Source organism: Pezoporus wallicus, unplaced genomic scaffold, assembly GCF_028554395.1.
Source record: "Pezoporus wallicus isolate ANWC-B61680 ecotype Strahan unplaced genomic scaffold, APGP_CSIRO_Pwel_v1 contig_5967, whole genome shotgun sequence".
Taxonomy (NCBI): domain Eukaryota; kingdom Metazoa; phylum Chordata; class Aves; order Psittaciformes; family Psittacidae; genus Pezoporus; species Pezoporus wallicus.
This window is the reverse complement of record NW_026639377.1, coordinates 880,404-1,168,761: the sequence shown is the minus strand read 5'-3', so window position 1 is coordinate 1,168,761 and position 288,358 is coordinate 880,404. Positions and strand designations below refer to the sequence as shown.

The following is a 288,358-nucleotide window of genomic DNA, read 5'->3' as shown; positions in this document are numbered from 1 at the left end:
TAATCATCTTCGTTGCCCTGCGCTGGACTCTCTCCAGCAGCTCCCTGTCTTTCTTGAACTGAGGGGCCCAGAACTGGACACAATATTCCAGATGCGGTCTCACCAGGGCAGAGTAGAGGGGAAGGAGGACCTCCCTCGACCTACTAACCACCGCCCTTCTAATACACCCCAGGGTGCCATTGGCCTTCTTAGCCACAAGGGCACAGTGTTGGCTCATGGTCATCCTGTCGTCCACTAGGACCCCCAGGTCCCTCTCCCCTACACTGCTCTCTGACAGGTCGTTTCCCAACCTATACTGGAACCTGGGGTTGTTCCTGCCCAGATGCAGGACTCTACACTTTCCCTTGTTATATTTCATCAAGTTATTCCCTGCCCAACTCTCCAGCCTGTCCAGGTCTCGCTGGATGGCAGCACAGCCTTCTGGCGTGTCAGCCACTCCTCCCAGCTTAGTGTCAGCAGCAAACTTGCTGATAGTACACTCGATTCCCTCATCTAAATCGTTGATGAATATATTAATTTATAACACATGGTATTTATATAGCACCCATAATTTATATTTATATATAAAAGTTATATTGCTGCATATGTCCACCCACAATCTATATTATATTTAAGCAGTATATTCTGTTATATTAAATATAAAATATCCTTATATTGTGTGTTGCATCAAGAATTGTATTCTTTTTATATATATATTAATATGTATTATGTAGATATGTAGATAGATACAGATATTTTAAAATTAGTTATAATGCAGCTGTTAAATAAAAAACAAGTATGTGGTTTGTTTATTTCTTATTATTTAGGAAAACTAATGCTGAAACTATTCAGAACTATTTCAAAGCTCCTAATTATGAGTGAGGACAAGTAAAGACCAGCATTTATCATGTCAAGTTTTTTGATGATAATTTCTTTCATTTAGGTGAGTGAATGAGTAAATACATTACATTCAAACTCTGCTTGGTTCAATGAGAATAAACAGGATAGGGCATAAACCAGGAGCTGATTTCTAAGCATCTTCTGAAATAATCATCTGAAATAACTATTTTCACTATGGAAAATAATCTTACATGTCTGATTACTGTTACAGCTATTGCAGAAGAATCCGAAGGAAGAAATGAAGAAATCCCTTGAAATTCACCACGGAGATTTTGATTCTATGCAGAGAAAATGAATTAAGCTTCATTTCGTGGTTACTACTTCAGGTAACTATTAGGGAGAGTGGTAGTTCTTCAAACTGAAAAAAAAAAAAAACCAGTTTGCAAATTTGGGGATGTTTTTAGTTATGCCCAGAACAAGTTGGTAGAAGCTCACAGTCTTACAACTTTTCAGAGTTGTAATGAAAATGAAGAAAACTTACTTTGCAGAGCAAGCAGTACCTTTAAAGGAAATAGCATTCATAACAGTTATCCTGGATTTGGTGCTATGATACTTTTTTCCCCCCAAAGGAGAAGATTCCCAATTCTCTGATTTCAGTAGAAACTTGAGGAGGATTTGGATAATCACATGTGGGCAAGAAAGTGGAGGGTTTACTGTTACAGATTAATATGTATGGCTTTACAGATTTTTAAAAACATTTAAACATCTTAGGTGTTTATATCACTGAATAAAAGAGTTTGGAGATCTTTTAAGTACTAGGGAACCCTCCTCATTTCTCTATTTTTCTTCATTATGGGTCATCAAAAAGAGAACAGGAATTCCTGAGTGTGTATTTCACGTCTTACTAATACAAGCAGCGGAATTTTAAATCTGAACACAGACTAACTTAAAAGTTCAGTGTGGATTTGGCAGGTAGAATTTACCTGCTTTAATCAGGTTTCTAATTTAGGTTCCTAAATTTAACACAAATCAAATATGAGACTCCCACTTTGGCTATAATTCCTTATTAACTTAACTGTTATTTCCAAGACAGAATTTGTTAAGTAATGTTGATAAATAGAATTCATTAATACTCACAAAATAATCCTTGAACTGACCCCTTTTCATCTTAATTCCATTATGTCACTAATGAAGAGGACCAAATAGTTTTAATTAAAAAATGCTTCTTAATCAATGAATAGCACTAAGCTGAATAATGCTTTTACAGCTCTGATAACATTTGTGATTGCTAATAATAAAACATCCATTACTTCTATAATGTTAATACACTCAAACATATGGGCTTTAGGTGATGATAAAATGACCCATTTCTAAGGTTATTCACGTCAGAGTGAAGCCATTATATGTTATTTGAGCAAACTCCTAACACTTGAAAAAAATTCTGTGATGTCATTGCTCTGCAGATGTGACAGACAAAGGCTCACTGCAAGTAATGAAATTATATTGCTTTTACCTTTTCCAATGCAGATGAGATGACTGCCATCTGTAAGAAATTCCCTCATGGCCTAATGCTCAGCTAAATTTAGTGGTGCCAGCTGCGTCTTGTTCTCAGGGTATAATAACTTTAATATCATAGGGCTGTCTTTGATGGGGCAAATGGTACTGCATCAGAAATGAAGTTTACATTGCAAGTTCTTGGTGCACATATGACACCTCTAGATTATAACATCTGTTGAAATAAGTCTGATTTTTTTACTTTGTAGGTTGTTCTGCATTTGCATCTTGCAGTAACCTGAAGGTGCTTTCTTACACCTTTCCACACTTTTTGTCTTCTGATGGACCTGAGCAATCAAAAAGGAGGTTGAAGCTGGGTTTATTTAATGCATAATATGTGAGATCTTATTTCTTATTAATCCTGAATGAAGACATAATATATTTGTTGGAAATAATGCAGTCATTGCACAGATTGATACATCTGTCTCGTTCCCTTCCTCATTTCCTTCTCCCTCTTTCAAATACCATTTTAAGTAGAAAAAAAATGTGCTTAAAAAAGAAATTAACATCCCCCAGGAAACACAGTGGTTTGAATCATTATGTAGAGAAGAAGAATTCAGTAGCTCAGAAAAGCCTGCCAGAGCAAAACCAAAAAAAATTGCTGAGAAAATATTTTTAGTTCCCTGGGTTTGCAAAACTTTCAGAGATCCAAGTTTTAGTTGCTGAGTTAAGAACAGGAAAGGAAAGTAGATTTAGCCAATGACCAGAGAGATTCTCTTTTTTTAATGGCTGAAATGCAAAAGAATGAGATTGGATCCATTTTATTGAGTTGTTTCGCCTTTTATTTTCACAACTAAAAGCAAGGAAAATAATTTAGACAGTGACTTGAGAAGAAGTATTTGTTTTGTCAAATTGATATAGCTTTGCTCCTTCTAGCAGTCAGCCAGGTAAGGAGAATGCTGCATCATGGCAACAAGGAAAAACCGTGTGTTGCTCATCTCATAGTAGTTGGTAATGGTGGTATCAGCAGTTCAATGCCCTTTTCAGAATATGCAGTTCTTAACAAGAACATTTCATTTGAAGTCTGAAAAATGGTTTATTCACTCGGGAGTCTGACAAGACATAGCATGTGTCCTGGGTTCAGCAGTAGCAGTCATTTTTCTCCTTCGTGGTAGCTGGTGCAGTGCTGTGTTTTGACTTCCAGCCTGGGAACAGTGTTGGTGAAGCCGATGTTTTCAGTTGTTGCTAAGTGATGTTTACCCTGACCAAGGACCCTGTGAGGCTCATGCTCTGCCAGGGAGGAGGAGAGGCCGTGGGGAGACAGGGATGGGGCGCCTGACCCAGGCTAGCCAAAGAGGTATTCCATACCACAGCACATCATGGCCAGGGTGGGGGGTAACTGGGAGTTATCCAGAAGGACATGGGCTTCCGGGTGGGACTCGTTTCTTGGCCGGTGGTATTGTATTCTCTTCCCTTGTTATTTTCTCTTATCGTTGTCGTTGGTGGTAGCAGTGGTGATTTGTGTTGTACATTGGTTGCTGGACTGTTCTTGTCTCAGCCTGTAGCAGTTGCACCCTTTCGATCCTCCTCCCCGTTCCTCTGGGAGCAGGGAAGGGGAGAGCCCCGGTGGGGGGGGGAGGGGGGCCTCGATTGTTGTCAGCCCGGCACCACTCACTGGGAGTGAGTGAACAAGTTGCCTGACTGGTTTTAAACCACGACAGTTCTTTTTGGCGCCCAACGTGGGGCACGAGGGGTTCAGATAACAACAGTTCTGACTGGATTAATAGTCACTCATCACAATGCTGATTTATTGTCTCTCAAGGTTTTTCCTCTTGATCTCACAATTTCAGTATATCGTATCTTATTTCCATCCGATATTTGCTGTATTAGTGTTTTTCAAGTGTGGGGCTTGGCCTAAGGTTTTTGTCTCATTGTACTTTATGGTAATGACTTGTAATACAATAGAATCATTGATCATGAAACTGATCTGGCTTATGTTCCCAGTGTGGTCACCACCTTTATACTTTGGGAGGTATATAATAGAAGTGCTTAGCAATTACACATATATTTTCTCCTTCTCAGGTGCTCAACCTGTGAAGGAGACATCCTTTTACCCTCCCAGTCGTCCCCCCAGACCATTTACATTTGAGAGTTTTGAAGTTTTTGAATGGCCTTTTAATGCTGTTGAGACTTGTTTGCTGATGGTGATGGGAATCACCATGCTAGCACGCATACAGAGTGTGTTTTGCCCACTACTGATTTCAAGAGTTAAGCCGAGTCAGGTTTGGGTCTTGTCTGGGGTCAAACGACGATGTAGGAGGACCAAGAGATTTTCCCTGAGGCTGGACAGCCATGAGTGGCAGGGTGTGTGGGATAGTATGGGCAAGTATCTAGGTCAGTGGGCCCCTCCAGTACTTTGGAATTTCACTACCGAACAACTGCAAAATCCAGAAGAATTAGTAAAACACTTAAATGAGGTGTGTGGTCATTCTGGCCATACCAGAGATGGACAAATCATGGCAACGTGCTGGGGCTTGGCCTATGCTTACAGGGCCTTGTTCAACACTATCCAGCACCTTTAAAAGGAAAAGAATGTTAGCGGATCTGAGGGCAAAGCAACAGTCAGCGCAGCTACTCCAGCTCCAGGCACAGGAGCTTCACCACCCCCAGCGACAAGTACAGTTGCTACTCAAACTTTGGCTGCAATGAACAGTGCAGCTACCCCAGCTCCAAGCACAGCAGCTGCACCACCCCCAGCAACAAGTACAGTTGCTACTCAAACCACAGTGATAATCACTGCAGCCAAACCAGAGGACCAATTCGTACCAATATCGGTTGCCCCTGTACACAAGAGAACAAGCAAAAAAGAGGCAAGAAGGGTGAAGCGAGATGAAGAAACAATGAATTCACCACCCGGTCCAGAATCTGATCAGGAGTCATCATCACATGACGAAGAAGAAGAAGAAGAGGTAACTTCTCGACCTCAGACCTCAACCGAGCTGCGGAATATGCGAAAAGATTTTACCCATCAACCAGGGGAGCACATCATCACCTGGTTACTCCGATGCTGGGACAATGGGGCCGATGGTCACGAACTAGAAGGTACAGAAGCCAAGCAGCTGGGATCACTTGCTAGAGAAGGGGGAATTGACAAAGCAATCACAAGAGAGAAAAAGTCCCTCAGCTTTTGGAGGCGGCTCTTGGCAGCTGTGAAAGAAAGGTTTCCATACAAGGACGATGTTGTGAGTCGTTCAGCCAAGCGGACTACTATAGACAAAGGCATCCAGTCTCTGAGGGAATCAGCCATCGTAGAGATGATCTATCACATCAAGCCGAATAATGGGGATACACCCATAGATGCAGACGAAGTTGAATGTACAGGACCCATGTAGCAAAAACTTACACGGAATGCACCGTCATCATATGCCCATTCATTGGCAACAGTAACCTGGAATGACATAGTACCACTAACAGTAGATGAAATGGTTCATAAACTCCGAGAGTTAGAAGACAATCTCACCCCTTCCATCATCTCAGCTGTGGAAAAACTGTCCCAGGACCTCAAACAATTGAGGGATGATCTATCTGATTTATCCAGCTCCTCACGTGTACCAACACACGTCTCAGCTATTAACAAAAGGCGTCCTATTGTTCGAGAGAGGAGGTATACGCCACGGGGTACCCTATGGTTTTACCTGCTGGATCACGGAGAAGACATGACAAAGTGGGATGGAAAACCTACTTCAGCTTTGGAGGAATGGGTGAGTGAACTGAAGAGGGGAGCAAGGGCCAAGACTGATCATCCCATGAGAGCTACGGCTTCAGTCTCTGGTGAGCAGTTTCCCAGGTGGAGTGGAAGAGCTGATTTTACTCCAGCTCCTGTGATAATGAAGAATAATCCCTTTTACCATGACTTAAGTGTCCAATGCTGTGATGACCATTAGAGGGGCCCTGCCTCCAGCCAGGTGGAGGTAGGGGACAATCAGATTTACTGGACTGTGTGGATCAGATGGCCTGGCACATCAGTCCCACAGAAGTATAAGGCTCTAGTAGATACTGGTGCACAGTGTACCCTGATGCCATCAAGCTGTCAAGGGGTGGAACCCATCTATATTTCTGGAGTGACAGGAGGATCCCAAGAGTTGACTGTGCTGGAGGCTGAAATCAGCCTGACTGGGAGGGAATGGCAAAAGCACCCTATTGTGACTGGTCCAGAGGCTCCATGCATCCTCGGCATAGACTACCTCAAGAGAGGGTACTTCAAAGACCCAAAAGGGTACCGGTGGGCTTTTGGTATTGCTGCTTTGGAGACTGAGGAAATTGAGCAACTGTCCACCTTGCCTGGTCTCTCAGAAGATCCCTCTGCTGTGGGGTTGCTGAAAGTTGAAGAACAACAAGTGCCAATTGCGACCACAACAGTGCACCGGCGGCAATATCGCACCAACCGAGACTCCCTGATTCCCATCCATCAGCTGATCCGTAGACTGGAGAGTCAGGGGGTGATCAGCAGGACCCGCTCACCCTTTAATAGCCCCATATGGCCAGTGCGAAAGTCTAATGGAGAATGGAGACTAACAGTAGACTATTGTGGCCTGAATGAAGTCACACCACCATTGAGTGCTGCCGTACCGGACATGCTAGAACTTCAGTATGAACTAGAGTCAAAGGCAGCCAAGTGGTATGCCACGATTGATATTGCCAATGCATTTTTCTCAATTCCTTTGGCAGCAGAGTGCAGGCCACAGTTTGCTTTTACTTGAAGGGGTGTCCAGTTCACTTGGAACCGACTGCCCCAGAGGTGGAAACACAGCCCTACCATTTGCCATGGACTGATCCAGACTGCCCTGGAACAGGGGCAAGCTCCAGAACACCTGCAGTACATTGATGACATTATTGTGTGGGGCGATACAGCAGAAGAAGTCTTTGAGAAAGGGAGGAAAATAATCCAAATCCTGCTGAAAGCTGGTTTTGCCATAAAACGGAGTAAGGTCAAGGGACCTGCACAGGAGATTCAATTTTTGGGAATAAAATGGCAAGATGGACGTAGACAGATCCCCACAGATGTGATCAACAAGATAACAGCAATGTCTCCACCAACTAATAAGAAAGAAACGCAAGCTTTCTTGGGTGCAGTGGGGTTCTGGAGAATGCACATCCCAAATTACAGTTCGATTGTAAGCCCTCTCTATCACGGGACCCGGAAGAAGAATGATTTTAAATGGGGCCCTGAGCAGAAACAAGCCTTTGAGCAAATTAAACGCGAGATAGTTCATGCAGTAGCCCTTGGACCTGTCCGGACCGGGCCAGATGTAAAAAATGTACTGTACGCTGCAGCTGGGGAGAACGGTCCTACCTGGAGCCTCTGGCAGAAAGCTCCAGGGGAGACTCGAGGTCGACCCCTCGGCTTTTGGAGTCAGGGATACAAAGGATCTGAGGCCAGCTATACCCCAACTGAGAAAGAGATACTGGCAGCCTATGAAGGGGTTCGAGCTGCTTCGGAAGTGATTAGCACTGAAGCACAGCTCCTCCTGGCACCCCGGTTGCCCGTGCTGGGCTGGATGTTCAAAGGCAGGGTCTCCTCTACACATCATGCAACTGATGCTACATGGAGTAAATGGGCTGCACTAATTACACAATGAACTCGAATAGGAAATCTCAGTCGTCCAGGCATTCTAGAAGTCATCATGGACTGGCCAGAGGGCAAAGATTTCGAATGTCACCAGAGGAGGAGGTGGTGCGTGCTGAAGAGTCCTCACCATATAATAAACTGTCAGAAAGTGAAAAGCAGTATGCCTTGTTTACTGATGGGTCCTGCCACATTGTGGGAAAGCATCGGAGATGGAAGGCAGCTGTATGGAATCCTGGAGGACAAGTTGCAGAAACTGCTGAAGGAGAGGGTGAATCGAGTCAGTTTGCCGAGGTGAAAGCCATCCAGCTGGCCCTGGACATTGCTGAACGAGAAAAGTGGCCAGTACTTTATCTCTATACTGACTCATGGATGGTGGCAAATGCCCTGTGGGGGTGGTTGAAGCAATGGAAGCAGAGCAACTGGCAACGCAGAGGTAAACCCATCTGGGCTGCTGCACTGTGGAAAGATATTGCTGCCCGGGTGCAGAACCTGGTGGTGAAGGTACGTCATGTAGATGCCCATGTACCCAAGAGTCGGGCCACTGAGGAACACCAGAACAACCAACAAGTGGATAAAGCGGCTAAGATTGAAGTGGCTCAGATGGACTTAGATTGGCAACATAAAGGTGAATTATTTTTGTCCCGGTGGGCCCATGACACTTCAGGCCATCAGGGCAGAGATGCAACATATAGATGGGCTCATGATCGAGGGGTGGACTTAACAATGGACACTATTGCCCAGGTTATTCATGAGTGTGAAACATGTGCTGCAATTAAACAAGCCAAGCAGTTAAAGCCTCTTTGGTATGGAGGACGATGGTTGAAGTATAAATATGGGGAGGCCTGGCAGATTGACTAGATCACTCTGCCGACATCCCGCCAAGGCAAGCACCATGTGCTTACCATGGTGGAAGCAACCACCAGGTGGCTGGAAACATACGCTGTGCCCCATGCCACTGCCCGGAACACCATCCTGGGCCTTGAGAAACAGATTTTGTGGCGACACGGCACCCCAGAGAGAATTGAGTCAAGACAATGGGACTCATTTCCGGAATAACCTTATAGATATTTGGGCCAAAGAGCATGGCATTGAGTGGGTATATCACATCCCCTACCACGCACCAGCCTCTGGGAAAATCGAACGGTACAATGGGCTGTTAAAAAGCTACATTGAGAGCAATGGGTGGGGGAACTTTCAAGCATTGGGATACACACTTACCAAAGGCCACCTGGTTGTTCAACACCAGAGGATCTGCCAACAGGGCTGGCCCAGCCCAGTCAGAACTTTTACATATTGTAGAGGGGGACAAAGTTCCTGTGGTGCATATGAAGAATTTGCTGGGGAAGACAGTCTGGGTTATTCCTGCTTCAGGTAAAGGCAAACCCACTAGCGGGATTGCTTTTGCTCAGGGACCTGGATATACTTGGTGGTTAATGGGGGAAGATGGGGAAGTCCGATGTATACCTCAAGGGGATTTGATTTTAGGGGAAAACAGCCAGTGAACTCAATTGTATGCTGTTGCCTGCTGTGTAATACTTTTATAGCTGATCAACTAGATGTCTCCAGGTCACCAGCGACTAGCCCTGACTTCCCTCCAGCCATCATCCCAACAGAGAATGAACTTTGATAGAACCGGATGAGTTCCGCAGTAAAGGAACAACCAGCATCAGCAGGCAACGATCCAATACTGCACACGGCTTTTCCTGCCCTGAAAGATTGTTACAACAGATGGAACCTGACATCATGGACCAAATGGACTCAGCAGCATTATAGGGATTGGTCCATGCCCTAAGAAAATGATCTTTTTCTCTTGGTCTGTGTGTATATGGATGTATATATGTGGGAGAGCGATGGTATATTGAAAATGTGGGATCTGAGCATGACGTGAATGGTATGGAATAAGGGGTGGATAATGTCCTGAGTTCAGCAGTAGCAGTCATGTTTCTCCTTTGTGGTAGCTGGTGCAGTGCTGTGTTTTGACTTCCAGCCTGGGAGCAATGTTGGTGATACCGATGTTTCCGGTTGTTGCTATGTGATGTTTACACTGACCAAGGACTCTGTGAGGCTCATGCTCTGCCAGGGAGGAGGGGAGGCCATGAGGAAGCAGAGACGGGGCACCTGACCTGGGCTAGCCAGGGGGGTATTCCATACCGCAGCACATCATGCCCGGGGTGGGGGGTAACTGGGAGTTATCCTGAAGAACACGGGCTTCCGGGTGGGACTCGTTTCTTGGCCGGTGGTATTGTATTCTCTTCCCTTGTTATTTTCTCTTTTCATTGTTGTCGTTGGTGGTAGCAGTGGTGATTTGTGTTGTACGTTGGTTGCTGGACTGTTCTTGTCTCAGCCCGTAGCAGTTGCACCCTTTCGATCCTCCTCCCCGTTCCTCTGGGAGCAGGGAAGGGGAGAGCCCCGGTGGGGGGGGGACACGGACCTCGATTGTTGTCAGCTGGGCACCACTCACTGGGAGTGAGTGAACAAGTTGCCTGACTGGTTTTAAACCACGACAGCATGAAAGATTCAACTACCCTTATAATTACATAACTGTAATGACAGATTAATTCATGGTGCCAAAGAGAGGGGGTTTGTACATCTTTCAGTGTTAATGTATTTACCATATTCCACAAAGGTAGAAGGACTTTTGAAAAGAACTTTGAAACAGAAGTGTAGATACATAGAAGTAAGTTTATAGTCATCTCTTTTATAGTTTGTGGTCTTTTTTAATTCATAAATACATTCTTTAAGTCGTGCACACATCTAACCACCAAATCTTCCACACTTCATATAGTGGAAGCAGAGATACATATGCCCAGAGCATGTTGCTATGGGGGGGGGGGGGGTGTGTGTGTATATGTATATATAAATATGCTAATAGACTGACCATGTCCATGGCAAATACATCTTATTCCCCACTATAGGACACAGGAGCCTTAATCATATACTGAAAACTTATTTTGCTGCAGGGAGTACCTAAACAAAATAAGAAAGAGGTGTCCCCACCACAAATGTGTTTTGCAAGATGGTGTTTGTTGCATGTCTGTAGGCAGAATTAGACCTTTCAGCAGCCTTGTGAAGTCCAGATAAAAAGGAAGAAGGAGGATGTTTTGTCTTGGGATTTTTCCTGATTCTTTTTTCTTAAAGAAAGGGTGGACAATGCACAAAAAAATAACAAAAAAACACCACAGGGTTTGAGAGAGGAATCAGCTTTTTTGCTGATTTTGGGGTTTTGGGTTTCTTTTGAGTTTGGAGTTTTGTTTTTTTGTTCTTTTTTTCCTAGGGAAGTTCACTGTTTTCAGTGATAAGAGTTGGAAACCTTATTAAAAGTCTTGTGAAGGATACACCTGGGATATGTTAGTTGGGAAGCAGTAAGTTTGACAGTAATAGTCATTTTGTCAGTTGCACAGCAAAAATATAAATCTTGGGGAGTGTGCTGCAAGAGGGGGGAATACAGAGAAGACAAGAAAAAAATCAAAACAAGAAATCCATCTCTGCATGTGGTAAAAAGAATGTCACAGGTTTCTAGTCTGATGCTTATTATTGGTGTTCAATGAGACACTAAAAATGTGTCAAAGTATGAGCAGTGTCTCCATATTCATTCTGCATGTTTGAAGAACGTATTTGGTGTTTCTTACACGTTTCTCAATCTGCAAAAGAGCCACAAGGTGATTCCCACCATCATTTCCAAGTACGTATGTACAGGAGAAGCAGCTCCCCTGCCATTTTTCAAGGTGGTTTTAGGCACACCCTGCTTCTTTATCTTTCATCACATATTGTAGTCTGGAAGAACTGTTTTAAATTGATTGCTGTCCTAGCATGTACCTCTCCGAATTAAAGGATGGCTCAGCAGGTGCCCAGCACAGACAGGGTGCTGGCTGCCTTCTGCTTTCCACCAGCCCTGTGCAGGGAAAGAGAGGAGATTACCTGTGGAACCAGCCATATGTTTTTTGGGGGTTAAGACAGTGTGGAAGTCAGCTTGTGACTGATGTTACAATGAAATGTATTAAAAAAATCAAACCTGATAATTCTGAGCACCAGCTTTCTCCTGTCACCATTGCTAGGCATGCATCCTTTGTGCCATTTTGAGCAGAAAAAGGAAAAAAAGCCATGAGATCATAGGTTTCTGGGGAGGGAATAAAAGAAAAGACTTCCTCTCCACTCAGTCTGTTTCTTTTAATTAAAAATGGTTTTAATGTAGGCAGAATAAAGCAGACACTGTATCCTTACTATTGTTCTAACTGTCAAGGTTGAACAGCTCTAATGCATAATATCTGTAATATCTCATTAATTTAGGACTTGCATTTCTTGGTTTTCTCCTTTCTTTCAGTCTTGTTAATGACAGTCTCATCTATAGAAGCAAAGAATATTCTCAAATAATGGAAAGGAACATCTTTTTTATGTTAATCAAAGGAGTGGAAAAAAGAATAGGAAATTGATGTGCTTTGCACATACCAGCCAGGAGGAAGAGTTTACAGGCAAGTGGGAATTCATACACTCTTCTCTTTCTGATACAAGAGCTTTAATGTTTTGTGGCAGTGAAAGGACCTGGAATTTGTTCTTTCTACTCCCAAAAATGGCATGTTAGGAGGGCTGCACTTGTCTTGGTTTACATGGGATTTACGCAACATTAATAATGGAGTTTTATCATGTCAGCACTTCAGAGTCTATAGTGCTTGGGACTGAATGTGAAATGTTTTGTTCGGGTTTTTTGGTTGTTGATTTTGGGTTTTGTTTTCTTGTGGGTTTTGTTTTTAAGAGAATCTGTGACAACTGCAGTAACAGCCCATCTTGATTATATATTGGGAAATAAGTAATATTTACCCCCGTTTTCCTCTGAGCTCTAGATATAAAAATAGCTGGGTTTCTATAGTACAAATGTTAACAAAATGATGACAGCACCTTATCAGAGAGAACATGCACAGCTGTGGAGATACTCTATTCATTTTCCTGATACGCATATCAAACATTTCACAATTAATGTCTTGGCCAGACTGGCTGGGCCAGCAACACTGACAGGTAAAGGAATTCTGTAAAGATACCTTGCATTTTTCAGGGTTATATTTACTGGACCTACTGTGGGGAGAGAAATGAAGTTTGAAGGGACAGAGAGCTACTATGGATTCTCTTTTCAGCATCCTTTTATCAGAAACTGATAACAGAAGTTCATAATTAAGATACCTTAAAGAAAAGGGCAACAGATTTTTAGATAGCATTTCTCTGGGGAAGTTCCTACATTTTTAGATAATCCTCTGGTTCCAGTTATCAAAGATTTCCTTGAACCTTGAAATAAGAATTAATACTATTTCCAAAGTTCTTGGTTGCCTTGTATCAACAGAAATTTTAATTTGAACTAAATTCCTAGGGAAAAAGAGGATTTTTCTATTGCAGCTCTATTTTGATTTTACTTAGCAGTTTAATTGAATGCAAGAAGAAGAAATCTTGATTCAATTCCACTAATCATTTTGCTTCACAGATAGTCTCTAAACTTTAAACATCTTGAACATATTTGTTTAAATTTTAAATTGTCTATGTGTACATTTCATTAAACATTTGTGCTCCTCTTTTATGAGGTAGGTAGTGAAAAGCTGTTTTCTTGGTAATTTCTTAAAATTAAAAAAAGGGGGGGGGGAAGCGAAGAATTGGAGGTGATTTTCCACATTCTTACTTTTCAGCTAAAGCTTTTTAAATATTTAAAACATGAAAGTATTACTTTTTCTCTCTCTCTTTTTTTTTTTCCTTAAGTTTTTTATGCCAGATAAGAAGTGCTCAGTTGCCAGCTATTTAGCTAGTTCTTATGAAATCTGCTTCTTTGTCTCTTGTATATACCTGCTGAAGAGATTTTTGGTCATGTTGGCCAATTTCAGCCAAATTTGCTGGAGGAGTCAAGGACTGTAAGTGCTAGCAAAATAATTGATACAGGAGAGAAAATCTGTTCAGAGGGCCTTGATGCACCTCTTTCCCCCACATTCTCTGCAGATTTCTTCTAAGTGCTTGAAAAGAAGATTAACTGGGAGTTTGCTCCTTCTTGTGCCTGAAGGTCAATCAGCTTTCAAATTCAGATCCCAAGACAGCCAGGCTTTCTTGGGTTTGGTGCTATAATGACTAATTTGTTTGTTCTTTTGAGCCGAGTTCTCAGGAATAGAAAGGGAAAGGAACATACAGAGAAGAGGAAAGAAAGCATGTGGAAGTCTAAAATATACACATAAGAAGCAGAATCTTTTTCCTTTTGATAATCCAAAACCAAAGCTTGCAGTAGAAATTTATCTCTTACATAGGGAGAAAAATATTTGTGAATTATTTTAAAACTAAGCCTGTTGTTTGGATGCTCCCACTACAGTTAAACAAACAGCTTTGAATATTCTGGCAATATTGCCATCATTTGTTTGAATATTTATTCATGTCAGTTCTGGTTTGACCTCAAATAAAATTTCTGGGTTTCTCTTGCCAGGGTGAAATTAAGTTGGAAATAATGAAGGCAATATTTTGTTTTCATTTGACAATTTGTTAGCAAGAGTGAAGAGAGTAAGAGCTGGGGATCAGCTGCATCATGGGTTGTTTTTAGCTTCAGTGGCCAAGAAAGTCAGATGTTTTAGTTCAGATCCCTTGTCTTTCACCCTGCCACTTTTACCATCTATAACAACTGTGAGTATTTTATCATCTTACCTAATCGTTCTACCACCATTCACACAGTCTTTTCTTTGGTAAGGTAACAATGGGCATCAAGCTTTTTGCTGCGGTATGGTCTGCAGATCAACACTCATAAGCATGGGAGAGTCCTAATGAAAGGATTTCAGAGAATGGTCTGTCACTATACTGTCAAATCAATTATATGTTAAATTTTAATAGTCTAGTTCAGATGACAACTAAGTTTCTCCAAGCAATTATTTTTTTTCTCTTAATTAAATTGCATTTTAAAAACAGAGGATGTACATTCACTTGTCAGCTACCATGTTATTACAGATTTTTATTCACTACATAACTTTTTGGGGGTTTTTTGTCTGAGCAAATTTATAGTCATCAGCAAAGGAAGAGGATGAAATTCTTTTATCCTGCATTTCACTGGCTTATTATCAAATTATTATTGTCTATTAACGACTCAGAACTTGTGAGTGAAGAAAAAACCCGACACTATATTTTTCGTATTTATGCAGATGCCTTGGTATTTACAGTCAGATTTTGCAAGAAGTTAATTATCAGAGGAAAATAATTGTTTGCTTTACCTCACAAATTCTTCCCTATTTACAAGCTTTTGCTGTACTTTCTAAGCGTCTTGTTCTAAATTATAAAGTAAATCCCATGCTTCAAACTTGTCAAAATATACCTCCCACAGCCAACTCATCTTATGCTCTGTGAATTATGGATTCCAGTACATTCAACTAGGAAACATGCGACTCATTCATTGCATGTCCTTTGTAATCATGAGCTCCTATGGGCACTGTTTGTAAATTAGAGAGTTGGTAAAACTTGGAAAAAATATTTCTTCTTCTTTAACCATGCAAAAATTCTGTGCGTTTCACTCAAAGTTGTGGGGTATACTAGTGCTGGAGAAAAACATGCACTGGCACCCTCTCCTCTCCCTACCCTGTCCATTAATGGGTGCATGCAATGCACTTTGGTATAGGAATCATTCATTAGGAATGTCACAGTCACAGGCAGGTCCATATCTACAATAAGAGACTTTGGTAGATCACTTCTAAGGTACAGTGTGAAATTCCTTATGTGCCTTCCAAAGCTTTGGTACAAGCACCTGTCAAAGGCAAGAGTACAGATTACTTTGGCGACACTGGCTTAAGTTCATCCCTTCTTAATGCATTTCAGGGACTGTATTTTAGTTTATCTTTACTTTGTCCTATGAATTTCCATCAGCAGTTGAGTGCAGTAGGTGCTTTCTTTAGAGAAATACCATGATTTAGTTTCATCCAAAATTAATCCAGGTGTTGCGTTTGGACATGACACTTCTATTAAACTACGCAGCATGAGGACAGCTGATTTAGAGATTAGCAATATAGTTCTGATGTAGATGTACCTGTGCTGATGTAGATATACCAAGTGAGACACATCACCAAGTGAGACACATCAGTTGTCTCCCGCAGTAGGAGGCTTGCTGTGTTCTTCAAAAAGTAATAGAGGATGAAAACCTAATTGTAAGCATATATGTAAGTGTAAATTATGAAAAAAGTTAGATTTTTGAAAATTCTCTAGGAGTTTACAATACAAGGATCTTTCCTCTATCCAGTGAAGTATCTTGCTATTTAATGAAAGAGTTAAGATGTAAATATCTGCCAGCTGGATGTAGGTTATGTTTTTCAGATGTGCTTCTACAGTTAAGCTGCATTTGTGGTGATTAAAAAAGAAGCATATTTATGTCTTTGACTTATCTTTGCCAGCCAATGAAATTAGTTTATGAGTAGGTTCAAGGCTATCAAATCTGGCATGTCATCAGCATTGTAATAGCCTGCTTAGTGCTGCAGAGAGACTTGAAATAATGTTTCTTACTTACTTTGAAATTGAATAAAGCTGTGTTGAACTTTTTTTGGTTCAAATGCTGTGTTTAGGAATAATATAAATGGGTATTTCGAATTGTATGAAAACAATTGTGCAGAATTTAAGGGCCGCATGCATCACTAGTGTGTATATACCAGAGCCACTTCCTTTTTAATGCTGTGTATGTTTTTAGATTCCACAAATTCTTCATCCAGTTAATGAAGGTTTATGCTGTATTAAAATTATTAGCAGAGCTCTTCCCCTTATCACCTTCTGGAAGAACTTTAATTTGCCAAATGTGATTAGTGGAGGTGATTTTACAACCTAACACAAGGGAAAGTATGTCAAGAGATAGCATTAGGTTGTTTTGGGTGGACCCTCATTTTAAAACATCGAAACTACTTCCACTTTCAAAGTATTATGAGAGCTTTGCTAAAGGTGATCAAAATTTTTATTGTGGAACTACTTCAACTTGTCTGTTTTAAAAAGCAACACAGTTTCCCTCTAAAATTCAGTATCATTCACTCTGCCTTCCAAACAGAACGGACAGCTCTTTTATGTGATGAACAATGGTGCAGAATAAGTAGACTAACCTAAGTGATAAATGATCCCGCTTCAGGTCTAATTCAATAGAGGTTTCCATGCAACAGCTGCAGCTGTTTCCATGAGAATCTGAAATAAACTTGCCCTCTATTGCTGCTGAGCAGTGTACAAAGTAAAGACTGATAAGTCAGGATCAGTATTTTAACTGAAGGTTCACATAGCTAAACTAACGGACAATATCCATTTCAGTTGAGAGGTGGAGTGAGCCAGTCTTCTGTGTGACTTGCAGAGCACTGTAACAGACCTGAAAATGTGAAAGACATGTTAAACTGGAAGGCATCTGCTAAATGAAAAATGAAAGAAGGATTTTTCAGAGGGATTTGTTCCAGTCCAAATTTTCGACTTAATGATCTTGAAGGTTTTTTCTAACCTAAATGATTCTGTGTTACAGATTTGCAAATCAGTATGAAGGGATCAGCTATATGGAGAGAGGTCTACATATAGACAATGTCTTCCCTGGAGACATACAAGGCCAGGCTAGATGTGGTTCTGGGCAACCTGGTCTAGTTGAAGATATACCTGCTCATTGCACGGGAGTTGGACTGGATGAGCTTTGAAGGTCCCTTCCAATCCAAACTATGCTATGATTCTATATAGTACAGGGCTCGCTTTGGTGTAATGATTAAAAACCATTGCTATGTGCACTGTTTCCCCTTTCTTAGCTGTGTCAATACTTGTAACAAGTATTAAGAAACTGGAAGGTGCCTTCACACAGTGTGGTGAAAGGGAATATGTGGAAGTGGGATGATGAGTGCTGAAAAAAAGCTTCTTTTCACAGGGAAAGATGAATGACAGATAGAGGGAAGCTGTAGTGAAACTCTTGAAGCCATGCATAATTATTCTGTAAAGGGAGCCCTCCACCTAAAGGAAGTGGGATTCCAATTAGAGTTACCCTTTCAGTAGCCAGCATGTTTTCAAGTTTGCAGAGCAACCTTTTCTAATGTGAGATATGATGTGAGGACATCTAAATCCACCAGCACCAGCAGCTGGTGGTGAAACAGGTACCTCCTGGCATTCTGGCCCCACTCTCACTCCTGCTCTCCACCTCTCTGTACCCCCTGGCAGGTCTCATCACAGCTGAGTCTCCATAGCTCTGTTTCAAGCTCAGGTTCTGAATGCTTTGCAAACCTAAAGGTCATTGTGTGTCTGTTGTTTTTTTTTTTTCTCGGTGTACTCTCTCCAAATAACCTCAGATAGCAAATATAAACAACCTTGACAGTTAAATTGTCCTAGAAATCAACCCAGAAATCTCTAGTAACCTACGGTAAGTGTCCTAGTTCCTTACTTGGTCATATGTCTCTGGAATGCCATTAATACAGATTGCCTGTGTCAAGCAATCTGCTTTTCGTTTAAAAACATCACAGACTGACATTCTTCACATGTAGCAAAAGTCTTTGCTTCCATTATAATTACATTTCTGTCCGTCAGCACTGATTTCAGTGTAATTTATATATTGCTCTGTTGCAAGGCAGAAATTGGTTTAGATGGTTCTATTTTCATATAGGTGGGAATTAGTAGAACTTTTATACAGATTATGGGGAATGTTGTACAAAATCTTCGGAAGTCAAACATTGAATATGATTATATACAGCAAATTATGAACTGGCTTTGGACTGTAAAGTTAGTATTTAAAGTGCTATGTTTGATGGAATGTAGAAAACCTCGTGAAACTAAGGGTAATTACTAGGGTTTTAGTGTGTTTATTTAGAATTACATCTCACTGGAAAGTCTTAAAAACAAAATGGAAACTATGGAGTGCTTTCAAAATGTGCATGTTGACAGCATGGAGATACACAAGGACCTAATGGTAGGAAAATGAGCTCATGCAACATGTGCAGCCATGAGGCTTCTCTGAACTTAAATCTGCATAGGCACTGCTTCTTTTCAAAATACTGGCATACAGTTCAGCTTAAATTCCACTTAAAAACTGATTAAATATTCATTTTTGGAAACCTGGAGTTTATTTTCTTTGCTTTTAATAAACCAGAAGCTCTGCTTTTAATCCTGTTATCGTCTATAACAACCATTAAATGCTTGTAAGCATGTCACAAGTTTCTGTGGATAAACCTAGTAAGTTTCTTGCATCTCCCTTGAAAGGAATAAAGTAATGTTTTTTAGGAACAGTATAATTTGTGAATCAGACAATTTGCTGCATATTTGATATTACATTACTGTTCTATTTTTAGGTATGCAAACTAATTATATCACACCAGGTATGATTTAAATATTTATTTTCAATAGCTGGTCTGGGCCCTACCAGTTTAGTGTACTGGTATTTGGAAGGTACTAGCAGTCACTGCAGCAGCCAGCACACTCCATGGGGTAACCTCTGGCCTTAACATAAAAGGTAAATATCACTAAAACTGTGTGTTATTCCATAATACAGAAATTCAGAATATCCCATTGCTTCTCAACTGTAATGCCCTCCAAATTTCCACTGAAATAACTGAACATTTTTAGTTACATTAACAGTCTAAGCCTAATCCAGCGTTATTTCATGTACAGTGCAATATTTCTCACTGTGGAGGTGGTTGAGTTATGTAAATGTTGGATCATTTGCCAGAGGTAAGAGTAATTGCAAATGTAATTGTTAATGGCAGGTTCTCCTAGGAATGTTAAGTATTGCCTCACTCAGGGAAGACTTCAGAGGAAAACAAACCATGTCACATCACTGCTTAGAACTGCAGGCGAGTTGAATCTTTCCCACCATTAACGTCAACGATTTTTCCCAGTTTCACATTTCTGACAATGCCTGATTAATGGCTATTTAATTTCTATCCCAAAGGGAATTTTTAAATCCTGATGGAAAATTGTAAATGAACAAAGTGAGGGGATGATTCTGGCCCTTTGGACCTGAGAAGTGTGTGTTTTCCCAGGGCAGAGTATGGCTCCTCAGCTAGGACACATCAGCATTTCTCATGCTGCACGGAGATGCTGACTCTCGTTTTGATGATTTCACCTGGGGAACTGCTACTTCACTGAAAAAAGAGGGAGGGCAGAAGAGGGAGCAGGATTCTAATGACCTAAAAATAACTGGATATTTGTCATGTGTGTTCATTCTAAAGAGGGAAAGAGTGAAATGAATTCTTTACAAGACTTCAAAGATGCTTTGTGACTAGAGTCAGGAAAAGGTTTCAGTCTATTTTTCTGTTATGTTTCTCAGACTTTTATTTCTGGGCACTTTTACAAAGTCAGGCTGAGCTATTCTAAGGAGCTGAGAGCTGCTGACTTCAAAGGAAGATAGTCTGAGACAAAAATTTCGGTCCAGGGAGCAGTAGGAGAAAGGAGCTTGAAAAGAGGCAGAAAATGGATATAGAGAACATTGAGGAAAAAATGTTGTATTTAGAGGGGGTGTAAAACAAAACTGAGGCAACAGGATATGTTTATGAAAGTAGTGAGAAGATTTCTTATTCCCTAGCGTCTGTCTGGCAATTTCCACTGGCTGCTGTGTGCTTTTCCCTCTGCCCATCAGATGAAAACTTGCATGTAAATTTAGTGTAAATTTAAACTATTTGTCATGTGGGTACCCCCTTGCTTTTCCTATGAATGCACAAAACCCAAAATGACATTTCACCTGTAGGGCCTCCAGCACTGCTCAGAAAGAAAACACACACACACTACATGCAATTTGTTTTGGTACCTGAGCATAAGCTTTTATCGGGTCTTGGTAGAAGAGAGAATACTTAAACCCAGTAAATATGTAGTACTGTCTTTTGCCATAGATGGTTGGTGATAAATTGTCTTGACACTTGCTGGAGGCTCTGTAGGCAAAATTGTTCTGTAAGACATGCTAACTGCAGAAGATGTGGCACTTCAATCTACGTATTGTATTCTGCTTTGCAACTGTCCAGTGCATTTTGCTCATCTGCTTTTCCTCTAGGGAACAGCTCGTGGAATTACCATGAATTTATTCAGTCAAATAGATTCAGTCTTCCCGTGTTAGTCTGGCCTGCTGTCTTCACAAGGCATTCCTTTGAAACTGAAGGAAGTTTTAATTCAAGTTTTATTTTGGAGAAAATTGTAAAACTAGCCTAAAAAATAAACCAGATGATAAAAAAACCACAACCAACTATATTATAAAACTAACCTGGTAAATCTGCAGTTCTCGCACAGCCCACCCTTGAAAAAATCTCCTGTCCCAATTGCTGCTAAGAGAGTACCATGAATGGGACAGCCAACTGCCTGGGAAAGCATTTGCCCAAAGGTCATCCTTTAAAAGAGTAAAGATGAATGTGAACCGTGTTCAATAGTCATAAGGGACTTGCAGGTTGCTGGTTTTGACACAGAGGAGAGGTGTTGGTGTGGGTCAGAGGGCTGTTGGCAGAGGGATGGGCATGGGCAATGCCACATCCCCAGTCTGCAACCCACAGGGTTCTGTGGTGCATGTGCCAGCACATCCCCTCCAGTGAGGTGCTGAGGGACATCCAGAAGCTGGCAGGTGCATAGAAACCTTTTATGAAAGTCTAGCGCTGTTGATTAGCTGTTGCATTGCTGGTATGGATTGCAGGTATTTTGTTCCCTGGTTGCTGGCTAATTATGTCATTGAACTGCTTCAGGGTTGACCTAGTTTAAACTAAAGGAACTGAGCAGAATTGACTGACACATCAGTCATTCATGTTTGAGTTACAAGACACTGTTTCATAAATCTTGGTTTGCATACCTGTGTAAGAAGTTGTTCCCAAGTGCCACCAGGTGTGCTGAGGTGGACAGCAAGAGCGTTCTTGTATTACTGTTTCTTTTGAAGCTGATGTGAAACTAATTCAGAGCTTGAAGAGGGAAAAAAGAGAATGAGTTTTTCAATAGGTTAAAAAAAAAAGAATCTCATCTCACATCCAACTGAAGCTCTGAACATCAGCCTGCCCTTTTTGGTGATCAGAGGAAGACCATCCAGATTCAGAAAAACGCTCTACAGATTATTTTTTTTTTGTAGACAGTTTGGTTTCACATATATGAAATACAGGTCTCTGGTGAGGTTGTGTTGAAGTATGGGAGGCAACAGACATTGCTGATGAATGTGCACCAATGTGATAATTGATCTTGTAAACTGCTGGACTCTAACAAACACAACTCTCACTTTATGAACAAAGGGAATTTCTTTCTGACATTTGCACGCAGAACCCCAGCTCCAGCAGGAGGTAAAATCTGTGATGCTGTATGTCTGATATTGGCCTTAGGAAACTTTATATCAAATGTTTCAGATATTCACTCTGCTTTTGTTGGGAAGTAAATTGGTTTTGTATTTTAACAGGGTAGCATGCAAGGTGAGGGACATGAAGACGATTAGTCTTCAGTGGAACAAGGAGATCTCACCACCTGTTTCTGTGTTGAATCAGGCTGTCTTAGAGAAGGGAACTGAGTATCAGACTGTGGCCTTCATCTCAAAGGTAATTGATGGGTTACAAGTTTTCTGAAATCGCATTGTAGAACACAGTGCAGCGGGGACATTAAAATCAGGGGAAAAAAATGAAGGTCATTTAGATCAGAAAGAGTAAACATGGCAATTTGATACACAGTGTAAAACTGTTAGAAAATGAATTGCAGCCTGCTTCAAACAAGGAACAAAATGATGCTCTTGCTGTCTATAGTGAATTTCCCCTTTTCCAAACCTTGATGCCTGTGCCCTGCTGTGGAGGTTGGGAATTTCCAGTGGCAGGGTATGCTGCTTCCTTCCTCTTACCTACCAAACCTTTGCCCACTGAAAGGCAGCTTTTCGCTTGTCAGTGGAAAAGTCCTGGAGTGAAATGCACTTCAGCAATAACACAGTTGATGGAGGGAAAAAAAAGATGCCTCTGTACCTCATCTTTATTATTTTTTTTTTACCATCTACCCAATGGGAAAATGTTTATTTGTTTTAGTATGTCTCCTTCTGAGTAACAAGCAGAAAAGCACTTTCATCATTCATAATGGCTATTGTACTTTTTTGTGTGTGTGTGTCTGTGATATGTTCTGACTTTAATGTCAGTTATCTCAGAGATGAAATTATGGGAAATTGGGTCTGCAGCATCTGCAGCTTGCAGTGTGTGCTGTCACTGCTTTCAAGGGCTGCATTTCAAGTGAAAGCTACAGTGTTTGCTCTCCCTAGAAAGCTGGAACAACTGCAGTCTGTTGTTACACTCCAATCTCAGTGTGTAGAGATTCAGCCATTAAGCTCCTATCAAGGTTAATTAAAGTTCTGAAGGCAAAGGTTTGGAATGCAGACATGCTAGAGAGAAACACGTTTCCTCTACAGATTAAATACAAGTCAGTGGCTGGAGTTATTTTCAGCTCCCTGTTAATGCAAGTCTTTGTCCAGGTGATTTTTTTCTCACCAGAATAAGACATAAACAGCTCAAGATGCACATTTGGTGAGCTGGGATCCTAGTACTAGCTGAAGACCATAAATTAACCAGGAGCTATCAGCTAGGAGAACATGCTCAAACAAAAAAATTACAATAAACTCTTTAACGATTCTAAGATATGCAGCAATGAGAAAGGATTTGAAAGATGGATAAAAATAAGCACTGTGATATGAGAGCATTTGCATAATCTTTTAAAAACAAACTAAACACTTTCCCATTCAGTTTTTTCCCTTTGTTTGTCGAAATAGGGTGAATATTTATGAAAGCGTTTCATTTTTTAACAGCTTTACTGCACCAGCTTGGTCTTTCTAAAATGAAAGAGAAGATTCAGCATTTGAAATACCACAGAAGAAGAATATTAGCTAACTGGATGCTAACAATTTCATACAGATGTCTGCTTATCATGCAAATAGTTTATTTAGATGCAAAGACACATTAGACTCCAGTGATCAGAAAGTGAAAAATGGTAGCTGCTTCATGGTGATCCAGTGTATGTGATCTGAATGCCAGTGTGATTTCTCTAGTACATCAGATAGCAACACTGAAATAAGCAACAAAAATTAGGGATGTGCTAACTGTGTATACAAAGGAGGCCTGATTTCTAATATAGTGGGTAGTAGATGATGGGCTGCAAAAGAATAGATGCCTTTAAATCAGCAAACATTATGCAAACAGATGTTAACAAGACAAAGCATCTAATTTCATCTACTGTACTTTTAATTCTCCTACCATGCTGACCACATGCTTACTTCTGTATGACATTTAAAAGGAGGCCTCAGCTGGTGTATATTGTACGTTATAAGCCCTGATTTGCAAAAGGCCAAATGGATGCTCTTACTTTTGACTTCCAGAAAATAATATAGCCTTTAGCCTTTTGTAGAACATGAATGTGTTTTCATTAAAATCTTAAACCTAAACTGTTTCTTGATCTTTCCCCAATATCACACCTATTATTTTTCTCCCTAAATGATGCCCAAATCATAAACATTGATATGCCACTTTTATTTGTTACTATTCTTGACAATGACTTAATCATCCTTATATCTAGTGCAGAGGTCTTGCATAGAACTGTTGATAGATGCATGATGAAGAGGTCCTCCACTTAAGGATGTGTCATATAACTGTGTGTCTTATCATCACGTATCCTGCAAGAGAGCACTGTTCTCTGTGTGCTGAAAAGACCACAGAATGTTTCAGGGCCTGGAAAACATCTTTTCTTCATATTAGAGCATGTTATTTCTGAAGGCAACAGATGAAAGCAGAAGTCTTTTCTGTGACAAAGATGATCTTTTTACTAGTGCAAGTACCTGCAAATGGGGGAAAAAAGTAATTTATAAAGGCCTTTCTTCTATTTCTCAGTGGTTTTGTGTTGAAGGGGAGCACTCTACATGTCAGACTAAAGTGGGTTGTTCACATTGTTCAATGTAAGTATCCAATTTTGTTTTCTCTTCCTCCCCCATGATCACTGTCCAGTCAGCTGTACCAGTCAAAAAGGACAGCAGCATCTGAGGGTGCTTGTGGCCACATCCCAGCTCTGCACAGCAACACAGAACGAGGTATTTCTCCATGTGTCATGTTCATGTCTACCTCTGTAATGTTAAGAAGCAAGTTGCTATTGAAAGTCTGAATATATGATCTGGTCTGCATCATATTTCACTGATGTCCAAAGAACACAAATAACAGGTGGCAATTCTTCCTTTGTGTAATTGGACAGCTGGGGACTGAGCAGCAGAAAGGTACCACAGCTAAAAGATTTGTGTGGTCACTGTGTGCTGTTTTCTCTGCTTTTCAGAGTTGTTTTGCAGTTTGGGCAGTTGCTTAGGCCTTAAGGTATTAAAGTTTATATATCAATACTACAAATTTTTCTCCTTGAGAGTGGAAACTGGAAAGGAGGAAAAAGAGAAAAGATAATAGTCATGCCTTGTGGTCAGATTACCTTTTATGACTCCCTTTTGTTTATTCTGCAGTGTACACCCAGTATCAATTGCTTATAATCTCAGTGGAGGCTGTGTAAATCCATCAGAGAGAAAGTCTGTAAACATGATACAGTGATGTCACACTGTTCTCTAAATCAGTTTATCTTTCTTTTTACTCTCCTAGGTGACAGCGGTGATAAAGAATCCATCTGAGGCAATGTGTTGTCCAAGCACTGGTTGTTCTTACAGCATATGCATGTGTTTGAGAAGTGGTTGACAGATGGATGACTGACTAAGAAACAAAGTTATTTATTAGGATGCAATAGAAAGATGTAAACTTTTATGTTCTTATGTCTTATTAGTGAGTAAAAAAGCATTTAACAAACATAAAATTAGGTTTATCCAAGGAGTTGTTGCTTATTGATTTATTCCTGTGTCGTGGTTTAAACAAAGTCAGCCATAAATCACGCAGTCGCTCTCTCACTCCCCCCCTTTTTGCCCTCCCCCTGCTCCCGGAGGGATGGGGAGGAGAATCAAAAGAATGCAACTCCCACGGGTTGAGATAAGAACAGTTTAGTAACTAAGGTATAACACAAATCACTACTGCTACCACCAATGATAATAATGATAAAGGAAATAACAAAGGAAGAGAATACAGCACCTCAGCACCAGCCAACTGATAACTTGCCCCACCCCACCCGACCGATACCTCGTCCAACCCTGCAGTTCCTAGCCCTTCCGGGTAACCCTCCGTTACATCCTGGGCATGACGTGCTGTGGTATGGAATACCTCTTTGGTCAGTTTGGGTCAGGTGTCCTGTCTCTGCTTCCTCCCGGCTTCCCCTCCTCCCTGGCAGGGCATGAGGCTCACAAAGTCCTTGGCCAGACCAAACATTTGAGCATTAACTAAAAACATCAGTGTTATCAGCACCGTTCCCAGGCTGAAAGTCAAAAACACAGCATTGCACCAGCTACTAAGAAGGAGAAAAAATGACTGCTACTGCTGAACCCAGGACTGCATGTTGAATACAGAAACTCAATAGCATTTAAAATTTGCATTGTTACTTTAACCCTCTGTGGCAGGTACATGACACCCTCCAAAGCAGCTACTAACACAGGTATAGTCTCATCTTATTTTTCTGAATTTATGCCCACAGAAGCCCTTGTGGATTTTACTGGGTTTGGGATTAGACTGGGAAGGTGTGGCTGTAACACCTCTTATCGATAAGCACATGAACGATGTTGCTTATCAGCATGTCTGAGAGTACCAACACAGACAGAAACATTTTTCAGAGGGAACAGATACTGTTCTCTTGACATTATTTCACTCTGTGCATGCCTATATATAATTTTCTGCATACTCCACCTGTGGAAGAGCTGTGCCTGTGATGTGATGGAGTAGTTTTTGCCCTGGTGAGAACATCTGTGCGCAGAAGTGAAATAACAGCAGGAGAAGCTACCTGCAGAGGCATGATTGCCTTAGAATCATCCCAGAAATGTTAAACTCACAGTTTCTGCCTTTATTTTAGCATTATTTTTGATTTCTATTTCTGTCTGGCTGTGCTTAGCCTGGCACTATGCACACCATGACTGATACTCTCTCACCTAAGTGCCAGCTTTTGCTAGGTTGGGTTTGAAAACCGTATCCATGGGATGCCTGATTGATTTAAGCAAAATTGTCTGGGATGCCAGACACCAGTCAGCATCAAGCCTGAGAGATGCTCTGTGTATGTGTCTGAACCGTGCGGATCCTGCCCTGAAAGATGGGCAAAAGCAAGTTAATATTAAGAGAGCAGCATAGCAACCTCAGCCAGATTTTAAGTGTGTGGTGTTAAATATAGAGAAAGGTGACATCAATGAGTGTTTGGGGACACAAGATCAAAGAATGAATACCCTTGGAGAGCGAGTGGTGTTTCTGTCATTTCCCCTACTGCTGTTGGTAGTTTTCATGTCACATTGCACCTGCTGCTATAGCGATGCTTATAAATTTGGGATTAGGACCCATCCTCCTGACCCAGAAAGCTTAGGTTTAATTGAGGTAATGCAAATAGTCAATAAGGGAAAGGCCAGAAATGGGTTTTACAGCATCAGGTAATCAGGCTGGTGGAGAGGTGGTGAAGCGTGACCACCTTCTGCTGTCAACACTGCTGTTCTTTGGCAAATGTCTTTCTCTAGCAGGGACTTTTGTTGCATTTGGAAATCCTCATCCAGATATATGCTTGGGTTCACTGCACTGGAAACCTGAATGCTGGAAGTTACTACAGTTTTAATTGGCTTCACAATTTACATCAGATGTGCATTTATTTACTACCCGAGCCAACCAGCCCATAAAGAACCATGTCTGTCCCAAGTGACCTGATTAGGAGGAGGGAATGTGCCAGTAGAGACCAACAAAAAGCTAATTTTATCAGGGAAGCTTGTCATCAGAGCTTGGTGTGAATCAGAAGCAAATCACTGGGAGTCCTGCTGTGAAGCAGAACAAAAAATGACTTGGGCTTTGCTGAGATGGCTACTTGGGACTGGGGAAAGTACATTGAGGAGTGTGTTAGTAGTATTTGATATTTACTTAGAAAAGCTGAAAATGATCAGGCAGAAGAGCAGCAGAAGTGTTTGCTTAGCAATTTTTCTTCCAGTAATGGGCTGAGAGGCAGCAAAAAAAGGCAGAAGAGAAACTCCTAGAAGGGAATGTAGGTAGTTGCTGTGCTCAAGGCCGGGAAAGAGACAATTCTTATGTGAAGCAGCTAATAGAGGGTGGTTGAGGCACCTAATTTTGCCACTTAAGCACTCGCCCATCCCCAGACAATAGGAAATATTTAGGACTTCTGGGATTCAGCAGTCTTGTGTCCTTGTCAGGCATGGCAGGGATGACATTTTGCAGTTGATGCTGTGAGATGTCTCTGCTTCTCTGCAAACAGTTAAAGCTAAAGCCTAAAGTCAGGAAGAACTCCACTGGCTGAAGATCTTTGAGGAGCTTATTTTGGTAAAAGCACGTGGTCACACACTCCCAAAGGATGGTGGGAGGAAGACACAGCCCCACTTTTGAGGTCATTTTCCCCACAAATTGGGTTTGCACAGGATGAATTCGGGCTATTCAAGATGGATTCTAGACACACAAATAGAAGACAGAACAAAAAGCCACCAACAGTGTAAGCACTTCTGGAGAGTGAAACCTTTACTATTCTAAAGGACAGATGAATATGGAAACTCCCTTGTAAAGATCTTGTGTTTCAGAAGATAATCCCCAAAATCTCCTTAAATCACACTAGATGTTATTGTCATGTGTCTCATGGGTCATCAGGGACTATGTCTTACCATTCAAGCCTCCCACAGGTTTTGTGCTTATACAGAATATGCATTTCAGTGCTGGGATTACAAAGAATTTTTGTTACAAACCATGGAAAATATCCTTCTACAAATAAATTCCTTGATCTCGAGGAATATGGGAGAAAAAAATGTCATTTCTTAATCAACACAATTGCCTGCTGAACTCTAGCCCCAGGAAGTTTGCTCTCATCAACAGAGGCTGAGCATGCTGCAAAAATTCTCATGAGGGATAACATAAGCCAACTAGATTGATGTCTCGTAAGCAAAATCTCTGTCCTGAAAAATGCTGTTTTCCACAGCATCCTGGTCCCAAGCGCCAGTGAGGGCACAGGGTGAGGGCTGGGTTAGGGTTAGGGTGGACACAGCCCTGTTCTCCTGTGTGCTGCTCTGTAGCGCTGAGCCAGCTGGGCTGGAGTAAAAAGATGCCTACTCTCGGAAAAGAGTCTTATAGCAAACTCCAAAGTCAAAGCAGAACCAACCAGAAGTCTAATTTCCAAATTATCTGAGACAATAAATAACCAAAACAATTCACACTGCAAAGCAATGTCACAATTATCTGAACTATCTGTACTTCAGTACAAGCCAGCAAAGTGAACAGAAATTAGGCATAGAAATAATTTGATTAACTGATACTCAGTTTATGTGGAGAGAGTGAGTTTCTCAATCCTTTGTGATAGGGTGTCTCCCTTTGAGCCACGCAAGCCTGGCGAGCTAGCAGTTTGGGTGCCTGCAACTCCCTACTCCCTCAGGTTATACAGAACAAAAGCACTTAGGGTCTTACCTCCCTCCTATGGCTTTTATTTTCCCTGGACATAATAAGGATATAAAGGAGATGGATTGCCGTTTAACTGCTCTGTGTATAAACACATGATTTCAGTCTGTAGGGGTTTTCCGTCAGGATCCATCACACTAACCACACATTGAAGGGGAGAAATGCACACAAATGTGACCAAGCTGGTGAGAAAGTGTAGTGGCTCATTTATTAAATTAAGAAATAAAGTATGAAGTTTGTTTTGTTTTGTTTTTTTTCTGGGAAGTGTGGCCCAATGTTGGCTTCTAAAACTTATGTAGGCACTTGCTCCGTAAGTGCCAACATTATGCAGAAAAAACAAGATGAGACCAGAATGTTTACAGCAGTGGTTCTTTAAATGGAGAAGTAATAGAAGTTGCAGTCTTTGGTGTGCTTATAATTTACTACTTCTTAAATAGGACACATCAACTAGGGGAAAAGAAATGCATATATTTCTTACTAATTTTGCCTTGAAGCACCAAAGTACATCCACTTGACAATGTATAGGGTTTTGGTTTTATTTATTGGTACTGCAAGGCAATGTTGTGAATGCAACATGGTATGAGCCATAAAAGTCATCTGTAAAATTCAAATTGCAAGAAGGTGCAGATGCCGTTTATACTGAAGAACATACCTTCTAATTATCTACATTATCTTGTTTGGCAACTCATGCTGGATCTCATATCTGCAGGTAGCTTTTAGAATAATTATAGGAATTGCATATACAGTCTCTCAGCACTTGAATCCTTGTTATTTTGTGGATTTTTTTCCCCTTCCCTAACTGAAATATCTCTTGCTGCAACTTCTAACCATTGCCTCAGATCCTTTTTCCATGAATGTTTGATGTGCAACACTGTGCACTTTCCCAGTGTGTTGCATCAGAAGAAATCCTCAGTAAATTTGTTCCCATTCTACCAGTGACAGCATTTAACACTGATTCCAGTTTCAGATTAGTACATAAATTAAGTCTGTGGAGCTTTTTTACGCCTATTTGGTTGGCATGGACTGTTTTTTTGTTCCTTACATGCTAGGTTGACAATGCCATTGGATGAATTATGGATGAATTAGGTTTATTATGTCCTTCAGTTTTCTTTCTACATCTTCACCTTCTTCAAATTTCTGAATGTTCTTTGGTTTCCAGATTCATGCTCTGGGTTCTGTAGGACTTTTTGCAGTTAGTCCTCCACCTCTAATTCTTCTGTACCCTTTACCCATAAAGAAAATGAAACTCAACCATAGTGTGTATGTCAAAATAAGTTTTGTGGCTAAAATAATTTTGCTGATGCTTTAGTTCTCTTAATGCTTTTTCTCACAATTTGCTGTGCATGGGGGTGAGTAGGTTCACTGCTGTGGAAGGAAAGTATGATGATGGCAATGGACCCACAAAAAGGTGTGAGTCCTCCTGGGACAGGTTTGGACTTGGAGCACAGACCATGCTGTTTGGTCCATGACCATCGCACTGCTAGAAGGAAACACATTCCTCTTTGATGCTCCTACCCATCCCCCTGCAACTCCTTTGCATACTACCAGTCTGTGTTCAGGGCAGCTGTAAGGCTGGAGAAAAGGGAGTGGATTAAGAAAATAGAGGCCTTTCTTTTTACTGGAAAATAAAGATGAATTCTGTGAGAGGGAACAGCTGGCAGGAGATTATAGCCAATAGTAGGGTGCAGCCAGATTTACAGTTATGGCTAAGTTACAGATGTACCTGTGAATTTATATTCTGCAGACAAGCTTTTATCGCTCTAATGAGAACCTATGTGCTCTATTGTGGAGCATTATCATAATGTTTGTTAATAAAATTGCATTGGTGGTTCTGCCTTTTGCCTTCTAGTGTGGCTGTAGTGTTTTTATTTCGTTTAGCCGTATAACTTAGTCATGACGGTTGCTGATGTTTGCAAGCCTGTTGCATTTCAAAGAAGAAATTACTTCTGAAGAAACAAGCAGCTCATTACCCCTGGAACACAGCAAAACAAAAACTGTATTTTTTTATCTTGAGGCTCTTTGTATCTGACTTCTTCAAATGACTTAGATACCACAGTTGCATAAAATAAGCCACACCTGATACACATAAAAAATGGTTGCAGCCACTTCGTTTAAGATGTTTATTTACACATTTAAAAAAAAAACAACTGGAAGAATGTGTGCTAATTTTACATGAATTTGTTTTATTTAAAATGGCATGGATGTTTATAAAACCACACTTACTGTAACAACATATAAAAATGTGATACAGAGAAAAGAGTGAAATGAAGTTTAAGAACCTGGTTAAAAAGACCTGAAATGTACTTTAACCTAAGCTAAAAGATACCCACACTAACAGTGGATGGAAATCTATTGAAGAGAAAACCTGGTTATTTTAGTAACCTAACCAATTTCAGCATTCCTGTCTGAGAGTTTATTATGATATAATATATCTGCATTACCACATTTACAGTCTAATTTGACAGTGTAGCATCAACGTCTACAAATTATGTATGTTGTAAACTGAATCATTCAAGAACTGAAACACAGTATCTTAAGAATCACAGAATGGTTTGGGTTGGAAGGGACCTTAAAGCTCATCCAGTTCCAACGTTCTGCCATGGGCAGGGACACCTTCCACTAGACCAGGTTGCTCCAAGACCCATCCAACCTGGTCTCAAACACTGCCAGGGTGGAGCATTCACAACTTCTCTGGCAACCTGCACCAGTGTCCCACCACCCTCACAGTAAAGAACTTCTTCCTTATATCTAACATGAACTTCCCCTGTTTAAGTTTGAACCCATCCCCCCTTGTCCTATTGCTACAGTTCCTGATGAAGAGTCCCTCTTTAGCATCCTTGTAGGCCCCCTTCAGATACTGGAAGGCTGCTGTGAGCTTCTCTTCTCCAGGCTGAACAGCGCCAACTCTCTCAGCCTGTCATTGTACAGCAGGTTCTCTGGCCCCCTCATCATCCTTGTGGCTGCTCCAGCAGTTGGATGTCCTCATGTTGAGGACACCAGAACTGCACACAGCACTCCAAGTGAGGCCTCTTTAGAGCAGAGTAGAGGGGCAGAATCCCCTCCTTCAACCTGCTGGTCAACTTTATGCATTTATTTTTCACTAGCTGTTTAAAAATTTCAAAGTTGTTTTTTTGTTGTTTTTTTTTTAAGATGTAGCAGTATCTTTTTTTCTTGGCAAAGGACTATCTCATAATAATACTTCTCTTCCAAACTGTGGTTCTGACACATCCTAAATGCAGACTACCTGATAGAAAAGCATAATAAATCTCTATTTATATGTGTCCTTCCAGTGGGTGACATCTTAACCTATGGGAAGTTTATTTGAATTTCCTTTACAGATAAATCAGATAGTGCTGTCAAAACTTAACTTGCCTCTATCAAATGCACACAGTGATGTTTTTCCTAGAAATCTCTTCTATAACTATGCTAGGTTATCCACTATCTTTTTCTTGGAAAATATCTTCTTTGCAGAATCTGACTCTGCAATGACTAGAAAACAGAGATTCCACAGAATTAGTAGTTATTTCATCCAATTAAAACTGCAGGAATTGTTATATGTCCATTACACAAAGGCACATATTCCATCAAGAATATTTTAGGCCAAGAAAATACATGTAAAGAAAAGAATTAGAATATAAAACAACTGATTTACTGTTATGTGAGATTAGTGTGGACCAGCTAGAGAAGTGTTACTATCCTATTTCTGAAGGCAGTTATATGTATATGGATTTCTCAGGACATTCCAGTGACCACCTTCTTTATCTAGAGCAGAGCATTGCTGTAATTCTTGTCTATTGTGGCCATCCCAGAAGGACAAACAGGACTCTCAAAATGGTTTATAATCCCTCCACTTTTCACTTTAATTTTGTCAAACAGTTCAGTTACATTTGAGTGTCATTATCTGTGAGTATTTCTACAGCATTAACCCTTAAATAAGAGACACTGAACAAAAACATCGTAAGAGAAGGTCAGAATGAGAAGCCTGCTTTCTGCAGAAACAGAGTTATATCCCTTTTTCCCTCCTTTATTTCACAATATTTTGCAAAAACAAACAAACAACATTCCCAAAACAAGCAAACAAACAAACAAGAGAAAAAAACTCCCACAAAACCAAAAGCACTTTTCAGTGAAAAAGCCAGGCTGTTTTAAGGTACCATTTTACACAATCTATCATTAAGCTTAATTGTGATTTCATTGCTGCTTGTGGTTTTATTCAGAACCTGTGTTTTCATACTTTGGTGATGCTGATTCCAGTCATTCATGGCTGATAATCACATCATTTTATATAACAATGACAATTTAAAAGAAACTGAACTGTGCTTTCTTATTTTTAGTCATGAGCAGCTGAGAAGACATCAAGGCCCAAACAAAGTCCTGCTATGAAAAATTCATCATAGATCTTCTCTCTAAAGCTTGTTGCTGCTGCATGTTTTAATTATATTTAGTATCTGGAGAATTAGAATCAACTCTTGAGAAAGGAGGGAAGAAAAAAAACACAGCATAGCGTAGCATTATTCAGACCAAGAAATCCCCAAAAGGTAACAATGTTCTTCTTATCAGCTTTGTAGGTTAATATTAAATTATTACTTTTTGATTTATAACTATTATTTCGAAGGCTAAAAAAACCACCTCTGTGCAGTTCAGTTATTGCAAGTTTTCATAGCAACTGCAGGATGCAAAACCTCTCTTTCAGGAGTAGGAAGTTCAAAGGGATAGCTAAGATCAAACGGTACAGATTGTTTTAAAAATATATATGCCATCATGGTATGAAGACTCGCAGTTCCTAGGGACTGTGAAATATAAGTTCTGGGAAAATCTGAAGGAGCCAAGTGATGAATTTGTGCGAGACTGAGACTTTCAGCTTTTAGAATGCTAGAAGACATCCTGAAAGACTGCCAGGAGACCTTAACCGCAGTGGGGGTTTTCTGAGTCTCAGTACCTAAAGCAATACATACTGTATTTGGCCCAATACAGTCATCCAATAGATATTTATATGGGGACATTACCTTCAGATCATGCATGGCATGGTGCATGAAAATTTGTCATACGTGACTAGCTCATGTAAATGGAGTCACTGCATCTTTCTGATGTTTTTTGTGATGATATCACACCTTAAATCCTCTTAAAACTACTGTGCTCATTGAATGTAGAAAGATTGTGAAAAACTGACTGTATGAATGCAAGCCAAAGGTCTTACCAGGAAAAAAAAAAAATAGAAAAAACCCACCTGTTCTGTTTATTTTTAATTATGCCATGCATTGGACTTAAATGACAGGTGAGAAAAAGATGACTTTGTCAGTGCATCAAATGAGTGAATTCACAGTATATATACATTCAGAAAACACACACTGCAGTGGGGTTAGGGTCTTTTTGTTTGGGTGTGATCACAAGTAAGCAAAATTTCTATATGGCTTGTGTGTTCTGCCACACAGCTTTGAGAAAGGCATTCTGTGAGTGCCTGCTCCTACAGACCATATGGGGTTTTAAATCAAAGTATTCTTACTCATTTCTCTGCAAGTTAACAGTATGTATTGGTTACTAGTTAGAAAAGTCTTTCTTTCCCTTTAAAATGTTTTGATCTGACTGTTTTAGTGCTTGGAGTCACATGCCACATCCTGACAATTACTTCTTTTTGTCAACCTGGAGATTTCTGCGAGACACTCATGTGGTACTGTACAGTCTCACTGGATGTGGAAGTATAACATAAGCAGGCTTGTTGTGTACATTTTACTTATTTTTTTCCATCTCTTCTGCTGGATTATGTGACCCCTGATTTAAAGAAAGGTGTGTGTTATGGGCCCAAAGATATGGGATTGAGATAGGAGGATCTGGATGCAGCCTCCTGATCTGACCAGGGCAAAATATTGCTTTGAATCCTTTGTCTCCCACTTGAAAGTAATAGTCTGTATGTTATACCAGGCTGAACTGGCTCTCCAGCTCTGTCTTCATCTGGTTGGTTAGACATTTCTGTCATGTAGTCTTATTACAGAATCATAGAATCATTTAGGTTGGAAAGACCATCAAATCCAACTGTTAACCTGGCACTGCCATGCCTATCAATAAAACATATCCCTAAGTGCTACATCTACATGTCTTAAATACCTCCAGGAATGGTGACTCCACCACTTCCCTGGGCAGCCTGTGCCAATGCTTGCAGCCCTTCTGGTGAAGAGATTTTTCCTGACATCCAGCCTAAACCTCCATTGGCACAATTTGAGGCCATTTTCTCTTGTCCTATCACTCGTTGCCTGGGAGAAGAGACAAACCCCCACCTTGCTACAACCTCCTTTCAGGTAGTTATAGAGTGGGGAAGGCAGCGGGAAGGTGCCCGAATCCACAAAACCCTGGTGGCAATGAAGATGTTGAACATGGCATGGGTATTCACCAAATCACACTGGTTTGGTTTAGAACAATTGAAAGGAAATACATGACGTTTAACCAGCTTCAGTAATTGTTTGCCCTGGGAGGTTGCTGTGGAGTCAGGCTGTGTCAGCAGAGTCCAAAAAGGGGCTGTTCAGAAATAAAAAACATGTAGATGAGGCCCTTAGTGATATGGTTTAGTTGTGGACTTGGCAGTGCTGGGGGAACAGTTGGACTGATGATCTTAAAGGTCTTTTCTAATCTGGTCGATTCTATGATTCTAGGTCCCTGTGTAGCAATTAGACTGTGAAGGTACAGGGGGAGAAGGAACAGCAGAGGGGCCACATCCATGTACTCTACACAAACACCTACACACCATCAACTACCTCCTTTTCTGGGGACAAAGCACAAGCCTAAAAGGACTTGAGAAGTAGTATTTAAATTCTGTATTTTCATGTTTCCATCATTATCAACAACACAATCACAGGTGAGTGCAGTGCTACCCAGGTGGGGGCAATGGGGCTGATGGCTCCCTGCTCACACCCCTGATGCCAAGTGCCATCACCTGTGTTGGCCTCTGCCTATGGAGAGGTTGAGGCATGGCTTCAGTTTAGCTGGGGAATAGAAGAGAGGTGGGAGACTGTCGAGAGGCTGGAGTTTTGACTCCAAAATTTCTAGAGGAAAAGAAAAAATAGGCAAGGATGTTTTATGTCTATTTTGATTGATGTGGAGGTTGCTCTTAGTAGAGAATCTCTGGTACCTGAGGTAGGCTGTGCTGCAATACCTTTCCTAAACATGTTGGGCTCTTTTAACACCTGTTTTTTAACTGGTAGTTGTGATAGTAGAGACAGTGAAATCTCATTAATGTGAAAAGCAAACCATGCATAAGCATTACAGATAAGTAGCTTTGTGCAACCAAGTTATATTTTGAAGAAAGATACTCTATAGATGGCATGCAGAAATACCTAGTTTCCTTGGTTGTAAAAAGTCTTTTCGGAGAACGTTTATAGTTGTTATATTCCAAGAGTAGAAAGCAGTGTTTTTTCACTTGTATTAACTGAATGAATGTTTTCTGTTTAATTTCCTCTTTAAAATAATTCTGCCTTGTTCTGTGTTATCTTGAAAAATTATGTGGATTTCTAGTCATGATTGCTGTGTAAATTTAGCTGTGTGTCTCTGCTAGTGTCTGCCAACAAAGATACCACAATTAAAAGTACCTCAGCTACTCTCTTATTATGGGCAGCAGTGTTTTTTATACAACAGTAGCATCTAGTAGAGTGCTTTTCTTATATATCAAGTGTTGCAATTAATATTGTCTTTCCAGGCAATATCATTAAATCCTTTTGGGAGAAGAAATACTGTATATACTGAATTAGAACTGCGTATCATCCCAGGCAGGTGGCCTGGGATGTTTTATTCCAGGGTTGTATGTGTGACTGACAGACTGGATCAACAGCTCGTGGGAAAGGCTGCTATCCATCTCTACAAGTTGTGCTTTCAGGCTACAAGCACAGACTCCTAGTCCATAGTGAATTCTTGGCAATTATGAGCTGTATCTAGCAAACACCAGAATAATTCCTCGGTTTTATTAAAAAAGCAAACAAAACCCAAAAACCAAACCACTCTGATCAACTCCAATTTTACTCTTTCTCCAGAGGAGTATTTGCTTTTGCTGGAGAATGCAAACATTTCTGTGCAAAATTTTAATTTTATAGCCTAGAGTGTTGTGTGTGCCAGCTCTTTTTCATTATAGTACCCAGAAGCTTTATATACACCTGCTAGCTAATTTGCATGTGGCTCTTGTGCTATTGGAATATTTTCCTTATTCCTTGTAAACTGACTATCTGAAATCACAAACTATACACTATTTCCAGTTATTCTAATATTCAGAGGGCGGAGATAAGAATTTTTGTTGTCTTAGATGTTAATGAACATATTTTCACTGTAGTTTGAAAAGCATCTGGAGCAGAAGCTGTGGGTGACTAATTGCCTTTTTGGGTTGATTTATTTATGTATCATCATGGAGCTTGTTCCTGATCAAATTGTCATACTTTGTGCTTGCTCTTTCTGGTGTGTGTGATGGCCCTGTCAAGTAGAAGCATCAGCCCTGTGAGAGGCTATGTCAGTATGGGCCTGAGTTTTGGGGCCGGTCAGTGGTTGCCCATGAATAAGGTGTCTACGTGCCAATGTCTGTGTCTTAATTTTGTAATAATGGGTCTTCACTTATATTGCTGTGTGTATAGGTAAAGTAAAGCAGATGGTTGATTATCCTCTTTTCTATGCCTCCACTTTTCACCTTGTTTCATTAAATAATTGCAATCACTTTTGTTTCACTTTTATTGACAATGTATTACTAAATATGCATAGTCATGCCTGCGGAGTGTTATTTGGGTCATACTGGCAATAAGCAGAACAGCTGGATGCTCAGGAGTTTCTGATCAGTGTTAGAGCTTTACCTTTTTTATGAAAGGATACTGGATTTTTATTTTGTAAGTCTTGTAAAAGACATCAGTCTGAGAAACTTTCACAAAGGGAAAACATTCAGATTTGCATCCCAGTAAGGAATAGGAATTAGTGGGTGTCTCGTGAGACAGCATTTTTATCTTGGTATTTCTCAAATCCCTGTATTTATATTGGAGATAGCCAAATCAAAAGCTTACCCAGACAGATTAAATAGGGAGTGGGTGAGATTTAATTTGCTTGCATACCAGTCACACTGAAGGTAATATTACTACCTGAACTAAGCCTTGTTTCAGGTGACCCAGCACCAATAAATTTAATTCAAAAGTATAAAAGCCTCTTCAACATTTGGGATTGAAAGCCCAACAAATGTTTCCTTGAATGGAAACAAGACATCAAGTCACTTAATTGTTCAAGTGTATATCCTTATGGTGGAGACAGGGAATCTTTCTTTCTTCTGAGTTTGACTTCATGACAAGCCTATAATGAAGTGCACTCCTCAGGAAGATGGAAATCAGGAGACTGATTGGAAGAGCTGTCTCACATAGGGTTTACATAGGGATTACAGTTTTTTGCTAGACAGCAGTTTCGTATTACAATGACAGTGTATAAAATAAAATGTTTCTCAAGTAGAACTAAATGAATCGTCCTAAATCAGTCTAAGCCAAATGATAGATTGTGACTTTCATTCATCTGCAGTGACAGTGAAGAAACATCTTTATATCTGGTATATAGTAATTCATGTGGAAAACATCTAACCAATTCTGCTCTTAATCTCTATGCTTTCTCTAATGTAAAAGTATAAAACCTACTGTATTTTCAGCTTTTTAATATAATTTATGATACAGGTTCCCTCTCACATTTTTTCTAGCAGAATCTTTACACTACCTGAGTTCTCTGTGATTCTCACAGATGGAGTGATGTAGCACTCAGCTTTTCTCCAGGTGGCTTTAGTTAACAACAGCCAACAGGCTGAACACATTTTACATCTGCTTGTGTTTTCCGCTCATCCTTTTAATAGGACAGAATCTATAGCAATGTGTAATGAACTGAACAATTGACAAAGCAACTGTGATATGTTGTCAGACTTCCAAGGGTAAAGATTAAGGTATGCAAAGGTCAAACCTTTAAAATTCTGATTAGAGGTAAACATTTTTAGTGTATAATTGACAATAGTGTATTTCTTCTGTGGGGATATTTTTCTTGTTTCAGTTGTGTCTGTAACTTGGAATTTTTTCTTCCTAAGACATCCTTATCTTTGATTGTTTTGGTCATCTCTAGTTCTTCTTATCTTACTTTACATTCAGGAAAGGAAACTTAAGTATGTTAGAAGATGTATTAATTTGTTTTCAATTTATTCAATTACTACATTCCTTATCTTGTGAAGGGGTACCAAAGGTATCATTACTTAATTTTCTTTGTGTCGGTTTTATTTAATACTAGTCTTCTGTCATGTTATACAGAAAGTACTGAGGTGAGTCTTGAATTTTTTGGCATTTAGGTTTCATACTGTCTCTAGCTGGAAAATGCTATTGGAAACAATTTCAATCTCACCAATAGCAGGAATGTTAACTAGGAACAGAACAGTGGTGCAAAGTCCAAGTAGCAGATGGTTACTACTGCCATTTTCCTGGAGCATGTACTGGGGTCAGTGTTGTTCAGTGGCCTTAACAAGCACACTTGGAGATAGTGAACTGAAGGAGTTAACTGAAGGTCCACGTGCAAGTTTGATGGCAGGCAGGTGAAATGGGCTGACACAAATCTCGTGAAGTCCAACAAAACTCATTAAGCTGGGTTGGAAGAGACCTTAATCATCATCTAGTTCCACATTTCTTGATATTACTCAATGTGGTAATTCATTGTTTGGTGATGCTTATTAAAAAACTAATTAAAAAAAAAAACCTTAGGTTTGCAAGATACAGCTGATCAGCTTGGTACCTCACATGTTCCTTGGTCTTTTCAACCTGCTTTCATAAGTGGGTAGTGACTGAAAAGCTTTTTCAGTTGTCCAAAAGTGTATATATATTTTGGTCTTTTGACAAGTCATTAAACAGTAGTCTGAGAAGATATCTTATGAAACTGTAATTTCTTCAATAAAAATCACCAAAAAAAAAAGTGTATGCAAGCAGTGGGTTTATTCTAGGAATGTTTAGGATAAATCCTATGATAATGCAGTATGGTATTATTCATGGTAGATGGAGAACTTTGACTTAATGGTTCAGGTCACGAAGTGTCTGACAGGTGGCGTAAATAGCTGTTGACTGAAGTAAAATTACAAAAATTGTTTTAAAAAAATTATATTGCATTACTCTGCTCATACTGAAACAATATTTTACTTGAGAAGCTGTTCTCTAGCTCTATGCATGTAGTTTTATGCTTTTTAAGAATGCCTGGGTGAGATTATTTCCTATAATCGTGTTTGATTCCAATTCACGCTGAGCCAGTAGATGCAGAGGGCAAGACAGAGTATTTAGCAGTGAAGTTTGTTGGAGCAGAAAGAAGGAACTCTGCTGTCCTACCTTAGATGGGTAAAGGAGAGTAAACTATCTTACCATGTCTTCCTTTATTCTGGAAAAGGAGGGACACACTATTGATATTCTGGTGACCAAGCTGACATGTGAAACCTTCTGCCTGCCTCAGACCTTGCTTTATATATGCATTCAGAATGTCCATCAAATCAGTTTTGTTAATAAATACAGAACTGAAAGAATGTCCATTTTTTAATATGGAGAAGTTAGTGCAACAGTGGCACTAAAACAGTATATTTCCTCAGACAAGTCTTGCAGAAAAGTGTCATGCATTTTATAAATATTTATGATAAACGTAAAGAAAATAAATTTTCATTGAGGTCAGAAGAGGTGAGAATAAATACTTAACAGGCATTTTTAAGAACTGAGTTTATGCTAGTGTCTTTGGGTTGAATGGGCTTGAGTTGAATGTAGTGAGACAGAAAACTAACCAAGAAAATTGTAGTTTTAAACTTTTCCTAAATCAGTGTAAGATTACAGACTTCTTAGAGAAGTGGCACTGGAGATGGGGAACAGGATTACCAGAATACCATGCTTTGCCCAAAATACATCTGGGTGGTCTTGAAACTGTATTCAAAGTGTTAATTTGCAATTTATGTGAATGGGAATTTGTGCTTCATTAACGATATTCTGGGGAAAATTAAAGCATGACAAACTATCCAATAAATATGATTCTAGTGAGCACTGGATTTAGATACTAGACTAATGGGAAATTTTAGAGAAGTAACTGTGTTGTTATTCAAGCTTTAGTCATTTATTTAAACTCTAGATAGTTTTCAAGCAAGATAGTGCTTCAGAAGATGATTATGTACTAGTTGTATTGAGTTACTTTCTTCCCATACAGTCTGGCTTGCTTGTGAAATTAATTATTGCCATGATTACCTTAGGTATAAAATACAGTCATTTGCTTTTTTGTGTTAGGACCTTAATAATACTGAAAAATTGTGCAAGTTGTTAATAATGAAAATATTTTCATTTTTTCATTGGTGAAATACAGCACTTCCTAAAATACAGCTACCACAACTTCTGTCAAATGGCACTACGGCACCACAGAAAATAAGCTGAGGTCAGAGTCCAGTCCTCAAGTGAAGAAACAGCATTGAGCTTGTATTCAGGACATGGATGAAAACAATGTTGATACCAGGGGGCACATATCCTAACCCCTCTATACTAATTGCAGACTATATTTGGAGGCTCTGCACATTTATTTTTAAAGCTCTGTAGTTTTGAGAGTGTTTCTTCAGGTCACATACAAATATATAGCTCTGGAAAGCATCAAGCTCTTGTTTAGTGATTAATTGCCTCTAGTTATTTTGATATTACTTTGGCATCAGTATTTCTATGTTACATTTAAAATTGTGGTGTGTTCTTATCTTGTAAAATGAGGGCTAGCCCAAAACAAGCCATGATGTTTTTTTTTTTTCCTCTTAATCTAGAAATACAAATCAGGTATGGGTAATTGAAGTACAGATTGTAACCTGAACAAGTTTTTGCTGCTTCTGCTTGACAGGCTTTTTGGGATATTGAGAATAAATCTGTATTTCCTAGTTGTTCCTCACTTGGAATGTGAAATGGTAATTGGAAGGACTAAAGGAAAAAATTTAAAAGCTACATATTGTGACTTAGATTTAGCTGGGATCTATGGATAACAAATCAAGGAGAAAGAGTGCAATAAACCAGGTATTACCTTGAAACTTCTTCATTATTCCTTTTAGGTAATGAGATAAAATTCATTGGGTGATAAAGCTCAAGTTTTGAACTTTATACAGTTTCCTCTTCTTCCCTGTGACAAACTGATTCTAAATAAAGAATTCAGCAGAACAAGCTCTTTATCATCTTAATGCAACCTATGCAGCAGTACTTACTATACATAAAGCTAGTATAAGATAGTCCAAAGTTTTTGTTTATTTGTTTTCTTGGAGTTTATTTTTTAAGAGGAAAGGTGCATTACCACAGAACATTGTAATTCTAGCTAAGCACATAATACTTTTCACCTACTTCTTAGCATCTGTCTTCTAGGGAAATATATTGCTGTGCCACAATAATTATCCTTTGATTCGTATATTCCAACTGGTATATTTTTCAGATGTAAAATATATGATTGAAATGCAACTCATATCTGCCTAGAACCTTTTTTCCTGCTTCCCTGTGAGCAGCTGTATCAATGAAACATGTCTTGGCTTATTAGAATTGATTTTGTTTAGGAAACTGAAGTAAATATTCTTCCCTTGCACATAACTTGAGTGTTTTTCAAAAAAAAACTGGGCAGAAGTTACTGTGGTCTTAACTGCAAAAAAACCCACAGCAAAATAAAAACCCCCAAACTTAGAAATGAGAGACTTTAAAATCCTTGGCAGTGTTCAAGGCCAGGTTGGATGGAGTCTTGGGTGACATGGTCTAGTGTGAGGAGTCCCTGCCCGTGACAAGGGGGTATGGAACTAGATGATCTTAAGGTCCTTTCTGACCCTAACTATTCTATGTTCTAACACGGTGACTTAAATTCTTGTGGACTTAAGGAACACTTAAAGAAAACACTTGCTCTATAGGTGTGATGGCTTTTGTACACACATGTGTGCTTAAGCCTCATCAAGATGCAAGCTGGTTAGACAAATACAGGACTAGGATGAAAAGACATTTAATGAACTGCAATTTAATCTCTGTCATTAAGAGCCATTGCTGAAAGCCTGAATGTCAAGCCAGCATGAGGCAATGATAATTGTGGGGGAGAATAATAAGTGGGTAAAGGAAATCCTCCTGGAGGAAATGGAAAGAGAGACTTCAGTGGGAGGTAGTCAATGTACAGTGAAGGGATACATGATGGAAGGGGTAAGTCCAGTTCTAATAGTGTAAAGCATTGCTCTAGCAGCGTTATCCGTTGTGTTAATACCGATGTAACAGTATGGAAAGCAAGCCTTTTTTGAGTGACAGAGGAGTGATGCGTGTAACTGGTGAGCTGGAACCATGACAGCCATTGGTGCCAATCCGAGTAGTTCCCTTTTCTACAGGATTTGTTTATACCTGTTGTTCTGGTCTGTATGAAATTAGTAGATATCTAAATAACAGTTCTGCTTGATCTTAGTTCTTTATTTTGAGAGATCATAATTCATTTGAAGAGCCTTCAGCTGCATCTGCAAGCTTGGAAAATCTGTACTAGTTCACTTGGGAATTTAGGCAGGTTGAACTTTCTCACTCTAGAATTCTTCCTTTTTTCAATGTTCATTTTTTTTTAAAGGTGAAATTAGTCTATTTGTCTTAGGGTTTCTGTTATAAGCAAGACTCTGAAAAGAGTTCAGCCTAACAATGGCAATAATGAGCTTTGCCAATAAACTGTTCATAACAAAATTATTTCCTTTAAAATCACTTCTGATGTACACTTGCACTTTGCAGGTTAAAAAGTGAAATGTGTCACTCTCTTATGTGAACTCTAAACCAGTCTGTGCTGTAGTAATCCTTTTGATATTATACACAGGGATGAAGATCAGTGGGGCTTTCTTTACCCCCAGTGATACAAATTCCTTTGACTTTGTTTTATACTGGTCTTGTTTATTAGCCCACGCAGAACACTGTCTTGGGGCTCTCTCTAGTGTGTTACTGTCGTATCATGTATTAAGTGTCGCAGTTGAATCACATTCATATGCAAGGTATTAATTTTCTGTAGCTCATGCAGTAAGGTATCTATGCTTGTGACCTACAGGAACTGTCCCCATTTTAAATCCTTACTGGGGCAGAATGAAGTCAGTCAAACTAAAACACTGTTGGAGAAAAATTCAGAATTGTCTAGATAATTTAAGCTTTTCTCCATTGAACATGACGAACTTTGAGCACTCCTGACCTTTTTTCCCTGGTTAAAATTTGGTAGTTGTACACATGCTTTCTATAAACCTGGGCACTGTCTTAGATGCAAGAGAAGGAAAAAAAAGACAATATTTTTAAAACAACAAACTATTATACCTAAGGAAACCACCTCTGTTCAGTAGACTGTTCTTGCATTATGCCATATGGCTAAAGTCTGGTTCCAGGTCATCTTGCTCTTACTGACACATGGTTAGCCATCTATTCCTTGCATGTTATTTTATTGTTGTATTTCCCAATGGGATGTAGAAAAGGTGAAAAAACAGCTTGCTCTTTAGACTTGGTTTGTGACAGGTTTTACTAGCTTTCTTCACTCACAGTCTGTCCTTAACCCCCTGTTAGTTCTGACACTCGGACTTAAGGAGTATTTGTATGTTTTAGGGTGTGTGTATGTGTGTTTGTCGTGGTTTAAACTCTGTCAGCCACACAGTCTCTCTCTCACTCCCCCCCACCTTCTTTCACTCCCACTACTCCCGGAGGGACAGAGAGGAGAATCGAAAAGAATGTAACTCCCATGGGTTGAGATAAGAACAGTTTAGTAACTAAGGTATAACACAAATCACTACTGCTACCACCAATAATAATGATAAAGGAAATAGCAAGGGAAGAAAATACAACACCTCACCACCGGCCAACTGATAACTCACCCCACCCAGCAGTAAACTCACCCTTCCAGGTAACTCTCGGTTACATCCTGGGCATGACGTGCTGTGGTATGGAATACCTCTTTGGTCAGTTTGGGTCAGGTGTCCTGTCTCTGCTTCCTCCCGGCTTCCCCTCCTCCCTGGCAGGGCATGAGGCTCACAAAGTCCTTGGTCAGACTAAACATTTGAGCAGTAACTAAAAACATTGGTGTTATCAGCACTGTTCCCAGGCAAAAAGTCAAAACACAGCACTGCACCAGCTACTAAGAAGGAGAAAAAATGACTGCTACTGCTGAACCCAGGACAGCGTTAAGCCTCACTTGTCCTAAATGAGTTGTTTACTCTTATGCCCAGAGTTGTGCTTTCTCCAACTGCTGCTCAACTTCATTGTTCACGGTTTGGTTTCTGCCTGGCTGCATTGGAAGGAGCAGTTTCTCATTATGCTTTCCATATGGGTAGTTCTGATTTGTTTTCAGCCTGAATCCCAGATCAGCTGCTCTCTTGACAGGCACTTTAACTACTGAATGAGCAGATAAAAGAACTGACCGGCCTTTCAACCTCTAACCACATCTGAAAAGAAAGACCTTAGGGCTCAAGTGAAAGATCTACTCAAGCACTGAAGTGCAGTTTCAAGGCTGCAAATATCAGACTAAATGTGCAGTCTGTAGTTCAACATCTCTTCCACAACTTTAAGTGCTTTGTTCTCAAGCATTTTTGTTACTTCCTTCTGTGCCGATGCACAGGCTACTCATGGTTATTACAACTGGGTGTTTTAGGATAGGTTTTGGTCATGGTGTAAGAATGGTAAAAATTGAAAGATTATAGAATTGTGGAATGGTTTGGGTTTGAAGGGACCTTAAATCTCACCTAGTTCCAACCCTCTGCCTCAGGCGGGGACACCCTTCCACTAGACCAGATTGCTCCAAGCCTTGCCAGGGATGGGGCAGTCACAGCTTCTGCAGGCAACCTGTTGCAGTGCCTTGCTACCCTCACAGAGAAGAACTTTTTCCTAATGTCTAATATAAATCTACCTTCCATCACTTTAAAGCTGTTACCCCCTGTCCTGTCACTGCCTGCCCTTGTAAAAAGTCTCTCTCCAGATTTCGTGTAGCCCCTTAAGGCACTGGAAACTGCTCTGAGTTCTCCCTGGCCTTTCATTTTGCCAGGCTGAACAAACCTAGTTCTCTCAGCCTGTCTTCATGGGTGATGTTTTCCTTGAAAGAAGAGCTGAGCTTGATGACTTTAAACTCAATCATTTTACAGCTGCTTCTGTAGCAGTCATTGACTTAAGCTTTTGTCAGCTTTTCCTGCAGTATCTTTAAGGATTAGAATAATTAACACCATGTCTTCAAGTCTCACTTTGTGAAGAAAATATATTTATGTCCAAATATGGACATAGTTTTATGACCACATCAGGCAAGCTGCATTTCCATATTCTGTATATTCTGCAGTGCACACTCATAAGAGTGCTAGAGAGCCTGGAGAAACAATTAAAATCAATTAAAAATATAGTATTTATTCCATGAGGTATTGATGGTACAGTGGAGGAGAGAAACTATATTATAGACTGAGAGCTAAAGACAACTGAAGATGAAAATTCTTCTCTTCCTTAGTGTTTCAAGGGTGGGAGAGATGGTTTTATCTTTTTTTTTTAATTATGATTGCATCTATGCTGCCCAGGTATATTGTCTCATGATAAAATATGAAATATTAACACATGCTGTATTTTATTTACTGGGCAATGACTATTTCTTGTTTCAATTGGTAGAATTGAGAAATTCTTGATATTCTTAAGATCTAGCTGTCTTCCAACGATAAGTGTTTTGTGTGGGGTGGTTGTAGATAACGAAGCTGAAAACTGCCAAGTGACTTTTGCCATAATGACTCCATGTTCCATACTGGAAAGTTACTGTTTAAAAAAATCATTATTCTTCTCCCAATTAACTCTGTATGCTTAAAATAGTTAATATCAGCACCGGGGCATTGGCTGAGTTTACATTGTACTTGTGAGTGTTACGAGCTTTACAACATTTGTGTTGCAATTTTTTTCAAAATCTTTCACTGTGCTTCTTAGTTTCTGGATTTTAGTCTGGCTCAGTGTGTTTCAGAGGAATTGCACTCTGTGGCTTGGGGCTAATGAAGCATGAACAATATAACTGCAGATATATCTGAAGTGAGAGAGTGAGAGGAGCTGTTTTCTATAGGTGCTGGCTATCTAAAGATGCTATGTGCTGTACATCCTTCTTGGCAGACTTTTTGAGCTCATTTCCTCTTTTTGTCCCTAGTCTGCTCATTTCCCCCTTTTAAATCTTTGTCTCCTGTCCTGTTAGGTTTTCCAGATCTTAAGTAAATCAAGGAAATGAACTTCCAGGGTGGAAAAGAAACTTCAAATGTTACTATTCAAACTGCAAAGCTATGTGCAAACAATGAAATTGTTTTATTTGTTACTTATCTTTACTTGGTATTCTAACACAAGAAGTGCTACAGTGTTTCACTTGTCTTGGAGGAAGGTAATTTATCCATCTCTCCTTATTTTTCATCAAGTCTGTCCTGTATCTGAAGAGGTATATACAGATTAAAAATGTTCTTGTTAGGAAAATGACGTTTGTTATCTTGGGTATCTAAAGGTAATTTCTGTTGTTATATTTGATCCCATTCATTCTGCCTTCAGTGAAAACAAACCCACAAAACGGGAAAAGCAGCTTTAAGCAAGGTCAAAGGATTGTTATGGTGATTTGAGGTCTTCTTGTGGTTTAACCCTAGCCAGCAGCTAAGCAGCATGCAGCTGCTCACTTACTCACCCTTGGTGGAATGGGGAGGAGAATTGGAAGAACGTAAAACCTGTTGGTTAACAGAAGAAGAGCTTAATGATAGACATGAAGTAAAAATATAATAATAATTAAAAGGAGAGAGATGGATGAAACAATACACTTGCTGACTGATACCCAGCCTGTCCCCAAGCAATTTCATCAATGTTATTCCCATACTAAATCCAAACCACAGCACTGTACCACCTACTAGGAAGAAAATTAACTCTATCTCAGCTGAAACCAGGGCAGCTCTATAATACTGACTGTTGGAAAAAATGTGGTGGGCAGGTGGTTTTAGGACTTTGCTATAGTCTTCATGTAATGCTTCTTCCCTCTGGTGCCAATGAATTATTTCCTAATGTTAATTTGACAATCCACATATTCGTTATACAGCTGATTTCTGACCAATGTTTCTCACTCTCCCTTTTGCTGTTCCTGTCCTTCCTTCCTCACTCTTCTTTCTGTTCATTTCTGTGTTAGATTTTGTTGGCAGAGAGCCCTGTCCTCTCCAGTCTGCTCACATTTTTGCCATTTCCTAAATATTGTTTTATCTTCCCTTGTCTCCTGTTGCACATGCAGCTCATAATACTGCCCTGTGATTAGCAGCAACTCACATAGTCAATTAGACTTTTGCTTTAACACGTGAACTCTTGTGAAGGTTTACAAACAGTGGCAACATCAATGCAACTCTTCTGAAAATGAATGCTCCAGTACCTAATTCGCCTAACCATACCATAGAGAAGGAAAATAAAGTATTTAAACACCCATGTGTTAAAAGCCTTTAGGACATTTGATATTCTTAGCTTGCCTTTTCTTCAGAAAACTTCCAAACATGATTTTTGTTCTAGGCGGGAGGTCTTAGACAAATAGTGTTAGAGTCCAGTGGTGTAACTCCTCAGCCTTTTTTAAGTTAGCTGAAGCTTTTTCTAAGTCAGAACTTGAAAAATTCATTTTTAATGGAAATGTGTAACAACACTGTATGTATCTGCAGCAGTGAGTCCAGGCTAATTTAGACCACTTGCTTCCCAAAGGTATTCAGATTTTACCCGGTGTTCAGACATATTCTGATATTTGCTTTTTCTCCCCTCTGTGCTGAAGTTCCTCCCCATGCAGCTCTGGCTGAGCTGAGAAAATAATGCTCCTGGAGGCATGCTGGTCTTCTGATAGGTCTTCTGAAATGGTCATTCATATTGAAATGGAACATTGTTCCTGATTGAAAAGTGTCACCAGCTAATAAAGAACACCCACCCCCTTTGCAGTGGGATCCAACTAGTTGTGTGTATTCTCTGCTTCTGTTAGATCCTGGCCTGCTTTTTCTGTAAGAAACACGAACCTCAAAGTTTCATCCTTTTGTGTCTTGATGCAACAGAGTGGCCCATGAACCTGAAAAAAAATTTTTGGCAATAAAGGAATGTCAGCCAAGATGTCAGTCATGGTAAACTGATTTTACTCCATCAAGCAATATGAAACCAGTATCAAACTTCAAATTTAGCATAAACATTCACAAAGCAGTTGATGTTTTTCCAGCCTTCTTGGTTTTTGCATGACCTTGTGTTCTACAACTTGCTTTAAACTTCTGTCCCACATACACAGGTGCGCAAACAGTTCTCATGTGCACGATCTATGGGAAATGGTAAAAGAGAAAAATGTCTTTTTGGAACCAGAAAAGCCTGCCTTGCTATCTTGAACCTCTGTTTTTCAGTGCTGCTGTTGACTTATTGCCATCCTCTGATGGGATATATATGCTTGCTATTGGTGTAATCTGTCACCTGTCTTTAGGTTGTTCCTTTTTGTGCCAATGTAATAAACTGCTTTGTGCTGTGGGTGAGTTGTCTCTTTCTTGGCTTTTGATTTTCAACTCATTAATATTTTGTTGAATTCCTCAAAGCTGGGTAAGTTTTAGCAAAGTCAACAGACTAATTATGCATGTTTAGATACATGTTTGCCAGAGTCACTGATCAAGAGCTGAGGGCATACCTGTACTACTTGGGAAGTAGAGGGGAGTTGGTGTCCAGAGGGATATGAAGAATCACTTCTCAGTACACTAAAAAGGGTATGCTCAATCCTGGACTTGGCTCTGTACGTGGAGCATAAAACTCTATGCTTACACCATCCTTGAGTATTCATTGCATTACCCCTGTCTCTTCTGAAAGATGTTTTCCATTCTGTCCAAGCCTTTGGAAAGCTTAGGCTGTCAAGTTTTCATTTGAGACATAAGGGCTGTGTAAATATTTAACTTGATTTAACAAAATAGTATTGTGTTTATTTCTTTTTTTCACTCCTTCACTTCACTCCAATAGAAGTGCTTCTATTGGAGGTCTGAATGTTCTTCCTTAATGATCCAGTCTTTATTATACCAATGGAACACATGAAAGGATTAGCCCATCTGCCTTCTCTGTATGTCTCAAGCTAGTCTTATTTTGGAATACCCAACTAATTGTTGGGGTTTGAACCTACATGTTCAAATGCCCTAGAAAGAATTCAGCTTTTTCAGGCACATGGTTGAGATGGGAGAAGTGTCTTAATTCTGTCTTCAAGTCAAGAAGTCACAATGGCTGTTAAGGCACTTATCCGACTCAAAACAGAACCTAAATAGTATTGTACCCAGGAGTTATCAGCCTTCCTATAGTGGCACCGGGGTATGGAGCTTTACTGGTTGCTTTGTTGATCTGAGGGTGCAGAACTTTCTACATGTAATAACCAGGGAAGGTTTCTTCCGGTTTCTTCCTCTCTGGGCAAACTGGTAGCATGCTCTGGGTCTTTGCCACCCCTCCCCCCCCCCCCCCTTTTTTTTTTACTGGCTATTGATGTTGGGGTTTACAAATATCTCTTTAAAATGTCTGGACAAGGTGTTTTTCTATCATCATGCTTGAGTTTGCTCTCTTAACCGTACATGTAAATCTGGGTTCTGAGGGAGAAAGATCATTGTCACAATTTGGTTTCAGTTTTTTTAAAAAAAGCAAATAAAACCTGTCCTGGGTTCAGCAGTAGCAGTCATTTTTTTCTCCTTCTTAGTAGCTGGTGCAGTGCTGTGTTTTCTTGACTTTTGGCCTGGGGTCAGCACTGATAACACCGATGTTTTTAGTTACTGCTCAAATGTTTGGTCTGGCCAAGGACTTTGTGAGCCTCATGCTCTGCCAGGGAGGAGGGGAAGCTGAGCAGAAGTAGAGACAGGACACCTGACCCAAACTGACCAAAGAGGTATTCCATACCACAGCACGTCATGCCCAGGGTATAAACTGAGAGTGACCCGGAAGGGCTAGTTCATTGCTCGGTCGGGCTGGGTATCAGTTGGTAGGTGATACTGTATTCTCTTCCCTTGTTATTTCCCTTATCATCATTATTATTGGTGGTAGCAGTAGTGGTTTGTGTTATACCTTAGTTACTGAACTGTTCTTATCTCAACCCACGGGAGTTGCATTCTTTCTATTCTCCTTCCCATCCCTCCAGGAGCAGGGGGAAGAAAGTGGTGGGGGGAGTAGACTGTGTGTTTCTGATTTACGGCCTTGGCTTAAACCACGACAAAACCCTAAAATGCCATTGCCTTTTTCCCAATTTGGCAATTTGGCAAATGTAGCCTGAATCTGCTAATAAGTTTGGCTGCTTTAGAGGTTTCTTTTTACCTCCGATAAAGGAATACTTTGCCAATATTATATCCCACTTGTACTTCAGATATTAAGAATATTTGTAAAATTCTACAGTAAAACCAGAGGAGGCACAGCCTGACTTATTTTTCTTAGTACCAGCAATAAAAGAAGGTGGAGAGATGTAAGATAGCTTACAGGAAATTGTTTAGGGTGAGTGGCAATGACCTGACACATGGCTCTCATACGTCAGCTTGTTACAGATTTATAGCTTGTATTCTTTCCTGAATATATATTGGAAAAACTTTTCTAATAGAAGTCTTTCTGAATTCTGTTTTACTTTTGGTTCAAATACCTAAATGTCATACATGGCAAGGAGCTTGCATCATCATTGATTTCTTCATATGGTTTCAGACCAAATTGAGTGAATGTTGATGAGGAACTTGATGCTGCTCAGGAAGAGTCAGACAACAAATACTTGTGTCAAATAAGCTTGTAGGATAAATGGTGAAACAAACAAGAGGAGTAGAACCCCGCAGATCAGGTCTATGGGAGTTTGAAAAATTCGGGCTGTGCAATTTTTGTCTCCATGATCTCTGCTTCCATAATAATATGCAGGGACAGGAGGTGATCCTTCCCCTCTACTCTGCTCTCATGAGACCTCACTTGGAGTACTGTGGGCAGTTCTGGTGTCCTCAACATAAAAAGGACATGGAACTGTTGGAACAAGTCCGGAGGAGGGCCATGAGGATGATCAGGGGACTGGAGCACCTCCCGTGTGAAGACAGGCTGAGGAAGTTGGGGCTGTTGAGCCTGGAGAAGAGAAGGCTGCATGGAGACCTCCTAGCAGCCTTCCAGTATCTGAAGAGGGCCTATAAGGATGCTGGGGAGGGACTCTTCATTAGGGACTGTAGTGATAGGACAAGGGGTAACAGGTTAAAACTTAAACAGGGGAAGTTTAGATTGGATATAAGGAAGAAGATCCCTTACTGTGAGGGTCGTGAGGCACTGGAATGGGTTGCCCAGGGAAGTTGTGAATGCTCCATCCCTGGCAGTGTTCAAGGCCAGGTTGGACAGAGCCTTGGGTGACATGGTTTAGTGTGAGGTGTCCCTGCCTATGGCAGGGGAGATGGAACTAGTTGATCTTAAGGTCCTTTCCAACCTTAACTATTCTATGATTCTAAATGGAAGTATTGAAGAATGAGTGAAAGAATAGCTTCCTATCTTTATAATTTGTCTAAGTTACTTAAGGATGTGTTCTAATTTTTTTTTTTTTAATGGCTGTCAGAAGCTTATCATTTCTAGATGCTTGCTCTGCAGCTGAGGTTAGAAACAGAAACCTGACTGCACTCCCAGCTTCTCACTAGAACACTTCTTTAAAACTTGATTCAGGATAAAATTCCATCCCTCTGTGCAAAGCTGGTGTAAATGAAGTTGGTTATGCTTCAGGCAAGAGTGGCAGATCAAGGAATAGTACCTTGAAGTATATTCCTATATCCTATATATTTTAAAAAAATGTAAGCTTATATTCACTTAGTGAACAGTGAGAGCTGCAGTGAAGAAGGCACTGGCGTTTTAAAAACAAAACCAGCATCCTCCCACCCTGCAAAGAACTTTGTAAAACTGTAAACCCTGTAAAAACCCTGTCAAAACTGTAACAAAGCTATTAAACTCCAAGCATATATTAGCTACGGATCAGTGGGCTGACAGCTTGCTTGGAAAGATAGGGAAAAGTCAATCAAGAAAATTTTGGAAGTGTGAAATAATTGTATGACTAATTATAAAATCACTTCAATTGGTGGGAGCTACACTTTTTTGCTAGAAACAAGATTGAGTCTGAAACAATTTTACTGAAAAAATAGACTTTTAAGCCTATGTTACATAATTCCATTATGAAATTCATGTTTTATTCTCTAAGAAAATAGATGTAATAGTTTTTATATGGGCCTTCGGATGTTATTCTTAATTATCTGCCCAGTTCTTACTCAAGCAAAATTATTATTCTGAGTTTGCTACAATAATGGAAGTTTTAAATGGAAAATTTTCCAACAGGCCTCTGAGAATATTGGATAGGTGTTTAAACAGCACAAGTGATTTAAGATTTGGATTGTAATAGCATTTCTAGTTTCTTCTGTGTATAAAAGTCATCAAGACTTAAATGAATAGTTGATTGCATGTTGACTGTTGCAGTAAGTATAGAAATTGAGTAATGCACAAGTGATTGCTATCCTACAGAGGTAACAATAGAAATAACTATAAAATCACTTTCAATATTGATATTATATAATGGAAGTTTTAAGTTGTTAGTGGGTTATAATATTAAAAAACTGAAATGTTTTGCAGAGAAATGGTTCAACAACTTTACTGAAACTTTACTTTAAATTTTTCTTGTTGATAACAGAGAAGAAAAAAGGAAAAAAGTTTTCTTGTATGCTGGTGTAGCGAAGTACTGTAACTCAGAGAAGAAGGGTACAGGCCAGGATGCTGAACCTGGAGCAAATTTGAAAACAGAGAGCATTGTTCTCTGCCTCTGGACAACAGGCAAAATCCATAGAATCCCGAATTTAAGCAAGCTTCTAAAACCCTGCTGCGTTCATATCTGGCTTTTATTGTTATTGATAGTACCTGGTGCTTTTTCCAATTTTATTTTTTTAAGTAATTTCAAGGAGGATTAATCTGACAAATATGCAAAGATATTCTAAATAATAAGGTTGTATTAAAATATTATCTTAAGCCAGTTGTGCATGAGTGCCTACACTGAATGTGCATGATGGGACAAGCTATTACGAGTGCTGACAACACTGATTTTAACCCAGTGTTTTCATTCAAGACCTATATTACCTGCTGCAGCATTCCCCCTCATCTACCTTCAGCTCCTAGATGCTTTTTCCCACTTTTCATTACCCCTTGAACATTTTTCATCTTTATCTTGTTAACTGTTACTTGCAAGATTTATTCTTCTCCCACTGGTTCCAGCAAAATAATTGCATTGAATTAAAGACGTCTACACTGTCATCTAGAGCTTCATTGATTGGATATTCTACACAAGTCAGCATCTAATGTTTGAACCACATTTTCAAAGCAGCTCCATCTGGGCACCAACCTCTTCACTTAAGCTTTTATCTGGCAATCACAGTCTAGTGATAGCTGCTGCACATCTTAGGTTTGTGAATGTTTTGTCCATTTATTTTTAAGATGGAGCAAAACAAGAAAAATGTTCATAATTTGCATGTTATGAGTTTGGGTTAACTTTAATTCTCTGCAATTCAAAACCAAAGCTGTAGTTTGGCTGCTGCAATTCAGTCTTGACAGTTTTTCTGTTCATCTGTTGCTTGCTATACTTGGACAAGCAGGAAAACGTTGCTGTTGAGATAGAACCAATGTCATCTGTCTCTGTGAATTAATTTTAATTCCCTTGTTTTGTGGATTTTTTTTTTTTGTCTGAACAAATTATCAATTTTGTTATCTGTTATATCTGTATGGAAACACAGTAAGAATCTTGCACCTGAAAGTAGCTATGTGAGTTCAGTACTATTAGGAACACAGCAGTATCATCAATTTGCAATATGACTATTTGTGTATTTACTTTTATGTTTTCTTCCAGAGATGCCTGGTTTAGGGCAGATTAAAAATAATCTACTGTAAAAACAAAACCATGGTTTTATGTAACTGTTAGTTTACTGATGTTCTAGTACTGTGAGAAAGAAATTAATTTCCCAAGTCAGAAAACATTTTTTTTTTTTAAATAAAGAAATTAAACTGTAGAGGATGTCTTGTGAAGAGTTTTAAGTACTGTAACAAATATACATTAGGAAATGTCTCATGCAAAACACGTTAGGGCTAATAAAGCATACATGAGCACCTCTATCTCAAAACAGAAATAAGTTGTAATTTCCATAAGCCAAAAATCTTCTCTGGTTACAGCACAGGATTCCTTTTTGAAAAAGTAAGTGTGCCTGGGATATTTGCAGTGAAGTGTTTGAAAAGCTACAAGGATGAACTAATGTGCCAAAAGAAAGCAAATATCCTTGTTAACACAAATCTTTCTTTCAGGCCTGTCACTGATTTTTGTTCCTTTTAGTTATTTATGAGATAATTATACTCAGCTTTGAGTGTATAAAGCAAACAATTGTTCCCATGGCTCAAATAACTTTGTTTTGTTGCAGTTTAGCAGTCCTACGCATGGTGCTTGCAATCAAAGGTAGCATGTTGTGAGAGACTAATCTGAAATCAAACTCCACTGCCCCTTGTGTCAAAGATTGGTCTGAGAAGCTGAGCTGGAAATCCAGCTATCTTTTGCTCAGAAATGGGTGAGAAGAGTTGAGATAAGATTTCAATATCCATGTCCTGGGAGAAGGGTGTGAGAAGCTGAGCTGGGACTCCACCATCCTGAGCTGAGCTAAGACTCTTTCGTCCATTACCTTGAGGGTTGGAGTAACGAATTGCTGTCCATTACCCAAAGAATTGCTGCAGATGTGTGTGTGTGCGTGCATGCAGACACATGCAGTTGAAGAGCTGGCTGGAAGACCAGGGAAACTGGTCCACCAGGAATGTGTAATATGTGACATGAAGAACAGAGGTACTCCCCCCAACTCATTATAAAAGGGGGAAAAGGTGATCACCAAGAGACACATTGCCAGGGAGCCATTGCCATCAGGAAGATTCCAGGAGGACACCTCTGTGAGCACATTCTCCACTGATGACTACTACGGACCCTGAGGGGCACCCTCTATGAGACATCGCCATGAGGGCAGCTCCACAAGACACACTCTATGGGGTACCTTCAAGGGGATGCCTCCAAAAAAGACTCCTTCACAAGGACACCCACCTCTGACGGAGTCTTGGGGGACACTCTGCTCCAATACTGATTATGAGCCCTGAAGAACTCCCACCACTGATGATGACAGCAATGGATCCCCGGGACACCACTGGGTCCATGATGGTGACTCTCTCTCTCTGCACCCCAAATCCTTGCTTCATTTTCTACCTTTTTTCCAATCTGTCCTATCGCTATCCCCTTTATTACAATAATTTACCTTTTTTTTTTATAATAACTCTTTCTGTAATGTGTAGTAAACTTACTAATCGATCATGGTACTTGACCTCATTTGAGTCTTAATTTCACTCTTGGGATCACAAACTGAAACAGGGTCTGGCACTGGGGTTTTCTCCAATTAGACCCTGACATGTGTTTTCCTTGCATCTGATATTTTTGATAAGACCATAAAATGGTTGTGCAGTTATTCACAACTCTCTCTTATTTACTCCATCTTTGAATAGTTGAGATTGTTTTGTGTGCAGCTGTATCTCTATGACATGGCTGAAACAGGAACACAAAGATTTAAGGGGATTTACCCAAAGAGGTGGTGGATTGTGCATCCTTGGAGATGTTTAAAAGCTGTTTGGACCTAGTGCTGGGCAACTGGCTTCAGGTAGTCCTGCCTGAGCGGAGAGGTTGGACCAGGTGACTTCCAGGGGTACCTTCCAGCCTCAGTCATTCTGTGGCTTAGTGAAAGCAAACTATCCCAAACTGACAGCTGAAGACTGGAAGTCTGGAGTAGGGAAGAGACTTCCCAGAGCCATTTTGTCCCCCAGGTGCAAAATGGGGGCAAGATAACACTGGTGTTGGAGCTGTGCCTGGGTGCTGGATAGGATCTAGGGGAAGTGGAATGTGCTGGGAGGAGGGCATGGAAGTCTGCTGCAGACCCTCTCCCAGCTAATTGATGGGGATATAGCGAATGAGTGGTATGTGGGGCTTGAACATTCAGTGCAACACCTGCATCTTTTACCCTATCCTAAGAGCATGCCTACTCCTTTGTGCTACCATAAGCTGTTGTGATAGGAAAGGCATAGCTACCTGGTTATGTCAAACCACTCAGGGATGTTTGTCCTCCCTTTAGGCAAGGATGTAAAAGGAGGAAAATAAAATTTTTGCAACCTTTATCCAGTTCTTTCAGTTTAACATCCACCTGCTCTATTGCCACCCTCCCCAAAAATGTAAATGAAGGAAGATGGAGGTATATAACTTCATGAGGAATATTCAGTACTAGACCATTGAATTGGTCTAGGGTATTGAATCTGAGACAATTGTTTTCATGTATTTCGTGTATTTAACGTTAAGTGAGAAACCTAAATTGGGATTCCTGGGTTGTTGGGTTGTTTTTTTTTGGTTGTTGTTGTTGTGCTTTTTCTTTTTGGGGGGGTGGGGGGGGTGGTTTTTTTGTTGTTGTTTTTTTTTTTTTTTCTGTTGTTATTATTTTCTGGAATAATTATGACAAGTACAGAAAATACTATAGCTACAAACAAAGTACTACAGCTACAAGGCAGCAGGGGGGGTTAAAGGTACCTGAAAGACAGGTACTTCAATTCTTACGTATTACTTTTGCCATGGTCTCACTGTGAGAAGGACATAGATTTCCCCCAAGACACACTTGTGTGACCATCTTGGAAGAGAAAAGCATGCCACCAGATGATGGTGAATGAAAACCACAGTGATTTCTTGGTGAATCAGTAATTTTTGTAAATTGAGGTCTGTTAGAAGCTAATTAATAGTATACAAGATAATGTCTACCAGAATTGTGAAACAGCATTTTCTTGTCTTAGTGAGATTACTGAGAATTGTATTCTGGGTTCTCCCAGTGGAATCAGTTGTCAAATATTGTGAGAAGTCTATTAGGGTTTGGAGTATAATTATATTTTAAATATAAATAAGAGCTATCTTTTTTGCTAGAGTTTTCTAAGAATGTGTCTGTTCTTGCTGTTATTACTTTTTTTTTTACTTTTTTTTCCTAGCAAGAATCAAGTGTTTAGCTTGTCTTGGAGTGAGCTAGTAGTATCTTTGCACAGGACTCTTATGACCCACTTCACAAAAAAAGCAAATATTTTGCATGGGGAGCCTGTCCCTTTAATACACTGAACCGAGACTGATAAATAACACTTGGAAAAACTTTCAGTCTTCAGAACATATTGATGGAGTGTTTTCACAAAATAAAGTCTTTGTGATGAGAAAACCTTGAGCTTTAGTACTCATTTTTCTGTCAAGTTTCAGTGATATACCTCCTTGTTTCTTGGTGCATCCATAATGTCAACATTTAGTGTATCGAAGCCTTTAGATAGCATGGTGATGAGTGTAATACAAAATGATTGATGGGCTCTCTAAAGCAAGGGCTCTCATGCATTTTTCTGAGCTAACAATCCCCAGAAATACTTGTAAATGTATGAGATTGAATGTCTAATGAAGAAAAAATAACGCATTTCAAAGTAAAACTACTTGCGAATAGAATAACTGTGAACAAGAATTTTACAAGAGTATGATAGTGACAAAGGGGTTATGAGAGAGGCTCTGGTCTATGAAAAAGGAAAGTCAGGGTGAGTAAGAGAGGCAGGGTGAGAACCTTGTTAAATCTACTGAATACTTTTGACAGCAGGTAAGATGAGCGAGAACAGAAGTATGTCAGAGTGGAGACCAAAGTAACACCAAGCCCGTTCAAATGAAGATGACATCTAGCTGGATTTTTTAATGTTACTTTAAGAGCTGTTGTGAAGGAGAATGTGCCTTCAATATAACTAAAGATGAGTGCCAAACTCTCTAACTGGAGGTATTGCATTGCATGAGAAAGATCTGCTGAAATAATACTACTGAGAAATAGAAAATGCTGAATTTTCTTAACTGGTATATGGAATGAGCAAGGCATGAAACCTAAGCATACCAGTATGCTATGTACAATCTGTCAGTACACTTCAAACAGTACAGATAAAAGAATGTGTAATGTAAATTGGAAGCCATTTTTTCTTTAATTTTCTGTGTTTATACAGTACTAGGAATTTATGCAGGCAGGATGAAATTGTTTAGATGGAAAAATCATTCCATCCATTGAAAAATGGAAAAAAGTTAAAATTGGTTTTACTTAACTTTGTAAAATTATAACCAAGGGCATCTTCAATTCCCTCCTGTGTCCTTCCCAGTCAAAAATGTTGCAGTTTGTTTCAATGATGGAGAGCCAGAACTCAGACATTCCTCAGGATTTTATTCAGTTTTTTAGGTCTCTAATTTGGTGTCATATTATCAAGTGCTTTAAGTTAAATCATTTTTCAGGAAAGATATTTTCAGGAAGTGCATATTTACACTGTGACAATCAGAGGAAGTCTGCAGAATCTACTGATCCTTATGTAGCACATAGTGGTAGTGATACATGACTCTGTCAAGCCTTGAAGGAAACAAAAGATTTATTAAGAGGAGGAACAGAATGCAATCATATACTTGGACCTTGCTGCAGTTGGTGTTGCACATTACAAAATATAGAGAAAAGTGAAATGGATTTTCTACCTTTTCTTACTAGCTTGGACGATGTACAAATAATTTTGACTACTAAAAAACGTCATGTCTCAGTCCTTGATGTTTCTTAGTCTTGAATTTTAAGAGTCAGAATAGATGATATATTCAGTTATGACCAGAATTCAGAGCAAATTAAACTACAAAAGCAAAAGATCTAATATGTATGTTTACTTTTTGTACTGCCCATGTAGAAAGAGTATAATATGTGCATGTATGCATTCATTCTGTCTTTTCTGGTATGCACCTTTTTTTCAGAGTGAAAATTTAACTTCACAGGTTAAAAAAAAAGAAAAATTAATCTGATTGTTAATGATGAAATAAAAAGTTTTAAACTAAATAACCTAAGGATCAGTTTTGTAAACAGAAAATGTACCTGCCAAATAATAGAGACAAAATTCTGGGCCTACAGTCAGTGTGTCAACAGAGTGATCAGCAGTAGTAAACGTTAATGGCTGCATAGCCAATGACTCCTACTATTTTTGATACATACAGTTTTTGTCCATGGGGAAGAGCCAGGATTGTTTGGATGAATCAGGATGATTTTTTTTTTCTTTCTGCATTGGTATTAGAAACACCATGCTTACAATTTTAGCACATGTGGTTTAAGCCAAGCCGGTAACTCAGAACCACACAGCTGCTCACGCACTCCCCCTGTTCTTCCTCTGCCTGTTCTGGGTGGGATGGGGAGGAGAATTGGAATAGTGTAACTCCCACAGGTTGATATAAGAACAGTCCAGTAACTAAGGCATAACACAAATCACTGCTGCTATATCCAAATATAATAATGATAAGGGAAATAACAAGGGAAGGGAATACAACAGCTCACCACCCACTGACCGATACCCAGCCCAACCTGAGCAGTGATCTAGCCCTTCTGTGTAACTGCCCCCAGTTTATATATTGAGCATTATGTGCTGTGGTAGGGATTATCCCTTTGGCTAGTTCGGGTCAGGTGTCCTGTCTCTGCTTCCTTCTGGCTTCCTGTGCCCCTCCTCCCTGGCAGAGCATGAGACTCAGAAAGTCCTTGGTCAGAGTGAACATTACTTAGCAACAACTAAAACATCAGTGTGTTATCAGCGCTGTTCTCAGACTAAAGCTGAAAACACAGCACAAGCTACTAAGAAGGAGAAAAGTAACTATTAGAGTGGAACCCAGGACAGTACAAAACTATGGCTGCTGTATAGATTGAGATGAGGCACAAGTGACACGCTATTAAAAATGTTTTTCAAATGTTAAGTAAATTTAAGTTGAAATTTACAAAATGGAGTTCTTATACCCTGTTTTCTAAGTGCAACATCTCAGACTCACTGAAAATGGCAAATAGTGCTGGCAGATAACAAAAGATATTTGTAAAGCAAATTATTAAAGATGAACAATTTAACCTTTAAAAGAGGAGACAAAGCAAAGATGAGCTAAACCAAAAACACCAACAAAGTGGGAAATAAAATAGAGGGAGAAACAGAAGAATGATAATCTGCTTAAAAGAACAGCAAAGCTCGCTTTGGACTAAGACCTACCTTACTATTTTCCATGTGGCTCGTATATCTCCAGCAAAGATGTCTGCTTGTAGAGAAATGTGTACCCTGGCTTCACCTTTAACTCTTTTAAAGGCTCAACAATATGAAATTCTCAAGGTTCTTTGCAGATGCTTCACTGTGTTTCTTTGCCCTGGAATCTGATCTTCAAGCTAATACAGGGACCGATATACTCTGCAACCTCCCTGAGCAAGATTGTAGCATATTCTAGAGAAAGAATAGACACAATAAACCAATATATTTTCTAGAAGAATTTTTCAAAGAAACACAATAAAGAGTAGTATTCTTGATTCCCAGACCTATTCATGAAGTTGTTTTCTTCTGCCCTTGTATGTAAAAAATCTTCCTAATTTCTTTTCCCTTCTATTACAGCTAGAGGAACACTAGAAAAAAATATTTAAGCCTATGTTTAACACTAATGCATATTTGAATAAAACTTTTTAAGCATTTTACAGATTGGGAATAAGTCAAATTACTTGAAGCCTTTAGTACTAGATTTTTCCTTTCAGAGGGAGATTATGCCTGTTATCCCTCACAACAAATTCAAAATTTATGGATTCCTGGAAACTGTGCCAGCATTGCATGTATTGGGATAGATAACAAAGTGAAACCTGAAAAATCCAGACACTTTGAAAATTGTTATTAGCTTAATTTCAGGAAAAGCTAGACTTTCACTTTAAAAGAAAAAAAAATCCCCAAACATCCTCCCCAACTTCTTATTGTTAATATTGACTTTTCCTGGGGAAGGGAGGAGGGGGAAGGTGTGTGTGAGACGAAGTAAGGCAGCAGTACAATATTCTTTCTCATCAGGGTTCTTTTTGTTATTAAGGAAGGGAAAAGAGATGAAATATGAACTAATTGAACAAATAATTTAATAGGGCAATTATATGAACTTAAATGGATTAAACAAATGGGGTTCTGCTGACTTGAAATGAGAAAAAGGCAAAATCATCATTAAATACAGTAGGGAAGATCTATCCATGTAACAGCATTCACTGTCAGGTTTTTTCTTCTGTATTTATCCCTCTTGATCCAACATTCTGATATTCCTCATATTAAATACACCTCTGGAAAGAAAAAAAATGTAGCTTTTGTTATAGATTCTGAGGAAAAAATATCTGTTGCTCTATAGATTGTCTCCCAGGTCACTATGGTAGCTCTTGCTGTTTAAATAAGCAGTTCAAGTATGGTTCCCACTTTTCCATCACAGATTCCTAGTCCTTAGCTGTTGTGCTCTGCTTTGGAGGAAAGCAGTCTTTCTACAGAGTAAAAACCCATGTGTTTTTATGTTTTATCTTTTGCCCTGTAAGAATCAAGAAAGGCTTATCCTTAGGTACATTATATATTATACAGTTCCTCAGTTGTTATTTCACCCTGCCCTTCTCTGAGAATTGGAATTGAATGTCTCTCCATGACCACAGGGGACTGGACTTGATAACTTGGGTGGTTCGTAACATCCCTGTTTGCTGACACTAACCCTTCAAACTCCTCTTTCTGTTTCCTTGGCTGCAGAGATAAAGATGTAGCTCTGAAACAGTTTTCAGCAGTAGCAATGATCATCTTGGGAGGCAACTTAGGTGTCTAAGTTTCAAATACTGAAATTTAAGTTCCTTTGGCTTTGGTTAGGTTTTTGAAGTCTTTCCAAGTCTGTGATTGCCTTGGAGGCTCTTATGACTGGATGGGGTTAGCTAGGTTAGCTGAGTATATGTGAAATACCTGGGGCAGTTTTCAGTAAGTATGACATGATTTATAGCAGCTAGGTTTGTTTTGATTCTTTTCCTCACAAGCCATTAGGGTTTGTATTCATGAAAGCTTTTTCCTTTTACATGCAAAGGAATAACCTGAACTTCAGCACATGATACTTTTTTGCTTTATAACCTTCTCTTCCTCTGTAGCTCTTTGTCTCCAACATGAAAAATGTTCTGCTCCCTTTGCTAAAAATGAGGATTGGTACTATTTGTAGTATGAAGGTGTAGGTCTTTCTGCCTCCTGAAGTGCTTACCTTTTTCTCTTACTTTCTGAAGACTTGCATGTCATTAAAATTTATCTCCTATCTCCTTTGCTTAATAAGGACCTCAGATACATTGATCTTCTAAATCTGTGTCGTACTGCTTGATTTTGCTTGTAAGGCATCTCCTTTCTTCTACAATTAGATAATCTGTCTCCTTTAGGAGTGCAAAAAAGTATTGTGTGTAAGCAATCAAGATGGTGATTTCTCAATAAGAGCACACCCTCAGTTACTGGCTCAGTTTTCTTCTGTGCGTCACTTTTAATATCCCCTAAAATTCTGTTGAATATGAGTGAGACTGGAGGAATCTGGCCTTATTTTTTGCAGCATGGCATCTGTGTCTCTGGTCAAAGAGATATTCATCAAAGCTATAGGGACTATAACACAAGGGCAAAGAAGGGTTTTGGGACAACACATTAGGATAACAGTACATGGTACTAGAGCAGTGTTGAAAATGTGTTACTTGAACCACTTTCACTTTTTAACTGCAAAAGAACCTTACTATCACTGTAATTTTTGAGGTTAAGATTTAAAAAAAAAAGAAAAAATGTAATGAGGAGGAAATAAAGGTGATCTGGCCGTTTTTCTGAGGTTCTTGATCTTTCCCTCACACCTTTACATGGAACTATCAAGCTCTAGGTGGCTGTCCAAAAGTGGCTGCTGAAGTATTTTTTCATACAGAGAGAAAAGCAAAAGCAGCATCAGGCCTGGAGAAAACCTGGGACATGGAGATCCTGCCATCTCTTGTCAAGATGGGACTTGGTTCTGAAGTTGCATCTCTGCTGTGGACTTTGCAGGTGCTGCCCAGACCTGTCTCTTGTGTCCATGCATTCTCTGGTCATGTTCTCCAGCCCCTGCCCATGTTCACTTTGCAGGGGGAAGTGTTCACAGGAGGGGGCTACAGGCAGGCAGCACACGTGGACCTGTAAAGATTACAAAAGAACAAAATTTGGAAATAAATTTGCTATAAGACGGTTTACAATAAATTTGGGCACAAGCGCTTCTGAAAAGCAGATCTTGACTTCAGGGTTTATTTTATCAGTTACCTAACGCATGTTTAATTTGTAAATAACTTTTGTCCTCCCATGGCTTTTGAAAACAAACCCACGGAATATCAGAAAACACAAACTCTTGAGATACCATCTCATCTCTCCTGTTTGAGAATTAGTTCTGTTATGTCTAAACTTGATAGTTGTTACAGCAAACCCAATGTGTGAGTTACCTTATTAGAAGTCTTTTCCTTAAGAGAATTTCAGCGAAATTTAAATCTCATCAAAGTTAACTCTAAAGGTTCTAAATATTAAATATACTAAAGATGACCTTGAACTGTCTTCACCCATGCTGGAACTGCCTGGACTTCAACAGACATTTCTGGAAGAAAAGTTACACTGACCGTGTGCAACACACAGGTCTTTCACTGGTCATGTGAGGTGAAAAAGATGATTGTGTCTACATACAGCAATATTTGTCAGGGCTTAACTTATGACATAATCGGCCATTGTCATTAAGCTTGAAATTATAAAACTCTGGCCAAAAGTTTTATTTTGGATTCAGAATTTTCTCTTTATATCGATCAGATAATTTTGTAGAGATATGAAAGTAGATGTTTGCCTTTCTTTAGACACAAGAAATGGTATGTTTTAGTGGAATTAATGAGTAATATCACATTCAGTTAATTAAACAGTCGTTCAGTCCTTTCTCTGAAGGAGAACTTGCTGCTGGGTGAACTGTTGTACCATTTGTTTTGTAGACATTAATTTACAGATGGATATCAACAGCACAGGCAGCTAGGGTAATGAAGCATGAAAGGGACAAAAAAGACAAAATTGCTGGCACTAGCTCTTTTAATTTAAGGGCTAGGAAAAAAGACTAATATGGAGTTGCTATTCCTACGCTTTGGGACTTGTGAGAACATCCGTGAAATGCCAGGCCTGACTCTGACATTTACTTTTGGCTAGCACTAAGTTCTCTGTAGAGGGGCTGTTATGAGCAGAGATGTAATATAGCATGGTTTCTTTCCCCATTTTATTGTGCTGGCCAAAAAGGGTTCAGACGCATATACTGTAGGCTTTGCTGTTACTAAGAGATTAAGCCACATGATGCACATTTTTATGTATATGAAAGAAAAATGCTTTTTTTGAGCTTAATTGCTTTCTAATTTTGATTTTTTTCTGTTTAGCAATAACCATATCCTATCATGAAGCGAGTCAGACACCTAGTGTTTAGTTCAAATTAATTCACTGAGTTTATAATTCATGCACTAAATGTACTCACAGTTGTTCCTCAGCACCAGGGAAATACTGTGCATGTAAAAAGAGTTTACAGGTGAATTTTTGAAGGATTAAATGTGACTTCTGGTAATCTGATAGTAAATACAAATCCGGATCTTGCAAGAATATACTGAATTACAGTACATGTTTCATAACCTAGTGCTTTGAGTAACATATACTTAATTGTCTATAAGGAACAAGTACTGAATTTCACAATGTGATATCTTGGTTTTTTTTACGTAACTGATAATTGAAGGCTTGAGCACTTTGCTTAACTTCCTGCTCCATTGGGAATACTTCCTATGTTATATTTCTACATGTCGAATTCCTTAACAGGTCAATTTCCCAAAATTTTTTTAATGCATCAAGGCACCTGTATATTTTGTCTCAAATACAGCATCTTGCATGTATAAAATAAGGATTATAATGAGGAATTATATTTCTATTACAAGTAAGATTATAGAAATAATATCCTTGATGCTCTGCTTTGCTTTGTGCTTGAATCGAAAGAAAAATCTTGTGTACATTATCAGAAAACTCAAGTGAAGTTTTTAGGTGCTTGTATTATGAGAGTTCTTTTCAGGAAAGGAAAAAGTTCCAGGGTAAAAATCACTTTATCCTGATTCATTGAAGCTTCACTGGAGCTTTTTCTGTCTAGCCAAGTTTCTAGTTTTACTGGTGGAAACAGCGCATTGCTTTAGCCACATCAAGATTTTGTTATGTTAGCAACTGCGAATGGATTAAACAGCTTTGAGATTTGTGGATTGCAGTTCATTAACTCTGCCTTTATTAATTTAATTTTTCAAATTTTATTCCTGTTTCAATTGGTGAGGAGTATTCCCTCTCATTATGGAGTGCTTTTTTTTCCTCCCCAAATTTTATTCCTGTTTCAATTTTATCCCTGTTTCAATTGATAAAGTTTGGTAAGGCATATTCCCTCTCATTATGGAGTGCTTTTTTTTCTTCCCCAGAGAGAATGATTGTCACTGTGTCTTATTTTAGAATAAGGTTTTACTGAATCCTGCAAGTAATGTTAAAAATTTAACAATTTGCAGTAAATTCTAAAAGGAATTTTGAATTGTTATGGGACAGTTAATTCAAAATTTAAAAACATTATCTTCTCCCAACAGCGCTAACAAAATGAAAGGTATCAAACTGTATTTTCAAGATTAATTATTCAATATTGCTGGGAAAGTTATTTGCAAAACTACACTTAAGTATGTTAATTCATCAGCAGAATGTAGCTAAAATTGTCTCACTTTTCTAGCAGCTCAAAAATGATATAGATTATATAGTGAAATAATCAAAATCCAGTTGTGCCTGTACTGATTTAGCAGGCAGTCTGAGGTGTTCCTGGGCTGCCTTACAGAAGATAGATAGCACTTTCTTCTCTACCCCTTTGTATAATACAAATAACTTCTATTGAAATCTAAATGGGTAACTCTTCAATTAATATAAGACACCATCAAAAGGTGTGCTACAGTACAAACTTGTTTGCTATTTAAAAAATGATCTTGGTTTATTATAGTGTAATGTCTTTATGGTCTCCCTCTATTAGATAAGACAGGAATTGTTTATTACTTTTGTGTAAATGAAATTTCTTCTTCTGTTGAAGCTGTGTTCAGTATGGGTTTTACTTGGTTTTAGAGTAATACCAATGACTTTGGAAATCACAGGTGTACCTAAGGTTTTGTTCTAGAGACCCAGACTTTCCCTGTGGAGCAAGGAAAGCCTACATTTTGGCGTTGTAATCAATTATTTGGATAGCCTAAGTTGATTCATGCAGTTAGAGGTAAGAGTTCCTATACATACTTTACTTCCTCTCCGGTGCTGAGTGGGTGTTCAGATGAAGATACTGCCCTTGTGAGCAGAGACCATGCAAGCAAAATCTATAGGTTCTTTCCCATATTAACTGTTGGAACATTACCACCTTGTAAAATAAGCAAACATTAATGGGATCACAGCACAAGAAAACAAACTGAATCATGTGTTATTTACAGCTCTGTTCTAGGAAGGTGCTATGTCTTGCTCCTTTATTGTTGTCAAAATATGTTTACCTGTAGTTCAAGTGGTTATGACAAAAGGCTCAGCATGTTGCATCCATTCCCCAACAAGACTATTTTATTTTAGAGCACTCATTGGGAATTGGCACAATGTAGTCCAAGTAGAGGAGGTCATTAGGCTTGGGTCTCCCATTATAAGAGTTCCTAAACAGTGATGTGTTGAAGAAAGGGAAAATTATATTAACACTTCTTGTTCACAATATAAACAGTCACTTGTATTAAAAAAAAAACAACCCTCAAAACCCACTGAAAATGAAATTCAACTTTTTCATACATTTAGAAAACTTAATTTAACATCAAGTTCCTAATTATTTTTTTTTGACAAAAAAGTATTTATAACTGAACTCCATGAACTCAGTACAGTGCCATAAAAGCTGAATGGATTAGAACCTTTAAATTTCTTATCTCTGAAAAAAGTCAGTGGTATAAATGTACTTTCAGGTACATTTCACAACCTCCGAGTATTTACAGTTTGGGGACACATTTTCAAGTATGGCAAATATTTAGAAGTATGACAAAATTGAAACTTATTTCAAAAGACGAGTGTCTAATGACCAGATTTATTAAAAGCAATTATTGTTTAGAGCTTTATAATAGTAGTCAAATAGTTTAGACAGTTTGAAGGAACAGCAGATTCTGGTGCTTTTGGTTTGGTTAGAAACACGTATGTGTGTCTTTTGGCACTGAAATGAACTTTTGAAAATTACTTACGTTCCATGCTACATACAAAGATCTTGTTCAGCTATCTTGCCAGAAGTGACAGTCTTTGATAGTGCAGGGAGGAAGAAATAGAACAACTCAAAACTGCTTGACAAAGTAAAATGTATTAAACCAGCAAAATAGCTCAGGTGCCCAGTTTTGATGCCTGTTTGAGGAGACGAAAAGAGGTACAAAGGGAAGTAGAGATGCCAAATGAAGTAAGGCTTCAGCTGCTCCCAGGCTGGCTTAGCTCTGCAAGGTGAAAGCAGATACAGCGTTAGGCCCTGGACCTCTGGTTTGCGTTGACAGGAGGGAAAGATATATAGGCATCTGCTGCCTTTCAGGTTTTCCACTGCCAACTAACAATAAGTATAGATGATTGTGTATCAGACCTAGGAAATTGCTTTCCACCAAGTTGGAATTAAAAATGAATAAAAAATAACGCAATTCTTTATAATATGTTGCCATCTTCTCCATCTTAAAAGATGGCCCTTACCCTTCAGCAGAGTTTTGACAATTCAGGGTTTTTGCATGCACTATTTAATGTGTATAGAGAATAGAACAGTTTGGGGATTGCCTAAATTCCCAGGAACAGTACTCTCTCTTTTGTAATATGCATGAAATAAAGAAGGAAAAAAATCCCTTATACAAATGAAGAAATAGTCACAGACTGCCAAAGACTTAAAATGCCCTTGACTGACTTAAATATTCAGTTACACGGGAAACATAACAGCAGCAATAGTAATGATACTCGATTTTTAAATTAAATCACATTGAGATTAATGTCATTTGAGAAACTTAAAATCTTCAGATAAGGATTTGTACAGGAGGTGAAATTGCTCACGTATCCAGGAAAAGTTACAAGAACCAAGACAAGGAAAGTATAAAATTCTTGGGACACTGAAGAATGATTCTCCCTCTAAGCATTTGTAATGCTTTGTCTTTAGAGAATTAAGATCCTGCTTCCTTTAGAAGTTTTGGTATACTGGATTTATTTAAATAACAGCTCCATGTTTTGCACATTTATAAATAGGGAAATGCAATTTAAACTATAGATGTTGTTTGAGATACGTTGACAGGACTGTTACCTCCTGTAGAATTTCCCACAAGTTTATCAGTCTGCATTTTCGTTTGGTGGATATTTCTCTCAGAAAGCAAAATCAGACCACTTCAGCTAACACTAAAGGCATAACTAGTCTTTATATTTTTAAAGGTTGCAATGAAAGTCTGTTTTGCTTTCCTTTTCCTTTCTTGTGTGCTGTGCCCAGTTTGCCTTCCAAACACTATACATTTGCTTGCTTTCTCTATTAGATAACCGTTACTAAATTTTTTTGAGTGTTGAGGCACTGACACCAACCTTTTTCCTACCCCTAACATGCATTAATTGTAGTGAAATGAAAACTAGACAGCTGCCAGATAGGATTTCTGGCCTCTTTGAAAGTTCCTCCTGTGATTGACTTTTTTTCGTTCAGTCCCCTTTCCATGTTGTTCTACTTATTAGCATTAGCTTTGTTACTTCTCTTGGGTTCCTTGCTGTGATTGCAACCCATCTAGAAATTTCCTCCTATAAATTCACTTAGCTTAAGGAAGTGTCCCACTAGAAGATTGCCTTTTATTTGTTAACAGGTAGGTAGTCTCTAGCTGATGATGTCCCATCTCCACCTGCTCCCTGCTTGCATAGAGATTATTGTGGGTACCAGCAGCAGCTCAGTTTAAACCTGACTCACATGAGCAGAGGCAGCCCTGAGAATTCACTCCTATCAGGCTGAATTGAGTGTGTTTGGATTTTTTCTGTTTAGCAAAAGCTGCATGGCTTCATAGGTTTTTCTTGCATTATTTAATTCTTTTTGGGGGGCACTGAGCAAAGAAAAACTAATAAAGTGATAGGGTGCTAATAGCTGACAAATCACCATGTCATCTTTTCTCTAGCTAAGCCTTGACAACTTTTTTGCTAAACTCTCCTGTGGTATGTTTTCATGAATGACAATTTATGCTTCATCAGCTCCGTGGCTGTGGCGTTTCCCACCATCGCCAGTGGGTGACTCCCTTGGTACGGCTTATTGTACTTCACGGCTGCCTGGTGGGACAGAGCCTGGGGAGAAACGGGTCATTTTCTTGTCTCGCATTCTTTTGAGGTTTATTTGTATCTAAGGAAATAAAAAGCTCAAAAGCCTAAACCACTCAATATTACTAGCAGTGTTTTCCCTCAAAAGAAACTTCTTAGATTCAAGACTATGAAATAATAAACAGAGAAACTGAGAACTATTCCTTGTTTTCAAGGAACAATGTAGCTTGTAGTCATTTATCTTGCTGCACACATCCCAGACAAAGACCCGAGTGTTCCCTGAGGAAACAGAAATGTGGCACAAGTAACCTCCATGGTGCAGCTGCCAGGGTCTGCTGGGCTGGCGTGAGGGATGTACTTGCTTCCATTGGTATTGCTTAGCCCCTCCCAGCTGGACCAGTGGGTAACTATGTGAATTAGTCTTAAAACAAAGTTAGTAAGTCCACAACTTAGCAGACAAACAGATGTCTCCGCTTATCCTTGTTATTTTTGTAGCAGCTACGCAGAGGTGCCTTGCTGTCACTACAAGAACAGAACTTTTTAAAGTAATAGTTTTCTACCTTAGAAATGAGCTGCAATATTTAGCAAATGCCACTGAGCTGGAAGAACAGCTTCAGGGAAATACAGTTTCTCAGACATTGACTTAAAATTTTTTGCACTCTACAGTTAGGGGAAATTTTCAGGGGTGATTTGGGGAAGCTGAACTTATAAGTGGCTTCTTTTCTTCCGATTTGTTTTTGTACTAAGACTGTATTACAATGACAGCTGTGATAATTGAACTGGATAATCTTTCTTCAGATGAGATTGAGAGCAAAAAGGATTCCAAGTCAGATTTTAAAGAAGGCAAATTCAGTGATTTGTGTGCCGGTTATCATGCTTTTCAACTTCACTGCTCGCATTCTGCACCAGCTGGTAAGCATGCATTTATATAAACTATTTCCTCAAATCTGTGTCTATTTACTCATGTAACATGTTGCAAGTAAACTCCAAGACCCAATAATGAAAACAAAGGGTTTGTTGCTGTCACGTACAGGCATGCATTATATGAAGTATTTTTAACTGCAGAAATAGAGTAGAACGTGTGTGTTTAAATAAAAATAGCATCTCCTGAGCACTCTGGATGTAGAGAACTTCTGGAAGAAGAGCTCAGGAGACTGTTACCTTGGCACTACCTAGAAGATGAGTTTTCCATAGGACATGACATGGGTTTTGTGCAAGTTAGAGCAACCCCAGCAGCTGCTCTGATATTTGACTTGGCGCAGTGTGAATATAAGGTATGCTCTCTAGTGCTTAACACTGTGGCTTCTCTTCTTTTTTCACTGTTAGTTTTTAACCACATCAGGGCTTGTAAAGGTGGAACTGTGTATGCTATAAGATTACTTTTTCATGACCAGAATGGTTCATGGATTGTTTATATTTGTTGGCAGGTGTTACATGTAGCTACAATAGGTCCTCAAAAATGTCAATGAAATAAGCATCAAAGAACTCTGATTTCTCTGAAAATTAATAGTCATAGAGAACACAGCATGTAGCTGCCTTGGATTGGCTAATATAAGCAAGGGTATATAGTTATATATGACCATCTGCAGTTAATCAATGGCATCTGTTATGCCCTTAAAACCTTAAGTATTGGATGGTCATTTACTTAGGAAACACCTTTCAAGAATGATTCCTCTGGTTTCTTGTGGACTTCATATGTATTTTGACATGCATAACTCCCAAAGGATAATTTGTCTTTGATCATGTTTTCACTTGCTTATGATCTCTGGAACAAAACACAGACAAGACAAATGGAGAATATCTGAATGTAAGTGACACTTTATCCTGTGACAGGACAACCAACCTGCAGTTGTTGAACTGCAACTTTCACTTGGCTAAAGTAGGTGAATGTGTAAATAAAGCTTTGATGTTCTTAACTCTGTAACAAACTTTTGGAACATTTTTTACTTATAAATCAGTTCTTACACAATTAAATAGCCAAATGGTTGGGATGTCATGCTACTTAGTCTTCTGCAAGAAAATCATAACTTGTGCTTTCAGTAATAGAAACTTTCTGATTTTACTTCCTGTAAAGCCTTCCCTAGGTTTTGTAAAGCAGAATTTTCTCAGGAAAAACACTTCTGAAAGTTTGTATTTTATGTTAGCAGGTTTTTGCAAGGTCAGGAATCAGGTGGCTGGCTGTTCCCCTGGAATCCTAGAACATAACTTTAAAAATAACCTCTCCTACCCCAAGGAAGTTCCATTAAAAAGTTGATGCCTGTGCTAGGTGATAAGCTTTGCTATGTTCCCTACACACCAAAGTAACCTGTTTCTAGTCTACCCAGTTGATAGAGAGTAAAATGAACTTTCAGCTTGAGGAATGTATTGTTTGTGGAACTACCCCATTCAGAATTCTGCAGGAAAGAGATAATAAAAAAATCAAATCCCCTTGTTGGGATTCTTCTATTTGGAAAAATAATTATTTTCTTTTGGAAAGAATTACTATTTCCATGTATTTGTTGCAAACAATTTATTATGCCTAAAGCAGCAACGATGCTAGCAAGCCTCTTTGACAATGTTTTGTCAGAGTTTGAGAATTTTATAGGTTTGTGGTTTTACATCATGGGAAGAAGCAAATAAATGATGATATGAAATGTCTTAGGATTTTGGGGGGTTTAATGAATGATGAATTAAAGCAAATGCAATCTCATATTTTGCCTTCTAAAATTCTTTGATATATGTATTTTACTAGTGTTTAAAGTTAGCAAGCCCTTTTTGGTTTCCAGTGTTCGGTTGCGTTGGCTGAAGTCTGAATGGAACAGTGCAAACCCTCTCGGCTTCCACATGTCACTTCTTAAAAGGAACTTGTACTTGCTCAGTCATGGCTATTAAACATAAGCAGCTCAAAGTTATATATAGCATTTATATGCTATATAAATAGCAGAGTATTCCCCAACAATGCTGTTTGACAGGAAAATTAAAACTTTGAGCTATTGTAAGTAACTGAAATTTTGCTCTAAGAATTTAGGGTAGGTTGGTTGGTTGTTTTTGTTTGTTTTTTTTTTCAGATAGCAATAGCAGTATGAAAATCTTCAATGAAATCAACATCCTACATCAAGGTCCTGCACCGAGGTGTACTAGTGTTGTCTCCTCTGCCCCATAGGGCTCCACCCTCTGTCTTGGGAATCTTACATTTAGGCTTAATGCTTCTTTTTATTTCCAATGAGTTCATTTTGAGGATTTGAAGAATTCCCCTCAAATTATTCAAATCACCAACCAATGGCAGTAAAAAGTACATAAGCTATGAAAACATAAGTGCTATTTGTGAACCTACAAAAAAAAAAAATGGCAGCAAAGAACACGTCCTTCTATTCAACCTCATGTCCATGTAGTCTGTTATGAGAGACTGTTTAAAATCTATAATGCTGTGCTTGTACTATGACTTTCTGTATATAAACCAGAGAATTCGCTATAGACAGGTTATCACTTAAGAAACACTTTTCTTCTTGTAGAACTGATGTGTTAATTTTAAATATAACACCTAACAGTGCAAATACAGAAATGTGAATACTCTTAGAAAGTGGTGTCCTGAAATAGTCCACTCTCAGAATGGAAAATGGAATTGTTGCTGGGGCAGGAAATCATTAACCATATGTTAATTTTGTTCCTGCTTTAACCAAACCCTTTGCAATGGGATGTAAATGTGAAATTACTTCCCTACCTCTCTTGTTAAATGAGAAAGAATGTTGCCATAAATAAGCTTAACTTTCTGTATATCACTCAGTTTTCACTTCTGATGCAAGTACAAATCCTAAGGCTTATTTATTTGGGATCTGAAGATTCATAGAAGCTAAGTTGGATAAGACCTTTAAGATCATAGACCTTTATCACAGGACGGCCAAGTCCACCACCAAACCATGTCACTAAGGGCCTCACCTACATCCAGGGATGGGGATTCCACCACTTCCCTGGGCAGCCTGTTCCAATACCTGATTACCCTCTTGGTGAAGAAATATCCAGTATAAATCCCCTCTGACACAGCTTGATGCCATTATATGTCAGAATATATTGCGGAGAGTAAAACCGCTAGAACTGGAACAGTAGTGTCGCTGAATTAAAATTTAAAATTCTGGTATGGAATACAGATTTTTTTCATGTACAGTGTTACTGAAACCTTTGGGATTTATCACTTAAAATCATAGAATTGTAGAATCATAGAATAGTTAGGGTTGGAAAGAACCTTAAGATCATCTAGTTCCAACACCCCTGCCATGAGCAGGGACACCTCACACTAACAGTGTCACCCAAGGCTCTGACCAGCCTGGCCTTGGACACCGCCAGGGATGGAGCATTCACAACTTCCCTGGGAAACCCAATCCGGTGCCTCACCACCCTCACAGGAAAGAAATTCCTCCTTGTAGCCAATCTAAACTTCCCCTGTTTAAGTTTTAATCTGTAACCCCTTGTCTTATCACTACAGTCCCTAGTAAAGAGTCCCTCCTCAGCATCCTTATAGGCCCCGTTCAGATACTGGAAGGCTGCTATGAGGTCTCCATGCAGCCTTCTCTTCTCATACGGGAGGTGCTCCAGTTCCCTGATCATCCTTGTGGCCCTCCTCTGCACTTGTTCCAACAGTTCCATGTCCTTTTTATGTTGAGGACACCAGAACTGCACACAATACTCCAAGTGAGGTCTCACAAGAGCAGAGTAAAGGGGCAGGATCACCTCCTTCAACCTGCTGGTCACGCTCCTTTTGATGCAGCCCTGGATATGGCTGGTAGAATTTCCTTCAGTGCCTGGTGTGTCTGCTGTTCAGACTTCTGAAACAAAGGTAATCTCAGTATTGCAGCTGTAGCTATTTCTGCAGATTTAAACCTTATTATCCCTGATATATGCTGTTCTCCTCATGTCTTAATCTGGCCATGGCTGAAAGCGTTCAACCTACAATCATGTACTATCTCCTAATCTTTGTTTAATAACAGCGAGACAAATGATACTCAAAAATTTCTCCACCTAAATTTTCTTATATGTTCCTAGAGATGGTTTTGTCCTAGTAACACTTAATCAGGAAAGAAGAAACCTCTTAAATATATATTTTTAAAAACAATGCATGAGCCATAAGTAAGGTCTTCGTATCATAAGTGTGTGTGTGGGAGTCAGAGTACACCACTCAAACTTCTGAAATGAGACATGCATTAAATCACATGGATTTGATGCTGTGGCTTTTGGTAGAATAGTGCTGGGCTGGAGAAACAAATTTTTCTCCTTCTGCTTTTTTGTGGTTCTTTTACTGAAGATTTTTTGGGGACAGGGATATGTGAAAGTTATTTTCCAGATAATAGTTGCTGTGTTTCAGAAGTTAATTTTACTGCTGGTCTATTTATATATTAGAAACCCTCATATAGCACAGGGATGATATAAAAGGAACAAAATGCAGCATTAAACCTAGATCAACTAAAAAGGATTAAAAATCGAAGGACACATTCCTGCAAAATGCTTTGATCCATGTGGCACAGACAACACAGCCAGGCTTATGGGTTGCTCAGGGTAAAGGAAACAGGAGTTAGTGGGTAAAGATGATGTAACTGAGTAAATACTTTCAAGTGTTTAGTATTTTGTCTTCAAGACCATCAGTGTAATAAGCATGTATATATTGGTGGAAAAAGATGTATTTTTCTATTTTAGCAGGTCTTGAGGGGCAGAAGAGTCTTTAGGAGTCAGAAGAGAAGGGAGGTAGCTGTTTGAGTATCACCAACACAAACTAAAGTCCCTTCTGAGACATCAGGATGAGTGGGGATTAAGAAGACAGGATGAGCAAAACTTGTCCTCATTTGCCACCAGAACAAGTATGACAAAAAGGACAGAATCTAACAATTTTCCCCACATCTGTCTGCCCCTCTTTTCCTTTCCAAGATGGCTATGTGAGAGGCAGCAGCAGAATGAGCCCTGACTTGCTTGCTTTTGTCCTTCCCAGCAACCTCTCTAGACAGCCTGCTACATTGCCCCTCTGAAAAACTCATGATGCACAGACAGTTCCATGAGTGTTGCTTTGCAGAAGAGTAAAATTGTGTGCTTTGTGACATCAGATGGAACTAGAATGCAAAGTCATGGAGCCCTGTCTTAAAATTTCCTTCATTGAAATGGAAATCTTTAACAGGCATTTTAGTGGGGGGTGGGAATCTGAAGTTATCTACAGCTTGTACTTCAAATTTCTTTAATTGCAAAGACTTACGTGAACATCCCTTTAGTGAAGATATTTCTATCGTTCCTGAAATAAAATATTTCTGCTTACTGTGAATCTGCTAAACCCAACTTTCTTAATTACAAATTTGAGAATATAGTTTAATTAGTAAATGATTTTTTCTCTTCACTTAAATTTTGAGAAGTGCTCCAATCATGCTTGCATCTCAACATCCTGGGAACTGAAGAAATAACTTGTAGCTTTGTGTGTAAGTCTGTACCACACCACTAGTTTTCCATAATTACTTACACTAGGATTAGATAAAAAAAAACAGGAAGGGAACAGACATAAACCACAGGAAATTAAGTGTAATGGTTGCAGTCCAACAGAAGTCCCTGTCTTGCAGTGAGCTCTGTAGGAAACTGTAGTGCAATGCAGAGTCAGGACTTGAAACAGACTAAAGCAATTTTTGAAACTGTGTGTTTACTTGAAGCAAAAAAAATCTAGCAAAGTCATCTTTGCACAAAGATTAGGTGCTATTTTTCTTTCTTCTTCTTCTATATTCTCTCATAAAACAAAAGGTTAGTTTTCTGTTATTTCAAGATGCAATTAAGACTTGGGTCAGGAAGATCAATATTCAGAAATAAACCTTTTACTTGTTACGCTCTGTCAAACCAATACTTAATTGAAACTTATCAAAAATCATAATTAATTTTGCAGTAGAGCAGAAATATAAGTTATTATCAGTCTCCTAACCTCAATGCAGAAGAAAGTATTTCATTATTTCTGATGGGTAACATCGTCTTTAATTCTAATTTTCCCTTGGATGCGGACTTTGCTACGTCCAAATCGTAAGCAAAATGCTGCCAATTTTGACAATGAAGTGGGCATCTTGTGTGGTAAATTGCGGGGGGGGGGGAAAGCAAGGAGAAGGTGTATCTGTTCATCTGCGGATGGAGACTGGGATTCACGTTGTTTGTCTTGAGTCAAGCTGAGATGTTGGCATGGGCAAGGGTCAGTCTTTTTGCTCTTCAGCCTCATGATGGTACTATAAGCTACCACTGGAAAATCTTTCTCTCTCTTTTGTGCTGCTTTCGGTACCAAAATGTCATTAACAATACACAAAATAAGCCCATAGCTAATAAATAATTCAGTGATTGTGGTGAGGTCTAACATACTGAGGGTTTCACCTCTGCCCCTGGGGGTCCTGCCTTCTATCCTTACATGGCTACAGGAAATGGAAACTAAGCTGGATATAGAAATTTAATTTTTCCCAGAGGCATAATTTCTCTTCTGTCCTCTTCCTTCCTCTAATGAGATATTTACTTTCAATGCAAGAGGGGTGTGGGTCAGCTAACTCTGAGTAAAGACACTCTAATGATTTATGATTGTGGATTTTCTTTCCCAAATTCCTTCAGTAGTAATAGATGAAGTATTTCTACATAAAGAATATTCTGCGCTCGCAGATATTACCGAAACTTTCCCTGATAGGGGAGGTGAAGTCAATACTTGGAAAACAGATCAATGGGGACATGGTAACAAAGGTCAAAAAATGGGAGTAAGAGTTGCTTCGTCTAGTACAGTATATGTTAGACTTCCAAAACCTGAATGCAGCAACTAAACGCTTTTATCTTAGTTGATGGAAGAAGCGGGTCTGTGTGCTTTAGTCTCTTCTTGAATAAAGAGCATAAATTGACAAGCAGGTCTCTAGTATAATACAGGTTGGAAGATGACTCAGTGTGAATGGGGAGGTTGCTGAATTACTACAGGTTTCTTAGAAACTTAAGTCTGGGGTTAGGTCTCTACATGCTATTATAACAGCATGCTTTAAAAGAGCAAGTCTGAAGGTCATAAGTGTTATGAGTAGACTGACCGCCATGTATCAGTGACTTAGGTAAACAAAGGATGCTCATCTGGTAATGCAGAATAGCTGTATTCCATGTTTGAACACAGACGTTATCATAACATCTGATGTCTGTGGCTAGACCACATATAATCAGTAAACAAGTTATGTCAGTACATGATTTATAAGCTATTGTTTATGATTGATTGGTTTTTTTTTATGTGTATTAATAATATTTGAGTTTCTGTTACACCATCAAAAATGTATAGAAACTCTAGCAGCTTTTCTACATGTCTGTGATATTTATACCAGTATTTTAATATGACCTAAGTTAACCTGATTATAAAAAGAAATCAGCAAAACTTCCTGAAAAGACAATTTTAGCAATGTTTGGAAGGGACATCATGGGAGAGAGAGAATTATACACAGAGTTATCTGTGCAGGCAGCTGAATGTTAAAAATAGAAAGTTTTGAGTGGTGCTGGAAGAGACAAGTGTGTTTTTCCTAAAGTAAATGCTAAGAAATAATTTGGCTGCCTATTAGTCTCAATCCTAAAATGTGCTGGTTTGCTGGTAAAATAATAAATCGAGATGTTACCTGTAGGAGTTATGTATTTATATATGCAGAAGTATTAGTAATTATTTAGACCTTTATCATCTTTGTGCTCCTACATTTGGAGAGCATGGTGAAGTCACTTAGATCCAAATACATCTGTCTCTTGGACCAGTATGATTACACCAAACCTCTCTATATACTTCTCATGAAGAGAGGTAGCCTTGCGTTTCTGTTTTAATACTTTAATAATTGATTGAACTATACTGTTTCTAAAATAGTGTTCTTTTCTGTATTAAAATGAAATAGTGAGAGCTTCAAAACCGCATCCTACTTTGCATCATGTACCATAAATCTTTGAAGCAAGCAACAGCCTTCCTTATTCTGCTGCTATATTTCTATTCTGCTCTGTAATGCATTGTGCTATATGTAAGTTAATGGTTTAGTCTGCTACTAATATTAATTATTTCAGAATGTTGCTAACAAGAAAGGTAATGTTTAACAAATTTGGTTTGAACAAACAGGCTGATGTCTGTTGAAGATGAACTGTATCAGTCTTATTTGAGTCCTTAAGTGCAAGCTAATTTCCACAGTGCCTTTTTCTTGCATATTTTGAAACAAAGAAGTTCTTGTACCTTTTTTTTCCTTTGGAAAGATAATTCTTTCTTACATTTATCTGCAAGGTGTTTTTTTTTTCTGGTAGTAGCTTTAATTACTCTTTAATTTATTTGTTTTCTCACATTTTTTCCTTCTGTTTTAAGGAATAACAGATCAACTATATTGTGCATGGCACTGGGACTGTGAATAACACATTAAAACTGATTTCTTTCCTTACCTAGGCATCGAAAAATGTCTAATTATCAGAATTCCATGAAGCTACTAAAAGAACTTGAGTTAGTCCCCAGTGCAAAATTTTTCTCATATCGTCTTGGTTTATCTTTGCCTTTTATATTCCAAACATTTTTATTTTGGCACTCTAAAGCTGCTTTCACAGTCTTTCCATTCAAAAGTTTTCAGTTCTGCAAGAAAAGATTATAAAATATTCAAGGAAAACTCCTTTGTAGGGGTATTTGTTTACTCAACCTTTCCTTCACCCCAACAACATTTTGCTGAACTTGAACAAGGGAACTAATGAATTATTTAAGTGAACCACCATCAAAATCTCATGTTGCTATGTCATAGATTTGTGCTCCTGGTTCCTACAATCTGATTCTGTTTTGCCAAAGGGTAAGACATGCAAGGTCTGCACGCTATCTCTGCTAGGATACTCACTAAGGCAAGCTCTGTTGGTGAAACTTTAAAGAGACAACAATTAATGAATAGAGGTTCTTGCCCTGTAAGCCTTGTCAAGCCAAACCATCTTGTTTTACTCAATGGCACCTCGACAGACTAAAGACTGGATTATGGCTAGTCTTTTGGAAAGTTAATTTCTGATGTACATCAGTCAAGAATATAATTGGATTCATCTGCGAGTTTCCTAAAAATGTCTTGAAAAATGCATGGACTCTGAAAGTTGTCTCTGAGAAAACAAAGAATGAGGGAAGGAGAACCCTAATTTTGCTTAGATGCTTGAGTTGGCTGCTCATTGTGGCTCTGAGGAATGCCTGGTATGAGGTGCCAATTGTCATGGCTCACTTCTGTTGACAAAACTCAATGTTATTTTAGAAATAAAATAGTAGTAAAAATAGCAAGTGTATTCTGGGATAGCACTGTTAGATTTTCTTTCTGTCAAAAAAAAAAAAAGACTGAGTCATTCATGATTAAAGAGCTCTATCTTTATGTGCCCTTTTTACTTTTGCTTATAAAAACCCGAGGAGAACATAAATCTTCAGAACTCAAAGATGGTCAAAACTACGTTGAATGAAGCTTCTTCCAAATGTTGATATTTCATTCCCAAGAGTGATTTGGCCTTGTTCTGGGATTAACTTAACTAAATAATATAACAAATGAAGGATGTCTTTATATCTTTTTCCTTAATTTCTGGAAAAATGCATTTTTGTATACACTTCTTACAGAGGGTGTACTACTAACTTGTTCACTTATCTCAGGAAGGAAATAGCGAGGGCCATTCAAAGAGGTTCAAATAGATGTGCCATTTATAGACATTGTCATTCTGAATGTTCAAGAAGTTTGATACAATGCATTTTTTGGCATGTTCTACTCTTAATAGTATCTGTTGCAGCAGAATTAAAGGTGATAGTTTATTTTTAGAAAACCTTGTTTCCTAATGTTGTAATTTTGATCTCCATATGCTATCCTTCTGATTTTTGCTTTGCTGGAAAAAACAAAGCACATAGAGTTGTGAACTCTGGGACAGAACTGTTATGTTTTCTGTCCTTTGTAGGACTTACAGGAATTTTCACACTGGCTCAGGTAAAAATCTACCGTGTTTGGTATCCTGCTTCTGGCAGCAATCAGTATCTGCTATTTCAGAGGAAAGGAGAACAGGAAAGCATGTTGCTGGCCATGTTTCCAGCACTGTCTCAAGGACATCCTACCACTTGATCAGCCTGAGAAGCACTGAAGTCTTGCAGGAGGTATAGCACTCAGCTGTGAGAAAAACCAGTTTTCAGTTTCACAAATGCAGACTTTAGTCTCTGCTTTTAGCTAGCTCAAAACTGGGGCAAAGAGTGCTTGAATGAGTCTGGAAGAAACTAAAAGATCCTCTAGAACTGATCGTCTTTTAAACCTTCATATTTAACGTTAGGAATTTGCCTCTTAATCTTGTATTCATATTTTGGTACCAATGGTGATTCTCTTCTTTCTATGTAGCTCATGTTTTTCAAAGTTTCACAAGGTCTGCTACTGTCCTTATACTTTATAACCAGAACATATTCTCCTCTCCCTTTTGATTCACTCTGCGTAGAGCATTTGAAAAAGTCTTCCTCTCTGCTCAAATTGCTAAGTTTTTCTTTCTTGACCTTTGCACAAAGGTAACTTTTTCATCTGTCCATCAGCAGTTCTGATTCTGTTTCATTTCACTTCTGACTTTTCACTTCACGTTGCATGTCTGTTTTTTATTTTTAGCATCTGTTTTCTCACTCGTTCCTTTATAACTCTCACTTGTATAGCGATGACTATTCCCAAGCATAACACACTTTAAACATGCATTTTCAGTTCTTTTCTTAAAACCAGTTGTTTAGTTTTTGGGTACTTCCAGTACCTTAACTTTTTGTACCCTACACCTTTCATACTCTGACTTGCTTCTCATTAGTAGGACGCTTTGTGACTTTCTCTGCTGCTTTCAACAGCATGATCCTACTGATGTTAATTATTTTTAACTATTTCCATTTCTTTCATGTTTTCCTTTGCTATCTTAATCTTCTTTTCTATCTTAATCAAGCTCAGGAGTGTTGCGTCCTGACTAGAAGGAAATGTGGCAGAAGGTCAGGAGGGCTCCATGAATGGATAAGGAACTACTGAGGAATCTCAGATGTAAAAATGAAGATTATAAGAGGTGAAGAGGTGGAAGTGAGGACAAGCAGCCTGGGAAGAATACAGGGATCTAGGGATCAGGTCAGGAAAGCTAAGACCAAATTAGAATTGGCAAGGGATGTTAAAGATATCAGGAAGGGATTCTATAGGTATGTTGCAAACAAAAGGCAGACCAGGGATAATGTGGGCCCTCTCCAGAAGCTCTCAGGAGAACTGGTTACCCTGGATTTGGAGAAGGCTGAGGTTCTGAATGACTTCTTTGCTTCGGTCTTCACTGGCAAATGCTCTTACCACACCACCCAAGTCTTGGAAGGCAGATGCAGGGACTGTGAGAATGAAGACCGTAGGCCCACTGTAGGAGAGGATCTGGTTTGAGACCATCTTAAGAACCTGAATGTGCACAGGTCCTTGGGACCTGATGAAATCCATCCACGGGTCCTGAAGGAGCTGGCAAATGAAGTTGCTAAGCCACTGGCCATCATATTTGAAAAATCATGGCAGTCAGGTGAAGTTCCCGATGACTGGAAAAAGGGAAATATAACCCCCATTTTCAAGAAGGGGAAAATGGATGACCCAGGGAACTAGAGACCAGTCAGTCTCACCTCTGTGCCTGGCAAAATCTTGGAGCAGATTCTCCTGGAAGGCATGCTAAGGCACATGAAAAACAACAAGGTGCTTGGTGACAGCCAGCATGGCTTCACTAAGGGGAAATCCTGCCTGACCAGTTTAGTGGCCTTCTATGATGGGGCTATGGAACTGAGGTACAGTGGTAGAGCAGATGACATCATCTACCTGGACTTGTGCAAAGCATTCGACACTGTCCCACACGACATCCTTGTCTCTAAATTGGAGAGACATCAATTTGATGGATGCACCACTCGGTGGATAAAGAACTGGCTGGATGGGCACACGCAAAGGGTTGTGGTCAATGGCTCAATGTCCAGCTGGAGACCAGTAACAAGTGGCGTCCCTCAGGGATCCATGTTGGGGCCAATCCTGTTCAACATCTTTGTCGCTGACATGGACAGTGGGATTGAGTGCGCCCTCAGCAAGTTTGCCAATGACACCAAGCTGTGTGGTTTGGTTGACACGCTGGAGAGAAGGAATGCCATCCAGAGGGACCTTGACACCCTTGTGAGGTGGGCTGATGCCAACCTCATGAAGTTTGACCATGCCAAGTGCAAGGTCCTACAGCTGGGTTGGAGCAATCCCAGGCACAGCTACAGGTTGGGCAGAGAAGAGATTCAGAGCAGCCCTGGGAGAAGGACTTGGGGGTGTTGGTCGATGAGAAAATGAACATGAGCCGGCTTCAGCGTGTGCTTGCAGCCCAGAAAGCCAACTGTATCCTGGGCTGCATCAAAAGGAGTGGGACCAGCAGGTCGAAGGAGGTGATCCTGCCCCTCTACTCTGCTCTAGTGAGTTCCCATTTGGACTACTGTGGGCAGTTCTGGTGTCCTCATGTCTGTAAGAAGGACATGGAGCCATTGGAGCAAGTCCAGAGGATGGCCATGAGGATGATCAGGGGGCTGGAGCACATCCCATATGAACATAGGCTGCGAAAGTTGGGACTGTTCTGCCTGGAGAAGAGAAGGCTGCGTGGAGACCTCCTAGCAGCCTTCCAGTATCTGAAGAGGGCCTACAAGGATGCCAGAGAGGGACTTTTCATTAGGGACTGTAGTGATAGGACAAGGCAGAATGGGTTTAAACAATGGAATTTCAGGTTAGATATAAAAAAGACATTCTTTTCTTTACTGTGAGGGTGATGAAACACTGGAACAGGTTGCCCAGAGAAGTGCACATCCCTAGCAGTGTTCAAGGCCAGGTTGGACAGAGCCGTGGGTGACATGGTCTAGTGTGAGACATCCCTGCCCATGGCAGGGGGGCTGGAACTGGATGATCTTAAGATCCTTTCTAACCCAGCCATTCTGTGATTTTATGATTCTTTCTTTCAAGAAAGAAGAGACTGTTAAGATTTCCATTTTCAAAGATATCTGCAAAATTGTATTTTTAAGATATACATTCTGTAAATAAGAGAACTAAAATAAGGAGGGGAAATTTGAAGCTGGTACTTCTAGGCATTTTTTTGTGGATGCAGTTTTCATAACTAAACGAGATCTGATATGATGTATGCCATATATGTAAATTTTAATGCAGTAATAAAGAATATTCTCAGTTATTATTAAGGCAGTTTTGGTGTAAAATGAGATGTGAGGAGTTTGAGGAGACTCGGTTGAAAGAATCAAATGCTCAAGTTCCTTCTTATTTTGCACAGTATGGGTCCACTCAGCATTTCTGGAAGAATAAGTTCTGACTGATGTGCCCAACACTGTGAAGGAGCTGGTCAGCCATAAATTATATAAGGCTGCTGTGGGTTTTTACAAAGACTAACAGTTGTCGTGGTTTAAACCCTGTTGGCAAGTCAGCCACGCAGTCTCTCTCTCATCCCGCCCCATCCCCCCCCTCCCCCTTTTTGCCCTTCCCCTGCTCCTGGAGGGATGGGGAGGAGAATCGAAAGAATGCAACTCCCACGGGTTGAGATAAGAACAGTTTAGTAACTAAGGTATAACACAAATCACTACTGCTACCACCAATAATAATAATGATAAAGGAAATAACAAGGGAAGAGCATACAACACCTCAGCACCCGCTGACTGATAACTCGCCCCACCCTGCCCAGTCGAGCACCAACCGATACCTAGTCCTAACCTGCAGTCTCCCAGCCCTTCCGGCTAACTCCCAGTTACATCCTGGACATGACGTGCTGTGGTATGGAATACCTCTTTGGTCAGTTTGGGTCAGGTGTCCTGTCTCTGCTTCCTCCCGGCTTCCCCTCCTCCCTGGCAGAGCACGAGGCTCACAAAGTCCTTGGTCAGAGTAAACATTGGTGTTATCAGCGCTGTTCCCAGGTCGAAAGTCAAAACACAGCACTGCACCAGCTACTAAGAAGGAGAAAAGTGACTGCTACTGCTGAACCTAGGACAATAGTGAATATAGTCTTCAAATTTTCTCTAATTTTATTATTAATTTAACATGAATAATAATTCTTACTGGATGTAATTCAGCAAGAATAAAACACAGAATCATAGAATGGTTTGGGTTGAAAGGGACCTTAAAGCTCATCCAGTTCCAATCCCCTGCCATGGGCAGGGACACCTTCCACTAGACCAGGTTGCTCCAAGCCCCATCCAACCTGGTCTTGAACACTGCCAGGGATGGAGCAGCCACAGCTTCTCCGGGGGACCTGTGCCAGCGCCTCAGCACCCTCACAGGGAAGGATTTCTTCATTATATCCAACCTAAATCTTCCCTGTTTCAGTTTGAACCCATTGCCCTTTGTCCTGTCACTACAGTCCCTGATGAAGAGTCTCTCTCCAGCATCCTTGTAGGCCTCCTTCGGATACTGGAAGGTTGCTATGGGCTTCTCTTCTCCAGGCTGAAGAGCCCCGATTTTCTCAGCGTTTGTATGCAAGGTGCTCCAGCCCCCAATACTTTCAGCATTAATTTTTCTGTTAAAAAAAAAAAAATCATAAAGTTTAGCTATTGAGGTGGAAAACTTGCATGTTTATTTGTTTGGAGTAGTGCTTGTCAATAGAGCTGCAGAAATGAATTTGTAACTAGCAGCTTAGAGTGAAAAAATGGTTTAGCTGTTTCTCCTGAAAAGATAAGGGAGAGAACTAAGGAATCTCTTGGATGTGCCAAGCTCATGGCAGCATGCTTTTTTGAAGCATTTATGTGGTGAATTGAGATCTTGCTAAACCCTGGAACAACTCACAGTGCATATATACATATGAACAGATTGGGAAGGCAACCACTCAGCGCTCCTTTGTTCACTGCTGTGCATGCCATGTGCGAGTGAAACAAAGATGTGGGTGAGATCGAGGCTTCAGATATGTAACGGCAAGTAGAACAGAATCATATGCCCAAATGTTCCCTCTCTGCTTTTAAGATTTAAAAATAAGGGGTATAAAAACCCGATGACTATTGCAAAGATGAAACTACCACACATTCCGCATTGACTTCTTAGCTTTCTTCAAACTGTCCTCCACAAATAGCTCTGTGTATATGAGGCCTTCAGTGACATGGTTTAGTGATGGACTTGGCAGTACTGGGGTAACGGTTGGACTTAACAATCTTAAAGGTCTTTTCCAAACTAGTTGATTCTATGATAATGCCACAAGTTTAATGATGCCTTGGGACTAAGTCTCTGCTGCTGAGCAGGGCAAAAGTTCTCTTATTCGTGTTTTTTTTTCTGAAGTAGGAAAAAAAATCCCTAAATATGCTGTTTGAATGCATGAAAGAACCCACCATCTTGTTCTTTAATTAGCAAAGGTTATTCAGGGTTGTTCTGCAACACCAGCTTTTATTAGTAAAGTATTGGATTTTTTACAACAGGCTGGAGCAGCTACTTGCTGTCAGACTTGAGTAGTGCCCTGACCAGAAGTTTCATTAGAAGTAGAATTAACACTAGGAAACATGATCCAAATAATGTTTAAAAACTTTAAATAACTGTCATTAACCTGATACTAGGCTGTAAAATTTTTAAAGACTTTCAATCCAGTAGAATATTTTCCATAAAAAGCAACTACCAACAAGCCAACTCCTTTCCTCTATTCTTTAACAAAGCTCCCAGAGTCCAAATCAGCTCTTAATTTCATTCTTCACTCTGAAGATGGTGATCGGATGAGAACAAAACATACTGCACAGAGTTCTCTTAAGAAATCCAAGCACATTTTAAAAGAACTGTTTATAACAACTCAACGGTTTGAGTGTTTAGACTCAAGCTCATTGTTTTGTTCCAAAAAGTGGAATCCTACTATAGTCACATATTTTCCTTTTGCATTACAGTATGAATTACATTTCATAGTTTTACAAGAATTCTCCAACGGACTGAGACTCCAAGCAGGAGTACAAATAACCCCTATTGATATTTGCATGTCGTGGGAGAAGCCTTGGCTCCTGAATTTGCTGTTGTGTGAGCAGCCCTCTTAGGCAGTGCATTGCTAACACCACAGTGTAGTACCCAGTGCTGTCTTAAGCACTCATGCTTCTCTTTGTCTCCTTGTCGTGTATGTGCATTTTCCTGTGAAAGGGATACTGAGCAGCCTGACTGCATAAAGTTCTTTGTTTCCCCTCTGTGCACACACCAGCACTGGCTCCAAGGCTGCTTGTTTAAGAAACCTTGGGCCTCAGTCTGCATTCCTCTGTATCAGCTTTGGGTAGCTGCAGCACAACATAGGGATAGAATATATGTTGACTTGAATGCCAGTTAATTCTTAAAACACTCTCCAGTAAATAATAGTTGCACAGCATTAGTATACCACAGATGCACTATGTCTTGAATTTAAAACTCCTTTGTAAATTATTCCTTCTTGAAACTTTAATTTCAATTAAAAAATGACAAGTCATGTGGAGTCAAACAGTAAGTTATCAGAACTTAGTCTTTAAATGTGGGTAGTTGCAGTAGATCTCAAACAGATTAAAATATGAAATTCTGACGGTGAATTTTAACTTGGTGATGTTTTTACAGCAGATGCTTAGGCTAAAATCTGGTATAGGTGTTTCAATGTGTGTAGCTAAGATTAAAAACTAGATGTAGCAGGAAGAAGTGTAAGCTTAGTCATCTCAGGAAAGGTTTTGTTGTACAGAAATAAATAATGAAAGTTACATCCTTTAAGGACAGAATATGGATATTTCCTGATTAAAGCTTGCTTTCTTTTTACAAAAGCATGAAAACCCTCCACTGTTAGAAAACCAGTAGTTTTCAGGGAAGAGAACTGTTTAACAAATAGAATTAACAAGGACTTTCACCAGCTGTGTATTAATTGGATTTTTGTGTTTCTTGACACTCTTTTTCATTATAAAACCCTTTGCAATTCCAGCCTAGAGAAAGCATGAGGATTTGCAAAATGCCTTTTAAGACAATGGCATTTTTAATTACTTTGCAAGCCTTTTGGAGGTTGAGTGTACAACTGTAGTTTTTACTTAAATAAGAAACCTTGATGTAAATCACTTCTGTGATGTACATGTTGCATTTTCAAACTTATCTTAAATTCCATTAGATTCAGTGACACTTTTTCAGTGACTAACGTGAGCTTTAGATTTTTGTCTTTGCATCTGTTTTAATGAGGAGTGTTTCCTAGTATCACAGTATCAGGATCCTGAATGTACAAGACCTATATGGTAATGCTGCAATATATGTCTTTGGGGAAAAGCCACAACTAGAAATTCAATAGTTCAGCAAAATAAAGGTCTTTCTGCTCCACAGAATTCATTCACGTGGCATTTTGCAGAAACTGGATGCTGCATACAAAGAACAGAATTAATGACTAAGTATGACATGTTAGTTCTTCATTTTTATTGCTTCAGATTGTTTAATATGTTTATTTAACTTGGGCACAAGTTAGTACTTATAAAGAAAATCATCAGACTTGACTGTTGATATAAGAGTCTCAACTAATTAAACATGAGAAGGTAACTTGTCATATTAATTTGTCCATTTTTCATATTAGCCATTTTGACATGTAGCATAGTTATTTACATGATGTGTTTTATAAACTACTACATTAGAAGATTATGCCCTTCTATAACTAACCGCTTTTGAAGAACACTGAGGAACCAGGTGCAGCGTGTAAAAACTGACAACTTAGTCTGGAGTTGGTTTAGCTGAAAAATAGGTGAAAGTTGGAGGACTTATTAATTCTGCAACCATACTCTGAAATTACTATAAGGCTTCATGTGAACAGAACTTTCCTTTTCCACAGTGCACCAAATCAAGGCTGCTGTGATAGCACTGTGATTTCTATAGCCTCACATTACTTAGAAACCATTAGCAGATGTGACAGCTGCTTTTTTCATGATGATGAAATTTGACACAGCATTCAAATAGGAGAGCTTCCACAGAAACTGGAAGGTTTCTGCTGACTGAGGCTAGGAAACAACTGCTTTTTAAGTTTTGACTTCCTTGATTACTCTTCAACCTTTCCATTTTGGCCTCTTTCAAGCTTTTTCTGGGCTTCTGATAAACTCCACATTTGTTACTATTTTCACATCTATAGCAGGAAGAACATGATTGTGGAGGCATTGTTCTCAGTTTGCAATCCTTTGTCAGTATGTGAAATGCTGAAATTCCTTTTATTTTATGTTGATGTCTTCAAGGTTTGCTTCTTGTACCTACAGGTGCTGATGTATCAGAACCTGGTTTCTCAGTGTGTGTCCTTCAGCATGATTTTACTTACTAAAATTGGCAGAGTGATTGGTAGTGTTTGGGGTGGTGTACAAAACCAGCATTGTTAGAACAATTCCTACTAGTCGAATTACCAGAAGCTACTGACATTGAGTCTGGGGTTTCCAGATGAAGTAACAGAGGTGGTCTCTGTATTTTTTAAAAATAAGACACACACACACGTGTCGTCCATCTCCTTCCTCCCCTCTCCCCACCTGCCTTTTGTTTCTTTTATTCTTATCAATCAAACTGTAGCAAATATACTCAGGCAGAATGCAAAATTTTTCCTGGCTGAACCTGATATCTCAGTGTGGAATATTATCTATTGACGGTGAGGAAGCATATCTTCAACACCAAAAATATGAATCCACAGTCTCCATAAAGAAATGAGCCTGTGCTGTGTATGTCACTGACTGATAGATTCTGGTGGAATCATTCATTAAAAATCAATAAATCATTGTTGTGTTACCTTACCAGAAATTACTATGCTAATATGGTGGTTCAGAGACATTTGGCCTCTGATCTTATTGTGCAATCGTTCTGGAGAGAATAAAAGAGCCCAACGTAGGCATAGCTTTGTGGCTAATTGCTTTTCATCTGATATATTCCTCTGTCGATAACTTTTCTGACGCCCTTTCTACTCAATTAACATGATGGAAGATTTGAACCTTGAAATATGACAATACAGATCAATAAGTACTGGGTGAAATGTTATTTTGTTTTTTATTTCTGTGCTTGCAGTATCACTTATTCATTTGTTTATATGAAAAGAGTGTTGTTACAAGAAAAAAAAGCTCAGCCTTTTCTTCCTTGGAATCTTGGAACACAGAATTTCATACTCAGCTTATCTGTAGTACAAACACAGCATTTTCCAAAAGGCCAAGTTTGGACTAGCTAGCTGTGCAATGTCCAAGCTAAGCAGAGTCTAAGAGAGAGAAATGGAACTGGTATTCTCACTCTGAGAGAGACCCTAGATTTTTACATTAGGTGTTGTATTAGTGGTCCCTGATATTCAGTGGCTTCTTTGGAAGCCTTTGTTCTTCTTAGGTTTATTGAAGGGTAAAGAGCCTCTTCTAGTTTGAGGTGGCTTTTCCTCCTGAGGAAGCTGCCTCCACCAAGTAGATGCAAAAACTTAAGGCTTTTTTTAAAAAAAATGTGTTTCTCCTATTAATATTATTCTCTTTGTCTGTCCTGAATCCAGGACACCCTCCATGCTCATATTCCAGCTCCTCTGTTTTGATTCTCATCTTCCTTGGAAAGAATTTGAAATAGACAAATTACGTAATTGTAAGTTCAACACACTCTCTTTAATATGAAGAATGAAAAGAAACACATCCTTCCAAAGGTAAATTTAGCTTCTAGAAAAGAATCTTTTTGGATCAATTCTTAATTTCTGCTGGAGCTGCATCTATTCTTTGTATAGCATTGTCAATAAGACAACTTCTCTAAATGTATGCAAATATTGTTTGCTTACTACTTGGTTTTAAACTTTTTTAAACACCATGACCTGCAACAATCATCCATTAAGTTATTTTTAATTTTCAGACTTAAATTATAATGGCTTGAAATTTGTAACTGAATCAAAATATATCTGACCTGCTGTTTTGGAAGATAAGTCAACAGTGTAGACCTGCCTCTTCTGATGGGCCTTTTTTCTGTGCCACATTGATTTTCTGTGTTCTTCTTCCACAGACACTGTTGGTATTCTGAAGCTAGATAAAAATGAGGATTCTTTGCAGCTTTCAGGAATGGAAATTTTATGGGATCATACAAGAATGTGTTTGGTCATGACTTGAGAGTGTTTAGGTGCTTGTGGGGAGAGGCATCTCCTGGAATAGTGCTAAAGGACCAACCTAGGAGCATGCCACTTGCATAGTACTGTCCGTATTCATAGTTAGTAATCACTGACCCACATTAACTTCTGAATTGTGTGAAGTATTTATTTGGGAATACCATGTCTGCCATTCAGCATGCCAGAGACTCTTCTAATAACTTACTGTTACTGTGCTCCACATTGTTAACAATATCACAGCAAAGACCATCACATGCCTACATGTTTGTGCCCACAATTGTTTAATTTGCTGTTAGAGACATAGTCTCAGAAGCCCATCATGTTGAAGCTGCACAGAAAGCGTGCTCTTTGAACCAAGATGACATTCACAAGTATTCTTTCTTGTTGTGTTTCTTGTCTAGAAAGGATAGACAAAGCAATTACAGCAACTGTGTTTTGTAATGGGACTTTGCGTGTTTTGTGCTATGCACTGAACGCACATTTTGTACCACCTAATAGTTTTGGGGAGGAGGTACTTCTTACAGTAATAGCTACTTTTCATAAGACACACAAGCTTATTGTTTGTCTACAGCATTTTCTCCAATGACCTTGGAGAAACATATCTCGAAACTGTACTTTTCCTGCCAGATCTGTTTTCCCAGAAATTGCCAGATGGGATTTCTTTATGGAGGATTAACTGCTGCTTCCTCTTCCCTATCCTTTTTTCTTAAGCCATGTGCTTAAGCAGTCTGGGAAGTTTGACTGCTAAACTCCACTTACTGAGTAACATTATGTTTGACTAATGCTAAAGTCTTGTTTAGGGATGGTTCCATAGCATCTGGTACGTTAAGGATAAGGTTAGCGTTTTCATTTCCAGAATTCTGAATCTACTGTTTGTGTTAATACATTCCTGCTCCACAATGGGTCAGATACCAGAGGGATTGAGTTAGAACTCTTGTTCAAATCATCTTTTTCACCTTTAAGTGGATTTGCTTGTTTTCTTACTACTGTCCCAGTCTTTGTTTAAAGGGATCTGGCAGTTCTCACTCCGTAAACTGAAGGACTTCCTTGTTTAAGCTGAGGGTAGAACGTGTTAAAGGGTAAAAATGTAAACACACTAATTCAATGGGAAATGAATATTTAGATGTTTTGATTATTCCATTTGTGCTTGTTTTTAGGGACCTGAATAACTTGCATTAATCAGTCTTGTGATTAAAGATGTGGCTGCACTATTTTGTGTTTCAGGGCAAAGCACAGGGCAGGCACTATATTACCTGCCTTGGTAGCTGCTTATTTGCATGTTCTTTCTCTGCACTACCCACTGCATTGAAAATTAATGGTGTTCTCTGTGATCTGAATGTAGACATGACTGGTTACCACTCCTCTGTGCTACACTGCCTTTTCAATGTTTCTCATGTTGAGTTTTTTCTCAACAGCAAAAAGTTTTTAAAAACACATCCCTGCTTTCTGTCTCTGTTTTGATTTGAGCACTAAAGTGGAATAACTTCTTTTTTAACAACTTGAAGATTAATGTTTTTATCTTTTAAGTGCTCTGCAGAAGACTTCTTTCTCTTGTTTGTGTGGAATGTTTTTTGTTTGCTTTTGAAACTATGTGATTATATGATAGTGTAAATATTAGCCTAACTACTCTCAGGTATCTGCTGCATAGAAAATACTTGTTCTTACAGTCTAAATCTTGGCTCATTTCTTTCTTTAATACTCATCTTCTGGTTTCATTTACAATGAAGCAACTTTCATTCAAGTTGCACTTGAATGTACTACTTTCATTCAAGTTTAAGTCTTCTGGTAAAATGACTTCTATAGATGAATGCAGAAAAATCTATGATGTTGTTTACGTCTACTTGAAGTGGGTTCCCAATTGGTAAATCCCCAAAGCCCTGCCCCTCAAAAATACTGTCTATATAGGTCTTGTAAGCTTTAACCTATTCTGACTCACTCCTTGTTAAAGATATTTATATATCATGATGGTATTCATAACACATATCATGTATTTCTGTGATGCCTATTATATCATAACCCCATAGATGCGCACACACCTCTAATTCCTCTTCCTCCATCCCTAGTGGTGTTCAAGGCCAGGTTTGACAGATCCTTGGGTGACATGGTTTAGTGTGAGGTGTCCCTGCCCATGGCAGGGGGGCTGGAACTTGATGATCTTAAGGTCCTTTGCAACCCTAACTATTCTGTGATTCTATGATTCTATATTTGAATGGTCATAACTTATCATCAAAATCAAATGGCTGTTATAAGTTAGCATATTATATTGGTGTATTTTTTTCATTATTTCTGCCGATCTTCACTCCTCTTTGATGTTGGCATATTCTGGTATATTATGATCATAAACTACAAGGAATTTTGGATAAAATTTGTGCACTTATTTTACCAAACAGGCTAGATATATAAACGACTTTTTCATTGCTTCATAACAGTATTCATCATATTTTATTTGAGTTGCTAAAAATTAATCCTGACAAAAAAAAGTAAGTTGTAGTGTATTCTGGCCTTACAAAGCAAATCATATGACTAAATCCTAGAAGAACACTTTTTTTTTCAGCATTTGGATATAGGAAAAAATGTCTGAAATTGTGTTAAAGAACTGACTACAGATGGGAACTGTTATTATGGAAATTTTAACTGCCTAGATATAGAATAGGGAATAAAACCTGCTAATTATGGGAGGATTGATTACTTGTAAACATTATATCAAATAGATTTTTTCCAGTGTTGACTGACACAACAGAATAAATACTGTCATATGTCAAAAGCATGATCAAGCAGAAAAGGCAATAAAAAAGTAAACAAGTAACCTTTGGAGGAAGTAAGATTATTTCTATCACAAGAATATGGAACACATATGATGTAAAGGTATATGAACTCAAAAATTTTAATTAATTCTTCACTTTGAGAACAGGTATCAAAATGTGTACATATTTGACTTCCAAATAGAATCAAATTCTAAATACGGCAAAATGCAATCAAATTATCTGTTAGAAATATACAAAAGTTTGAAATAAGTGTGACTAAAAGGAAAACTGAAGAGAGAGAGATTAAGAATTAAATGCAAAATCCAGTTGCAGAATTGTAGGTTGTATCAGGCAAAACTCTTAACTTCTACTGTTTAAAACAGTACTCTTGGGTTTAAAGTAAAACAAAATGTGAACCTATCTGGGAAATGACTACTTAAATGAGATGGGCAATCCTATTTAGTAAGAGAGTTGTAAGTACTAAGATATAGTTAGGAAGAATGAATATTGCCAAAAAAGGTAGATTGTAGGTATACATCATGGTTGCTTTATGTTGAATGTAAGCAACATGGAGAAAAGTAATGGGGAAGCCTTACATTTGGGATTGCCAATGTTCGGCAAACAGGAAAAAAAGGGATTGTTTACATTTTTGAGGTTTTTGGTTTTGGTTTGGTTTTGGGGCTTTTTTTTTAGTGCTTCAAAAGGATACAAACTGTTGCTTAATGTGATAGGTTTTCAATGAGTTTTTTTGTTTAAGAAGCAAAACTACAAATTGTTCTATACATTTCTAAATTATAGAGGAAGAAGTTGGAAAGCCTGTTAACAAATGGAAAGGCTTTTATTGAACCCATGTGCTATGGCTTCTTGGCGGAGCAAACCCCCTCAGTTCTTTTTCATGTGCTTCTATTCCCAGCTGAAATGAATGAGTCTGAACAAATACCCCTATGCCAACACTTTGTGTTGTTATTTTTATAATACATTAGTCCTGTTCCCAGGCTGACATGTGTTTGAAGCATGTATGTCTCTTCTTGATGGGGCTATCGCTTCCAGATATATATATGACTACAGGCTGAGTGGCTAATGATGGCCCCTGTATTAAGGAAAATACATTTTATAATGTGTTTTGTCTAGCGCACTATCAGTGGATCTTGATCATTTTCCCCAAAGGGCCCTTATGGTGGCCCATAAAGACATCACTGACAAAGACAAACAAAGTTGTGCTAAGAATTAAGATACTAGAATAATTATAATTTGGAGCAGAAAAGTTTGCCCATTTATTAGCAGGTTCCATGTTAGTTTTTGTTTTCCAATAAGACTTCCTGAGACAAAGTCAAAATATGATTATCTATTGAAGTCTAATCTAAGTGGATCTGTCTTCACAGCACAGTAGGATTATGTTTTCCTTTCTACCTGCTAAGAATATTTTAGTTTTGGACTTACCTATTGCAGTGCTTTCTGTAAGTGATTAGATTTCTTCTGTGCAGCCTGCCTTTTGAGCTATAGTTCTGGTAGTCCTTGACTAAAGAGCAGTTTAAGATGGTGTGAAGTTCTACTGTGGTCAATTAGCACTTGGCACTTTTTCAGAAGATAGAACCTCATCTGCAGTGCTCTGCTTGGCTGGGATCAAGTGGTTAGATTTCTAAAAAGGACAAAAGAGTATTTTATCAAGTCATTTCTATATTGTAGTAATTGGTTTCCTGGGTCATGTACACTGATTTTAAAATGCTGTCTTTTATACTACTTTTCATCTTCCAAATGTTGTCTAAGTGACAAGAATGGTATTTTAGGATGCCTAGACATCAAGATGACTCAGTTCTGTTGTTCAGAATAAGTTTTATTTTAAAACCTGGTCTTTTATTTTAGATTCTTTTTAAAAAATTCGTATTATTTTTCTGCAGTGTATAGTTGTCCTGGGTTCAGCAGTAGCAGTCATGGTTTTTTTTGTTTTTTTTTTTCCTTTGTGCTAGCTGGTGCAATGATGTGTTTTGACTTCCAGCCTGAGAACAGTGTTGGTGAAGTCGATGTTTTCAGTTGTTGCTAAGTGATGTTTACCCTGACCAAGGACTCTGTGAGGCTCATGCTCTGCCAGGGAGGAGGGGAAGCCGGGAGGAAGCAGAGATGGGGCGCCTGACTCGGGCTAGCCAGGGAGGTATTCCATACCACAGCATGTCATGGCCGGGGTGGGGGGTGACTGGGAGTTACCCGGAAGGACACGGGCTTCCGGGTGGAACTCGTCTTCTTGGCCGGTGGTATTGTATTCTCTTCCCTTGTTATTTTCCCTTATCATTGTTGTAGTTGATCGTAGCAGTGGTGATTTGTGTACATTGGTTGCTGGACTGTTCTTGTCTCAACCCGTGGGAGTTGCACTCTTTCGATCCCCCTCCCCATTCCTCCGGGAGTGGGGGAGAACCCCGGTGGGGGGGGGACACGGACCTCGATTGTTGTCAGCTCGGCACCACTCACTGGGAGTGAGTGAACAAGTTACCTGACTGGGTTTAAACCACGACAGTTCTTTTTGGCGCCCAACGTGGGGCACGAGGGGTTGAGATAAGAACAGATCTGACTGGATTAATAGTCACTTGTCACAATGCTGATTTATTGGCTCTCAAGGTTGTTCCTCTTGATCTCACAGTTTCAGTATATCGTATCTTACGTCCATCCGGTATTTGCTGTATTAGCGTTTTTCAAGTGTGGGGCTTGGGCTAAGGTTTTTGTCTCATTGTACTTTATGGTAATGACTTGTAATACAATAGAATCATTGATCATGAAACTGATCTGGCTTATGTTCCCAGTGTGGTCACCACCTTTATACTTTGGGAGGTATATGATGGAGGTGCTTAGCAATTGCACATCTTTTTTCTCCTTCTCAGGTGCTCAACCTGTGAAGGAGACATCCTTTTACCCTCCCAGTCGTCCCCCCAGACCATTTACATTTGAGAGTTTTGAAGTTTTTGAATGGCCTTTTAATGCTGTTGAGACTTGTTTGCTGATGGTGATGGGAATCACCATGCTAACACGCATACAGAGTGTGTTTTGCCCACTACTGATTTCAAGAGTTAAGCAGAGTCAGGTTTGGGTCTTGTCTGGGGTCAAACGACGATGTAGGAGGACCGAGAGATTTTCTCTGAGGCTGGACAGCCATGAGTGGCAGGGTGTGTGGGATAGTATGGGCAAGTATCTAGGTCAGTGGGCCCCTCCAGTACTTTGGAATTTCACTACCGAACAACTGCAAAATCCAGAAGAATTAGTAAAACACTTAAATGAGGTGTGTGGTCATTCTGGCCATACCAGAGATGGACAAATCACGGCAACGTGCTGGGGCTTGGCCTATGCTTACAGGGCCTTGTTCAACACTATCCAGCACCTTCAAAAGGAAAAGAATGTCGGCGGATCTGAGGGCAAAGCAACAGTCGCTACTCAAACTTTGGCTGCAATGAACTGCGCAGCTACCCCAGCAGCAAGTACAGTCGCTACTCAAACTTTGGCCTCAATGAACAGAGCAGCTACCCCAGTTGCAAGTACAGCAGCTGCTCAAACTTCAACTGCAACAGACAGCGCGGTTACCCCAGCTCCAAGTACAGCAGCTACACCACCTCCAGCAACAAGTACAGTTGCTACTCAAACCACAGTGATAATCACTGCAGCCAAACCAGAGGACCAATTCGTACCAATATCGGTTGCCCCTGTACGCAAGAGAACAAGCCAAAAGGAGGCAAAAAGGGTGAAGCGAGATGAAGAACCAATGAATTCACCACCCGGTCCAGAATCTGATCAGGAGTCATCATCACATGACGAAGAAGAAGAAGAAGAGGTAACTTCTCGACCTCGGACCTCAACCGAGCTGCGGAATATGCGAAAAGATTTTACCCGTCAACCAGGGGAGCACATCATCACCTGGTTACTCCGATGCTGGGACAATGGGGCCGATGGTCACGAACTAGAAGGTACAGAAGCCAAGCAGCTGGGATCACTTGCTAGAGAAGGGGGAATTGACAAAGCAATCACAAGAGAGAAAAAGTCCCTCAGTCTTTGGAGTCGGCTCTTAGCAGCTGTGAAAGAAAGGTTTCCATACAAGGACGATGTTACGAGTCGTTCGGCCAAGTGGACTACTATAGACAAAGGCATCCAGTCTCTGAGGGAATCGGCCATCGTAGAGATGCTCTATCACATCAAGCCGAATAACGGGGATACACCTATAGATCCAGATGAAGTTGAATGTACACGACCCATGTGGCGAAAACTGACACGGAATGCACCGTCATCATATGCCCATTCATTGGCAACAGTAACCTGGAATGACATAGTACCACTAACAGTGGATGAAATGGTTCATAAACTCCGAGAGTTCGAAGACAACCTCACCCCTTCCAACATCTCAGCTGTGGAAAAACTGTCCCAGGACCTCAAACAATTGAGGGACGATCTATCTGATTTATCCAGCTCCTCACGTGTACCAACACACGTCTCAGCTATTAACAAAAGGCGTCCTATTGTTCAAGAGAGGAGATACAGGAGGTATACGCCACGGGGTACCCTATGGTTTTACCTGCTGGATCACGGAGAAGACATGACAAAGTGGGATGGAAAACCTACTTCAGCTTTGGAGGAACGGGTGAGTGAACTGAAGAGGGGAGCAAGGGCCAAGACTGATCATCCCATGAGAGCTACGGCTTCAGTCTCTGGTGAGCAGTTTCCCAGATGGAATGGAAGAGCTGATTTTACTCCAGCTCATGTGATAACGAAGAATAATCCCTTTTACCACGACTTAAGTGTCCAAAGCTGTGACGACCATTAGAGGGGCCCTGCCTCCAGCCAGGTGGAGGTAGGGGACAATCGGATTGACTGGACTGTGTGGATCAGATGGCCTGGCACATCAGTCCCACAGAAGTATAAGGCTCTAGTAGATACCGGTGCACAGTGTACCCTGATGCCATCAAGCTGTCAAGGGGTGGAACCCATCTATATTTCTGGAGTAACAGGATGATCCCAAGAGTTGACTGTGCTGGAGGCTGAAATCAGCCTGACTGGGAGGGAATGGCAAAAGCACCCTATTGTGACTGGTCCAGAGGCTCCATGCATCCTCAGCACAGACTACCTCAGGAGAGGGTACTTCAAAGACCCAAAAGGGTACTGGTGGGCTTTTGGTATTGCTGCTTTGGAGACTGAGGAAATTGAGCAGCTGTCCACCTTGCCTGGTCTCTCAGAAGATCCCTCTGCTGTGGGGTTGCTGAAAGTTGAAGAACAACAAGTGCCAATTGCGACCACAACAGTGCACCGGCGGCAATATCGCACCAACCGAGACTCCCTGATTCCCATCCATCAGCTGATCCGTAGACTGGAGAGTCAGGGGGTGATCAGCAGGACCCGCTCGCCCTTTAATAGCCCCATACGGCCAGTGCGAAAGTCTAATGGAGAATGGAGACTAACAGTAGACTATCATGGCCTGAATGAAGTCACACCACCATTGAGTGCTGCCGTACCGGACATGCTAGAACTTCAGTATGAACTACAGTCAAAGGCAGCCAAGTGGTATGCCACGATTGATATTGCCAATGCATTTTTCTCAATTCCTTTGGCAGCAGAGTGCAGGCCACAGTATGCTTTTACTTGGAGGGGTGTCCAGTTCACTTGGAACTGACTGCCCCAGGGGTGGAAACACAGCCCTACCATTTGCCACGGACTGATCCAGACTGCACTGGAACAGGGGCAAACTCCAGAACACCTGCAATACATTGATGACATTATTGTGTGGGGCGATACAGCGGAAGAAGTCTTTGAGAAAGGGAGGAAAATAATCCAAATCCTGCTGAAAGCCGGTTTTGCCATAAAACGGAGTAAGGTCAAGGGACCTGCACAGGAGATTCAATTTTTGGGAATAAAATGGCAAGATGGACGTAGACAGATCCCCACAGATGTGATCAACAAGATAACAGCAATGTCTCCACCAACTAATAAGAAAGAAACGCAAGCTTTCTTGGGTGCAGTGGGGTTCTGGAGAATGAACATCCAGAATTACAGTTTGATTGTAAGCCCTCTCTATCATGTGACCCGGAAGAAAAATGATTTTAAATGGGGCCCTGAGCAGCAACAAGCCTTTGAGCAAATTAAACGCGAGATAGTTCATGCAGTAGCCCTTGGACCTGCCCGGACCGGGCCAGATGTAAAAAATGTACTGTACACTGCAGCTGGGGAGAATGGTCCTACCTGGAGCCTCTGGCAGAAAGCTCCAGGGGAGACTCGAGGTCAACCCCTCGGCTTTTGGAGTCAGGGATATAAAGGATCTGAGGCCAGCTAAAGCCCAACTGAGAAAGAGATACTGGCAGCCTATGAAGGGGTTCGAGCTGCTTCGGAAGTGATTGGCACTGAAGCACAGCTCCTTCTGGCACCCCGGCTGCCCGTGCTGGGCTGGATGTTCAAAGGCAGGGTCTCCTCTACACATCATGCAACTGATGCCACATGGAGTAAATGGGCTGCACTAATTACACAACGAACTCGAATAGGAAATCTCAGTCGTCCAGGCATTCTAGAAGTCATCATGGACTGGCCAGAGGGCAAAGATTTCGGAATGTCACCAGAGGAGGAGGTGGTGCGTGCTGAAGAGGCCCCACCATATAATAAACTGTCAGAAAGTGAAAAGCAGTATGCCTTGTTTACTGATGGCTCTTGCCGTATTGTGGGGAAGCATCGGAGATGGAAGGCAGCTGTATGGAGTCCTGGACGACGAGTTGCAGAAACTGCTGAAGGAGAGGGTGAATCGAGTCAGTTTGCCGAGGTGAAAGCCATCCAGCTGGCCCTGGACATTGCTGAACGAGAAAAGTGGCCGGTACTTTATCTCTATACTGACTCATGGATGGTGGCAAATGCCCTGTGGGGGTGGTTGAAGCAATGGAAGCAGAGCAACTGGCAACGCAGAGGTAAACCCATCTGGGCTGCTGCACTGTGGAAAGATATTGCTGCCCGGGTGCAGAACCTGGTGGTGAAGGTACGTCATGTAGATGCCCATGTACCCAAGAGTCGGGCCACTGAGGAACACCAGAACAACCAATAAGTGGATAAAGCGGCTAAGATTGAAGTGGCTCAGATGGACTTATTATGGAATTATTTTTGGCCCGGTGGGCCCATGACACTTCAGGCCATCAGGGCAGAGATGCAACATACAGGTGGGCCCGTGATCGAGGGGTGGACTTAACAATGGACACTATTGCCCAGGTTATTCATGAGTGTGAAACATGTGCTGCAATTAAACAAGCCAAGCGGTTAAAGCGTCTTTGGTATGGAGGACGATGGTTGAAGTATAAATATGGGGAGGCCTGGCAGATTGACTATATCACACTGCCACCAACCCGCCAAGGCAAGCGCCATGTGCTTACCATGGTGGAAGCAACCACCGGGTGGCTGGAAACATACGCTGTGCCCCATGCCACTGCCCGGAACACCATCCTGGGCCTTGAGAAACAGATTTTGTGGCGACACGGCACCCCAGAGAGAATTGAGTCAGACAACGGGACTCATTTCCGAAATAACCTTATAGATATTTGGGCCAAAGAGCATGGCATTGAGTGGGTATATCACATCCCCTACCATGCACCAGCCTCTGGGAAAATCAAACGGTACAATGGGCTGTTAAAAACTACACTGAGAGCAATGGGTGGGGGAACTTTCAAGCATTGGGATACACACTTACCAAAGGCCACCTGGTTGGTCAACACCAGAGGATCTGCCAACAGGGCTGGCCCAGCCCAGTCAGAACTTTTACATATTGTAGAGGGGGACAAAGTTCCCGTGGTGCATATGAAGAATTTGCTGGGGAAGACAGTCTGGGTTATTCCTGCTTCAGGTAAAGGCAAACCCACTCGTGGGATTGCTTTTGCTCAGGGACCTGGATATACTTGGTGGGTAATGCGGGAAGATGGGGAAGTCCGATGTATACCTCAAGGGGATTTGATTTTAGGGGAAAACAGCCAGTGAACTCAATTGTATGCTGTTGCCTGCTGTGTAATGCTTTTATAGCCCATCAACTAGATGTCTCCAGGTCACCAGCGACTGGCCCTGACTTCCCTCCAGCCATCATCCCAACAGAGAATGAACTTTGAACATCATGGACTGAATGGACTTGACAGCATTATAGGGATTGGTCCATGCACTAAGAAAATGATCTTTTCCTCTTGGTCTGTATGTATATGGATGTATATATGTGGGAGAGGGATGGTGTATTGAAAATGTGGGATCTGAGCACGACGTGAATGGTATGGAATAAGGGGTGGATAATGTCCTGGGTTCAGCAGCAGCAGTCATGTTTTTGTTGTTTTTTTTTTTTTTGTCCTTTGTGCTAGCTGGTGCAGTGCTGTGTTTTGACTTCCAGCCTGAGAACAGTGTTGGTGAAGCCGATGTTTTCAGTTGTTGCTAAGTGATGTTTACCCTGACCAAGGACTCTGTGAGGCTCATGCTCTGCCAGGGAGGAGGGGAAGCTGTGAGGAAGCAGAGACGGGGCGCCTGACCCGGGCTAGCCAGGGAGGTATTCCATACCACAGCACGTCATGGCCGGGGTGGGGGGTGACTGGGAGTTACCCGGAAGGACACGGGCTTCCGGGTGGAACTCGTCTTCTTGGCCGGTGGTATTGTATTCTCTTCCCTTGTTATTTTCCCTTATCATTGTTGTAGTTGATCGTAGCGGTGGTGATTTGTGTACATTGGTTGCTGGACTGTTCTTGTCTCAACCCGTGGGAGTTGCACTCTTTCGATCCTCCTCCCCATTCCTCCGGGAGTGGGGGAGAACCCCGGTGGGGGGGGGACACGGACCTCGATTGTTGTCAGCTCGGCACCACTCACTGGGAGTGAGTGAACAAGTTACCTGACTGGGTTTAAACCACGACAATAGTTCTGTAGCTTTTAATGTTCCATTTTCTACATGGAAGTAGATTTCATTAATTGATTCTGTGCAGCAACCTTCTCCAACAAAAGGGATTTCAAAGCTGTAATTTTATTAATATCTTTGTGACTAAATCACACTTGATACAAGTAGGTCTCATGAAGTAATACAAGGGATATTTCCAAACTTTCAAAAGGTGTCTGAAAACTTTTTGTGGTGTAGGACTGATTTTCTTGAATGAAAGTTAGTTTGTCTTTGCAAATATTTGGGGTGGTGTTGTGGTTTAAGCCCAGTCAGCCACGCAGCCGATCGTTCACTCCCCCCCTTCCACCTCCCTGCTCCCAGAGGGATGGGAAGGAGAATCAAAAGAATGTAACTCCCATGGGTTGAGATAAGAACAGTCCAGTAACTAAGGTATAACACAAACCACTACTGCTACCACCACTAATAAAAGTGATAAGGGAAATAACAAGGGAAGAGAATACAACCGCTCAACACCCACCAACCGATACCCAGCCCGACCCGAGCAGTGATCTAACCCTTCCAGGTAACTGCCCCCAGTTTATATAGTGGGCATGAGGTGCTGTGGTAAGGAATACCTCTTTGGTGTGTTTGGGTCAGGTGTCCTGTCTCTGCTTCCTCCTGGCTTCCTGTCCTCCCTGGCAGAGCATGAGACTCAGAAAGTCCTTGGTCAGAGTAAACATTACTGAGCAACAACTAAAAACATCGATGTTATCAGTGTTGCTCCTAGGCTGAAAGTCAAAAACACAGCACTGCACCAGCTACTAAGAAGGAGAAAAATGACTGCTACTGCTGAACCCAAGACAGGTGGAAGATAAGAATATTTCACTATTTTTAATAGCTTAAAAAGGTAAAAACTTAAGGGGGTTTTATTCCAGTGAGGCACAAGGTAGTTATTAAGTATTGTTTTGAACCTTAGGCCTTGAAATTCTGTATTTCCTGCACAGAGTATAGATTTATTTCTAGTTGTTGCTCTTTTTCAATAGTAGTGTTCTCCTTTTGAAAGAGGAGTTAATGACTAAAGGACTTAACATTGAAGACTGACTTTAATTTACTACCTTGAGTTCATGTGGCTTTCTCGTGTTGCTGTGGAAACATGAAAGTTGCCTGAGAAAAGATGGAAAGAGTTCAGAAGACTGGCTGAATGTCCGCTCAGCTACTGCAGGACTGATGTCTAGTTTCTCTACTGCCCCTGCTTAGGGGTCCATGGAGGAAAGGCAACCAAATCCTTTCCAAAACTCTGCCACTCCAGGCACTTCACTGTGAAGGGCTGACAATGATCTCACCCTTACTTCAGGATATGCCAGATTTTGGACACTGGATTAGCCAATGTCGCTCACTTTGCCCTGGGAGAGTCCTTGAACAAGCATCACTGGCCTTTGGTTATTTTCAGGTCCCTGGAGTCAGTGTGACAGTAGCCTGAAAGAACAAATGGTGGAACTGGTTATAAAAGCATCCTCCTCAAGCTCTTCCTGACCCAGATGCCAGAATGAAATAACTAAGAATTTCTTGCTAGGGTGTAACAAAAGTCAGCTTGGTAGATATCATAATTCAAAAGCCCAGGCCTGTCAGCACTTGATGAAATGCCGTCTCTGTCTTTAAAATAAACAGAAACTCTTCTTTGTTTAGTTCTTGAAGGGAAGAATTGAATACAATTAACAGTTTATGCATTATGTAAACCACATGTTAACCTTTTAAACCTAAGGTTTGCAGACTTTAAACAGTTTAGAAAATTTCTCAATAAAATTATCTGCTTTCTCTCACAGTCTGTAGAGTGCAGAGAGATAATTTTCTGAAGGGCACTATACTTTTGTTGCACGCTTGAAGCCTGAGTTCTTCTGCAGCTTCAAACACGCAGGACCTCTGCTTGTCAAAGCCACAGTCCCAGGACAGCTCAGTGTTCCAGCAGCACTGTGTCTCAAGGACAGATTTTTTTGCTGGGCTGGAGCTTCTCTTCTAGAGAAGCATGCTACCTCTTAGTAGCATGAGAAGACTTGGGTGAAAATGTCATCTGCTACAAACAATGCCCAACTAAATTCAGCCTCTTCAATGGATTTTGGATGAGACTACGTACATATAGAATGCAGCCAGAAACTATGGATGTTGGGATGGAAAATATTAAAGAAATCCCATGCCGTCTGGTATTGTTAATAGTTTGCTGGCATGGTATCTTGGGGCTTTCTGTACATGCTGCCTTTGAGAATAAGTGTAAATATTGCTCTCTTCCGTTATCACTAAAAAAGTGAATATGGTTGGGAAGAAGTGTGTATCAATAATCTGCTCAGGATCAATTAAGTGCGGGGAAAAAGAAAGCTCTACTTTGAAGTACCCTTGTAGCTATTATCTATTACCAACTACAGCTTCAACCGTTAACTGTTGACAGTACTTGGTGTGTAGTACTGGATACTGCTATTTTCCAGATGAGATTACATGCACTGCAATTTGTATTACTAAACTTCCATCAAGTATGATTCTGAGTTAACAGAAAACAATCTGTAATCTCTCTGTCTAACCAAAGCATAACTGTTTATAGAGTGAAGCAACCAAGAGTAAGATTGAGTTTTATAGGCCAGGATGCAGGTCTTTTGTTTTTGATTGTGTGAGCCTTTATTATGATTTTACTAATAAATAGAAAAACAAAATAGAAAGATCTCTGCATTGGAAGGGAAATATATTTCCAGACTTTGACTTTATGAGGATCAGTTGCTGCTTCATGCCTAGCCTTTTGTCTCTGTGTTTATAGCAAAAGACCCATGCATACAGAGGAATCTTGAATTCAGGATGACAGTTTCTGAAGTCAGAAATACTACATAAATTGAGTGCTTTCATTACTACTGACAGCAGGTTCAAAATGCTCATTATTGTAGTACAGATGTATGGTGTGGAGCACTGAATGTGACTAATAAAATTTGTACCAAATCTACCTGGTAAATATCAAGTGCTATGTCTAGTAGCAAATAACTTTTAATCTTTTCACCATGCTACATACTTTGGAAGTACATATAATTAATGCTGCAGATGTAGTTTCCTCAATCTCCTCCTTCTGAGGAGAGGTAAAACATGTGGTATGGATAGGCTAAACCAGAGGTTTAACTTATACCTTTGCCAAAACCACTTGATGAATTGTGTGTCTGTCACATGTGAATGGCAGTTGCTGAGTTCAGATTACTCTGTAGAGTAGAGATGGCAATGAAATACATGCAAGGACACCAATTAACTTGTGTGAAAACAGATCTATCTAATGTACCAAAACAGATTGAACATGCTGTCTGGTGCCTCAAGCTGATGAAAACAAGTTTACTGGGAAAAGAAAATCTAATGTTGCAAAATGAAACAATTACAACAAAGTAAATAGTGACATGTTGAAGGTCTGTTTATTTTGCATTAATTTATAACTTGGCTTTTTTCATTATTTGGTAGGAATGGAACTCTGCCTTAATGCTCACATTTGTGCATTCATGTACCTGTTTACAGCTGGTTATGCTGTCAGTTATGAATTGGGGGAAAAATGTCCACTTCATGGCTCTGGACTACTGCTGTAATTTTACACAGCCACTGGTGTTGTCAGGCTGGGTAGAATAAAAGAATGAAATAAAATTCAAAGGACATGGGATTTCCTTAAGAATGTTTAAGTCAACAAAGATAGTGTGGGTTTTTCTAACTGCAGAAATGTATGACTAATAGTTTCATGACAGCCATAATCTCTTTTCACTTTTCAAAATTAGTTGTGCAAGATTTTTCCATGGAACGGAGTGATTCCTTCTATATGGTATTTCTTTTAGTAACTGATCAAGTATAGCATCTTATCTGTCTGCTTGAATTCTCCATGCAGTATTGTTACCAGTGATTTGTGCACTTTAAAATGTTTTGTGAAGCCTTTGGGCTTTGTTCAATTATGTCTGTCAGCAACCACGGTGTATAATGTATGTACGGTATAATGTCTGTACTATGTAAAATGGCTGGAATGTGATGGTAAAGGAATACTTGCTTTAAATAAGTCTGAATGGTCAAGATTTCTGTTCACTCCTCACTGAACTGACTTTATGGAATGGACATAAGGATTCATAAAAAAAAAATAAAATCTACAAACAAACAAAAAAACTCCAAAATCTAAATTTTTAACATCAAGCTCTTGGTATGTTCAAGTCTTTCATGACCACTGTGTTCACATAGCTGTACTATCTCATTATTAGTATTTTTAAGTGAACTTTTCTAGTCTTGGATAGAAAGTCAAGTACTTTGAAACAGCAACTCAGATAATCCAGAGATATGTAGGGAAAATAGTGCAATATGTCCTCCCATATTAATTTGATGGTATTTGTGGTTCAACAGATTTGTTGGAAATGAAACAAACTTTATGGTACCTTTAAGATGGCTATTGCAAATCACACTGTAAAAACTATTTAGTGATTTGAATTGTGCTGGGAAGCAATGAAGCTTCTAAACTCGGCATTTCCTTCAAGAATATTATGACCTCAGGACAATGTCACTAGAACTATTCCCATTTCTTTTCAATCCCGTATAAGGGAAACAAAGGAAAACTAAGACCAGTAGTATTATGTAAGCTATCCAGACTAAAATTCATTCCAAATGCTTTTCAATATATCAAAGCATTCCTTTCATATACTCAGTGACAATTAGAAGTGAAAGCTGCATAGTTTATTTGAAAACCATGTAATCAATGTCTGAAAATGTTGAGCAATGACAGAAATGAGATGTTTTAAGGTTTTTTCCCCATTACCAGCTACCTTACTGTTATGTCTGCTTCATGGCTCTCTAACAAGTTGGGTATTTCAAGTACATTTGCTGTGAAAAGGAGTAAAAACAGCACTGTAAAATCCTGCATAGCAACATTATTTTTTTTTTATTATTATTATATTGCCCTCTCTTTATAACCTCACTTAATGCTTTGTCGTGTTCTTGTCCTGTCCTTCAGGACTTTTTAGATTACTGATTCAAACTGCAGTGCTGTTACATTTTGGATGCCAAGGTGAAGATATTGGGAAACCATGTAGTTTGAGTCAAAGAGAGAATTCATCCAAAAACCTTTAACGCAATCAGAAATACAGTAGGAAGTATTTAAAATGCTTCTAAGATATTGCAAAACTATCAGGTAGAAAAACCTGTTTCCTTTGTGAAGGTTTTTTCCCCACTATTCAACTGAAGCATGTGTTTCAAAGTAAATGAAATATATGCCTTCCCATTAACTTGCACAAAAAATTAATGTAAAGAAAAACCCCATTAACAAGAATACAATTGATGCAGATAAGATACTTCCATGGCAAACGGTCTGTTCCTAAGCTCTGGTCTCATTTCATGGTGTATCCTGCAGTGGGCTATATGACATCTAATGGCTTTTTAAAATAAAGATATATTTAAAACAGAGAAGCAATACCCAAAAGGTATGTCATCTTGAAAACATCTGCCAACTCCTGAAGGAGGTTCAAACCTTAGGAATTTAGCTCTCTTGATGTCCATAAATACTCTTCACTGCCTTCGAACACATGAGGGCATACATTTACCTTAGCATTATTTTTTTCCATGGCTTCAGAAACAGCTGGTAAGGTGGCTGCCATTTCCCTCTACCAGGTCATCTGAGACTATCTGACTTGTCATTTTCATTCCTGAAATTTAGACAGATATAGGGCTGTGGCAAGGGGGGCAACAGCTGGGTCTTTCCTTTGTGCTCATTAAATTCTGACTGTGAATGTATGACACCTTTGGATTTGTTTTTATACTTGTAGTATTATGGATTTTCTGTCATGTTCAAGTCCTAATTGGTCACCATAAGGTACTGTTTCAGATCATTTGATTTTCTTTTTGCTTTACAAATTCCAATCCTCTTGGCCAAGGTGACAGAGGCTCACCGTCATTGAGGGTCAGTGATGTTCCCAGAACATCTGTTTGCAAGCTGAATGGAAATGGCTAGATGAGAGATGGCTGCAAACCTCATTTCTATGATGAATGTTCATGTTTTCTTAGGCTACTTTTTAATTTACATTAAATTCTCAATATTTTTTAAAGACAGCCATGCCTTTGCCCGGGCATAAATGCTGGTCTTTAACTGAACATTGGTGTCCTCTCTCTGAGCTACATAGTTACATCTGTTTTGTGTACCACACAAACTTAAGTCATAAAAGAAGGTAGAGGATTTGAAAGAGGAATTAAGGACTCAGATTTTCAGCTGTTGTTGGGTCTTTTGCTTGACTAATTTGTATGCTGTTTCTCCTATGGCTGAGTTTTCAGAAGCAAATATAGTGAGAGTTTGTGGCACCAGAATTATTTCATGCAAATTGGTAAACCCTGATGCAAGAAAGTTGTGCAAGCTTATTGAGCTATACCTATGCTGATGGTTTTGAGTATAATAGCACATTATGAAAGGAAGGCATGTGGTCTGGTGATTAGACCAGGGCACTGGGGCTTCTCGATTTTTTTTTTAACTATTCTACAGTCTTGCTTGAGTAGCTTTGAGCAAATCAGATGAGCTTTTGAAGCTCAGTTCACTCATTCATGAAGCTTCTTTAATACCTGTGATCTAAGGTTGCTTTATGCCTCCTGCTATTAAAGTTAAAAACTTAATTACTGTATATTTTTATATTGCTACTGTTAACCAGTATGTTAAAAAAAAAATGAGAGGGAATCAAAGTCTATAAATGGACAATTGATACCAGAAAATAACATAAGATAAAATTGCAATTACACATAATTTAGACAATGAATGAAGTATGGTACTAACTGCCACAGGTATGGAACTGAAGGTCTAAATCAGGAGAATCTATACTTAGTAGTTATTTATTATAATTTTCTTTGTACCAATAAAACTGATGTTGGTCTTAGAATTTTTTTTTTAATTTTAGTGTCATTCTGTAGAAGCATATGCTGTTCCAGGGGTATGGCAGAATTCATTGTCATGAAATAAATTTGCTTCTTCCTGTTGAAATTAAAAACTGTTGGCATTATTTGGAGCTACTCAGCAAATCTAAACTGCAACTGAAAAGCACACCAAGACATGAAAAATAATTTCGGGTTTACAAATACATTTTCTTTTGGTATTTTTCAGGCATTTCATCCTATTTTTTTTTTTTGGTGTATTCTTCAAATTAGTGTATCAGGATTTTACAATGGCATCAGTGGTGTGAGATGACATGTTCATAGGGCTTGTGACTTTGCGATTCTGGTGGGTATCAGTGCAGTGAGTAGCAGCGAGAGGTATTCTCATTCCCCTTCCCTCTTGCTCCCACCCGCAGCACAAAGTATGCACCAGTTCTCCCATGCATGGAGCTCTTTGGTGAGCTGCTTTCACTAGCAAACCCTGCAGACAATACTTTTTTTCCCTGCCAGTTTGATTTTCCATTGCAATAGCTGACTGAAACATCCCAGAGAGGTATTTGATGAATGCCAGAGGGAGAGCAAGGGAGCAGGCAGGAGTGTGTGGCTGGAGGAGGGTGAAGCAAGTTTGGTGGGGTGCAGAAGTAAAATGCTTTTGTGACCAGCTGGAATGACTTACTGCTGCCAGAACTGTATGTAGTTTGTTCTCTTTCAATCGGCAGTTTCTCATTTTGTGGCAGATGCCAGTGTTGGCAGATTTTGGAGCCTCTCTCCTTAAGTTTGCAAAGAATCTTCCTCCTTTCTTTCCTTTTGTCTTCCCTATTTTCCTCTTTTTTTTTTTTTTTTGTCTTTCTAGTGTGAACATTAAATCATGATTCAATTATAAATGAGCTTATTTAATAATCCTTTGCCTATACACAAAGGCACTCTTCTCCTCCCACTTTCTTCATACCATCCATAATCTCTAGAGGAAACCCTGTGGTACATCATTTCAAGTGGGTGGTCAGCCTGTGCGTATTTGAGTGCTCACAGATTTGCCTGTGGAAGCTGGAATGTCTGCAGTGCGGGCTGTTGTTCTCTCTACTTTTGAGAGACTTGTGGACATCTGCATGACATAACATTAAAAATATTCCTGAGAATTAAATATTTCTTGTCCTTTCCTACTTTGTTGGATTTAGAGCTATTTTCACTCTTAAGAGTTTTCTAGACAATCCGTGCTGTATTTGGCACCTTTTGCTGTCTCTTTCCACAAACATGGGTTAATCAGGTGTGACTTGACATGAGCTGTAGAATCTGGAAGACACAAAGGCAGGGATGAAAGTTTCCTCAGAGAAGTGCACGAGCTCATATGCCAAACTAATTGTTTTAACTAAAACTGCTTTAAAAAAAAAAAAAAGAATTGCTACACTGTGGTGATTTATAGGGCAAATTTTAACAGAGCAGTTGGCCTTTTAACCTTAACCTTTTATTTCTTTTAGACTTTAAAAGCACTTCAAAACACATTTTCTTGTTATCCTTGTACAAGCCAAGGGTTAGTCCAGGCCCACGTAAATCCAGTTTGTTGCAAACTGAATCCAGTACTACACAGAAGTTTACACTCAGTGTTTCTTTGTATCTCAGATCATGTTAAAAGTATTTTCACTCTGATAGTCTGAAAGAAGCAGAAGGAACCACTACCCTCCTATGTGTTGACCATTAACAAAACACTTATTGTCACTGAGAACATTCATTGTCAATATACCCAAGCACAGAGACTAAATTTCATTAATTTACTGTGTCCTGTTGACTCTGCATGGTCTGTGGCTCAACCCAGCATGTAAGAAAGGGCTTGGTGACATCTATTTGCTGTGTACTTCTCTCCTAGACATTCGTTGGTACGAATGAGAAAGCTGAGATGTTATTCTGTTCCTGCTGAATTAGGAAACATTGAACAGTTTAATCTAGGGGAACATCCGCTGTCCTTGCAAAATTTTGGATCAGGCAATACAAAGATACCTATTCCTTCAAACTTTAGGGCTTTCAGAGTTCTCAAATCCAGAGTTCTCAAATGTAGCAAAGTGAGTAAAATTGCTGGCTCCATCACTGCTAAAAAGATATTCTACTTACAGTTTGCAGTTTTAAAACATAGAAGGATTAGATAGGTACCTCTTTATGAAAAGATATTGCTATTATTTTTCTGTCCTTCATTCTACAGTACATATGAGCTTTTTGCATAGTTTTTCAAATGATACACTGCCCAATTGTAGGGCATTAATATTTTCCTTCAACACTGTGATTTACTACTAACAGGTTTTGTGCAGATTAAAACTCTCAGGAATGGTGAGAAGAAGTAATATTTGTTGAAGGTCTGCTTTTCTGACAGGATGTTTAAAGCAAGTTCTCTTAGCAATAGAAACGTCCATAAAATCTTTTGAGAGCTGGTCCAACTTATGCTGGCATCCATACATTTTGAATATGTTAATTAGGGACATGATTATGCACACTTCCACAAAAAAGCTGGTTACAGAAAAGGTGTAACATCCCTGCAGGAGCCCAGGACTACTCTTAGGTGTTTCCAAGCTAGCCCAGCTCTCCTGAAGCCCAGCTCACAGGGCATGTGCTCCAGCCACCTGACATACTGTTCCAATAAAACTGCTACAATCAGTGCTTTGTTTTGTAAAATTTTCTTTATTTTTGGTATGCCCTTGCCATGCACCTGCTTTTTAGCTTTTAATTTCTAATAGGGCTTATGCACTGTTGTCACTGTTCAACACAACAGCTAAATAGCAAGAACTATTGGATTTGTGACCCTGAAAAGGGGGTGGTAAGGAACTGGTCAGTACAGGCTGCCCAGAGAAGCCGTGTCTGCCCCATCCATCCCTGGCAGTGTTCAAGGCTGGGTTGGACAGGGCTTGAAGCAACCTGGTCTAGTGGAAGGTGTCCCTGCTTGTGGCAGGGTGCTGGATCTGGGTGAGGTTTAAGGTCCCTTCCAACCCAAACCAGTCTGAGATTCCATGATTGCCTAATGGATTATATCAAACTACTTCAGTTTCTATGTTAATAAACTTTGCCTACCCATGTTATGCAGTTCCTGGGGTAAAAAGCCTCTTCTGTAGGATGCTATATTCCCTGCGTTGTTTCAGGGCATGTACTTGGCTACATACTGAAAACTTAGAAAGCTTTGTGTAGTATCCTGAAAACATAGTATCCCATACGTTCCTCATGGTATTATACAGTGACAGTTGTTTTAAAACTTTCATTACTCGATTTCATATCTTAAATTGTTTCAAAGTATATTCTGAGATGGAAAATTTATGATCTTTTACAAATTAAAATATTTTCCAAGGTTTTTTTTTTCTTCATTTTATAGGAAATATTAAAGTGATTTTGTATCTTGCTTTGCCACCTGAAAAGATTATGAACAATATTTAGGACCTCATTCACGTGTGAATAGTGGCAAAACACGCAGATAGCTTGGATTTTGTACTGGTGGGACTCCAACTATTCACATCATTGATTTATGTGTATTTATTTATTTTGACCAGTGTATCATATTCAGTGCATTTTATTTGGAATTTATTGCTAAGAACAAAACAGAAACCTGAAGTAATAATCATGTATATAGTGAAGTGGAAGAAAATGTAAAACAGCTAAATTTGACCAGTGTTTCAAGTTCATGCTGTTTAATGAAAAACTGAAGGTTAGCAGAAACAATCAAATGCACATTTGTAATAAAAAAATGGTTTTATCCCTATCAAAAAATATCTAGCATTTTGAAGCTACAGGAGGTTTTATTATATTGATCTAAATCTTTTAAGAGAGTTAATCTGTATATTTTATGTGCTGAGTTCTGAAAATATGTTTATTCTACAGCTAGAATATGCTTCCACTGGAAAGAAAAAAGAGTAAGAATTTTGGTTGCTGAAATGCACTTTCATTTCTTTACTTCATATAGGTCACCAGAGCTTTTTATGTCCTTTTAAAGGCAATGAATTTCCTGGGGAATAATACGTCTTGCTTTGAACTGACCAAATGAAATATAGGACTTCAGATAAAAAAGCTAAAGTCTGCCAGGAAAGAAATCAATAGAATCCTGCAGCTTTAACATTCAATACATAGAATCATAGAATAGTTATGGTTGGAAAGGACCTTAAGATCATTTAGTTCCAACCCCCCTGCCATGGGCAGGAACACCTCACACTAAACCATGTCACCCAAGGCTCTGTCCAAATTGGCCTTGAACACCGCCAGGGATGGAGCATTCACAACTTCCCTGGGCAACCCATTCCAATGCCTCACCACCCTTACAGTAAAGAACTTCCTCCTTATATTAAACCTAAACTTCCCCTGTTTAAGTTTGAACCCATTACCCTTTGTCCTATCACTACAACCCCTAGTGAAGAGTCCCATTCCAGCATCCTTGTAGGCCCCCTTCAGATTCTGGAAGGCTGCTAGGAGGTCTCCATGCAGCCTTCTCATGCATGGGTTGAGGTAGGTTGGAGATAAAAAAAGCTGATATGGACTTAAGTATTTCCAGAGATATCACACAATTTATGATACCAAACAGTATGTGTAAGCTTTACTGTTTTCCCACATCACCTGTATGGAATCATAGAATAGTTAGGGTTGGAAAGGACCTTAAGATCATCAAGTTCCAACCCCCCTGCCATGGGCAGGGACACCTCACACTAAACCATGTCACCCAAGGCTCTGTTCAACCTGGACTTGAGCACCACCAGGGATGGAGCATTCACAACCTCCCTGGGCAACCCATTCCAGTGCCTCGCCAGCTTCACAGTAAAGAATTTCCTCCTTATATCCAATATAAACATCCCCTGTTTAAGTTTTAACCCGTTACCCCTTGCCCTATCACTACAGTCCCTAATGAAGAGTCTGTCCCCATCATCCCTATAGGCCCCCTTCAGATACTGGAAGGCTGCTATGAGGTCTCCACGCAGCCTTCTCTTCTCCAGCCTGAACAGCCCCAGCTTCCTCAGCCTTTCTTCACACAGGAGGTGCTCCAGTCCCCTGATCATCCTCATGGCCCTTCTCTGGACTTGTTCCAACAGTTCCATGTTCTTTTTATGTTGAGGACACCAGAACTGTGCACAATACTCCAGGTGAGGTCTCACAAGAGCAGAACAGAGGGGCAGGATCACCTCCTTCGACCTGCTGGTCACACTCCCAATGCAGCCCAGGATCTCCTGTATTTAGCTCTATATGCTCCAGATAGTATGTTTTCATTGTGTTGTTCAATATTAAGATGAAATTGGTCGCATGTTCTGAAGTGACTAATTTGCCTGGTGTATAAAAGACTTCCTGCGGAGCAGAATTTAAGAGTTGATCATATAAGGAAACTTTTAATCTGTTTTTATGATGTTTAGTGCAACTTAGTAGCCTTGGGCCTATGACATCAACTGCTACATCATATAAGGCTTTCCTGGGTAGATTTCCTCATTGCCATTTTTTTATGTTATTGCTTTGCAGTGTTCCTGAGTACTCAAGGATTTTAGCTGTTATTTGTCTTCAGCTGTAATGGAAATTGTAGTCCTTGGGACAAAGAAAAGCCAGGTTTCTTATAGTGTGAATTGCTTATCTGGCATGGTGAACACTTCGAAAATGAGAATTCAGTAGTCGAATTATAAAGGATAGTTGACTGAGCTTTACTTTGGATAACTTCAGCTACCATTGTTTTGTGTCGCTTGATGCTTTCTTTAGAAACAGGGAATCCCCATTTGTCTGCCAAATTAACTCTACTGTTTTTTTGTCCACACCTACCTTTATTTTTTGTTCTTCAAAATTATTTTGCTAATTTCTTTTATGCACTCTTCAGATCCTGTCAGGACCACAGCGATTGTGTCACATCTCATGTCTTAATAGCTTTAATCCATGCTTTAGAAGGGCCCCAAAACCAGTATCTAACTCCTTCCCAAAGCCTCCTGCAAAATACATGAGAGACGTTCACTTCATAAGGACAACGCAGTTGTGGCAATCGATTTCACAGTTTAATTAGGTTTTGTATGAAAATAGTTTTTCTTGGTTTAAACCTAGTTTTGAGAAGTAGGTGGTGGGAGGAAAATCTTTTCTATGTAATAATTAATTGTTCATATCAAAGTAGAAATTCAGAACTGAATTTCACCTCACATTTTTTTACCTAGTGAGTCAGTACCATGAGATCATTCTGCAGTTCTTCCACCTTTGACCTTAAATTCTGTCAATGATTTATTGCCAGCAACAAATTCTATTACTTCACTGTTCACTTTTTTTGTTCCTCCTTGTTTACAAACACGTCGAGCGGCTTGGGTCCCAGTATATTATCCGCTAATAATTTTTCTGCCATTGCAAACCCTCTCCATTTATTCTTTTGTTCCTATCCTTTAAATAGGTATTAATTTATTTAAAATAAATAAATAAGCAATCATTGTATGTTATAGTAGCTTAGTTGTTGGGGGAGGAGAGGGGTTGGTTTAAGATGCTTTAGTGAGGTATATTGTTGAAAGGTGTTTTGGAAACAACCATGCACTATACCAGGTAGTTCATTCTTTCTGCTTTAGTAACTTTATGAGACATGATTTCTATGTTTCAAAGCCATGTTTTTTTTGTTTTGTTTTTAATTATCTACGCATCTATGAAGTCTAGGTTTTTTTGCGCAATCGGCAAATTATCTAGTAAGGATTTCATACCTTATAGCTTCATATTTCTCAAGTGTACAGAGCAGACGTTTAAATGGCACTCACCTTTACCCTCTTCATACCTTTTGTAAGTTGGCCATTTCAAATGATAGGATAAGCCACTGCAAATAGTCCTAGAATTTATTATTTACCTTGCTATAAAATCAAACCCACAGAATGCACAATTCTATTGGTGATTTGTTTACAGAACAAACAATTATCAAAATATATATTTGTTTTTTTTTAATTACAATTATTTTGATGCTTCAAATGGCTCTGTTCCTGAATATTACTCTCAGCCCTGTTTCATTAGATGTATATGAAAGGTTTAGAAATATGAATTTACTATTAATTTTTATTATTTATATTTTCCAATAAAAAATAAGACTGGAAGGCACTGCCTCATTTGAAGTATGCAAATAATACAAGTTCAGTGAAATGATAAGTGCCTTTAGAGATATGTTTCTGCATTCTTTGCATATGAATTTTGACAGATGAGATTGGTACCCTCTCCATGCTTCCAGCAGTTTTATGGCATAACCTGTGCACCATGGGTTATACACTTCCTCAAAATAAGAAGTGAAGAGCTGCACAGGACTTCAGATGCTCTGAGGCTAAAACCCACTTAGCATCCTCCTTAACTGGGGAATTCAGCTTGGTATTTTGTACAAGGCTACCCCTTTCTCCTCTGTTAGACTCCTGATAGCAATTGGAAAAGCATTTGGTCCAATTAATATTGTTTCAAAAATCAGATGACTTTCACAGAATCAAGTTTCTAAACAATTCTGGCATGCAGGGGAGAGTTCTGCTTTTTCTTCAGCTGTATTTATACAGAATGGTCACATAGTCCATAAAAAATGGATTGTGATTTTTCTCTTTAGAAAAGAGTGACTCTTCTCTTTTAAAACACATCAATCTTTGAATCTTCCCACTTCTACAAAACCCCTATGTATCACAGTACAGTCAGAGCCACAGGGGAGTTAATTTTGTAAGCAGCAGGCGGACAGTGCAAGCGAAAGGCTGTGTGCTCTGTATTCTGCTGTTGTCCTGGCACAATGTTCCTTGCAAAGCGTGGATTAAATGTCATTTCAGTTCACTGAGGACAGTGAAATAAAATGTTAAAAGAGATTTCACTCTTAGCTAACCCAATGCTTTATTTGTGGGTCAAAAAATGTTCATTTAGGTTTGAATCACTGTAAGATAGGAAAGGATTCTCGTAAAAAGTCCTGTTACACTTTAAAAACTTCCTTTGGAGAATCAGTGAAAAACCCCCATGAACGAGTCAGGTATGATACCACAGTCCCACAGTCTGCTTTGTTCTTTTGTGGTCTCACATTAAATTAATGAAGATATATGCATATCTTTGAGTTTTCAACTTATGTGAAATTGACAAGTATGCTCAGATAAACCAAACTCCCCTCAAACCCTGCGGCCAAATACCATAAGCAACAAATTGAAAAGAATATGACTTCATTATGGCATACTATCTTGGGATTTTTTGCAAGTACTTTCCTTACTGTGTTATAAAATAATATACCTGTATCGTTACCAAAATAAGCTAAAGGTGAAATATCAATGGGATATTGATATGGGATCAGGACTTTAAGGTTTTTATCACTGATGATATCAAATTATGGAAACACACAAGACACCTAGAACATGTGTTGTCCATACAGGCAATTTCATGCTGAAATTGAAGTTACCTCTTCTGGCCAGTAATTTTGTAAATTAGATGCTAAATTCTTGGCAGGGACAACTGAAATCCAAACTGCAAGGCTTAATGATGGGATATTTTGGAAAATCCCCACAGAAATCAAGATTTATTTTTTTTTTTTTCCATAATATATGTGACATGGAAAATGATAGGACTAATGTTATGCTATTGTTAATGTGCCAGTGGAACTATGCCAATTTTTAAATCAGCTGAGGATTATCCTGGTCATTTTTTGTTGTTCAATGTTTTAATGTAATTTAGAATTCACTGGCTAAATTTTTAAACACATGATTCGACAGGAGAAAAAGGACTTGTATCCTTCAGATTAGTCAGATAAATCTCTGAAGCTGTAACTTAGGCTCCATATCCTAAAATACCATTATTCATTGTCTTCCTATATTTGTCAAGTGCTATGAAATCTAGAGTACTACTGGGATATTGCTAGGAAAGGTGATCAAAAAAACAAGAATACTGAAATGAGAAAGGACTATTAAGATAATGTTTGGTGCTATATCGAAGTTTATGTACATGGAAGGTGAAAATATCTAATGTTAATAAGCTAAAAAAATAAGCTGAACTTATTTAAGATATGGAAAAAGAAACATCTAAGACTAGAAAAACAAATATCCTACTTTAGCTAGCTATCTTTTGTGATGTTGATCTTGTCAGTGACAGTTAAAAACAGAGCTCACTAGTACAAAGGCAATTTGTGCTTATTAAGTGCTGCCTGTTTGAATTCGTTTGTAGATACTGATTTTATTGGCATTATGATTTGATATTTATCTGTACCTGAGCATCTTTCAAAATGTTGATGAATACCATGGGACAAAAGTGATACATTAATTTGCTCAGTGTGGTGCTAGCAGTCTGACTTTAACATTCATCTGTGAATTCATCACTTGATGAAAAGCAAAGCAGTGCTGGGGGAAGGGAGGGAAGCAAATACAGCCTCAATACAGTGTGTAGCTTCGTATTTTAATGTTAGCACCAGAAAACTTATTTCTCAAACCAAAGTCATGCCCAGAAAACAAAATAACAGTATTGCAGAAAAAAAAATGAGGAGCAAACAAAGTATAATTAAGGTGTAACTTGCAGCGTATACAGCGTGTATATGGCCCTGGATACCTCCTGAAATACAATGCGACTTAGGCTAGAAAGAAGATGGCAATGGGGGATCCAGTATTTATTCCTTTGTATAACCCTGGGACTGGAAGATACTCCATGATAGGATCAGATGAGCAGAAATAAGTCAAAGCAAAACAGAGAAGGCCATGCTTTGCCTTCCTACTGTGTTGTAGAGTTCAGGAGATTTTGAAAGAGTTAAATAAATGTGCACGATGTGCCAGAGGAAACAGAACCTGGCTCTGATGTTAGACATCTCCAGGCCAGGCAACGAAGGAATCCAGCAGGCCTTCCTAACAGAATAATCAGACTCCATCTGAGCTCTTTCCTCATTCTCATTTTTCTGGTAACCCTATACTGATATCCCTCAAACATGGTATTAGCTAGGCAGGCATTTTCAAGAGCCAGTATGCCCTAGCTAGCCAGCTGAGGGTTTATGCTATGTTAGAGCAACCTGGCAATTGCTGTTTCTCTATGTCTTGTGTTCCCCAGTATCTTCCTGCCTACCCAAAAGCCTTCAGCATCACCAGTGGTCATTAGAAGACATTTGGCTTCCCCATTGCTTCTGTATAACCAGTTCCCCATATGCTGATCTAGACAAAATGACAGTCCATGCAATTCTCTTCTACATACAATGCAGGACACGTGGTGAAATCATACATTAAGGTGTCCAGGGTGCTTGGTTTGGAGACTTTCTTACATGAGGAATACTTTTTATCTTAAATCACACTTACAGCAAATTAAGTTGTTAGAAAGGACATAACTCACAGTGAGTTCTGCTGTGTTTATTGGAGTTTTGCTGTTCAGCTGCAGCATAGCCAGGATGCTACATTGCCCTGCTGCAGGGGACAGGTAAGATTCATCAACTGTTCCTCATTATGAGGTATTTGTGAGAAAAATGGTGCAATGGAGCTTGGAGTTTGCATGTCAGAAAATTCAGAGTGAGTGAGCAAACATGCCTGAAAAGTGGGGGAGCTGATAGCTCTTAAGCTGCATTCTCTTCTCTGCATCTTCACTAAGACACTGCTCTTCAGGTCTGATCGTGCACAGCTGCGCCAACAGTTTCTCGGTTTCTTCTCCCTAGCAGGAAAAAGGAAAGTACAGATTCAGATCCATAGAACATGGGTTTTTTTGCTTACAGGTAAGACAGATGACAGGATTTAAAGGTCTTGCCCAAAGTTTTCTTGAAATCACTGCAAAAAAATTACATTAATTTAAAAAAGCTTTAGCTAGAGTCAAACACTTCTTCATCCTAGATTTGTGTGTCATACAGGAGACAGACTAGAAACTGTGAGTCAAGACAATCCCCTAAACATCTTCCATATATAAGAAAGGATTATTTTTCAAAGGCATAATGATAAAATTAATAATGCATATAAAAATCAGTCATATTTCAGAGGTTTAGTACCAGCCCTTTACACTTTTGATATTACTCTATTTAAAAGAAATGAGCTTACACAATGCCACTTAAAATCATGTGATAGTATGACTCTAATAAATCTGCCTTTTGATTGTACAAATGAGATTGAGATATCTCTGGAGCCACAACATAATTTCAGTTGACACCACTGACATTTGCAATTTGAAGGACTGAGAATCTGCCTTTCCCATGGGAAAAATCTTCCTTTGGAGAAGCTAAGTAGGCTTGGCCCTAGTGAGCTTTCTGAGTTATTTTGCTGCTTACCCAATCTTCTGATGTTTATACTCATCTTACAGACCTACAGGAAAGTCCTCCTACATCATTTCACTTTGGTTTCTGTCTTTTACATGTGATATGATATAAAAAGAGGCTATCCACTTAAATAGGAGTGTCTAGTTCTCATCAGACTAGACTTTATCATATGGTATGTGTTCATATTAAACCAATGTGAAGACTAAGGACAAATCTTTAACCAGGTATGGCAAATCTTGACTGATAATCAAAATAATCAACTGGTAATCAACTGATTCCATTTGGCTATGTAAATGCTCAAGGCACTCTGTGTAATTCTGCCCTTTTTTATGAGATGAGTCATGATTCGTATTCACAAAGAAAGAAGAGGTTAAATACTTTGCTTTATTGTGAATCATATTTCTTGCCGAATGAAGGCAGGAGCTCAGACCACTCATCTTCCAGTCACTTTAGACTAGTCCCTGCCTTATGTTTAAAATGAATATTATAAAAAATTCTTTCTGAGAAGATAAAGCATAATGTCAAGCACATCTATCAGTTTAATCTTCTACTGCTTGAGTTTCCATTATTAGAATGAAGCAACTTCTCTGTGTTTACTGCAAATCATATTTCTGCATTCCTTTCTAGCTCCACAAATGCCATAACTGACCTTTAGAGGAACTGAACGGCTCCTTATTTTTTCAAACACCAGCTTGTGCATCTGTTTTTTGCTGTATCAGCTGACAGTGGTGATAATATTAAATCTGTTCACAGACCTTAATTTTTCACATTTGTGATGCTGTTTCAGATATCATTACCACATTCAACTTAATTTTGTGTTTGTTTACTAAATGACAGAAAAAGTCATCTTTATGAATAAATTTCACTCTGAGGTAATTTTTTTAATTATCTCAGAATTTAAGGAGTTAATATCACTACAATTCACAGTACTTGGATCAATTTTCAGCCTTTCCTACAGACTGAATAGATTTTGTTTGACCTATAAATCAATATTAAAAAAAATCATAGTGGTCATTAGAGTTTTACCAATAATGAAGACAACTCATACAACTATCATATTTTTTCATTGCTTGGAATGCAAACAGAAGGAATCATCTCCAGTATAGTTTATTTTCATATGAAAATAACCAATATATTACTATGGATATGCTTTCAGATTTGTTAAGGGGTGCTTAAAGATGCTCTTTGAGTGCTCAAATGTTGACCTTTCTTTCATGCTGATAACTTTAATTTTACCTAGATTCTCTGTCATTCTTATCACTGTAGTTTTGTGATCTGTAGGCATATTTTATATCTAGACATTTCCACCTAGTCTGGATTTAGGTTTTATTATTAATGTAACTATTCTTCATGGCAGCAACAAAGCTGTTGTGCTGATATTAAAATCAAAGTCGTTATTAGCTTTATTTTTTGTTTAATAATATTATGTCTAGAATGTTGTGAGCTTAATGTCAAACCTATGTAAAAAAATGAAACTAGTAATTATCCTAAGATAAAAGATTTTACTCTGAAGTATTTCTATTATGATTTGTTGGGGATTAAAATATACATCCTGGTTATCCTAAATTTGTGGGTGCATAGTGAAGGCAAACTTAGTTTTGATGAATAGGGATTTTGTTGTGAAACAAATTACTACGGCTCTGTTGTGACCGAGGCAGAGAGATAGTATTTTTCTACACGGTTGAATTAAAATTGTAAATTTTAAAGCTTATGTTAAAATAATTATTCAAAATCAGAATGTCCAAAATTTAAGAAAATGTGCTTCTAAAGTTGACTGTGAGAAAAATGCTTCTTTGTGAGATGAACCTTAATTGCACACAAGGTAACATTTTTGACTACATGGGTGAAAAAATACATGCTATGCAATTGTTGATTCCGTCATAACAGATGCAGAAGATGCTCTTTCAGATCCTACAAGCAGTTCTAAAGTTGCCATTCCCAAGCTTTCAGGTACTTGGCTTTCCAAGTACAATAAAGTTGTTCAATAAAGATTTTTGCGATGTTTAATTGCAGGTAAGTGTCAAATGCCATCCTTACACTAATTTTTATCAGCTTCCTGAAAAGTATTTCAGGATGTCAGATGTACTGTGAGAAATGTAGGTTGTATGATAAGGGTGTGTGACTCTAAATTTTGTTAGACTTTAAATGAAGGCAAACTGCGTAAACTGTAAAAAGAATCAAAAAGACTAACACAGGTGTATTCCTAAAAGGCATTAGTTGTACTAGAGCATCTGCTGCTTCTTGTAGTACTTCATTTCAACACTTTTATTCATTCAGGATAAGAAAATAACTTGGGAACTGGCGCACTTTGATTATCTTTTAGTCTGAAATATGGTCAAGGACCTCTCCAGAGCTGAATTTGGGTTGTTCTCTCTACTTGTCTCCATATTTGTCACATCTGAAATGATTTTTCTTCATTTTTCAGCTTCAGAAATTCCTAGAAGGACTGTAAGCCTTTAGCGCTACTGTGTTGAAAGATACTCTTTTTTCAGTTTTTAAGCTGATGTGACAAATATAACAGGAACTGTTGGAGCTATGTGGTGAAGTAGGATCATACTGTCAGAGCCTACCACTGAGGAACAGAAGGGAAGGAAATGATGAGAAAATGAGCTGTGGGGGAATTCAGCATTTATGGCTTTTGCTTTTTTCTTTTATTTTTATCTTTAGTGTTTCAGAAGGCCACTGGATTTCTTGTTAATTTGCTCCACTTTCAGGTGGTCATATGGTACTCTCACTAGAGGACAAAGAATAACCATAGGTCTTATCAACAGCAAAAACCAAGCTGAAACACAGGTCAAAGTGCAATTTTTAGCTTTATCTGCTGAAGTACAGAACTGAAAAATTGAAAGATAGCAGAACTTATGGCTAGAAAAGGGAAGAAAATTATAGCAATTGCACCTGGTGGGTCAATTCGATGCTCTCCAGTCTTTAGTTTATAAGTGTGAAGAACTTCAAGCCATTGTGTTTCAGGGGAAATCAGAACCGGGATTACTTTTTGAGCTGGATTTAGTCAAAGGGAAAATAGTTTTGTATAATACTCTCAAAGATACCCACTTTGAGATGACAAAAGATGATTCTATGAGACAGTACATTGCCCTCTATGATGCAATACATATGTGAGTCAAAAGAAAACTGGTCTATTTCAAAGTCAGTTTGATCTGTTTTTTCTTCTGGAGTACCCTAGGCTGTGGATTCTGTGGTCTGGTCATGATCCTGTAGCAATTTATTACTACATGAGAAGAGACTGAGATGCTTGAAATTAAATAAAAATTGAGCCCTTGATAGTTAAAATGCCATCTTTCTGTGTCTTCAAAGAATGATGCTCAGATGTTATCAGGGGAAACAGCCACTGTGCTTCACCCTTTACCTGGGAGGGGAATGATCCTGCTCAGCAAGGGCTCTTTCCTGATTAGTGTGTGTATCATGTGTGAATGGTCTGTTTTCTGACTTCAGGCTTTCACATATATATGCCTAATAAAAAAAATAATAACATAGGTATAAAAGCATGAAAACCATAATCAAAAATATCTATGCCTGGGTTCATCTCCTGAAAATGATACAGTTCTTTTGCTCTTGAAGCCAAGCAACCTGGATAAAGGTCTATACTTCAGAAACATCTGCAATCCATGCCCACAAGCCTCTCCAAATAGATTCAACAACTAGAAATTTCTATTAAGTTAGCATCATATGATGGAGAGTTTGAGCTCTGGTTAGATGATGAGTGAGCTTTGCACATTCAGTGGCTATTAGATCATATGATCATTTCTTTTGGGCTTCCTTTCTTAGAGAATCCTTTTCCAGAAATGAAGTTGAAGGTGGATAATGATAGGCAGGGTTTTTTTGACTGATGGATAGTTCTTCTACAAATGTGTTCATCATCAGTCCTTAATACAAAGTTTTAAAGCTTAAACATTATATTTCATTCAAATTAATCTAGTTTATAAAAAACTATATAGATTTCCATAGTTAGAATTACAGTACTTCCTTACCTCTGTAATTTTCCACATAGCAGACTTTCAATATCTGAAGGGGGTCTACAAGGATGCTGGAGAGGGACTCTTCAGCAGAGATTGTAGCAATAGGAGAAGAGGTAATGGGTTCAAACTTAAACAGGGGAAGTTCAGGTTAGATATTGGGAAGAAGTTCTTTACTGTGAGGGTGGTGGGGTACTGGAATGGGTTGCCCAAAGAAGTGGCAAATGCTCTCTCCCTGGTAGTGTTCAAGGCCAGGTTGGACAGGGCTTGGAGCAACCTGGCCTAGTGGAAGGTGTCCCTGCCTGTAGCAGGGGGTTGGAACTAGACAATCTTAAGGTCCTTCCAACCCTAACTATTCTATGATTCTAAGGACTCATATGACTCTGAAGTACCAGCTCTGGTACTCTATTTGGGCGTCCTCTGCCAAAACAGTCTTACCTGTTAACAGTGCAGACTGCTCAGGAACTCAGTCAAGTCTTGCACGATAACTTGAAGATAACAAGGCGCAGATATTTTTGTTGTGAATTGATGCCAGACAGTCCTCAGTCCAGGAGTTACTCTTTGGGCAGTCCTGCTTCATGGTCTCTTTAATTAGCTGTCTTCTCTTACTACAAACCGTTGCTGTGGTGAGCCTGTGGAAGGAGATTTTCTCTAAGACAGCATTGCATTGCACCAGCAATGTCTCCTGCCTGGAGCACTGCTTAGGAACTCAGGACCCTACGCAGGGACAGGCTGTGGTACAGCAGCTTGGCCAACAGAGCAGTGTACCTCTGAGATAAGGGACCTTTTTTATATATATCTTTCTTGTCTCTCGGCAAATTGAAGAAATATTTCTAATGGAAAGGTGGCATTTGGAGAGAAGCAACAGCTTTTGCACTGTAAGAGGTTGTGCAAATCTGGTTTAGTTTAGGGAATCTGAATATCTGTCCTCAGGGAAGCCTTAGAGGTGCTCTGATCACTTCTAGGATGAGCTTAAAGTTACATTGGTCCCTTGTTTCTCCTAAACCATATCTTCTATAATACTTGTTACCCAAGGTGAAACACGGAAAAGAAAATGTGTAAAACACGTGACAAAAATCAGGACTGGGGAACAAGTACTGGTCTTATGCAACTTCTTGTTACATTGCTCAGGTGGTGTTAGAAAATCCATGTAATAGTTGAAATATTAATTACTGGAGTCCTGAGTATTTGGTTACTTAACATTTTGTGAATATTTAAAGTTAAATATGGTATGGCACATGGTATAAAAAAAAGTAAATAAATCCATCAGGAATAATTATATACATAATCCCATAACATATTTCTGTGAATCCCCATGAGACTTATTTGGCAAATCTGTGATACTCTCCCACAGCAAATTTCTGTGTTATGGTGGCTATAAAATATCATGTCTTCTTGCAGAGGTGGTGTAAAATGAAATAAGGGGCCTTCTCGTTGAATTATGGATCACAAGATAAACTATCCAGAGAAACAGCAAGACCCTTGTAATCTTTCACAGCATTCCATGAATGCTGGAGTCTATCCGTGGGTTGGGAGATGTGTTTGTTTGTTTAATTTTATTTGCATAGTAATTGGATAAAGAGGAAAATATTTATTCAAGTTGATAAAACTGTATCAAACCAAATGAGATCCAACGCAAGCCTGATTTCCCAGAAATAAATAAACCCGGAGCTCCCTCTAGTGAGAGCTAAAAAAAATGACTTTTTTTTCTCTGTATTCTTGTTACAGAAAAATCAATCATTCCATTAGCCCATCAAGCAAAAATGATTAAACACATGTGGACAATTAATTTAAGTAAGTTAGGAGGTGCAAAAATGTGGGAGCATTTACTCTGTAGTTCCCTGTTTCTCACCCCCAAAATATTGTAACTGATTTCCAGTCAGTGTGTCTCACTCTTCTCTTTGACCACTTCCATTGACTATTTATAAATAAATTCCATAGGTCAGGTTCAGATTAGGAAATGCAAGCATTTTTTTTCCCCTTCTGAAGTGCAGTATCTCAGTGATTTGAGCTTGTACACTTGCCAGATGTGTTTTTTTCATGAGTTTTCCATTATTTCCTGCTGTCCATCATTAGCATGTGATGTGCCTTTCCTGTGATATTTTGGTGCTTCAAGGCCTGATTTCAGTCAGAAAATGAAGAAGCATTGACAAGTCTGAAGATGAATTATCAAGGAGTGTGCTTCAATGAGGTTAATTTTGGTTTTGTTTTGAGAAATGTGGGGAAGAGAAGGCTCAGATCAACAGCTGATATAAATAAACTCTATTTTAGGCCCAAATCAGATCTGTTCCAAGTCACTTACAGGGAAGCAGTATCCGGCCTGCCTGTATCTAGTCCTTTTTCTCACTCTGTCAATGCCCAGAGAGCCCAAACAAAATCAGACACTTGCTATAATAGGAAAGGCTTGTACGTTTTGTATGAGAAATAATCAGCACTCCAAAGTCCTCATGAGCTAAATATAAATACATAAGACCTAGGGGAAAGTGATGCTATCCCATTTTATAGGGAAAAAAAGCACAGCAGGCTTTGGTTTTGCTGCCTTAGAAACAGATGAATCCAGGTGTTTACTGACTGCATCTGACTTAGATGCCCCTTTCAGCTAAAAGGCATTCTCCAGTTTTTCTACTGCCAACCATTTGTAGCCCTAGCTTAAAGCTAAATCCAAGCATGCTTATCTCCAGTTCTGCTTATGGTAGGCTTTGATCAAGCTGGGATTCATAAAACATGTTTCTCCTACTCAAAAATTTCAGTGCAGATTTTGTTAGGAGAGTCCAGAATTTAATTGCCGCTAGTAAATGCCATTCAGTGCTGAAACTGCATAAGCAAACACCTTCTTAGGGTTTACTTTTCAAATGAATTACCAAAAAAGCTTGGATTTACCGAGTGCCTGTGCCAAGTTAACTGCTTTAGGAGGACAGCAAGTGCTGTTTCTTTTCTGTAAGATTTTTTAAAATAAAAGTAGTATGTTAATTTCTTCTCTACAGGATGTTCTCTCTTATCTACCCCTAGTTAGCTGCATGAAGCTAGTCAGCATTGACTGTATTATGAACTGATGCTTTCCAAGAGTCATTTCTACTTGAACTGATTTATATAGCTCCCTAATCATATCTCATCTCTGCAGGTTGAGAAGTGCAGCTCAGCCAGGTTCATCTTTGACCTCAGTGTATCTTTGTGTCAGAGAAACGGAAATACAGTTTCCAGTAGCTATTTCTCCTAGATACATTGTGCTACCAGATTATTTCATTTAGGGAATTTTTGTTTAGATATCTGCAGAAAAGCTTTGGCACTCCTTTGTTTTCTACACAGCCAGGAGATACATCTGACTAAATAAAGATTACTTAGCCTTCAGTATGTCATGCTTCATAGGCTCCTTTTCCTTTCTTACTCTCCATGTACTCTTGGAAAGACATCTATGAAGTTGATGGTTTTATGGTATGTTTTCCCTAAGAAGCATATAGCACTTAGAATGAAACTTGGCCTTTGACTTACATTATTTGTCGTAAGTTCATTGTTAAGATTGTTTCTTGCACGAGCATTTAAGATGAAATCTTTTCATTTCCCAAATGCTATTAGTGAAGCAATCTATGAAGAACTGCTGCTGACTGGGGAAACAAACAATTGTATTGGGAATAGCTTCCAGAACCCTATCCTACTGACTTCTTTCCAAAGGCCCCTCTGAGGATTGTTTCTATAAGGTCATGACATTTAAATGTTAATACTTCTAACGGCTATTTTTTGTGTCCTATCCAAAGAGTCTGTAGGAGTTGTGCTGATGCAAGCTATCTCTTTAATTTATTCAGTGAGGAATAAATAAATCTTTGTTATCTAAATAGTAAAATGGAGAGAAATTTTGGGGAAAAGATTCTGAGCAGTTTTCTTCCATGCTGTGGTGCTATCTCCTGGATAATGGAGCAATAGTGTGTTACTTAGGAAGGTAAAAGACAGAAAAGTTTAAACATAGTTTTGCAAGCTATTTTAATATACCTAAAATACTTTCTTTCAGTAACTTTCTGCACAAAAACAGCTTTCTGGCAGATCTCCCATGTGAATGGCCTTTGGACATCTTTAGGTAACACAGGTCAGTTTACTAGTTTTGAAATCAGAACTGGAAAATACACAAAGGTGATGTCTGTTTCTTACATCTGGAGTTGATGCTTTCATACATTTTAAAATGATGGAGTTAATCTTTTGACTCCTGAGAAGCTGAATTACAGTTATTGAAATTAGAATTTTCTCTTTCTACATTGGATACCACAAGGAAATATGTTGTTGACAAGCCAAGTATCCTGCTAACCAGTGGCAGCAATTTTACCCACAGCAAAACCATGAAGAGGATGTGGTGCTTTCCACTAACACCAGCGAGGGTAAAACTGTTCATTTCATTTGATATTTTGATCTGCTGCTGTAAATTTTGTGACAGAAAGCAACTCTAAAACTTTCCTTATGTGCTTATTGGCTAAATAAATCAGAGGCTAGTAAAATTATGATCAGGCAATCGTGCAACCAAAAAAGAGCATACACAGGGTACAGAAGATCAACAGTTGTCTTTAAGTGCAATTGAACTTGGAAATAAAGTAAAATCAAAATGTGCTTCTATTTCCAAGGAGACTGTTGAAGTGATGGTAAACATGAGGAAAACATAAAAGCATGCTGAAGAGCCCTTCCTTCCCTGTGAAGCCAGAGTCTCACAATTTTCCATCTAGCTGATTGGAGAGGAATAGGAATCATTTGGCCTTCAGGCAAGATAACTCTCAAATAGTTGTAATTTAGCTGTTCCAGCCAGTCTTGCTCATTTCTAACAACTAGTGGCTTGTGTGAGCCAGTTTTAGAACTTAGACTGTTCCCTGGAAATTCATTCTGAAACAAATATTAGTTCACTTATTACTTAAACAATTTTTCTTTTACTAGAAGTAGGTTTCATATTTCTTCATTTTCATACCATTAGCCTATGTGCAGAGGATAGATTCAGTTTTCCTTTTGGGTGTCTGTTTTCAGATTAAGTTGTAATTGTGATAATGGATATTATCAGTCTCTTCAATTAGTTTCAATGCTTGTAAAAAACTATCCAAATGAACATGTGGGAAGATTTACTGAAAACTGAAGTGTAGCGTATCCAGACCAAGAATGGTATATATAACAGTAAACAACATCTTTTGCTTTTCTGTTGTTTGACATCATCAGTTTTGACGGTATCACCTGGGCAGATCCTCTACAGATTCACACAAAGAGGTGAAACTTGTATGGCTGAAAAGAATCTCACGGTATTTAGAATATTATAGTTTCTTATTCTAATTCATGTCACAGGCTTTCTGGTTTGCCAGGATGCCAGCAGCCCTACTGCCGTTGTTCTGCCCCATGTAGAATGACTTAAATTTGATGATCTTTATACCAATGCTGCAGAAATTAGGGAAGTATGACATTTCTAAAGGAACTAAAATGTATCATTTATTCTAATAAAGCATGCTAAGGTTGTATCTTTGATTGTAGCTTTCATCGTGCTAGGATGATGATGTGTTTCATTAATCTAAAGCATGTAAAAGAGCATGTGCTTTTAATAAACCTGACTGCTTCTGCTGGAAGTTCACCTGAGTTTCTAACGTTACATAGAAGTGCTCAAAAACATGTAGGTAAGGCCCTCAGTGACATGGTTTAGTGGTGGACTTGGCAGTCCTGCAGTAAAAGTTGGACTTCATGATATTAAAGGTCTTTTCCAACCTAGCTGATTATATGATTCGATGTTCAAACATGCGTGCTGTGTGCACACATGTGTATGTATGTATACAGTCCTGAAAAAATCTCCCTTGGAGGAAAATTCCCCTTGTCTTCTTTCTGTCTGTTCACACTGACAGCATAATCCATGGTACTCATTTCTCTTGGAGTAAATGTTTAGAAAACGCCTCTGAAAGACTCATATTAATGACTTTTAAATGATTTTGTAGTACTGAAATCTTTATGTGGAAAACATTACAAAACCCAAACACTTTAAATGCCGTCTGTGTAAATGTGTGTTTTTAATACAGATAGCCATGGGCTTTTAATTTTTCCTTTGAGCTGACTCTTCAGTGGGATTGACCCACTCAGTGAGTCAATCTGTACCCCATGATTACAATACCAGGCCTTTTGTTTCTCCTTTTTGAACACGTTTATGTACTAAAGAGTAGGGGAACAAGGGAGAAAAATATTTTTGGAGGATGTTTTGTAATTTGATACACCTTTATTCTCTCCAAATGTAAATAATTTTGAGGTGGTTAATTTTGAGAGTTCCTAGTAGACACCGAACTGTTCTTGCATTTCCCGACACTGTCTTCATCTGACTAATGACAAATAAAGATCCAGTGTTTGGGAGCAGCTTTAGATACACACATTTTAGTAAGTATTAAAAAAAAAATAAATAAGATTGGCAGAAACCAAAAGGAACAATTTTATCATTTTTATGCAATCGTGCTATGAATTTCATAACCTTTTAAGGATTTAGAGATGGTGCAGCTGCATACCAGAATGTATCAAGAAAAAAAAACTCTGGAATTGTTGCCTTCTGTTTCTGGACAAGGGAACCTGCAGCGTAGAAAGTCTACTGTATTGAAAAGTGTCTGTGCTGTGATAAAAATGGAATATTCATTATGGAAATTGGAAAATAGAGTTAGATGTCATCTTACTTTTAGGAACTGCATAGAAGGTTGATTTAAATAGCTGACTTGGCATCACAGAAAACTTGTAAGGGGAAAGAAAGGTATTCTCCAGTACTATATGTATTTCCACAGTTAGATTTTTAGATCCCTAATATCCTTTTCTTTCTCCCACTTTCACTATTGTTCATCAGTTTCTGTAGTGGAATAAAGGAAGACAGAACTTTGTTCTTGTACAATACCAATTCAGCTCTAGAGATCAAGCCTAAGAACATGACTCCATTTCTCTGCTACTGGTGACTTTCACTAATTAAATTGTATATAATCCTTTTTTAGTTTAGGTCTGACTTTTTTTGTCTTTAGATACTGGCATTGTAGATGTTCAAGTAGTTCTGTATAACCTCAATGTAAACCTTTGTCCTTACTGCAGTTTTTCCTTATTGTCCTTCTTATGAAGTGGGTTTGAGTTTATGAAACCACAATTTATGAAAACTCCTTGTCCTTTTTGTATTGCTCTAGTCTTTCAAAGGAGTTTTGACCTTATGCACTCTTCACAAAGGAGCTAATGGCTTTGTTTCAATAATCAGATTATGCCGTGTTTTCCAATTACTCAAAATATTAAGCATATAGAGGGCAATAAAGTCTATAAAAAGCTTCATCACCTGCCTTTCATTTATATATATATATAACAGTTGCTTTCAAGTCTATTTTCTGATGTATTTAGTTTCTTCTTCATACTTTTTTCTATTTAATGTCATACAGTTTCCACATCCTACCTTTATTTTCTTTCACATTTTAAATAACGTGTGTATTTAGAATCTGCCTCAATTCCCTGGATTTACAGGATATATGGGATTTGCATGTGTTTGCTTGTCAGTGAGTGCGTAATCAACTTCTGCTAGTAATTACAAATGATATTTAGGTAATTTACTTTTCTTTTGCTCTCCGAACAGTGCTTCAGCAAAGCAGTTGTGTAGATCATGGGCTGGGAAGAGAAAAATATAGAACCTGTTGTAGCTGTCTGTGATAGGAGGAGAATAACCCTGATTAAAAGATTCATTAAGTGCTACATCTCAGAGCATATAGCAGAGTGCAAACCTCACAGATTCCAGGTGTCTTCTGTCTACTAGATGTTTTGTTTTTCTGTCCTGTTATAGGAGGCATTGATTCCTATAAATTATTAAGTGTTTATTATAGCAGCAGTTTTCACACAGCTGAAATCACATGCCATCAAATACCTTCTCGTGTGGTCACATAAATATTTAATTAGTGCAAAATGGGCTTGGGCAGAACAGAGATTTGAATTATTTCTTTTACCTTCTAGAAGAGCAACCATCGTGAGACTCATGGCTGTTTGGTGCTGATAGATGTAGCTCCATTAATAACCAAAGAAAAAGGGGAAGAAAACCTGGGACTGAATGCCCAGGTGTGGGTACAGGGCAAGAAATGCACAGAAATGAACCATTTGAGTTTCTTTGAAAATTATAATCTTAGTATCTTGTATGTCCCTCACTCCGTTGCTTGTTAAAATAGAATCATAAAATAGTTTCAGTTTAAAAAGACCTTTACAATCATCAAGTTCAACCTTTACCCCCGCACTGCCAAGGCCACCACTAAACCATGTCACTGAGGGCCTCATCTACATGTTTTTGAACACTTCCAGGTGGTTTTTGAACCGCCCTCACTCTGAAGAAATTGTTCCTAATATCCAGTCTAAACCTCCCCTGGCGCAGCTTGAGGCCATTACCATCACTTGTTACTTGGGAAAAGAGACCAGCCCCCTCCTCGCTCCATTCTCCTTTCAGGTAGTTGCAGAGAGCAATAAGGTCCCCATGAGCCTTCTCTTCTCCAGACTAAACAACCCCAGTTCCCTCAGCCCTTCCTCATTAGACTTATGCTCCAGGTCTTTACAGAGATAACCTTAGCACTGTTGATCCCTAGCAGACAAAACTCATGGATCATGATGGTATGTGGTTTTTAAATTGTTCTCTGCAATGACTTGGCACTGGATTAGTTTTATTCCTCTTGCCTGTGATGCCTGGTTTCAGCAGCTTCTGTTTCAAAAAAAAAAAACAAAGCAACAAAACGAAACAAAACACAAAACAAAATCAACCAACCAAAACCCCCCAAAACCCCCCAGCGAACAAACCAAAGCCCCTGAGATCTTCACCTACTACTATCTCTTTCAAAATACAAAGCTGCAGTTGAAAACCAAAACCAGTAACAGTGAACAGTTCAGTATGTTTTTTAAACAAGGTCAGGTAGGAAAGCAGAAACAAGGTTCCTTTGTGGAGGGTGGAGTAGTTCCTACCAGCCCCTCTGCCTTCTGCAAGCAACAGTCAAATCTGAGCCCACCTAGAAGTGGGAAAATCTGTGTCCATGCTACCCCTGTGGCATACGTGTAGTCGTCTCCTTCCAGGCTTGTAAGGGAGGCTATGTCAATATACTTTGAGAGCTGTTTCAAAGTCCTGTGTCTTACCTGCTCTCGATCTCTGTGCACGAAATGCTCTAGGTGCTGAGCTGATAAAGCTGCATGAGCACAGAGGGAGTGTGAGTTATCCCTGGAAAGGAGGAAGAGCAGTAGCTGTCCACTGTTCCCTGGGAATGGGATCATCTTATTTTTATCACTCATACCTGAGTCTGTTTATACTGAAAGGAGGACTCCACGGCACAAATAGATAAATAATTGACTTATCTGAAATAAATCTAAGGGTCTTTAGGAAGCTGCAACATGCTTTCTCTTCCTAATGCCTCTTCCAAGATCTGCATTTCAGACAAAAGCAGTGGTATAAAAATGAAAAGTGCCTTGTATTCAAAGAGACAGTGGTTGCAGGGAAGGATGAGTGAGCATTTTCCTCCCACCACATCTGAGCATTTGTTTTTCACATTTCATTTCTTCAATACTAACAGAAGGACAGAAGTGAAAGTTAGGGAAAAGGTTCAGCCATCCAAGCCCACATCCCTTGTTCACCTCCCGCTTCCATCTGCTGCTCTTTTCTGTGAGCAAAGGCTTCTTTTTGCAGTCTAAAGAGTTTCCCCATTGCAACTCCTTTCCTATGGAACCATTAATCCACACCAAGATTGACTGATTTATGTTATTACCATTTTTTCTGCCACATGTCACCATGGTGGTCCTCCCTTTTTAAGTCCAAGGAAGAGGTCCAGATACACAATGTTTGTAGCAATAGGGATTGTCTTTATTTGTGTACCTTCCTAACAGGATAGACAGTTTACAGAGAGTATACAGTGATTTTGCTTCGGGGAGAAGGAAAAAAAAAAAAAAAAGGATGACAGAGACATAATTTTTTACAGGAACAGTGAAAAGCATTAAACCATTCTTGACAACACTATTTGTGAAGCTACATTAGTTCTCTTAACTTATTCAGGTCCTGAAGCATTTTGCTCAGAACATGAATACATCTATACATTTGGTTTAAGCATATTTTTTAACTGGTGTTTTTACATTTAAGTCTTCCATGAGCCACCAGCAAACAGGACATAAATTTATAATCTTTATTGTCTCTACGTTTTACATTTAACCTGATTTCTTACACAATTTACTTCTAGCTTTCTTAATAGTTGCTTGTCTTGCAACCTCCTAAGCTTAAAGCATCAGCTGATCTTTAGCAGGTTCTATTTCCTCTGCTCCTCACCCTCTCTACTACAGATACATGATTTTTTCCTGCTGTTGCTTACCATACTAGTATTCTTGCATAGTTATGTGCTAGTACTATTATATTATTATGATATGATTATCACTGGTATAAATTTGCCCTAGTCAGAAAGGAATCTGTTTTTTTTTTTTCAATATCCAGAATTTAGTTCAATTCCAGAATGCCAAAAAGTTCTACTTTATTATTTTCTTGGAGACTGAATGACTAAAAAGCAAATCAATGAATCATAGAATAGATGTCTTCAGAATAAGTATCTGCTTACCATTACTATATTTTGTAATGAATGTTGCTTTTCAGACTAGTTTTATTTTGTTGTTATGTTTGATTTGGGGTTTTTTGCATATTTATTTTAGGTTTTTAAATTTTTGTTTTATCTTCGAACCTGAGGAGACTGGGCCTAAATGTAAAAAGCGTGATGTTACATTACCATAATCTCTAATATATTCAGCATCTCACTGGACAACGAACATTCATTTTTATTTACTCTAATCTTAAATAAAGCTATTTAGGTATTCAAAGTCCCCATCAATTTAACGACTAAGTACTACTAAGTGCAAAATAACCTGGCGCTATTTACATTGGCCAGTGGATGTCACTGTTACAATGCAAATATAACTAAAAATAGTCATGGATAACTTTGAATAGTGATATCGATGAATTAAAACAAATAAAAAGCACTTGTCTCTTAATAAGCTGTTATTGTTGTCTTCAAAGCTGGGGGTTAAAAATATAAGCAATTAAACTGTTGCACCTGTGGGCTGGGATGGGATTATTTACTCTGGTTTGTAGACCTTTGGTGCATAGCACTGAATCACCCACATCATGCTGCTCAGGGCTGCTGGACATAAGGTGGAAGCAGGCTGTGGTTAACGGAGCAGCTCTGGCAATCTTATTCTTCTAACTCCACCATTTTAGGGTGGTGAGGCACTGGCGCAGGCTGCCCAGAGAAACTGTGGCTGCCCCATCCCTGGCAGTGTTCAAGGCCAGGTTGGACAGGGCCTGGAGCAACCAAGTCTAGTGGAAGGTGCCCCTGTCCGTGTCAGGGGGTTGGAACTGGATGAGCTTTCACGTCCCTTCCTATATGTACTCACACATATATGTATGTTTATAAAAAGGTATGGATTTGTGTCAGCTCCATGACTCACAGTGTGTTATACTTGGTGATTAAGAATTGGCAGAGTGGTCAGAAAAAAGCATGAATTTTATTTTTCATCCTTCTCCCTTCCTCATCTCCACCTGCCTTTCCCAAAAGAACCTTAACTCTTTACACAATCCCCCACTATACCCTATAGCACACTCTACTAAAGCCTGATATGTTTCTGTGATTCTTTTCCTTGAAAAAGTAATGGGAAATACCTGTACGTATATTTGCATGTATTTATTTGTGTAAACAGGTGTATACACAGAGCTCAACTTGCTGACAATTTGCAGAGGCAGCCTGAGTTATTCTATCCAGGCTGAGGTGATGGATTCCTCTAAGCTGCTACCGACTATGGGTTTTGCAGGCATAGTTTCTCACTTCGCAAAATTGTTGAATTGACTTTTATTTGATTCGTAAGACCATTAACAGCAGCAACATGGAAAACATGGTTTTTTTAATGTGGGGTATTTGTTTAAAGTTAAAATTGCTAATGACATGCCCTATCTCCCTTAAAATATCCCTTCAGTTTGCAGTGGTCATGCTTCCTCTCCAATAAGCATTATCACCACTTGTCGTCTCAGGTTCCAGTACATCTTGCTTCAGTCACACTGGTTAACTGAGCTACAAACTTAGATTATGACAGTAATGTAGCAAAACATTTTGCTGAAGTAGTTAAAAATAAAATGCTGCTTCTCTGAAGCTTAAAATAGATGGTAAAATGGCTGACACCTACCTATCTGCTGGCTTCTCCCATGTGCATACAGGTTGAGGGAAGCAGCACATTTGTCAGGTTATCCTCTTTTTCTCTACATATGTTGTATTGGGAACCTATCCTTGAGTATTTTGCTATACTGTTTTGGGGAACAGTGACACAGTGTATGCTTGCAACTGTGCAACTTGTCATAGAACCAGGATAAGGTTGGAGGGACCTGAAAGCTCATCCAGTTCCAACCCCCTGCCACAGGCAGGGCCACCTTCCACTACACCAGGTTCCCCCAAGCCCTGTCCAACCTGCCCTTGAACACTGCCGTGGGGGGGACAGCCACAGCTTCTCTGGGCAACCTGTGCCAGCGCCTGACCACCCTCACAGGGAAGAACTCCTTCCTGAGATCTCATTTCAGTCTTCCCTCTGTCAGTTAAAAGCCCCCCTTGTCCTGTCACTATACACCCCTGTAAAAAGTCCCTCTCCAGATATCCTATGGCCCCTTTAGGCACTTAGAAGCTGCTTTAAGGTCTCCCCTTAAGGAGCCTTTTCTTCTCCAGGCTGGACAAGCCCAGCTCCGTCAGCCTGTCTCCAGAGCAGAGCTGCTCCAGCCCTTGCAGCATCTCCATGGCCTCCTCTGGACTCGCTCTAACTGCTCCACATCCCTCTTGTGCTGTTGCCCTAGAGCTGGTCACAGGACTGCAAGGGGGGTTTCACTAAGAGCACAGTAGAGGGGCACAGCTTGGTGTTGTTAACAAACTTGCTGGCTAGTTACACAGTCTTTGTGGAATATGATTTCTTTACACTTCTAAATCAATAAAGGAGAGAAGAGTGCTCCAATATTAATTTAAAATAAATGTTTTGCACTGCTTTTAAACTTCTGAGTGCACATCATAAAGTCGTCAAGCTCTTCTGCAGCACTGGCAGTATGTACTTTTGAGATAAATAGTGAAACAAAGAAGCATGTGACAGACTGAGGTGAACTGGCATTTTCATTTTGAGAAACTGCCGTCCTTGGGTTTGGACAACGACATACAAAAGTTCACAGAGGGAAATGTAATCTACAGATTTCAAGTGTACAGTTTTTTTTATGTGTTTTACAAATGAGAAGTTCAAATGAGTATGTGAAAACAGTTTGCAGATTTTGCCTTGGGTGCGTTGAGACAGACAAATAATTTTCTGCTCTTGACAGCTACTTCATCTGTATGGTTCTAAATGATGCTGAAATAAGATACAGCACAGTCAGTCAGTTCACATTACTTTTGCAACAATAATAGTTGGGAACAACACTCACTTGAAGAGCTGTACAAACCATTGAACATCATTCAACAGGCTGTGGAGATGTAGTGCTTTAGAGCATGTCAAATCAAAATGTTATATGCAAGCAAGAAGTAGGCATTTACTGATTATTTTTTTTTTTAAGTTTTGTAGTGATCATAGAAGTAGAACTGATTACTAGCATGCACTACCAAATATCTGGTTTACATGCCTGCAAATAAAGTTGGCAAGCAAAACTGCTACTCTTACAGATGAGCGTTTTAAAAAGAGTTTAATTTACAAAAATACATTTTCAGAGTAACTAGCATAAATAACTTACTGAAAACAATGAAGTGCTGTGTAATTAATCAGTATAATTCCATATTAGCACAATAGTCATGAATATTGACATTACAAAGCATTTTCTAAAGATTTTGAATGGCTAAAATCCTGCCTAATACAGAAAAAGCAAACTCGGAAAGCTGTGTCTGTGACTATGCTATTATTATCTTAATTTACAACCATCTTATTAATGTTGTAAAATGCAATCCCATTGTGTGCAATTCCACTTTGACTGAAAATAATCAGCCTTTTTTTCAGGTTGTTTAGAATTGAGTATTGAACAGCTATTAAATTTATTTCACATGAAAGCCTTTTAAAAATGGATTTGGAAATAGGGAGCTCCAAATTTTCCTACCAACTTAAAGGTAAATAACCTGCTGTATTTAAACTGAAGATATTACACTGAACGATTCCAGCTTTCTGTTAATTGAGGACCACAAGGTAGGATGCATGAACGTAGCCAGTGGGATGAAGCAAGATGGAAAATTTGGCCTGAATTTAAACAGATGATACTTTTAATTATTTGTAGATTTATGTAGAACATTGTCATTTGTGCTAATTGAAATGGAAATAAGCAATCACTCCTACTGCAGATAAAAGAATTTCGAACTTTTATCCTCATCTTGAACGCCAAACCTCTTAGATATTCTTGCACTTCTCTGTCAACCCATTATCACCTCAAGAGCTAGTAACTATTAAACAGTATGGTAACAAATTTCCCAATAGATTTAGCAATGCAGACTAGAAAGTGGGTTTAGGAAGAAGTACCCATTATCCCCATTTCTCTGTTGAAGTCAGATGGAATTTGAAAGTCTTGTTTCCCCCGGCAGCAAGATGGTCTCCGTACTAATCCCCAGGAGCCTGAGGGTAATGCCTTTGCTATTTTACATCCTATATAAAGTCTATAGACTACATATAGATAGTACCTGTATGTATTCCTTTGCATTCTCACCCCACAGCTAAATAAAATTGTGTCATGTTTCTTGCAGAGATGCCTCATACGAGAGATGTGAAAGGAAGGGAGGCAGAACAAATTCTTTGCTTACTATTTGCTTTGTCTATAGAACATTGTGTTAAAAATGTTCTATGCCCTTCCATCTACCATAAAAAGCTAAAATAAACATGTCACTTTTCTCTCAAGGAAAAAACAAAACAAAAAAACCTACAAAAATAAAAATTATCTTTTGTGCTGGTATCTACAGACTTTGACATCATCTCCAGTTTCCACTTAGGAGGAAAACGGAGAAAGTTGAGCTAGAAATGACCTCCTCAGAGAAGTAAACCTTTATTTCACTATAATTACTTAGAAAATTATACCTAAAAGTCTATGAAGCCAACTATGGTTTTGTATTGTTTCTGTGGCCATACACAACTCACTTTTTCAATTTATGACATGTTTTAAATGCAAAAGATTCAGGATAAGAAAACTAGAGAAATACAAGGCTGCCTGAAACTGAAAGAAGAATTTAAATTGGAAAAGGAGTAGGAGGGGGGAAAAAAAAAATTGTTTTGTTAACCCTGATTTTGCAGGTGTGTCTCATGAACAGCCCTCAAGCCCAGTATTCATAGGATCCTGGCTAGTTAGGTTGGAAAACTTAAGATCACCTAGTTCAAAACCCCCCACCATGGCCAGTATGGTATTCATACTCCTTTTTATTATTCTTTAACAATACGTATTACATGTTCCAAGCGATTATTTTTTTCTTCTAGTATTTGGCATGTAATTACTCTTTGTGCAGGATACGAGTAATGTACAAATATCCTGTCTGCAGTGAGTTTACTTGGCTCATGTAACAAGCGTAAAAATAAATATATCTGGTGAGGCTAATCCATGTTTTTACAGACTAATATACTATCTGCGTGTGCATAGGAACAAAGCATAATCTAGAGATCTTTTAAAATACACCATTGAGAACTTTCACAGCTGATTTGACTCGACCTTATGACAGAGGCATTAAATCAATGTGGTGTTCATAGGCAAAGAAAGTGCTACTCTCCCATCATCTACTCCCTGATGTCTAATTTTTCCTCAGCTGCCATGAACTACTGCATTACTTTGACTTTCTGAGTTGTAAATTCAACAACATAGTTTTTAAATTATGAAACATTTTTTCTTCATGACTTTTTAAAACAGAAATATGCAAGCTTTTTTTATAATTATTTGAAATTTTCAGGGATTTTCCTTAATCATGACCAAATTAAAAGCAATTTGTGATCACAAATATGTTACGTTTGAAAAATCTTACCCCACTTTTCCATCAGTCTTTGGTATTTTGAAGAGCTCCATAAAATACACGGTTATGCAACAAAGCATTGTACTTTGGAGCTAAAAAGAAAGCATTTTTGTTTGTTTGTTTGTTTTTTTGTTTAAAGACCACATTATTGCACTTGGATGTGATTTACGTACACTGAGCAAAATCAGCTTTATAAAAAAGCATCTGCAATATTACTGTTGCTTATCTTGCTGTGTAATGGTACAGTTCTTCCAAGGTCAGAATGTAAGATTGCTAGGCCAGATGGCACCAGGGTAATTTCTCTGCGAAACATTGTCTCTAGCACTAATGCTAGGAGGCACGAATGTTGTGGGAGTTTACGTGGCAAAGCCAAGCAGGCAAGTTCAGTGGTGGTGGAATGCATAACTCTGTGGGATGGGATAACCCACCTCAGTATGTTTCTCCCAAAATGATGGGAGGTGATTGATACATGGTAAATGTGCGTGGGCTTGCAGTTCATGTGTTTATCAGCATTCCACTCCCAGATGATGCTGACAGAGAAAATAAATGCCACGCTTGTTGTGGAGAACTGGAATGAGGATATAGTACCTGGTGTGGGGTTTTGCAGCCACGATCGATCTAGTAGTGTAACAGGAAATAAGGACAAAGCTGCTTGTGAGCATGATGTTGAAGAGAGCAATTTCTGTGAAGACACTGATTTAAACACCCTGTTATGATGATGCTGCAATGAAGAAATTGTCATCTTTGAAGAAATTCTCATTAGCTCCTCCTGCTTTGGAAAATGGCACATTAGCTGACAAGAAATGCAGGCATGCTGGGAGATATATTTAAAATGACTGTCACTGAACTTGTGTTTTACACAGGTTGGAAAGGAAAAGTCTAATATTGCTATGCATATGCTATGCATATAACATTACATCACTGTACTAGCTGCTGCGAAGAGGATATCCTAATGGTTTTGTTGAACTATTTTGTTCGTATTACTGTAATCCTAGGATTTTCAGCTGGGGAGTTGGACCATGCTGACCAAGTTCTGTAAAGAAATGTATAGCAGGATAGACTGTCTTTCCTGAATGAACCACATCAGTTGATTTTACATCTTCCTCATGTGCAAGTAACATATCAAGCTCATATACTGTTGCCATACTGTTTCTGTTTTGATGCGTGTGGAAATAGCTTAGTGCAAGTATAGGTTTTATATACTAGACTACTGGCTATGTCCATAAACCATGCTCCTTCCTCTTCTGTTTTGCCTTTGCTTGCTGCTCTTTTTAGTAATTTGTAAAGTGCCTTTTGGCTTTTTTGGAGGAGGGGGAGAAGGAGTGAAAAGTTGTAGCTGGGAAAAAGAGCAAGTAGGTGGCCAAAAAAATCAAACCAGTAAAAACTAAGAGGTTCTCAACAGAATGAGCCTGGAGGTGATGAAAGAATTGGCTGTCAGAAATGCACTGAGCAATACTGGAGACTTAATCTCTAAACCAAGAAGCTGATGACCCCAGAAACAATAGGAAATCTAGGAACAAATGTTTAAATGATAACTTCTTTTCTAAAAATGTAAATGTAGACTCTTCAGCTAAGGACTATGTTAATGTCTTTTTTCTAAAGGTTTCTACTACTGTCACTGTTGAGGCTCCTGTGCTGAGCACATGGTACTAGAGAAGAAATGCACAGATATGCAGAATGAGTCCATACCATAGAAATGTAAAGTAGATAATAGGCAATTTCCTTGTTGATAGTGATTTTATTTTTTGGTCTGATTATTTTCTTCTTTACTTGACAAATTAGGCCGCTAATCAGAAAGAAAATTATTGCAGTAAAAATTGCAGTAGTTTGGTAGTTGGTACTGCAGAGTTGGATAGCAATAATCTTCCTTGTTTGCTTCAGATAAAATGTGAAGTAAGAAAACTGAGATGTCTAATAGAAAAGAAAAATATGACTATATAGAAGGTTGCTTACCTGGAATATTTGGATACATGTGTGTATTGGATGCTGCTGTTACAATTCTGCTTTTCCCTCTTCACCTGTTACTTGACATTAGTGCTTTCTTTATAGTCTCTTATTACGATTGTAGAAGGATTTCTTAGCAAACCAACATTTCACTATCCTTACACTTCTGTATAGGGTTGTTCCAAGGATCCTAGTGTATACATGGCACAATAATGCTAAACTCCTTGTAATTCTAAAATCCAAAGTAATTCTACTTTGGCATATTGACCCAGACAGTTTTGAATAAAACTGCGCTGCTTTGCTATAGGAAATAAAATTTTTGTAAACATATGCAATGTAAGTTTCTTTTTGTTTGTTGTGTTAGCTGGACAAGTGGAGGCCAAAACTGGAAAAGTAACTCTATTCAGGAAATGATTAGGATGCAAATGTGAATCTATAAACCACAAACTTAAAAGTGCGCATGAAATTATATTGGCTACAGAATCAAGGCCTGAACACTTTACATCATTCAGAAAACATAGTCAGTTCCGTGAATGCAAGAAAATTCTATCTAGCCAGAGAGAAAAGGTCTCTTAAATTACCATAGAAATGATGTATTAAAATACAGGAATCAGTGAGATTTCAAGGGTTAGTGTCGCAGCAACACGAAGTAAATTACTTATAGAAATGTTCAATTTTTCAATTCACAGAATCATAGAATAGTTAGGGTTGGAAAGGACCTTAAGATCATCTAGTTCCAACCCCCTTGCCATCCATCTACACATTTTAGCATGCTCCATAATCTGCTTTCTAGACCTTCTCCATAAAGACTGACAGTTTTATTAGAGCTAACAAAGAGTCTCCCCCTTGTTCTACTGCCTATGGCAAAACTCCCATTGTTTTCAGTAAGATCAGACCATTTGTAAACAATTTTGCTGCATATATTGAACAAGACTAATTTTGCACTGCAGGGCTTTAAATAGTACAGAGCTGCCCTCCTTGAAAGAGATGGACTTGACAATTCTATAAACATTTTTTTTTATATACTGTTTAAACGTACTGCATAAAAATTGATACAAAATGTGTCTACTTCCTTGTTCCAACTCCTTTGCATTTGCTTTACATCCTCTATTATCACCACTGAAGGTCATCTAATCCAGCCTCCTGTTATGAAGCTTTATCATTGCCGTCACCAAACTGGGTCAGGCGCAGTGTGGCCAAGGCAAGTTTTGAAAACCTTCAAGGATAGTTGTTTTACTATTTTATGAGTAAGCTATTCTGATGGTACATTACCAATGTTGTACAAACGTAGTGTTCAAGCTGAACCTCATATGCTCGTATATCATGTGTGTCTGTTGCCACTAATCTGATCTTTTAGCACTAAAAAGAGCTTGGTATTGCCATCTTTGTAAGTGACTTTCAAGTAATTGGAGGCTGCTGGGACTCCTTAGTTTATTTTTCAGATTAAATAAACCCATTTTGTTTAACTTCTCACAGTTTACACACTGTAGACCCCTGTCCATCTTTGGATAGCCCTGCTTTGGACCTTCTCCAGTTTTCCAACATCTTTGCTGAATGCAGAGGATGTGAAGTGGGAAAGCTAGACAGGGAATTGCAGGTGCAGCTGCAGTCATGCCAAATGAAGGGGAGTAATAACCCTTTAAACTGCTGGCTATATTTCTCCTAGTGTTAGCCTTATTTGTGGTACAAGTGCACAGCTGGCTGCTGTTCAAGCTAGTGTTTCCCATAACCTTCAGGTCCTTCCCATCAGAGCTGCTGCTCAGCCTGAGTTGATGTACAGGGTATTTTCAGGTGCAGAATTTTGCACTCATTGCACCTCATGAGTTTCTTTTGGAGTAAGTTTAGTTTTCTTTCCAGGAAGTAGTTAACAGCTGGCTATAATTAACTTTTGAGATGGCTATACTTCTTAAGAAAATAATTGATATCTGCCACTTATCACCGGCTAATCAGGTTTTAATTTAAGGTTCTACTTCATGTGACTTTCTGAAAAGTGCCATGGAAGTACAAAATTAAATTTAAAACATCAGTCTCTCATAGCCTGTTTTAATAGCAAAACAGCTCCCTGATGGAAAGCAAATATGGAGACTCAGCCCTCCTGTTCTTCTCAGGCCAAATGTTTTCAGATTGCAACACAGATACACATAGAGCTACACATATTATGATGAAGCAAGACCAAAATAGTAGATCTTAGTCTTTGTTAGGAGAGATTAGAAGATATCTCATGAAAAAGGTGTGCCTATCAAATAGAGTTAATCTTCATGTCAAAACTAAATCATAGAACCACAGAATCAACTAGGTTGAAAAAGACCTTTAAGATCATCAAGGCCAACTGTTTCTCAGCACTGCCAAGGCCATCACAAAACCATGTCACTGAGGGCGTCGTCTGCACAGTTTGTGAACACTTCAAGGAAGGTGACTCCACCACTGCCCTGGGCAGCCTGTTCCAATGCCTGAACACTCTCTTGAGAAAGAAATCTTTTTTAATACTCTGTCTAAACCCACCCTGGTGCAGTTTGATGCTGTTACCTTTTGTCCTATCACTTGTTACTTGGGAAAAGGGACCAGCCACCTGGCTCCATCCTCCTTTCAGGTAGTTGTAGAATGCCTCAAACCTGAGCAAGAAATCAGGAAGACGGGCAGCTACATCAGCCTCAAACTTTTGAGTTATGATTTGGGTTCTGTTGACTTGTAGAGATACAAGCGTTAAGTCTAGTTTGATCCTGATCTCTTCACTACGTCCAGAGTTTTGATCTATTTTAGAAAAGATTTATAAAATGTTAGAGAGAGATAATGCGAGACTTAGCTTAATATAACCAATGATTTCAAAAGACAGAGTATTCATTCGACAGTGCATGTCTACTGCCAGAAATAGATTTTTATTATTAAGAAGCAGGTAAAAAAAACCCACCTCATTTCTGTACTCAGAATTTAAATTTTCTTCTGGGTTTCTAAGCACTACCTCAGCTTGCCTTTCTCTCCCCATCATTCTGTGCATTAACAGGGTCAGATAAATCTGTTTCAATTCAGGAATTAGATAACTTTTCATAGAGGACTGTGGATCAGAAATCAGATGGCTGGCCCTGAGTACCAGGCAGCTGACAAGCTCTTTTCCAAGTGTGTGTGAGGTAACCTCTTTAGGCTGTAGTTTTAGTTATCAGCATCTTTTCTTCTCCTCTGCATTTTATTGATTATTACCATAAGAAAGCAAATAATGGTCCTCTCTTGTTTTCTTCTAGTAAGAAAGGCAACATCATGTTCATCTACAAGTCAAAAGTGTCAGACAGGGTCTCTCAGAGAAATCGCTCTGGCCTAGAACCTTACAAAGGTTTAGGCCACTACAGTGAAAGAACTACACTTGCTGTTTGCATGATTATTAACCCCTCAGCTGATAGTTTGTATTATACTTGCTTTTTTTCTCCCTGGTGTCTCTCAGCTCCTGGGTATAGATTTGTTTTAATCCCCACTTATCCATTCTAACATCTACATTAAAGCTTGCAACTAAAAAACAAGGACTTGATTCTACCTCTTCTTTTGGCTTGCTCCTGGGTTTCCAGCATTTGTTGATCAACAAGAGCCAACCTGGCTGGTCTCCACTTGCATTATTCTGCCATGCAACATCTATAGTGCTGTCTCTCAGCAGGAAAGATCTGTTCCCAGCAGGTTTTCCTAAATTGCAGAAGTGCAGAGGAATGCCTCAGTGTGTAGAAAGCCACTGGAGCCTAACAAATGAGTAGGATAATGTCTTCACAGCATCATAACTTCTGCATCTTTTCCTAAACTAACTGACAACAAGGCTTCTGCAGATGCTCCAAACCCAAATTTGGTCAGCTAGCCTGAGGAGGTTAAGTTATTTTGTTCCTTTATGGTAATAGCTGGATGTGTCAGCTGCTCTTTATGTGAGAGTGATGTCTGGCACACTCTAGAGAGAAGTGCTGGAGAACACCTCCCCCATTAGGATGCAATTTTTATTTTCCTTATCTAAGAGCCCATGTATGGATGTATTGGTTTATATACACCTGTTTAGTGTGTTGTCATAATGGAAAACCATCCTTATATGATAAAAAGTGTATTCATTGTCATTATTTAAGTAAACTAACACAGTCAAAGTAGTACTGCTTCCTAGTACAGACTAGCCTGTAGCAAGGCGTGGTAATCATGTGTCTTTTAAAGCAGACAGTATGCTGCAAGCCCCAGTCAACTACAAGAAAGTTCTTGCTTTGCTTTACTGTCAAAGGAAATCTCTAGTACATCTTCTAGCACATAAATAGAACCACAGACTTTTAAGGAATGATACGGATTTTGCCACTAGCTGCAAGGGTTACAATAGCTGACTCAATAGACTTCTGTAGAGTAAATAATATATGTATCCCTAAATGGAAGAGAGGAGTTAGTGCGAGCTGCAGGCTGGAATATTGGATTGACTGAATTTAGGAGGATTGGGAAAACAGACTGCTGCAGTAGAAAAATTAAAACCAAAACATTGTACAGGAACTGAATGATACTTAGATTCCAGAGAGAAATAATGTGAACAGAGGGAGAAACAGGGAAAGAAATTAAAGCCTTACCAATCTGAATATATTATCTGGAATGAGCGTCTTGGCATACACTGTGGAGAAAAGGGAAATTATAACTCGAATAGCACAGAAATGGGTCACATCAGGCTTTGAATGTGCAGTTTAGTGCTATCTTCAGTCAGAATAAGACTGTAAGTTGTATAACATAATAATGAAAAAAAAAAAAGCTGGTGATGCAACACAGGCTTATGGTGAAACTGGGACGGAGAGGCTGAAATACAAACTTATCGCCCAACGCCTATCTTGCTGCGTAAAGGAGGTGCGGTTATACTCGGCTTCCCTTCAGCTCCCCCGTAACACCGGGTAACTGATGTCTTTGAGAGAGCCCCAGGGTCACAGGGAGCGACAAACTGGCCTCCCAGGCGGGTGCCAGGGGCTTCGCTCCCCTCACAGGGGCCGCGCGGACTACTCCTGCCCAAAGGGACCGCGTCGGTCCCCGCTCCGCGGTGCAGCGAGGGCGGCCGAAGCCGGCTGAACTCCCGTTCCCTGCGAGGTGCAGGCAGCGCCGGCTCCGAACACGTCTCTCGCCCCCGAATTACTGCCTCCCCGCCGGGCTGCTACAGGAGGCATTTACTTGGCCTCCGCTGTGCGGCGGGCGGGGCCGCTCCGCTCCGCCTGTTGCCAGAGCAACGGCGGCGCTGAGAGCTGCGGGCCAGGGCGTGCCGAGCTGGGCCGGGGCGGGCCAGGCCGCGCCGCTGGGTTCCCGCCCCTCCCGGAGCGGGCGGGCTGGTGCTGCGCTCCGTCAAGATGGTTCACCACTCGGGCTCCATCCAGTCCTTTCGGCAGCAGAAAGGTCAGTGGGAACCCCTTTGTCACCAGGGGTGGCGGGGGTGCAGGTGCCCGGGGAGAGAGGGAAGACAAGCCGCCCCCAGCGGGTGCGGGTCCCCGCTGCGGTTCCCGTGCGAGTGCCCTGTGCATCATCTGTGCTGAGCTCCGGAGCCGTGTCGATGTTTCGGGCATTTGGGGGATTTTCAGGTAACGAGGCTACAGTGCCCGGGGTGTGTGTTTGTGGGGATGGGCTCCCGGCGAACGGTGGAGCTGACGGCCCGGCCCGGCCCGGTGCGGTTCCGTTCAGCCTCCTCCAGCTGCCTGCTCGTAAGCTGTTCTTCTGGATGCACGGTGCGCAGCGTTGTTGTTGGGGTTGTAGTACAGGTGATTTGGCGGTGTCCAGTCGCATGGTGCGGGGAGGTCGTTCACCCGCTGGAGTTTACTGCTGGTGTTCGTTTCTGATGTTACTCTTCATGCTATGCCCTGATCCCAGTATCGATCTTGGAAAGAACAAGAGCTGTGGTTGTGACTGGGGCTCAGGCGTTACAGGTGCGAAGAGAACTTAGGGTCAGGCCTTGGAGATGGTTGTCTATTTGTTTGGGGTTTTTCGTTACAAAGCAAAACCTTTTGTTGATCAGCAAATACGAAGGTGAATTTTTGGTTGTGATTATCATCACTACGAAACCTTTACTGTGCTTGTGAGAGAAAAAAAAGATAATTCACACAGCAAACTTTTTCTTTATCCTGGAACTGATATTTTCACTATATTTTTTCTAATTCTGCTTTAACAGATAACATGAAACCGAATTTTCTTTCACTATGAGCATCCCTTTGCCCTCTTCCTGTCGTTTTAGTTGTTACCAAACTGTCTTTTATTTCTGAGATTACAGTATGCCATGAATTATGGCTTAATGCTATATACTTCATTTATAAACCATGGGTTCACTTATTGCCTCATTCAAGTTCTCATCTCTTTGAATGGTTAGTGGAAAATAAATAATTCAAGGCACTTATTCCATTCTGGTAATTCTGTAATAAATTTAGTTCCTTGCTGTAGAGGTTCTGCATTTAATGGCTAACTTATGTGCATTAAGGAGTGGTGGTGTTTCAGATTGTAAAATATCTAGTTTAGTCAGGTTCAAAGTAAATTAATAGTATAAAAATATTTTTTTATTTTCTTTAACTTTAGATATGTTGATAAAAGCATCAGGTGACTTGGAGCCACAGTGTTAATCCTTAGTTTTTAATAAGAAAATATTTCTTATATTACAGCAGTGATTAGCAGCTCCAGAGTCCTTCTCAAGGCTCTTCAGGAGCTATTCAGCTGTTCGGTAATAATCTTTTCAGAAAACACCCAAACCCTAATTTCATTATGTTCAAGTTCAGGGATGAAATTTAGTTGCTGGAAACAAAGCTGGTTTATGAAATGGCATTTTGGCAGTAGTCATTAAACTTAATAGTAACCTAGTAAGTCTTGCCAGTTACTTAATGAGTAGATTGTTGTTCTCTCCCCCTTATTCCTGAAGAGATTCTGATGAAGGTGCCTTGGCAGTCATAAGGCTTTGGAAAGAGAGGAGCTACAGAGCCCGTACAGCCTCAACTAGTATATGTGTTGCTTTCACAAACATTTCGCATGCAGCGTGATGTGTGATAAATCCACCTGAATGACTTCGCTCTCTGTTTTTCTCAGTCTACAGCTTTTAGGGATGGGGGGCAGACAGCATGAAAACCTGATTTAAGGGCTGCAGAAAAACTAAGCAAACATATGGCATAGAATCATAGAATAGTTAGTGTTGGAAAGGACCGTAAGACCATGTAGTTCCCCCCACCCCCCACCCCGCCATGGGCAGGGACCCCTTGTACTACACCATATTGCCCAAGGCTCTGTTCAGCCTGGCCTTGAACACTGCCAGGGTGGAGCTTTTACCACTTTTGTAGGCAGCCTGTAGTGTTTCACTACCCTCGCAATAAAAAACGTCTTCCTTATATCTAACCTGAACTTCCCCTGTTTATGTTTAAACCCATTCCCCCTTGTCCTGTCACTACAGTCCCTGATGAAGAGTCCTTCCCCAGCATCCCTATAGGCCCCCTTCAGATACTGGAAGGCTGCTAGGAGGTCTCCATGCAGCCTTCTTTTCTCCAGGCTGAAGAGCCCCAGCTTCCTCAGCCTGTCTTCATATGGGAGGTGCTGCAGTCCCCTGATCGTCCTTGTGGCCCTCCTCTGGACTTGCTCCAACAGCTCCATGTCGTTATGTTGAGGACACCAGAACTGTACACAGTGCTCCAAATGTGGGGTCTCGCAAGAGCTGAGTAGAGGAGCAGGATCGCCTCTTTCTACCTGCTGGTCATGCTTCTTTTGATCATAATCAAGAACTCATCATCTAATCATGAGGTATTGAAAAGAAGCTGAGAGTCTGCTACTCTGAAGTTCATAGGCACTGATCCCCTTAGCAGCAGAGAACGCCATCATTTTTTGTAGGTTTTCTTTCAAATTTGGCATTTTGTATCATTCTCCTACTTTAAGATATCAGTTACTGTTATTTATAACTCACTGTGGCTGAGATTTTGACTAAATGCAGTTTTCTAGCTGCTCATGAAAACAGTGCCCTAAATTCCCTTTTTTACAGAATAGTGGTAATCCTCATGAAATGGCCAACTGCCCATCACAGCTGTGCCTTGTATGCTTCACTTGCATTAAGACCAAGCTTCATTTTTTGGGGAGAATCCATTTTTATATGGATTTTTCAATTGCATAGGAAGTACATAAAAAAAAAAAAAAATAGATCCTGAAAACAAACAGAAAATAATTTAAACATTTTTAGAAACAAAGCCAGTACCTATTGCCAGGTAACATAATTTTCAAACTCGCATGCTGAAGAGAAGTAACTTTGAAGATGGGAGATAGAATAAGCCAGACAGCATTTGTTTCTCTACTTACTTGGAGCACTTTGTTCTAGCCGAGGAGACAAGTACTGGTTTTGGTACACCAAAACCATCTTTTCAAGGCTGGAAAGAATAGGACCAAGTTCTCCTGTCTCTTGAGTGTCTAGGAATCTTCCACGGGGAGGCAAAAAGAGAAAAAAAACCCACAACATTTATATCCCTGGGATATGTCTCAGGTTAGAGTTCTGGTGTCCTTTTCTTTCTTTTTGCCTTCTTGACAAGGTGAGGAGGTGTTCATGTTAGAAGGCTGTCATTAAAAAGTGCCACCATGGTTTTCTCTTGTTCTTTGTTCAGATGGTGCATGCAGAATGAAACCTCCAGTTCAAAAGCTGTGGCAGAGCTCAAGGTAGTGTAGTTTTCAAAACGCTGAGAGTTTTGAAGAAAATTAATCTCTTCACCCCCACAATTTATGTTTCTACTTGTATCCAAAGGTATGCCTATCAAAAAGAGCAGTGTCCTAGAGCCTACATCTCTGCATAATAGTGTGTTAGATCTGTTGAGCCATCTGTATAGTATTTTGTGGCTATTTTTAACCACTGCTGTGGCAGAAACTGCTTTTTCTGAAATGACTTTCATCAATAATACTCTCAAAGATTAAATTTTTCTTATTAAATATATGCCTTTATACTTTTTACCCCTTCCAAAGGTAATGCAACCTATGGCCTCTGAAGAATTATGTCAGAGGAAAATGGAAAAAAAAAAAATTCTTATTGACTATTTTTCTTGCCCAGACATCCTTTAGGAAAGAACACATCTCCATCCTCAGATGTTAATACACATTTTTGCTTAAAACTGCAAACTGATAGATACTGAGGAAGGAGAAGTAAGAATTAGATAACGTTGATGAAAACAAAGAGCATCTCCATGGATAATACGTAGCTTAGTAATTCCAGAGAAAGACAGCTCATTAGGATTTGGTATTTGATCTCGGTCACAATTGAATACCAATCTTTTAAATGCAGGACTTAAATACGGTAGTCTTATGGTGGACTTTGTTTTCTGTAGTGGGTATGGGACTGATGCAGAGCAGTTGCTTGTTCTGTTAGGGACGTCAATTGAAAAGGTCTCTTTTTGGAAGGAAAGGCAACCTCATTTGCAACATGCTTTTCTTTTAACAGCTACCTGACGGTGAGTGTGTTTGGATGTTTCTGCCCTGACAGAAGGTAAAACCTGTGTTGAGGGTGCAGGTCAAAGCAGTTACAATGCTTAAAATTTTAAATACCTTTGACTTCGGTCCTGATAGACTGAAATTTCCTGCATGCTCTGCTGAGTGCTTTTATTGACTGTTGTTCTTTTTGATGCCCCCATCAAAGCTTTTTAATGAAAAGCTGGTAAAAAGAAAAGACTTTTGTTCCTTAAAATTAAGTAGCCTTTAGTATTGTGTATGAGTTTTAGGAAGATGGACTGCAGATGGAAATCCAGTGGTTAACTTGGGGTGCCTCTCATGCTTCTGGTTCAGGGTGTGTAATGGGACAGGAAGTTGTTGAGCAACTTCAATACTTACTGTGGTTTGAGAGTAGAGATTTCGTTTCTCAAGGGATTAGTCTTGAAATTGTGTGACTTCTGAAGAAATCGGGCATCACCATAAAAGACACATTCCTAGGTCTGAAGTTCTGATCAGTGCCAAATACTCTGTTTCATTCTATAGATTAGCCATCTACAGTTGGAGGGCTGTTTAGATGTATTGAAGTTTGGGTTGAGGATCTCTAAAAAGCTGCAGTTGTTCCCCCTTCATGGGGGCACTTGTTACTTCATTAGCTGGTCTTTTTGAACTGCTTTGAGCTACATGGGGGACCACAGTTGTAGAGCAGAGCTTTTTGTTATTGTGATTTTACTCTAATTTTAAGATCTTAATGACCTGCATTCTTTAGAAAACAACTTGTGAGTCTAATTTGCATTTAACCTGTGAATTTAAATGAGGGTTTGTAAAGGTCACATTCTTTATATTGCCCCAGAGTTTTCAGTATTCAGTAAGGTGGACTTGTAATTAAGATTCTTATGGAGAATTTTCTATGGATGTTTGATACTTCAGTAGCACCAATGGACCTAATAATCTTGATAATCTAAAGAAACTGCTGAAATTACTGGAAGATGCAATTCTGCCAAAAAAAAAATTACGAGAGATTATAACTTTTTGCTGTTCTCCACAGCACAAAGACCAGGTTTCCATGTTGGTGTGAGTAAAAGAATTTTCAGGGCTCTGCTCTATCATTTCCATTCCAAGGAGCACATCAGTATGTGCTGATTCCATTCTGTGCAGCACACAGAAAATTTCAAAGCTCTCCTCATCTTTACTCTAAAAGCTGAGGGCAATGCAGCTATTAATATGCTCCCTTAAAATGATACCCTATTCCAGTGGGTTCATTTGAAATACTCTTTCAGGGTGTTGAAAAGCAAGGCCCAATATTTAATGAGGCTATATTTGCTTTTATTTTTGTTTCTTGATAATAGCTGCACAGCTGAAGATGCATTTCACCTTTTTCAATCAAACATCTTAGAAGGGCCTGTAATACATATTTTCATTCTGGATTATACTGTTGTGGCTTGTAACTGCAATAAAATATACAGCTTCATTGAAAATAATCACTAAATATGACATATTAAACCTTTTATTATGCAGGTGCACAAGTCTTGTTTCCCCCCCCTCCCAAATGAATACTTTGAGTGAGAAAGCCAAGGAAATTGGAAATTTTTGGCTTGTTTTGTAACTGTTGTCTGACTACAGACAACAGAGCTGTGGTGAGATGTCTGGGCATTAGCTTCCTATGTTCTGATTAAAGTATAGCTTGATATAGTATGATCTGTGGAAAAATCTTGTACCTATTCCAAAGCATTTCAAAACTTCCTCAGTGAGGATGCATTAAAACAGGCAACCCACACCATCTCTGATTGTCTTCAGCATTTTACCATTTATATTTCATTCATAATCACCACAAAACTGCAAGGTCCAGTTCTGCTTCTGTAATTTGGTTGTTTTGTTCTGCTTTTTGTCGTTTTTGAAATCAGCTAAATGAGGATCACAGATGAAACAACTCTGCCTGTGTAAACTATGTTGAGTATTTTTAATAGTAGCTTCAATATACAAGATTTCATTGGAAAGTTTTGCAATAAAATTAACAGTAGTCAGCATATTTTATGATTAAGGGTATTTTAAAGCTCCAGCAACCCTGAAAATTGAAACATCTTCTTAATTAACAGTACCAGGAGCCCTGTGTTCCAAGCGATGCAGCCAGCTAAGTAGTAAGTGGAAAAGGAAATGATGCTTTTTTCCCCACCCCCCATTCAAAAGTGGAAAAAAAATTGCTGTTCATGAGCTCGCTGAGCAACATGAAGTTCTCTTGTTTTCGGCTTGGGCCTGCCTAAGCTGACAAGTGTGTCTGTGTTGTCTTGAGTCAGACATTCAGTGAGGTTTTCAGAAAGCATCATGCATAGTGTTACCTAGGTTTCAAATGTTAAATTCCCTTTACTAAGCTCATTGTAGAAGTGGTTCAGTTCTCTATATCCCAAAGCATATGTTACATTAGATTAGTTATTGGAGACAAGCGTAACTCGGAATTTAGCTACAGTGCACAGCAATATGTTTTAACTATTCCAAGTCTCAATGAATGCAAATGCATCACTGTTTTCTCAGAATGAGATTCTAAGTATGCCTCAGTTTGGATTATCATCTGGCTTGTGAGGGCTTGAAGCCAGTGTGATTACTTAAGTGAGGAATTGTTCGTCTGACTGGTGTGTTCACACTTTGTTTCACAATGCTATTTTAAATGGAGTTTTGAAGAAGCTGCTATCTTAGTTATCCTTGTGGGTGTATATGTATATATATATAATATACAAACATCCAGCAAATAGTAACATTTACAATGTAACTTAACTATTGGATCCACTTAAAAGTGGGATCTCTCAAGGAAAAAAAATCATGAAAGCATGCTGAATTAGATTCCGTCTCTGCAACTCAGAAGAAGGAAATGTAGTTTGAAGAGTATCTGCAGAAGAAATCCTTTTTTGAACAACAGACTTCTACTGTTTGTATGGGTTTTGTTTGTTTCTTTAATACAACATAGGCCAAGAAGGTGCCATGGGTTTTCTTGCTTCTTGGCTGTGATTCTTACTGGATTTCTGTGTAGCACAAGTAGCTCGATAAGGATACACAAAGAAAGAAAACTAGAGCTCCCTTAAATCGATGTTGAAAAATTCATAAGTACATCACACTTAACTGAAGAGCTGTAGCTTGTCATGTATGCTCCAGACAAGTACTGTGATGATGGCAAGCTCTGGAGCTAGGAAACGTTTGAAGTGGCATATTCTCCTCACTGCTTGTCTCATTCAGTAGAATTGACGTTGCTCAAAAAAAATCCCTACTCCTTCCTCTTTGTTTAGTAACTTTACCAGTAGTGTGCCTTTCTAAGCCAGAAGGTGTGACGTATTTAAAATTTGTGTTCTGTTATCTTTCTGCTTAATTAAACCAGTGTATTTAGTACTTTTAATGAATTAATTTTCTGAACCACTAATCAGTTATTGTATTAGGGAAGTTGTTTTTTTATCTGCAGGCTATTATGAAGTCCATTAGCTTCCTTTTCTATGTGGTTGTTATAAAAGTAGCTTAATAGTATGAGAATAGCAACAAAAGAGCACAGGGGATCAAAGAGTAAAAATGCTAGGAGAAGCAGGCAATCCTAAGAGTTTCCAAAATTTATCAATGAGCTGAGAGATTATAGCAAGATTTTTTTTAAAAGCATAAAAAATAGTAAATAAAAGCAAATATAGAAAGGTGAGTATCGATGCAGAGACACAGAAATGGGAGGGGGATGGGTAGATGGAAGAAAATACCAGGTAATGAAGGCAGACTGAGCATAGTGAACAGGCTTCTTTCTGTGTGTAAGCAGTGCTCTTCAGCTGGTCATGCTGAAGTAGGACTGCACACAGGGGATTTACAGATATCTGAACAGAGCCCTCTTCACATAAAGCCGTGTCAGCAGCACCAGTTTCAGCAGGGGCAGAGTAACTTAGACGATAGTCGAATGTCAAAGAAGGTGGACGATAACTGTGAGTGTGTGAAAAATAATGAATGTAAGCGTGTGTAGAGCCAAGTGCTTCAGAGAGAAAAATTTGGGTACCACAATATGTAAAATCTGTATGTCTAATTACTTTCAGAGGCTAGATCTTTCAGCGGAGGAAAAAAAAAAAGCAAGACCTATGCATAACCATTTACTTTTGCATAAAATAGTTATGGTTTCATATTGGAATAATACCACAAATTGAAGTGTGGTAAAAAGTATTGGTGAATTCTGAATAATCTCAGAGGAGAGGGCCTCAATTCCTCCTATGCAGAACTCCATTTTGTTGATGCATTGAAAGGTAGATATAAGACAGACATACCTACATTTTAATGTATTTAAGAGTTCACTTTTGATATATATTAAGCATTCAATAAACACATCTCTTGCAGAGGGAGGCTGTAATTTCAAAGCTATTAAGGTGAAATTTCCACTGTACACTCACATTTCAGGGGCTTTTAATCGCTCACAATCAGATTTTGTTAAGTTTTATCAAAGATGCAGGCAACTACTCTGTCAGGGTTTTTAGTAGTGCTTGGCTATCTAGCAATGCAGTAATTGGTAGGAATTGTGCTTAATGCTGTTTGCAAGTGTTGGAATTAAATGCAATTTAGTATTTTAAAAGCTGACCCTAAATATCTAAAACCTTTTTTCCCTTTTTTTCGCCCTTTTTTTTTCGTCCATATTCACCAGAAAATTCATTATTTTTTTAAAATGTGAATTTAGACCTGGATAGCTGTTTCTGATTACCTCTTTCATAGGTGCATTCTTCATGGTGTAGTTATGGCTATACCAAGTTACCCCAGAATTCTGTCTTAGGCAAGCTGCAGGCTTCATTCTAAGTCATCTGGCCTCCTGAGTATAACAGGTAGGTTGTGTGTGTACAACCCTGAGGCAACTGCAAACTAAAGAAGGTATGAAAGCTGTGGGTCCCTGGCAGCAGCTCTCTGGAGCACATCATAGGCTGAGGAGTCCCTGTCTAGGGATGTGGGAGACATCATGGGATGCAGGCAGAGAGCATCTGAGGACTGTACAAGACTTGTTAGGGGAGGAACCAAGTGAGGGAGAGAAGAATCGGCGTGCTTTAGGATAGACATTTTACAATCGCTACAAACCCTTTTAATAGGCAAAAGCAAGGATTTTTCAGAGAAAATGTTTTGCATTGTAGTTTGCCTATATTACAATGTTATAAGCAGGTGCTGATGTCTATTCAGCAGCCACCAGTGCATTGCTTTCACTATTGTGAAGTGCCTTTGTGTATAGTGTTCAGTAAAAAAGGACGAGAAGGATTTTCAGAAGCACAAATAGTAGTAGTAAATGATTAATGCATATGAGCTTAACCATGTTACTATTAATAATTTACACTTTTAAGAAATGCAGGACTTTGAAGTTGCTGTTCTAGAAAGCCAGCATCTAAATAAAGTGGAAAAATGGAGTGGAAAAACAGCCTGGCATCAGAAAGCACTTATCATTACTGCTGACATTCTTGAAACGTGGTTGAACTCAAAGGTATTTCATGATGATTGATTTGGTAATTATCTTAAGCGTACTTGAACAGAAGGAAAACTTTGCCATAAAGATTTCATGGATGTAGTCCACACAAGAAACCCCACATACTCTCACTGATGACAATGGGATATTAATGGATGTACCGGAGATTTTGATAGGATCTGCTTTTATGAGGTTTAGCTATGAATAAGAAATGATGTGTCCTGTATCTCATTATCACATGTAAGTAGTGGATGAAGAGGAATTAAAAAGATATTAGTCATGCTCCAGAATGATCAGAACAAGCTAATGAGGTGAGAACAATACTTCACATATTTGCTCCAGGTAAAGAGAAGTTCCCTGATCTTTATCTCCTAGACTGTCATAGGTTTCTCCACATCTGAAGCAGGAAGCAACTGTTTTTTAGGATAATACTCTGAATTACAATGTTTTGTTAGGGGTCAATCCCAACTATCTATTATTTTGCACTGTAGGAAAGGAGCATCTCCAGGGTTCTATTTTATATTGTAAAAAATGTAGAAATAAACATACAAGCGACTTGTATTCAGTCAGAGGAATGAAACTGGCATTCATAACTGCTTGTACTTTAATAGAAAGATTTTCTTCAGAAAGAAGAATCATGGTTCATATCCCAAATAGAAGACTTTAGATCTCTTTGCCAGTCTAACTGGGCTGTTCTCCGTCTTGGTCAGTGCTTGTACTTTCATGTCCAATTCTGGCATGTTGGTTCTGGAGTGAGTTGTCTGAGGGGCCATAGATTTGGTTTCTGAGGTATCTAAGATTTGGGTGTTCTGAAGATAAGCCTAGTGCCTACCGTCCAATAGGAGGAGTACTGTAGTCATTGTTATCATTTAGTGAAACAAAGTCTTTTACTGTTTGGCCTTTTATTAGACTTAATGATCAGTTGGTGAGAAATTGAAGCTTCCCATCAGATCACATGAGACTTCATTAGAGAATTCTGATGCTGAAATGTTTCTCACAAGTGCATTAGTTGGTCTGGCGAAGAGCCTCCTTCACATCTTGGGTTACGTCTGTGTGATTACTAGGAGTGAACTGCTAGCTCTTGGAGGATCTGAGCACAAGCTGAATGTTCTCATGGTCACATCAAAGCAACGAAGGAAGCTCTACTTGTTACTTACTACTGTTGTCATCTAGTGCATACATAATCTCTTAGAAATTATTCATTTCATACTTAGAGTATTCATAAGTATTTGCTGTCAGACATTGTTGCCCAGGATCAAGGTTTCTTGAGAGGCTGGAATGAAAACAAGGCAAAGAATCAAGGAATTGATTGAACAGGTTACTTAGCCATTTTTCCACCCTTTAACAAGAAAAAAAGACAAAGAAACTAATGCCTTCAAAACAAGTATTCCTTTAATGTAGAAGAGCATTTTTACCAGAGCTAATTTCTGTTTGAGGTTAACAGTCGCCACTCCAATCCTGCACTTGTTCTAAATTTCCATGAGAGTAACGTTGGGCTGCTCTGAAAGCCTTGAAGGATAAAAGAATAAATATCTTTGGTAGCGAAGGCTGATGAAAACTACTATTGGTAAAAGTATTGGACATGACTTCTTGACATGATGCTATGTAAAGTTCCAGGAGGAAGCGGTTGGTTTGGAAAAAGAGAGAGAAACACCTGGAAACTGGATGTTTTTTAAGTTTAATGTTAAAATTGGATTGTGCTCCTTGCTTACCAGATACCTTATTATGAATATATGATGTTCAAGGCCAGGTTGGATGTGGCTCTGAGCCACTTGGTCTAGTGGGAAGTGGCTGTTCTTTTTTTTTTTTCAGTTCTTTATTATCTTCCAGGCAGACATTCTTGAATGCCACATAATTTTGAGATTCAACCATAAAAAAAGAGCACTGGGCATGTTCTTCAGAGTCTCTCTGATGTGTTTGGGTTGTTTTTTCATATGTAGAACAATTAGTTCAAAAAACCCCAAATTATTGGGTAAAAAGAGGTCATAGAAGAACAATGATGTTCTTCCATTAATTTAAAAAATAATAGAAAGTGGAATATACTTCCCAAACTCTGAAGCTGTGCTTTTTTAAAGCTACTGTAGGGGAAGAAAAGGAAAAAAAAAAAAAAAGAAAGAAGAAGAAATAGCACTTTCTTTTATTTTCCAGCTTTTACCAGTGAACACTTTCCTTGTTCACACACAGGCTCCCAGGAGAAATGGATTTTAAGACGGCAACTCCAAGTGCTCTGCAGAGGTGGAATAATTAGGGTATCATGATTTTAATTTTCTGTTTTATGATAATTATTCACTTGTTTTTGTTACCAGGAACTTTATTTTTTACTGGAATTTTGATAGGCTGTTTTGAAAGCTGTGTTCATGTGACTGGTTGGAAGAGTTGGTCAGATTTCAAGAAAATTCTGATCCCATGAAGATTTGCATTTACTGCTGTAGAGTCCCCACTTTGAGCATTTTTGGCCAGTTCTGTTCGTAATGTTACCAACTCATGAGTAGGTAGCTGAAAAAAGTTACAGAAGGATTGCAAAGGGACCTCACTTGGTGGCTGGTCAACTGGGAAATACTGTGAAGAAAGTATCTTATAAAACGAAGGTATAAGATAGTTCCTCCCTTGTTTGCTCCTGAATGCTCATATAAACTAATCTTATAATGCTGGAGGTGTTGAGAAAAGTACCAGATAATACCAGACAGAATATATAGATATGACAAAGAGAAAATTAGTGGTATTGTTACCTCTGTTGAGGCCTGAAATGGTAGAGGTTTGAAGTGATGAAGTGACAGAATACGCTCCACCACTCCACCAAGGACAAAACTTCATTGCTAGATTTCTCTACTATGCAAATATCAGTTTTTGTGGTTTTCATAATTAGGTCATTCCTTATGACCACAGTATTTATATAATTTATTCTTTCATGAGAAATCAGACTAAGCCTTTCCTCCCTTCCCATGCAAGCTTTCAGGTACCAGAGGGCAAAAAGCTTTCCAGTTTCCCTTTCAACTTCCCAGCACTTTGTGTAGAAAATGATACTATTAGGAAGAACATATGAGAGATATCTGTTACTTTGTGGTTATCAGAGCCCTTTCACTACTTCTAGGGAGACAGAATATGTTGCTGGAAAAAGGTCAAAGCCTTGGTAGCTTCTCTTGCTTTTGAATATGTGAAGCTCTTTCTTCCTCTGCTTGCTTATCTTTTTGTGACACAGGCCTTGAAATAGCCCATTTCTACATGGTTGTGAGATTTTAGTCCATTTCCAGCACACCTGTTAAGCTGCAAAATATATATTTATATTTTATATATCCAGTATGTATGCTCCTTCTTCAGAGAAAGGAAGCAGTGATCAGTGAAGACACTAGCCTCTTAAACCATCACTTCTGCATTAATTATGTGAGTGTTTAATGCACCATGAAGAAGCACATGGTGACAGCTGAAGTTAAACCAGCAGCAGCTTTGTCCAGAACATTTAAGAGATTTCATCAAGGATATCCTCCAAATGTATACTCTCATGAAAAACAAATTTTAGTTTAGAGATTTTTTAGCCTTTTAGTTTACTTTAGTGTCCTTTAGCTTCATTAGGGTATTTTATTCTCTGATTCGCTGTGTTCAGGAGGTGAAGGGGCAACACTCCCATGTTGTTGCTGCTACTGTAATTCATTTTTTATTCCTTGTGTTTGTTAGATGATTATTTAATACAGTTTCCACTAGACAGTGTGTTATCAATGTGGTTTTGGTTATGTTCTTTCTTTCCCATACTGTTTTGATTTTCATTTCATGTGTTTATTTTTCTTGCAATGATCTCTCTTATAAACACAAGGTTTATAAGATTCTGTTGACATTTTACTTTATACTTGCTATGTTGACATTTTACTTTTATACTTGAGTGCGGAAGTCACTGTAAAATAGTCTAAAAACTGAGTGTAACTAATGGATGAAGATGTATTTTATGCTACAAAATAATTGTTGAGTTGCCAGTGTTGTGATTTTCTTTTTTTAATGCTTACTAAAACTACTCAGGTAGCAGGTGCAAATCTGCACTACTATTGCCAGCTTTCTCACAAGTAATCCTGAATGTTGCTGGACACTTAAGTATCTAGACGTGAGAGAGCAGTTCATTATAAGTTGCAGATAAGACTTCACTCTGTCTTTTATAACTGCATGTGAGGTCTTTGTATGTTATGAAGTGAACCAAATGCATTTGGTGAGAACTGCTTCAGCATCTATCAACAGCACCATATAGCTTTAGGGTGCTGATAGCAGCTTGCCTGCAGATTGAGTTTTAAAGTGATGCAGCACTGATGGTCCAGTTCTCTTCAGATTCATAAAACAGTGTCCTGGGTTCAGCAGTAGCAGTCATTTTTCTCCTTGGTAGCTGGTGCAGTGCTGTGTTTTGACTTTCAGCCTGGGAACAGAGCTGATAACAATGCTGTTTTGGTTTGGCCAAGGACTTTGTGAGCCTCATGCTCTGCCAGGGAGGAGGGGAAGCTGGAAGGAAGCAGAGACAGGACACCTGACCCAAACTGACCAAAGAGGTATTCCATACCACAGCATGTCATGCCGAGGAGGTAACTGGGAGTTACCCGGAAAGGGGAGGGACGGCAGGGTTGGAGGAGGTATCAGTGGGTGCTTGGTCTGGTGGGGTGGGGCAAGTTATCAGTTGGCTGGTGCTGAGGTGCTGTATTCTCTTCCCTTGTTATTTCCTTTATCATTGTTATCATTGGTGGTAGCAGTAGTGGTTTGTGTTATACCTTAGTTACTAAACTGTTCTTATCTCAACCTGTGGGAGTTGCATTCTTTTGATTCTCCTCTATGTCCCTCTGGGAGCAGGGGGAGGGAAAGAAGGGGGGGAGTGAGTGAACGAGTTGCCTGACTGGGTTTAAGCCATGACAAACGGTATTTTATTTTTCATTTTTTTCACAAGAAAACATAGCTAAGAACCTGACGAAAAATTACAAATCAGTCACTGATTTGCCAACAACACCAAGCTGTGTGGTTAATACTCTGGAGGGAAGGAATGCCATCCAGAGGGGCCTTGACGTACTTGAGAGGTGGCCAATGCCAACCTCATGAAGATCAGCAATGCAAAGTGCAAGGTCCTACATGTTGGTCGAGGCAATCCCAGGCACAGCTACACGTTGGGTGGAGAAGTGATTCAGAGCATGAATTTTTAGTTCATGAAAAAAGGACTCAGTAGGACCATACCAGGAAATGTGTGGTAATGGCTTAAGAAACAGCTGTTTCCCAGTCTCACAATTGTAGGTACCACCCATGTGGTACTTTTAGGCAGCCTTGGAAATGCAGTAGCTCATGAAAAGACCCAGCTCTGTAGCCACCTTGTTGTTAGTCTTTCTTTTCCTGCCTTCTCCATGAAAATACCTCTGTCCCCTGTAGGGGGGACGTATAGCCTTGAAAGGATATAGTGTCCTTCTGTAAGGACCTGATCGGGACAATCTCCCCCTGGTCACAATGGGACATTTAGGCTGTTGAAAAGGCAGCCTGCTGCTTCTGTGGGTGTGAGGACAGGAAAAGGTCCATAGTTGTGTTCTCAGCAGCACTGCCAGGACTGTGTCATTACAAATAATTAAAAAAAAAAATAAAATAAATCCAGGTATGAAACAAACCCCTCGAAAGGGAACTTTGCCTTTTTATTTGGAAGACATTTATTTTCCTACGCTTGAAGTGTTTTGCATGGCTCATGCTGAACTGAAAGAAGACATCTATAAAAATAAATTATTAGAAAATAATATTCAGGTTTTGCAAATCACAGTTTGTTGCTGCTTCATCTGCTGATGCTTAGAAATGATTGTCAGCTGAACATTGCAATCGTCAGAATTAAGGTATCATCAGGCTTTTTGTTGAAGTGTACTTGAAAAGAGCCTTTGTACATTTTCACTCTTTTTCTCTGTTTAGGGATATGTTTCTTTCAAATAGATTGTTGACCCTGGCAATTCATCTAGAAGTTCTGCTCCTGTGCCTCCTTATTCTCTTTATTTTACACTAATTTATTTGTGATGGAAAACAAGGTTGAACAGAAAAAGGAGGCAATTGGAAATGGCCTTTCTACTTGTGCTAATCTCATATTAATTACTGTTCTTTACATAAATCGCTATAAACAATATGCTATAACCTCTAGAAGAGCAAGATCAGGATTGAGGATGATCAGGGGACTGGAGCACCTCCCGTATGAAGACAGGCTGAGGAAGCTGGGGCTGTTCAGCCTGGAGAAGAGAAGGCTGCGTGGAGACCTCATAGCAGCCTTCCAGTATCTGAAGGCGGCCTATAGGGATGCTGGGGAGGGACTCTTCATCAGGGACTGTAGTGACTGGACAAGGGATAACGGGTTAAAACTTAAACAGGGGAAGTTTAGATTGGATATAAGGAGGAAATCCTTTCCTGTAAGGGTGGTGAGGCACTGGAATAGGTTGCCCAGGGAGGTTGTGAATGCTTCATCCCTGGTGCTCAAGACCAGGTTGGACGAAGCCTTGGGTGAGATGGTTTAATGTGAGGCGTCCCTGCCCATGGCAGGGGGGTTGGAACTAGATGATCTTAAGGTCCTTTCCAACCCTAACCATTCTATGATTCTATGATTCTAAGATAGTTTTTTTAGGTGGCCCTCAAATACTAAGTAAATTTTGCATGTGTACATATATGTAAAAATAACTAATTTCATGTTTTACATGAGGTTTTGTTAAAGTATTTCTGAAAAAAGATGCTTGACTTTAGAAGTGTTCAGCCCCATTATCTTCAAAGAAGGTAACTAATTTTTTACGGGTGCTGTCAGCAAGAGCCATCAGTATTTAGCCTGTCTGGGGATATAAATAAAGCAGTATAAATTCAGAAGCTCTAAAGTTCTGTCATAGCACCAGACAGAATTTTGGACCTGTTTTTGCTGTCTTAGCAAGCTGTGATAGAAAGGCAGAGTTTGGCAGTCAGTTTGATGTAAAGCTTTGCCAATATGATGGGATAAATAAAAGAACGAACAGTGTGAAATAGTTTGGAGTCCTCTTAGTAACTGTCTCATTGTAACTCCGTCAGCACAATCCCTCATTAGGGGTAGCTGTCAGGATGAGAGCATGCCACCTCCAATAGCTGGTCGTATGTAGATAAGAAGTAGAGCTCTCCACTGAGCATTGTGGCGGAGGAGCAGCCAGAAAGCCAGAAAAAAGAACAGGCTGAGGACCAGTCAGAAAACTCGCCAAATGAAACCTAATAGACTTTAGGCTAGCAAATCTCAAGGACTGAAGTATCCTTGTTTCTGAAGTCCTGATGTGGTTGAACCATCCGTTGTGTATTAATAGTTTGGTATTCACTAGATGTTATTCTGCATATTAATTAACACTTTCCCAAGTTGTCATCATTCTCTCACCTTTTGATTTTGGTCTTTATGTGCACACATTGGTGCTGTGTGGTTAGAATGGGCTTTTTAAGTCAAGTTTCATTTTTCTGAGCACTGCTTCAGGCAAACTGGATGGTATTCATGTTGAATTATGCTAATACTGATACATTTGGAAAATCTAGAGGGTGGTGTAAGTTATTTTCTCTTTTACCACAAAAAATCCAAACTTTGTCACATGAGCCATCACTGTGCATGTGCCATTGAAGTTTTCAGGACCAAATTACATGCTTTTGTGGGCAGGCTCAAAATGATTCTTCTTTGTGGGTCTGAACTACAGGGGCAGTATTGTGTTAAAAAAATATCATTGCTTATGGTAGGTTAAGCATATAATGTAACTTTCTCAGTTTATAAATAAGTCTGAGAGAACACAAATAGAATAACTGAAAGGAATCCTCGTTTGGGAAATCAAGCTTATTTACTTTTACATGTTTGTAACACTAAGCTGGAACCTTCACACTTCTGTTGTGTCATTTGGGCAAGAGGTTGCAAGGCTGTTAGAGTAGAGCATATACATGGTTTCTGACTTGCTGTTGTGTGCCTCTCTTACCAGCTTTCAGCCTTTTCAGGAGAGATACTGGAATAGAGGGTCTCCTTAATTGTTATGGGTGAGCTGTGACTGATGGAGATCAAGTCTGAAGTGCTTTGGTTATCAAAGGGTTGTCAGCTTCAGTGAAGCACATGCTCAGCCATTGAGTGTGTTGATCAGTGACAAGAGTGAACAGGGAAACCATTGTTAGTGTCTTCTCTGGGGAGTTACAAAACTCAGCTCTTTTAGAGAAGGTTCTGTCTGAGCAGCAGAGGACCTATACCTGGAAGCGTTCAAGGCCAGGTTGGACGGGGTGTGGAGCAACCTGGTCTAGTGGAAGGTGTGCCTGCTCATTGCAGGGGATTAGAACTAGATGAGATTTAGGGTCCCTTACAACCCAAACCTGTGATTCTGTGATACCATTGCATAACTTAGAAATAAGTCTGTCTTTAATAAAAATAAAAAATTGAAAAAATAAACTCAAGCAGGTATCTGAGTCTAGCCATTGAAAGAAATGAGTTAATTGAAAAGTGTGAATTTTGCAATCTCTCGTGCCAGCTATTCATACTATTGTATTTATCTTTTTTTCACTTCCCTACAAATTAAAGCATTTTTCTTCCCCCTCCTTTTTTGAACTAAGATGCTTAGAAATGGTTTCCAAGTCCTAAAATGGAACTAGTAATTTTAAAAACGCCAATACTTACCTACAGAAAACCTTTCCATGGTTTTAACTTTACCTCTGATTTTGTGTTGGATATGACTCCTCTACATTTAAAGTTACAGAATACATAAGAATATTAATAAGTCTAAAAGCAGTGCTCTGAGAGTGAGAAGCCAGTTTTGCAGTGGTAGAGAAATTATGAGGTAGCATAATTAGAAAAGTAGACAAACTTCTGAGCATGTAAGAACTTCTGCAAATCTGAAATACAAGCTGCAAACTTCAAATGTAAATTAAGAAACTGTTGTGACATTAATAACCTCTATTAAACATGGTCCATTATCTTTTCTTTGAGATGATCTAATAGATTTAGCTGAATTTGAAATTAATCGAGGTCGTCTTGGTGCTTGATACCTGCTATTCCGCTGTGGTTAGAAATAGTTGCAGTGCTATCCTGTGATATTGCAAAGCAATGCACACGCTTGTTTTATAAGAGGAAAGCTTGATGTTAAGGAATGTAATTCACACAATATTGAAGATCTCTTGAATGTCTCTTTACTTTGAGCACCTGAGTAGTCCTCTCAAGGCATGGGACTACGTGTTATTAAATGGAGGCTCTGTGCATTGCACTGGAGTTATGTGCTAAGTCGAGTTAATGTGCTAAATGCTAACCTAAAAGTTAGTCTGAAATTAATTTAGATTGCCTGTCTCAATTTCTAGGTATGAAATCAGCGTTAGTAACTGAGCAGAGTATGTTTCGCTTTCAGAAAACTTTCAATTACATTTTCTGTAACTCCAATTGCAGTGTCTTCTGAGAGCTGTTCCTTGAGTAGCACCCAAACTACTTTTTGATGCATATTTGAATTTAATATATGTGAATTGTTTTGCCTGTCCTGCACTCCAGAATGTTCCCCCAAGGCATCTTCTCTTTCTTTTGTAAGTGTTTATTTTCCCCTCTGCCCCGTCATCTTTTTTAGTAAATAATGCATTTACTGTTACTTAGTATTCTAACTAATAGATAAACAGTATAGTAGCATCAACTGTGATTATTTTTTTCTCTTTAATGTTAGATAACTGTATAGGCACAGAAAAAAAGCCTATTTCCTCAGGCATTTGACATGGTGAGATGTTCCAGCAATTTTGATGTACTCTCACCCTGTTATAAACTGGTTCTGTTTGATGTGACAGCAATATTCTGTATAAAAAATGTGTTTAATTCAAACCTTGCAGAGCAAGGAGAGGAGCATAAACTTTTATTTTTAGACTGTACTACAAATTCTGTCTGGAGCCAAATGTATTTTCTTGGGCTTTCTCATGCATTCACTATCCACAGGCTTCAGACCATGAAGCTACCTTGATCGTGCACTGTTAAATTCTTTTTTAGCAGGATGCTAAAAATACACAACTTTGAAAATATTTTGAGACAAAATTTTGGGTGCTTTCCTGGTCCCCAGTTGATTCTGCATTAATAAGATGATTAAATGCAATCTGTGATACTGATTCTTGTGAGATCCTGCAACTTACTTTAAAAATACATCTGTGATTAACTTAATGGTATTTGTACCTCTGAGTTAAAAAAAAAAATATAATAGCAGGTTCTCCAGGTATTTTAAGTTAGACAGTTCCTTATTTAACATGTTTAGTAAGAGGAGCCACACACTTATTTTTAAATTTATGCTTTCTACTGGCCATAATTTAATTTTATGTAAAGCAAAACTGGTGAAGCTAAATACTCTTCTGCCTGTAGTGATTGTGGAAAGCATGTTTTATGGGACATTTTCAGTCCTCCTGCCTATGATAGCTGAGTTTGTGGCAGTAACACAAACTTAAAACCAACCCTGCCTCCCTGTAGACCATAGTGACTACCACATTGGGCTTTCAAGGCGGTTCTGAATCTCTTTGCTGTAAGGCTTCCTTGCTACCCAGAAAGGGTGGAACTAGTTTATGTGAAAGTTTATATGACCTGTGCTAACTGGGAGGTCAGACTATGGTCTTTTCGAAAATCTGCATCTTAATACGCTTCATAGGCTCAGCAGGATGCTTCATGTGCAGTTACGATATAGTGGCAAACATAAAATCAGTCTTTGTAGCTGCTTTCAACTCCATGGGTTGTGGTCAATGGAAGGGCATTATCAGGTGGGACCTTTTGTCACTCTAATTTCTCATGTGGGTGTGTGTGTATGTATGTATGTGTACGAAGACATGCATCATTCAGGGTCATAGGATGGTTTGGGTTGGGAGGGACCTTAACACTCATCCAGTTCCAACCCCTGCCATGGGCAGGGACACCTTCCACTAGACAAGGGTGCTCCAAGTCCTGCCCAACCTGGCACAATTCTGCAGCCTCTCCTAAACCTGTTGCAAATTACATCTTTTTCTGCTACAGGCACTGAGCTGTTTGGAAGGGTGTTTCAACTTTCTGTGAGAGGGGATGTAGTGGATATTATGAAAAGTGACAAGGGTTAAAATGTGTTTGCATTTGAAATAGAGAAATAAAAATTATGGTCTGTATGAGCAATTCTGTGATGTTGTAGCTGTTACACATTAACAAAGACAGTCTGTTAAAAGGCATTATTCATAAGAAAAAATAAGTTGCAGTAATATTGTCATCTAAATCAGGTTCAAAGCTGACTGTAGAAGAATTGCATCGTTCTGTACACTTTGCATCATTGTGTTTGTTGAAAGGATATCATTTTCTCTTTAAATCACAGGCTTTGAAAGAGCACTGGCAATTTTTTTTTCATATACTTAACCTTTAGAGTTTTTAAGTGCTTTAGTAATGATCCCAACTTCTCCCCTGTAATTTCGGAAAATTATAAAATTACAGATTTTAAAAATAGCAATGTACACCTCCACAGCATTTCTCAAGACACACTGAGCTGTCTATGTGGGCCTTGTGTTCAGGTAACTGACTGGAGTTTGCTACAAAGGTTGCTGGAGGAGGCTAAAGAAAACCATCTAATTAACAGGCTTTTCATTGTATCTTGCTCTAAGCAGCCTTCATCACATGCTAAATCTCATCAGTCACTGAAAGCTAAAATGGAACTACACTGCAGTTGGTGGAGAAAAAAATCTCTCCTTTCTTCAGCATCACCAACTGTAGTGATCAGCAGAGAAATTCTTTAGACGAGCAGGAGCTGCCAACACAAGATGAATATGGATTTCATATGTGGCCTACAAGCAACAAAATCACATCTCGGTTTATTTCAGTGTGTGCAAATATATGTGTTAGAAAAAAACCCGAATTTCCCTTTCGTAGGGGCAGACTAGGAGCTGTGGTTAAGGAGAGCCTTCTGTTCTACCGTGTGTCCCATGTCGGTGTGTGTTTGTCTGTAACCTCAGACATAAAGTCATCCATTTCTCTGTCTTACCCAAAAGCATTTAGGAGAGAAATGCACATGGATCTGCTTCTGAATAGCATTATGTCATATTCAGGCTTGGTTCTGTCAACAGTGTTTACTTTATGCAACAAATGTGTCAGTTATAAAGCTTCAATTTTAAAAAGCTTGGGAGTTATGCTAGATTTTCACAGTGAAAAGTAGGCCTGTTTAAAAAGCAAATTAAAAAAAAAATGGTCTTGGTTCTGAGCTTGCTTCACCATGTAAAGACTGAGAACAACCTAAATCTTTATCTTGATCCAGGTGGAGTCTGTCTAATGGCACATGAACCTAGTGTGTTTAGTGGTATTTAGCAGGATTTTCTGTTATGTTTCTTTCAAAGCAGTTCATACACAAGAGTAGCATTACCCGCACTGAATGGAGGATCCTGACATCTGTGGTTCTGGAAAATGGAAGTCTTGTCTGGCTGAGGTTTCTTGGGAGAACTTGGCTGCGCAGTGAGCACTCTTACTGTGTGTGCTAACACTCTTCTTGTGCACCATGTTTTTCAATAATGACTGAAAAAGTTGTCTTTTAATTAATGACATGATTAATTAGGAGAAATAAATGCTTTCATGAGATATATCATTGGTGTAGCAGTTAGTAATGCCAGACGTTAAGATCACTTCAGGGCTTCATCGCTGATGTTAACTTTTATAGCCAGTGTTTTTAAAGCAGTAGTAAAATACATGCACCTTCTCTTCAAACTTACTTTAAGACTCAGAAGTAAACCCTAAGATTTCAGGGATTTTACCCTGTCAGAAGGCTATCAATGTAGCAGCTGAAAAACGAACTGCCAACATACAGAGTTCTTAACAATAAAAGTACATGTTGGATTGAATTCCCTCAAGACTAAACTTGGTCATTGATCTGCAGGGTAGGTGCTGTATACATCAGAGTAGTTTCAGATACCTATAAGTGCATATACCCTGCAATCTGCTGGACGTTGTTCTGGGGCATCTGTACTCATGATGCATGTGGCTGGGTGTTGCAACTCAATCTGTGGAGTGCATCGTTTTATTTTTATTAGCTGGGAAAAGTGGATACTGATGGAAATAACTCGGCAAGTTACTGAAGCAAAAATGTTATTTTTATGTTAAAATAAATGGATGAATGGGATCTTTGATGCAATATGCAATCTCAAGAGATGATTCAGAGCCAGAGGATCTGAAATATTTAGACATTAAACTTCTAAATACTTAAATGGATGAGTATATGGCACAGCTCAAGAAATCATTAAAATTGGTTTTGCTTTTATCCTATTTGCTAGCTGCAGTCAGGAAATGTGCTAGAAGGAGGTAAGAAAGGATCTAAAAATTATTTCCTGTTAATATGGAAGGAAAAATACAATAAGTAACTGGAATACATACAATCTGCCAGTTCTTTCCTGGTCACATCTTCTTGTAGAAGTAAGACTTTAAAATAATTTTTGTTTGTTGACAAGTAACAACAGATAAATACAGTTTTGGGCCTCCTCTTGAGGTTTAAAAAGTGTCCATAACATTAGCATTCGCCTAGGTGCTAAATACCGATTTAGCGTGAAGAGAAAATAGCATGAAAAAAGTATTAAAACCTGGTAAAATGAGCCATTGAAAGCTTGAAGTATCTGCTGACTTAATCAACTAAACCATTAAATTTATATTAGGAAGTATTAATAAAAATTGGAATTGTTTGAAGTCACCCGGCTGGTTGTGCATAAAGTCACAATTCCAATAGTGTGAGGCAAATTAGTCTGGGCAAAATCTCCATCAGAGTAAAAAGGAACTGGAGGAGCAGCACCAAAACACACACTGACAGCATTGAAGAGGGAAGTGAAGAGCAGTGTGAGTAAGATACTGGTATCAAATGGAAATGGCCAATAAGGCAGCTAATGTAATACCAATGGCCAATAAGGTTTAAAGGCAGCAAGACAGCATTTAAAAAACCCTATTACAAATGAAATAAAGTTAACAAAATGCTGCCACAAGCCAGTGGAAAGAGCCCTTACCTGGTACAGACTGAGATCATAAAAGGCTATGCAACAAAAGACAAAATATTTAATATTTCTATATTTGGAATTAAGCAGAAATCATACATCCACATATGTGATGCTGTGCAAGGAATATAAAGTTTAACTTGTGCATCAAAGGATGTTGTAGAGAACTGTCAGCCAGCTTGGAAAATTTAGACTCAAGACGTTATTTAGACCAGTTAAGCAGGAACTTGCACGGTATAATGGCTAAGAGTTTGTGATTTCAGTCTTTTGAAATTGTACCTTCACAACGGGAAAGGCTAGACCTACTAATCGCCTCCTTGTCTAATAGCTTTTCTGGATTGGTCTCAGATTGGTCCCTGTACAGAGATGCATGCATCTCCTCGCATTCCAAGTACTGTTGGCATTCCTAGTACCCTCTGTATGCACCTCTTTGGCATTAAACCTTTTGAAGTATCATCTTTTCTATGGCAGTTTTACGGAACAGAAGATGGATGTTTTACATGTGTAGACAGCTATTTTGATATATTGTTCATACATAGTTTGCCCCATCTTAATGCAACAGAACTTTAAAATAAAGTTAAACCTATACAAGAACATATATTTCAGTATATTTCTACCTGCTTGGCATAACTAAAATATGTAGCTAATGTTTACCATTGCACTGTACTCTAGTGCATGAATCTCAGACAGACTCAGCCTTAGGAAAGAACTCTCCAGCCAGCCTTTGTTATATTTGAACTTGGCTATGCAATGAGTCAGTGAATACCTATCTGAACAGCAAAGCGTATTTTCTAAAGTATAAAGACTTGAAGAGTTTTGGCAATACTGTGCTGCACATACTCTGGAGCTAAGCTGCGGAAGTACTATTTAAGAGTAATTGTGAGGCTTTATTTTGGTTTGGATTATTTTTCAGTTTTCAGTGAAGTTTTCCAAATGTATGACTGGTAATTTTAAAGACCATGATAAAGTGTCAAGTAAATAAAATTGATTAGTGAATGTGTACCTATAATTTAGAAGGTTTTTTTTTTCTTACTGTAGTAGTTAAGTATTACACGTAAGACATGGAAATTAGAGTCAAACTTAGTTATCTTCCTGAAATGCCAAAGATCCCATTTTTTTTTCCAGAACTTGTAAAACTGTTAATGATTTTGAGAATTCAGGAATGCAGGTGCTATGTAAATATCAGCAATCCAGTGTCCAAACGTAACATTCTGTTAAAAAAATAACAGGAGTATTCGAATATCCATCTCGCTTAAATGCTGGCAACATCCAATGGTGATGATCCTGTCATGCAAAAGGGCTGCAATGTGTTAGCTGCTAGCTCAGACAAGGGTGCTGTGTAGAGCTCTGTTTGTTTCTTGGTTTATTATTTTACATTAGGGATGATTATCACAGCTCCCTGCACGCAGAGAGTGAGTTTTAAAATGAGAGATGGTGTGATAATGCAGGGATCATGGCTGTTTTCCTTAAGCTGTATGCTTGAGTGTGACTGTTCCTTGCAAACAGATGCACAAGCTTCCATATGCTCCACTACCTCATAGTATTTTGAAGGCACTGACTTGCCAACAGAAATACAACTAATGTTATCTAGTCGATGTCATAAATGACTGTAAAATGAGGGATAGTGTCAATAGTGGCTTAATAATTTTTTTTTCTTACCCAAACACGATACAAGGGACTTTCAGATTCCTCTAAGCAGATGTTTTTAGAACAAATTAAAAAGATGTCTGAGGCTTATCCCAAATTCAGAGCACTAGGAGAGCAATGTATATGTGGTCTATAAGACCCCAGATACAGGTTGCAATCCTGCAAATACACTCGTTTTAAAATTCTCATTTCAATCTAGATGATATTTAATGTGGAAGTAGTACTGTATCTCCATACCAGATAAAATTAAGAATAATCATTTCTAATATCCCATTGCACATGTCATACATGACATTTTAGCCAATTTCTTGCAAAAGCAATATATCAGCAAAGTAGGAAACATTGGTAATTTAGTTCTAAGCACAGTCTAACACCGCATCTGAAACATATATCTTACTTTATGCGCAACTCTGCTTGGCATGCCAAGTATTCCTTCCCAGACATCAGGCAACGTCTGTTACTGGTTTAAATCTACATACATAAAAATATATATATAAGAGGGCAAGTATGATAATTTGTACAGATATTAAGGAATATGAACAGAACTGCTTCACTCTGAATTATAGGAAAATGCAAGAGGAGAATGAATTCCCTAATAGTGGCTGTAAGTCAGACTAAAGGGCTGTATGTCTCCTCAGGGGTAATATTAATGTTTACAAGAGTAAGAATGGACTTTAAAGATAGTCTGGCAGAATAACAAGTAGCAGCTGCCATTGTCTTTCTCAAAAGCTTGAGCACTGATCTGTCTGCCAAAGAAGAGAACTTGTAAAGTGCATGCATAATTGATTTTAAAAGACATCCAGAATATATTTCCAGGTGGATATGGAGATGTCAGAGAGTAAATGGCATAAAAGGATATATCCAGCCTTTCGAATTTAACTCAAGCATTTCTCCTGTCCCAAGTAGTCCCCTGAGCATACTCTTCCTCATATTGCCTCAGCAGTAATAAAACAAAAACTATAACACTGGAACTCACTGAACCTGGAAATTTATGACTAATAACAGATGTTTGCTTAAACAACTCTCTGTTGTCTTCACTTGTGATTGTATTTTCTCCTGATAAAGACCCTATTATAGTCTTTACCCTCTGTGCTAGTATCAGCTGTATGCTGAGACTTCCTCAGATTTTGAATTCCTTTTCTAAGTCATTTTCTGACTGCACACGAAAGTATTCACTCTGTCACACATTCAGCATGCATTTGACTGAGCAGAGCAATGATGGTACTGGACTGCAAGTATAAGCAGTGTCTGGCACTTCATTTTTGACTTGCAGAAATTCTCAGAAAATGAGCAAAACTCAAAACTCTGACAGCCAATTGCTTTCTAGGGTGTGGAAATCCTGTTTTCTGTAAAAAATAAAAAAATAAAAAAAGAATTGGAATCTGTCTCAATGATCCACAACATTGATTGAGTAGTTTTAAGTGGTCTTGAAAAATACAGCCCATTTCTAACAAGAGATCTTGTGTTTCTGTCTGCTTAGATTTTGCTGGAATAGCTTGCCTTTGTGTGACGGCACTTTTTGTTTTTTCTGGTTTTATTTGGTTTTGGGTTTGTTTTTTTTGTTTGTTTGGGTTTTTTTTGTGTTTTTTTTTTTGGATGTGAACCATGTTACTAAGTGTATGCTCTAGTCATCTTTAACAGGTTTCACCTCTAAATATTTTATAAAGGACATTGCAGATTGTCTTCCTCTTGCACAGCACTTAGCTTCTAAATTATCTTATAAATCGTTTATTGTGTATCTTGGCTCGAAGATGACTAATTCCAATGAGAGCAAAATTGAAACATTGTCTGTTAAGATAACCTTAAAATTTCTGAAGGCAAAACTGACAGCTTTAAGTATATGTGTCTTAACAAAATTTACATTACATGACTGGGGGAGTAGGATTGTAGTACTTCAGTAATGTGATTCTGGCTGGTTTTCAGACAGTGATCTAAAGCCCTTCTATACATGAAGAAGTACAATGTAGAATGAGTGAAGGTTTAATCCTTACTTCACTGATCACATGATTACACTTACAGTGACCTTTATTTTTTCCCCAGTAAATACTTCTTAGTATATGTAGACTTTGAATCAGTTTTTTATGCAAGAGGACTAATAATTCTCCATTCATTGGAGATTGTCTATCAAGCCAGTGACAGACATGTGAGAAACCTAATTTTCTGATCTTAACCATTACCTTCAGATATCTGCAGTAATGGGTAACAAAATTTCAGTTTGTTTGTTTAAAACACTCAGTATGTTCGTTTAAAATATTCAGAGTATGTTAGTCATATCAGTATGACTTACTGGTTTTGTTCTTTCAGCATATATGGATGATTTCCTTTAATTGAGTTTACTCTTCATACACTTGGGAAGTTTTTCTTGCATCACCAAATAAATCCTGGTGTTCCCTGGTCTCAGCTCTAGATACGTTTTTTTGTACTTGCATTATATGTTCATTATCACAGACATGTTTAGAGGCATTTTGAAATGCATATGACCGTGTAAATGCATATTAAAAGTCTACACAAAGAGCTTTGGAGCCATTACTGTCACTTTTGTAGATAAGTACTTAGGGATTCTTAAATCCAGGGATTATTTGACTGCTTCACATGTTGAACCATTAAATCCTCCTGTGAAACGCAGTATGAAATTTTTGGTGATTATGGATTAGCTTATCACAGAGTTTAGCAGTGAACTCATTTGTCCTCATTGACAGTAGAAGTGAACTAGTAAGTTAAGCAAACAGGAAGGCTTGCTCATCCTCAGCTATGGAACAGGAAAATAAAGAAAGAATAAACCTGTCCAGTTCTTAAAGTTCTACTGAGAGGTTGTTCCATAGCTTCCCTTCTGAAAGAGTTAAAAGCTTCTAGCACAGTTTTGGTTGCAGAGATAAAGCCTGCAAGGCTGTGAATCCTAATGGAACTATTGTGGAAACTAGGCCATCTGCAGGAATAACTTTGCTTATATCAAACCCTTAAAAGTACCATGTGAGTAATCTGCAGGGATGTTTTTTTCCGGTTCATCCAGTCTTTCTTATTTCTTCAAATTGTGTTGACTAGTGTATTTTTTTGTAATTTTGAGTACCAGAGGCTGGAGAAGAGCTTTTCCGAGTCATCTGTTGAAGGCAACTTAAAAATAATATGATTTTAGCTTAACATGCACAGTAAAGGGAAACTAGAAGATGTGATTTCAATTCAGCAATGTGTTGCATTGAAACCAACAAGTTTGATGTCTTAAAGCAGAAACAGCTCTTAAAAGATTATAATAGTTGATAGGGAAATTACTGTGAACATAATTTGTAATAGCTGGTATTTTTTTTCTTATTGTATTTAATATAAGGCTGTGTTAACTCTTATTCAGTTATTACTGGAATTCCTTTCACATGTCATTACTAGTCTTTTTTTGTAGACTGTGCAGTGCTACTCGGTTCAGAAATGCTAGAATATAAATTGCCTTAATTGCAGACGTTGTATAGCACAGCCTGTTGTATTTAAGCAGCTCTCTTGAGACTGGCTGCAGAAGAACCCACAAACTCAGGGAACATGATGCAAACACTCCTAAAGGATGATGAGGTCCAAGCTGCTGTCAGCACACTTAAGCAGATGAGCATCAAGCCTTCAGATAGAACTGCAGAGTCTCCTGCATGTGGCTGTCATGGCATAGGGCTGAAAGGGTTCTCTTGAGGTCACTAGGCCATTCCTCATCCACAAGTTAGGATTACTATATTTTTTTCTAACAGATTTGGTTTTAACCTTTTCTAAAACAAGAAAAAAAAAAGTTTTTAAAAAAGCATTTATATTAGGGCTAGCCAACTGTATCTGTTAAGAAGTTTTTCCTAGTAACTCTGTTGGTTTTCTTGGAATTTGAGCTCATTACCGTTTTCGCTAACTGCTGTGGACAGGGAGAACAATTGGCTTCAGTCTCAAATACATAAGTGCTTATGTATTTGAAGACTATGATCTTGTCTGTCTCCATTCTTTTCTTGACTAAACAGCCCCAGTTTGTTCAACCCCTCTTCATCAGACATGCTAATACTGATTCCATCCTGTATGCTCCCTTGGACACTTAAGTGATCCATTTTTCCTTTCTAAAATGTAATGCTAAGTATTTCTGTCGTACCTTTTAAGTGAAAAAGGCCACTGTTTTAACATTTGTTCATAGTAGCTGTCAACTGCTTTTGAATCCACACTATGAGTTTTAAATAGTCTCTGAAATCGCAATTCCAGATAATCAAAAGCATTACTAAATGAAGGTAGAGGATATAGAATATGCTTCTGTCCATCCATGAGGGCTGTTACTCAGTTTTAGGAAGAAATAGGGTTAGTATGATTAGATTTGTCCCTGGAAAATACATACTGATATCTGCTTGTCTTTCTGTGTTCCTTGTAGGTTGGATGGGCTTCGGGTGGCCTGGTCTAGTGGAATATGTCCTTGCCTGTGGCAGGGGGTTAGATCTAGATGAGCTTTAAGGTCCCTTCCAACCCAAACCATTCTAGGATTCTGTGATTCTGGTCAGAAATATTCAACATCTACGGATCTTTGCTATCTGAAGAAGTTATGAAAAATAATTAACTTAAGCAAGCCTTCTCTCAGAGAATTGTGTTCTCTTTGCGACCAGTGTTTGTATTCATGGTGCTCATGGTATTTCCAGGGTATTTTAATCAGCGTTATTTTTTCAGTCTCTTTTCAGTCATAAGACTGCAATCATCTGCCTTTTCTCCCCCTGCATTCTTCCTGGGTGCCAGCACTATGCTCTCAGCTTCTTATCACAGAGCTCTGCAGCGCATGTCTCAATAAAGCAGGACAAAAGGGCTACAGCATGCCTGAATTGGTAGTGCGCAAGCTTAAAAATGTGGAGGGTAGAGGGGATGAAGCATATGGATTTATACAAATTATTCAACATACACTAGAGATTTTTTAGACTTTTTACTTTGACCAAACGTGGGAGTGTTTTTCTGCACATTTAAAAAGCAAGGCTTTTGTAAATTCATATATCCCATTCTAAAACATGTGGGCAAGATGGCTTTTCAGTGAAAATGTCAGAACTCTTTTTAGCATTAGCAAACTTTTTTTTTCCCAATATTTTTGAAACAGCTGAAGCACTTTTTAAATTTTATTGAAACTGGCAAAAAAAAAAAAAAGCCTGGGGCACATGCCTGTGGTCAAAATTGATGAAGTCATTCAAAATTTGATGAGACTTAAAATGGAGATTTTTGGCTGTTAAACTTATAGGAGTTTTTAGGCACTGATTTATTTTGTAGTGGTGTATTTTGTAATTCGGCTTTGATGTTGGAATATGTTGGAAAATACACATACCGTTGCTGCTATTTACTGCAACTGTGAGAGGAGCAGCTATGTAACAGTGCAAGGAGGATAATGAGAAGGTATCTATTTATAGAATTGGAGAACCACAGAATGATTTGTCTTCGAAGGGACATTAAAGCTCATCCAGTTCCAGCCCCCTGCCACGGGCAGGGACACCTTCCACTAGACCAGGTTGCTGCAAGTCCTGTCCAGCTTGGCCTTAAACACTGCCAGGGATGCGGCAGCCACAGCTTCTTTGGGCAACCTGTGCCAGCTCCTCACCACCCTCATGAAGATCTTCCTATTATCTAACTTCTAAATATTAGAAATAATGTTTTTACTTCTGCAGTGTTTAGTAGCACAGCTATCTCTCAGAGTTGTCAGCACACTCTGCAAGACAGGGCAGAGTTGCAACTGGTGTGGGTTGATGTAGCAGAGTCTCAGATGTATTTTGTGACCTTCAAGCTCCACTTGTTGTTACAGTAAACTTTGGAGGGACTATTTAGCAAAGAATATCAATGTTATTTTCAGTAGATAAGTAATGTAATTAAAATCTGGGTGCATTTTTTTCTCTGGTTATAATTTTGGTAAACATTTTAGGTTTATGTAATTAGGTTCTGACGATAGTCTGGACTAAGAAAAGTGCTTGCACCATAACTACACACATGCTTGTACAGCAAAGAGTATGCACTTACTCAGTTCCTACAGTTTCCAAATGTTTATAACTGAGTAATGATGCACTTATTTCACAGAATCACGTGGCTAAGCTCTTTGCTCCTGCTGTAGTGGCCAGGTCACTAAACATGTGAGGAAAGATGGGTAAGGTACAGCACCCTACAGAAAACACATAGATCCTTTCATCTGCCTACACAGTATAAATCCCAAATCAGTGAAAAAGTGCTAGAAGGGTTCCTTGTCTTCCTTAAATATAAAGTAATTTAGAAAAGCATCAGGGTAATTAATATACAAGAGTGGAGAAGTGTGAATCCTCTTTATTGTATTAGTATAGTATTCAAATAACAGACTTCAGTTTCAGTATCTTTAAAAATAACTTGCTATATCCTTGTTCATGCTCACTAGGTTAAGCTTTTGTTCAAAATACCTACATGTGTTATTGTCTCTTAGAAATACCTACTTAAACGGTGTGTTTATTCAGAACTTCTTTTAACTTGTAATTAGATTTAACTATATATTAGTAATTCCATTGCCATAGTATGTCCACAGGGATGAAATTAGAAGCAGTAAATTTGTATATGCTTTTTTTAACTGCAACAAATTTCTATTACACTACAGATATTAATATAGTTTTATTGGCAGACACCTATGCTGCCATAGATAATCTAGAAAATAAAGTGCGTATGTTCTTTCATTATCCCTTGCAAAAATTAAAATTACTATGATTTATTTATTTGTTTATTTTAAATAATAAATAATTTGGCCTTTCCCACATTTGGTGACAGAAGAAAAGGTCGGTTGAAAGAGAAGTTGAAATGGTAATAAGTAGTTTATAACTGAGATAATAGCCATAGGTTAAATTTAGAATTCTTTCTGGAATTAGAAGCAGAATAGAAAAAAAAGGATGAAGAAAGAATTCGAAGGTGAGAGTTCAAAGATCTGACAGGGAAAACTGACTAATTGCACAGTTGTACAGTACAGGTTGTATCAAACCTATGAACTTAAGAATTGTTTTTTTATATTCCTTTACCCTGTATTTAAACTTGTCATTACACTTTTTCAGTAAGACATTAGCATACTGGCTTGGAGATACCTTTTGTATGGGTTGGTTCTTTTCTGTGATTTGGGGGTTTGTTGTTTGGTTGGTTTGGGTTTATTTTTGCTTTCTTGGTGTTTATGAACCTGACTGAATTTTTTTGATGAGGAGTTTTACCGGGAATGGAATGGCTCCCCTGGAGAAGGAAGAAGGGCATATAAACTCTCCAAATTATTTCTTCAGTACTGTCCAGCTTACTGTGCCTAACTTTTTTGTAAAACTATCTCAATCTAAACAGCATATTAATGCTATTAGATGTTTTCTTCTATCTCCTTTTGGTTTACTTGGATACTTCTTGAGTGAGCCCAGAGGAAGCCTCAAAGATGCTGTAAGGGCTGGAGCACCTCTGCTATGAAAACAGGCTGAGAGCTGGGCTTTTTCAGCCTGGAGAATAGAAGACTCCGTGGAGACTTTAGAGCAGCTTCCAGAGATACATGGAGAGGGGCTTTGGACAAGGGCCTGTAGGGACAAGACAAGGGCACCTGGCTTTAAACTGACAGAGGGGAGATTGGGATGAGGTTTTAGGAAGTTCTTCCCTGTGAGGGTGGTGAGGCACTGGCACAGGTTGCCCAAAGAAGCTGTGGCTGCCCCATCCCTGGCAGTATTCAAGGCCAGGTTGAATGGGGCTTGAAGCAACCTGCTCTAGTGGAAGGTGTCCCTTCCCGTTGCAGGGGGTTGGAACTGGATGAGCTTTAATGTCCCTTCCAACCCAAATCAGTCTAGGATTCTGTGATACTGACCTTTAGGTTGTATGTTTGCTTTGGACCATTTCATGCCTCCTTAATGAGCCCTGCATCCACGAAAGTGAGAATGCTTTTTCTCACAATAATTACAGGTATTATGATACAGTACTATAGTATTATCTTATATCAAATTCAGTATTCGCTTCAGCACGTTTATTTTTATGATTTTTAACCATTGAGGTTGCATTTATACTTGCACTTAAATAGCAACAGCTGATTTTATGCTGCAGTGTTTTATCTTCTGTCTTAGTGAAATACACAAAATAACATGGCCTGCTAATATACCGTGCCTTTTGTTTTACCTGAACACCTTTACTGTTGCATCAGTTATAACCTGAATTAGGTCATAGACCTCTGCTTCTAACTTGTTGACTTCTAATCTGACCAACCGTGACAGCATACAGAAGGTGAATGAAGACATTTAACAATTCATCTTTCTCATAAAGGAGCTAATTGGTATCAGACCTTTCATCACCTAAGGTGAAAAGGAAATGGAGCTGCTTGGATGTGCAAGTGAGAGAAAGAGCCACCATTTCGAGTTTTATGTCTTGGACTGTTCACTCCAGTTGTTGGCTCTTTGCTTTGGCTAGCAAATATTACAATCTGACTCAAAACCCTTGATACCTATTTGTATTGTGCTTGGTGCATTTAAGCCCTATATTGCTCTATTAAAAGGCAATAATGCACTTTCCTCCTTTTCTGTAACCTCATTATGTTGTTGCTAAATCAACTTAATTATACCAGAGCCAGTCTCTTGAGGCTGCTCTGAGGATGCAGAAGAATTTCTGAAGAATTCCAAGAACGAGGCCCAGGGAATAGGCTACTTTGATGATACGACCTTCCAGAGATTTCCTGTTTTATTGGGTTTGGGCCAGAAAATAGATTATTTTGTTGGATTTCTAATACTTTCTGGCAGATATGCTTATAGCAACTTTGGAAATCCTCCAGGCTAATCAGCAGCTTTCTGAAGCCTTTTAATTCCCAAGTTCAATTATGTGCAAAAATATTTTGCTTTATTTGCGTTCAAGTATTATTGATTAGTCAGGGGCCCATTTACTTCTGTTGAAATTGAAGTGTAATTTAGGTAAGACCAGGTATTAATGGAGGTAAACTTTATAAAGGTATTGCATAAAGTTTTAGAATGAAACCACTATTTAAAGCTATTTATTTAACTGTGCTTTCAATGGCAAGTAGACCCCCTTGGCAAAAAAGATCCACTCTGTTTGTCTGAACTCTGAAACCGTATTTCTCCCACCTTTGTCAGGAAAGATCAAATGTATTAGCTGTTATCTGCAAATCAGACACTTAAAAATGCTTCAGGTACTTCTCAGCAGTATGGGTAATGTCAGGAAAGTATAATCTTGTTTGAACTCTAAGTTTTGTACAGAATGAACAGTCCTCTGTAATATGTTAAATTTAGTATGAGTCCTCCATTCCTGGTGAGGTACTAAACACAACATTTTGTATTCAGTGTGAATACAGGTTTTATGGAGAGGAGGAAAAAAAAATCCTTTCCATTTTGATGCTCTTCAAAATCCATAAACTAAAATTTGTTTTATTAAAAGTAGGTTCCTTGTGGGGAAGATAAGAAAATGAAGTCTTAAAGCAGTTCTCAGATATAAAGATAGAAGAGTTTTGGGGCTTTCATTTATTAATCAAGTAAATAGGGTGAAATAGTAAAAGATGAGGATGTGTAAATCACTCTTTTTAAGAGGGATTCAGCAGTCATATTGATTCCAAAGTAGGTAATGCAGCTATACTAAGGTGGGAATACTAACAGTTTTCCTGCGTGTACATGGCAATCCACACCATACATGGTCTAAAAGACTTCAAGTTAGAGCTACTGGGGCCTACACATGTTTACCTGTAACAAAGACTTATTTTTTTCCTAATTCTGCAAGCATAATTTATAATAGGACGGCTTAGGGATCTTAAGGAGATGAATGTTTTTATTTCCCTACAAATCAGATTTCCAGTTATGTTTCAGTGCAGTGATCTTTAAGTATTGGCATCTTAGTGATTGACTTCTGTACTTTGGGACAACTTTCCTACACTTTGTAGTGATACACTTTCGAATCACAAATGAAAATATGTTGATATCTCCTTTTTTTCTATTTTATTTCCCTCATCCTGTGAGTTCCTGACATATTTTTATCATGGTAAAGCTGTTTAAAGGAACAGACCTAGTTTTAATTTTGCAGCTGATCATTACAGGAATTATCCTGATAGGCACCATGTGGGAGCAAGGCCAGCCTCTTGCTATATTTAGAAGGAGAGTTTTGTGCAACTTGCAAGCAATTTTTTAATTCTAGTGGTTGAATTTCCTGCTGCATCCACAAGGAAATAGGTCTTGGCTTCACTTGCCTGAGTGTAAGAGGTATATAGATGCCCCATCCCTGAAGACATTCAAGGCCAGGCTGAATGTGGTTCTGGGCAACCTGATATAGTTGAAGATGTCCCTGCTCACTGCAGGGGGGTTGGATTAGATGGCCTTTGAAGGTCCCTTCCAACCCAGACTATTCTATGTTTCTATGATAATGGAAGAAACAGTTTCTCATTCTCTGTGAAAATGCCACAGTAGGTCTCTGCTTGGGGGTTTGTTTGATGGTTGCTTACTCTGCATTTGGTATCATTATGAGAAAAATAAGGCCATGACTGTTGGAAAAGAGTTTGCAATCAAAGTTGCAGAAACAGAATCCTGTTTACAAACAGAATTTAAATGGGAGGAATGTCTCTAATGTTCTTTAATTCCTTTGGTTTCTTGCAGTATTGGCTTGCTTCCCCTGGCACAAAGTGAAAATGCCTGGGTGAAGCTATGGTCTAAAGAGAATTCCACGTTAATGGGGATATCAAATGCCAGCCCAAGCATGCATATAAAACTTAAAATTAGGAAAAGTGATTCACAAGTTTTCTTTTCCAGTGGAGTCCTCTATGGATCATTTTTAACCCTAGCTGGTATTTTTAGAGGTGACCTGGAAGTATATGTAAAATCATCACTGCACTAGCGTGCAGAGGTCATCAGGACTGAATCTTAAACTAAATTGAGTGCTGGCCAATAATAAGGATTTCAGTACAGAAATTGGAGACATTTCCTGGGAAACAGTGTCTCAGAAAGGGATTTTTATTTTTGCACGGGGCAGCAGCTATTTATAAAAGAAAATCGCCATCCATGGAAGGCCTGTAGCCAGAAGGGCTAATGTCACTTTTAAGCCTATGTGTTTACTGTTGTTTTAGTGCTGTTGGGAAGATAAGTGCTGCTCTTCTGTTAAGTCAAGAAAAAAAGCTGAAATATTAATAGGGTTCCATTAAGCTTTTCTTATAGCGCTGTACTGAAATTGTTCCTTATAAATAGCTCGTCAAAAAAATAATTAAAAAGAAGGGGGAGTGCAGTCTGGTTACAAAATCTATAGCTATCTAAATAAGTAAAGTATAGCTTTCTATTTCTTAATCTAATGGGTAAAGTACTATAAAATAAAAAATGAGAAACTGAAGCTTGCAAATTGAACTAACCATGTGTTTAAGTGCCAGTGTGTGTGTTTTCTTGGAGGACTTTCAGATAATCTCACCAATTCCTTTCCCTTATTTTAGCTGTACTTCTGGATTGAAAATTTTATTTCTCACATTTCTAACTTGAGAGGAAAAAAAGCTAGCATGAGTATAGCCTTTACAATTAATTTGATTCTGTTCATCTTCTCACAATACTTAAAACTAAAAAGGTTGAAGTAAAATCTTGGTATTTAATGGCAGCGGTCTTCAAATGCATGATTGATGATATTAATTGTTGTATTATTTCATATACACCCTCATAAATCAATGTTACTTCTGTGGTGGGATAACACTGAAAAATACCATCACAGTGACTTATTCAAGGTGCATTTCTTGAATATGGTAGGAGTTATACCCACCCAAGTTGCTACATTTGAAGCATTTAGTAGGAATAATGTTGGATTCAATCTAAGGTTAGACTTGATGATCTTAAAAGTCTTTTCTAGCCTAGCTGATTTTATGATTCTGTGTTGACCTGTTCACTACATAATGCAAAAGGTAGTTAAGTGATCTGAAAAAAATTCCCTTAGAAGATTGGGATTCATAAGCTTTCATGATAAACTGATAGTACTAAAGAGAAATAGGGTTCATCTTTGAAGGCCGTTTCCTTCCATGTTCAGTGTGTTGTCTTTTCTTATTTCTTCTCAAGAAAAGGATAGTTTCATTTTCTCCAATTTTGATGAGGCCTTTTAAGTATGTTTGATAATATAATGAGAATAGTTGATGCTGGGGTTGGTTGTTTGTTTTTTTTTTTCCTTTTCATGTAAGAATATAAAACAAAGTCAGAAGTTACCCACTTTGATTCTACCTTTTCTATAAAAAAGGAAAGTATGGGTCCATTCCTGACTTAAGCCTAGTATGTGGAACTGAATACCCTTTGTGTTTGTTCAGGTATTACAAATAGGTAAGAAAACTTCTGCTGTCACTGAAATAATCTATTTTTTTTTCATTATTAAGTACCTTTTGGTTATGGTTTCTCAGAATTTACTAGGGTAATTATGTTTTCTTTTGTAGATTGCAGATGCCAATCCAAGTAAGCTAATTCTTTTAAGTACCTGTTACATCTATTGAGTATTGAAAACTAAATGCTCTTCAAAATTGAGCTGTTTTATACTTGGTAGTGTAGAAATATGTTTCCACATTAAATTTAAATGTCATGAAAACCATTGCAGGCTTTTGTTCATATTTTATGTGATTAAAGATATTCTAATTATGATGATTCTGTTGACAGAAGCATTTGAGATTTACCAGTTTCACAGTCTATTTAATGCATTTTATGAATGATACTTCATTTTAATTGGTGATGTATGGTATGCAAAGCCAAATGCTTTACAGAAGGTTTTTTTTTACAATTAATAAGGTATTTTTATCAAGCAAATTTGTGGTGAAATGAGTAGTTGCTTAGACCTGCGTGGTGTTGATATTGTGAAGATTATTGTATATCATATCTCTATAAAGCTGATGCTGTTGACATATATAATAGCTACTACTGTTTCTATGATGTTTGTGCTGGATTAAAGGGGCAGTAGCACTAATCCAACCTTGCTGAGGGCGCATCCAGCATTGGGTTAAGAGTGCATGTGGACCAGCTGTCAAACTTTCCTTCTCTAAAATTAGGAGCAAATGCAAAGCAATTTTTCTTTCCTCTTAGTAGTAAAGAAGTTATCGTATCTTTATTTCACAGAATGAGGCAAAGGATATTTTTTTCCTTTGTGTTCCTAATAGCTAAAACCTGGAGGTATGTGAGCTGGCTTCATTTATAGTCTTTCTAGATTGGCCTAATGTTGAGTATGCATTAAATGGTGCATACTGATTTAGCAATCAGGAATGCTCCAGTTCCATCTTGCCTGCCTGTTCTGCCAGGAAGCTATGCAAAGATATAGTACAGCTAGCTGTTACGGCTTTCAGCCACATAGGGATTTGCCTACATAACAGGAATCCCCAGCTTCCCTTCGGAAAGAACACTTTTCCAAGGCAGAAGTGCTAAAATAAAAGGCAGGATCTCATTAAACCATTTAACCACCTTTTTCTCCAACCTGAGAAATTTCTGTGCTCATGCTATACTCATTTCCATACTCCTGCTAAGTGCCAGAGCAATAGTTTGTAAGGAAAGGAGCAACGAATGCAGTTTGAATAGAAAAAAACATGTGAATTCTTTTTTTGCTAGATGGATACATGTTTTGTGTTGCAGATCAACATATCCCTGAACAATCAAGGTCTGTTTAGCAGAGTTCTAGTTGGAAAGGCAGAGATTTGAGAAGAGGCTTCTATGGAGAATAGAGGAATATAATTTCAGTAAATCAGTTTAGTGACCTAGTTAATGATGTCAACCACAAGCTCTTTGTGTGCCAGAGCTGGGTAAGGATTGGCATGCAACAGCAAATGCCACCAAAACTAGCATATCGCAGAACCGGTCTCTGACACATGAGCAGAGACTGAAATAACCTGTTAAATTTGAATCATGAAGGTAGATCATACAACCAGAGCAACAGCAAATGTGCTCCAGGGTTACTTCGCTTTGACTCTCTCCAAGCAGAAGCAGCACGGCATTAAGAAATCTGTTTGAAACGGCACAGAGGTACAGTGAGAGTGAGCAACAGGGAGTAAGTTTTTTTTTTTTAAATGGAGGCACTGCCTCATAAAAGAATTATAATCTTTTTTTTTTAAATGTATCACTTAAATTGTTGTTGAAATTGAATGACAGTGTGTTATTTGCATTTGTATGAATTTTTTTGATATTGAAATGATTCATCATGCTGCACACAGTGACTCCAATACAGATGCAAAAAACGTTCTATTTTAGCAATAGTAACAATTATGTGGCAGGGTCCAGAATTACTGATGGTGTATCACTGCTTAAGAAATAGATCATTAAAGCCATCCATAACGATTACGAAATAAATCTTTTTATATATTACTGATAATATTCTATATTACCCATTGCTATGTCTAGCTATTACAGACCTTGGTGTAAAAACCATGTCAATTTAGGAATACTTTATAATATTTAATAGTAATACTTACATTACAAAGAATACTTCTCTGAAACCTTGCAAGTAGCATAGCAGGCCCATTACGTAGCACTGCTCTGTTCTGAACGCAGCATCCTCAGTGCTGTAGCCCAGTGTCACTGCATGCTCCACTGGCACAGAGCCCGTTTCAGTATGAGTAGGAAGCACAGTCCTTTCTGCTTGTGTTTATTTACAGACCTATGGCACCTTCTGAGGCAGAAGAAACATTAACCTCCTGTGAAATTAAACAGTCTGACCAAGAACAGTTATACTGTGCTGCAGATCTCGAAGTGCTGTCTGAGGTGGACAAATGAAGTTCTGTATTTCATGATAAAGCAACACTTTATCATGATAAAGCAAAGCATGTTTTGTGAGCTCAGGGGAGCTTTTAAATCGGGGTTCTTTTAAAGCTCAGCTATTATAGTTAAATATGGGGAGTATCCTGCTAATGCAAGGATTTACTTTGTGGACTAGTATGTTGAGGTTTAGACATGAGACAGAGACTTGCCAAGTATGACATCCTTCTTCAAGTGGCACAGGTTTTGATGGGGAAAATTCCTTGGAAGTTCAAGTCACTCCAAGCAGCAGCAATGTTCAGATTACTCACTTTTTTCTAGCACAGTTAGAGAGAGGTAATATATGTCACTAAAGGACTAAGATTTATAAAAACATACTGCAGAGTATTTTTCCTTCACATTGAAACCACAGAATTTTTTTTTATTTTGTGGATCTTTTTCCTCCATCTTGTATTCTTGGTAGAGGTGAATATTAACCTATATTTCTAATCTTTGCTCAAAGCTTTCCCAGGTATTTTGGGGACTGTGCTTTTGCTTCTGTGGCGTGTTTCTGTATAGGTCCCTTTGGCAGTAAAGGCAGCAGTCCCTCAGAGGTTACACTGTGTTGTTCTTGGTGGAACAAGTTCAGGCACTTCAACAATAGAGTAGCAAAAATCTCTGGCATTAACTTTTGGATTTGTCTGCTTGTTCCAGCTGGGATGGAGCTAGATTTCTTCACAGCAGTCTGTATGGTGGTGTGTTTTGGATCTGTGGCTCAAACAGTGTTTCTAACACCCCAGTGTGTTGGTTACTGCTGAGCAGTGCTTGCACAGTATTGTAGCCTCTTTTTCCCTTTTCTGCTCCACAGAGAGCAGCCAGGGATGGGTGAGGTTGCGAGAGGACAGAGCCAGGAGAGCTCACCCCAGGTGTCCAGAGGGATGTCCCATGCCATAGAGTATCATGGTCAGCAATAATATTTGAGGGGTGGGAAGTGACTCGGGGCTCCAAGGCTGGATAGGCAACTGTCTGCTTGTGGGAGGTAGTGACTGAATGCCACTGCGTCATTGTTTTGGTTTGGTTTTCCTTGAAACAATCTTTACTTCAGCCAACAAGCTTTCTCACTTCTGCTCTTCCCATTTTCTATCCCCACCTCGCTGGGTGGGAGTGAGTGCCTGCACGGTACTCATCTGATGGCTGTGGTCAGCTACCCATGTACAATGCATTTGTCTTTGAAACTGTGTTTCTAGTTTTGTAAATAATTTAAAGCATAATGAAAAATTAATAATTGCTGCAAATCATGCAGCTAGTTCCTGAATTAGTGGGGGCTGCATGAGACCATGGTAAATATGTACCAATATGTTTGCTTTCATTTAAATTTATTTTTAAGTTGCAACAAGCAATTGCCCAGTGGCAAAGCACTACGTGCTCAGCTGCCTCATACAGAATCAAAGAATAGTTAGGGTTGGAAAGGACCTTAAGATCATCTAGTTCCAACCCCTCTGCCATGGGCAGGGACACCTCACACTAAACCATGTCACCCAAGGCTCTGTCCAACCTGGACTTGAACACCGCGAGCGATGAAGCATTCACAGCTTCCCTGGTGTCCTGGGTTCAGCAGTAGCAGTCATGCTTGGTTTTTTTTTTTTTTCCTTTGTGCTAGCTGGTGCAGTGCTGTGTTTTGACTTCCAGCCTGAGAACAGTGTTGGTGAAGCCAATGTTTTCAGTTGTTGCTAAGTGATGTTTACCCTGACCAAGGACTTTGTGAGGCTCATGCTCTGCCAGGGAGGAGGGGAAGCCGGGAGGAAGCAGAGATGGGGCGCCTGACTCGGGCTAGCCAGGGAGGTATTCCATACCACAGCACGTCATGCCCGGGGTGGGGGGTAACTCGTCTTCTTGGCCGGTGGTATTGTATTCTCTTCCCTTGTTATTTTCCCTTATCATTGTTGTAGTTGATCGTAGCGGTGGTGATTTGTGTACATTGGTTGCTGGACTGTTCTTGTCTCAACCCGTGGGAGTTGCACTCTTTCGATCCTCCTCCCCGTTCCTCCGGGAGTGGGGGAGAACCCCGGTGGGGGGGGGGGGGACACGGACCTCGATTGTTGTCAGCTCGGCACCACTCACTGGGAGTGAGTGAACAAGTTAACTGACTGGGTTTAAACCACGACACCTGGGCAATCCATTCCAGTGCCTCACCACCCTTATAGGAAAGAACTTCTTCCTTATATCCAATCTAAACTTCCCCTGTTTAAGTTTTAACCTGTAACCCCTTGTCCTGTCAGTACAGTCCCTAAGAGTCCCTCTCCAGCATCCTATAGGCCCCCTTCAGATACTGGAAGGCTGCTATAAGGTCTCCACGCAGCCTTCTCTTCTCCAGGCTGAACAGCCCCAACTTTCTCAGCCCGTCTTCACAAAGGAGGTGCTCCAGTCCCCTGATCATCCTCGTGGCCCTCCTCTAGACTTGTTCCAGCAGTTCCATGTCCTTTTTATGTTGAGGACACCAGAACTGCACACAATACTCCAGGTGAGGTCTCCCAAGAGCAGAGTAGAGGGGCAGGATCACCTCCTTCGACCTGCTGGTCACGCTCCTGATGCAGCCCAGGATATGGTTGGCTTTCTGGGCTGCGAGCGCACACTGTTGGCTCATGTTAAATTTGTCATTGACCGACACCCCCAGGTCTTTCTCTGCAGGGCTGCTCTGGATTTTACACTTTACACTGGGACTGAACTTAGACATTTGGGAGGGTTTGCCACATGCACTTCTGTAACGTCTTTTGGTTTGTTGTTTTTGGTTTGTTTGTTGTTTGTTTTTTTTTTGGGGGGGTGGGGGTTGGTGGTTTTTTTTGGTTGGTTTTTTTTTTTTTTCACAGAAGTTACCCCATAGGTAAAAGGTTTAAGATACTTATCTAATAGTGAAGGGGCAGTGAGTTTTGTAGCTTTGAAAGAAAGGAAAGTGTAAATATTTTACAGTTTGCAGGAACCTCTCAGGAATAGATTTAAGTTTTAATAGTGCCTGTAAGCCATCCTTTGTGCCAAATACCAGAATACAATATGAGGCATATTTACTGCAGAGTCACAGTTGCAAATTCATATTGTAGTTCTGTAATAGTTATTAAATAATTATTATCTGTCAAACACAAATGTTTTAAAATATATGTAATTGTAATCACTAAAGCTCAATAGTGAGCATGTTTATGGGTAATGATAGCTGTGGCCCTTTTTACTGAGAGGTTCAAATTACAGTTGTCTGACAAATTCCTGAGATTTGGGGAAGAAATAAAAAATGGGATTTAAATGGGATGAATACTGAGAAAATTATCATCTTGAAAGGGTAGTTACATGTTTCTTAATGTAAATAATTATCACACTCAGAATAGAGGCAGCCAGTCATACAAACAAAGTGTCCTGGAATACTGCATACTACATTGAAAACTGAATCATTTTTAACCACTGTAGCACAATGTCAAGTGATTTAAGGGTTTAAAAATCTTATACTACATTTTAGCAAGAATGCCATAAAATAAATTCAGTATTATACCTGCTAAACCTACAGTTTTTTTTTTCACTGAAATGAAAAACAAAAATCATATTGCCAGTTTTATGGGGTTTAATTCAATTTCAGTATGTTAATAGAGAATCATAGAATGGTTTGGGATGGAAGGGACCTTAAAGCTCATCCAGTTCCAACCCTCTGCCAAAGGCAGGGACACCTCCCACTAGACCAGGTTGCCCCAGGCCCCGTCCAGCCTGGCCTTGAACACTGCCAGGGATGGGGCAGCCACAGGTTCTCTGGGCAGCCTGTGCCAGTGCCTCACCACCCTTATAGTAGTAAGTAGCTAAGGTTCTTCTGCAAGTAGTGTAAGTTCTAGTGTGTGTTAGTGCAGTAATACAAATCAGTTAACAGAGTCTGAAGGTCAGCAAGAACTGAACAGAGGAGTAAACTGATCCTTTTTTCTCTGAAAAAAATGACTTGATATTTTTAATTTTAATCTTATTAAAATGTGATGTTATTTACAGTCAAGCTTAGATGTGTTAATATTTATTAATTGGAATTGGGTACTGGAGACCTGTGTAGCTGATGAGCTTACTATATTTTTCCACTAGAAGGCCCATGTGAGAACAGTGAGAATACTCAAAGTAATAGTGTTTTTTATGCTAAGTGAAGAATATGATGATTTTCAAGGAATAAACTTGACTCAAACAGGGAAAAATGAGTACTAGTTTACCTCCTGTTAGCCTTTGGTAGATAGTAGAATGGTAACAAAACAAAATCTGCTTGTTTTAATCACGTGTTTATGTTACAGTAATATTTTCAATATTCAGGACTTTCTGCAGATTTACATGGGGTCTCTTTTTACATTCTTTTTCCTTTATGAAATACCTAGTTTTAAGTGAGTGTGTGTATTTGAGTGCCATTATATTGTTTCTGGTCTACTTTTTTGTAGCTTAGTATAATTAAACTAGTATATAATGAGAATACTTTCATAGTGCTGCAGCTGCAAATGATAGAAAAACTGATAACACACAGCTGACTTGTGCCTCTGTCAGTATCTAGGTATCTGAACCTAAAGCCAGGCAACACACAGGAAAACCCCAGAGTGCCATGAGTTCCAGGAGAAAAACTAGAAACAGTGAATAGATTGATTAGAACTCAGAAACAGCTCCATCTCAAAAGAGAGGGTGTTCATGAATCCTTCAGGAAGCTTGTGAATATCTTTTGCTTGTATTTGATTGGCTTGTTTGTTGGCTTGTTTGAGGGATTTTACTCATTTCTGCTACTGAATTAAGATTTTGCTTAGCAATAATAATGTGGATGACAGTGCTGTCGTTTGCTTCCAAATGGCTGTATGACATACGTATCACAGTTTAGAGCGTTTTGAATTCCAACTGTGGGATGTTGATGGAAAGGTAGGTGAAGAATTAAGTGGGTGAATCACCCTGCGTTTTCATAATTAGCCATCTTTCTTTGCCATTTGCATGTAGCAGAACTTAGGTTCTTGTTTTTTTGGCTTTTTCAGGTATGAATACAAGCAAGAGTGAGACAGTGAAAGAACATCCATTAAAACCCTCTCGAAGATCTATGCCATGCCTAGCTCAGAGCCAAACACATCCTCAAAGTCTGAGCAAGCATTCATCTTTTCTGCAGCCAAATCGTGTGCAGCCACAGTCCCGACCTCAGCCTCTCAGTGCAGGAACATCTACAGCTACAGTGGATGTGGTGTCAGAACGAGGTAGGAGTGTTTTCTCTTTCAGGAGCTTGTTCCAACCCTGGGAATGAAAGGGATCTATGGGAACATGACTTGATGTCCTATGGTGTCTTAAATATAATCTTTCAGTATATAAGGGCATCTGATAAGCTTTGGTTTGTCTAGATATCTACAGTTTCTTGGAGAGACCTTTTTGTCATCTGAACAGCTAGAAGAGCTATGGTACTAAGCTCTTGAGTGAATCTCTATAATGTTTGAAGTGAGGCTTAAGCTATTCTTTTTTTCCCTTCATGCTGAAAACAAGACAAGAATGTGCTCTTGTATGTTGGGGAATAGCATAAAGGTTCCTATAGTTTGTTCAGAAGAGAGAGAAAAAATAAATATTAGGCTTTTGGCAAGAAGTGTCTTTAAGTATGAACATTCAGGAGCAGATGCATTCATTCATTCATGAGCAGAATCAGGGAAGATTAGTATGGAGAGAGTCACCGGCAGCTTTAAAAAGTTTAAAACTTTTTACTTAAAACATACATATGAATGCTGATATGAATATTGCATTTATTTCAGCTAAAGTGATGGAGACTTTGGAAAACAACTTGCTTAAGCTGTCTAATACAGAATATGATGATCCGTTTTTAGGTAAGTTTGTGTTTGAACTTATGTGTTTGAATAATAATAATTAACGATTCTTTGATTACACTTGCAGTACCTAAATGTGGAAAGACAATACTTTCCCTCAACTGCCAGGTTTTTTGAAAGTGAAGACTAAATGTGACTAAAGAAATACATGCTATTTTAGTTTTCCTGATACTTTTTCACCTTTTGGACTAATAGTGAATAGAGACTAAACAGAGAAGTTGTTTTTTTTTCATACGTTCAGTGTATGTCTTTGAAATTTCTTTGAAATCGTTGTTATTATTATGTGCTGGTTATTATTCCTATATAGTCATATTATTCAGTATTGTCATGGCTGCAGTTGCTATGTTGTTGGTTTTGCTTTATATATTCATGTATGTTTGCTTTAGATGCTCATGTATAAAAAGTGTTCCAACCTGCAAAAAACTAAACCTGACAATACAGAAGAAGAGCTGTAATTGGGACATACGTGTACCTGAATTAATGCCATTTTGATGCTTTAATTAAGTCAAAGAAAATAAGAAAGGAGTTAATAGTCCCATCCTTGCAACTGCAAAATGAATCTGTATATAAAAACACAACTGGTAATTTGCAAGTTCGAAATGTAATTAATTTTGAAATTCCCTGGCCGTTTATTACCCATTGGAATGAATTACACACAGATACTGCTGCATCTTGCACAAGTACTGTGAAGGAACTTTTTACTCACAGTCAGTGTAGCATCAAACTAGTAATCGGATCTTTATGCTGAAGGAGAGAGATGTGCTTTCAGAAAGCTATTTCTGCTCACCTCTCACATGTTTTAACATTGATTTTTCTTCATGCCCAACATACATGCTAGTTAAGAGGTTCTTCAAGGTCTTCCAAAGGGATCGCAGCTGGAAATGTGAGTGAAATTGATAGGTCCTCCAAAACAAAATCAAAATGTTCCAAAATCATGACACAGACCAAAAATTTGGCATGAAGATTGTTTAAGAAAATCATGTGTCTAAGTAAGGTTCCAGTTGAAGCCACTGCACTCATTCAGTATAATTGGTTTGATTTGGTAGGCAAGCATGGGTACCTGAAAATCTCACTGTTTATCATTTCCTTCAGTTTTGTTTTTTTTTTTTTATATCCGGTTCTATGTTTTACTAATTGCTTACACGTACATGTGCTGGTACTATTACGTGCTTATGTATGGCAGAAGTAATTCTTTCTCATAGTGAGTGATGCATTGCTTTTCATTCGCGTCATCTAATTTTAACCTGGAAAGAAACATAGAGGGAGCTCAGTGATTAAGGAAAAGATAGACAAGTATCCTCCGCAAACCATTGTATTAAACTTTGGTGTGGATGTTTCTCCTCTCTGACTTCAGCTATGCTCTTTGAAGAGATTGATTTTACCCTGAATCTGGAGGGTTAAAAAAAAAAAGGAATCTTGCTGCTTGAACCTTCATCACCAAATGGGTGAAACTGCGGCAGCACTGCTACTTTTTAGTCAGTACTCTGGCATTTTGATTGAGTTTGCAAAATCGGCTGATTAATGGCTATCATCTTCTTAGTGAACCTTTCCAAACTGCTGTCCTGAGAACCTGAAAAGAATGCTGAGTTAAGTGCATGTGGTGAATTTTTAATTAAGCTGCATCATGGAACTATGCATAAAATAGGCCAAATGGCTTTCTCCTCTTCCAGAAATGTAGCGTTTTCCTCTTCCAGAATTGTGTCCATAGACAAACTGTTGTCTTGTGAGAAAGAATTTAACAAGCATCATGTAAAAGACTTCTGTGGAAAGTTTCTGTTTTGTTTTAGTTGACTGTAGATAAGACCATATATCTATTTAACTTATAAATGTCTTGCACCTTTGTTACTGCTAACGCAGGCAGATGGGGTCAAGGATGTTACGGACTTACATTCTTTATCCTCTGTCAGTTTTAGGTGGTAAGTAGTATTTCTAAATTGAGAATCAGTCAATTCAAGTGAAGTTACATGCAGTGAGGTTCTGCAACATGAGCTATGAGGTTTCAGATGGAATGCTTGGTGCTTAGCCAAAGCTTCATGGAAATTTCCACGTATTGAAGGTTATAATCAGAGCTTTTTGATTTACCTAGGTGGAAGTTGCCTGCTGCTTGGATCTGGACATTAAGTAAAACATTATTCCTTACAATTCTCAAGGTGGTCATAGAATTTGTTGGTTTTTTTTTTCCTGTATATTTGCATTATGGAAGAGTATAAAGTTCTGGTTAAAGTGACCTTTGTCACTTGTTGTGACTTGAGTTCACAAATAAGATTGGAGTTGCCACTTCACCGAAGAATGTTAATCCCTCCAGCTCTACTGCAGTTTATTTGAATATTTTTACTTATCAAATGAGTGTAAGATTCCTGCTTTTTGACTGTTAAGAAAATGTCTTTTTACCTAAGAACTCCAAGAGAGGAATATGCCTGCTAACCAGTATAATGTAATTAGTGAATAACTAATTACAGTGAATTTATTCATGACAACTCAACACAATCATTTTTGTCAGCTCATTTAGGTGCAAGTAAGTAGCCAAATTCTATAAAGCATACACATGGGGGAATTTTCTGAATAAGCTCTTTTGATGAGAACACTTCAGTTTGTCAAGAATTTTTCAGGATTATTTATACAAGGTTAGGAGGGGGGGCAGGATTTCTGCCATGGGCGAGACCACTGTAGAGCAACCAGTACCCTTCTGCGGAAGCAGTGTTAGGGAAGAGGGAGACTAAAGTTTATTCCAGTTACTGAATTGTACAGAAAAGACCATCATGAAGTTACAGACTGTCTTGAGGCAATACTTGAAATTTTTTCCTGAAAGATGCCTGAAGTTTTTGTTCTAGTATGAAATGTCAGGACTTCAGAGCAATTTTCATAGGCACGGTAGAAGTATTTCCTGTCTAGGTATATATCTTTGATACCAGATGTCAAAGATGATGCTGATGTGAGATGACAGAGGCATCTAGGCTAAGTATCAGTGCAGTATTTTAGGTAACAAGAATATACCTGGGATACAGGATTTACTTTGACAGCTGTCTCATGTTGATGCAATAGTCACAAATACCTAAAAGGCATATATTTAGCAAAACAGGAAAAAAGTTTTTGGCAATTTTTTGGAATTGTTAGGATCTTTTAAGAAGTAAATACATGAAAAACTAAAATACTTGTGTCGTATTTGTGGATACGTGTAAATTTGTGTTACACAAGAATCTGGATGTTAAACTCTGAACTCATTTGTACAATAGTATAATTCCAATGTCATCCACTTTTTAATACATTAGCCAGTCACACCAATGACACTTGGAGATTTGACATTCAGAGATTTGACATTCATTCTATCAAAGGGAATTCAACCTTATATTTTTCAAAGCCTTTTGCCTGTGGATACTAGCTGAAAAACATCAATGAATAACACAGATGCATATTTATATTACATTTTGGTTTTACTGCACTTTGTTTTTCTTCTGAAAGACATGCCCAGCAATTACTTTGTGCCAGGTTTTAAATGACATAACTTTAGCTTCAGTTGCTAAACTTGTATCTTTCCTGGAGCTACCAATAATAGCTCATGGTTTCAGTTGTAGCTGGAAAAAGGAAGTGGGGTATAATTTACTCCTAGTAGCCACATAGTAGCTACAGAGAGTCACGTTAATAAAAAATTGTTTTCCTCTAGAACTTTTTTTTTTTTATGTAAACTCTAGCAACATAAAATAATTTGGCATACATTACCATTAACTAATTTGAGTTAGATAATCTAGGAGCTACTCCACTGGTATATGCACACTTCTGTGTGTACACACATGTATAAATCGTAGAATCATAGAATAGTTAGGGTTGGAAAGGACCTTAAGATCATCTAGTTCCAAACCCCCTGCCATGGGCAAGGACACCTCACACTAAACCATATAACCCAAGGCTCTGTCCAACCTGGCCTTGAACACTGCCAGGGATGGAGCACTCACAGCCTCCCTGGGCAACCCATTCCAGTGCCTCACCACCCTAACAGGAAAGAACTTCTTCCTTATATCCAATCTAAACTTCTCCTGTTTAAGTTTTAACCTGTTACCCCTTGTCCTGTCAGTACAGTCCCTAAGAGTCCCTCCCCAGAATCCTTATAGGCCCCCTTCAGATACTGGAAGGCTGCTATGAGGTCTCCACGCAGCCTTCTCTTCTCCAGGCTGAACAGCCCCAACTTTCTCAGCCTGTCTTCATACAGGAGGTGCTTCAGTCCCCTGATCATCCTCGTGGCCCTCCTCTGGACTTGTTCCAACAGTTCCATGTCCTTTTTATGTTGAGGACACCAGAACTGCACACAATACTCCAGGTGAGGTCTCATGAGAGCAGAGTAGAGGGGCAGGATCACCTCCTTCGACCTGCTGGTCACGCTCCTTTTGATGCAGCCCAGGATACGGTTGGCTTTCTGGGCTGCAAGCACACACTGTTGGCTCATGTTAAATTTGTCATTGACCAACACCCCCAGGTCCTTCTCTGCAGGGCTGCTCTGAATCTCTTCTCTGCCCAACCTGTAGCTGTGCCTGGGATTGCTCCAACCCAGTTGCAGGACCTTGCACTTGTCATGGTTAAACTTCATGATGTTGGCATCAGCCCACCTCACAAGTGTGTCAAGGTCCCTCTAGATGGCATTCCTTCTCTCCAGCATGTCAACCAAACCACACAGCTTGGTGTCGTCGGCACACTTGCTGAGGGCACACTCAATCCCACTGTCCATGTCAGCAACGAAGATATTAAACAAGACCAGTCCCAACATGGATCCCTGAGGGACACCACTCGTTACTGGTCTCCAGCCGGACATTGAGCCATTGACCACAACTCTTTGTGTGCGGCCATCCAGCCAGTTCTTTATCCACCGAGTGGTCCATCCATCAAATTGATGTCTCTCCAATTTAGAGACAAGGATGTCGTGTGGGACAGTGTCGAACACTTTACACAAGTCCAGGTAGATGACATCAACTGCTCTACCCCTGTCCATCACTTCCGTAGCCCCATCATAGACGGCCACCAAATTAGTCAGGCAGGATTTCCCCTTAGTGAAGCCATGCTGGCTGTCACCAAGCACTTTGTTGTTTTTCATGTGCCTTAGCATGCCATCCAGGAGAATCTGCTCCAAGATTTTGCCAGGCACAGAGGTGAGATTGACTGGTCTGTAATTCCCTGGGTCACCCCTTCTTGAAAATGGGGGTTATATTTCCCTTTTTCCAGTCATCGGGAACTTCACCTGACTGCCATGATTTTTCAAATATGATGGCCAGTGGCTTCGCAACTTCATTTCCCAGCTCCTTCAGGACCCGCGGATGGATCTCATCAGGACCCATGGACTTGTGCATGTTCAGATTTTTAAGATGGTCTCAAACCAGATCCTCTCCTACAGTGGGCACACAAGGTCTTCATTCTCACAGTCCCTGCATCTGCCTTCCAAGACTTGGGTGGTTTGGTCAGAGCCTTTGCCAGTGAAGACTGAGGCAAAGAAGTCATTCAGAACCTCAGCCTTCTCCAAATCCCAAATAAAGAAACATTAATTGGTATATTTTTAAAATAATGCTTTATTTCCCTTGAAGGCCATCATATGCATAAAGGGAGAGAACCTTATCTTTGAACGATCTCAGAATTGGCTGGCCATCTTTTAGAAAAGGAATCTGAATGTAAGCAATTTTGATCAAGGTTATTTGTTATTTGAAGGTTATATGAAGGTTAGTTGAAAAATCCTCTTTAGTAACCTCTGTTAAAATTATAGAGGTGGTTACAACATACTTTTTTTTGAGTTTTGAGTTTGCTTTAGAAATCACTTGTATGATTTGAAAAGAATTTAGCAGGTTTTCATTGAAGTACTCAAGTTAAGGTGAAGGGAATTTACATCATTTGCAGGAGAATTGCTTTATTTCAGTGATAACTCACATCTTCTATGAAGAGTAACTTTTTTCTTGCCACAACTGTGATAAATGCTCTTTTCCAATGCACGGTGCAGGTGAAAAGGGACGGTGTAAGTTGTGAAAGCTCACAAAACCAGTAAATAATACACCACTGAATGGTCTGATCTTTTCTCAAATTATCCTTTGGATTTAGCGAAAGGATTAGAAGGAGAGTGGCTGTATTCAGACTGGTACATTACATGGTTTTCCATTTACTACGTCCCTTTCTGTTGTTAAAATTACTATCATTGGTGCTGCCAGTTTTTTTCATTTCGTTTTTTAATGTTCAGTCTCAAGCACTGTGAGCCAGATTTACAAAAGGGATTTCTTATTATAATTCAGATTAATCACAGAATCACAGACTGGTTTGGTTTGGAAAGGACCTTAAAGCTTGTCTAGTTCCACCCCCCTGCTATGGGCAGGAACACCTTCCACTTCCTCTGGGAAACCTGTGCCAGTGCCTCACCACCCTCACAGGGAAGAACTTCTTCCTAATTAATGCATTTAAAAGTCCGGTTTATCACATACATGGTTGGAATTAGATGATCTTAGGGTCCATTCCAACCCTAACCATTCTATGATTCTGTGCCTGAGGCATCGAGATTTTTCAGGAGTTAAGCCATATTGGAAATCCATTTAGACCAGAAGAATGACTTGCAAATCTGATTGATAGTCTGCTTGTTAACTTAAAAATCCAATTTGCTCATTCTAAAACAAGTAAGTATAGAAGTAGCTTTCTGCAGGTGTAAGCAGCTTTCTGCAGACCCTACAATCAGAAATTAGAGAATCTGCCCTAATTGTTAGGCTGAAATATTTAATTTCAAATAAGATGTAAAAAATGAGTAATGACTAATATAACCAGTGCAAATTGGCATTCAGGTTTTGGATACAAGTTTCTGGTTTTAAGTTATTTGACAAATAAGCACTCACTAGCAAAAAAATCAAAATAATTAAATTATTCTTTTTTCAGTTCTGTTTTTTCATTTTGTGAATTAGGTTAATTATGAGGGATTTAGGCATAGTAACTAATCCTCCTTAGCATGAAATTAAATCCTTCCTACATAGGAACTTGATCATGAATGATGTAGTGCATAATTTTCCTATAGCCTTATAGTCTTCATGTGTCCTGATTCTAATTATTACAAAGCTTATGTGTAAGAAACTCCCTTAATTACATGCCATGATATAACATAGTGAACTGAGAAATTAAGACCTGAATCAAAATTAACAATCCAACAAAGTATCAGCATGACTGCATGATAAAAACTGTCATCTTTTTATTACAGAAGACCTTGAAAGTGAATTTTGGTTAAGTGATGTTATGATAAACCAAAACAGACAGAATAACCTATGCAATACATACAATATTGACATGAAAGGAGGGGCTGAGAAATGACAGAAGATGTGACTCCAGAAAGCCAGGTTCAGTTTCTGCTTTGACAGAAATGTGATGTTTCCATTGTGACTTTTAGAATCATTTGTTCAGATGCTTGTGTTCCTTAGGCAATACCTGCAAAGGTAAGAGCTGTCACATCTATTCTATGTTGTGAGATGGCTGAAAAGCTGCATTAGGTCAGTTTTTCCTATACCTGGTCTGTGAGGGAATTGTCCATCTTCCATATTAGAGCTTGTTCCTGCCTGGAGAGCTGGCAGCATGGCTGGAGAAGCTGTGCTCTATTATGAACATGGTGCTTGCCAAAACGTAGTAAGGATTAGTCTTTGGAGTTAATATTGACATTCAAAATATCAAAGTGCTTTAGGCATTTAATCTCCCTGTTGCGATTCTGTACACCCTCTTAACTCCTCCAAACAGCCATCCTACCTGACTCCCCTTTTTAAAAAATGAGAAATACTCTGTGTAATTGTTATCACAGTCTGAAAGGTCATGAGAAATTGTACATTAAGAAAACTCTGCGCTTGTCTGTTATAGTAGTTTTTTTGATATCTAAACACACATACATAGGTAACTGAAAAACCTTTCATGTTATGTATATAATATAGTATTCCAGGTACACAGCAGAATAAAATAAGATGTAAATCCATCACAATGCCATTTATCCAGATGTCCAGTGATATCCTTCTCCAGGTTATTTGTTGTTTCTAGAACTAAATTAGGACAAAAGGGGGTGAATTTATTGACCAATTATCTCTTCTTACAAAAGCTTTTCAAGGCCCATCTGCAAATGTGTAAAGCCTTAAAGAAGTGAGTCAGGAGTCATCATATCACTGTTTGTGAAACAGAAACTATTTAGGAATAATCTTAATATTAATTTTCCCCAAGTATGACACATTGCAGTTGAGGAATACTTGCTTTTCTGTGCCAGTTATCCGAAACATATTGGTGGATTGCATGTTACGGGTGTTTTTTTTTCCTCTAACTGTTATAAATAAAATGCACTCTTGGTCCTTTAGGCAAGTATGATGGAAAGAATGGTAGTCAAGCATTTAAGACTCAAAAATGGAAATATGAAGTGTGGACCTTGTAATCAATATTTAAACAAAGTGCTTCTGCATAGGGAGGTAAAAGACTCCCAGAGCTGAAACTTTCTACTACATTTTATCGTACAAGTGCCCTTAGGGCAAATCTTAATGTCATGTATCAAGCACAGCAAAATTGTATGTCACCAAGTGTAGATAGGTTTTGTGATGTATGAAGGCTGAAGTGACTCATCGTGTCTCCATATTACAAGATAGCAAAACAAAGCAACTACTGGGATGGAGAGATCTGTTATCTGATTGATTAATGCTTGAATCTTTTTCAAATTACTTTATACTTGAGTGTGGATCCAAGGTGAGGGTATGCATTACTTAGTTACATGTTCAGCTGTGCTCACAATTATATATATATGGGTGAATCTGTTTTAAGTATGTACCCAGTTAAAGAGAAGTCCTTGACTTACTGAATAGTGGAGTTCGCATTGTCTTCACTGAAATATGATTCAGTCTCTGCCTTTGGAATTAGGAGCTGTAGTCCTTTTCTCTGATTTGATATCCTCATCTTTATTTAAAATTCAGCCTTAATGATTTTTTTAAATAAAAGTTTTTATGTGACAACACTTCAAAAAGCTCTCAACTACCACAAGTTTTAATTAACATAACTTAATAACTCAAATACATCAGCAAAATGGCAGTTAAAATGCAAAGCCAAATAATGGAGAATGTGGAGGAAATGATGGCAGAAAATAGTGTCACTTTGTAAACAAATATATAAAAATGTTAACACAAGTTTAGAAACTGCAGTTACTGAAGAAAGACTTAAGGAGTTAAATCACTGTCTTGTGATAAGCTTTGGTGATGCTAGGAACAATCAGCTCAAATTAATTTAGGTTCTGTAAGTTTAACAGTATGTAATTTTGGCTTGATGGGTGGGAAAATTAAGGAAGAGAGACTTTCTTTTTTAATAAAAGTGGTGGATACATTATTACAGGAAAAGCACCCCATTGTAGAAAAATACAAATCCATAGTCAATGCTGTTGGTGGCAAAGCTTCATTTCTGCTTTTTTGTAAACCCAACTTGTTTCATTCTCTGTTCTTTAATCAAAAGAAATTTCAAAAAAGCTCAGCTTAAGAAGCAAAATGAGCCAACTAAAACACACACATTTTGCAGCTGTTCTTTCCAACCTCTTCTGGTATAGAGATACGTTGTAATCCACTGAATTTTTACCTTGAGCATAATTATTTATATTACAGATTTTTCTAAAATATATGCTGCAGAAGAGGTAAATGGCGCTAGTCTATTCAAAGTATCTACAAAGCACACTTTAGGTGTCCTGTTAACATTAATGTCTCAAACTACAGGAATGTTAAGAAAAATGCACTTTTTGAAGATAATCCTAAAATATGGATTAGGTGCTATGTCTCTCAGACAGGTATAACAAATATTTATTCAAGTGCTGTGTTTAAATGCTATGTTTTAATCTTCATTCCTTCCTTCCTCCCTTTTTTACTTTGTGGGACATTGCTTTAGGTGCATAGAATAAGTCATCAGCTCCTCATAGATATAGTAAGAAGTATTGTTCAATTTCATTTAAGAAATGCACCTCTTTAATTCTAAATGTATTTTTATGGGGTTCTTTGTTGCTAAAACCCTTTCATGCTACATTTCAGACAGAGATAACAGGTGGAAAGTAGCAATTTTTTATTTTTTTTAATGAAAAATATATGCTACACTTCAATGCTTTGTCCTTGAAAACATAAAAAATGCTTAGCAGGTAAAAGTATGTTGACTGCTAAGGGAAAGCTTGTTTCATGGCTTTAAAAAGTTGAAAAAACATTAGATATTTTTGCAAAGCTTGATCTTTACTAAAGCTGAGAGCTCATCACATCTGGCCATGAATAAAATCTTGCTTAACTATCCTGTTTTCTGCTTTGTATACCTCCTACTTGAAACCTACTTCACAGTCTTTTTTACTGCATTCATTGTTGTGGACCAGAGAATAACCTGTATACTAAGATTAAAACATTGCTTAAAATAAAACCCCCTGAGTTTGGTGCACTGATGATTAAAACAGGCTATTTCATATATTAAGAAATCCCTCCACAGATGTACTGAGGTTAATATCAAAATCACAAATTAGCAGGGCCTCATTTTGTGTAATCATTATTCAAATAGCTCAATTTCAGAAAGAACAGCCCTTGGTAAATGTTCCGGTGTAATGTTCCATCTCAGAAATATTTAGGCTATGTGAGATAATTGTTGTTTGGGGTTTCTTTTCTGTAGTACTTACTCTGGAGAATTTAACTGAACAGCTTATTGAAAAATACTTTGTTGTTGCAGATGAGCTTTTATGAATATAAAATTTGGGAAGCTCAAGATTGTGGTTCCCACAGCAACTATGACTTTTTTCTTGGCATCTTATTTAGTATTTAGAATAATTGGGCTAAATGCTATTCCCAGTCCCCCTGACTTTTCCCATGTTGATGTGAAAGCTGAGATGGGAACTTAACTCAGTATTTGTGGATAACTTTTTGTCTGAATATATATTTTCAACTTGTCCAAGATATAATTGTGTGGGAATAATTATTCCATTTTTTCATCTTTAAAATATTTTTTTCAAGACTAACCATTTTCCAACATTCATTATAACTTACATGGTCCAACATTGCACAGACATTACCCCTCATTTTACCTCTGCTGGGTAGGTATGATAAGTATTGTCATGATTTTTTGATGGAGAATGTGCAAGGAAATTACATGTCTGGAAAATGTCTGCCTTCTGAAAGAGGCTCTAGAGTACCCAGAGACTTGAGTCCTTCTAACTTGCCTGCAGTGATGATTCAGGTGAAATTTAGTCTGTGAGAGCGGATCTTTGTAAGCTTTGAGGATGGTCCTCAGTCATCTGCATCTCTCTTTGGATACGCAAGTTTTAATAGAAACTTTTGTTGAGCTATTAAAAATCCAATGTAAACACTTTCTTCATGGTGTTAACTGTCTTCTACCACTGATAGGGAAGCCTCTTAAAATGTGTTCTTGAGTGGTTACCTTAATATGCAAATTTTCAAATACTGTATCCAAGTATGAGCAGCATGAGTGTAGGCCCATCAGGCATTTTGATTGCTTGTTTAAATTTAAAGCATGGGAGGTTACTCAGGTCTGCAAGATGCACTTCCTATTTGACAACATGTTCTGAGTCTGGACAAGTGTGAGTCAAGCACAAAAACATTTGAATATTTGCTTTATATTGCGTAGGGGTTGGGTTGTTTGGGGTTTTTTTTAGGTACTGTGAAGAATGTTGTGAGCTTTTTCAATTGGAATGGCAATAGAAATGTTTCTATAGGCCTTCTACTAAAAAGAGAAGTCACTTCTAGCTTAAGACAGAGATGATGACATTTCAAGTAAAAAACTTTTGCAAGAAGGGGTAGACTAAAAGTTATTAAAAATTGGATAACTAAAATGAATATTCAACTCTGGCTCTAACAATACTGTTAGTTTCTCTCTTCTGTAACCTAAAATGAGTCCACTGTTTTCTTCTGTTTTTCCTTCAGGCATAGGAAAGGAAAAAGACACATATGCAGATGATTCAGAACATGGAAATTATGATGCTCGTACAGATCAGTCATTGCTTCTTCAAAACAAGCTTACCAGGCAGAAAACAGAAACTCGGACCAAATCGTCTTCAAAGGTAACAGACACAAACTTTTATTAAATCGTATCAATTATCAGAATGTGCTTAAATATTTTTAAGATATAATTTTCAGGGATTAGGTAAATTGCATCTTAAATGGGCATCTCATGTAAAAGAAATAATATAGGAATATTATAGTTTGACCTGCAGAATCAGTGAATGGAATTCTCTGTACCAAAAGTGACCAAGATTATATAGAATCTAGGGTTCTAATGATTTCTGTCAACTAAACTAAAGCTAAAAGGCAGTGGACTTTTTAAAAAAATTAGTATTGCACAGAATTTAAGACGTAGGTTTCCCAGCATGGTGTGAAATTCATGTCAGCTGGGAGGCCGCAGGAAATTATGAGAGTTTAGAAGAACTATGTTCATGTAGTGAATAATCTAAAGGGTAGGATTCTCCATGTAACCAAAATCTAAATGATACTTTCACAGCGAGTGAAAGATAAAATTCACTTGTGTACAGGAGAATGTGAGAGTATTTTCGGGACCCTCAACTAAAGCACTAGAAAAGCCATCTTCCCTGGTGAAACTGACATGTTATCTTGCTTAGTAGTTACCTAATCACGGTATTCCTCACAGTGCATTTCCTACAGCAGTTTGTCCACTATAATGCCAAAGAATTAGGATGGATTTTCATTTCAAAACATGTAGTTTTTGTTACTGCTCTGCTCTGGGAGACCCTTAATTATCCTTTCCATTAAGCATAATTGCTTGTAAATGTGTGGCGAACAGACTAACCTCAGGAAATCCGAAATATTTTAATTCTTCACGCACTGGAAATAGTGTTATTCAGCAGCCCAGTTTTTACCAGTGATTCTCTGATCTTTGTTATATAAAGACATGAATAATCGCACACTACAAACCCAGAAATTCTTAAATTGCTTTAAGATCCTGTGCTTTACATACAATGTATTCTTCAGTGGGCCATTATACAGCTCTGTCATCTGTTATGCCTCTTGCAGTTTGTGACTTGAACGTTGAATGCAGTTTTCATGAGAGTCATGTAACTGTTGTAAGGCTTATTCATTGTCACCATTCCTACAGGAACTCCTGTACACAGGTACATTGATGTGATCTCCCAGATTCCATTTCATGGGGTGGTTTTAGAAAACTTTTCTATAATATCTATCTAATAACTTTTAGATAGGTTTATAGGTAATGGTTTTTACAGATCAGAAATCTGGGACATGAAAATATAACTTCAGTAGTGACAGAAAAGGGTTATCATAGTTTCACAGAATGGTTTGGATTGGAAGAGACCTTAAAAGATCATCTAGTTCCAACTGCTTGCCATGGGCAGGGATACTTAACCTAAACCACTGCAATAAGAGTTTTTGTGGTCACAGAGCTATCTTTTTGGTTTTGCCTTTTCATGCAACGTTAGCTGAATAAAGACAGAAATAAGAATGGATGTTCTTATTTGATTTTGTTGATTAATTAACAAAGCCTTTTATGTTATATGTGGCCTAAGCGACAGAGAAAACAATGCAGAATCTGAAGTGTTTAGACTGTTACAGAGCATTAAATATTTTTAATAGGAGGGAAGGCTGCTACAGAGTAAATCTAGTAACAGATAATTTCTGTATAGTGACAGGCATTTCCTTGTGCTAAAGCAAAGTATTTTTTATAGTTTTGTATAAAATATAAAATGACCATTAACTGTGTTTTCTCCAAGCCTTGCATTCAGGACTGATACAAAGTTTATAAGCAGCAACTAAGCTAACTTTCTTTCAAAGTTTAAAGAGGAGCCTTGTATTTGTATAAAGTTTAAACAAAAATGCGCTTTTTATGGTTCAGTCTCCTGCCCTGACATACTGAACAAAGTACTTCAGAGTTTAAAACCAGTCTCCTGAAGCCATGTCTACCTTTTAGCATTGACAACTCCTTGTGCAACCCCAGCCTCTTCATTGGTGTGTTGGTGAGAGAGGTAGAGAAGGCCTTGGCTCCATGTAAGCACTGCTCAGCAGCAATGCTAACATCTCTGAATTATTAACTCTGTTTTCAGAAGAAATCCAAACCATAGCCCTGTACCAGCTGCTATGAAGAAAATTAACTCTACCCGAGCCAACACCAGCACGTAAGGCAATAAAGCAGGTTTCTCCTATTTACTGTTTTTCTGCCTTCACTGGGAAGAGGCAGAGGGGATTTAGATTAGTTTTGTGTCAGAAAAGGTTACTATTTTGCCTTTGGATTATTGTACAAGTCTTTGTGGCAGTTAGTGTAAGATGTCTAAGGGAAACATCTTCCCAAAATGGATATAAAACGAGCAGAAGCAGGCATCTAATTCTTTTTGAGACTGTTGAAATCACAGAAGACTGCTCTACAGCTTTACAGCTGGTAAGTACTCTCATATATTTGGAAAAGAAACTGATCTACTGCAATAAAAGAAGTCTTCTCAGTCTGACCAAGAATTATTTAGTGTTTCAGATGGAACACATAAAGTATATCTTTCCATAAATCTGGTTTGTATTGCTGCAGTTTTAAAGCTTTAGAAATATCAGATAATTTTGAAATAGCATCTGGAGGCCAACATTCATCTTGACAGTTACCTGCTTTTCTGGCTTCCTTGATGGTTAGTGTAAGCTAGGATCATTTAAGAATCAACAGAGCTCATAATGAAAAGTTGTGAGTTCAGACCCATGAAAAAACTGTCTTCCTTATCCATTTCAGACATCTTTTCATCACCAACTGCTGTTGAGATTGTGTAAAAAGTATAATTTCATGTATGTATTTGTGCCAAGGGGATCTCACACAGGGGATTGATGCCAACAAGTGGCTACTCAGCAAAGTATTGAATGAGTAGTATCTGCTGTTGCAAGGGAAATGTAGGAATGAGAAGGTTCCTGACTGGAAAGTTGATGTTTCTAGTTTCACTAAGAAAGGAAAGCAGGCTTAAATAGACTCTGTCACTTGAATGGAAGGCAACATTGGTACAGAGAAGCTGTGAAGTCAGTAGCAATGAATTCTTTTCTGTACCAATTATTGTCACATGTATAGCAGCAAGATATGAATATTTGAGAAATTACACTTCCATTTTCTTTCATCAACTTCATTATTGTTACTTTCACTGATGATTTCTTTTTATCAGTTTAATTTTTTATCTTAGTGGTGTGTTTTGCTGTGTGATGAAGTAAAGATATTTGAAACAAAATTCATGTGTTATCACTAGGGGTTCAGGAACTATAAAGAAACTGCCTAAACAGCAGCCTAGTATACTGCCTTTTGTATTTGGACTAGTTCGGTGTTGGATAGGGTCTGAAATGATTTCTCTTTTCTCTTTCAGTCTCTGGAAATGTTCTTTAACTCCTAAGGAATTTTAAAGAACATCTTATAAAAGCAATTGGCCAAAGTATATGGAGAATTGTATCTCATGAGCTGGACATGATGCTAAAAAATCATTATATTTTAAGCAAAACTCAGAATGTTTGGAGTAGATTATTGTAGTGATTATTAAAGAATAAATATGCCTGTGAAAACGTGAAATACATTGTTTAGGCATTTTATTGGATTCTTTGTGATTTTGGACATATCCCTCTCTCTCCTGCAAAACAAATCTTTTGCTTACAGAATGTTACGGTAGTTTTGAAAAACAGAGTAAATTAAAGGTAATATCTGTAGAATAAAAGCATTCTTCAGTCTTAATATTTTATCTTATCTTCCACGCATTTACAGGAATTTTCTGGTTTTGTTTTTTCCTCTTTAAGTCCATAACTTTCAGAGTTGTACAGATTTGTGCTGTGTATTCTAATCCTGTCAATTTATCAATAGTTTCATATATATTATTTCACTCGTGATCCTGCTCCTGCTTTCAGTGGAAGTCAGGCGTACATGCTGAAAGAGAGGGTTTGGCAATAGAAGTGTTTTAGTGTGTATATAAGAACAAGATGTTGTGAGCTGACAGCAGTGTACTGGGAAGGAGAATAGCAAAGGGAGCCTGATAGATAAGGAGTAGTCCACAAAAGCAGTCTAATATAACAGAAGTAAATAAAATTTGAAAGGAATGATGACAGATGAAATCGTTGTACCAGAACAGAATGACATGGTAAAGTGCAAAAAAAGTTAACGTCATGTTTATGCTTTTAGTGCATGGCTCTTATCAGCTGTGAGATTTTGTTAAAAAAAAACAAACACCCCAACCCACCCCCACCCCCCCAGAAAAAAAAAAACAAAACCTGACATTAAAACCTCGGGAGATGCAGGGAAAGTAGTGAGTAATTTTATCATAATGATGAGAGTTTTTAAAAATAAACATGTAAAGAAAAATGTTCAGTGGCCATGTCAGTATGCTTCTTATTAAGGCCTCCCTATTGGACTTACAGAGCAAATAGAAGTGGTTAAGTATTAGAAATGAGAAGCCTTCTCCTGTCTCCAAACATCCTCCATTGCTGCTTCCTCATACACTAACACAGAACAGACTTATGCTCAAAATTTTGCATAAGATCACCCAAAACTATTACTTTCCTGAAGCAAAATATACTTTCTGTATTATATAGAAATGGATTTTTCATGCTTACTCTGTAGGGCTGAACAGAACAAAAATGAACAAGATGCCCTCTGTGAAGAAGCTAAAATAAATGCTAATTATTTTGTTATTACAGTCAGATGTTTCTGGAAGTCTTCCTCTGTGCTCAGAAAACAGCTAGGTTCTGCACAGTACAGTGCAGTATACACTGAAATACATTAGCGTGGGTAACTATAGCAGCCTGTCATATTAACCAGTCTTTGTTGTCTTTGATGCCCAAGTTAGTTTGGATATCTTTGCATATGCAAATATGTCCCCGATTTTCTTTCTGAGGTTGTTATGCTCATGGGCAAAAAAACCAAACCAAAACAACCCCAAGTCCAAACAATGGGAATTTAAAATCAATCAATCTATATTTTTGGAATTAGGAAATTGAAAGATGAATATAATAAATGTATTTCTGGCTTATCCATTCCAAACCCCTTCAAACACAAGATGATTGCCAACTTAGTTGGGTGCTTAGGAAACTTCTCATCAAGTACATCTTAGGGTAGTCTTAATCAGAGTATGATTTTTAAAATGTAAAAAATACCTAGTGCTGTTTTAATATCTTTTAAAATATTTTCACAGCTAATTCCGTGTAACTTAAGAAGCCTGTAAACTTTCTAGTGTTGTAGGTTTGATTTTTAAACATTTTGAAACAAAGCAAGCGTTAATTAGATATCTGACTTTGTTCACAGAAATAAGCCTGTTAAAGTTAGTATTAGAGATGTATGTATTTCCCAAAAATAACTTAAGGGAAGAGTTGAGTCGTAAGCTCTGCCTGTAGACACTAGCAACTGAAATGGGGGCATCCTTCAGTGTGAATATTACTGAAGACGACAATGTAAAGTTCATGGTAACAGTATTAGGGAGAATTAGTAATGAAAATAAAGGAGGTGGTTTCCATGAATTAGTAGTTCCTCTACTTAATAGTGTCTTATGAGCCTCTAAGAACACTAAATTATATTGGAAGACAGTTGAGGTTTTTTGTGAGAAATAACCATTCTACTCAAAACAGGAAAGCTATTCATGTAGGTATTGCAGTTTTAGGTAATTACTAGAAGAATTTCACACATCAAACTACCTCTGTCGAAATTGCTGCCCAGGTCCTCAAATTTTTTCCATGGCTACTTCTGTCTTATACATGATTTAATAGCACTAAACCCTTCCATTATTACCTCTTAAAAACCAAGATATGAAGAGTTACAGAAAGCTGCTTTTCCTTGCCCCACTTCTGACAACCATTGTATTTTACAGTGAAAGCTTCATTCTTCTCTTACTTCTCTATTCCAAGCTGATTTTCCTTGACAACAACAAACAAACAAAAAACCAAACCAAGACATGTGAGTGAGTCTCTATATAGCATGTTTCTTCATTATTATCAAAATTATTTTTCTCTACCCCATCTAGCTGTCAGAAATTTCAGGCTGTCTTAGGGAGGACACTAATTTTGTTCTAAGCATCACTGCAATGAAATAAGAAGACGCTGGGGAGAGAAGAATTCCAGTTCCCAGCTGTACACATCCATGTTTTGGATCTCAGATACCAGCCTGTTGGTATATTTACTTTCCTTTATGCAATTTTACAATCTAAATCACACCATCACACGGAGGAAAGTTAAACTTCATCCTGTATAGTGTAGAGGCAAACCAAACACATCATGCTGCGGCGGCTTAATTATTGTGTACTGTATCAGTTGGCACTTACGTAAGTGAATACTTCCATTGTTGATTATGGTTGTGAGTTGATGTTTTCTATGTGCTTATATTAATGTAAAACTTCCTTACATCTTTTTATTAAGTGAACAATAGTCCTTGACTTCAAACTCCTGTTTCTAACTGCAATTGCTGTCATGCAGCAACTTTTTCCCCTTCTTAAATCTGTTATCCCAGAGGTGCTACCACCATCACTGATGGGCTCGGTCTTGACCAGATGCAGGTCCATCTTGGAGCCATCTGGCATTGGCTTCATCAAAGACAGGGGAAGCTTCTAGCATCTTCTAGCATCAGAAGCCATCTCTGTAGTCCCCGTGCTACCAAAACGTTGCCACACAAACCCAATACAAGTGTTTATGGAAATGCAGTTGCATATGGCAGATAAAGCTGCAAAACACAGTAGCTGAGCTTGGGAAAGGGATAGAGAGGAAGAATTTCCCATCCCTACATGAACCAGAGGATGGAGGAAAGGAGTTCTGGTATATTGTGTTACAGTGCATACTATGTCATTTACTCTTACATGAATCTAAAACTTGCTTATTACTTTGGGAATGGTTCCAACTCACTCTTCTAGAATATTTGTTTCTATGTATGGAGTGAAAAATTGGTAAAAGTTTAATTAGTAGACTGAAGTCAGTAGAGTTTAAATAGTTACAATTTCTGTGAATTGTGCTATTTAAATTAATTGGGGAGAGAAAGAGCCTGTAAAACAGCTGTTCCCACTTTGTAAACAGCTCATTGCTTATTAATTAGAATCTGAAAAATAGTTTCTTGAAAAAAATCCCTTGATGTTGGCTCAATTCAAGGAAAATCTTCTTGTACCACATATGAATAGAAATGTAAACTCTTTCTTATTTTAAAACTTTGCTAAATATTTACGTTATATTTTCATTTCACTTTTTTGCCTTGAGCAAAACCTTTTTCTAGGTTAAATTGATTAACTTGTTTTGTGTAAACTATTAAAATTCAGTTCATTAATTATGTCAGTATTTTGAATTTTACACCATATCAGACTTCAAAGCAGTGTGTCATGTTGTTATAATAATCACAAGCTATGAATCACCCCAAAATGTTGCCAAATAATAAAACTAAGGAACTGCAGCAGATCTGTAGTAATGAAGCCTCAAGTTGTCTTCTACTCTGATACAAACCAGTGTGTTACTATTCTGCTTTATGAATGAAATTACTGTTGAGTGAAGAATAGCTTCACAGCCTCAGTACACAATTAGATAATATTTAAAGACTTGGGAAGAACAAGGTGAAATTAAAATGTTGAGTTTGCAAGCTGAATTATACAGCAGTACTCTAAAAGGAATGTTTCAATTCGAACTTAAGTTCTCATATGTGTGTAAACGTAGATAAGCTGATCAGGTGGATGCTGTTCAGAAAATCTGGAAAACTAAGAAGATAGAGAGGATAAAGAAGATTAGAGAAAAAAAGCAGACGTTGATCAGGCCTGTTTCAGGTGAAATAGGAAATCTTAAAAGAGAATAGGGGAGAGTAACGGCTTTGCACAAAATATTTCTTCTGATGCTTTTCTCGTCCACTGTGTTGAGAAAAAAATGAAAGAATGAATTGGAGATTTATTGATCCAAAAGAGCACATAAATATTGAATGTGCTTTGCCTGGATGCCCTTTGTACTAAGAGACTGATTCCCTTTCGTAGGTGTAGATGATAGCCAATATACCTTGACTCACATTTAATTGAAATTACTGCTCCCTGTTCTCTGTACACATTATGGAGCTCCTTCACATCAATTGAAAAAAAAAAACACCTAAATTACTAGATAAATTCTTTTCCTGATATTCCTGTTAATATAGGTGGACAGCATTGCTTGAGAATTGCACTAAAGTGAAACTAGTGGTGCCAATAGTGTTGAAGCAAATCAGTCCTGAAATCGATAAAGTTCAGGTTCCCTGCACAGTTGTGGTGATTGGCTTCACTATCACACTTCTTAGCTGGTGGCGGTAGTACTCTGAAAGTGCTCTGTGATGAACAGATGAAACTCTTCTGTCTACCATCAGTGCAGCTCATTATTTATTGAACATTGCTCTCAAAGAATTCTGTTTGGGGCAGATGAATCTGAGGGCATATTTGCAGACTGTTGTTAATCTGAGAAAGAAAACATGTTTTTCCAAGACTGAAGAAAATCATTTAGAAATGATGAAAGAAAGGCCAGAAGTAATAATCCAGAGAAAGGCAGAAGTTTATTACAGAAAGGTAGATCTAATTTGCACAACGTCTGTGCAGAACTTGCATGAGCAGAAATTGTGTAACAGAAGTTTCACATCTCTCCTTTTGGGAGAAATTTGTCCAGGCTTTTCTGTCTCATTTTACCTGCCTCATGGAGCACAAAAGCAGCTCTGGTCTGCTTTTGTGAAGTATTTTTGCAGGAGTTCTTCATTGTTGAAGATTTGTTGCTTGTGTCTTAAACCTGAAAAATGTTTGGGTATTTAAAAATTTTCATATTCAAAACTTGAGTCCACTACCTCACCTTCAAATCTCTGCATCTTGTATCTTTAGATAATTACGTTTGTGGCATTTAAAATTAATAAAAATTTATGTTTTTATTACTGTCTACATCTAGAATTCTTAGAAGGGGTGACAAACCCTGTATTCAGTGCACTAATAATCTTGCTTAACCATCTTGACTACCTTAATTTGGACTTCAGATACCATTTATCTGAATATCTTGGGATAAATCAAAGCAGAAGAATGCATAAAAACATAATAGAGTATGCGGTATTCTAGTCTTCAAATTTTATCAGTATATTGATAAATTATTTTTTCCTTTTATACTTAAATTTCTTATGGGAATAAAAATGGAAAATCTGATGTCAAAAGCCAAACTAAAGGGTATTTCCTGTTCTCAACAAACTTCCAAAATAATTTATGATTGGAAGATCATTCTTCCTATGTCTATCCATTTCTACTAATTTTTTTCCAGTTTCCATATTGTTTCTCTTGGTTACATTGGACATCTTGTGTTCCCTGCCCTGACAAAGTTGAGACTTCTAGCACCATTTTGTATTCACAGGCTTGTTAATAACATACACAAGCAGGAGTGTATCTTGGAGCACATAACAGAAGGCTTTTATGGTTAATTTTGAAAAGTGTTGTCTGGAAAAGCAGGCGATTACATCACCAGCTGCTGAAGAGAAAGTAAGCTTAACTGTACTTAAATGGCTGTGAAACTGACCGGCGGAAAAGGACCTGGGAGCACTGGTCAACAGCTGGCTGAATGTGAGCCAGCAGCATGCATGGGTGGCCAACAAGGCCAACAGCATCCTGGCCTGTATCAGCACTACTGTGGAAAGCGGGACCAGGGCAGTGATTGTCGGCACCCCTGTGCTGAGTACTGGAGAGGGCGTGATCTTGCATCCTGTGTTCAGTTTGGGGCCTCTCACTACAAGAGAGACATTGAGGTGCTGGAGCAGGTCCAGAGAAGGGCAGTGGAGCTGGTGAAGGGTCTGGAGCACAAGTGTGATGAAGAACGGCTAAGGGAACTGAGGGGGCTTAGTCTGGAGAAGGGAAGGCTTGGGAGGGGACCTTATCACTCTTTACAACTACATGAAAGGAGGTTGCAGTGAGGTGGGTGTTGGTCACTTCTCCCAAGTAACAAGTGATAGGGCAAGAGGTAACGGCCTCAAGTTCAACCAGGAGAGGTTTAGATTGGATACTAGGAAAAATCACTGAAAGGGTTGTCAAGCATTGGGACAGGCTGCCCAGGGAAGTGGTGAAATCACTATCACTGGAGGCTTTTAAGACATGTAGGTGTGGCACTTAGGGACATGGTTTCCTGTTGGGCTTGGCTGTGTTAGGTTAATGGTTGGATTCAATGAACCTAAAGGTCTTTTTCAACCTAAACAATTTTATGATTCTAAATTGAAGCTTAATCTGTTTAAATAATGTTCCCAGCTGTGATGCAGCAGTAGCTGAGAATGACTTTTCCTTTGCTTTTGCTTTAGAAGTTAAGAAAGCAGAGAAAGAGGAAGAATCTTGTTAGAAAACTAGTTGTTGCAGACTGAGTTGTTCTCAGAAGCACTAAATATGTAGAAAGGTGGCAGTGAGGTATGTGGGAGTAAGAAAAACTTTTCACATAGAAACAAGTGAACCGGTATCCAGTATTTACACTGCTGATACCATGCGCTAACACTTCGTTCTATTTATCAATAGAGAGTGTAACTATAGGATATAACTCTGAGTATTATAAATTTCTTATCTAATAGAATCATAGAATCACAGGGTGTTTTGGGTTGGAAGGGACCTTAAAGTTCATTTAGTTCCAACCCCCTGCCGCGGGCAGGACCACCTTCCCCTAGACCAGGTTGCTCAGAGTTCCATCCAGCCTATGAACACTGCCAGGGACAAAACAACAATCCAAATAGCATTAATTTCAAAGGCTAGCATCATATTAGCTAAAAGATGCAGTACTCATAAATTTCTGGTCCCGTATATAGAGGTGTAATGTATCTTACTTCAAACTAATGTACTTGTTCTGGACAGTTTGTGTTAAAATGAGTGCTGCACTCTCCAGAAGATGACGACAGTTTCTCAGTTTACCTTTTCAGTTTTCAAATCCTCACAGTCTGACACCAGTTGATACAGTCACTGCCTGTTCTGAATCATGCAAAAGACAGAATGCAAAAATAGCTTGCAGCAGCAGCATATAAAGCAGGGTTTTCCATATCAAGGTCAGAGAATCCGGTTTGTTTGCAAGAATGGTGGGAAGGAATGGGATAAAATCTAAATATTGCTAACATGGCATTGAAAAGTACTTCAGCTAGAATATGCAGGAAAACATTCCAATCAGTAGCGTATCTTTTTAAGTTTTTTAGATTTATTTCTCTTTTGGAGAAAATACAAGCATGGTTGTTCTGTAAAATTTGGCCAGGTACAAAGCAGGAAATTTGGTTTCATTTCCCTGCCTTTATTTTTTTCCCAGCAATTGCTGCTGGGAAGTAAGGATTAATGGAAGTTCATATCTATGTATATCGATATGTATTATATAATAATTTTAAGGCTTTAAGGATATGTATTATATAATAATTTTAAGGGTTTTGTTCAGCTGAAAGACATGGGTAGAATATGGGTCCTGTGGAGCTATTTTATTTCATTCTAAGTATTTTGAAATCCTGAGCAAAAGATGCGTATTAACTGCCTGTGCTTGTTACTTCTTTACATATTCATCCTGCAGATACATGGACTTTTCTATGCTTTAGGAAATGCTGTGTTACGTGCAGTTTGTGATGGGGCTTTTCATTTTCACAGGTGCCATATTTGGTGGGGTTTTTCTGTTCTCTTTTCTCCAGGCTGATGCCATGGCATCATCAGGGCTCTTCTTCAAAGATGGAAAAAAGCGCATTGATTACATCTTGGTGTACAAGAAGTCAAGTCCACAGGTAGAAAAAAGAAGCACATTTGAAAAGAATTTGAGAGCAGAAGGGTTGATGTTAGAACGAGAGGTAAGTCTTGTAGCTTATGTGGCATAAAACCCTTTTATAGTATTGTCATACTTAACTGAATTTAGAAAAGATTCTTGAAATTCTTAAAAGCCTTTCCAATCAGGCTGTTCCTACCATTTGTTTGATACTACTAAATTACTACTAACTATTACTACTAACTACTAACTATTACTACTTCAACATGTTTAACATGTTTTGGGGATGCATGCTTGTACACACACACATGTACTCTCCATACGTGTGTAGTGTAGTAGAGTGAAAATTTCCAGCTCCTTATGCTTGCAGAACAAAAGAAGCTTCAGTAATTCATGTTATTGTTTTAATATATAACCTCTATGTCTTCAAGCACAATGCATGAAGGACTAAATGTCTCTGGTTTTCAAGGGGTTAAGACTGTCAGTGTCAAGTTAATCCATCCCTAATAATGACAGTATTAATATAAAAATGAAGGAAAACAGAGCCAGGAAAACAGCCTTGAATTTTTGCTGTTTCATCAATTACTTACCAAAAAGGTACATGTTTAGTTTGTCCTGAAGTAAGCTCCTATAGTGCCTCTGTCTTTTATCCTGATTTATACATTTCAACTCAATGGAATCACCTTACATGTTCTGTGTTAAAGGTTTTAACCAGTTTGTAGTCCTTGCAAGCTGTAGCTGACAATGCAGCATGTTAAATAGTCATAAAAATCTAACCTGAGAGTGGATTCAAATTTGGTTTTGAGGCTTTTAAAGATTGTTACAGTCTAGTTGTAATAATGCCTGGTTTTGTTCAAATTTCAATAAAAATCCCAATCTCAACTGGTGTCAATTGACACTTCAGAAAACAAGAAGTTTAAGATCATAATTCTAGATATCAGGTGGTTTAAATTGTCTTCCAGTAGTATCTATTTATCCACATCATTTAAGAAAAATAAAACCCTAGAAGTAATATTATTGAACTGTGGTATGACTTTCTGGAACTGTGTAGTTAGAATTGTGAGCAATAAAGATTTTATTAATCCTTTAACTAAATTCTGCTTTACCTTTACTTACCAAACCTTGCATCCCTTAAGTTTTTGGGAGGATATAATCGAACTCAGCTGGACAAAAATATTTGCTTATAAAAACTCAAGCAAATATGTCTTGGGAGAAGGGTGTGGAACTGTTTGTAAGAAAAGATAATCTGAAATGCTGAAACTTGTTTTATGTACAGATAAATTAGCAATGAAAAACATTTGTGCAGAGTATTCCTTGAGATTTTACCAAAAACTAGTAATTCATGCAGAGATAACATTTATAATTTCATAGCAGATACTGTAATTATTTAACTGTTCCCTGGAGCTGCCATTTGGCAGAGCAGGATCTGTGGTCTTCTCCCAGCTCTTCGTACATCTCCAGCAGCTGAGCACTCTTCTCCTTACATGGGAGACACATAGAATAGTCTTCAAGCTGCTCGTCTAAGATGATTTTGAGGGGATTTAAAGTAAATTCATTTATTGCATGTCCAAAAATGCTTCATTCAGCCTTTCTCAACTTCTGCTGTGTCTGGGACCAAAGATACGCCTAGAGAGTTACTAGCTTACTCCTATTACGGGGTTTGGAAAGGAAACAAAGAAGTTAATAATTTTCCTTTGTCTAGCTGAGAGCTCTTACAGTGTTTTCAGATTTGCATAGTCACTTGAAGGCCTAAATGCAGAATTTGACCCTGAGGAATGCTTTTGGAAAGGTGAGTGCCATAGAGGTTTGAATTGCTAACATGTATTTGTTTGCTACCACTCTTTACAGCCAGCTGTTACAAACAGTGATATCATGTTTGTTAAAATTCACTGTCCGTGGGAGACATTGTGCAAATATGCGGAAAGAATGAATATCAGGATGCCTTTCAGGTACTGTGGAAACTCATTTCAGAAACTTGTAATTTAGTGCTTAATACTAAAAGTTCATTACTTACCTTAAGGCTAAAATGTAGTCTTTGTTGCGTCGTGGCAGGCACACTTACATGTAATTTAGTGTGGTGGTAGGGGAGAGGAGAAACAAATCATAAGCACTGTTCTTTTCACATTTACCTGTGGTACTTGTTTTCAGACTTACCTGCCAAATCATATTGACCATATGTTTTTAGAAAATACTGTTAGTAGTTCACATATTATTTTAAGGCTTTGGAGACATCCAGATATCCTCCATCTGAGCTCAGGTATTCTCAGTGATTTTAGGGTATTTCTGAAGTCTTACCTAAAAGCAAGTGAAATGACAGCTGGTGTCTCATGTGTCTCCAATATAACATATATTTGCATACTTTGAATAAAATTAGATTTATTTCTCGGTTCTGTAGCTTTCCTGTGGCAGAATAATGAAATGAATTGACTTCCTTCTATCATATATTTTTACAATAAATATTTTTTTAATGATTTGTAGACGGGCTGAGAGAGCTGTGCTTGTTCAGCCTGGAGAAGAGAAGGCTCTAGAGAGAGCTTATAGCAGCCTTCCAATACCTAAAGGGAGCCTACAAGAAATCTGAAGAGGGACTTTTTACAAGGACGTGTAGTGGCAGGATAAGGGGTAATGGCTTTAAACTGACAGAGGGGAAATTTATATTTGAAATTAGGGAGAAATTCTTCCCTGTGAGGGTGGTGAGGCCCTGGCACAGGTTGCCTAGAGAAGCTGTAGCTGCCCCATCCCTGGCAGTGTTCAAGGCCAGGTGAGACAGGGCTTGGAGCAACCTGGTCTAGTGGAAGGCATCCCTGCCCGTAGCAGGAGGTTGGAACTAGCTGGTCTTTAAGGTCCTTTCCAACCTAAACCTTTCATTTCCAGTGTTTCTATTTAGGACACAGTTAATATTTTTTGCAACAATACAGAAATTTTTAAAGGAGAAAACATGCCTTTTCAAATTTATTAATAATGTTCTTCCAGAGAGAGAAGAGCATGTAGTGTGCTGTAAATCTCCTCAGGAGTTAAAAGTGGTAACTAGATGCTGAAGCTGTGTGATTCAACAGAAAATACCCTTAGAGCACTCCTTTCTTATTTGAATTGCCAGGTGCTTTATCCTTCATGTCAGCTATCACAGTATGACTCTCTTATATTGCTCCTAAACTGGAGTCATCATGAAGCATCTTTCGCTCAAAACTTGCTTCAAATACCCAGTTCCATACTGAGTTTCCACTAATCCCATTAAGCCTTCAAAGTCCTTTCCATAAAAAAGGTGTTTTCTTAAGTCATCTTCCTTGTGCATTTGAGCTTTTCTAGTTTGAATACTTGTCAACATTTTAAATATAGAAGTATTTGCCTCTGTGTACACATACATAAACAATCTAAACTCCAATTAAAAAATACTTCCTTCATCCTTCTGATACATGAAGTCACAAAATTAAGTTAGGATTTAGCAATGGTTTGAATTCTTCATCTTTCTAGTAACTTCATAGTTCTACTGAACTATGAAGTTACAGTAGTGCTCTTCAGGAAAAGAAAGGCTAAGATTTGAAGTGCTGCTTCATTTGGAAGGTATTTGAAGTTATGTTTGTTTATTGTTATTAACTGAGATATAAATACATTCTCTGGGCTTTTTTTCCCCAAGTGTCTGATCCCTGTTTCTTTGTTTCTGGGTTGTTGCTTAAGCTTCTTTTAATCCCACTTAGTTCATTACACCAAAAGTAGATAAAATGATAAATTCTCCTGTTTCACCTTGTTGGCAGTTTTGCTGTAGAATGAAACACAGTAATTTGTTAAGAAAAAAAGCCCACTCTCCACATCTACCACCATAATAGAACTGTGAGAAATAGTAAACTGATCATCATTTATTTTGTCCTTTCAAAGATTTTAATAGGAATTTTAATGAAAATGCAATCTAAAACTGGTGTGAATATTTCAAACAGTCTATTCATTGAATTTCCATACTTTTTAAAAAATAAACGTAAATACATTTTTATTGTGACCACAGAGTAGATGTAGCAGAATAGCTAAGGTTGGTCTTGCTCTGCCAGCAGCCTGTCTGAAGTGTCCAATACAGAAGCCGAGCAAATATAGGGCACTGTATCACACAGTATGCTAGAGATTGGAAGGGACCTCAAAAGATCATCTAGTCCAATCCCCCTGCCAGATCAGGAACACCTAGATAATGTTACACAGGAATGTGTCCAGGCGAGTTTTGAACGTCTCCAGGGAAGGAGACTCCACAACCTCCCTGGGCAGCCTGTTCCAGTGCTCTGTCACCCTCACTGAGAAGTTTCTTCTCAAGTTTAAGTGGAACCTCTTGTGTTCCAGTTTGTACCCATTACCCCTTGTCCTATCATTGTTTGCCACTGAGTAGAGCCTGCCTCCATCCTCGTGACACTCCCCCTTTATATATCTATATACACTAATAAGGTCACACCTCAGTCTCCTCTTCTCTAAACTATAGAGACCCAGCTCCCTCAGTCTTTCCTCATAAGGGAGATGCTCCACTCCCTTAATCATCTTTGTTGCCCTGCGCTGGACTCTCTCCAGCAGCTCCCTGTCCTTCTTGAACTGAGGGGCCCAGAACTGGACACAATATTCCAGATGGGGTCTCACCAGGGCAGAGTAGAGGGGAAGGAGGACCTCTCTCGACCTACTAACCACCCCCGTTCTAATACACCCCAGGATGCCATTGGCCTTCTTGGCCACAAGGGCACAGTGTTGGCTCATGGTCATCCTGTCATCCACTAGGACCCCCAGGTCCCTCTCCTCTACACTGCTCTCTAACAGGTCGTTCCCCAACCTATACTGGAACCTGGGGTTGTTCCTGCCCAGATGCAGGACTCTACACTTTCCCTTGTTATATTTCATCAAGTTATTCCCTGCCCAACTCTCCAGCCTATCCAGGTCTCGCTGGATGGCAGCACAGCCTTCTGGCATGTCAGCCACTCCTCCCAGCTTAGCATCATCAGCAAACTTGCTGATAGTACACTCAATTCCCTCATCTAAATCGTTGATGAATATAGTAAATAATACCGGTCCCAGTACTGACCCTTGAGGCACTCCACTAGTTACAGGCCTCCAACTAGACTCAGCCCCATAGACTACAACTCTCTGGCTTCTCTCCTTCAGCCAGTTCGCAGTCCACCTCACTACCTGATCATCCAGACCACACTTCCTCAATTTAGCTGTGAGGATGCTGTGGGAGACTGCATCAAACGCTTTGCTGAAGTCAAGGTGGACCACATCCACCGCTCTGCCACCATCCATCCACCGTGTTATTTCCTCATAAAAGGCTAAGAGATTGGTCAAACATGATTTCCCCCTGGTGAAGCCATGTTGACTGCCCCTCATAACTCTCTTATCCTTGATATGCCTTAAGATGGCACCAAGGATAAGGTGTTCCATCACTTTCCCAGGGATGGAGGTGAGCCTGACCGGTCTATAGTTACCCGGGTCCTCCTTCTTGCCCTTTTTGAAGACTGGAGTGACATTTGCTTTCCTCCAGTCCTCGGGCACCTCTCCCGTTTCCCAAGACTTGGTAAAGATGATGGAGAGCGGTCTAGCAATGACTTCCGCCAGTTCCCTCAGCACCCGCGGGTGCATCCCATCTGGACCCATGGATTTATGGATGTCCAGATTGCTCAGCTGGTCTCTAACCCATTCCTCATCGACTAAGGCAAACCGCTCCGTTGACCTGACTTCATCTGAGGTCTCAGGGGTACAGGGCTCTTCAGGACTGCCTGCAGCAGAGTAGACAGAGACAAAGAAGGCATTCAGTAACTCTGCCATCTCTGTATCTTCTGTCACCAGGGCACCCATCCCGTTCATCAGTGGGCCTACATTGCCTCTGGTGTTAGTTTTATCTGCCATGTATTTGAAAAAGCTCTTTTTGCTGTCCTTGACCCTTCTCGCCAGGTTTAATTCTAAGGAGGCCTTAGTCATCCTAGCTGCCTTCCTACATCCTCTAGCAGCAGCCTTATATTCCTCCCAGGTGGCCAGCCCCTCCTTCCATGACCTGTAAACTCTCCTCTTCCACTTGAGCATACCCAGCAATTCCCTATTTAGCCACGCAGGTCTTCTGGCCCTCTTCCTTGACTTCCTATGTGTCAGGATGCTCCAATCTTGAGCTCGGAAAAAGCAATCTTTGAATGCCAACCAACTATCTTGGGCCCCTTTACCTTCAAACAGCCTTGCCTATGGGATTTCCCCTAGCAATTGCTTGAAAAGGCCAAAGTTTGCCCTGCTAAAGCCCAGGGTTGCAATTCTACTTGCTATTCTGCTGGTCCTACCACACAAGATCCTGAATTCCACCATCTCGTGGTCGCTGCAACCAACCCTTACTGCTTCGACCAGACCCTCCTTGTTAGTGAGGATGAGATCCAGCAGCGCTCCTCTCCTGGTTGGCTCATCCACCATTTGCAGGAGGAAGTTATCATCCATACACTGAAGGAACCTTCTGGACTGTGGCTGGGTTGCTGAGTGGTCCTTCCAGCAAACATCAGGGAAGTTAAAATCCCCCACGATGACCACGGCCTGTGACTGTGAGGCCGCTCTCAGCTGCCTGTAGAAGGCCTCGTCAACTTCCTCACCCTGATCTGGTGGCCTGTAACAGACACCCACAACAGTATCCCCCCTGCCAGCCTGCCCCTTAATTCTCACCCACAGACTCTCAACTCGCTCGTCATCTGTCCCTGGACAGAACTCTGTGCATTGTAGTTGCTCCCATACATAAAGAGCAACCCCACCACCCCGCCTGGCTGGCCTGTCTTTCCTGAAAAGGACATAGCCCTCCATGACTATATTCCAGTCATGTGAGCTGTCCCACCACGTCTCTGTAATTGCCACCAGATCATAGTCTCCTGACTTAACACAGGTTTCCAACTCCTCCTGCTTATTTCCCATGCTGCGCGCATTGGTATACAGACATTCCAGGGAGCGAGCTGAGCACACCGATTTCACCCTAGGATTATAGGAGGCCTCCCAGTCTTCATCAGTTCTGGAGTGCTGCCCCACTGGGGCAAGCCCAGCTACAACCCCATCCCCCTTCGAATCTAGTTTAAAGCTCTCCAAATGAGCCCTGCTAATTCGTGCCCCAGCATCCTTTTGCCTCTGTGAGATAAACCTTTCCCACTTGTCATTGTCCAGACTGGTGCCCTATAAAACCAGCCGTTATCAAAGAATCCAAAGCCCTGCCTGCAGTACCAGTCTCAAAGCCAATCGTTTACGAACTGAATCTTCCCATTCCTTCCCACATCATCAGTGGAAGATGGAAGGAGTGAGGAGAAGATCACTTGAGCCCCAGACTCTTTCACCATCAGCCCCAAGGCCCTGTAGTCTCTCTTCATCCCCCTCAGACTGCGGGAAGCAGCTTCCCCCTCACCTGTCTGGAAGACCAGCAGCGGGTAGCAGTCTGTCGGGTGCACCAGGTTGGGGAGCGCCCTGGTGATATCCCTGATGGGGCTCCAGGCAGACTACACACTTCCCTATGATGAGGGTCAACTCTGCATATCGGGCCCTCTGTTCCTCTCAGAAGGGAATCGCCTACTACGATGACCCTTCTTTCTTTCTTATCAGAGGCAGTCTTGAGGTGCAAAGTCGACCGCCTTTTCCTGTGTGGCCTTGTGGGCTGGCCTTGCCCCACATTCTCACCTACCTCTCCTTCAAGATCCAGGGCCACAAACCTATTAGGGAGGGACACCTGGGGAAGCAGGGCAGGAAGGGGGGAGGGTTTCCCACGACGTCGAACTGGAACTCGCTTCCAACCCTCGTAGTCTTTTTGGTCCCCTACCTCTGCGCAACAGCTACAGGGCAGGGGCTGTCTCGGGCCATCCCCCTCTGTGTGAGAAGGCAGGGGGTCCTTCCCCTTTCGGGGGGTATCTCCCTGGAACCATTCTGACTGGCACGCCAGGGAGTTACTCCACCAATCGATCTCCCTTTTGCACTCCCTGATGGTCCTCAGCGTCTCAACCTCCTCCTTAAGTCTTGCCACCAGGCTAAGCAGATCTTCTACCTGCTCACACCTCACGCAGGTGGAACGCTGTCCTCCCTCCCCCGGCAGCAGCAGGCTCTGGCACTCCCTGCATCCAGAGACCTGAACAGCCACGGTTTGGGACGGGGTCTCTGTCTGAGTTGCTGCAGTCACCTTACTGCAAGCTCTCTTTCTGGAGGCGACCATATTGGTCCGCAGTCTGGGACACCAGCAACAGGGTCAGCAGCACGCCCGGCTTGTTCCTCCCTGCGCCTGGCGGGCAGTGACACGGCGCTGCCCTCTCAGAGGCTCTTTCCGGGCAAGGGGCAGGGGGGTGGTCACCGTCACCGTGGGAACGCCCCCCGCCACGTCAGCCGCTCTCTCGCAAGGGCTGCTGGGGCTTCGGGGGTCGGGAGATGTCGGGAGTCGCGATGTCTCTGCGCTATCCCCTCTGATTTTCCTCATCTCCGTTGACCCTCGCGGTCGCTGAAGCGTGCCGGCTGTGGCTCTAGCTGGGCTAGCTCCGATCAGCTGACTGAATTGTATCATGGTGCATTCTCTCTTTCCAGAAGGCTGTGGTTTACAGCCTTTCTGAGGCAGAATTCATGTCTTCATCTCTATTAAATTAGTCACTGGTGGCTTTTCATGAATGCAGAAATAGCGATTTAAGCTTCTGTAACAACATCCTGTGACCACACACTTTGTAATTCAATGACATGTTCTGTCAAAGCACTTTAGTTTTAAGTCTTGAGCCTGCTTGTTTAAATCAAACCTTTCTTAACTGAGTGGCATATATTGTTTTCCTGAAGTAACTATTTTCTTCATTCAATGCATAGAGGAAGCTCAAATCATACAGTTCTTGCGCAATTACAATGAACTAGAGTGGTTCCCTCCCTGTGAGGAGCAGGGAGTTCGCCTCAATGGTCCTTATGAGTCCTTTCCAACTGGAGATACTCTGTGATTCTAAGATTATTTCTCTTAGCCTTCATCTGATCTAACAGTGGTTTCTGGCTGCCAAAGAGCAAACCTTCCCTGCGTTACTTCAATACAATATACCCTTGCTCTCCTGCAGAGTGTTGCAAAATTTTAGCTTTTGGGTATGGTCACTAAAAATATATTTTGGTACCATATATGACTAATGCCATAAGAATTAACCATGTACTTTTTAGGTTCATTTTGCTCAATTCAGGAATCTAAACAAAACTAATACAATTATTACACAGGGTAAGAAGTATTTCTCTTCATTGCTGAAAAATAAAAAATGCTTTTTGCTGACATAAGGGACCATCCAATATCCCAGAACTGTTTTAGTATGGCATCATACTGAAAATGTGTTGGCAGATGCAAAGTATACATCATGTATATAACACAGATGGAATCTTGGTGTTTCAGTTGCAAAAGGAAATCTTGCTCACATTGTAAAAGACTTGTCTGTGCTAATCACTGTATTGTTGTGTTGTGTTGTATATGGTTTCAGACAGGTCTTATGTTAGCAACAAGGTTAGGTCATGACTGAATTGTACTTTTTTAAAAACAATTTATAGAATCATAGATTCATAGAATAGTTAGGTCTGGAAAGGACCTTAAGATCATGAAGTTCCAACCCCCCTGCCATGGGCAGGGACACCTCACACTAAATCATATCAAGGCCTCATCCAACCTTCTGTTGAACACTGCCAGGGATGGAGCATTCACAACCTCCCTGGTCAACCTATTCCAGTGCCTCACCACCCTAACAGAAAAGAATTCCCTCCTTATATCCAATCTAAACTTCTCCTGTTTACTTTACTTAAAACTGAAACAGGGGAAGTTTAGATTGGATATAATCTGTCAGTAGAAATAAAACATCTATTTCTGGAGCTCAAGAACTCAAATCTGTGTCTATAGTTATCTTGTGGCATATTATTGTTGTGTGTAAAGAATAAATAAGTCGTATCTGTAGCTTAGCTGGAGTTCCATCTGTGCAAAACAGCTAAGGCCAATTAAAGAGAATGAGGTTTTGTTAAAAAATGTAGTGTCTGAGAATCCTGTCATGATTCTTCATTGCTTTGTTTTACCATTCTGCCTAGTAGTACCAAGTGCCAGGCTGCCAGCACTGTGCACATTGGTAGATACATAGTTTTCCAATGGCCGCTTATTTTTCAAGCCACATTTCCATCTTACTCTTTTTAATGTATTCAGTTCATTGTTACTTTAATGTAAGTAATGTGAAATGATTCAAATTGAATGATTCAAATACTGCCCAGATGGGCAGTTGCAGATATTGTTAATTATGTGTAGTTCTAGGCTAAGAAGTGATGGAGAAGTATTAAGAGTGAAACTGCTGGTTTTATGTGTTAGAATGGAGGGAGGGATAAAATATCAATTGAAATAATGTTAAACTTTTATAATCATGTAGCCAAATAAATTTGTTTTGATTCCTCCTAAAAAGGAAACCTTGCAGAAGTAGAAAGCATTGAGGCAAATTTTAAGTAGAAGATGAACTGAGTGAGGAGCACAGTCCCTGATGCTGAGCTTCACTGCCCCCAGATGAGAATCATGGGAAATATATGGATAACCCAAGGAGTCTGCAAAATCAATGCCTTTGTGTGGTTTAAATGTGCCATGAAGTGATAGGTGTAGGCCAAAAAGAAAAGCCGAAAGCCTTAAAATAGATATGCAAAATATTAACGTTGCAGAAAATACTTCTTTGTATGGTTTCAAAGTAGCTGTTCTCATAAGACTTTAGAGGGGATTTCTGTTGTCTTCCTCTAAGTGTCTATGAGCACTGAAGGGTGGAAAGAAAAGGATTGTTAACATGAAAGTTGTTTGTTGCAGTTAGTACTCTTACATTTTTAGGGCTGTGTATTCTTCAGTTGGATTCAAAATATCAAGGGAAGGCGATGGTAGAGCACTTCAGAGAATGAAGAGAGCATCTCATGATGTTAAGTGCTTACAGTATTTAATGCATAAAGTGCATAAAGCATTTAGAAGTATGGGAGCCCTGGTGATTCTCCTAAAATGAGTTTTCTGAAGTAAAGGCTAAGAAAGACCACATGAAATGAATACATAGCATGACACCACTGAACCTTGTCTGATGAAGGAATTGTTGATTAGCTATTACTGCTGTTAAACTACAAGCTATTATTGTTATTAACTACAAATATAAATTTTAATTTTGACTCAAATTTCAAACTTGAAAATATGTGAAATTACAGCATTTTAATAACTTTTCTATTCCAGTTGCATTTTTTTAAGTCTGTTTTTCTGCCTATGAAAATGCATGTTTTAAAATGTCCAGTGTTCTTTTATAATATATATGTCCTTTGCAATTGCCTCCTACTTGATTATTCTCAGCTGATTTTTGCTGTTCTTTCAGGAAAAAATGTTATTACACTGACTGGAGGAGCAAAACGATGGGCAGGTTGGTGGGTGATGTGTAGCTTCTAATTTTACCAGATAGTCACCCTGCTAAAGAAAATCCATTCGCAGTTGTAAATTTATCAAGGAAACTTGGAAAATTAGATTATTTTCTTGAAAACTCAAAATATGTTAGCTCATAGTGTTACAATATTCATGTGTAACAAGATGCAGTACTTCAAAGCTTTGCCAGGTCTCATTTTAGAAATGCAAAAATGTTTATGCAAAAAAAAAATGGCCTTATCCTGGCAGGAAAGGTTTAATGCTGGAGCTCTCTCTGCATTTCTGTCTGCTGTACCGAGAGATATTTCTTTGGCATGAAAGATCCATTTGAGTGTATGTCTCAGATTCTGGTATTCAGCTATTTCCTTAGACATGCAAACGTAACTTTGCAGGTTAACACTTCATGTGCATCCTGGTGATACGGACTAAATCAACACCACACAAGAGGCTGTGTTGAGTTTAGATTTGATAGCTGTCAGAATAACTGCGGGGAAAGCTGTTTAACTCTGAGACACAAACATGCAGACCTCACCCATGACTACTGCTGTTGCTGCTTTTGTCAGACAGGAATGGCTACAAGGGGCCATGCAAAAGCAGCATGCAAAAAAGAGTCTAAGGGAGCTGGGGAGTAAAGACAGGGGGCACTGGGAGCTGTAATCACTCCCTGTTGCTCTAGCCAGACATAATGATGTCTTGTAAATCGTAATTGCCTATGGAAAAGATAGGAAAATTTTTACATGAGGGAAATCTGAAAGGTTTTTGTCATGGGTTTTCTCAAATGGATTTTGAGCTGACATTACAGTTGATTTTGTTCTCCTGTTGTTACTTGAGATGATGAAGATCTCTCATTATTTCTTAGGAAAAATTTAAGTAGTCTCATGATAATCAGTTTGCAACATGATCAGCAAGATGATCATGTTTTTATATAATAAAAACATAAAGCACTGTTGAACGGTACGGTGACAGAACTTTAAATGCATAAGCAGATAAAATGTATTGAAATAAAACAATCTGTAACTGAAATTTACAACTGCATTTTTTACTCTTCCCAGTCATTCACATGCTTGCTCCATTTTTGTGTTCATTATAAAAAACGTAAGTGATGTGCTTTGTAATGCAAGGGCAAAATCAACAAGCTTTGCTGCAAAATTGTCTCATTTTGTCTGTAATCCATCTGGTGAGTCCTAGATATTAAATAAATTTATTTTTCTTATTATGGAAGGACAGATGCCTGAAGCATGCAACTGAATTTGCACGGTACCTGTGAACTAAGTAATAAACAGTTTTCATGCCAGATTGACTTTTTTCATTTGAGACAAATACTTTTACTTGTGATTTACTTTGTAAGAATTTGGTGAATATTTTTCTGAATACTTTTTCTGTCAGTTTCTATAATACAGTCCACAAAGCAATAGTGTGGAAAAAAATAAAGAAGCTACTTCTAAAAATGAAAGCTAATGCTAAAATTGCTGACGTACATATCTTGAACTAGATGATCTTTAAGATCATTCCATCCCAAACCATTCTACAATACTGTTGTTTCTTTTCATCTTACAACTTTTCCAGCTTAACTCTTCTCTGTAACTCATTAAATCTCTTACTAATATTTCTGTAGAATTTGCAAGAGCCACAGTGAATAACTGTATTAAAATTTTTGTATATCAAAGGTAAAATTTTAAGGCTACAGATTTTCTATAATTTAGTGTGAGGTAGCACTAGCATATTAGACCCTTCTGCAACATGTACACTTCCCTGAATTTATTGATGTGGTTATATGATCTTAAATGCTCTTTAAAACTTCCACAGAAGATTTAGGGGCATGAAGGAAGAGAAGGTTAATGGAATGCTTACTGGTATAGCACCTTCCTTATATGTGATATCTATGTGATATCTCTCGATTTCTTCATTTATGTACCTTAAAAAAACCCTCAACATTGTATTTTACCCTGTAAAGCTTGAATTCTATTCAAAGGTCTGTGCTATAGAAATAATTTTATCATACTCATTAATAGCAATATTTGGAAATCCTTCACAAATCTTTTCAAAGGAAGGTGTGAGTTGTTGGAAGTGGGGTATGCAAGTATCAAAAGTTGCCTGAACTCTCAGATTTAAGACTGAATGAACTGATCTTGTATTCACAATATCAGACACACCAATTTCATGTTGGTAAAGAATGACATTGAGGAAGACAACACGAAAAGATAGTTGTTTTAGTATGCAGCTTCACTCCACCCACTGAAATTTTGAAATAAATTAGTACTTCTAAGGTTAGAGAACCAAAATTGATTTTTGTTGAGCAGCTAAGCTGCAGTAATTCTGCTTTGCATAAGGACTTTTTGAAACCTTTTGGATTTTAATCTGCACACTGAAGAGAAATTGTTAATATCATTCCGTTGAACAAATTGGTGATGATTGTGTCCGTCTGTTGAATCTGTCAACCATAACATGTTTCCTATTACAAAACAAGGAAACATGCCACGGCTGTGTCATTTGGTGGCATATGGTTGATGAGTCTGGAGAGGCACAAACACTGAGCAAACTACTGGGTGGGGATTGCTGTCAAAAATACCTAACATGACCAGTGGCAGTTGCTTAATTCCAGTATCCTATTCCATGAGTCTGATCAGATAATTCTGAACTCATCTATACTGCGTTCCTTTGCATTGCAGTCTGCAGAGTAAATGTAGTCTGCAAGGAGTTTTGGACTAACTAGTTCTGCAAAAAAGAGCAGCCAACCATATAAAAGAGAGCTGTACAGTCAAGAATGGAAGTTAAGTAAAGCTGAAATTACACGCATCTTCATAAAATGTTATATTTTATATCGAAGAATAATATGTATACATGTTTCAGAACAGCATCCCCTAGTCCAAGGTGCATAAAGCTGCAGTAGTGCCCGCTGGAGGAGTTTCAGTAAGAGCATACCTGAAGTAATAGCTCATCTTTACAGCACTGTGCCACTCAGACATTTTTGATCTCCTTGCATGAAGTCCTGACTTTGTGACTTCACCAGACCAGTTCTGGTTTTAACTCTTATTAAAAAGACTACATTGAATAGTTGAAGTCAATATTCTGTTTAATCTGCTACTTTTGATCTAGAAACCACTCTGAGTAAAAATGCTAATACTTAGTCCTATGAGTTAGGCAAAAACTTGTCTTAAATTTGTTAACGCTTTGATTGAAAGCTTTGTGAAACTTCAACTTTGAAATAATGTGAGCCAAGAAAAGAGGATTATTGTGGTATGTGGGGTGATGAACTTTGAAATATTTTATGCTATCTGAAGGCACGAAGTTTCAGAGTCCTCATCTACAAGTGATGTAATGAAAAAGCAATCACATCTTAGATAAAAGATCTTTTTGCTTCAGAAGAGAAGTTGCAAATGTAATGAGGACATAATTTTTAATTTAGTTCAGTACTGTTCTTTATTACTTTGGATGTCAAAAGGAGCAGACATGAATGTTAAACAAGAGCTAATTTCTTTAAGATAATAATTATCTACTAATTCTTTTTAGATCTTTGGAGGGAGGAAAATATCACGACACATAACCAATTTTAGAACAATTTCATAATAAAAATTTGAAATCAAATGCATTGGTTTACTGTTCTTCCTAATGTATGTGCATATTTTCCTCATTAAAGAAAAGCTTGGGGTTTGGTTCTGAAAAATATCAGCAAGCGTACAACAGAAAAAAAGAGGAAAAAATAAAATGCAAACTTTACTAATACACACCATATATAACTTTGTACTGAGAGAACTTCCACTGAAACCAATAATTAACTCACAGTGTACCTTACTCAACACTTAAGGGATGCACCTGCCTGTATTCTGTGTTTTGACTTTCTGAACATAGTTATGTTCTTTGGCTCATCATGCTTTGTGTCAAATAGAGTGGTGTCCCTCAAGTGCAGTATCAGTTACATACAGAGTGTGTGCCAATGCCTTGGCAATGTAGAGTGAGAAGAAAATGTTGAGAATTTAAAATGCAAAATTTGGTTTAGCTTTCTATCTGATACTGTGTCAAGCAGGAGTAGAAAGTTTTTCTTTTGCTGATGTTGATAAGAAGTATGTTTTCATAGAGGTCGCTTTGCTGCCTGAGGGCAACTTACTTTGTCATCGTTTACTACTCTAATTAGGAAATGAGTAGCTGTGCTTATGCTTAGCACAGGCAGTTAAGAATTCACCTCAGATAAATCTGATCCTGAAATTTACAGGTTTTGTGGATAGGAGATAGACATGCTTTATGTATCATGCAAACTTATTATTGAGTAAGGCCCAAATCCTGCTAATAAAGTATTATTTAGGGCATGCTTTTCTAAATTTTAGACTTTTTCTGGATCTGTAATATGTTTATAGCACTAATTTAATAGATCTACTCCTTAAATACCCGTATTTCATTGCAGTTGAATATGAAAAAAATACAGGTAAGCAAGGAGTGCAAAATCAAAGTGATGAGGAGGTAAATTCTAGCATTTGCTGAAAATTAACTGCACTTCACTAGATTTACCCCGTATATCCTGAGACACTAATTTAGAAATGTGCCAGTAGAAGAAAGCCCTTTATATCACCAGTATATAATCTAATCAGGGATGCAAGTATTATATTTTGTTTGTAGTTTATAATGTCATTTTTTTTAGAAAACTGCAGGAAGCTGTACCGAGGAGTTTTGTCCTAATACTGTATAGCCGTGTCTGTATAATGTATCCTTTATTTGATGTTCAGGTATCCTGTTTTGTAAGGCAATATCAGCCTGAGGAAAAATTTGCAGGGGGAAGACTTACTGAAATTGGAAAACCTTAAAAATGTGATCCTGAACTGTCTCGTATGTACTTTAAAATTTTATTAGTTTTAGTGTCCAAGTTGCTAGGCAAGGGAGGGAGGAGTTACATTTGCCTTGGCCAGTGGCTCTAAAGAAAGTAATTAAATATGTTCTTGAGTAAATTGTAAGCATCCGCAGTTCTGAGGGACTACCGTGGAAAATTATTTTGCCCAGACTCAACAGTGCAGTCCCATCTCACACCATAATCCCACTAACTTTAGGATGAGTTGTGCTTGAGTGGAGCATGCAAGTAGATCAAAACAAGCAAACAAACAAACAAACAAAACCAATAAAACCCACCAAACTGTTAAATTTGCTCCTTAGCTCCTTATTTTCTACTAGTGGCAATTTCCTGCTTTCATTTAATTTCTAGTTTCTTTGTCACTAAAATGAAATGTTGGAGATGGAAAATAACAAGCAGGTGAGAGTGTGTAAATCTGCTTTCTTTTTGTCTCAGTTTGCAGAGGAACATGAGAGAGCTGAAAAGTTGGTTGCCCAGAAATCCAATGAAGCTCGATAAGGAGGCCCTACCTGATCTGGAAGAAACAGATTGCTACACAGCCCCCTTTAGCCGTGCACGCATACACCAGTAAGTGCCAGAACTGGCAGGGCAGTGCCAGAGACTACAAGGATTTTTTATTTTCTCACTTCATCTAAGCAAGTGCTGTAGAGGCAGCCATTAACAGATGGTCACTGGCAAACACCCACTATCATATTAGATATTTTCTGTGAGTTTTCTCTTAAAGCCAAAATCTACTCTCTCTTACTTGCTGTTTGATGTAACTTGATATTTGACGTTACTTGCTGTTTTAGTCACTCAGAGATATAGACAGAAATTTGACTGACAAATGAACCCTACCTTCTTGGTTTAGTTTCTCTTTCCATTACATGACAAAATGCAAATATTTGCTCAAGTTTGCTTTGCTTAATTACATATTTTACTTAGGCAAAACCCGAGACAGCTGTTGAAATTGGGAACACCTCAAGGCAAGCTAAAACCAGGAACGATTTTTTTCTCTCAGATCTGCTTTTTAAAAATGCTTTTGTATCTGAAAGTATTAATATATATACAACAAATAAGAACTGTATGTGTTCAGATCAGCATGTGGATAGTGATGTAGTTATAAACTGTGCCATAATTTTTTTTTCAGGGCCCTTAGATGTTAAAATTCTGGCTGTGTCTTCATTTTTAAAGAATTTTCTGATACTTCTTTTTTGAGAGTAAAGTTCATTTAAAGCAGAAGTGTAAATTAGACTAAAGGGGAATATTTTCTCCTCAGTAAAGAAGCTATGTGGTAGTGAACTGTCTTTTCCCTGCAAAGAAAACCAGCTCAGCTGATGTTATCAACAGTAATAGTGTCGCGTTTGGCACAACGCAGGCAAAAGCTCCTGCATGTCAGATTTCTGGCATCCAGAATCCAGAGCCATCTGGGAAAGGATGCTTTATTTGGCTCCAACCTGGGACTCTTCAAGGGGAAGTGGTGTGGAGCTGCTACTCAGGTGTCCAGTGCGTGGAGGTATTTTATTGGGTTTTTTTCCTAAATCATAGTTCCCGTAGTACCATGACACAGGCATCTGCCAATTCATAAGTAACTTGAATTTGAGAACAGCATTGCTTCTGGAGATCTTTGTTTAAATTAATTATATCCAGAACAGAAATTAACTAGATAGTAGAGAATTTTAGAATTTACTTTTAGTTCTTCTGTTTTCCCAACCATAATCTGTGATGATGGTAAATTTAATGGACCTGAGAAGATGCTCTAAGGATGTAAAATGTTGTATCATGGCAGAGGCTTTGGAACTTTACGGTCCCTTCCCACCTAAACCAGTCTGTGATTCTGTGGTCTTGTGCAGTAACGAAGGAGGGTAGAGATCAAATAAATCACTGTAAGAAGAAAACACTTGAGCAGCTATGTTTCAATACCTGTGCATTGTTTCGAATATTAAAAGCCATTCATTATTTAAACAGTTTTACAATAAACAACAAAGACAGCTTCTTCAGCAATTCCACAAGAAGTAGAATCGTGCATCACATGCTACAGAGAACTAAGTATGAAGATGGGAAGTCCAAAATGGGTGAGACTGCTGTATTTTCTTCCTAACCTGAAGCTATAAAAAATTCATCTTTACTTGCCTCAAAAAGTATAGAGTCAAATCAGTTGATTTTGCTACTCATTAAAATCTTTTTATTCACTCAGTAACAGAGTTGAAGGAACGTCACATCAGTTATTTTCTTGAACAATTCAGTGAAAATTGACAGTATTTTTTCACCTAATTACTCATACTTTATCATAAATTGGAGAGATGTTGATAACTTTACATAATCAAGAGCCTCAATAAAGACAAGATATACCTCAGAAACCTGTTCCATGTTTTCAAGGTCTGATCGTACTAGTTCTGATACTAACAAGCAGTTCCAGTCCAGCACAGTTAATGTAAGCTATACGTAACTTATTTGAGGTCTCCGTGTAGCTCAGAGACAGCTGATCTGAAGACTAAATTAATTTATATCAACCTTTAACAGTATTATTTTTTGGAAGTTCATTTTCATTTACAATGAACAGGGGATGTATATGTGATTTGCTATTTTCTTTTCAGGACTTAATTTAAGAATTAAATAGAGACATACTAAAATCTTATATTTTTGAAGGTGATAGAAATTATAGAAAGCTGTTGCTTGAGTTTCTGAAGAAAAGCAGTAGCAAGAAAACCATAGAAAACAAGGGTCAAATATAACGCCCTTCAAGCTGATGAACTCAAATTTCAGTATGAGATTAGCTTTGCATAATTTGTATGTTTGAATGGACAAATCTGAAATCTGTCATAAGTACTAATTTCTGGGGAACCTCTTGGCTACAGATATGCTTTGCAAGTTACCAGATCTTTTTATTACCATTATTCATGGTTGTGTATTATTTATTTTTTATAATGTTCTTTGATAGTACAATAAATCTGGTTTTAGGAAGACTGTAGGAACTGATCCAGAATGCTGTAGCCGCTATGATGCAGAGCACTGCTCTGATACAAAGTTCTTCAGCTGTCTTCTACTTAAAAATAACAGGTTAGCTTTTAACCCTGCAGGGGGTGTGCTGCCTCAAGGGTTGTCTGTCCCATACCATTCTCTATGTATGTCACCCATAAAATCCATATCATATGCTCTGATGAATGCAACCTGAATATAACTGCCTTCTCGCACATGATCCGGCACAAGCATGCGACCCCGAGAGAAAAGTTGGAGATACTGGCCATCAGAAAGCTCTTGTAATTTGGAAGAGCCAGAAATCTTGGAGGATCTGTGTAAACAGTTGATGGGATTATTGATTATTGACATGTTTGGCAGCATCCTAAGCATCTAATATTAAGTTACATTCTCAATATCTAACTTGGAAATTTATTTGCTTGAAATTGTCATAAAAAATTGACATAGAAACTAATGCTTTTTTTTCTTTTTAGGTATTAATAGGTTACTGAATAATGGAACATATGAAGCAGCATTTCCACCCCATGAGGTAACTTGGTTAATTTTGTATCTATATTTAGATTAAAACTTGCACTGGCAGTTTCAGATCTTTAATTTTGTCGTGCAAACGTTTAATGTCACTGCATAATCTGTTGCAACTCTTTTTATTCATAGCTCTTATTTTAATATTTGCTTTTAAAGTTCCTCTTATACAATGTATTAGAATAACTTCCTGGAATATTTTCTTGCTGAAATAGAATATTATACTTCTTTTTTATTTGTATGAATTGGACATTGCTTGTGGAGTTCTTAATGAGAATATCAGTTGTTCCAAATTGCTACATTTAATTGTATTGAATTATTTTTGCCTGCCACCTACAAAATGTTCTGTTTTTCTAATGGGTTGTGCACTTCATCACAGCTAGGGAGACTGGTTAATTATTTCCCATTTAGTCTTTTCTGAATAGTTCCGGATAGCTTCTATTTGGCAGTATCTTTTTCAGTAGGTTAAAGTCTACTGAAGACTGTAAACCCGTGAAGTAAATGAAAAACCTGTGTTTGATTTCAGAGGGTTTTCACACAGTCTTCGTGTATTGAAAAGAAAGAAGCAAGCCACACATCTTCAGGCATTTTAAATGCCGATCAGTAACATGGTAACTGCGGGTTACTCTGTGATCTCTTGCTCAGGCTGAATGTTGTGGCTTGGTCTTGTGTTTCAAAGAACTGACCTGTGCTTTACAAATTGCTGAGAGAATTTTTTTTTATAGCATTAATAATTAAATACTGGGGATATAGAGAAGTATTTTAGATAAATAATTAAACATCCTTGTTAATGCTCCAGCTGTGCATTACTGACTTCAGGGAAAAGCTGGCTGTAATACCAGAAAAACCTGTGAAGCTTTCTCTGGCTGTCAAAACTGTGCTATCATATCCATTTTACATATATGTTCCTTTGTATGGCTACTGTTTCAAAGTTTCAGCTAAGGTTAATGAAGTCGTATTTTTAAGCCGCTCTTTAATTTCTGCTTGACTGGTACTAAGGGCTAGTAGTTGGAGCACTTTCAATTTTATTTTTATTTTTTCTTTTATCACAAAAGGAAATAAGAATGAAAATTCAGTCCCAGTGGGAATGCTGAGACTTGAACTCTGTTAGGCATAAACAGTGCTGAAAGGAACAGGGGAAGGGGAAAGATTTTAAAATATTCCTTTATGCTTTGCAGTCATTCATACAGGTGTCTGTGAAAATCAGTTGGTGTTCTGTTTCTAGGTAGGTGACTATGAGCATAAGTTGATGATCTTTTTCTGGGTGTTCCTAGACGTTGTGGCAGTCACACTCTGTGTTGGTATATTTGGTGCGTGTCTTTGCTAACTATAGTGAGAAATGTGTAGAATTGGACTTCTGGCGATGTTTAGCTTTGGTTTTAACTCATTTTTAAGCCAGAGGGTTAGCAGATTGCAACAGGTAAATAGTGTACTTTCAATGAAGAATGCTTGAAATTTCAAGTAAATTATAAAAATTTAAGCGGCTTCATTACATGGATCTCCTAGTGTCTATCTGACTGCTTACTCTGAAGTACTGCACTGGGTAGCCCTGCTCCCTCCCAATAAACGATTTGGCTCACTTGCAGTTATTGGAGGATAGCTTTTCTTTACCGTAACAGAGTGCTGAGGTCTTTTGTGGGTAAAAAGTTCAACTTCAAGGGGTTGTCCTGTTTCAGAATTGGAGGAAAATTACAAATCCAAGAGATCCTGCTTAGGTTGTTCTAGCAAACCTGTGTTTACCTCTCAACTGCTGAGCATGAGTCTATTCTTTCAGGCTGTCGGTGAGTCTGTAAATGTTGGGCTTGGCCTGGAAGGACTCCTTTTGCGTCAGACCAATCCTGGGTTTTACTTTTGATGCTTCTGAGAGTCCTACATAGCTCCAGAATAATGCCAGTTCAGGTTTTTCCATTGTCTTAGAAAATGTGTGCCACAGAAAGACATGTTTATCTGTACTGCTAAACAGGAGTTAAATAAAGTAATAGAAAATGCCTAGGAAAGGAGAAGTGAGTTGACATAATAGAAATTTCTGAAATTCTGTAGGAGAGAAAAAAAAAACCTTGCATATATCCCATGAAAAATTTAGACAAATTGAAATAGGTGAAAGCATACAAATAATCATGGATTAGCAAAACAGAAACACTGTGCTTGAAGCCGTATAAAGAGTTGAGTAGTTCTTTATAGCCTTCTATTACTATGGTTCTGCCATAAATTCTTTGAGAAACTGGCCATTTCAGAAGCATATGTAACCATGTCTCTTCTGTCAGGCCTGTTACTTCCAGGTGACATGTCTTGGAGATGTCCTTAATAAGAGACCTATTTATTAAAAACATTTAATATTATACTCAAAAAAAGAAGAAATTTTAGGTATATTCCATAGTGCCTAGTAATGTACTTCATTTCTGTGTGTTTTCCAGGGAAGCCACAAGAGCAGACATCCCATCAAAACACACGGAGCTCAGAATCACAGGCACCTCTTATATGAGCGTTGGGCACGGTGGGGAATGTGGTACAAATACCAACCTCTTGATTTAATCAGGTATTAGTACTTGGAAGAGTAGCTTGCTTCTATGATAGAACCTAGTAACAATGTGGTAATGGTACTGCTAAACTCCTTGTGCTTTCCTGTAACTTTTAATTTCAAATAAGGCTGTATAAAAGGCATGTAGGTCCAGCTGCTTGACAGTTCTGAGCCTGAAACTTAAAATACAAGCCAGACAAAATATTGTCTGCTGATCAGAGACACTTAGCACCTTGGAGAGGAAAGATGCCTATCCACATGAACAGTCAGTTGCCAGATCAGGTGGTTTGAAAACACAACCTACTTATTATGTTTTCATGGTGTTTAAATAAACTTCTGTAGATTTGTCTTCTAATTAATGTCATGGATTACCACATGTACAGCAGAGAAATATATGTAACAGGTTAAATAATTGTGATGTTTGGATTTTGTACTTTCCTCATCTTTGACACTGAATACCAATAATTCATTTTCCCTTGCTGTCAGATTTATTCCTGATCTGACAGTCCTAACCAGTCACTGTTCTACTGAAGGCTGTGGAGCTAAGCCTGTGCCATGGGACAATTCTGTACTGATCCAATAGTATCATCCTTGACTGACTTTCTGGTCACTGCTACTTCATCTCTTAATGCAACAATATCCACGTTTTGAAGAATTAAAACTCAATCTTCAACTTCTGTTTTCAGTCCATTGTTTTCTCTAGTAATAGTGTGAAATATGTCATATTACATGATTCTCTGTCAGAAATACTTTTTATAATTGAATACTTACGTCATACATACTTACTTTATCCCTTCCCAAAAATTTTTGTGTATGTTTATCTGTCTCTGTGTGTGCAAGTGAAATGTCCTACATTTAATAATGTTGAAACTAGTACATCTACGTGGTCATTGCAAGGACGTGAAAATTACAGATGAGTTATATCTTTTATAAAACACATGTTTTGGTAAGTCTACAGTTAGTGTCACTAGAATGTAATACTGGCCTGAAATGATTTAGTGTGAGGTGTCCCTGCCCATGGCAGGGGGGGTTGGAACTTGATGATCTTAAGGTCCTTTCCAACCCTAACTATTCTATGATTCTAAAAAGAACATTCTGGTAAACTGACAATAATTTTACCATAAACTTGTGTTGCTTGTTCCTCATTAGAATCATTCTGCTACTGTAGAGTAGACAGCAGTCATTGTAAGTTTTAACTTTAAGTAATCTGTGCGTTTCCTTTTCATGTAGGCGATATTTTGGTGAAAAAATTGGACTGTATTTTGCCTGGCTGGGATGGTATACTGGAATGCTTATTCCTGCTGCCCTGGTTGGGCTCTTTGTTTTCCTCTATGGACTATTTACAATGGATTCCAGCCAAGTAAGGTAAAATTCTATTTCATAACACATACTAGCCTGTTGAAAATTAAGAACATCAGGCACAACTTAGATCATTATACTTTTAAATGTTTTCCAGATATGGTAATCATGTACAAATAGCCAAATAGAGCTCTGGGTTCTTCAGGCAAGTGTATCCACTTTGTAAATCTGGTTTGCATACAAGTTTTGTATGTGTGCCATTTAAAAGTGTTCTTACCACTGCATCTGCAGTGATTCCTATTCTGCCTGTAAGGAAAAATGGCAAGTACCAACTTTAATGTTGTAGTACTGAAGTGGTTGTCATTCTAGTCAGTGAATGAAATGGTTGAACATATGGATGATCAGACATACTCCCTCTTTACAGTATAAACTGCAGTCAGGAGACCTAGCTTCAGGGAGATTACAACCTTATGAAATGAACCTAGTTTTCCAAGTTTTCCACTGTTGTGATTTTGCTCTAAGAGAGATTTATGTCAGTTTAGATACCGCGATGAGGGTGCTTGAGTTAGTTCCCGGCTGTATTTTTAGGAACTATTTCAGAGGTTGCACCGTCATTACAAAGTTTTCCATTAGATGTCATCAGACACAAGAGTTATCAGTGATTTACAGTTGCAGCTGTTGCTTCAAGCAGGTTGGGTGCTTAGGCTGTGAGTAAACTTGGAGTCAGATTTTATAGGAAGTGTCATTTCTTCAGCTTTGAGCAGGGCTAATTTAAGTTTTCTTGATGGAATTGTCTTTATCTTATATTTCACAGTGAGTTACTATATTCTACAGTGCTGTAAGGCTTTTGTAGGCTTTCTTTTGTACAGCTAACTCCCAAGAGACTTTACAACTTCAAAGTGCATTAAATGCAATTAAATTCAGTAAGTGTATCATCCAGGAAACTATGCTGTCTTTAAGGTATTGTTCTCTGTATTAGGATTGTTTTGCAAAATAAATGTCCATAAAATGCAGCAGTCATCAGAGCATCAGCCTGTTCTTAGAGCACAGCAACTAGAGCTGTTGAACTGGGAATCTTGTGTTAACACGTGCAATGGCACAGTTTCAGCTAGGGGGGAACAAGGAGCAATAATCTGCTGTTTTCAGGGTATGGCTTAGTATTTTAGGCACTTCTCATGGAAGAGAAAGATGTGGCGTTGACACCCCCCAAGAAGAAGAACAAGATTTCTAAGAACATTTTTTTTTTTGAGCTGTATAGCTATTTTGTGCTTATATCACATGCTTCTCCTGAGAAGACTCCTGCTTAGTTCTTTTAAACAGGAAAGATACAGTTATCTTGCTTGCTGAATGGTGCAGGGTATAAATGACAGGAGCTCAGTGGTAAGGTAGGTTTCATGTTTCCCTGTCCTGAGTTTTTGCTCTTGGCTGCTGCTGAGTAGCAGCAGATTTTAGTTGGCTCCCTGTGGAGGTTGGTTGTGTTGGGTCCCATCCTGAGGTTCTTCAGTATCATGCTGTGCTATACAGACCACCGAGGTGCACATCAGGGACTCTGGACTCTGTTCCAGAAGCAAAAGCCTGTTTTTAGGTGATCCACCATGTAAGTTCTAGATGCCTGCAAGGGGAGGGGAATATTTCTACACTTATTATAGCTAGCATTAGCCAGTGTTCATTTCAGAATACTGACAGAGAGTGGGTTAATGCAGAAGCCCTAGCTGTGTTTTCTGTGTAAGCCTCACATCTGTAATCTGGATGTATTAATTCTGGGCAGAAGGTCCTCTGTTGACTTTGATGGTGGGAATCTGTGCATGCCCTCTGGTTAGTCACAATACAGTATTGTCACATCAGTGCAATGCTAAATCAAGATAGTAAGGCCTGCTGTGAGATGTGAGTTTGAGAACAGAGCTTTACAAACTGAAGCTGATTGTAACTTGCCTGATAAAATGCGTATAGATGTTTTTCTGTATCACCTTGTGTACGTAGGCAGTTCATTCTAAAGGCCAGTGATAACAGATGCTGCTCCTTGCCATCTTTGCCTACTTAGCCTGGAGGTTCAACAAGGAACCTCCTACTTGGAGCAGACAGGAGTCATCTATTAGCAGGCAGACACACTGTACAACCTAAATGTTCTTATTCTTGCCATATTCTGAGACTGTGAGATTATTTATCTGGTGTTTCTGCAGTCATTTAAGGAAAACTGCTAGATAAACATCTCTAACAGTTTTAAAAACTATCATTTGATTTTGAGCACTGCAGCTCCTGCAGTATACAAATGCAGTATGCAGCAGCCATCAGGAGGAGATGGAGTTGGGTACGTTATGCTGACAAAATCTAGGTGCAGGAAACCCAGTGGCAATTCGGAATTTAAACCTAGTGCTAGGGCATTATGGCGGAGTCATAACTGCCACATTGCCCCAGATTTCAGTATTACTCAGTGTAACGCTATTTCATGTGAAACAGGTTTCATCCTAATAACACCTGTTATTAGAAATCAAGGGATGTTAGGAAGCATTGATGTATAATACAGTAATTTCTGTCTAAAAAACCTATTTTTCATCTGTCTTTTGTACCACAAAACTTGAACTTGGTGACTGATAAAATCAGTTAAGCAGAAGCGTGCTTTCCTTAGCAATGTCCCTCCCTATCTTAGACACAGGGAGCTGCCCTGACCCACCCCACCCCCGAATGGCTGCAGGTAGAAAACTATTGTTTTGTTCTTTCTCCACTGTGGTCCAGCAATTTCAGCAGAAAAGGAACAAGAAAATAGATAAGCACACATTGCTGTAGAAGCAGATGTTGCTTACAATGCCAGCTGGAGGTTTTGTGCAGCAATAATTCAAGGGATATGCAGAATGATGGCACTAGTTTGTCTTGGTTTATGACTTGCTTGCCTCTGCTGCATGCTTGGGGTCTGTCATGATACCAGGTGGCTCTTTTTATGTACATTTGAATATATTTTTCTATATCTACCTATATATGTATGTATCTATATAGATATATATGTACACACACACATACATGTAATCAGCCTGTGCCAAGACTGCATCTCAGCCCCCCAGCACAGAGCTGTCAGTCCTTGCCCCCTATGTAAAGGGAGCTAGCTACTCTGTATAGTTTATCTGTGTGTGCCATGGGCAAGTTGGAAATGGTGCATATTTACTCCCTTTTGGTGGTACCCTCCCTTCTTTCCCACAGCAGGTGCCCCTCTCACACTGCCTTTTTTCTCATAGTTTCTCTCCTTTCCTGTGTTACAGTTTCAGGGAAACAATAAACTTTCAGATCTGATGACATCATTCAATGTTTCTCATGCCTTGCACAGGGAGAGGGAAGTTAAATAAGATGAGGAGACAAAAACCCTGCAGGCATACTGTGATACCAGGGACTAGACACTATTATAAGAAAAAAGACATGCATGTCCCATGTTTAGAAAACATAAGTCTCCCCATTCCACACAGTTAGGGACATTTTTCTTTCCTGTCACAGAACGAGATGGGCAGTGTTACTGAAAGCATATTGAAATGGAAGATGTTCTTTTTGTCGCATGGGCTTGCAATACAGTGTGGTAGTACTGTGGTTGCCAGGGGCTGGCACTCAGGTCCCCCAGGGTAATGAGGTTATAGCATCGGCAGCTTATTGCAGGATTCAGTTGTGAGATGAAGGTAACCTAGAGAAAATCCAGAGAATCTGTGTTGAAGAAACTCCGTAATAGATTCCAAAGTGTTTGGATTATATTCATAAGTATCAGATATGCAGAAACAAAAATGAGTAACATGAATTCGTATTTCTTATTCTATACACTTTTAAATATATTTTGATCCTTTTGCCCTCCCTGAGGTAAACCGTGGGAAATGTGAAGTGGTGGGCAAATGGAAGGACTTTAATAGCCCTATAACCATCCCTTCATTAGGCTTCTTTACTTTCAACAAATTATGTGCCAGATATACGACCTATCTTTATTCTCAAGTTAGATATCAAGCTATTGCATACAATCCTATAATGGTTTGGGTTGGAAAGGGCCTAAAGATGATCTAGTTCCAGGGGCCAGGACACCTTCCTCTAGACCAGGTTGCTCAAAGCCCCATCCAGCCTGGCCTTGAACGCTGCCAGGGATGGGGCATTAGTATATAGAAAATTAATCTGATGGGTTTTTAAGAGTTTGGTTTTGATGTGTTATGCATATCATTAATTATCACTGCTGCGAGTTGTCCTTTTGCAGTCAGTCAAACAGAAAGCCCAGGCATGAGCACAGCATAGCTTGAGGTATCTTTGCACCATGTGCTGTAGTCAGAGTGCGGACAGTAGAAAGCAGCTTATTTAGCTTTGTTACACTAAAGATTTGAGTTGCAGTAACTGTTAACATAGCACCTGCCACAAGCACTTGCATAACAAACGTTTCTCCCTTTGCAGAGTAGAGCAAAAGCATGTGATTTACGCTGTCAGTATAATTCTGTGAAACTTAATATAATCTTAAAAACAAATCAAGATTTTAACTGAAGATATATAATACAGAAAATCTAACATTTACAATGTTGAGTTTAAATTCAAAGTGCAGTACTATTTGGCCTTATATTTGACAACAGTTTGCATTACTGCCAAACCATTATGACATATTGTTGAAATATGATTTTCTGTGCTTAATCATTTGAATGAAAATGCAAGCAAGAAAATTTTCTGATGTGACACACTGCAAGATTTTTGTTACTCTGTAGCACTGGAATGATTGGCTTTGCTCATTCTTGCTTGAGGGCTACTGAGGACAATTTCTTTGTCAGGTCCATGTTATGTTGTAGGATTTCAGTAAATCAGTGATTCTGATGGTATGTGAAGCATGGCTGAAGATTACAGAAGTGTTATCTATATTTACTGTTATATCAGACAGGATTTAATGGATGCACTTATTTGGAAATAAGTATGATCTTCCATACAGTGTTAGAACTGTAAAATTGGGTTTCGTGAGTAGGAAAGTGAACGCAGTATGCTTATTAAAACAAATTAATAGGGATTTCCTGGCATGTTTTTCATACTGCTATTTTCTTAGTGTGTCGTAGGATCATTTTAGGCATCATTTCATTGCCAAAGGATAGGGAAAGGCGATTGCTGAGGATCTTTGGGAAGCTCATTCACTGCAGTTAGAATTCACCTTAAAATTTATTTTTGCACTTCTGTTAATTCTGTTTTGCCTTGTCAAGACAATTATGTACTAACTTTTAAATGTGAACAGTCCCAGTGAAGACAGTGACTTCATAAATCTTAGGATCTTTAAACATCAGTACGTGGCTTGAAGGTATTTTCCCCTAAAAAAGTGTATCAAAGTGCGGGGCTTTTTCATAAGCTCTGTACATTATGTAGGAAATAAGAATGCAAAGACTTCAAATATGACTGCCAGAAATTCCTTTGAGTTTGTTTTGACATTTAAGTGGTCATCTATGTGTGCATGTGTTCATTCTGTGGAGCAGACCTTCAGCTGCTGTAAACTGGGATAAGTTGATGAAATCAGTGTAGTTAGACCAGTTAGTCCATCCTCTTAATGTTTGGTACCTTCTGCATTGCTTAGATGACAAACATTTAATTTATTTTATTGAGCCAGTTTTGTAGGGTAGGCAAATCTGTGTTAACAAATGGAGACCACAAACAGCATAACCTCAGAAAATCTGAAGATGCTAAAAGCTTTTTTTATAACCTTTATTTTCCTGTCTCATACTCAAGCAAAGAGATCTGCGAGGCAAATGAGACCATCATGTGCCCTATGTGTGAACGCAATTGCACACTACAAAAACTCAATGAAAGCTGCATATATGCCAAGGTAATTGTATCTGCCATCAAGATATTTCTTGTCTAAAGATCCTCTTTGTGTAATGCCTGCCCTTGCTTCCGCAAAGATTCCTGCAACACATTTTTTCTCTACAGAGGGTTTTTTTCAGCCATTGTAATTCACGTTTCTAATACGGGAATGCTCTGAAATGATCCAAGATTATACTAGAACTTGTTCTATTTTCTGTGAACATTTCCTTCTTAAATCCTTATTTTCATCAACTCATAAAGTCCCCTGAGTAATAACTTTTTTTGGAAGGTTTTTCCTACTTTCATAGAATCATAGAATCGTTAGGGTTGGAAAGGACCTTAAGATCATCTAGTTCCAACCCCCCTGCCATGGGCAGGGACACCTTACACTAGATCATATCACTCCACTCTAATTAAATTCTTACTGTTTCCCTTGCTCACTTAGTAGTTGACTTTCTGCTCCTATAAGGAATGCTCTAGCATAATGTGCCTGTTATGTGCTTTACCCTGTCAAACTAATGCAAAGATTTACACAGCTACATATTTTGCTACAAGAATCTATCCTTCAAAATTAAGTAATCCTAAGTATATGTGCAGTGTTTGGAGCAATGTATTTTATGTGTGGTATGTTCATAATGCAGGAAGAGCAGCTTTGGCATTTTTCTTGGAATTTTTTAGCTCATAAGATAAATTTTGCTGAGAAGCCTGCATTTGTAAAATGTATTTATCTCTGGGCATGTCATTACAACACTGCAGCAGTATGAAAGAGAAAATCAATTTTGTGTTAGATTTCAAAATTTCATATAGCTAGGACCAGTGTTGAATAAAACTCAAATTTCACATCTGTCTGAAGAACATATGGCATTTATTAAAAATTATTTCTATTTAGATTTTACTAATTTAGTTTTTTATAACACAAAAATGAAGAAATTAAAATTTTATTTGCAACAGCAGCAGTAAATACCATTGAAAAATTTATCTATTTGATGCAAAACTGTTTTTTAAGTTCTCTAATGCAGAAAATGGTTCCATAAAATTTTTTGTGACTATTTTTTACTAATTTTTATTTTAAGATGTGTACTGAAGGTAAGAGCTTTCTTAATTGAAATAACATTATGTATTCCCTACAACTCGTCACAGAAATGTTTTTTTTGGAAGTTAAGTGCCTTTAAGTCCACTGCAGTTCAATGGGAAATTAATACATGTGGCATCCCTCTAACTTCAGGTCCTGCTATTTTACCATCCCCAGTTAGAAGCATGGCATCATGTGCTTCAATCATGCAGATTTCACATTTAATGTCATATTGTGAATAATTCATTGCAGCAGAAAAAATTTAGCAGTCCATCCATACTTCAGTGTATTTTCAAACAAGTCCCCTTGAAAGAATCTCAGATGACTACCAGGGAAGACAAGTAATAACCACTCATATTCAATCTTTGCATGCACTCTTCTCTGAGGTCTGCAAAGATTATGGAAAACCATGTCAGCTCCATACTTTTCCTGCCAGTGTTTTTGCCCTGAAAAACTGGTCAACCTTAGATAGATTGGAACACATAAAACAACCACAAATTTTCTCTTTTTAGGATTTGACTGTTGAATAGGATTACCATCTGGCCACTCAAATGGCAAAGAGAAAGACAAAAATAAAAAGGTTCAGCAAGGCTTTTTATAGCTGTAAGATTGTAAGTGTAATGCCTTCACTCACTGTGTTTTCTTGAAAGAAGAGCTCACTGCAGCTTCACTTTTTACCTTCTTCCTAGGAAATGTCTGGTCTCCAGCAGGGATTGTGATCCTGATGGTTGCCACTGTGTTGCTTAAGTTGAGCAGCTAATACCCAAAACATGTGTCAGCACTTCCCCTGTGTTTGCACCCAAATTAGTGAATACGAACAGTCTGTAATGTTAGAAAACTACAATCTGATTTCAAATCAAATGGTACTTTGTATGTTCTGAAACACTGTTAGTAATATAAGTAGAACTAATGTGTTTAAAAATAAGGAATTGTTATCTGCTGTCTAGGAAAAGAAAGTGTCATTTCCTGCCTGTTTTCTTTTCCCGAGATGGAGTTTGTTGGCCTTTCCTTCTGTTTTGTTTTGTTTTGTCGTGGGAACATATTTCTCTGTGTTCCTTCCATACAATCAAAGAGCTGGTGTGCCAGGGGAGCTATTCCTGGTTCATTCCAGGCACCGACACCCTTATTCTGCAGTAAGTGTTTTAATCCTTATTCATTCAAGTAGCTTATTGTATGCAAATACATAAGCATTGAGTTAAATAGGAAAAGGGAGTTCCTGTAAGTGAAGTTCATCTCCCTAAACCTGCTTATGTTGTGGGGCCTGCCTCATTATATAAGGCTTTGTGCTCATGTTTCACATTATTAAAATTGCTGTCAGGGTTTTTTTCTTAAATTTCTTAACTATCTGCCAAGTTCCCCTTTACAGAAGAGCACTTCAGACAGAACAAGTGAAAGCTGGAGAAGTCATATACTTCAAATATTTTTTCTGCCAAGTTTTTGTAATGCTGGAAACAAAATACAAAGGACGCCTTATTCCTTCATGTCACCACCCATTTCTTTCATCCTTTCCCTCTGTATGCCATTTCAATTAAAAATGCCACACTGAAATAAAGTTCATAATTGAAGGGAAAGGCAGGTAATGCCTGAGTTGCAATCTGAATTGCTGAATGCCCAGGCTGTCATTCTCATTCACATTCAATTGACTCTTTGATCCATGGGTGATTGGTGTGGTGTACTGGGGCTCTTGGGGCTGGTCCTGCACCCAGCAGACCTTGCCCTCAGCCACAGGGCAGGGTGTTGATTCAGTGTTAATTTGAAGTACCTGAAGTCTTGTATCACGATGACAACATCAGCCAGGTATGCTGATGGACTAGCATGAGTCCTGCAGTATCTCACCTCTTCTTAGAGGCCTTTGGTCAACACAGCCTTACACTACACTTTTAGCCTGCAACAGTCAAGTCTCAATTCTGAGTGTGGTGCTGAAAGATTTTCACCAAGTACTTTTTGTAAAAGCAATTCTAGATTAGGAGCCAGATACATATTTTCTACTTTTAGTAACATTAATTCTTCTAGGTTAGGTTTGTTTGGTTCATTTCTGATTTCTCTTGGAAAGATGCAGTCTTTACTGTGCAGAATATCCAAAATCAGTGTTCTTCAGCTTTACTGTACTGCTGTTGTTCACCTTTCATACCTATTATTCACAGTCTCATACCCATTATGTTTGTGTTTTCCTTTATGGAAGTGAAATTAAAGCAAAAGATGTATTTATGTGTGCAGTTGATCCCACTGTATGATTCATGCAAGGAACATACTGGCTTTATTGATATTCTATACCAGATAGTCATTATCATTTCAGAACCTTAAAAAAAAAAGGAAAGAAATGACATAAAGACAAAATGTGTGGTTTTTAAGAAATCTCATAATATTGTAATTACTTTACTCAGTAAGACAGAAAATAGAGGCAAGCAACACTGTTTCTATTGAGTTTTTCTGCTTTCCTGAGTTAGTTTTCTTAATTTGTGAGGCAGAAGTGATGCTAGCTCTTTCTAGAAGAATGAAAACCTGTCAACAGGATGAATTCTCCTTGCAGCAGGCAGCTCTCACAGAAGCAGGTTAGGTAAACTGCTGAAGGCAGTCTATCAGCCCCAGCATCCTGGCACACCTCATGTACAGAACATTCCTGCTGGCCAGAATAACTTCAGATGTAAGAGAAGGTCACAGGAAGGCAAAACTGAATCTGGTTACTTGCACCCTTCCATTGGCAAAAGGACAAGTTTCTTTTCATGATAAAAGCTTAAAAATTGGTCCTTAAATGAGCAACAAAGTCAACATCAATGACAGTGAAGTCTTTTCAAGAATATTCTATTTTGAGACATTCTCTTATTTCAAAGAGTAGACATTTCCTGGATGGCTTAGGACAAGTCATATCAAAGCCATTTACAGCACTTTTTCATTTCTTTTTCCTCTCTCTTCAGATCCTCTTTTTAACATATGTTTGTTGATGATAAGTTGGTTTGCTCTATTATTTTACAATGATTTATGCTTTTTGTTCAAATAGGAATTTGAGCCCTCTGTTTTGCTTACTAATGCTCAGCAACATGTTAAGCCACCTTCTATTAGAGAAAATGTAGGCCCTTTATTCCTAGATAAATTACATTGCTTGAAATTGTCAACCTTAACTCTATTGAGAGTACATCAATTTTCATTTCAGTTTCCCACATACTGTTTCAGATTATGGCTTGAATATTAGAAATTGTGGATTTCTGTAAGATAAATCGTGATGTTTTCATAACAAGTGAGACATCAGATTCACCCACTCTTAGAATGATCTACAGGCATGCAGAAACTAATTATTACTTATTTTCTATCAGTCAGCCTTGGACTTTGCAGCAGAATACCTGTTCTGTCTGAAAATTGTTACAACAAAGAGTAAGATAAGAGATAAGTCCAAGAAAAGGGATAGCATTCATGAGAGAATCAAGAGAGACATTAAGTAATACATAGAGGAAGACAAGAGAAAAGATGGAAGTTATTTAAGCTTAGAAAAACCTTAAAATAGAATACGTGGACATTAAATTTGACCCAGCATATGAGAAGAACTTTGGAGGAATTTTTAGCTTGTCTGGACATGAACAGAGAAGCTCTTAATGCCTGTGAAACACATAGACTGGAGAGGCATGAAGTGACAGTCTGGAAAACCAGAGTTCCAGTTATACTGAAAGAAAGAGTGAGACAAATCTTGGAAGAAGAAATATCCAAGTAGGACTTCTGGTTAGAATGCCTCACTTTTAGTTTCTGTGACTGGTGGTTATATGGTTTGTGATTCACTGAGGCAAAAGGTAAAATGGCAGTAATATTTATTCCTGATGTATTTATTTTCTATTCAGGTTACACATTTGTTTGATAATGGAGGAACTGTCTTCTTTGCTATTTTCATGGCAATTTGGGGTAAGTGCATTTTTATTTGTTTTGTATTTTTAGTTCACCTGACCCTTTTGTAGGATTACTGGGTAAAGGGAGATTATAGCTCGAGAGAAAATTTAAGGAAGGATTATGGTTTTGTCACACAACCTCTTTTGTTCCTGTTTCAGCTTCAACTTCTGTGCTAGCAGTGGGTGGAAATACCTTTTATCATTAATGTAATAACTGTGTTCAAAATCTAAATATCTTCAGGCCTGAATTTTATATCATGTAGGTGGAAGTCTTTTAAGAGGCAATCATGGAGGTTAACTTACTTATCTGGAGTCAATATAAAAATGACATCTTGTAGAGAATTCTTGTAGAACAAATGAGAACAATTTTGTGGGAGCTAAAGTAGTATAGGAAAGATTTGATGGTAAGTACTTAATTTTAATACCTATATTCAAATTCTCATTCTGAATATCTCATTATATTCACTCTGACATCACACACATCATGTCATGGGGCCCAAAGCCAAGTGTGGTGATATCCACAGAGGCTACTGTTTAACAGGAGTTACCAAGGACAGTCTTGTCTCTCTTAGAAGGTCAGTGTCATAGTGCCACACAAGACATGTAATAGTTCCAGCATGAAATTCTTGCTGGAATTACCGTTCACTGAAGCCAACAGTATTTTGCTACTAGAAAATAGAGGAAACTAGTATTATAACAAGACATAATGAATTTTACCAGTGTAAATGTTTGCCTGTGTAAACCCTGAGAAAGTAATACCAGTTTGCATTTGTACAACTCTCTGAATTCAAGCCAGGATTTTACAATTTTAAATAGAGTCAAATGGCACACAACAGCTTTATTTAAGAAATATGTATTAAAAAGTATTAATGATTCTAACTTCAAGTGAAGAATGAACGAATGTCACAGATTTTGGAGGCTGGCCTGGTAAAAGCAAAACAAAATATTCAAACAGCAGCAAAACATCAGAGCTGCATAGACAACACAAGAAACGCATGCACATACATGCAAAAATCATAATTAGGTTGTTAAAAATTAACACAATATAACTGGCACACTTTATTGCTTGCCTCAGTGATATTTCTTCATTGGCTGCTGATCTTGCTTTTGTAGCCTTGCAGTTACTAATAATTAGTTTCATAATTTCCTAAAAGACATTGCACTTGGTTATATAGTTACCAGACAATGCTGGTAGCTTCTTTGTCTTCATTTCTGTCTTTGAGCTCCCTTAGAGAAAGCCCTTGCCATTTTCAGCTGAGGCTGAGGTTCCAGTGGAAAGAGGAATTCATAGAATGTCCACATTCATGACCTGAAGTTACCCAAGGCAGAATTTTACCTGGATGCTATTTGTCTATATTATTTCTAATAAAGCAAGTGTAATATCCTTCCAGCAAAACCATAGGATGATCACTTAATTACAAAGTCAAAGAGTGATGGGGGCCCTGCCTGCTGCCTGTCTCCTTATCTTGTGATTTTTGCCTTTGCTTTCCAAAACATTGTTTGCACACTAATAGTTGTAAGAGAACAGCTGCCAGGTCCTTTTGGAAAAAGGAAAGTATGAGAATAACAGGTGAGAAGATAATCTGAAGCTGACATTATAGTGAAAAGTGGGATGGTGTCATGTCAGCCATAGGAATGCCATCAGATGGGCAGCCTATGTTGTCTTCCACTGCCTTATCTGCTGTGCTGCTTCTGTCATCTGGCACACATCCAAAACTTGTATCATATAGTCCAAGTGAGTTGTCTAAGTGGAGAACTAAAAGGATAATGGGATTATTTTTTTATATATTGCTTGAAAGATTTATATATTGCTTAAAAGATTTGTATCCCTGTATACTCACAGCTTAGTTCAGCAGTCCCTTGCAGCTAAATCCAGTCAACCTCTTTCTTATGTTTGAGGGAGCAAAAGATGAAGGCCCTGATACACAGTTTTCTGAAGATAACACAATCCTCCCAGTAAGGTCCATTCAGCACTACGTGGGTGGTCAACTTTCAAATCTGTTTCCTAATCTGACATCCTGGCAGCTTTCAGCTCTTGCATTTAAGCCAGAGAGGGTGTGTTGCCAGAGTTTTATTTTCATTTGATTTTATATGAGAAAAAAGTGTGTTTGCCCTCTCAATGTTTGTTTAAATGTTTAAAAATAAAGTCCATGAACGTGATACAAATGTTTGGAGACTATGTGATTATGCTTTAATGCGAGTTTATACATATTCATGCCAAACTTTTAAACCTCTTTAAAAATATTTTTACTCCTGAGAGCAGATACACTTCATCCCTCATTCTATAACTGAAGTTGGGTGAGTAAGGAGTCTAGCCTTATTCAGTTAATCAAAGTTTGGGAGAGCTTTTGAGCTGTAATTTTGAACTTACCCACAGTTCTTTCAGTAGGTTCACTGATACTAGATAACAGTATTTTCTGATATTTTAGAGGTTAAAAAAATAACTTGTAAAACAAAAACACAAAATTAAGGGGCGTATTTTTTTAAGCTAAAATTTAAAAATAATAAAGTGCTATCAGTTGAAAACTAGTTTGAGTGGAGTTGATGATATGATTCCTAACAAATTCTTCTGGCAGTCATGGGGTAAAGGTTGGACTTGATGATCTTAAAGGTCTTTTCCAGCCTGGTTGATTCTATGATTCTGTGATTAAGACCAGACTATTTAAGCAGCTGTGTGCAGAAGCAACAAAATGTTCTTATGCAAAACATTTGTGCTATTTCTTACCTGGGTCATTCCTTGTATCATCATAAAGCCATCTGTGGGAAAAAGACTCTAACCTCTTCTTACCACGTATAAAATATCCAATCAGACCAATTAATATAGACAACAAAATGGCTCCTACAGTGACGCCAACTATTACTCCTCCTTTGTTCATTTTGTCTAGGAAAGAAAAAAAGAATAGAAAGTTGAATAACAAGAATAAGTCTGTAAGTTCAGACACTTGACTCTTGCTTTATAGCAGTCAAGGGTTTTGTGAAGTTAGGCTTTTCAGTAAGGATCTGAAACACTTTGCAGACTGACTAAACCAGCCTCCCTGCAGAAACCTTCTGCCCTTGGAAAAGAAAACAGACATTTCCATCCTTGACTTTCAGGGAAATAACGTGGGTTTAAAAAAAAAAAAAGGGAAGGCTAAATGAGCTTTTTTAGTCAAATAAAAGAGTTTCAGGTTTAATTGCAGAATTACCCACTGTCCTTTTCTTGAAAGAAGTAAGCAGTAATCACTCTTTGAATGCAATTATTTTTAAGTATTTAGGCCAGCAGTTAAAATTGCAGCCTCTGAATTTCATGTGATTAACTTTTAGAGTACCAACTTTTAAGTATGTAAGGTAAGAAATCCAGTAGTTCTTTCTGCACTTGTTCAGTTAGCAGAACAACTGCATTCCTCCAAGATATTTCTTAACTGTAATAAAAAATTTCTCCTAAGTATTCTGTTTTTCGTGGAACTGAACTTGCTTTCCCACCCCAGTTCCTTTTCGGTCATGTTATCTAAAAATCAGGTACATTATATTATTAGAACAGTGATGGTAGTTGATGCTCCTGCAGTTCCTGGTACAAAGTGTACTCTACTGGATATGATGGATAAGCTTGTGTTAAAAGCTTGAAAGCCAATTAATGACAAAAAATTACTGTGTGTTCTAATCCTTCCTTTTCTTTCTCTGATGACCCGATTTAGAACAGCAGAGTAGAAAAGTTCCATGACAGTTTTATACTCCTTTTGTTTTCCCACGCATACTTGACTTCATAATTAAATGCACAATTTAATGTAAATCCTTTGGAAGTATTTATAAGAAGTCATCTTTGGTCACAAAAGTTTCTGAACTTAAATAAGTTGATGTGTTACATGCTTTAAATCACAGAATGGTTTGGGTTGGAAGGGACCTGAAAACTCGTCCATTTTCAACCCCCTGTCACTGGCAGGGACACCTTACACTAGACCAGGTTGCTCCAAGCCCTGGAGCACTGCCACTGCCAGGGATGGGGCAGCCACAGCTTCTCTGGGCGGTCTGTGCCAGGGCCTCATGACCTTCACAGGGAAGAACTTCTTCCTTATATCTAATCAAAATCTACCCTTTTTCAGTTTAAAGCCATTCCCCCTTGTCCTGTCCCTACAAGTCTTTGTCAAAAGACCACCTGTTCTCCAGGTTGAGCAAGCCCAACTCTCTCAGCCTGTCTCCATAGCAGAGGTGCTCCAGCCCTTGCAGCATCTTTATCTTTGTGTCCCTTCTCTGGACTCACTCCATGTCTGTCTTAGGTAGGGGCCCCAGATGTTATTTCTGCACAGCTTCATCCACTCCAGTATGAATGGGCTGTATGTGTCATTAGCTTCCCCTATTTTTGGAAGTGTTAAACAAGTAAACAACAAATAAGAAAAAAAAAAAAAAAAAACCTTTTTTATTTGGGCGAGTTTTATTTTTAGTCTGTACTAAATCACCTCTTAATTCACATATCTGATAAAGCCTCCTGTTCAAGGAAAAAAAAAGGTATTATAATTTTGTTAAATCAGCTGGTCTTCAGTTATAGACTTACCTGCACTAGCATCTTTTGAATCAGGCAATGCAGTAGGAGAGTTGCTGAAATTATGATTCATCTCAGTCGCCTGCAGAATGGTGCTGGAGTTTGTCGTGGTACTGTCCTCCTTCACTGTGGGTGATGTCAGAGCAATGCTGGTGGGGAACAACATGGTGGCATTGACTGAAGAGTTATCACTGGGGAGCACCACAGCCAAAGGCGTGCTGTAGGTGACTGTGGAGTTACTTGATTTCTCTGTGGACGTAGAAGTAGCTGCAGCGCTTTTGGTCAGTCGAGAATGCTCACCTGTTGTTGTAAGTGTCACTAAAGATACTGGATTGAAGGTTGTGGCAGAGTTGTTTATTCCATCTTTCGATACTGTAGTGGCAGCTGAAGATAAAGTGGTGCTATCAGTGGACGTCGGGGGTGTGCTGTTTGGCTGACTGCTAATCTCTGTTGTTTCTGCTACGTTTTCTTTGATGTTGGCCGTTGCTGGTGCAGCATGACTGATGATAGAAGGATTTATGGCAGTAGTCACAGTCAGAACCAATCTCTGTGAAGCTGATCGCACTGTAGACCAATTGTTATCTGTGATTGAGCCATTTCTATCACCTGCTCCATTGCTTTTATTCCATTGCAGCCTTACAAGCAGAAAAATGAAAATCTTTCCACAGGAGAATTGCATGGTGTTGACTTCAAAGTTTGTTATATGCAGAATCTGCAAGAAATTCACTTTTGTCTATGGTTTTATTTTGCAAAACAAAGCTATTTTTACCAAATAAGCTGGTAAAAAAAAATGCTATAGTAATAGAAATATCAGTAGTTTACCACATGTTGATGCTGAAAACTTCACATCCCTAAGTGTTAATGACCAAGAGAATGACCTAAAGCAATACTGATAATCAACAAAAGCTTTTTACACAAGAACATTCATGGCTCTGTAAACAGGCCTTGTACTTAGAGGGGAATGATTCAAAACCACTTTGCTATAGAGAAAGGTAATGGTAACGTATTTGGGTGGCACACCCAAGGCAATGCCTTCTGGGCAGGCAGCAGCCCTGGGAGCATGCTGAAGAGTTATGCTCCCTTGCAAAGAAATATAATTGTTACAGTGAGCCCTCAGCTGATGGGTAATGTTTTGTGACCCTGAGCAGTGAGTGTCATCTGAATGCTCCCAGGTGCAAGCTGACAACTAAATCAGTCCAGTGGTTATGGATGATGCTGACTTTGTGGGGGAACTTCTTTTCCTGTAGGAGACTGGAGGCTGTGTATTATGCATTATCTTTTTAAATGTTAGATTGAGAAGGATGAGGAAAAACTCATCTTGAAGTTACACAATTGCAGCAGGTGTGTTGTTCAGTGTATCCATGAGGTTTTGGCAGGGAGGGGTGTGTTTTCTCTACAGATGAGAAAGTATGTAGTAAACTTTATGTAGTAAACAGTGGCATGATGAGCATATTATTAATAGCACTTCTTTGTTTCTTGTGGTCTGAAGTAGCATGTTCATATTTGCAGAGCTCACACTTACACTTTTTAAGCCTCATAAAGCAGATTATTTTTACCTTTACATCAGTGATCCAACAATAGACTGAACAAATATAAAGCAAGATATAGAGAATTTATCTTCTAGAATCCAGAAAGAAATCATAGCAAATCATGGTCCCAGAAATATACTGTATTTTTTGCTCCACAGCTCTTTGCTCTAAAATTCAGATTGCTCTCCAAGGATGAGTTACTTCTCAATTCAGTGAGCAATGAATATTAAATTTTCAAGCTTAAATGCATTTTAATTTTTGTACTGAGAAAATAATTCATGACTTTTTAGTGAATTATGAAGAGGAATATAAATATGAATAATAATCTATGATTAATTTAATTTTTCTCCTCTTACTAGCTAGCAATGTGACAAGTGTAAGAGCCCTGGCTGACCTTCCTAAGTGTGTATTTTCTGTTCATTTCTGGCAGAAGCACTAACAATGCAGCAGTACCTTTTTTTTACAGAAGTTTGGTATAAAGTAGCATATGCAGAATATATTCTTCTCTTCACCATACCAAGCGTTTAAAATGGGATCTAAACTGATTCTGAGAGAACTCCCATACTTGCTGCATAAAGAGCATAAATACCCACTAAACTATGAATTTGGGTGAAATACTGACATTATTTATGGTTTCTACTTCTCTGCTTTAATGTTTGAATTTTAAAAATGGCGGGGGAGTGATTAAAAAATTATTTTTTCAGAAATTACTCTAAATAGAATTTGGCTACAGCAGCACTGACTGCCTTCCAGAACCCTATATGAAAGAATATATAAGATATTAAATTGATCACATACACTAATAAGCATTTAAAAAGAAAAACCCTCAGACTTACCTTTGAGCTCTACAAAACTCGCAAGAGGAGCCTGTTGAAATCCTGCAGTGGCCCAGAGTGCAATTAGTCTGGTGGGAAGAAGGGAGTGCAGGGACAGCAAGCGCAGCAGCATGACGGGGGTGAGGAACGCACTGTCCAGGAGAGGTGAGGTGAGGTGGGGCAGCCCTTCCCTGTACACGTCTGGGAACCAGCCACACTGACTGGGTCACTGTCATCACCCAGCTCTGTCATTACAGAGTCCACAGCAATTGCAGTATTTAGGGTAAAGTGGGGAGGCAGTGTTTATTGCTTAATCCTTTGGAAGTGTTTGAGCTGGTATTTCAGATGGGTGACTATTTTCTGTAAACTGTAGAAACTGTTGTTCCATGTGCCATGCAACTATTAATTTAACAGAAGAAAGTTTCTTGTTACTGCAGTTTCCTATGGAACAGTGTGACATGAAAGCTGGAAAAGGCCTGTCTTCTACAAGATAAAGTTCTGAGTTCTGTTAAGGAAACCATGCTGCTAGAAATGGTTCTAATATGTTTCCTGTTGCAATAATTTTAGATAATCTAAATGCAAATGTTCTGAATGTATCAGATGTCATTATTTTTTAATTTGCAGTACATAACTAACAACTTATTACAACTCTTACTTTAGGTTTAATATGAACAATACTGGATTAAAGTATAGTTATATAAAGTAATTAAGTATATAAAGTAAGAATGAGGAAGTCAGACTTATGATATATAACTTAATATGCTGATCTAGTCAACCTGTGGGATGTTTTTGTTACTCTTTAGTGCTTTACGCATAGTTATTTTAGGCAGGTATGCAGTTGAAGAGTGACTCAGAAATGCTTCAGTATTGTGTGACTGAGTGGAATTCCATGATGTTGTTCTCTGTTTCCACTTTACATTTTTAAGGAATCAGGTGCAAATACTATTTCATAACTAATCCATGAGATAAATGTTGAGGGTATGGCCTATACAGGAGGTGTTTATATAGGACCAACTAGTGGTGTTGAAAATACTGCAGTGGACAAGTGGAAGGTTTTCTGTGAAATGGATCAAGTTCTACCTTTTCTAATACCCCTTTTCAGAAAGCAAATTATTTCTGTGGTATGAGGTGGGGTGGTCTGTGAGAGGAGGGAGTACAGAGTCTGGTGCAGTGGGTTTGTCTTTCGTTGGAATCTAGCCTTCTCTGCAGTGTGTAACAAGCTTGCTACTCATATTTATTGCTGTGTCTGCTAGGATATGCGTCTAACAGACTGACCATGAGATAAGCATGAGATCTGAAACCCCCCACCACAAATTTGTGTCCAGATTTGGACCTTAAGCAGCATTAACCAAATGACAAGCGATATACTTGGGTCAACAGTGTAATTCACACCAGCATGTACCCCCACTGGAGTACTGCATCCAGCTCTGGAGTCCTCGGTACAGAAAAGACATGGACCTGTTGAAGAGGGTCCGGAGAAGGGCTGCAAATGATCAGAAGGCTGGAGCACCTCTCCTATGAGGAATGACTGAGAGAGTTGGGGTTGTTGTGAGAGAGAGAGCCTGAAGAAGACAAGGCTCTGGGGAGACCTTATTGTGGCCTTTCAGTTCTTAAAAGGGTCCTATAAGAAAGATGAGGAGAGACTTTTTAGCAGGGCCTGTTGTGATAGGATGAGGGGTGATGGTTTTAAACTAAAGGGGAGAATCAGACTGCATGTGAGGAAGAAATTCTTTACAACAAGGGTAATAAAATACTGGCAAAGCTTGCCCAGAAAGGTGGTGGATGCACCATCCCTGGAGACATTCAAGGCCAGGGCTGGATGTAGTTCTGGGCGACCTGATCTAGTTGAATATGTCCCTGGTCATTGCAGGCGGATGGGACTATATGAGCTTTGAAGGTCCCCTCCAACCCAAACTATTCTACAATTCTATTCTATGATTCTATGCACACATGATGGTGCTGAGAAGTCTTTCTGATAGTTTTTTTTACAATGAAAGGTTATTTGAATACATACCTAATATCTGTTATTTAATATAGTGCTTTGTATGTGACTCAGTTCTTGGCTCAGTGTCATACACCCACAGTGTGGTGCCAGCATGCTGGCACTGAGTGCTGACCTGCTGTTCCTGGAAGGCAAAATCTCCAGCAGTGAGCCTTGAATGTGAGCAGACTTGGAGCTATGGCCATATGGTTCAGAGTATTCCAGGAGTGGGAGATGAGATTAACCTGTCATTAAATTATATATTTATTAAGCAGAGGTTTCAATTCTGAAGAGTGTGTCTCAGTAGGTACCGAATCTGTAGGAGTTTTTTTATTGTTTTGCCTTCCTGCAAAGTAACTGAATAAACCTGAACAAGTTTCTGTCTCTGTCTACTCTGCTGCAGGCAGTCCTGAAGAGCCCTGTACCCCTGAGACCTTAGATGAAGTCAGGTCGACGGAGCGGTTTGCCTTAGTCGATGAGGAATGGGTTAGAGACCAGTTGAGCAATCTGGACATCCATAAATCCATGGGTCCAGATGGGATGCACCCGCGGGTGCTGAGGGAACTGGCGGAAGTCATTGCTAGACCATTCTCCATCATCTTTACCAAGTCTTGGGAAACGGGAGAGGTGCCCGAGGACTGGAGGAAAGCAAATGTCACTCCAGTCTTCAAAAAGGGCAAGAAGGAGGACCCGGGTAACTATAGACCGGTCAGCCTCACCTCCATCCCTGGGAAAGTGATGGAACACCTTATCCTTGGTGCCATCTTAAGGCATATCAAGGATAAGAGGGTTATGAGGGGCAGTCAACATGGCTTCACCAGGGGGAAATCATGTTTGACCAATCTCTTAGCCTTTTATGAGGAAATAACACGGTGGATGGATGGTGGCAGAGCGGTGGATGTGGTCTACCTTGACTTCAGCAAAGCGTTTGATGCAGTCTCCCACAGCATCCTCACAGCTAAATTGAGGAAGTGTGGTCTGGATGATCAGGTAGTGAGGTGGACTGCGAACTGGCTGAAGGAGAGAAGCCAGAGAGTTGTAGTCTATGGGGCTGAGTCTAGTTGGAGGCCTGTAACTAGTGGAGTGCCTCAAGGGTCAGTACTGGGACCGGTATTATTTACTATATTCATCAACGATTTAGATGAGGGAATTGAGTGTACTATCAGCAAGTTTGCTGATGACACTAAGCTGGGAGGAGTGGCTGACACGCCAGAAGGCTGTGCTGCCATCCAGCGAGACCTGGACAGGCTGGAGAGTTGGGCAGGGAATAACTTGATGAAATATAACAAGGGAAAGTGTAGAGTCCTGCATCAGGGCAGGAACAACCCCAGGTTCCAGTATAGGTTGGGGAACATCCTGGTAGAGAGCAGTGTAGGGGAGAGGGACCTGGGGTCCTAGTGGACGACAGGATGACCATGAGCCAACACTGTGCCCTTGTGGCTAAGAAGGCCAATGGCATCCTGGGGTGTATTAGAAGGGGGTGGTTAGTAGGTCGAGAGGGGTCCTCCTTCCCCTCTACTCTGCCCTGGTGAGACCCCATCTGGAATATTGTGTCCAGTTCTGGGCCCCTCAGTTCAAGAAGGACAGGGAGCTGCTGGAGAGAGTCCAGCGAAGGGCAACAAAGATGATTAAGGGAGTGGAGCATCTCCCTTATGAGGAAAGACTGAGGGAGCTGGGTCTCTATAGTTTGGAGAAGAGGAGACTCAGGGGTGACCTTATAAGTGTCTATAAATATATAAAGGGGGAGTGTCACGAGGATGGAGCCAGGCTCTACTGAGTGGCAAACAATGATAGGACAAGGGGTAATGGGTACAAACTGGAACACAAGAGGTTCCACTTAAACTTGAGAAGAAACTTCTTCTCAGTGAGGGTGACGGAACACTGGAACAGGCTGCCCAGGGAGGTTGTGGAGTCTCCTTCCCTGGAGACTTTCAAAACCCACCTGGACACATTCCTGTGTAACACTATCTAGGTGTTCCTGCTCCGGCAGGGGGATTGGACTAGATGATCTTTCAAGGTCCCTTCCAATCTCTAGCATACTGTGATACTGTGTGAAGTAATTGAGCAGAGTATTCAGAAGGGGCTTGGCTTGCCATGGCCAAACTCGGTGGAGAGTTTACCTACTGAAAACCCTCAAATTGCACCAGGGGAGGTTTAGATTGGATATTAGGAAAAATTTCTTCACTAAAAGGATTGCCAAGCATTGGAATAGGCTGCCCGGGGAAGTGATGGAGTCACCATTCCTGGAGGTAATTAAAAGACAAGTAATGTGGTGCCTAGGGACATGGTTTAATGGTGGACTTGTCAGTGTTGGGTTAACCTTTGGACTCGATGATCTTAAAGGTCTTTTCCAATTTAAATGATTCTGTGATTCTGTGATTTCAGTTCTTCATCAGTGCAAGTAATGGCAGTGTAAGGGCAGTAAAAATAAAGTAACTTAAGGATTTAAAGATTTTTTTTTGTAAGCGTACAATGAGCAGAACTGCACTGTAGAGCACTGAATGACAAATCCCTAAATGAGTGGTTCTATAGCAAAATGCTGGACCATAAAAGGAAGTACACCATATATTATGGGATTTAAAATTCAGAACAGTAATTGAAGCTGTAAGATTGGAAGCAGTGTTCCTGGGAAAAAGCAGGGGAGGCACCAGATGATGTTTTCTGTAGGAAACTGGAAGCCTGTGTGTGACCCTGTAAATTGTAAATCATCCAGAACTCCTGAGTGGCAGGATTAGGCGCAAACAAACTCTGCCAGGTCAAAGCGGTGTTAAAACATGCATCTTGAGGTTCAAATTATTGGATTAATCATCTGTTGTAGGTCTTGTTTTTCTACAGAAGTAATTGATAAAAGTCAAAGCTTACCATTTTCAGAGCTGGGAGATCAGAGTAAGAGATGAGTCAGCAGAAGTGCCTAGCAACTGGCACTAGGGGGCTCGATTGCATGGAGAGCAGTCAGAGGAGGGTGGCATTAGCTTTTATTTTACTCCGTCACAGTAGGTAAAATCTATCACTCTATTGTGATATAGTAAAATCAAGGCAAGCCAGGAACAATCCAGGCTTTCTGCAGAACTGGAAAAATACTTGATTTTCGGAATTCTGATTTTTTTTTTTCTGTCATTTAGATTAGCAATTAACACCACAAGAGAAGTTTTGTGACTTACCTTTCCCCCCACCTCCAGCATGCTTTTTTCCTGGCTTTTGGCACTATCTTCTCAGTAGCCTTGTAGCATGGCAAAATTACCATGAATTCAGTTCTACTTCATGAAAAAGAATATTGCAGCATTTTTGAGAGCTCTGGTGAGTCTGAAAGAGATACTTTAGTTCATGTCCATAAGTAGCATAAATTATCATTATTATTATTAGTAGTATTATACTCAAGCCTGTTATTCATGCTATACCAGAGCCTGAAAACTCTAACTTAGATACAGATCTTGATTTAAAGAATAAGCAAGTTATCCCAAATCTTAAGGGACACACTGAAATAAATAGCACTGTACGATTGGTGTATATCTGACTGAAGACACCATTTGTCCAAGGTCTAGTATTCCTTCTAGACCACAACTGCCTCATTTTGTTTCCAGAACTTCAACAGATATTTACACAAGCTAAAATACTTCCCAGACAAAAAAAAATGTGCATGTACTTCAATAGTCCACCATTCCTCATTCTTTTCTTCATTACTGGCACTGGAGGGCAGGGGGAAAGCACCGCTAATTAATTTGCTTGGTTTTAAATCAGAAGGATTTAAAATTCATTATTCCTGATAACTAGGCCACTACCTTAATTTTTATTACCTTTGAGTATAGCTGAATTATTTCCTTTTTTGCAGGCTTACCACTTTTGTCACAGGGCTAGTGGATATCTTGGGTATGCTTCTTAGAGCAGCCTGACTCACAACAGCTAATACTGTGTTTTGCAGAGTGTGCTTTATTTCTCCTACCTATTTGTTCACATAAGAAAAGCATTGGTTGCTTTGTGTGTAGCATGGGTTTAACATTCCTCCTGAGTCCTCACATCAGGAAGGGATTTCTCTTGCAAGGTGGTGTCTTCTGTAACATTCCTGAGTCTTGCACTGCACTGGTTGGGATAGCACTTCCTATGACAGTGAGAAAAGGTTGTTTCACCCTCAGATTACTCAAGTGCAAACCCCCACTGCTGCTTAAGTAGGAGAGCTGTGTGCTGTTCTTCTTGTTAGGAGCATCCAAAACTTGAATAAAATCTCTAGTGAAGACAAGATCCATGCCTGGAAGAATAAAAGAACATACTACTAGAGATTAGATTCAGGGACAAGTTCCTTTTACTCAGCCATCTGTTATTTATGGGTAGTGGTATGGTGGACTTCCGCTAACTTCTCATTGTGCTTTAATGTAGTATATGGGTCATGAATCATAGAATCATAGAATAGTTAGGGTTGGAAAGGACCTTAAGATCATCAAGTTCCAACCCCCCTGCCATGGGCAGGGACACCTCACACTAAACCATGTCACCCAAGGCTCTGTCCGACATGGCCTTGAACATCGCCAGCGATGGAGCATTCACAACCTCCCTGAGCAACCCATTCCAGTGCCTCACCACCCTTACAGTAAAGAGCTTCCTCCTTACATCCAATCTAAACTTCCCCTGTTTAAGTTTGAACCTGTTACCCCTTGTCCTGTCACTGCAGTACTTAATAAAGAGTCCCTCCCCAGCATAAATAATATTTATAAAATTATGAATAGATCATTTTATATCATATCTATATAGAATGTATATGTAAAACCAATAAGATATTAAACATAATACAGAAATACACAAAAAGTTAGGAATGTGAGACCATCCTGTTCAGTTTGAGTAAGAAATCCTCCTTCTGAGCAGTAGGCTTCCCAGAAGGAAGCAAATTTTCTCACTTCCTATTTGAAATCACTGTTTTCCAGGCAACAATTGAGCAGGCCCACATTTTGTGAGGAATCCCATCAAAACAAGGTGTTATCCTGTGTGTCAAACTACAGTGTTTGGGAAACTTGGAGTTAATTATTGGTTGTAATTATTTTCATAGGATCTCCCAAAACCACTAAGTACATAGAGAATCTGATATCTCACACAGAGATTAGCTGCTCCTGTATAAAGCTGGTGAAGCTGGGAAATGAATGAGGTTGTCTTGATTTCTTCATTGTCTTGAACTGAATAAAATGAGATCATAATGTAGCACTTTAATAATAGATGTCATTGTGTATGCATATCCTTGTTTCTTCAAGGAATGATTTTAAACCATATATGTTTTGAATAAAATCAAAAGCAAAATGACAATCTAAAAAGTATGGCTCATATCTCTTTACAAATAGAGCAGACAGGAAAAAAAAAAAGATTCTTAGATAAACATTGTAAAATAGTGTTCCAGTTGTAACGGTTATTATCCTTAATTACTTAATAGTTTTCAGATAGTATAGAGAAACAGCCGGACAGTGGCTAACAACAGTTGCCATGTTACATATTGTTGATTTTCTTGAGATCTGTGTGGCCTTTTTTTATTTCTTTCCCATAATTAAAATGCAGTTGATGATTTCCACAGCTACAGTCTTTCTAGAGTTTTGGAAGAGACGGAGAGCTGTATTAACCTATGACTGGGACCTCATAGACTGGGAAGATGAAGAGGTAAGACTGAACAGAAGTAAACCTGGAAATTGTGCTGTCAGCATGATTTAAGGGTAGATAGCAATACATACTGTACACTGCTGTCATTCAGATACTTATATTTATAACACTAGTTACAGCATCAAAAAGTATACCTGAGTCTGTACAAGCATACTTTCCCTTCTGCAACTAGCATTATAATTCCAGATATAATTCTACATCTATTAGAAGTATCCTTTGAAAAACTGAGTGGAAATACTGCCTGTACAGAAGACAGGAGCTACTATGGATGCCAACACAAATGTCTTTCAGTACTGGAAATTCCTAATCCTGTGTATAAATGGGACCAAGACAGGCAAAGGGACAGATTTTATATCCTTCTTAGAGGCATAGCATGTCCTTTAACATTCTGCTATCAACATCAGCAATAATAAAATGATTTTATAACTTCATAAATCAGTAGAGGACATAGCTCTGATTTAACTGTATTGGTGACTTAACAGCAGCCTAAGTCAACAGAGACTTAACCACTACTTTTCTTATACCTTTCCATAGATGCATAGATACAAGCTGTTGGCTTTTAATAAATGGTTTAATATCACAAAAGGCGCTGTCGTAACTGGCATTAGTTTATAGTTTTCTTACCAATTTTTGCAGAGAACCTAGTGTTTAGACCAATATTATGACCTGTGATCCTTTTAATACCCTCACGTACTGGAGGAGGCTCTTACGTTTTTTGTTCTTTGTTGGTCTCTGGCACTTTCAAAAGGGTAAATTCTTTGGATGTTTGAGATGGAGCGTTATAAAAAAGAATTTTTATCAATATAAATTTCCTACTTTATAGCACATGTATATCTGATTTTTGATACTTCAGTGAAATAAGTTGTTATAATAAATGGAATCTACCCTGTCATTCCAGGAAGAGCTGCGCCCCCAGTTTGAAGCTAAATATTCCCAAGTGGAAAGAGTAAATCCCATCACAGGAAAACCTGAACCTTTTCAGCCTTTCCCTGATAAGCTGAGTCGACTAATGGTGTCTGTCTCAGGAATATTTTTCATGGTAATGTTTAATAATATTGGAATTATTGTAGCCTTTAATCTCATTTTGATGTAAATAGTAACACAACTCATTAAGATTAGTGGATTTACATAAGGTAGGCAAAACCGATTGTCTCAGTCTTACTGCTTATTTAAGGATCACTTTCTTTTAAAATACAGTTGTATTGAAAAAGAATAATTAATAAATGTTTTAATTCAGTGGTTGAGTATTTTCTTCTCTCAGAGTCAGCTCACCAAAACAAATGGCAGTCATTAAAACACCTGTTAATTTGTTAATTCAGTGGGAATTATTTCAGATGTAGTTTATTTTGTTATAATACCTGTATTCATAAATACTTCCCTGTAGATTTCACTGGTCCTCACTGCAGTGTTTGCTGTTGTGGTGTATCGTCTGGTAGCCATGGAACAGTTTGCTTCTTTCAAGTGGTATTTCATCAAGAAGTATTGGCAGTTTGCAACATCTGGCACTGGAGTCTGTATCAATTTTATGATCATCATGTCACTCAATGTTGTAAGTCTTCTGCACTTTCAAAGGAGGGATTAGGGTAAAGTAATTTTTACAAGGTTCCTGAGTTTACTGTATATCAGTTATGTCATGTTCTTGCTTATTCACATAGCAGTGCCTGAAGCTAGAATTTCAGGGCTTTTTCCTCTTCTAATACTATGTTTCTCAATGTTTTTTTCTAATAACTACTTAATTTGTCACTTCACATATTTGCTTACATTACCAAGTCACAGTGGTATGGACTACTGTTTCTACATTTGCGTTTCTGTTTTTTACATTACCCTTGAAAATACATCTCTAAGAGGAGCAATGCTATTTTATTATTTTCTTGGCTGATACCTTCTTTTTGCTGGGCTTTTTTTTTTGGGGGGGGGGAGGGGGCGGCGTTGGTTTATTTATTTACTTATTTATAAAATAAGTAAATGATAACTTTGAGTTCTTCTCTTTTTTATGTAAAATGCAATTGTGATATCAGTGTTGCACAGTTCTAGAATCGCTCAGTTCTAGAATTGCTATGATACCTGATTTTGGTTTAAGTGTTTCATTTATCATTTTTCTATTCCCATGCAGGCATAAACACATAGAAAGGAATAATAGCACAGCAAAGAATGGCTTTTAATTTTTTTAAGGAGATTGTGCAGTCACTGCAATAGAAAAGAATTCTTCAAAACACAGTCATGTATTTATTTCTGTTATTATATCTTACCATTCCAAGTCATAAAAAAGTACATTCAACTGAACAAGCACACTTAAGCTACTGAAAATAACTTGCAATTAATAGTAAATACTCAAGGAAATATTTCTCAGAATGTGTAACTACCTTGGGATAAGTGTCTTTTCAAATTAGGACTGGAGATAGTCAATATGTAAACAGGTAAGGAAGTTTTCAATAATAGACTGATAATCCTCACCAGTATGAACATTCATGCAAAGAAATGTACAAAAGTAGGCTTTTTGCTTACTTTTAGATCACATAGTTTTGCTCCTGAAGTTAGAGGATAAGCACCTTACTGTTCAGTAAGAGAACCATTGATGTTTGAACACTTTTCTTGACCTATTGGCTCTTGATTTATCTTTGTTGTATATTTAATGTATATGCTTACATATATACATTTACAGGAGAATGGGACTAAAGTAGTTCAGTGAAGTCTTTGTAGGAAACTACACCCACTTGCAGGTACCTTCTCTGCCCGGTATCTGCCTGGATACCTTAATGCTGTAGGCAATAGAACACCTATGCTTTTCATGCTGGATTTGACAACAGACAGGATATACCATGCTTATACTATCTCTTATTTCTGTTTTAGGTATATGAAAAGGTTGCCTATCTCCTGACAGACTTAGGTATGTAGGTCTTTTATTAGTGGCATGGTTCTTGCTAGATGTGTCATGTACCTTTATATTTCCAGACAACAGGGGTTTGAAAACTTCATCAATGCACACTATGATTCTGGCATTTCCTTAAAGAAGTGAAGTATCAGAAAAAGAAATTATATGATTATTTCACCAAGGAAATAACAGAAAAGAAAGGAGTTTATTCTTATACTTCTGTATTTTATGTTTTATATTATAAATTGTCATAATAGAGCAAAAGTCAAAACATACTCTTTGTTATAATGCTAAAACAGATTTTCTTCCATTTTTCAGAAATTCCTATTTTGGGGGGGAGTTTCTTTTAAAGTTTTTTTAATATTAATTTTCGTATGGACAAAAAGGGTTAAGATAACATTACATTGTCTGAGATAAAATTGTTAAGTCATAAATTTTAAAGTAGAACTAATTCTGTCACATTTAAAAAAATGATACTGAAGCCTCTCATCGTGATTCGGTCATGGAGCTTTCTATCTTACACAAGAAAGCAGAGGCAGCATTTAAAATCTCCTGCTGTGTGAGTATGTTACCTTTTAGTGTTTCGTCTTAACCTGCTTTTTCAGCCCACGTCAAAATAAGCAATTGATATTGCCGTAGTTTAAAACCAAGCTCACTGTTTAACAGCTCCCTCTGCTGGTTCAAGTATTGAAGAGCACGCACTAAAAAAAATGCTCAGGACATAGTGTTTCAGTTAACAAGGAGCTGGACAGGTTAAAAGATTCATTATGCACAGTCAATTTTCAAAATTATTAAAATATTTTAAAATATTTTTCTGCATCACACTGATGTGTATTCCTACTTACTTTTTCAATATATTATATTGACATGCAGGCAGAAAGAAAATGATGATTTCATTTGAGTATACAAGCTGATTTTTCCTAAAATATCTAAAAGAATTTTTAAAAAAGAAAGAAAAGAAGGCTTCTTGAAGTAAGCATTGCTTAGAACATCAGGCAGTTAAGCTGGGTAGCACACTCCACTTGCTAAGGTTTTGGTTTTTTTCTATCAAAGAGAAGGAGGATATCTTAACTTCTGGGAACAAGTACCCATTTGTAAAGCTAGTATCCTGTACATTTGTATTCTAAGTTAGGTATCATTAGACCAAAGTAATTTATTAATTAGTACAAAAAATTTTATCAGTGTGCTATATTTCAAGTTCGATACATCCATCAGAGAAATTTGAATTCATCATTATCCCTTGAGTTCTAAGTCGGACGAGGAGAATGAAGTAGTGTTCTTACAGATGTATTTAGAAGGCAAGATGCCTGTGTGAGAAGCCAGCTGGCTGCTGGTAGCTCTTTCCTTTGTTTTCCTTGGCAGTCCCTGGCTATTGCTCTGCTGATGCCAAAGTGCTTCTGCTTTTTGTTTGTTTTGTGGGGGTTTTTTTGTTATGTTGGGGGGGATGGGGGTGTGTGTTTTTTTCTGTTTGTTTTTTTTTTTAAATCAAGATGCCTGTAGCCTTAAAATTAAAGGTTTATACTGAATTCAGAACTTTTTCATGGAAATGGAACAGGTGTCTTCCCAAAGAGTTTTCTCCTGTTCTGTACCAGGGAGCTTGTATCTCCTGTTTATGCTTAGAACCAATGTAGGCTGAGCTGGGACAATGGTTTTCTGACCTGCAGACTGAGCACTTTGAGAAAAAAAAAAAATTAACTGCAATCTGATGGAGCACCATGACTGGAAACTGTCACTTTTTCTGTTAGTGTTGCTCAATTGGTGAGCAAACTTGGGCATAACTCAGTGTCATTTTTGTTCAGATAATTTATATTGTTTCTTTCCACAGAGCACCCTCGAACAGAATCTGAATGGGAAAACAGCTTTGCCTTGAAAATGTTCCTCTTCCAGTTTGTCAACTTGAATAGCTCCATCTTCTACATTGCCTTTTTCCTTGGCAGGTAAGGTATCTTAGCTAATTACACTTAAAGGAAAACTTGCGCAGGACTCATAATCCTTGTTAATTTTCAGGTTTGAAGAAAATAAATCAGCAACTTGAACTGTGAGATTTAGATGCAAGTCCCATTCTGAGTATAGTTAATAACACTAATATTTTTAATTGTGTGTGACAGTTAGACCCTTGAAATCTTTACTCATGAAACTAGACAGTAAAAAGTCTACTTTTTAAGTGGGGTCTATGTACTTTCCTACTAGGTAAGAATTCAGAACCTCTGAATATACAAGCCACTTCCTAAACATGGGTCTGTATTTAGCCCCACATAATGGGCTTATTCATTATTTCTTGTTTATTCCCCTTGGGTTCCATTTTCCAGAATCTGTTTCTATAAGTAATAAGTATTGTCTGGCAGGTCTTAAACAAGAGTAGGAGACAGAAATTCTGGCTCCAGTTTTCATGTTTATCTTTAGCTCAAATAGTGGGATACCAGACAGGTCTAACCTTGCTTCATCTTTACTTCCTTATGATCAGAATTGTAATTCATGCAGAACCTAGAGTACTTCAGAGTGCCTTCTATAAAGTTTTGTAATATAATTTCAGTTCAAGATTGGTTGGGAAAAAACCCAGACAACACTCTAAGAAAGACTGTTGGTAATACCTTCTTTGTATCTTGCTATCTCCTGTGCCTACTAGGACCAGGCACAAGGTTTTTTCACTCTCAACTAAAACTTTCACTGAGGTCAGCAAGGATTTTGCTTCAATTTGTTATACAAGAGTCTCTTAGATCTCTGAAAATCTTTTGGTTCTGATGGGTTTGGAAAAAAGATTCTGAGAGTGCACACTTCACATAGCCAGGCAGATCCCATTTCTGCAGTATGCAGATCCCATTTCTCCCTATGCATTGCAATGGCTTATCTTCTTAGAGAGGCTGAATATCTAACATCTAAAACCTCTGAAGCTAGGATTTTTGTCTTGGACATAATAAAAGCTTAGAGTCACTTGCAAAATGATGATCCTTGTTTGTATTCTGAAACTTCCATATTCTACAGATACCAGATTTAAGCCTGTGTGATTTAATCTGTTTATATTTTCTGAGTTTGCTCAGTGAATGCTGTGAAATAACTACTGATATAGGGTGTTCTTGGAATGTGCACTGAGAAACAGAAATCTTACTTTACAGATTTGCAGGCCGCCCAGGAAAGTACAACAAGCTTTTTAACAGATGGAGACTTGAAGAGGTAAGCAATGCTATTCTGTGTTCCTGTGAAATTCCCATGTGTAAAAAGGAAATGGCTGAAGGATATTAATTAAGTGCAGTGAAGAGTAAACTCTTATTTATAGTAAAGGATAGGAAACAGGACATGTGTTTTTCCTTCTGCATTCTCCACTGTACTGAGTGACCCTGGCCAAGACACACAGTTCTTTCTGTCTCTATCTTTGGGAAAAGGGAAGTGATGTTCCCTTACCTCACTTCTAGATCCTAAGTGATTGGAAACTCCTGGGTGTGTAGAATTTTTGGATGGAAGACATAAACATAATCAGCTTTTTTATCAGCCTCTTAAGCTTCTGCCAGCACAGGAAAGATGTGGAGCTGTTGGAGTAGGTCCAGAGGAGGCCACAAAAATGCTCCAAGGCCTGCAGCAAGTCTGCTGTGGGGGAAAACTGAGAGTTGGGGTTTTTCAGCCTGGAGAAGAGAAGACTCTGGCGAGACCTTAGAGCACCCTTTCAATACTTAAAGGAGGCTTATAAGAATGATGAGGACAAACTTTTCAGTAGGGCTTGCTGCAACAGGACAAGGGGGAATGGCTTTAAACTCAGAGATAGGAGATGTAGTTTAGACATTAGGCAGAATACAGTATCATGAGGGTCATGAGGCCCTGGCACAGGTTGCCCAGAGAATCTGTGGCTGCCCCATCCCTGGCAGTGTTCAAGGCCAGGTTGGACAGCACTTGGAGCAACTTGGTCTAGTGGAAGGTGTCCTTGCCCATTTCAGGGGGTTGCTACTGGATGAATTTTAGAGATCCCTTCCAACCTTCGTTGATTCTAAGGTTGAAAAAAAAAAAAACAACGATATTTTCAAAGTCTACTTGAAAATGTGTTCGAATTGCACCTCCCTGGATATGTCTACCATGCTGAAGTTATCTCTGAAAAACAGGTTTCTTTTATTGAACCTTGGTAGCCACAGAGTAAAATATCATAAATTTCTCATCTATGTTCTAACAAGAATTTCAGTAATTAGTAAACATTTTAATAGAGCAATTTATATAGTTAAGATACTGGTACCAGAGATTCAGCTAGTAAGTCTCTGTTCACTTAGGATGTTACTAATGAAACATTGCTCCGTTCTTCTGAAATGAATTTGTATGTGTTGGTCTAAGTGGAATGGACTGTATCATTTATCATATACTGAGCACTCATACCCTTATGTAATATGATCTAGTTCTCCAAGAAATAATATGTCTAAAGTTTGTTTAGCTAAAGTCTGTGTCAGGATTTCTGTTATTAATATTTTTTTTAATATTTCTGTAGTTCCAGGTTAATGTTTTTCACCAAACACATGAGTATTTTTCATCCACCCTCTAACAAATAAAAATGAAAGGAATTCTGTGATTTTAGCTATTGATCTTTTCCCATTTCATTTCAGTGTCATCCTAGTGGCTGCTTGATAGATCTGTGCTTGCAAATGGGAGTTATAATGGTTTTAAAACAAATGTGGAACAACTTCATGGAACTAGGCTATCCGTAAGTTCAGGTGTTAAAATTTGGTTTACAAATAGTGATTACATTACTGCAATTCAGTGATAGGGAAAAATATGTTTGCATAGTATTTTTGCTTTTTGCGTCTCATACACTGTAACTGCATTCCCAAGGGAAGCATTAACTGCTCCTCTAAGACAAAGTTTGTTTGGATATGTGAACCATCTAAACTCTTTACTGTGATTTCATTTTCCATAGTACAAACAGCTGCTGAAGAGAGTGGTGGGCTAAGAGTCTTACATTTCTCCTAAAACTTAAAGAATATGTTTTCAGGAGAAGGTTGCTAATCAAATATTATTCTAATGAGTCTCAACCTTGAAAATCTTGCAGAAAGGGTTATGCTCACAATGTGCAATAATTCTTCAAATGAGCTGTGTACTGTGTTGTAAGGCTTGGATTTCTGAAAAGAAGAAACCTACCTGAAGTATCAGTCTTCCTGTCTTCTCAGCCCAGAATTTGAGAACATGCTTAAATCCTTTCTGGCAAATAGTGTTTTGTTTTGACAAGCAATTGTTTGCGACTGAGGCAGCAGTTGCTCTTTCCGTAGCAAGAGAGATTAAGAGCTAAGCCCTAAATTAGCTTGAGAAAAAAATAAGAGCCTGTTAATAAAAATACAAGAAAATTATTTCCCATCTTCAGTCTCTTTTCAGTAATATCTGGAAACAAACAATAGTCTTTAATTGCCACCTCTGGCAGTACTAGGTAATAGTTTTCATTTGTATAACATTTTAATGTGTGAGACTAGTACCTACTTCATATTATAGATACTTCGTGAAAAGACTTCTGCACAGTTTTATAAAAACTACTCTTAAATCTTCGCAGCTTCAGCAACACCTTTTTAGACACACTTTATTACTTCAAGAAAAAAATAATCTGTAGAGCATTTAGATCTTCAGGTTTGTTCCAAAGTAGTAGATGTGTTCGACTGTTCAATGTATTCCAGTAGCACAGATTTCTTACTGAGCTTCACTTACTTGGTTTGTCTTTCCCAGGATTAAAATCAAAGCGTTACTTACTGGTTTAATGCTCTTGCTAAGCATGATTGGTTTTTTATTTAGGTAAATCCTACAGAAAAAGTCTATGCAACCAAATACTGTATTCTGAAAGGCTTATTTGTTGAATGACTAGCATGCTACATAAAAGACATAATTAAAATCATAATGCAGAATTTTGAGGACTTCTTTGAATTGTATCTTATATGATAAGTGTTTGCAGAAAATACCTGAGTAAGCATTCAGGTGCTGCTCAAAATAAGCCCTCTTACTTCAAAACAATACCAGCAAGTTTTGTAAATTATTGAGCAAATATGGTCAGTAATAATACTCTGTTTACCTAATAAAGTTTATTACAGAATTGGTGGTCACGACGCAAAATGAAGAGAGGAGGGCAGTTAATGGAGCATAAAGTGTCTCTGCCTCAGTGGGAAAAGGACTGGAATCTACAGCCTATGAATCTTCATGGTTTAATGGATGAATATTTAGAGATGGGTGAGCAAATTTAGGGAGGTGTCAGTTTTCTTAAGAAAATGGAACTATATTCCATGTTAAAAGATCGTTTGCACTTCCAGTTTCTAACCAGAGAAATACCTGTCTAGTTTTACAGTTTGGCTTCACCACCATCTTCGTTGCTGCCTTCCCACTGGCACCTCTCCTGGCATTGCTTAACAATATCATAGAAATAAGATTAGATGCGTACAAGTTTGTCACTCAGTGGCGAAGACCTATGCCTGCAAGAGCAACAGATATAGGTGAGAGAACATAATGACTTTTTCCTTCTTTTATGCAGCTTAACCCTTAAAATAGTTAATGCATCAAAAGTAAAACTGATAATGTAACCCACAGATCTCAGTGACAACTCTCCTATTAAGCAACAAAAGAATACTCAGTTGCTTAGCTAAGAGGACTCCTCAATTTTTTTTTTCTTTCTAAAAAGGAATCATAATAGTTCGAATTTTGAAAACAGGCTAAATGGTATTTTAGACTTCTGATTTGTGGAACTTTAGGTCCAAAATGCTATTTGAAATACAAGGACTAAATTCACTTTTGGTTTAAAACTGAATTAAAAAAAAATAAGGAATCTCTTTCCAACATCTTGTGTTTGGCCTCTGTAACCAAGAATTGTGGTTATACCTTTGTTGCTTTAGCCATTTCTTCTCAGCAGTGTGTGTCATTCAGGTGGAGTCAGTGGTGGCAGGGGTGTGAGGACATGACTTAATCTTGATTACCTTTTCTGACCAAATAGGTCTTTCTCAATAAGAAAGGATAACTATATGACTAACAGTGGCTTAAGTGTCATTAGTATGACTTAATATGATTATAAAAATTTAATTATTTCCTTGGTTTTTCTCTTGTTTCTAGGTATCTGGTATGGGATTCTGGAAGGAATTGGAGTCCTGGCTGTCATCACCAATGCCTTTGTTATTGCCATTACTTCTGATTACATTCCACGTTTTGTCTATGCATACAAATATGGTCCCTGTACAGATCAAGGGTACAGACAAGAAAAGTAAATAGCATATTCTTTATATAGACTTGTATAATTCAGTGGAAGATCACTTTTTCAGCTTTCTGTGTTAACATACATAACATATAGCAGCAGTATTTTACCTTTTACATCTGTGCAAATCTTCACAGATGCTAAGTGCAAGTGTAATTCAGCCATTCCAGAGAGTTTGCAAACAAACTGCATGGACCTGTAAGTGGAAAATCATGTCTTCCCTTCTGAATGCAAACAACAAAGTTCAGTACGCATCGTAGCAGTTTACAGGCTTTCTCTAGATAAGGTTTTCTTTCTTTCTGTAATAGTTCTGACTGTCTGCTAACACTATGCTCCCACACACATATATGCTAAACCCTCTTTTACCCTAAGCCTTGTTCACCTTCAAACTTCCCTGCCTGTTTCTCTTCAGAAATGCTTGCAGCCAAGCACCAGCAAGATTGGCTTTGACAGTATTCAGCCTGACTTCTTATATGGTTATAATTAGGTTCAAGCAAGGTAGTTGCCTGTCTTTGCCTCATCAGGCCAGTTTCCTGCATTTCTTTTCATCAACTTACCAGTGTCTCTGAACTGTGTCCACTGTGTTCAGTCTGCATTTCCCACTGTCTGTCATGACCTTTTAATGATCTAAACAGCTCACAGTACTTATGGGCACCCTCTCCTTTATCTGGGGACCAGTGCCCTATAGGTGGTTTTAGGGGATGGTTTTGGAGGGTTCTGTTGTCTTTTTAATACAGGGTCAAGGTTACCTAAAGAAAAGGAAGCATCACTTTACTAGTGCTATAGCACATCTCACAAGCAGAACTTATCTTTAATGCACAGGAGGAATGGTAAGAGTGAAAGCATCAAGGCTTGTCCAGCAAGCCAGTACTGCTGCATTCACAGACTGTGCCCCAGTTCAAACCACAAGGGTCTGTCCATCCTTTCCTTATTGCTCCATCTGTAATGATTTGAAAGAGAGAGTTACTCTTCTTGTGCTGTCACAGGAGGAGAGAATTTAGGGGCAGAAAGGATGAGGAAGAATAGGATGAGAAAAGACCATGGCAGAAAAAACTTAGTGCTTAATGTACACTACCCATTTAATAGAGAACTATGTAATCCTATTTCTTCTTTTGCCAGTAGTTATTTGAGGTGTCACAGCAAACCTGAAGGTTCAGGAAGTATAATAGGATCCCTAATACATGTATTTTTAAATGTCCTTTGCCTTTCAAAAGGCCCTTTGTTAAACTACAGGTCAGCTTTCCAAGAAGATGGGATGTCTTATGTGTCCATGGTTTTCCAGAAACAGACATTTTTTCTTCTTCACTAATTCAATGCATTTATGTGATTTCTGCCATCAATCCTAATAATTTGTTGCCTTTAAGATGGCTGTTTGGTATATATGCACTGTTGATTTTACTGTTGGTGAAAATTCTTCTTTGATTCAACTCAATACCTGACATTTTTTGGTATATGCTGCATGACTTGGGGCAGATTCTGCCAGGGTGGTGAATAGCTCTTCTTTCTGCCTCTCACCATCTTTCTAAGTACAGTCGGTCTAATTTTGAGACATCAGAGAACACTGTAGCAACCATTTTCAGTTTATGTCTGCTGATGGATAAGAAGCAAAACCATGAAAAGTGCTGAAAGTGGATTTTTAGACAGTGTTACCCCGAAACAAGTTTCTTGTTTCTTTCCAATAAAACCTTGCTTATCTGTTTGAAATTTTAAGAATTGGTTTTGTCCTGATAAGCAAAGAAATCTGTACGCTCACAACATGTGATAGCAGGCTGTTTACAAAAAAGGATCTGTGCTGCATAACCACTTCATGAAGAATGTCTTCTCCCTATGTCTTTTCCTTTCAGATGCTTGAAAGGATATGTCAACAGCAGTTTATCAGTGTTTGATTTGAGTGAACTTGGAATGGGATACTCAGGATACTGCCGGTATGTTTTGATGCTCTCCCTTCTTGTAATACAGGCATAGATGTTAATGCAGACATGAAAGAGGAAGTCAGTGCTTAAATTACTGGCGTAACAGTTTTACTTGTAAAAGCATTGGAGTTTAAGTTGGTTCAGCATGGAACCATGTCTCAAGTGTAAACACTGTGTGGTAGGATGCAGTGCTAACAGACTGTTGTTCTGAGTTTTTCCAGGCCTCTTGCAGCCCTGTCTTTCGTGCTTCTATGAATTATTTCACTTCAAAGTTTCCCCAGTTGCCAAGAGGGTAAAAATTCTCATTTTGGTTTTCTTAAGCATTCTGAGGTCCATTAATTAAAATACACAATTAAAATTTTTTTGTGGCTCTAACCCCTTTAGAGATCCCAAACAATTATGCAAGATATATACGAAAAATTAGGCATAAAAGATAAATACAGCATTGCATGAGTGCATTCCTGGTTTCAAATTTAGTTTTGCAGTGAGGGTTAGCTTAAATTGACTAAGAAGTTTTAGAATCATGTTACATTTATGCAAACTTTGTCTGGAGAATCTCAAGCACTTAGAAGCACAGACAAGAACCAATTAGAATCAACACACTTGAACTTAACACTCCAGAGTGTCAGCTTTATAACAACAAAAGAAATTGTTTGTTCTGGAATTCTGGAAGAAAAAGGTGCTATCTTCATTTATTTTTTATTATTTGTTTGTATTGTGGACTGTTCTCCTTTTCTGTTTAATTCCTCTTGAAGTACACTTCCACTTCAGTTTCTCTCCTTGTCCAGGTTTTCAAGCACAGACTAACTTACTGGGTTTTGATTTGCTTTCCAGGTATAGAGATTACAGAGCCCCACCATGGAGTTCAACTCCATATGAATTCACTTTACAGTTCTGGCATGTCCTGGCAGCACGTCTGGCCTTCATCATAGTATTTGAGGTTAGTCATGAAAAGGAACAATTCCTTTCTACCTCCTTAAACTCTTGATTTTTTTTTTTACTTTTTTTTTTTTTACTTGTTTTTACAGTACTCCCATAAAAAAATTTGTTAGCATCATCAGCTTCTTGTTCATTACAGTCAGGAGAAAGAGGGGAAAAAAATCACCTTCCCCAAGCTGTTGTCAGACTGAACTGACAGAGCACACAGAGGCTTTTAGATTCCCTCCAAAATTATGTTTCCTTAAGTCATACATCAGGTCAGTTCTAAATCAAATCTTTAAAGTTTTATAGAAAAAGAAGTGCAACTCAGGTTTACATTAAGCACAGTTATTACCAGTTAAAATCTGTGTCAGGAAAATGTACATGATTCTAGCTTAATATAAAAACAGAAGTGTGTGTGCTAACTTTGGAGAATGTATTACAGGCTGTCCAGGAGTCTGGTTACTTTGATTACAGGCTCTAAACAAAGACTACTTGTAGGCAGTGTTACCTATTGTTATTCAGACTAGCATATCCTGCAGTCACTTCTTCATTTAGGTCACTAAAGTTTTTCTTTTCAGAAGACTTCAGCATTTTCACATTTCTGTAAAACTATAAAATATATTAAAAAAACAAAGGAGTTGATTTTTGGTCATGAATTAAACCTCAATTCCAGTTTTGCCACAAGCTTTTAGGCTCTAAAATGTGGTATTAGAAGTGAACATTTTTGCACCTTTGAAGCAATTCTTTTCATTCTTCTTTTCAGCACCTTGTTTTTGGAATAAAGTCTTTCATTGCCTACCTGATTCCAGACATGCCTAAAGACTTGTGTGACAGAATGAGGAGAGAGAAATACTTAGTCCAGGAGATGATGTATGAGGCTGAACTGGAGCATTTGCAGAGAGAAAGGAAAAAGAATGGGAAACAATATCACCATGAATGGCCTTAGTCACTACCATGCTGCAACAAAAACACTGTTTGGAAATTGAAGAGTGCAGTTACAAAATGAAGTCAGAGTCTGGCATCAGTGTATGAGATACAGTGTATATATGTTCTTCCTGAGCAGGACAGTTGCAGGCTTTGGTGGCAACTGGAAAATAGATGCTTCTGATGAACGAAATGAAAAGCCTTACCTATAACAGGTCTGCAGTGAGTCACCAACTCTGGTCAGAATTGGCACTCAGGAACGCGCAGACAGATAAAAAATTTGGACACCATGATTTAAAAAAGGCAATGAATTTTCATGCTGTTTATGAAGATACTAACAGCAAAGTGGAAATAAAAATTACCTGTCAACTTACACAGTAAGGGCATGACTAAAACAAACTTACATGATATCCACTACTTCTGATTGCTCAGCTCCATCTAGCTTCTGATTGCTCAGCTCCGTCTGTAATGCCTCTGAAGAAAAGAGCAATTGTTGCCTTTGTGACCATAACTTGATATAAATGATCTTTCAAGCTTACTGTTCTGTCAGGTTTGTCCTAGTCTCTTGTTGAGATTGTGGATGTGGTCCTACCCTAAAAAAAGGGGTCTGTGGCTGCTTAATGTATACTATGCAGTTTAAGAATTGCACATATCAGTGTCATTAATTTATCCTTCTAGTTGAAAACCAAAAATTCTAAATTCAAAGAGAAAACAGCAGCACTGAGAGAACACATTGCATTGCCCACATTGCAGCTCTGTTTGAAAATGATGTGGCTGTTCAATTGCCTTGCACTTTTGTGTGTAGAAAGGCCACCTCCACATGCTTCCAGGATGAAAGATTTGTCATTTTCATGCTCTGGTGTAGCATGCAGATGTCTACCTGTGTTACTGTTCGTTTTGACCTGTCTGGGCAATGATTCCATGACTTCACAGAATGCTAACTTGAGATGTTCTCATAACCGTGCAAATGACTTTGTCCTCAATATACGAATAACTTTATAGTATGCAAGCTTATGCAGATATATATCAGGCATACAGTATAACATTGATTTGCTTGTTCAGGGAAGGAGAAGCAGAGCATTTTATAACAATGCTCCTCTTCTTACTGTAAATGTAAATACTCCAGTAATGTGCACTACTTCTATTGGCATAAATATGTCAAAGCATGGGAGTTGGATACAGGCAGACACGTATACAGGTTGTCTATAAATGCACACGTACACACAGTGGTTACTTTTAGATTTTTTAATTATTATTTGTATGTCTTCTTACAGTTTGGGGAGGGGGGCTTTTTGGATAAAATCACTCTAGAAGGTAGATGTTCATATAAAGAATCAAATTTCAAGTTTTATGTGCATACAGCAATGTTGCTTATGGTTATAGTCACATTTTGGTAATGAAATTGCCTGTTGCCAGTGTTTCATAATATGGGAAGAGGGCAGCACATTATTTAAACAATCAGAGCAAGTGTTTAGGGTTACCTTGCAGAGAAGGGTGTGGAGAAAGGGAGTTCCAGTCATTCTGTTTCTCTTGTATAATTCTAAATAATGCTTCTCTATATTGGATGAAGAAAAATTACACTAAGAGTCAACAAAGCACAGTAACTATAAAGGCTGCAAATTTTAACTTTAGTTTTAGGGATGAGGCTGCAGCAAAATCACTGCTGATAGATATGAAAAGACCTGAAGTTTTACTACTTATAGTACTCCACTGAATCAAAAAGTGTGACTCCAATATTCACTTGACTGTATTAGCGCAATCATTTTATTATGCATATAAAATTAATTCTTAGAGTCAAGAGCGCATCAAAGCAGATAAGTAGGATATGTTGTATCCAGAGGGCATAGCATCAGACCTTAAATTCTGAAGCCATTTCACTATATTCACGAGATTTCTGGGTTAATTCCAGCTCTCTGTGACCAGACCAGGCAACTGTAGGAGTATCTACAGTACTGCACAAAGGAGGAAAGAAATTGGAAGGTCTGATCTATCCAGATATATTAGCTTTTAGTTCTGTGATAAAGGGCTGGTGAAACTCACTTCCCATATTTTGCAAAGGCTGCTTTGTTCCTTCATATTCTGGATTGTGTGTTAAGTTCCTCAGGAGTCCTTATCAGAAATAATTAATGCACTCCCCTCAGTGCTTATAGAATCACACAGGTTCTCTTGTCTCTCTTTTCATTCTGTAGATTATCAAGCACCGTTTGACAGCATTAACCATGTGTCACAGCTTCTGTTTCTGTGCCACGTAGTGATAGTACTTCAGTTCTTTAGCAGGTCACAGATGAGCTCTCTTTTTTTAATGTTTTCTCTAAAAACAAAATGCTTTGGCTGGCCCAAGGTATAAAGATACAGGATAAAATCAGGCAAAAATCAGAAATACTATTTTACGCTTCCCTGGTTTTGCTGTGGATATTAGCACATGTCAATACATACTTAGGCAAATTCCAATTGGACTTAAAAAACACATAGGAGAGAAATCCTTTTTGTAATTGGGTTTTAAATATATATGTTATTAATGATTTTCAACACTGGTGTATAGGAGTATTTCAAAGGGAAGTATGCAGGTCTGACATTGTACATTTTATGCACTGGAAAAGCACAGGAAGTTTTGGAGAAACACTGTGTGTGTTCCTTTATTTTTTGAGGACATCAGCAATGTCTGAAGGTTTTGCCACTATCTAGCTATTTGCTTAAGCTGAGAAATCTTTTTGCTAGACTTCGTTTAGTATGCTGTTTGCATTGATTGCACGTTATTTTACTGAAGTATAAAGCACACTCTGTCCTCAGGAATAATATATTTTATGAATGGTGAATGATCTTTTCAGATGCTAAATATTGTCTTTCCAAACAAATGACCAGTATGAATAGACTGTGCATGCAAGCTGCGTTTGTGACAAGCTTTAGAACTTCAGTTTGTGCAAAAAATGCTTTAGGTGATTGCAGATCTAATCTGTGACAACTTTGCTCTATGCATGCGCCCTTAGAGAGACTGCATGAGCAACTTGATATTTTGAAATACAGAAGGTTAGTCCAAAATGTCTTAATTATTCCTAACCAAGTTTTGTGTTGATTCAGACAGAGGAAATCTCCATCTCAGAAATAACAAAAAGTCTGTGTAGATTATACACATCTCATTGCTTATGACTTATTATTCTAAATTTGTGCCTAATGTGTGAGATCTGAGTTCTGGTGACTAAAAAAGTAAAAAAAGAGAATTCTGCTGCATTAACCATCCTAATGAGAGGTTCCTTCTTAGAGCTCAATGTGTGTCTCCATATAGGTGGAAGCATGAAGAACTCAGTATTCACAACTGAGTACTAACAGAATTGTCTGAAGATTGAGCACAGGCTCTCAACTTGTTATACTGTAATCCACTTTCCTTAGCAGAAACAGAGTACAGTGTTTGAGCATCGTGACAGAGTGCCAATATTTGGAAACGAGGCAAATGACGTGATGTTTACTTTTAGGTTTTTCTTTCCTAACCCTTTTTGTTAAAGAATTTATAGAGAAAATGTAGGTGAACATGGAAGTTAATATTGATGATGACAAGGCTAAAATTTCCATGGTGATGATGGATGATAAGTGATTGTTTCGTTAATATTTCTTTGGAAGTACTTACCTTAATTTGTACAAAACACCCATCAGCTGTTTTAGTGCCCTTTTCCAACACCAGCTTGACTTAAATTGTTTTCTGAGGATCAGTTTGACTCATTGTGTCCTGTGAAAAGCTCAAAAGAAAAATGTCTGGGGGGCATAGTGAAAAGAGGTTAATGGCTACCTTAATGTGTAAATTCCTGAATCTCTGAGGTTTCTTTCATAAAAAGTTCTTCAGCAGGAAAAATACCTTGGAAAACACAGCTTTAGTATGAGTGCTAGTGAGGGGAAAGGCAAGAATTTTGGTGATATTTTATTCCTAATGTACTTAATGATCAGCCCAATGTAAGTAAGTAGTGCTGTTTGTTTGCTGTGGCTTCTTCCAGTTCACACTCCAAATGGGATGGCTGCCAGAGAGAATTTCTGGAGCCATTGAGATCCAGGCATTTAGTAGGACTGCGAAGTTCTAATGCACTGATGCCATGTAGGACTGTAAACTCCTACATGGCATAATGGGCCTTATTAATTTTTTGTATTGTGTCTCAGTTCATTCATGGGCAAATTAATACATGCATATTTAGAAGCATCATATACTTTTGATTAACTAAAGATCATCCATGTCCATAAATTGAAAAGAAACTGAAAAGGTTAGTATGTAGTTAACTTGAAAGTGTCACAAATTTTCATTAAAACTGGTAAAAACTAGGGGCTTTTATAACACTGGCAATGGCCATGTCAATAAAACTTATTTTATACAGTGTCATGTTTTAAGCTGAACCCAGGACAAACAGCTAAATATAAAGTCAATAAGGTTAATGGAAAATCAAACAATTGTATTTTCTATTAAGTGTTGCACAGGAGAAAGGGAACAGTGATATCAACAATCACTTACAATACAGTAATATTTCCAGAAGCATTTTATTTTTCATAATCCTCATAAACTACTGATGTTGCTTATTTGGGGTAAAGGTTGAAACAAATACATAGCCAGCCTTTCATAATCATGTTTATTTGGTGTTAATGCTGACACTAGAATTCAAACAGAATTCCACGTTTATACACTTTTGTTGGTTTTTTCTTAGTTCAAATGCATACTTTGTCTAAAATGCATGCAATGACACTTTTGGAAAGTGTTTAAGTGAATTACAAACCTAAATTCTTGTGGTGGAAAATTTAGCAGTTTTTAAAGATCCCTCAGTCTTTTCATAGTCGACCTCCTGCTCGCAAAGCCCATGTTCTGCTGGGATAAAATGCAACAAGCCAACGTGTGGAGGCTGAGGAGGAGCAGACGAAGCAAAGGACTCCTCTGCACTTCAGCAGGTTTTTCTCCAGAACTCTGGCAGGTTCTGCAAAACAAGGGTTTGAAGATGGAGCATGACGACAGTCCTCCTAAATTCTTCTCTCTTTTTCACTCTTTACTTATACTCAGTATTTTAATAACTGATGCCTTCTTGCTGACAGTCCAATTTCCAGGGCAATTGTGTAACTGCAGAAGTTTTTACAGGCTCTTTTTGGATGTCCCTAACTGAGAAGCCAAAGCAGAAAGTGCACAAACACTAGTTTGTCTGGTGCTCTTTACAAATTGGTATGCGCTGGATGGAGTGGTGGGAGGAAGCACAGGGTCTACCGAAGTGTGCCAGTAGGCTACCCGTTTCTGGATCTGTCCTTTCAGCCCCTCTCCCAAGCGCTATGTGTTGCACTTCTTATATCCCACCCACACACATCCTAAATGTGCTACATCATCCTAGCATTTTTAAATCTACATAATTGACATTTTTTTCTCTAATACTGACATTGTCAACCACATTTACCAGAAATTTGTATAGGCATGGTTTTGGTGTAATCGTGGTAGCACAATGTTACTGTGATAGCACAATGTTACTGTGACAGCACAAAGTTACAACAGCACAACAAGGAACTGTAGAGATACCACTTTGCTGTTCCATGTTACACAGGAACTTTTAAATCTGGGAATAGGATTTAGTTTTAGAATATTAATGGCGTGTTTCCTCCTCACTGCACTGGAAATTACTTTGTGTAAGTTCTGTTCTAACTTGTTGCCATAACCTCTGTACTGTTATTTGTTCTCTGTAGTTTGCATTCTTAATTGGTGTGAGCTAGTTAGGATGCTACTTGGGGGAGAAATTATGATTAAACCAAATGTAGTCTAAAGCTAACAAGATTCTAACCACTGAGAATACGATGTTTTTTTCTGTTAATAATGAAAAAAAAAATTTGGATCACCTTGTAATTTTGTGTTCTATTTAGATGACTCAGTGTTTTGTACTGAAAAATCTTCCAAACTGTTGGCTCTGATTTTTACCTGGAGTAGTATCACTGAAATTTCAGTTATTTTAAATAGTGTCATGTAAAATCTAACTGAATATGATAGCTCAGTCATTTTTTACTTGCATAGTCCTGGTTAACTTGCAATATCATGATCGTAAGAGATTTCTTAAAATGTGTATATACTTGAAATTTATTTAATATTTAAATACAACTTGGTTTCTAAGTAAGGAATAAGAATAAAATCTCAACTATTTTTTCTATTCATAGATCCGCACTTTGTAAGTAATACTTAAAATAAGATTACAGTGCCACAGAGCGTTTCAGAGAAGTTGACTTTTATGCACTGCAAGCTAGAAGTTCCTCTGACCTGTCAGCTTTTGGTTTCTTTTGTGTTTTAAGATTACTTTCACAAGCTCTTGTGTGCCCCAGAACTAAAAGAATTCACCAAGGAAAAAGTTGTTGATCTGATTAACTATTGTAAGACACTTTTGGCATAAATTTGTCTTTGAGATGCTGTTTACTTTACCAAGGTTTACATGTACAAATGCAACTACTTACTATATCATACACATTTGAATATTGCATTTTTTTCAGTAATAAACTTGGATATCTTTGAAAGAGGTTTTTAAGCTTCATTATTCCAAATATTCAAAGTTAATTTAAAAAAAAAAAAGGGTATACACTTGAAAAGTCTTCAAGTTTGAAGACTGCAAAACAGTCTCTCAAGTACTTGAGACTTGAGTCTTCAAACCATAGTAGTGTAAGGAATTTAAGGGCTAAACTTGGCTCGGGCACCTTTAACTTTTAGCAATTACATACTATATTTACTCACTTTTCAAATTTTCAGTGATTTCTGGTCTATGGCTTTCACTTGTGACTAGCAATTTTGTAAATATAAGCTCTTCTTTTAGAATTTACACGTTCCTCATCTCTTAACCTCATTTTTTCAGCTCAACAGCTAGCTCTTCTGTGGAAGGATCGATGACTCAGGATGTAAGTGAAATTAGAAGATAAGAAGATAACTGTAAACAACACTGGTGTGAATATTTAAGCAGGATGGTAATTTTTCTGTGTTCCAGTTTTGCTAGGCCGCATCTTTGTATCTTGGTAGAAGACTGAACTAGCAATTACTGATTTTAGTTGTCATACTAATTACACATGTAGGATTTAGTAAAGCCCTTCAGAATGACTGGCTCCTTTACAAACATAGGAATCACTTGGGCTTGATGAGCAGCTTTGATTGAAACAAAACTAGCCCAGAAACAAGAAGTTAAAGAGAAATTCTCAAGGATGTTTCTTCAAAAATCTTTTGAGAGAATGCAATTCTCGCTGATTCGGAGAATACCTTTTCTGGGAAAGGACAAAAAAATCTGCAGTGAATCCAATGTTAAAATTTGTGAAAATGCTAAACTTGTGAAAAAATACAGCATGCAGAGCATAATAATACTGCAGTGAGTAAGTGCCTTGAGAAATATTTAGATTAGACTTGGTTGTTTTCACAGTTAGAAGTCTCTGCATCAGATACCCACCAACTCTACCAGTACAGAGGGCTTTTTCATCCACTGGCCAGCTATGTAGCTTCACAATGGTTGTTTTGAACCACTTTCACTGCGGAATTATTTTACATCTTTAAACATGCTAGTTATCGTCTCCTAATCTAATGTAAGCAATAATGTGTGTAGCCATGAGATATAAATGATACAATAGCATTATTTACTCAATTTTTGTATTTACCTTCTAACCATACTGAGTCTGGAAGCATGAAAGTATGCCATGTGAGGCAACAGGCTGCCAGCCAGACTCAGCTGTAAGTTTTTATGATACTATAAATGTGGGGTGAAAAGGGTGAACACAAATATTGACCTAATTCTCAGTTTGCTGACAAACTGCCCCACACAAGGATGGCAGTGTCATTTACAGACTGCACTTTCTGTTCTCTGATTGAACATCCTGGGACCATACCCAGAGGTAGGGCATGAAAACAGATGGGGGAAATAACTTCAAGGACCAGGTTGTATCATAAAGATGGTCACTGATAAAGCAAAAGCAACAGCTGGGTTCTTCAAAGCAACAGGAGCTCAATATATCCAGGAGCTCAATATATCAGCTGGGTCCATAACTAAGTAGTCTTTGGTATTCAGTCTGTTACATTGAATTACAAGCTTTGTATAAACACAAATACATTCATCCAGAAAACTACATTCAAACATATATCAAGGTGAGAGGGTGGTCTGTTGAGTTTGACTTAGAGAGGCAAATTCTAGAGAAAATCTCTCACTGGAACAGAACCTTAGTGGGCTAGGTACCTCCTTCCAAGATGTTTTATCAGACCACTGATTTTGCC

At 38.7% G+C, this 288,358-nt stretch overlaps 1 protein-coding gene across 5 annotated transcripts; it reads left to right on the top strand.

The window, feature by feature from the left end:
* The first annotated feature begins 71,313 nt into the window (after positions 1–71,313).
* On the top strand, positions 71,314–280,544 carry ANO3 (anoctamin 3). Of its 5 annotated transcripts, none has more exons than XM_057414415.1 (27): positions 71,314–71,498; positions 193,153–193,365; positions 193,906–193,977; positions 205,878–206,014; positions 217,552–217,704; positions 219,468–219,568; positions 228,941–228,985; positions 234,257–234,388; positions 235,769–235,875; positions 237,253–237,308; positions 239,716–239,837; positions 241,050–241,184; positions 246,822–246,918; positions 251,796–251,856; positions 266,230–266,312; positions 267,211–267,351; positions 267,697–267,861; positions 269,163–269,199; positions 271,010–271,121; positions 272,298–272,355; positions 273,762–273,859; positions 275,216–275,361; positions 275,469–275,621; positions 276,232–276,379; positions 278,215–278,295; positions 279,118–279,223; positions 279,968–280,544. In XM_057414415.1, the coding sequence occupies exons 1-27, from the start codon at positions 71,345–71,347 to the stop codon at positions 280,148–280,150; spliced, it is 3,096 nt and encodes a 1,031-aa protein (XP_057270398.1). In that variant the 5' UTR covers positions 71,314–71,344; the 3' UTR covers positions 280,151–280,544. The 5 variants fall into 5 exon arrangements, with proteins under 5 accessions (XP_057270398.1, XP_057270399.1, XP_057270402.1 ...); XM_057414419.1 differs by lacking the exon at positions 71,314–71,498 and adding an exon at positions 148,348–148,471 and having other exon boundaries at positions 193,281–193,365; XM_057414417.1 differs by lacking the exon at positions 71,314–71,498 and adding an exon at positions 148,354–148,471.
* Positions 280,545–288,358: the final 7,814 nt, after the last annotated feature.

Bases quoted from the DNA above. Each gene is read 5' to 3' on its own strand.
- ANO3 (XM_057414415.1), top strand. From the start codon at position 71,345: ATGACAGCTGTGATAATTGAACTGGATAATCTTTCTTCAGATGAGATT. The intron at 206,015-217,551 runs GTAACAGACACA...TCTTTTCTCCAG, and splicing joins GGACCAAATCGTCTTCAAAG to GCTGATGCCATGGCATCATC. The intron at 217,705-219,467 runs GTAAGTCTTGTA...CACTCTTTACAG, and splicing joins GGTTGATGTTAGAACGAGAG to CCAGCTGTTACAAACAGTGA.